This window comes from Cimex lectularius, unplaced genomic scaffold (assembly GCF_000648675.2).
Source record: "Cimex lectularius strain Harlan isolate CLEC.00 unplaced genomic scaffold, Clec_2.1 scaffold155, whole genome shotgun sequence".
NCBI classification, from domain to species: Eukaryota; Metazoa; Arthropoda; class Insecta; order Hemiptera; family Cimicidae; genus Cimex; species Cimex lectularius.
Window position 1 is genome coordinate 691,159 of NW_019392710.1, and position 243,793 is coordinate 934,951.

At 34.8% G+C, this 243,793-nt stretch overlaps 16 protein-coding genes and 1 long non-coding RNA gene across 35 annotated transcripts; 9 read left to right on the forward strand and 8 right to left on the reverse strand.

The window, feature by feature from the left end:
• The first annotated feature begins 5,666 nt into the window (after window positions 1-5,666).
• On the forward strand, window positions 5,667-47,342 carry LOC106668867 (adenylate kinase isoenzyme 5). Of its 4 annotated transcripts, XM_014398016.1 has the most exons (11): window positions 13,485-13,555; window positions 18,784-18,960; window positions 21,307-21,411; window positions 29,708-29,871; window positions 32,696-32,878; window positions 38,710-38,908; window positions 42,067-42,245; window positions 42,703-42,816; window positions 43,852-44,016; window positions 45,985-46,235; window positions 46,315-47,342. In XM_014398016.1, exons 1-11 carry the CDS (start codon window positions 13,486-13,488, stop codon window positions 46,322-46,324), a joined length of 1,617 nt encoding a protein of 538 aa, XP_014253502.1. In that variant the 5' UTR covers window position 13,485; the 3' UTR covers window positions 46,325-47,342. The 4 variants fall into 4 exon arrangements, with proteins under 4 accessions (XP_014253503.1, XP_014253502.1, XP_014253501.1 ...); XM_014398017.1 differs by lacking the exon at window positions 13,485-13,555 and adding an exon at window positions 5,667-5,768 and having other exon boundaries at window positions 45,985-47,342; XM_014398015.1 differs by having other exon boundaries at window positions 45,985-47,342.
• Window positions 47,343-49,134: 1,792 nt separating this feature from the next.
• LOC106668693 (adenylate kinase 8-like) lies at window positions 49,135-51,800 on the forward strand. The gene is made up of 6 exons (XM_014397665.2): window positions 49,135-49,275; window positions 49,330-49,408; window positions 49,465-49,628; window positions 49,696-49,812; window positions 50,166-50,324; window positions 51,712-51,800. The coding sequence occupies exons 1-6, from the start codon at window positions 49,192-49,194 to the stop codon at window positions 51,781-51,783; spliced, it is 675 nt and encodes a 224-aa protein (XP_014253151.1). The 5' UTR covers window positions 49,135-49,191; the 3' UTR covers window positions 51,784-51,800.
• A 4,767-nt stretch (window positions 51,801-56,567) lies between these two features.
• On the forward strand, window positions 56,568-68,882 carry LOC106668846 (adenylate kinase isoenzyme 1). Of its 3 annotated transcripts, none has more exons than XM_014397986.2 (8): window positions 56,568-56,651; window positions 61,669-61,724; window positions 66,189-66,252; window positions 66,842-67,005; window positions 67,080-67,196; window positions 67,927-68,112; window positions 68,166-68,232; window positions 68,776-68,882. In XM_014397986.2, the coding sequence occupies exons 2-8, from the start codon at window positions 61,698-61,700 to the stop codon at window positions 68,865-68,867; spliced, it is 717 nt and encodes a 238-aa protein (XP_014253472.1). In that variant the 5' UTR covers window positions 56,568-56,651; window positions 61,669-61,697; the 3' UTR covers window positions 68,868-68,882. The 3 variants fall into 3 exon arrangements, with proteins under 3 accessions (XP_014253472.1, XP_024082124.1, XP_014253471.1); XM_014397985.2 differs by lacking the exon at window positions 56,568-56,651 and adding an exon at window positions 58,798-59,114; XM_024226356.1 differs by lacking the exon at window positions 68,776-68,882 and having other exon boundaries at window positions 56,574-56,651; window positions 68,166-68,627.
• A 1,532-nt stretch (window positions 68,883-70,414) lies between these two features.
• Window positions 70,415-71,922, forward strand: LOC106668713. Its single transcript, XM_014397688.2, has 5 exons — window positions 70,415-70,830; window positions 70,885-71,019; window positions 71,082-71,315; window positions 71,399-71,590; window positions 71,649-71,922. Exons 1-5 carry the CDS (start codon window positions 70,554-70,556, stop codon window positions 71,843-71,845), a joined length of 1,035 nt encoding a protein of 344 aa, XP_014253174.1. The 5' UTR covers window positions 70,415-70,553; the 3' UTR covers window positions 71,846-71,922.
• Window positions 71,923-74,294: 2,372 nt separating this feature from the next.
• LOC106673684 (transmembrane protein 231) lies at window positions 74,295-82,316 on the reverse strand. Of its 2 annotated transcripts, XM_024226359.1 has the most exons (6): window positions 82,251-82,316; window positions 76,646-76,653; window positions 76,400-76,566; window positions 75,401-75,529; window positions 75,125-75,344; window positions 74,295-75,063 (listed from the first exon to the last, which is right to left on the reverse strand). In XM_024226359.1, the coding sequence occupies exons 1-6, from the start codon at window positions 82,253-82,255 to the stop codon at window positions 74,798-74,800; spliced, it is 795 nt and encodes a 264-aa protein (XP_024082127.1). In that variant the 5' UTR covers window positions 82,256-82,316; the 3' UTR covers window positions 74,295-74,797. The 2 variants fall into 2 exon arrangements, with proteins under 2 accessions (XP_024082127.1, XP_024082126.1); XM_024226358.1 differs by lacking the exon at window positions 82,251-82,316 and having other exon boundaries at window positions 76,646-76,935.
• A 3,975-nt stretch (window positions 82,317-86,291) lies between these two features.
• On the forward strand, window positions 86,292-96,761 carry LOC106668829 (hemocyte protein-glutamine gamma-glutamyltransferase-like). Its single transcript, XM_014397962.2, has 15 exons — window positions 86,292-86,488; window positions 88,537-88,646; window positions 88,706-88,912; window positions 88,973-89,106; window positions 92,730-92,865; window positions 93,478-93,704; window positions 93,763-93,940; window positions 94,002-94,256; window positions 95,305-95,473; window positions 95,543-95,640; window positions 95,699-95,865; window positions 95,923-96,046; window positions 96,108-96,268; window positions 96,331-96,467; window positions 96,548-96,761. Coding segments are annotated over exons 1-15 (2,250 nt in total). The 5' UTR covers window positions 86,292-86,486; the 3' UTR covers window positions 96,693-96,761.
• Window positions 96,762-97,388: 627 nt separating this feature from the next.
• LOC106668817 (CCAAT/enhancer-binding protein zeta-like) lies at window positions 97,389-109,535 on the reverse strand. Its single transcript, XM_014397947.2, has 13 exons — window positions 109,304-109,535; window positions 105,975-106,089; window positions 105,711-105,902; window positions 105,202-105,631; window positions 102,123-102,258; window positions 101,867-102,060; window positions 101,664-101,811; window positions 101,441-101,605; window positions 98,718-98,958; window positions 98,230-98,658; window positions 98,020-98,165; window positions 97,804-97,957; window positions 97,389-97,742 (listed from the first exon to the last, which is right to left on the reverse strand). The coding sequence occupies exons 1-13, from the start codon at window positions 109,349-109,351 to the stop codon at window positions 97,627-97,629; spliced, it is 2,514 nt and encodes an 837-aa protein (XP_014253433.1). The 5' UTR covers window positions 109,352-109,535; the 3' UTR covers window positions 97,389-97,626.
• A 2,439-nt stretch (window positions 109,536-111,974) lies between these two features.
• LOC106668823 (Golgi pH regulator) lies at window positions 111,975-120,309 on the forward strand. 2 transcript variants are annotated; one of them, XM_014397953.2, is made up of 9 exons: window positions 111,975-112,171; window positions 112,230-112,393; window positions 115,438-115,544; window positions 115,609-115,834; window positions 115,900-116,081; window positions 118,012-118,193; window positions 118,245-118,430; window positions 119,919-119,984; window positions 120,047-120,309. In XM_014397953.2, the coding sequence occupies exons 1-9, from the start codon at window positions 112,130-112,132 to the stop codon at window positions 120,245-120,247; spliced, it is 1,356 nt and encodes a 451-aa protein (XP_014253439.1). In that variant the 5' UTR covers window positions 111,975-112,129; the 3' UTR covers window positions 120,248-120,309. The 2 variants fall into 2 exon arrangements, with proteins under 2 accessions (XP_014253439.1, XP_014253440.1); XM_014397954.2 differs by lacking the exon at window positions 112,230-112,393.
• Window positions 120,310-122,791: 2,482 nt separating this feature from the next.
• On the reverse strand, window positions 122,792-142,448 carry LOC106668752 (conserved oligomeric Golgi complex subunit 5). Of its 10 annotated transcripts, none has more exons than XM_014397788.2 (16): window positions 141,947-142,275; window positions 134,037-134,144; window positions 133,590-133,714; window positions 128,750-128,945; window positions 128,543-128,685; window positions 128,346-128,490; window positions 128,174-128,292; window positions 127,950-128,097; window positions 127,767-127,893; window positions 127,549-127,701; window positions 127,349-127,482; window positions 127,042-127,282; window positions 126,872-126,985; window positions 123,973-124,081; window positions 123,577-123,780; window positions 122,792-123,046 (listed from the first exon to the last, which is right to left on the reverse strand). In XM_014397788.2, the coding sequence occupies exons 1-16, from the start codon at window positions 141,981-141,983 to the stop codon at window positions 122,843-122,845; spliced, it is 2,307 nt and encodes a 768-aa protein (XP_014253274.1). In that variant the 5' UTR covers window positions 141,984-142,275; the 3' UTR covers window positions 122,792-122,842. The 10 variants fall into 10 exon arrangements, 4 of the variants coding, with proteins under 4 accessions (XP_014253274.1, XP_024082120.1, XP_024082119.1 ...); XM_024226352.1 differs by lacking the exon at window positions 141,947-142,275 and adding an exon at window positions 141,531-141,690 and having other exon boundaries at window positions 128,349-128,490; XM_024226351.1 differs by lacking the exon at window positions 141,947-142,275 and adding an exon at window positions 141,531-141,689.
• A 7,168-nt stretch (window positions 142,449-149,616) lies between these two features.
• LOC106668832 (Krueppel homolog 1) lies at window positions 149,617-152,345 on the reverse strand. Its single transcript, XM_014397964.2, has 2 exons — window positions 152,170-152,345; window positions 149,617-152,055 (listed from the first exon to the last, which is right to left on the reverse strand). Exons 1-2 carry the CDS (start codon window positions 152,246-152,248, stop codon window positions 150,560-150,562), a joined length of 1,575 nt encoding a protein of 524 aa, XP_014253450.1. The 5' UTR covers window positions 152,249-152,345; the 3' UTR covers window positions 149,617-150,559.
• A 23,804-nt stretch (window positions 152,346-176,149) lies between these two features.
• LOC106668845 (RNA-binding protein NOB1) lies at window positions 176,150-182,967 on the reverse strand. Its single transcript, XM_014397984.2, has 7 exons — window positions 182,796-182,967; window positions 182,569-182,701; window positions 180,193-180,404; window positions 179,957-180,125; window positions 179,733-179,887; window positions 176,516-176,755; window positions 176,150-176,455 (listed from the first exon to the last, which is right to left on the reverse strand). Exons 1-7 carry the CDS (start codon window positions 182,859-182,861, stop codon window positions 176,189-176,191), a joined length of 1,242 nt encoding a protein of 413 aa, XP_014253470.1. The 5' UTR covers window positions 182,862-182,967; the 3' UTR covers window positions 176,150-176,188.
• A 549-nt stretch (window positions 182,968-183,516) lies between these two features.
• LOC106668769 (centromere protein I-like) lies at window positions 183,517-190,220 on the forward strand. Its single transcript, XM_014397832.2, has 12 exons — window positions 183,517-183,666; window positions 183,738-183,860; window positions 186,441-186,593; window positions 186,652-186,737; window positions 186,807-187,076; window positions 187,139-187,236; window positions 187,289-187,608; window positions 187,670-187,776; window positions 189,164-189,483; window positions 189,573-189,693; window positions 189,774-189,929; window positions 189,991-190,220. The coding sequence occupies exons 1-12, from the start codon at window positions 183,630-183,632 to the stop codon at window positions 190,081-190,083; spliced, it is 1,884 nt and encodes a 627-aa protein (XP_014253318.1). The 5' UTR covers window positions 183,517-183,629; the 3' UTR covers window positions 190,084-190,220.
• Window positions 190,221-192,566: 2,346 nt separating this feature from the next.
• On the forward strand, window positions 192,567-202,783 carry LOC106668770. Its single transcript, XM_014397834.2, has 8 exons — window positions 192,567-192,757; window positions 192,830-192,931; window positions 196,724-196,816; window positions 199,758-199,882; window positions 201,914-202,061; window positions 202,148-202,283; window positions 202,350-202,503; window positions 202,562-202,783. Exons 2-8 carry the CDS (start codon window positions 192,876-192,878, stop codon window positions 202,687-202,689), a joined length of 840 nt encoding a protein of 279 aa, XP_014253320.1. The 5' UTR covers window positions 192,567-192,757; window positions 192,830-192,875; the 3' UTR covers window positions 202,690-202,783.
• A 2,736-nt stretch (window positions 202,784-205,519) lies between these two features.
• On the reverse strand, window positions 205,520-223,579 carry LOC106668797 (E3 ubiquitin-protein ligase Su(dx)). Of its 2 annotated transcripts, XM_014397902.2 has the most exons (14): window positions 223,110-223,579; window positions 222,902-223,043; window positions 219,393-219,673; window positions 217,088-217,231; window positions 216,853-217,012; window positions 214,670-214,937; window positions 214,436-214,599; window positions 212,263-212,400; window positions 212,126-212,161; window positions 211,261-211,503; window positions 211,042-211,201; window positions 208,499-208,999; window positions 206,242-206,338; window positions 205,520-206,181 (listed from the first exon to the last, which is right to left on the reverse strand). In XM_014397902.2, the coding sequence occupies exons 1-14, from the start codon at window positions 223,159-223,161 to the stop codon at window positions 206,009-206,011; spliced, it is 2,559 nt and encodes an 852-aa protein (XP_014253388.1). In that variant the 5' UTR covers window positions 223,162-223,579; the 3' UTR covers window positions 205,520-206,008. The 2 variants fall into 2 exon arrangements, with proteins under 2 accessions (XP_014253388.1, XP_014253390.1); XM_014397904.2 differs by lacking the exon at window positions 212,126-212,161.
• LOC106668798 lies at window positions 220,570-226,106 on the forward strand. Of its 2 annotated transcripts, none has more exons than XR_001340816.2 (3): window positions 220,570-221,068; window positions 225,264-225,552; window positions 225,675-226,106. It is a non-coding gene; the product is annotated as an uncharacterized LOC106668798 (long non-coding RNA). The 2 variants fall into 2 exon arrangements; XR_002910168.1 differs by lacking the exon at window positions 220,570-221,068 and adding an exon at window positions 222,980-223,063.
• A 5,445-nt stretch (window positions 226,107-231,551) lies between these two features.
• On the reverse strand, window positions 231,552-236,345 carry LOC106668703 (U6 snRNA-associated Sm-like protein LSm4). Its single transcript, XM_014397678.2, has 5 exons — window positions 236,241-236,345; window positions 236,135-236,176; window positions 233,473-233,571; window positions 233,244-233,418; window positions 231,552-231,706 (listed from the first exon to the last, which is right to left on the reverse strand). Exons 1-5 carry the CDS (start codon window positions 236,241-236,243, stop codon window positions 231,609-231,611), a joined length of 417 nt encoding a protein of 138 aa, XP_014253164.1. The 5' UTR covers window positions 236,244-236,345; the 3' UTR covers window positions 231,552-231,608.
• A 1,482-nt stretch (window positions 236,346-237,827) lies between these two features.
• LOC106668699 (UPF0184 protein C9orf16 homolog) lies at window positions 237,828-240,882 on the reverse strand. The gene is made up of 2 exons (XM_014397672.2): window positions 240,650-240,882; window positions 237,828-238,958 (listed from the first exon to the last, which is right to left on the reverse strand). The coding sequence occupies exons 1-2, from the start codon at window positions 240,762-240,764 to the stop codon at window positions 238,813-238,815; spliced, it is 261 nt and encodes an 86-aa protein (XP_014253158.1). The 5' UTR covers window positions 240,765-240,882; the 3' UTR covers window positions 237,828-238,812.
• Between the last annotated feature and the right edge of the window lie 2,911 nt (window positions 240,883-243,793).

Here is a 243,793-nt window from a genome sequence, read left to right on the forward strand (position 1 = left end):
GACCCAAAAAGTGGTCCAATGCTGGTTCACCATGAGTTCGCGGACTCGCAGTCCACCACCCAGCATCAGCCCTAACCCAACCTAACTCGTCTTTAATCCTAATCATTCCTAAACTAACCAAACCCATGCGCAGTTAACGTAAATTGATGATGCGAAAATAGTCAAGCAAAAAAATAGTGTTTTCGGCCAAAAAAATATCCATTTTAAAAGATTTTGCAGAATTCTACAGCGGAGAAATGTAGCACTATAGGTGTGTGTTAGGGTTACATTCACTTCTTTCTCAGATACTTATCGAATCTGTAGAGCTATGGGTTTCAGAATGTTTTTAAAAATGTATGCAGATTTTTAAATAATTTTGCAGATGGCCAGTGAAAATATTTCGGTTGATTCCACTATTTAAGGATACTATTCCAGGTTCCTTATTATTACACTAATTACAGGTTTCTTTATTAATTGTACCTCAAATGCATGGAAGGGTCTGGTAATCTTCAATAATATTCAGAGGTTTAAGACATAAGCTGTGGCTAGCTCGAAGTAGAATAGTTTTCACAAACTAATCTAACTGATCCTTGCTACCGCTGTTCGCCTATGTAAATAGCCTGTAATTAAAATTAGGTCACGGAGTTGCAGTTTGCCAAAGGATACTACTGAAGATGGCGAAATGCTGAAACTCGTCGACCAAATGATCGGTAAAAACGAAATTTCTACAACTACAACGCTAATTCCATTATGATCTCTGAACAACTATGGTCACCCACCCTGGAAGCTGTGGCCCACTCAATGTGGCACTGCGGCGACGACGGGTGGTATAGTGTGGTTGATGCTCGAGACCCCGAAACGGCTCACCTCGAGTCTTCGTCCACGGCCCTTTCTCAATCCAGTTTCCTTCATTCTATCCTGTGACCTCCTCCTAACCCATGGTTACAAGGGTGGCATCCAGGTGCAAAATAATGGTGTAGCCTAGAGGGCTTGGCAACCTCTCTAAAGCACAAGCTGTATTCATGTGGGCCTCAGGTCGGCATGGGCGGCGGGTGCCTTATCAGAGGCACACGAGGGTAAGTGTACCAGATCCTGTCTGCATAGACGGGGGAGGGTGGATGACCATCTGTACCACGGGGTAACAAAACGTTCCAAATTCAGCCCATGTTACGATGGGAATGGATTCATGGTGGCTTGTGGTGACGCCCCTGGCGGGAACTCAGAGAAGAGGCTGTCTCCTGCCTGTTTCGCGCGAAACTTGCGTATGGCCACCGTTAACACCCGGCTTCACGGGACACGGTGGATCGGACGGCAGCGTATAGGCGTTGAGGACGTGATGATTATGCTGATTAGTCCCTCGAATGCGTGAGTAGTAGCGGTTGGGAATGGGTAATGAAACGGTTGCTCCTGCTCTAGTATTCTTTGCACAGCTGTGCATATGACCGTCGTTGTTACCTTGTGGGACAACGAAGGATCGGACCACCTAGGAGTAAGCCTATGGCATCCCTCGAATGCGCATGGCAGGTGTAGGCTGAGCTCGATGGGAGGATTTACCGTAGGCGGTGCTCCTCTAGGGGGTGGTTAGAAATTCCACTTTGACGTTTTTACGAACCCTAATAGTCTGGCGAAAACCCACAAAATAAGCGTATACTAAGAATATGAAAAGGAGTACGAGCTTGGTCCACACGATATCTGTAGAGACACATAGCAAAATCCGTTTTATAATTTTGGGCACAAAGTTTTCTTTTTGCTACTCACCACATGCGCGAACTACTTATTTTGTCGGTAAGGATTTATGTGTGAATCGCATATGGCCTATTCTGAATCAAGTAAGAAATGTGCATAGCTCTGGCTCACCAAGTTATATCGTCTGTTATTTCGTCTGTTACAATGTTTTCTTGTTATTGGTTCATGTAGTTTTGCGTAATCATTATTAATAAATTATATATGATTCAAAATGTAAGAACTGCCGTTATTTTATTATTCAGTAGGCTATCAAGTAAGGAAAGCTAATTTAATGTGCCAATTATCATCAAGACTTCGACAGTACAATGAACTCGGGTGTCCTAAATGCCTTTTAATAATTGTACAATTTCGACGGTTATTAATTTTTCTATGCGATTTACCGATTTGACTGTTTATGAAATATTGCGGCGCGACTGGATACCCGGAAGTAGCAAAACGATCGCGTGAGTTCAAGCTCCTTTAGCAGGAAGTGAGCTACTGACACCGACCTGCGAACTGTCATCAATAATTTTACATATCCTCCAATTTTTCAATCGATCCTTTGTGAATTTCGTCAAACGGACTAATGCCTAGTCGTACACACTCACTAACATAATAAGCAGGGTGAGTGTAGGTTAGGAATTATGAACGCTCAAGTAATGACTTATTAAATCCATAGAATATCCTACGTTTAAGCTTATATATTATGTATTAGTTTAGTACAAACTACAGATATAATAATTTGTAAATATAAAAGATTAAGCTTAATTTAATGTTATATGTATATGTTTATATGAAAATAAAATTAAAAACTATAAAAGTTTCAGTTTTACTAAATGATTTTCTCGTTTCCACATGGGACATATTAAGTTCAAACGTTACGTTTGTGAATACTTTATTGTGTGTCTACTATATTGCACATTGGATCCGTTTTCACTCGCGAGTATGTTGAACAACTCAAACGCGTTTCGGCCTTGCGCCATCTTCAGAGGGTAACTCCTTTGTGAAGTAGTTGGATATTAAATACTCCATCGTCTTTTCACTGTTCGGTCGAGTTTTAACAATAAAGAAACAAAACAATAAAGAACATAATAGTTCTGTTTGATTTCAATAAGAGATTAAACTACATTTCAAAGCCACAGAGTTGTTAAATTCTGATTGGAAAGCTTATTACTCGAAAACCCGTTCAGGCAATGAATCGGTTATGATCCTCGTTCCGGAAGAAGCGTGAGCGATTCAAATCAGACAGATTTAATCGAGATAGCAAATACGGACATTTTATACAAACAAATTGATTATTCACAAGAATAGGAAAATAAATAACTCCAAAATACATCCAAACGATATCTTTTAGCATTTCTAACTTCGACTATTTCAACCATGGAGGAGGTCATTTTGAACTGACATCCTGTACGAAAAGGCGAGAAGACGGTATTGACGATTCTATATCGATCTCTAGAAATTTTTGGATCAGCTGTTTTCAATTTCTCATAGTTTTTATTTTATTTTTAAAGGTAAATTTATTATCTCGAAGGAGAGACATTTTATGTTATCAACACAATCCCTTACTTCGTTTTTTAGTGAACCTGATGAGCTTTAAAAAAATTGCTGCTGGCACAAACTGTACTTCTATCTCCAGCAATGAGAACTTATGAACATTTATGCTTCTGATACAAGCTGTTATTTTGTCCTCTATAATGAGCAGTTATGGGCATTTTCTGTTCGCCTCATAAGCACTTTTTTCATCTACAGCAATGAGCCCATACCTACAGTTTATGCTGATACAAACTCTAGTTTCATACCCATCAATGATTATTGATATTTTATGACATAGACACAAACTTTAGCTATTTATGGACATTTTATGCTCCTGATAAGAGTCCTAGGTTTATTCTCAGCAATGAGCATTTATGAATATTTTATACTCGCACTTGTTTCATCCTCAGTTATTATCCTAGTAATAATCATTTATGGACATTTTAAACTCCTGATAAGAGCCCTAGGTTTATCCTCATTAACGAGCATTTATGAATATTTTATGCTCGCACTTGCTTCATCCTCAGTAATTATCCTCAGTAATGATTATTCATTTCATGAATTTATGAACATTTTATACTCCTCATAAGAGTCGTAGATTTATCCTCAGAAATGAGCATTTATGAACATTTTATACTCCTCATAAGAGCCCTAGGTTTATCCTCATTAACGAGCATTTATGAATATTTTATGCTCGTACTTGCTTCATCCTCAGTAATTATCCTCAGTAATGATTATTCATTTCATGAATTTATGAACATTTTATACTACTCATAAGAGTCCTAGATTTATCCTCAGAAATGAGCATTTATGAATATTTTATGCTCGCACTTGTTTCATCCTCAGTAATGATCATTTATGGACATTTTACACTCCTCATAAGAGACCTAGGTTTACCGTCAGCAATTTGCATTTATGAATATTTTATGCTCGCACTTGCTTCATCCTCAGTAATGATTATTCATTTCATGAATTTATGAACATTTTATACTCCTCATAAGAGTCCTAGGTTTATGCTCAGAAATGAGTATTTATGAATATTTTATGCTCGCACTTGTTTCATCCTCAATAATGATCATTTATGGACATTTTATACTCCTCATAAGAGACCTAGGTTTACCGTCAGCAATTAGCATTTATGAATATTTTATGCTCGCAGTTGTTTTATCCTCAGTAATGATCATTTATGGACATTTAAACTCCTGATAAGAGCCCTAGGTTAATCCTCAACAACAAACTCTACTATTTTTTACTTCGGGTCAATAAATAAATATATCATATCATATATATATATATATAATAAATACTATGTATATAAAATAAATACTATGTATATATATATATATATATTTTCTTGATAGCAAACTATAGCAAACTTAAAACAGGAAATCGCAGCCGACCATACTATGTTGCTTGTACGATTTTGGATGGTGGTAGGTTTGGCCGTGCTCTACGGTACTAGTTTAATTCTACAAGTAGCATAGATCAAATTACATGAAATGAGTGAACAAAGATTGTTGTTTTTCCTATGTTCCACAAAAACTGACCCTCGACGAGGCAGTCGTGAGTCAATGTCCACTTCAGTCGTTTTTGGGGCGTTTTTGCTTAAATAATAATATAAATAATCGAGTATGGTGTGAGAAGAAGCGAATGCAAAACTGGAAAATTAGTCAAGGAGTATTTTTTTATGAAGGGAATTTTGAGGTCATTAGTAAGGGTGACGTAGTAGGGAGCTTGGAATATGGTTTTTTGGATGTTAGTAGGTTTGGCCGTGCTCCACCGTACTAGCCCAAGTTTTACTATAGCTTTTTAGATTTTCAGTTTGTTTTTTGTCAAATATGCATGCCAGTTCAGTCATGTTAGACGTGGGTCCACATAAAGGCCGAGGTAAAGTTTGCAGTTTGGTTTAGCCAGGTGAGTATTGTTAAGCGATATTGTATGAGAGGTAAATAAATTAACAATCGAATTACCAGATGCAATGTAATATCCTAGTAGCATTTTCTAAATGAATGTCTACTATATTCTGCTGTAATGACTCAAATATGCAAATAATAGCCTAGAAGTCGGGCCTTTTATAAAAATGAGTTAATTATTTGGGCCAAAATCGACAAATTCGAAATAAAACAAACAAGAGGACAAGTGGGAGCGAGATTCGGATCAAAAAGCAAATATCAAAAGGGAAATTAATGCACGCAACGTCATTTGATGTATGACATAAAATTCAATAACATGACCGCCGCTATTAGGGATCCCGGGTTAATCCGGCCAAAGTTAAAACAAAGGAGTCCGGCCTTGGCACGACGCGACGCAACGAAAAGCCCGGTTTATCGAGTGGAATCGTTTGAAAGTGGTGTAAACCTAAACGACGATACTTCGGCCGTACGAACTTGATGCAAGGGCGCAAGCGCCTTCTCTTTCTGTTGTGCTCCCGCTGATCAACAGAAGCAGTCGCTCTTCAGCCGGTGCGTCATGTGGCTCGACATCGGATAGGCAGGTTTACGACAACATGGGCATATGCTTGGATACAGGTACTTCAGTACGGACTTTATATTTTTAAACTCCCGAAAAGCAATATGTTGTAAATATCGATCAACTGTCAGGAAAGTAATGCCAAAGTCAACTAAATCTAAATAAGTTACCAGAAGCAAAATCATTCCTCTTAATGTTAATTTGAAGACCGTAACGTTCGACACGTCACCATAGGAGGCCAACCATAGTATTTCCTTAAAAATGAACAATATTTACAACATATAAGTAATTAAAGTACTATAAATTAACGCCATTAATTGTACCACAAACAGAAAAATTAGTTACGTTTTCAATTGTCTAATAATAAAGACTGTAATAATAAAAAAAAAATTATCTGCTTATTTACCATCATTCAATTGCCATCATCTCATAATATTAGTTGCATTGTAAACAAACCAAAGTTGTTATTTGTTTAATATTTATAAGTACTAGACTTAACAGTGGTCAAAGTAGAGTTTTGTTCCATTCAGCGTGACTGTATTATGAAGTAATGAAGTAAACACAAAGTAAATAAACTTTTTCATATCAGAGTATTTTAATGTACAAAACTTTTGTATAATAATTTTTTTACGGTAATGCTCAACGACAGAGCTCATATCAATCCCTGTGGAGATTTTGATAAAAAGCACATTTGTATAATAGAGGACCGCTGGGATTCAAACCCGGGAACTTTACTGTGATACCATTAATCTTGTTTTATGTCTTGTCATAGTTTTACGACACTAAGTCTATTATTCTCAATGCTTCTAAAGATTACTCTATAGTCGTGTGTACGGCTATACCAAAATTTTGGGTTTTTTTCAGAAGAATAAACTTAAAAGTAAACAATGTTTTGGTTTGTTGTATATGGTGCCATACAACCGCATGAAACGAGTCGAGTCGCGCAGGAAGTTTTCAGTATAAGTTGTTTTCCTATGAGAATATGCCGATTTTACGTAGAATGTGGTCAACAGAAACAATAATATTTAATTACAAACAAATCAACACACACCGTGACAGTATCGCTGTCTAATAGGATTTTCTTGTACTAAATTTACATATGTAATAAATGTAATTTAAAATAAATAGATTTTGTGTACATTCTAATCTGATATTCGATAATTTTTGAGATATTCAATTTTACGATTTTTTAAGTGTAGAAACACATAAGTACATACTCTCCCTCCCTCTCTCTCTCTCTCTCTCTCTCTCTCTCTCTCTCTCTTTCTCTCTTTCTCTCCATCACGCTGCCTCTCTCTCTCTTTCTCTCTCTCTCTCTCTCTCTCTCTCTCCCTCTCTATCTATCTATCTATCTATCTATCTATCTATCTATCTCTCTCTCTCTCTCTCTCTCTCTCTCTTTCTCTCTTTCTCTCCATCACGCTGCCTCTCTCTCTCTTTCTCTCTCTCTCTCTCTCTCACTCTCTCCCTCTCTATCTATCTATCTATCTATCTATCTATCTATCTATCTATCTATCTCTTCCTCTCTTTTCCTCTCTTTCGCTCTCTCTCACTCCATCTAAATATCTATTTCAATCTCAATCTCTATCGCTACCTGTATCTATCTACTTCTATGTATTTAATTTATCTATCTATTTCTATATCTACCTGTATCTGTTATTATTAATAATAATAATGGCAAACTTGAGTGAAAAAAGAACTGTGATTCTCTTTAGATTGCGAATAGGTCACATCAGGCTAATCTATAAAAGGCTTTTAACAGGCAACAATCTTCCAAATTGTCCTCGATGTATTCGAAGTGGAGAACGTGTCATTCTTACTGTAAAATATATTTTGGTCGACTGTCACACTTTGCAACCTTTTAAGCAATGGCTCAACTTTTCGACTGATTTAAAGTAGTTACTATTATTTATACTACTACCTACTAATAGGTCCCCAGTGTTTGTTTCGAAGAGCACTTTTCAGCTTTCTCAAATGTATTGGAATTTGTAATGAGATTTAGGCCTTTTCCCAAATTCTTATAGCTTATGAGAGTTCTGGGTGCAAGATTTCTTTCTTTTTCTCCAGGAATTTTCGAGGCTGTAGGAGCGGTAAAATGAGAAAAAATAAATACAAATTGCGGGTTAATAAACTGCAACGCCCAAAATAGGAAGAAAAGATAGCTCCCTAAAAAAGGGTTTTTTGCATACATTTGGCCTTCCAAATTTAAAATTTGGATGGCAATAGGATAGATTAGTTTATGAGTCAATTTTTGAGTCAAAGCTTTATACCCCTTTATAGCTAACCTGAGATTGAAGGTTTAAATGGCCCTTAAAAATTCAGAATTCAAAACGCCAAAAAATAACAATAAAAACAAATAATAATAAATTGAAATCAAATTGTACAAACAATAAGTAAAGAATTCTTTAACATAAAAATATTTTGTTATTATATATAAAATATATTTTTGTTATTATATATATCATAAATCATAAACATAAATTTAAGTATTACCATGCATGTCTACAATATTTTACAAGGGGCGTCGGTGGCCGCAACGGTTCAGGCGTTGATACGGCGCTCATCATTGTAAGGTACATACAAATGGGCTTTTTTTCAAAAACACCGACACTCTGAGGATTTATATGACATCTGCTGTTGCGAACCCTCGTAAAAAAAAATAAAGTAATATTTTACAAGTGGGGTAGGTTAAGAGCTTAGCCCAGTAATAAGTTCATCTCTAGATCTGGAACTGTGGGGTAGGTGGAGCAAGTTTTCTTTAAAATTGTGCATTCTGCTAATAAATGGAACACTCCCTCTCTGACCTTGGAGTTACATAGAAAGCACAGGGCAGAAGGTCCAGGGGTAGCCTAAGAAGCTCTCACCTCATTGTAAAAACCCATCGCAAATCGTCCAGATTCAGATGCTGATTAGAATCAGACAATAAATGGCAATGGGAAACTAAGTAATATTTAAGATATATTGAGTGGAATATTTAAAAAATATAGTATGCCTGTGGGAGAACCAAGTTGTTTGTGTTTTGTAAACTCGAGAGCAGTAATTTTAGTACTAAGAGTACCAAATTTTTGTGAGGAATTGTGACTGTTCTGCATTTGGTGGATTGATCAATCGTGTGGTCATTTGTTTCTTTGTTGACTTGTTCAGTTTTAGCATGCTTTCGAGTGTGCCAATTTGAAATTCTCGTCCAAAGGATTAGAGGGCGCCGTAAGCGAGTGTGCCCGTTGAGTGGCTCTTAAGTAAGGAGCATGACTAATGAGTGATGGCCTTTCGAGATTTCGGGAAGGGAGTCTCTTGGTTGCCAAAAGGTGAGCAGACTCAAACTTCGAAAGTGCTCGGAGAAGAGCCAGTGAAGGTAGTTTTTTCCCCCCTTCCAAATACAGTAAACCGTGTACGTGGGACGTTTATTTATTCCACCCGCTCACCTAATCGATTGCAGCTGTTGTATTTACAAATTAATACAAATTCAACATACAAGGAAAAATAATTAGTATTTTGTTTGATTTTATTTCGAGAAATTACAAAAAGAATGAATAATAAATAAATAAAATACGTACTTATGATACATCAACAATGATGAAAGATAGATGAAATGTGCTAGTAAACCGAAAATTTTAATGAAAATAAAAGCCATAAAAATAAGATTTGAGAAATGTTACGAATAAGACAAACACATTATTGATTATGCTTATTGAAATCTATGCTACTGATAAATTTAGTGAAATATTTGAGAAGCGTTGGTGACATGAGTTGCTCCGTTTGAACTGGCCAGGCAGTTCTCCCGTAGGAGGAAATCTCTTTCCATTATTCCTCGGATGCTCTCCAATTTAGGGCAATCCAAAGTTAGATGTCGTCAGTCCTGAAAGGGAGCACCACAGGTGCATGAAGGGTTGTCGATTATGAAGAAGCGGTGCAAATAGGCTATGATTTTCCCGTGACCACATAATACCTCAGTAAATTTGTCTAATATTTGGAGCGGCGATATCAATCCGGACAATATTGTGTGAAAAACTGCTTTTCTTTTTCCGTTGTCCTCCATTGCTCTTCGCAGAGCTTCAAGGTCTGCTCCCGCCCTTGTTTGTGGATGGTACGTTCTTCGAACGGTTTCGTAGGCTATATCATCCTCTTCACATTTTGCAGCAGCCTTTGACTGTAAATCGGTTTCTTCAGTTCCTGGGGCACCCATTATTAGCTGTCAACCATACGAGAAATATTTAAGTGAAGAGTGAAGGTGGGTGAGACAATGTGACTCGACAGTCGTGTCGGCGTTACTCTGTCACGAGTTTGAAGTTGGCGGGAATCTCCTCTCCGTTTATCCCACCTACAAGGCTTTCCCGGGTCCTCTTGTCAAAGTACTGTATTGTGTAAAATATCAGTGATCTCGGTATTTTTAAAAACTGTACGTTGAGTGTCGATCCTGAGATATCCAGAGATAGGAATGTTTCGAAGTCTTGCTGGAATCAGCGGGAGTTGGCTTCTTGAGATCGTTTATCTTACATTATTCCTTTTTAAGGTTTTCTTCTATTTTATATAAGAAATAAAATGAATAATATGAAAATAAATACATATTTACAAATTTACTGAGTTTTAAAATATAATTTTGAACACATCTTAAATCTAATAACAAGTAGAAGGGAAGAATAAAAATTGTGTATTGAATTGTGCTGCAGCTTGGTTGTTCTCCTCTAGATGGCGCTTTTATCGAAAAAATGGTATCGAGTCACCACAAAAGAAACGTTTTACACGTCTTCTCCACCCACAGTTCCGGGCACTGATTGCCAAAAAACAAACCAGCGTTCATCTGTGAAGAGAGCAGTCACCATTGTTCAAGTGTCCAAGCGAGATGCTGATTTGCGAAAAGTCTCCTTTCCACTCGATGCCTCTTCAAGAGTAGAGAACCGAATGGGGAACGTCTAGAGACTAGGCTTTTCACACGATGCCTTCTGATGTCTAATTTAGAGCTCACCCTTGCATTACGGATCGTTTAGAGTTGACTACCTATCAAGGAAGCTGTTCGGTAGCGCGTTAGATCATTAAACGTATCGTCTCTAACCGACGTTCATCGCTGTCGACCATTACATTCTCCATGATTGAAACGTCCGGTGGACCTAAATCGCTGATCATCGCGGCTCACCTTTAGTCCTAACTTGGGCTATGTAACGTCCGGCGTTGGACAAATCTGACTTTTTAGTCTAAAGAGTGTAAAAGGATTTGTAATACTCTATAAAGGTAAACAACAAATTATTAATCCTTTTTGGCCTAATTTTTTCTTAAAGCAAGACGAACTTGAGCAATTTTCATAAAAGGAAACCGATAGAAAGATTAGATTAGCGTCAAATAGACCAATGTTGCTAATACACGGGAGGAAACAGAGCAGGAACAAAACTGCGCCCGCCCTAAACTCACGGGATTTCCTGCTAACTTTAAAAAAAATTGTTAAAGTTAGCATTGCCCTTAAGCAACTTAGGCTAAGAAAGTACTAGATTATAAATTGGATATGAAAAATTTTACGAATGGCAAACGTAAAAATCGACGATACAAGATACAGTGGTGGAGTGAAGAACCATATTGGACATAGAACTTTACATTGGCGCAAAAAAAATCATTGTTGGAAATACACTGGACGAAATAGTGAATGAAAAACACTGCACCCACCCTAAACTCATTGGATTATGGGATTAGCTAAGCTTTGGCAAATTGGTTTAATTTGTCGTCGCCCTGAGGAAAAGTTTAGACAAGAAAGGGTTAATGTTTTGTTTACGTTTTAAGTCATCTATTAATATTTATATATAATTATCATGGAAAAATATATTTTCTTATTTTTTATCTTTGAGTGTATTTTGCCCATTTTAAGTAGTTTCGTCTCAGTAGACAAATGCTTATGTATTACTGACCCTAAACACTGTTGATATGAATGGCCGACATACCCAGGACTTGGGCTAAGTAATGCGTCCTTCGTCGGCCAAAACATCTTCCTGAGCGAGATTTTCTCGACTTAAAGCCAATGCTTTTAAAAAAAAATTATTTTTTGCTAAAATTTATTGTTTCATAAAATCAAACAATTAACTCACTCGACAAGTTGGCTCTGGAAAGGATGAAATTGAAATGATTTTGTTCATTTTTAATCTAAAAAGTGTAAAAGTATTAGTAACAATCTATAAAGGTACACAACAAATTATTAAGGTTGTGTTTACGTTTTAAGTCAACTATTAATCTTTATACCTTATGGAAAAAATAAAATAAATACACGTGACCGGCTTTTTTGCCTTTGAGTATATATAATTTGTATAATTCTAAATATATATTTTACATATTCACGATCAACTCTTCTACTTTTTTTTAAAAAGTGAAAATAATTAACTGTAAGCCAAAATAATGGAAAAATTCTCCCAATTGCTTGGTATAAGATTCATCGTTCCACTTATCCTGATGATGAATTGATAATTTAATTTTTTTTCTAAGTAAAACACGACTAATAATTAAAGAGTAAGATTGTTACCGGTAATATTTTTAAAGGTTGAAATTGGGCAGAGCAATTTGGACAGCCGAGTTTTGAAGTAAAAGTTGCTCGGCGTGGATGGGAGTGAATCGCTTTTTTTTTTTTTTTTTTGTAATTTGCTTCGAATTTTTTTTGTTTACTGCCATCCGGACAAAATCTGTAGTATTTCTTTTAAAATAAAGAATAATGAAATTTCAATCCTATGTAAAGCCCTTTAACATTGGATATCAAAATAAAGTGATAAGTGTTTACAAAGATTATTCTCGAGCGATTTAGACGGCAAGGGGCAACGATACAGTTCGGCACGACAGCCGAGCATTAGTGGTTTTGAAGTAAAAGTTGCTCGGCGTGGATGGGAGTGAATCGCTTCTTTTTTTTTCTTTTTGTAATTTGCTTCGAAATTTTTTTGTTTACTGATATCCGGACAAAAACTGTAGATATTTCTTTTAAAATAAAGAATAATGAAATTTCAATCCTATGTAAAGCCCTTTAACATTGGATATCAAAATAAAGTGATCAGTGTTTACAAAGATTATTCTCGAGCGATTTGGACGGGAAGGGGCAACGATACAGTTCGGCATGACAGCCGAGCATTAATGGTTTTGAAGTAAAAGTTGCTCGACGTGGATGGGAGTGAATCGCTTTTTTTTCTTTTTTTTAATGTTAATTTGCTTCAATTTTTTGTTTACTGATATCCGGGCATAAACTGTAGATATTTCTTTTAAAATAAAGAATAATGAAATTTCAATCCTATGTAAAGCCATTTAACATTGGATATCAAAATCGAGTGATCAATGTTTACAAAGATTATTCTCATAACCAGTATTGTCGGTTCAGCTTTAGTTCACCAACTAGCAGTAAACTTGTCCAATACAAAAATCTGACTTATTAAGTCCACTTTTATATTTTATGTGTGCACTATTAGTATTGGACAATACCTTATTCCTTTATCGTGAAGGATGACGTTTCGTTGGCATACGTTTCAGTTTTCACCATGTCGCCTACTTAAAAAAATCCGGACAAATAAGAAACGTCCAAATTTGTAGGTTGTACCAAGTACGTAACTCTGTTCAAGTAATTTCTTCCGCTATATTCGATCGGTCGTTTTTGTCTTATTGCCGTAATTACCACTTAAGACTATCGTACAAGTTTCTCGCCAAAATAAAGATATTTCATTATTTACTGATTCGAAATCTCATTTGCAAAGTCGTTACTCCCACCCTGACTTTTCTTAACGAGAAGGTCAGGCGAGCTATTTTCCCCTCAGACTTGCCTTCGGTATGGAAGAAAGGAACTCACCGATTTCAGCCATAAAGACTGTCGCTTCAGAACTTTGGTACTACCTTGGACGTGAGTACATATACATTTATTAGATTTTTATTCATATAAAATTAACAACTAGTAGTAGGAAAAATTGACTGTGAATGTGAATGATCTTACCTAGCAAAATGTTTTTATTTACAAAGTTTCAGTGATGCCAAACTAGAATATTAATAGATACCCTGACATTATATATAGGTTTGTGTGGGTTTTATTTATTTTTCTTGATTGCTACACTGCATTAACCTATTTTACAACAAGTTTTTTGTCTTGTTTCTATCTCTGATTTCAGTATAAATTTTTCATTTTACATTTACAATCTTAATTAATTCTCTTTTCACAGTTAAACGAATCAAAAATATTTATCGTATTATATTTTTAATTTAAAATTATAGTAAATTATTTACTGCATCTTTTGTTTTGATGTAATGGCCATTGGAATATTTATTACATGTCGCCATGATTGAGTGCAACATGTGCATCTATCATTTTCAGTTAGGTTCAAACAAGACAAATATTATTTATGCTTACCATCTTGTAAATGGCTGAAATGACTATTCACACAGTTTAGTGTGTTTTCCAGTTTGACTATTAGACCATATTTCTTCCCAAGGCTCTGTAATTAGGCTGATAAAATGTTAAATTCGATGGTCAAGTTCCCACTGTTAGTTTCTTCCCTTGTCCATAAATCCGCAATTTTCTTTCCCAGAATGCCTCCATGCGCCTTCACCCAACCAATTGCTACGTCCATATTCCTACGAGCAACCAATTCCTACGTCCTTTCTTTTATGATAATGACATAGTTCTTTTTATCCTATATTGGCCTTTGCTTGAAATATTGGGCTGTCTCAAATCCTCGCCTGTTTTTTGTGGCATGTTATAGTGGGTCTTACATCGACAGTACCGTCTTACTAAAATCCCAAAGTTTGACCTGATTATTATTAAATTGTTCTAATAATCTCCTAAGCCACCGATGTGAAAAGGGTTGGTATTTTCTCTTTCTTATACAACAAATCCATATCGTGCTTTATCATACAGACGGCTTCTATCTGTATAGGATTCATAATAATCCTTTCCAATTTTGTTCCATTAGATATCAATTGCTCTTGATGGATGCAGCTAACAGTGTGGTAGTTCTGGTGAATTTATAGCTTCGATGGTGAGGTTGTTTTATTAAATAGTTTACTTCATCATGCTTCACTTAATAAGAGTACCACATGAAGTTATCAACATTTTATACCAAATATAAATTATCAATAACTAATAGAAATGAAGACATCATAAACATCGATACAATACGTTGGCTGTTAGAAATAGTTGAGGTAAATAAAAATTTCTTTTACAAATGTCGTAAAAAGGGTGAAATTTAGGTTGAAGTAATTCAGATGGCCAGCTGTCATGTCAGGATGTGCTGCATGAAAAGTTGCCCGGTACGCCACAGACGCTCACAATCCCATAAAAAATGATCAACAGTTTGGTTCATCATGGGATGTCACTTGCAAGCGGGAGACGCATTTATTCTGAATCTGTGTGATGTGCCGACATTTTGCATTGATTAGATTTGGATGAGACTGTAGTCCAGTGTTGCATGCGGAGGCGAAATACGACAGAGGAAAAAATTCCTTCGTCAGAGTTCCTCGATTCCATTCGCCGCAAAAAAATTCACTACCGTCGTTGGAACTTGTTGTAGCTAATAGGTAGATCTAAAACAAATGCTGTTTTTGCCAAATAATCTGCATATTCATTACCAGCTATACCCGCGTGGGCTTTGACCCAGGCAAACTGACAACGCAACTTCTCTGAAGTCTCTCCCTAATAACTTCTGTAAGATGGTTTCCGATGTTCTGTAAAGAGTCCAGGGTGCTGTGGCTGTCAGTCCCTATTCCGAGGTTGTTCAGTAATCGACCAACTTTGATTATAATCTGGTTTGAGATGCTATTGGGTATTGGATGTTATGTTATTATTAGGACCACATACCCAATAACATCCCAGTCCCTATTCCAATTTCATGTGCACAATCCAGCAATCTTCCAACGCATTTGCTCTAGCTAGCTGTTCAGCCTGATCGTTGCAGCATAAATGGCCAAGATAATCCATCCTAAACATCCCTTGGTCCTATTTGGTTACCACGAAGACGCACTCAACAAACTGATGTCCGCATAGACCTCCATTTCACATAGTTCCTCATAATCCAACCACAAAAATGGAAAAATAGCAGCTTTAAGCGGTCTGTCTATCTGCCACCTGTTCGCCCTTCTACATTTAATCCAATTCAAACAATTCTTCCTGCTGAAGTCGAATGGGAAGCACTCTAGATATAACATATGCTGTGATGTTAGAAATGGGTGCGACTATGTGTGTGTATTTATGTAAGACATTAATGATTAGTAAAACGGCGAATGAAACAGTTCAGAAACGAATTGTTTTAGTTAAAAATTATTTAACAAGCTTTCAGTGATGACAAACTTAACACTCAACAGTCATGGATATGATATATGTATGTCTGTGTAAGAAATATGGAAGAGTAGATAATTTTATTATCGCTTTAAATTTTAATTATTTACATCTATCTACAGTTATAGAGATATTACAGACAATGCGTGGGCACAAGCGTGGATGTGACTTGACATTTTTTCAATGTCACGGGTCGGTCTTTATTGCAGTATTTCGTGTTTGATATTTTACCTACGATACAATATTCGATCAGCGAATCAATGATTCCTTTAATGAAAGCGAAAAATATATGTAGCCATAATTCAACTGGATCGATACGAGTCGTTTTCAGGACGACAAAATTTGTTTTAAACATACAAAGCACATGTTACGGAGAGGACCGACCAGTTTTTTCAATGTTGAAGAGGCTCAGGCTTATGGTCTTGAATTCATTCAAGCCCATAGGCCTGATCCTCTTCAACATACAAAGCAACGTAAAATCTCAAATTTTCAACATGTTGAAAAATATGAAAGACCAATACAATTATTAGTTCTTATGCTTATTTATGAATATTATCTTATTAATAAGTAGATTGCAAATTCAAAAAACAAAATTGTCAACCAATCACGTTGTAGACGTTTTCGCTTCCTACGTTGAAAAGAAACAGGACTGCCTAGCTATCTTTCTTTACGTTGTACAAGATTTCCATCGAGTTTGGTAGGCTAAGATGATAAAAAACATAAAGGCATTCTCTACCAGTACCTTTTTTTATACCTCCGGAATCAGCGTTCTTGACTATTAGTAGTCCTAACATGTCTTCGGTTTAGCAGTTCTGCTTTTAATTTCTGCGATGTCATTTAATGAATTTTTTCTTATGCCAGTATCCTTAAATTGAGGGCGCAAAAACCTCTCTAAAGGCCTCGGGTCGGCATGGGGCGGCGGTTGCCTTAGCAGAGGCACACGAGGGTTAGGGCACCAGTCTGCATGACGGGGGAGGGTACATAGCCATCTGTACTACGGGGTAACAGAAATGTTCCAAGGTTCATCCCCTGTTTCAATGGGAATGGACTCGTAGTTGGCCGTGGCGAGATCCCTGGCAGGAATTTAGAGAAGAGCCTGTCTTCTATCAGTGAAATTCGCACGAAACTTGCGTATGACGACCGTTATACACCCGGCCTCACGGGATACGGCGGATCGGACGGCAACGTATAAACGTTGAGGACGCTCTGATTATGCTGAAAAGTCCCTCGAATGTGTGGGAAGTGGCGGATGGGAACGGGTAGTGAATCGGTTGCTCCTACTCGAGTATGCTTTTCTTGTAGGTGTAGGCTGAGCTCGATTGGCGGATTTCATCGTAGGCGGTACTCCTCTAGGGGTGGTTAGCAACTCCACTTTAAACAAAACCGCGGCCGGAGCGGATCCGGTAGTTTCTACGCTTGGGATACTCTAAGAATTCCCAATACTCTAGGAAATAGAGTGACCTTCTCTATCTAGGGAGAGCGGGAAACCAGGCTGATGTATTTCGGTCTAGGTAGCTCTTTGCGGGCGGCATACGGTTCGATGTTGAATGCAGACCCGACCACTCGGAATGCGCAAGCGGGGGGGCGAGGTCTGTCTTGGCCCCTCGTGGCTGGGACAGCCTCTACACCAATGCTGCGGCTGTAACACCCACGACCGAGTAGCATGCGGGAACCTAATGTCCTTAAATTGAACCAAGAACTTATTTTTAATCTGTTGTCCGACGAAGTTTTTGGCAATTTGGCATGCCGCAAAAGAGTTAGTTACTAATAGAAGTCCTGATCAAACTTTCCTTTGCCACTTCTTGTTGCCTGTCTGCTCTGAATGCCCTGGAACACAAACTACTAATTTTGTTGTTATCCTCTATGTATGACAGGGCCTGGATGCAATCTCAAACGGCTCTGGATTTTTCTACCAATGAGGTAGTTGCATTTAGCCTGGCTACCCGTGTAGATGGCTATTCTTTTGTTAGTTACCAAGCCTTTTGATCTCCCTGCACAGGGTGTCAATAGCCAGTCACTGGAATCCCACGTAACCCAACTTTGCTCAGCCTCACTTTCTGATAATCCTCAACGCCGATATCGGAGTGTCACTACCGAAAGGCTTCTCCACTCAATACTGCAAAAAAATATTTTATCTTAGTCATTATATTTACTTTAAGCAGTTAATTTTATTTTTGTATAAAATAGAAAAAAAAGAGATATTTCAAATAGAAGAAAAGATAGAAGTTTTAAGCGTTAAATATTTTTATTTGTCAGATACTAGCAAATCATAATTAACTCTCTACACAAAAACACAAATAACAATTTTTTAATTTACTGATTTGAGTCACCATTTTGGTTTATTATTTATACAATTAATTTAAGCCTGATTACCCAAATTTTACTTGCAAAAAGTTATAGCTCAAAAATCATGCTTGCCTTTTATATAAAATTAGTGTGACTATCACTAGAAAATTTTCAATGCCTAATTTTAGAACCTGAACCTAATTTTAGAAGAATTTTAGAATTAATAGAGAAGAAATAATTTGTAGGTAGTAGATATACAAATTACGTTAAATAATATTCATATTTTTACAATTAAGAATTAAAGGGTAAGTCAAATGTTGTATAAGTATTTTACTCTTAAGTCTCCAAGATTAAATTGTATAATTTTATATCGACATGTATTAAACGAAAAACTGGCTGTTTTTATTCCTCATTATCATGCTATTGAGCAAACCAGATTTTTTATCAGAATATTTTTCTTAAGTAAAAAATAAAAAATAATAAACGTTTTCTAGAGATTGTCAATATTTTTGTTACAGAGAGAGACCAAAATGACTCAGACGAGTTTGAAGAATCCGGAGGGAGAGATCGGTGGCTCAGCGGTAACACGGCCAACTACAGGTTCACGAGGACGCCCCCCGAGGGTCAGTTCCCATCTCAAAACGGAGGCACCGTTAAGTTCGAAGCCCCTAAAGTGCCCGTTTTATTCGTACTTGGTACGTGATTACTATCACTAGAGCAAACTGTTTTTTTATTTAAGATTATCTAGAAGTTTGATCTTTATAATTAGTAGTTATTAGATGAGCCGTAGCAAGCCTTCCTCGTTTAGTGATAGTTACTTTATCAAAATTTCAAACGAATTATTTTTCAAATTATTGTAGTATCGATTATACCGTCAGCAAAACGTTTAATTGGAACAGTTCTTTGTTTGCTAAAACCTTTGTTGAAAATTGATTAAATCGATGTTGCAAACAAGTGAATAGATTTCATCTAGTTTATGGCAATAAATTGGTTCCTCCATCAGACATTTTGTTATCTAAACTGTTCGTATTTTTATTCTTTCTACAACAGCCTAGTATCTCACCCTACACAGATGGATCACTTATCAAAGATAGGAGTGGTGCAGGAATCTACATACCAAAATTAGGAATCAGCATCTCCTCCTCTCTTGGCAATAACACCTCCGTTTTTCAGGCGGAAATCTGGGCCATCAATGTGTGTTGTAGAACACTTATGGAAAATGCAATTAAGGGAAAAGATATTACAATTTTTTCTGACAGTCAGGCTAGTCTTAGGTTTGTCAACCTCACGACTGGTGGAGGAAACTATAGATCTTATCAATAGGATCTCTTCCAGGTTTGAGAATAAGGTAACCCATATTTGGATACCAGCACATAAAGGACACCCATGGCAATGAAGAGGCGGATAGCCTGGCCAAAGAAGGCTCTAATACTGCGTTTGTCGGGCCACAACCGATATTACCTCACTCTATGAGCACAGCAAAAGAGAGTATTAATAACTGAGGCATGAAACAATTCCTTAGGGAGTGGAATTTATCCCCCGGACACAGGCAATCGAAAGAGTTTGTTAAGGCGATCAAACCAGCAGAATCGAAATGGCTATTCTCTCTCTCAAGGAAGAGAATTAGGAGGCTGATAGGTATTCTGACGGGCCACTGCCCACTGAGAAGACACCTCTTCGTAATGGGTATCCTACCAGATCCCTTTTGCCGTTTTTGCGAAATAAAAGAAGAAACGGCAAGGCACTACCTCGCAGAGTGTGATAGGTATGCTAGGTTAGATTTGAAATCTTTGAAGGAGAGGACATCACCAAATCACTCCCCGAGATTAAATGGTCCAAAATCTTGGGGTTTGTGAACAGGTCCACCCTTCATAATATATATAATATATAGTATCTCACGAAATTGAAAAAGCATCTAACTGTTAAATGATACAAGAGGATGGAGGCTCTGCCTTTTTTGTTTGCAGACTCCCTCTGCGTTCTGCTGACTGTGATAAGTCTTCTGTCGATCTTCCCGTGGTGCTCTCGTTAGATAGATACCATGAACGTCTCGGCAAAATGGTGGGTGTTGTCTGGTTACCCGGACACATAGGTATGGAGAGTAACGAAAAGGCGGGCGAGGCAGCTAAGGCCGAGACGACCATCGCGATCCGGCCCTCTGCCGCAAAAATTCGTGTCGAATTAAAAAACACGCTTAGAAGAAAGTGGTATCGTCAGTAGGCCGGATCGGTAGAGAAGATCTCACGTATCAAGAGCACTGTCGATAGATGGACATTGAAGGATTTGTCTCGTAGAAAAGGGGTCATCCTCAGCCGATTAAAAATAGGCCATATAAGGTTGACACACGGATACTCCCTTTCCTTCCGTCAAAGCCCGCGTATGTGTCCCGCATGTAGGGAAATATCGCTCGATGTGCCACATTTCATTCCTTGGGTCTATTTAGAAATCCTGTTGGAACGCCGCCCCATATGAGAATCGCGCTTGGTCATGGCAGGATTACAATTTTTAGAAGAAACAGCAATTTTTTACTCTATATGGTACGGATAGTTTTGAGTACCTAGCGAGCGTTGAGTGTGAAGGTGTAATTTGTAAGGGCTGATGGCGAAATATTGAGTACCTCATCGACCTTCAATTAGGTTTGTTATAATAAGTGTAAAGGGTGAAGGGGTATCCGTACTCCTAACTGAAGAATGCATTTAAGAGTGGGTGAGAGTGTGAATGGGTTTGTATCTAGAAACTATTGCGTTTGGGGCTAAAATGACCAAACTTGTTAATAGCCCCTAGAACCCAACCTCGTGGCTGGTCGATTAAGACAAGGATTAAGGTCTAACCCAAACTGCCAAAACCCTGGGTGGGTGATTCTGGTGTCGTGTGGGTAATTTATTGAAAATTACAAAAGCTTTAAAAACCACCCTACGCCATAGGAACAACTAAGTACATGAGTGAACGTTTGTAGATAGATACATGTGTAGACTTGAGCTTATATAAATTAATAATCAGTAATTATTAAATCGTCAAATATTCTTTCTGTAAATGTTCAGGTGGACCTGGTAGCGGAAAGGTGACACACTGTGATAACCTGATGCAGGAGAAGCGAGGCATCACCCACATCAACATGACTGATTTATTGCAACAATACTCAATTGGTTAGTTTTTCCAGCTAAGTAAATATCAACCGGTGCTGTGTGCATCACGCTAGCTGTTAATAGGCAATCATTCCGTGATCCACTTTTCTCCAAACACCTGTAGATATTTCAGCTCGCGAAGCGTAACACACAATCGCGGGTGATAAATAGAAGAGTTATTGTAGTGTGAATCGATTGATACGTTAACTTTTCATTTTCCTCCCTGGCGTTTAAACGGAATTCGGTCGAATTTAGTATTTATCAAGCGCTCGGTAAACTGGATTTATTTTCAAAGGAGTCGAGAACATGATGAATTCAAGGGGCTGTTTAATAACCTAGTGTAAAACAGACCTCTGAGAAATGAGCTTCGCGATTTTCTGTGTGGGCCTGATCGCGATGTGATTTGTAAGGACGGCGTTTAAAGAAGAATAAAGGGTAACATTTTTGAGTAATCGACCGCTGACGGAATGGCTTTTGATTAATAATTCTTTTGGGTTATTTTCAGATCGGTCAATTCAGTTAGAACTTTCTGCAGAAGCTCTGAGCCCTTTGATCTCTCAAGGCCGCACCTATTCGATCTAGCGTAATACGTAGAAATCAAATTGACTCACAAAAATAATTAAATAAGTTTGCGCTCAATGAATTTTCGAGTTCTGTTGAAGGCATATTTTTTTCGAGTAATAGAAAAAAACTTCAAATTTCTCTATTTATAGCTACTATATTACTAATAATGTGCCATTAATCTTTGTTTATCGTTCAAATTGTAATTTTTATGTGTTCTCTTTTTAAAATAAAAGTATTTCAATCAATTAATAGTTCGTGGTACAGAAAGAAAAATTTCGCAACAATTTCTTCAAATAACATGGACAACCAGGACTCTCTGGATGCAGCTACATACGGTACAGCCAGGAGCAAAGTTCGGTCTACAAACAACAAACAAACATTGATGAAGAAAAAAAATTATTAAAATTTTTGAGAGAAGAACATTTTCCCTCATACGTACTACTCATACTTTGATCTTATCTGACGGGCCGATTTTGCCGAGTCCGTCAGAGAACTGAATTCTCACTTTTTATACGCATTAGGGCGGGTGTTCCTCAGGGAAGCATACTTGGTCCATTTCTGTTTTCAATATACACCGCAGATATTTCTACACATGTTAACATTTCAACACATACGATTCTTACACGTAATTCGGACCCCTCAATTAACACTCAACGCTTACAACAACACCTGAATGAATTGACAGTATGATTCACAAAGTGGAGAATGAAGATAAACCTAACGAAAAGCGTACAGATAAATTTTACCTTACGTAAAAATATCTGCCCTGCATATAAATGGAATCCCATTGCCTATCACCGACCTTGTGCGTTATCTTGGACTTTTCATGGATAAACGACTGACTTGGAAGCCCCACACTAGACTGAAAAGTCAGCAAACAAACCGACGTTATAAATTATTAAAAAGACTACATGACGCATGATCAAAATTAGACATTGAAAACAACTTTTAATTTAGAAAACAATGATGCTCTCTGGGCGTATGGTTGTGAAATGTGGGGTTCAAGCAAGGATTTGGTTTTCCAATCAGTCCAATCTAAAATTCTCCGTCAAATCATAAAAGTTACTTTTTACGTTTCAAATTACACTATTCATAACGATCTACACATCCCGTTGGTACATGAACTCATCAAAACCCGCTATAAAAAATTTAGACATCACTAAACACACACAATAATCAATTAGTACGACATTTGTCACTTCCAACCTTACCTGAGAATCCTCAAAGACGATTAAAGCAAAAGTAGCCCGAAACCTACTCATTGGTGAAGACAGTACAAGATGTCAGTGTGAAGGAGTGTTCCCACTGAGCACCTTCTCCCACATGAGCCTCAAATGATAAATTCAACATATATGAACATATTTAATTAATACGATATTTGTAGTCGTAAATATCAAATAAATGTAATAAAAAAGGGAATTTTTGATATATAGTTAACACATCATAAAAACAAGTAGTGCATATCGTAAAAATGTCTTGTATATTTCAAGAAAAGTTGAAAATGGTTCTACTGTTAGGAAAAGTGACCGAAATTTGCACCAAGCTGAATTGCATTTCAATGGGATCATCCAGATAGTCTTGTTTATCGATGTCTTCTTAGGAAATTGTTGAGAAATTTTTCTTTCGGTACCACAAACAATAATTTCTTATCAGTTTAAATAATAAATAAATAGAATGGTTCTTGGTGTTGGTTCTTCCAGCAAGAATGTATAAGAGATTTCTTTTACCCCAAAAGAAAAAGCTTTTTGCGGGTAACTTCCCAACGGTTTCTCCAATTAGAAACTGTTTATACCGTTGAATTCACCGTCGAAAAATGAAATAGTTATTTTCCTATCGGAATATCATGAAGTGTTAAATCAAAACGTTTTTGCTCATAAGAAACTAGACAAAAGATTAAAAATTTATGTGTCTCAGGGTTTTTCACAAGACCGACCTAATAAAAAAAAAAATGTATAGGAGAGAAATTTATATATTTATCGTTATTTGATCAAAAATATTCATTTTCCAATTACTACACGTTCATACATAAAAATCTGACAGATCAGTCAGACCATTTCATAAAAGCAAAGTTCATTTTTTAAATTTTTAAAGAATTAATCACAGTCGTTGTGTGCACCTTGAGCTGATAACATCGTGTTGCTGTCTCTTATCTCAACGATAATCTACCTTCAGTATTATAGGGAGTACCCATTTGAATTATTCTTCTCTTCTTTAAAAAAAAATTAATTTACTTTCAAAACTCTTCAGTTACTTTTTTTCTATTTACTTATTATTATTATTATTTTTTTATAATTTATCTATTTATTCTACTACATACTCTTCATAGTTAAACTTAACTATGGAAGCTGATACTCCTCCAGCTTCTAAAACCACTGATGAAAATAATCTTTTATTAAAACCCACTGGAAAGTGGTGTAAAAAACATGTTATAATGTCGTTCATTGAAAATGAATTTAAGAAATCATTCAATGATTTCAGCCCTTTCAAAGTGTGCAAATGCATAAAAAGTTACGCCCCGAATGTAGGTATTAAGTTTCTCAGGAATGGCACCGTTCTCTTAAACATTAGTACTGAAAAAGACTTCATAAATATTCAGAACATGAAAACGTTTGAAAATATTCCTCTTCTATTAGAACTTCACCGTTCTTTGAATTTCTCCAAAGGTGTTGTTTATGTCCCTGAGTTGGTAAAATGCTCGGAGAAGGAAATTGAATTAGAACTCCAAGCACAAGGCGTAGTTAAGGTTTTTAGAATAACGAAAAATGTAAATAACACCAGAATTCCCACACCAACACTTATTATAACGTTTGAAAAACCTGAAACTCCTGACAAAATCACTTTTGATTTCCTTCAAGTTAAAGTTAGGCCCTATATTCCAAACCCAATGCAATGTTATTCTTGTTTTCGTTTTCGGCACACGAGCAAATATTGTAAAACCAAGAACTGTGGCAAATGTGGAGACCTTGACCATGATACAAACACCTGCCAATCTGTACTGAAGTGCATCAATTGCGGTGAGGCCCACCCTGCATATGATCGAAACTGTAAAACCTACCTACGAGAAAAAGAAATTGAAACTATTAGATCAAAGGAAAAAGTCTCATTTAGACAAGCAGAATTGCTGTTTAAACAACGCAATGTTCCACATACCCCACTCAATGTTACCTTCTCTCAAGCCATCAATAAATCCAACACTCTAAACAACCATACTTCAAATCAACCAATCCAAAGTATTGAACCATTAACCCAACAAATCAACAAACTTACTGAGATTGTAGAAAAACTAGTAAATAAATTTAGCCATCTTGAAAACGTAACCAGACCAGAAACTCCTTCAAACAGCCAACTGGTAATAACAGTTCCCTCACAAAAACGTGAAACCACAAAATTAAACATAACAAACTCATCTACTACACATCTAAACAATCTAAACCGTTCATCTAACATGCCCAAAACAATCCCAGAAAACAATAGCCAAACCAACCAGTGCATAAATAAAAAAAGACCCGCTTCACAGGGCTCTTCATCAAGCAATTGCTCAAATCCACCAAACCCCTTAGGAAAACTCCAGCACAAACTTAAAAAACAAGCTTCCAGCTGATACCGAAATTTTTGATGACTAACACAAACAACAATTATGGCACCAAAACTTATCAGAATGAAAACTTTACAGTGGAATTCAAAGGAATTAAAATGCCGCCGAGAGAAAATACAGCGGTTAACATCTAGCCAAGGTTCAACTGTCTTCTGCTCTCAAGTAACTCATTTTCGAACATCAGACAAATTCTGTCTCAAGAGCTGCTCGGTAATTCGTAAAGATTTTCTGGACGGTCTTTCGCCTGTGCAGGTGTGTGTATTATCACCAACGATAATCGTCCTTCTCACATGTTTCTGTGGTTGTATGTATGGAAGTGTGGATGTGTGTTATAATTTCTTATGAAAATCCTTCAGTGGAATCTAAATGGCTATAACACACAACGCAACGAACTCCAATATTTAATTGGGCAGTTTAGGACCGAAATTATCAGTTTACAAGAAACTCATTTAAAGCCAAATGAAACACTGTCACNTCTTTCAATTAATCAATCTGTTTTATGTAGGGTTTTGGTCGAAGTGAAAAAGTTAGTGTCACGACAGTAACTTTTTCATTTCGACCAAAACCCTACATAAAAAGATTAATTAATTGAAAGAAGTAATTTGATTAATAGACCACTAAATATAATGGATTTTTAAATAAATTTTTAAGAAAAAAAAGTTTGATGCTTATGCTAAGAAAATTGTATATATCAATGAATGAATGGAAAAAATATTTCATTGCATAAACAAAGAAAAATAATCCTTGAGTTCTGGAAAGACAGAATTATTCTCAACAACTGTTTTCTTTGAACAAAACTACTTTTTTTATTATTGATCGTTCCTGCTCAACTTTCACGGCTCGCAAGCAAAACTTGTAACGTCTTTCTTTGCTAACGACTGCCATTTCTTGCATTTTTGAAACATAGGATCGATAAAATTTGATAGTACTGGACATTCCCCTGCTATTAATTAAATTAAGTTGTTAAAGCTGGTTGAGGTGGCAGAAAATCTAATTAATATTGCAAAAACTCAAAAACAAATTGAGCATTTATGCTAAAAGTGGATACTACATTTATAAAAGTATAAATTCCGTATTGACCCAAACAAACGAATAATTGGACGATTTTACTTACTGCACTACAGCGGTTCAACTGTAACTTCCATTCGTGTTCGATAAATTACGATGAATAATTTTTTTATGTGGGTTCACAACATCAGAAGACATCAACCTTCGGGGTTCCATGTTTTTGAAAAAAAACTCATTTTTAAGTACGTATGTCCTGATTAGAACCAGGACACATGTCAGTCCCTTAAGAGCGATTCGTACATACCAACAGGTACCGTGTCAATCACGTACGGACTAAGATGCAAAAACATTGTTACATATATTACAATTAATTAAGGTTTTTAGTTGAGATAAAAAAGTCAATGGCACGAGCGGGATTCGAACCCACGATCGGCTAGATATGCCGCTGCTCTCCCACTTGAGCTTTTTATCTCAACTAAAAACGTTAATTAATTGAAAGATATTAATTGGTCAAGCGGACCACGAAACTAGTGAATTTAATAAGTTTAAATGAAGGAAACCTTCACTAAAGCTCTCGTGGCAATTTCATTTATCACCGAGAATAGATTACAGGACATTTGAAAAATTACAAAAAGGAGGGAAAATTCGAGAGGTTGGGTTGAGATGGGAAGTTAGTGTCCGAGTGGATCGAAGTCACGATAACTCAAGCGGTAGAGTAGCGGCGTATTTAGCCGAAGGTCGTGGGTTCGAATCCCGCTCGTGACGCTGACTTTTTTATCTCAACTAAAAGCCTTAATTAATAGAAAGATTGTAAAGAATGTTTGAACTGTGCTGGTTTGCTCCCCCCCCCCTAATATTAATACACATATTATAATGGTGACCTTGGCTAAATATGCATCGATCATAAGGGCATTAAAAAAACTGCTGGTTTGTTTGTGCATATTTGCTCGTGGCTGTACCATTGGCACCTTAAAATAAATTATTTTTTCTGAGCTGATGCGTGTCTGTGGCGTTAGTGACTATTCTGAAGTATTTGAAATATCTGTCTTAATCTTCTATTTTATTTATTTTTTGCTCTACTTCCACACAATCCAATTTCTTTCCTTCTTCTTATTCAAGTAAAATTGCTTCAACCGGAAAGATTTTAAACTTGTTTAAGCCTAAACAAAGTAAGTAGGCACATTTGCCTTTTAGTTTCTACTTTGTCTGTCAGCGTCCGTAGTGAGTTGTCGTGGTGTGAAAACTTGTGTCCAAGTTTACGTGTGGGAAAGTCACTATGAATCGACCTTTAACCGTTGCGAATAATGAAAAATCTATGCAGTTTTCTATGACGATGATGGGAATCTATTTTCTTTGTTAATTTTCCGGTATACATTATCATCTCATTTCAATTATTACTCTATTAATTCTAATTATTACTCGTTGGAATTATATTTCATTGAGAAGCGACCAATTTCACTGGCACTTCTTGTTTTCTATAACAGGTTAAAATTTTAATTAATCATTTTAAATGTAAGATGGCGATATGCAAGATATTCTAGAAAATAAAGATAAGTTAATAGGGCAATAGTTTAAAATATATTTTTAAAAACCCAATATATATAGCCTCAATTATGTATAGTTTTGAAATAAAAATAACGAAGTTCGCATTGGATGATAAACGGTCGGCAAAACGAATAATTGGTCGGGTATGAAATAATAAAAAAAAAAAACAAGAAAGAATGGGGTTAACCATTATATACTAACAATGACCCAGTTTGGAAGTATTTGGCAATCAATTGTCGAGAAAGAGAATCAAGGTTGTTTCGACGAAATTGTAATGACTTGAGCGCCTCTTATTTAATACATATAATTTTTTTTCAAAGAAGAAAAAAGAAAATCCAAGGCATGAAGAAGAAAACTTCATTTACTTAATTTGATAATTATGCACTAATAAGCTTATGCAAAGCATTTAAAATTAACTGAAACAGCATAAAATAAATAAATCAAAAAGTTATATGCTACATAGGATGAAATCTCTTCCGTCGGAGGTAATCTGACTTAAGCTTCATCAATATATTTGATCTTTGAGTCGATTTGAGGTGAAATATCCGCGCCAGTGCAAAAAAAGAATCGTGAGATGCGGTCTGGTGTGAAGTACGGTTTAGAAAAACATTTGCTTTATCGTGCCAACGTTTCGATCTTTATTGAGACCATCTTCAGGGCTCAGTGTTTGTCTTCTGTGTAATTGTGCCATTTTTGTGTGTCGTGTTGAGAGTACTCCTCACTGGTCACAATCACACACACGCAAGAAAAGAAAGAAAACAACAAGGTACAGCTAGATTAAAAATTAAATTCAAATCATATTACATTCTAACTTCATTATATATAGCTACTATAATACAATATAAGCTAGTAATAATAATTTTGAAAAATGCAAAAAGGAAAGAAAATTCAAAAGGTAGGTTGAGGTGGGAAGTTGGTGTCCGAGTGGATCGAAGTGACTATAGCTCAAATGGTAGAGCAGAGGCGTATTTAGCCGAAGGTCGTGGGTTCGAATCCCGCTCGTAACACTACATTTTTCATTTCAACCAATACCTTACATAAAGATTAGTTAATTGAAAGAAGTTATTTGGTCAATCGCATAACGAAATATAGTAGACTAAATTATAAAATTTTAATTTACTGAGTGCTATAAGTTTCTATTTTAAATACTTGAATGCGAGGGGTCCGCCTTGGATTTTGTTTTTTTAACGGAGTCCACTGGCCAAAAAGTTTGGGAAGCTTGCAATAAAGAAACATCTTGAACTGGTAACTCCCTGGTGCTTTACGCCAATGGTGACTTATAAAGAAAAAACTTAATTAATATTTTATGTATATTATACATCAACATGAACAGGAATAATACATAATATAATGGAAGTTCGTTTTTGTGAAATTGTATTAAAAAAAGGGTTCGCCGAGTGGTTAGAGAATCAAACACGTATTAGCCATGGGTTCAAATCTCGCAGAGCCATGGTTTATTAATTAAAAATGGTATGGTAAATATATTTTAAAGTGGTTTGAATCCTCACCCATGACACCCAAAGGGTATTAGGCAAGAATTACTTTACCTATAATGAAAAAAATTTATAATGTTTCGTTTTTCTCGTTATATCCACTTTTGTTTAGACCCTGGGACCATTGGATCTGAAATGAAGGACTTCAGCCAACTTTCGAGTAAAACCGTGACTGAAGTCTTAATGCTTGAAATGAAAATGTCACCGGCAGCGAAGACGTTCTTGATTTCCGGCTACCCGAGGAACATGCGAGACGTAGTGGAATATTCAAATAAAGTAAGTCAACTTTTACTGTTCAATTATCGATATGTAAGATTTGTATGAGTTTTTATATCATATCCGCGATGGTCGTCTTGATTAAACGTCAATGGATATCGACCGATGGTCATCGCTCTTTACGCAAAAGTGGGTGGTATTGACTTTCTAGTTGGGTGAAAAATTGTTTTATTCTTCTTGTCTCTAAAGTGTTTGTTCAAACCTAACATTCGGCATTTGTTTAATTAATAAAACCTGACTCATATTTTCATTTAATTTGCATTAATTTTTGTTTAAAATTATCAAAGATAAACATATCATCGGATGTAACTAATGATTGTAAAATGTTATCACGTTGAAAAATTTTGTATGACTTTCTGATTAAAACGAAAATGGAGTATATTTTAAATTGAAATTTTACAAGTCAGAGGCAATAACGCAAAATCAAATTACACCTCACAGATCACGTACCGTCCTATACAGTCATGAAACAACCCGACGATGTATAAAACGGAAGAAATACTCAAATTACTTGAAAACTTTGAAATATAAAAACAACACATTTAACACGTAAAATATTCATAACCCACAAATGAACAACACCTCACAGAAAACACACACTGAAGAAGACGAAATGCCGAAAGGCGTCCATCACACCAACGCAGCGTGGGTAGACAGACCAGGCAACAACTAAATTACTCCTCGCAAACCATACAGAGAAATATCACAATACCATACCACAACATAGTATACTTATTTAGTTAAATAAAACTAAATTTACTTACCAAAATTGAGATAAAGTACTTTGTCATTTATAATAGCTAGAACTGAAAGAGTTGTAAGCACATTTTCGCTGATGTCAGTTGTAAGTTAGCTGTCTACAATCAAATATAGTTTTTTGTTCAACATTATAAGAGTTGCAAACGACTTTTTTCTTCAATAGTTAAAATACCGGAAAAAGTGAACCATCCGTGTCTAATGATTTATTAAGGTTTATAAGTTCGAGTTTGAGGCGTCGGTGGCCACAAAGGTTTAGGCGTTGACACGGCGCTCATCACTGTAAGGTAAAGGTCCCGGGTTCGAATCCAGCGGCCCGACATACTTACAAAAGGACTTTTTTTCAAAAACACCACACCCTGAGGGTGTATATGACCTCTGCTGTTGCGAGCCCTCGTTTTAAAAAAAAATCGATTTTATCACAGAATATGCAAAGTTCTACACGAAAAGTTATGTTTTTAAGTAAAAAGTGGCATATTTTTCATTATATATTTTTAAAGAAGTAATTCTTATGAGAAAATCACAAAAAGGAATTTTTGAATCTGCTGTGTTAATCGAAAATTTCGATCAAATTTGTCCAACGTCATGGTTTCTTTATTTTTTGTGGAATTGACATCCTTAACGTTCTAATTTTTCGTTTATTTTAATTAATTAATTAATCAATTAGCTTGCTTTCCTAAAGAAACAGCTTGCATCGGACATCCGTCGCATACCAAGCACAAAAATCCAGGATATTCAGTATTCATTTGTAGTTACTGTTTATGAATAAAATTATACTGGAATCTTTTACTTTATATTTATTTCTGAAGGCCCTATAATAAAATTAGACTTAAAAAGAATTAGACAAAAATCATTGGACCATTTGCGTAACTCTGGTCTCTTTTTATACTTACATTACCTGCTCCGTTAGCTCGAGGGTGGGAAAAGCAGTTTGAGAGAGAGTGTTAAGAAATGGGTAGTTGATCCCAAAAGTAAGTCTAGAATAAACTACGATGTGTACGACAAGGAAGCAGATAAAATCATTCAAGACAGTGATTGCTATACGAATTCCACCTCGGGCTTAGAAAGCCCCACAATATAACCCAGAGATCGGATCTTTCTTTTTATGGTTGAACGATGTACCTGAAATCTTTCCGACAACTCTTCTACAGTATTAGTGTATCCTCTTGCTCTATTCTGTCAAACGAGCTAAAAAGCTCTATTTTTCAAAATCTGATTCTCTTTTTTCTTCACGTACAAGGAAGACCAATTACCTTAATAGAATAATTCAAAATGGTTTATTTCTTATTTGGCCACTGGGGATGAGAAGCGGGTCCTTTACAAAATGTTAAACACCGATGGACCGTTTTCAAGAATGAGACGCCGATGTCGACGAGAAGAACCCTCATAAGGTCCCATTGTCTGTTCGATGGCATATTCCAGGAATAATTGTTTGAGAATTATTTCCATGTAACCAAACCCTAAAGATAATGGAAAAAATGCCAATTTGAATTATTTCAAAATAAAACAATTCTTTAAAAAAACAAAAAAAAACAATCTTTTTGAAAAAATAAAGAAATACCAGATTAGACTATGGCTTTTCCAAGATAGAGCGCAAAACCAAAAAAGAAAACGTTATGAAGTCCATGATTACAGGTCTGTTATAATCATGAATATCAATGGAAACGAAAAATTATCCAAAAAAAGTGATTATATTTACCACTTTGATTATATTCTACTTTTCTAGCCTGTTAAATAATCACAATGTATCGATTAGAGTTTTTCCTACTCAAAAGTTTATTATTGATCAGCATCGTACTAGGTGTAACTGACCTTAGAACTTCCGCGGTGACAATTTTAGTACAGTAATTGTTATTTATTTCAGCTTGTACTACTTAGTCTGGAAAATGATAGGGTATTAATATTTCAAGTAATTTTTTACGGTCTTCAGACTCTACCAACTTTTCAAGTCTTTAATATGAATTTCATCACGTAATAATTTTCCTTTTGTATTATAATCTTTGATTAATAACGAGTGTAAAATAAATATTTCGAAATATGTATAAAAATTTATTGATTTGTATTTTAGATCCAAATCGTCAACGGAGTCGTACTGATAGCCTGGAGACAGAGGGTGCTAGAAAGGCAGATAGACTACGGAGCCAAATTGGGCCACGTTGTGCTCAGCTTGGCCAAAATGGAGCTCAATAATTTCTATAAAAACGTCATGCCAGTCGCTGACTATTTCGACCAAAGGGGCATGGTGATAGCGGTAAGATAACAAAAATTTTGATTAGTATTTTGAAACAGCTATTGAATTATTTAGGTAAATTTCTTAAAACCTTCTAGAATCATCTCAAAAATACTGACCGAATAATTACATTTTTAAATCGGTCTAGTTTATACCTTAATGATGTTGACCTCAAAGATCTGCAGAATAGCTTCAAAACAACAACGTAAATGTTTTGTTCATGATGATGATTAGAGGTGGGAAAAACGGCTCTTTTTAAGGATCTAATCAAACCGCCCGCTCAGTGAAACCGCGCATCTCTTCAAATTTATCTTACTCAAAATTCCATGGGTAAATTTTGAATTTCAGTGTGCCAGCTCCAGTGCGCGTAAATCCTGATTGTATGAATTGCAGGGTTTTATATGAAAGAAATGACAAACTGTTCAACCTTTCTTGTTTTTTATTACTGCCAATAATAAATTTCAAAATGAAGATTAAACAAAGAAGGTTGAACCGTTCGTCGTTTCGTTCACACGACAATTAAAACCCTGCAATTTTATTACCTTTTTTGTTGATGAAAAGTAAACAAAATCAAAAATTTAAACATTATTTGTTGAAGTCGTGAGGAGCGGTCAAGAATGTGGTAGTTCAGAACCTTTTTCATTTTTTTTGCTGCGTTTCGACCTTTATTGGGGCCATCTTCAGAGCATAGAGTATGGTGCTATTCTTGTACTGCCATATTGGTTTTGTGTGAAATTGTTGTGAAGTAACACGAAACCAATATGACACCACAAAAATAGCACCACACTTTACGCCCTGAAGATGACCCGAATAAAGGTCGAAACGTCGGCAAAAAATGAAAAAGTGTATTTCTAAATTACCTGGTTCTTAACTGCTCCTCACGATTTCAACAAATTATGAAACAGCAGGTCACTAAGAAACACGCAAATGCTTCTTTATTAATAATATATAAATAATGTGTGGTATTTAGTGACCATTAGTTAATGATTATTTGGAGATCGTGAGGTGCGGTCTGGTGTGACGTAGGTTTTAGAAAAAGATTTTCTTAATCGTGCCAACGTTTCGATCTTTATTGAGATCATCTCCAGGGCTCAAAGTGGCACTCTCAACACGACAGACAAAATTGACACATTTGCACGGAAAACAAACACTTTGAGCCCTGAAGATGATCTCAATAAAGATCGAAACGTTGGCATGATAAAGAAAATACAAATAATAATATATTATATTATAACATTAATATATATTATAATGTATAAATAATTAATATATATGAATTGATATAAACAGCAACAAATACGTATTTTCATTAAATATAAAATTAAAAAAATTGTGTGGTGATTAGTAACCGTTAATCGATAATTATTCAGAGATGGGGATATGCGGTCTGGTGTAATGAAGGGTTTAGAAAAACATTTTCTTTATCGTGCCAACGTTTCGATCTTTATTGAGATCATCTTCAGGGCTCAAAGTGGCACTCTCAACACGACAGACAAAATTGACACATCTACACGGAAAACAAACACTTTGAGCCCTGAAGATGATCTCAATAAAGATCGAAACGTTGGCATGATAAAGAAAATATAAATAATATTATATTAGATACATTAATATATATTATAATGTATAAATAATTAATTTATATGAATTGATATAAACAGCAACAAATACGATTTTCATTAAACATAAAATTAAAATAATTGGTTTTTCTGTTGTTTCGGTTAATTTCTGTTAATTTTTCACCCTCTTATTTACTTTTGTATCCATTTTTATCCTATTTACAAAATGCCTTTGGTAAAATCTTGTTTAAATTATTTATATCTTATCAAGCATGCATAGTTATAATTTTTGTTTAATTAATTAATTTGCATATTAACCGGTTAAGCCGGATTAAACAAGAGTTTAAAAAAATCATCGGTAGAAAACTTTCAAACGACCCCTAAATCTTTGTCAAAGAGTCTAAATTCGATGTGTACACCTCTTTGCTGAATAAACACATTAGGGATATGTTTCTGCGTGTTGTGGCAACCCAGTATGTTAAATTTCCTGCATAAACGACCCCGTATTAGTGCGTTATTTTAGAAATTCTGCTACCCCAGAATGAATATATTAAAAAGGCCTCTGCCGACGGTGTCTAACCATCGGCATCGATCAGTATAAGGCTAATTTCGCCTTCAAATTATGAAAACCGATTATTGTCGGCGGTCGGGGTCGAAACGTCTAAATTATGTATGGGCATCGTTTGTTCCATTGTCGGGGGGTTGTGCGAAAAAATGTCCAAAATATCTCTCATCAATCACGCGGATCAATACAAACAAATATGTTTACGAGAGTGTCCATGGCCAAATTTGAGATAATTCATCTTATTCTCATACAGTAATGCGATTGGCTGGAAACCTTAACGTTTCTAATTCTTTTATGCTTGTTGGCAAAGCCAATTTACAAAATCGAACCGATTAGAATTATCTTAGCGAAAGGCGTTTTTATTTACAATCGCCGGCTATGAAAGATTCACAATGGGCTTTCTTCTAAGTCACAAGGCAGTATTTTATCAGAGATTCAAACTCGGCACTTCTTCGAAAATCAAGAGGGCTTGGAAGAAAAATACCCCTTAAACACGCAACCCTTTAGAACTATGGACTATTTTCAGCGGTTTTTATTACTAAATAACGATCTATGCATTGATACAAAAATTTATATAAAATTTATCAAACATAACCAATAAAAATATTCAAGAAACCGCTTTTTATCGATCGAAATCATCTTTGATTCATGGGCTCAAAAATTCCCTGGTCCGCCTGTCCTCGCTGTTTTGGACTGCCAGATTCATCATTTCACCAACTCCAGTGTCTGGAGAGAAAACTCACAAAAATAATACAATTTTCTTCAGGTCAGGAAATTTCGATGGCCAGAATATTCACATTAAAATACGCAAGAAATCTATAATTACAACTAATAATCAGCAATAAGTGGCAAATCGATTTCCACTCGAGTACAGTTAATTGACTACTCACGAATTTTATATTTGTATATTTTTTTCTTATTGTTGAGGTTAATCCAACTGGGTCATTAAATTAAAAATTTATCTCAGGTCCTTGGTCGGTCTATGCCATCCATAATCGATGTAAAACTAAGCCAAGGTTTGGGTCACAAGGACGGAACCATGGGGGTCCGACGGACGAAATTTGGAATCGTATTTGTGCGCCGTTGAAAATGTCGATAATTTGAATTTTTTTAACAAACGTAGAAGAATTTGATGTGCATGAATCAATTGATAATTTAAAAACCTTTATCAATATTTATTAGAATAAGAAAGTTTCTTCATCGCACGTTATTTGATGAACTCTGTTGAATCGAAGTTTCAAATTTCAACTTAAACTAAAGTTGATTCTTCCGAGCCTACCTTTAACTTGATGAACTTACAGCTTCTTTTAAGTCTTTAATATACATATTTTTGAGTCAAGAACTTCCTTTCCAGGTAAAACATCAATTATCAACCTTCTAATGAAATTTCTTTCAATTAATTATTCTTTTTATCTTGGTTGAGATGAAAAAGCTAATGTCACGAGCGGGATTCGAACCCACGACCTTCGGCTCAATACACCGCTGCTCAAACCAGCTATCGTGACTTCGATCCACTCGGACACCGAGTCTAAGTTGTAATGAAAGGAAAATCTGTAAAAAATTTATGGCGCAAATTGGTGGGCAGCGGGTAAAATGCTAGATCTTGATGAGCAAATCGCTACGTTCCAAAAAAAAACATATTTTTACCTTTCGGTCCACCTTTCTTCAAAACCGATCATTACGTTGAATTGCAACAATGGACAAAAAATCGTAGCTGGAAATACTTAAAAACACTAAGGAACAAAAACAAACATTTTTTTGACTAATTTTGTCATAATTTTAGGTTGTCTCCAAAACTGAATGATTCACTTAAGCTACAGGTGCAAAAAGTGGAGGACAAGAGTGAATGAAGAAAAATGTACACAGTTTATGTTCACATTGGAAAAAAACGGTTATGCCCTCCATTGTACATCAATAACTCTCGTTCGACTTCCATTCAATACTTCAATTCAGGTCAAATACTTATAGCTAGGCAGCAAACTGACGTGGATCCCCACACAAGACTTAAGAGGCCGCAACAACGAAGTCTTCTAGGATGGAAATTTGTATTGATTGTCAAACTAAAATAACCGTGTACATTTTACTGTGGGGATCTGCCAAGCAATCCAACATCCAACGCATCAAATCCTTCCCATCATAAGATTGTCAGACATATTGCAAATTTCTTTACCACGTCAATAACATATCACTATCCAGCTTCAACATTACTTTTCTCAACGAACTGATCCGTTCCCGATTCCAAAAGTTTTACACCAACCTCTTGATCCATCCTAATCCAACTGCTCGAGCCCTCTCTAGACATTCCCATCTGGAGAACTTGCCAGTCGCCTTAAGATAACCTCGAGACTCCCCTTGCCACTTAATCCACCTCATGGCATATGTATTTTGGGTGAAGCGCTGGTATTAGTGTTAGTTCTGGGACCGTGTAAAAAAACGTGTTACAAACTTTGCCAATAGATTCTACATTCAAAATGGAACCAAAAAGTCCTAATTAACTATCGTCCGAATGTGTTCAGTTTCAGAGTTATTCCACTTTTTATAATTTTTTAAGATTCCACGATCTTGCTTCAAATAAACAATGGTAACTCCAAAACTAAAATATTTTGGAAAAATCCGTGGATTCTATTGAAAACTACGTTACATTTCCAATAAGATCTGATATATACTTAACTTGTAAACGTTCGTGAAATAAGCGTTTTAGTAGGAAGAACTTTTAAAAAATATTTTAAAGTTGAAAAACTTACTGTGTTGATTCTAAACAACTATTTCCAAACCTGGAGACCAGCAAGTTTCATAAAATATACTCCATTTAATAAGTGGTGTAATTTCTTTTTTAATTATTTTTTTCAAAGATGAAGAAATTGATGGAGGAAAGGAAAACCCGTGGGGAGACGGATTGGTAAGGTGGAAAGATTAATAATAATCGAACACGGCCAGGATGATTAGATGTTCCCAACTCGGAGACCTCAACACAATAGCGAATAATTAAATGCCTTTTTATTAGTATTTACGCTTTACCAATGATTTACCATATAGGATTAAAATTATCTTTCTTCCGACTTACAGGTCTAAGTCAAAAAGCGACTATTCTATATCCTGACCTTAAACATTATTAAATCCATTACAGTTCGTGGTTCGCTTGTCCAATTAACATTTTTCAATTAATATTTATGAAAGTTATTGGTTGAGACAAAAAAGTCAGCGTCACGAGCGGGATTCGAACCCACGACCTTCGGCTAAATACGCCGCTACTCTACCACTTGAGCTATCTCAACCAATACCTTTCATAAATAATAATTAATTGAAAAATGTTAATTGGTCAAGCGGATCACGAACTGTAATGGATTTAATAATTAAACTGAAGTATATCTTCAAGAAAGCTCTCCCTGGCCATTTCATTTGTCGCCGAGAATCAAATAGATTATACATTTGAAAAATGGCAAAAAGGAGGGAAAATTCCAATGGTGAGTTTGAGATGGTAAGTTAGCGTCCGAGTGGATCGAAGTCACGATAGTTCAAGTGGTAGAGATGCGGCGTATTTAGCCGAAGGTCGTGAGTTCGAATCCTGCTCGTGACGCTGACTTTTTTATCTCAATCAATACCTTTCATAAATATTAATTACTTGAACATTACGTTATTTACATGTTTAGTAATTTAATGTATTTCTATTTTCTGGACAGCATATTTATTTTGTGATTAATGTAAATGTGTGTATGATTGATTTGAAGGTGAACGGTGAGCGGAACCCGGCGGAGGTGTACGCCGACTTCCGCACGGCAGTCATGAGGATCGTCGGGAGCCAGGATGGGAGGAAGACGGCCAACGGGGCTGCACCCAACGGAAACATAACAGCCAGGCCACCGACGACCGTCGCCTCCGTCTACCTTCCACCTACGAAAGGATATCCGCCAGTTATTTGGGTCGTAGGTACGCAAGGAGAAATGCCTTTAATCGCACAATTAAAAAATCCATCCATTTGTAACGTTTCGAAGATATGTTGAGGACACAATTCTCATTTATTTAACGCCGATTGGACGCATAAACATATCTAACATGTTTGCAACGAAGTTCACAAATTATTTCAATTCAAATCCTGCTCAAAGTTCCTGCAGAATGTGTTTTGCCATCTTTTTGTCTATGGTGGAGTGTCCTACTAGAAACCGATTTTGAGATAGGTCTTTTTTCCATAATTCTGGTCTGGTTATTCTCACTGTTAAATGGTCCGTCGGTGTGCTCTTTCATCAAGGTTGATCGTTTAAAACTTTGTTTCATTCCGAATTTTCTACGTGAATAATTGATTGGCAAGCAGACAGAAAAAGTCAAAATTCTCAAAAATCTTCAGTTATGAGGGTGTGAGTTGTATTGAAGCGACGCTTCGAAACGCCAAAACAGCGAGGATTTGCGGACCGGGAAGCGACCAAGCCAACACGTTCATCGCCTCCCAGACCTCAAGGATAAGTCTCCCTATCAAAACTTCATTCAATGGTGAACGAACATGATACTGACAACCGAAAAAGATATTCTGGATCAAGAATTAAATGTTTTACGTAAAAACATAACATGTTTCCGAAAATACTTATTGAAGCAATACACGTAGATACGTGAAAAACCGATCCAGAAATTCTTTTCGTTCTCACAAAAAATCCTAAAATCATGAAATAAATGTTCGAACTCTGAACTACGATGTTTATGCAATAAGCTCAATTTTTAAAGTAATACGTTAGTTTAAGCATTAGACCTCTTTCACACTGTACGATATTTACCGGACGATATTAAGTCGGTCGATATTTTATCGTGGTTTCAACCGGATGAAATTTTTCCTTCACCGATCTTTGAGATTTTCAGAGAACTTAGGCACATCGTTGATCTTTGGTTATTGTACCATCGTTTATGGGACCGGAAAAATATCTAATCGCTTTAATTGGATACGACCGGAAACCAAAGCAATGATGAAGTGGGTGTTTTTAACTTACTCTTTTAAGAATTAAGTTGCCATGGAAACAAGGTCTGTCTCATCCCAACTGTACTGTCGGCTGAAAGAGAGATTACTACGGCAGATACCAAGCTGAAATTGCATTCAACTTATTCAAATTTAAACTGTGATATTGAGCCCTTCGATAGACGGTCGTATTGGAGGGGAAATTTTAGCAATATTCTTTGGTGGTTGAAACAGACAAACTGAGAATACCCGATAGACTGAAAAGAAGAAAAATAAGCTTATTCATGTTCTGCAATGTTTGATATGACTTGCAACACCCCATCTGAAACTAGGTAACTTCTATGTCATTATAATTTTGTAATGAGTACCCTTGAAAAACCAACATATACTTACACAAAATCAGTTTACCAGCCAGTACGTAAGAGGTCCAATGTGTTCAATGTTTTCCTGATAACAATCACGATAAAATATCAACCGACTTTTGTCCGTGACGTTCGGCAAATGTCGGTGATTGTGAAAGGAGACTTGGAAGAGCCTTAAGCTTTTTAAGCACGTGAGAAGGTTCATTGCATAACTTTAACGAGAAGTGAGGTTCTTCTCCCACTGCACTATTTTTTCAGATTTTCTTCATCGCTAAAAAGAAAATGAAATCGTCAGTCACCGAATCTCGAAACTGTCTGGATGTTCCCTGAAGAAAACAAGGGAAAGCAAGAACTTTTTTTTTTGTTGCGATCCCTTCCTCAGTTGGTGATCCTAGATAAACTTCATTTTCGCAGTATGCGTTTTTACGACGTGCGGGAGTCGCTTTGAGTCATCAGAAATGGTTATTCAAATCTCTTATCGCTAAAACTATTTGGTCAACATAATTTCATTTTCAATGAAACCATAATTAAATTCACTAATTTCGTGGTCCGCTTGACCAATTAATATATTACAATTAATTAAGGTTTTTAGTTGAGATGAAAAAAAGCTAATGGCACGAGCGGGATTGGAACCCACGATCTTCGGCTTGATACGCCGCTGCTCTACCACTTGAGCTATCGTGACGTCGATCCACTCGGACACCAACCTCCCATCTCTACCGCACCTCTTGAATTTTCCCTCCTTTTTGCCATTTTTCAAATGTCGTGTAATCGGGTTGTATTTTCGACGACAAATGAAATGGCCACGGAGAGCTTTAGTGAAGTATATTCATTTTTAATCATTAAATTCACTAATTTCGTGGTCCGCTTGACCAATTAATTAATTGTAATATATTATTTAAAAAGAAAACATAGTTTATGACAGGCGATAGAAAAGGTAGCCATAGAGACTCTATCCAAATATCTAACAATATTGTACCTCTTCAGTTTTGTTTTTGAAAAAAAAATTGAACTCACTCGTCACCTATGTTAATCAGGTTCCATTGCCTGGCTAGTTGGTCTGTTGTAGACTGCTTGAAGAGATCTACGCCTAGATATACCCTCATAGTAACACAGAACTGTTCCTTCCCTTTATTGAATAAGATAACTGTTGAACTGCTAACTGAACAGTGCAGACAAAACACGCTCGGGAGTCCTTGAAAAAGTTTTAGGATCTGGTCAAAATTCTTAAACATAATGAGCAATTCTAGACAATAAGGGAGATATATAGTAGACCAACACTGGAGGACGTAAGGAGGCTAACTCTTTATCTAATCTAATCCTCTTCTTGCCAAAATCGGCACGACGTTTCTTCTGCTTTCTGAAGACACAGTAACCCGTCAGGAGGTTGTCGAATATTGCGTATTGGCGCGTCTCTTTGCGTGCCTCATCTGTGGAGTGCGAATCCATCAGGATTTTGACTCATCCATTTTTAATGGTTTTAATGTTTCATTTTTGTCGCTAATTGCGAGGCAACAATAGATTCTACAATAGGCCATGGTCAAGCAGGACGTGCAATGGCAATACTAGCGTCAATCTTCACCTTGCAGACTACACTGTGAAAACTGAAAATACTCTAAGATGCTAACTTTTTGTTTCAATATGTAATAATACATATTTGAAATGCTGAGATACTCATTTGGTTCAATGGAAACGTCAATATTAATACTCCGGAAGTTGGTCTGCGACCATTTATGTACCATGTATTTAAAATCTTAGACTTAAGGTAGCTGTTGATATTTCAGGCGGACCGGGTAGCAACAAATGGAGCTTATGCCAAAAAGTGGTACGGAGGGCAAATGGTTGGGTTCACCTAAGCGTAGGGAGACTCCTCAGAGTGGCATCAGAGCCCACGGATCCGAGGCAAGCTGCAGATTCGGGGATGATTATGCAGCACATAGCATCAGGCCATTTAGTCCCGCAGGTATTTCATACCAAAGTACCAATATTCACTAGTAGACCTCTTACCGAAACATCCTTTTTATCGTACTTCAAGTAAATAAATAATTACCTAAGTTTTTATTAAACCTTTCTCATTAGCTGACATGTAATGCATGTATTTTTTATTTATTTTATTTTTACATATAAAATTCTAGATTTTTTTTTTAATATTTTTTACAAAACGTTAAGTTGTGCACTTGTTTCTACAATATAAATTGAACTTGGCAATGAAATCAATAATGTATATACGTTTATTTGCGTGGGAGCAAGGCTAGGGTCGTCAATAGCATTTAGCCGATGGATGATACAATTACTGGACATTACATGCTAACAGTTATATCGAACCGTTTTATTTTTTTTTTAACGCACACGAATGTTCAGTTCGCACCGGACGAGAGACGAAGTCGTAAAGTCCCCCTAACCGCCTACGGTTTTTCCAGGCTGTCGCCCTCCAGCTCGTCGAGTCTCAAATGACTACGAACATGAACGCACAAGGGATCATCATGGACGGTTACCCTAGAAACATGGAACAAGTGAAACACTTCGAAGAAAAGGTAGAAATCTTATTTTGAATATAGAAATTACGGTTTTAGATAATTATAAATATTAATTTTTTTTACAAAATATAAATCCCCAATGTGAATCGTCTCAAGACCCAAGTGATTGGTTAAATAATGGACTAAAAATTATAACAATTGATGAACCGAATGAATACATCGATGTTCCTCTCTGTCTTTTTTTCGTAGAACGCAATCATATTTAGATTTGTTTACTAAAGAACATTTATTACTTCGCAATAACCTTGAATGCCTAATGGCAAGATCAATATGACACGACATTAGTAAACGTTTGCAATTGTGCAAAAGAACTTTTAATTTAATCAGCTGTCTGAATTTATTTTGTAAGCTTTCAAATTTTGGTACGAAATAATCTGGGTTCAATTAAGAGCCCGTGAGAATCGAAAAATGTGCTCGTTATGAAATATATTTATTTACATGAGCTTATTAATAAGTCGACCTGTTTCAAGCAGACTTTAGTTGAATTCCAAGAATAACTTTGGATGACAAACAACCTGTAAATTGCACAGCTATAAAAAAACACTAGTTTGCATACCGAAATTCTGAAATATATTTAATAAGTAAACATTAATTTCTTAGCGTAAAGAAGTTTGTTTCAGTAAGTTTCAATGGTCTCCAGTTTTGGATGACAGACAATCTGTAAATTGCACAGCTAAAAAAAAACACTAGTTTGCACACCAAAATTCTGAAACATATTTAATAAGTAAACATTAATTTCTTAGCGTAAAGAAGTTTGTTTCAGTAAGTTTCAATGGTCTCCAGTTTTGGATGCCAGACAATCTGTAAATTGCACAGCTATAAAAAAACACTAGTTTGCACACCAAAATTCTGAAATATATTTAACAAGTAAACAAGAATTTCTTAGCGTAAAAAAGTCTGTTTCAGTAAGTTTCAATGGTCTCCAGTTCAAGTACAAAGATCTTCTCGACACAGGCAGCTTGTATTGAATCTCATCATGTTTTACCTTGCATAGAATAACAAACATCTTTCTTTTTTTTTCTTTTTTTTCAGTACAAGCAACAGCCGAAAGTGGTCCTGTTGGACTGTTCCAAACTTCAACTGGGAAGAGGAAGAGTTGACGACAGTGTGTCTGCTTTTAGGAAAAGATTGGAGGTATTCAGGGAGCAGACGCTCCCAATGCTCAAGACCCTTGACGAAGAAGGCAGACTGCAAATTGTAAGAACGATCGATTTTAAACTTAACATTCAATTCATTAAAATAAATTAATTTTTTTTAATTTTTGTACAACACTAGAAGAAACTTTAATTAATTATTTTTTTTATCTGAAGTTTTTGGTTGATATGATAAACTTTAAATAAAAATAATAATTAATTGGTATAATTAATATGGTCAATTATGACCACTAAGCAAATACGGATTAACTAGAAGATACTTTGTTGTCCTGATATTGAATTTTAAACACTAAAGTTCCCATTGGTTTGGGAGAAAAGGAACAAACATAAAATCGTCCACCACTGAATGGATTCAAACAAGACAAAAGGAGTCGTAAATAAACTGTAGAGGTCGTAGAGACAGATGTTCGCATCTTTACTCATGAGTGTAGAGACCCATGAGTATCTTTAACGTCCGGTCTTATCCCCGAGAGGACTTCGCAGACGCCCTCAAAGAGAACACCAGGAAGATTTTACATGCATGGACTTATCACATCCGAGGTGGTGCATCGTTAACCAAGTTCAAAAGTGCCCTAAAAAGGACACATCCATACATTTGCTTTGAAAAAGGCAGTTTTATGGTTTCTGACACAGCCTTTCAGCCGTGCCTTTCACCACCCCCGGAGAGATACAGAAGGCATTTGGTTGGCCAGCTAAGGTACAATTTGTTTATAAACCACGACCACCACGAGTCCAACCTCAATTAGTAGTCGCTTGTATACTCTACTCCCTTGGTTCAGTATTATTTTTAAGGTAAGACTGAGTTCATACGAACCCCCTACTGATGCACCCGTTGCCTGAGGGGTGCGGGTTCAGTAACCCAGGAAGAGAAAGGGGTGTAAGGAAGAGAAAGAAAAATTGGGAAAGGAAGGGTATAGGAAGGTAAGTGGGGGGGGGGATTTGCCTCATTGGTTACCCCCCCCCCCAGGCACCAGGGTTGATGGTCGGACTTTGCCTGGGACCACAAGGAAGGTGTCCACTGTGGGTAGGGGTCATAGAGACAGTAAACTACGTTAAACCTTCTTCCTCATCCTCATTCCTCATCAAAAACGGCAAACTCACTGCGGCAGTTAAAGAGGGAAAAACGCAGAGGACCATATACATTTGAGAAAACATCTGCATTATCACCCCATTTATAGGTTATACATTTAGGACGAAACAGCCACCTTATCATCTTCGAATGCGAAGCAACCGCTCAATGGAGACATAACCTGGAAATGCAAAGAAAACCCACGGAAAGGAATTGCAGGGACGACATTTAATGACCTTGTACTTCTTATAAGAAGGATCAAGCCCATTGCCCTGAACTAAGAGACTAGGAAAGTACAGTAAGCCAGAAGGCTGCAGTGAGGAATATAACCCATGACTTCCTACTATCCAAGTTCATAATCAACCCATTAGTTTGACTTATACCGCAACACTATTCACTTTTTTCTCTAGGGAGAAAAAATATTGGCGCTTTAGGCGCCATTGCGATGTCAGGAGGTGTTTGAGATGAGGGTCCATTGCAATATGGAATCTTGTGATTTCAAGGACAAATGGAATTTGATGGTAGATAGGAAGATTGGATACCGATTGTAAGTACGGAGCTTGGGTTGGTTTGAAAGATAAAGGACTGGAATTTTTCTAAGATGCATTGGAGGTTGGAAGGCTTGGATGAAGGTACAGTTAAACTCATTATGTCCGTACTTGTATTAGTAATGTGTAAGAATCGTTAGTTTTGTACTGAATTTTGTCCTGTTGCCAAGCTGTCTTTTAGGAGTTATATCGTTTCAGTTCAATTATTTTAAGCCAAGCGTGGGAGGGTCCATGTATGTCTTTTGTCGATGAAAGAAACCAAAGAGTACATTGGTTGCGAGGTAACCTGGCGGAGGGTAATGGTTATTAATTTGGATGTAGTTTCGTTGAGTCTGATTCTCCATTTCTTTTCCACGTTTCAAATTTAGTTGTTGAATCAAATTCTTGCCTTCAGGTCGACGGTGATTCGGACCTTCCAGAAGTGCAGGACGAATTCGGCAGTATCATACTTGGCGAGGTGGACAGGCTGCGTAAGGCCAACGGCCTCATCGTGCCGGAGACTGTGGCCAACGGAGATTACGAAAACCTTCTTCAAGACCTTGAGTCGGAAGACGAGGGCATCAGCACAATCAGCAAAACTGTCGCCGCTTACAACAACATCAACCAAGGGCGGGACAGGCCGTCCAGGGATGCTATCCGCGATATGTACGCACAAGTCGAGACCTACCGTCTCGATTCTAACATGTAACAGTTTTATCAAGTTGTAATATTTTATCATTTTCAGATTCTCCTAAGTTCGTTCATTTGGACGCTGATATGTATACTTTGGTTTTATTTGTAACATTTAGGTTGAGTTTTCATTTGGGATTTTTTCCCATACTTTAAATTCAAGTCCTGCATTGACTTTAAGGAGTTTCCGGTGTTACAGAATCGGCCCGTGAAATAGATTATTGTACTTCGGCGTTGTGATAATTGATAAAGCTTAGTAGTCGATTTATAATGGCCTACGGAATATTTAATAACTTAAAAGTTTCGGTTGGGAAGAAAATTATTTTTCTATAATGTAAATATTTTCTTAGAGTGTACTATACAAATATATTATCGTTAGTTTGTTTGTTTAATAAGAAAAATTCACAGTGTATTCAAGAGTTCACAACTTCTAACTAAAACGTAACCCTTAAAAATTGAGCCTAATTTGGTAAATGTAGTTCATTATAAGATATTATTATTATTATATAATAAGAACCTTATGTAAGTACTTGATAAGTAAGTAAATCAAAAAAGTGCCTTTCTTTGTTACAGAAAATTATAATTCTGGTTTATAAAAGTTACCACCTTATAGTAATTAAATGTTGTTTGAAATTCAAAGTATATTTGATATTTTTTATGTAAAAAACGTTTTCCCAATACAAATATTGCTCATGCGTTACTGTTTCAAGTGAATTAAAGTCGCACTGTCATACATGAAAATGTAACGAGTCATTATTGATATTGCTATCGTGTACACTTATCATTGTATAAATTTTATTATGAATTTATTTAAATGGAATAATTTTATATCATGTAAACAGATTTATGTACTCGTTTTCAAACAGTTATTTGTTAAATTCATGGCTTTGGAAAATTAGTATAGAGCTTATGACCAATTTATGTATTGGAGTGTAACTAAATTTCCAAAACTTTTAAATGCATTTTTGAGTGTTTACACTATAATTTCAATAAGATAAAAATTATTTTGACCAAATAGTTTCTAAAAATAAGAGAGATTTGTATTTTCTGATGTATCGTCTACGTGGTTGTACGCAATCATGATTGTCAACTTTTTAAATAAAACTTTGTTGAAAAAAATCTGAGTTAATCATGGGTACATTTCATAAACACCAATGATACATAAGCATTTGTCTACAGAGACAAAACTACTGAAAATTGGCAAAATCTACTCAAAGATTAAAAAAACTAAATGCTTTGATTTAGTTGTTTTGTCCATGATAGCTAGATTAATAGTTTACTTAAAACGTAAACACAACATTAATTTTTTCTTGCCCAACGTTTCCTCATAGCGACACAAATTTAGCCAATTTGCCAAAGATTAGCTAATCGTATGAGTTTAGGATGGGTGCAGTGTTTTTCCTTCACTGTTTCATCCAGTGTATTGCCAACACTGACTTTCCAAGCGCCAATCTAAAATCTCCATCCTGGAAATATCTATTTCCAAAATGGTTCATCACCCCACCGCTGTATCTTGTATCGATTATTACATTTGCCATACATACAAATTTTCATATCCAGTTTATAATCTAACCCTTTCTTAGCCAAAGTTGCTTAAGAGCAATGCTAACTAATTTTGTTTAAGGTTAGCAGGAAATCCCGTGAGTTTAGGGCGAGCGCAGTGTTGTTCCAGCTCTGTTTCCGCCCGTGTATTAGCAACACTGATTTATTTGGCGCTAATCTAATCTTTCTATCGCTAACCTTTTAAAAAATAAAAAACCTTTGAAAAATGGCAAAAAGGAGGGAAAATTCAAAAGGTGCGGTTGAGATGGTAAGTTGGTGTCCGAGTGGATCGAGGTCACGATAGCTCAAGTGGTAGAGCAGTGGCGTATCAAGCCGAAGATCGTGTGTTCGAATCCCGCTCGTGCCATTGACTTTTTTATCTCAACTAAAAACCTTACTTAATTGTAATCTTTTAAAAAAATTCATCACGTTCGTCTTGCTCTAAGAAAACATTAGGCCAAAAAGGATTAATAATTTGTTGTTTACCTTTATAGAGTGTTACTAATCCTTTTATACTCTTAAGATTAAAAAACAGATTTGTCCAACGACGGACGTTACACAGCCAAAGTAAGGACTAAGGGTGAGCCGCGATGGTCAGCGATTTAGGGCCACCGGAAGAGTCAATCAAAGAGAAGGTAATGGTCGACAGCGATGTACGTCGGCTAGAGATCGTTTTATTGCCCTTACCGCATTATCCTTGATAGATAGTCAACTCCAAACAGTACAGCTCATGTAAAGGTGAGCTCTAAAACAGTCATTAGAAATGAGAATAGCCTAGTCTGTATAAGTCTCGCATCACGTTCTCAACAATTGGTTAGGCACGACTGGTTAGACTGATTAGCAAATCAGCATCTCACTAGGACCTTTGAACAAGGGGGGCTGTTCTGTTCACAGTTGAGTGCCGGTTTGGTGTGTGACAAGATGACCAAGACCGTGTACCGACAATACGTGAAGAACGCTTTGCTTCATGTGCCATACGTGTGTCACAGCTTTTTCAAAGACGCTCAGTTATAGTATTGGGGGAAATCAACGCCCATACCTGAACCGAACTGATTATCATACAGAACGGATCTTTGACTGCTCCAAGGTCATTGAAAAAGTTCTTCCGGAAGCTGGTCACATTCGCTCCATCTATCGGGCACAACGTCGATTTTTTGTCTTTTAGAAAAGATAATTTGAGCAGATCAGATATTTGCATGATGGATCAATTATTCTAACTATACTTTATTTTGATCTTACTTCAATTTGTCAATCAGACATGAACAACTCAATACTTAAGTTCAAAAATTGTGTTTTGTCTATTGCTAAATGCAAAAAGGAAGTGAGCGTGGATTCTAGGGCAATGTGACACTGGGTAGGGATGTACTATTGTCGTTCCTGATATGGGTTAATGAAGCGTCGACCGTGCACTTCCATGGTGAAGCATTCAGTCACTAACATGGGGTGTGGACACTCCAAAGACCATCCGAAAAATGTAAGTACTTTACTGGACGGTGTTTACTAGGAAAATAATTATCGAATATTGCAGGTGGATCTTGTCAAGCTAAGAAAGAAGTATGACACGGAACCTATCAAGAAAGCCAAACTCCTCAATATATGGACCATCGGTAAGTGAAATTGTGTCGAGTGCAATGAGTCAGAACCGAAGTGGAAATTTGTCCAGGTGGAAATAGTCAAAAGACTTTGGCATTGGCTAAATTGATATCAGAAAAACTGGAATTTCTTCTGGTCACTGAGGATTCTCTCTTACAGACGGAGATGGACGCCGAGTCGGAAAGGGGAAAGATCATCAAGGAAGTTGTGGAAGACAAAAGCAACATCTGTCCCGTAATAGACAGACAATGCAATAACTGTTTTTTTTTCTTTTTTTATCAAACGCCATTTTTGTTTATAGAGTGTAATCCTTGATCTGGTCGCTGAATTTGTGTTGGAAAATTTAGAAGGGGTGAAAGGGATCGTTTTCCATGGGATACCGAGAGACAGAGAACAAGCCTGGCAACTTCAAAGACTAGTGAGTAAAACGATAAATCATTTACGAACTCTTTGACCTTACAATATTGTTTATCGAGGCGATACATCAAAGGTGACATTTTCATGGAACGGGATAATTTAAATAGCATTAGTCTCAAATCTATTTTTCATTTCTGTTTTCAATTAATGGTAAAAATTCATCGGTAACTAATTTTTTTCAATGTACAGAATTCATTTGTGGAAATATTTATTAATTTCCGCATGAAGCTCATACAGCTTATATTTGTTCTGCAGTCATTTGAATACTTTTTATCGATGTTTGACAGACTGTCAAACTTTTAAATTTGAATTGCAACAGTAAATAAAATGAAGCGGATTCATTTTGATTTTCAGATCGGCCCAGTCAGTTTGGTCGTGTTTTGTGAGCTGACAGGTGAAGAGTTGATGACGGCACTGGCTGAAGAAGGCGACGAACCGTCTGTCGTCAAGACGAAAGTCGACAATTTTCAAAAATGCGTCCTTCAATTTGCCAAGCACAAAACAATTATGAAGGTAGTCAATCATTTTTATATTCAGTTATATTTCAAAATCAATTATGATACGTAATGTCATCAATTAAACCCAACCTCTCTTTGCTTCTCCGCTGGCCTGGAAGTACTGAGTAGCCAACTAAAACAATAACGCAATAAACCTTGTATTCTAAAGCTCTTTACCCTTATATAATTATACTCAACATTATAGTGCAAATATTCTTTTTTGAATGAACAAATTTTGGCAGGCACTGATCGAAAATAAAATATTGGATTTCCTCATTTAATTGTGTCTTTATTACACCAAAATGGAAAACCGCAGCTCAAACCGCTTTGAAAATTTGAGACTGTGTACGTTGATGATTATTTACGACAAAGCAGTGACCATAAGCGCTCCAGATGCGGAATTTTGATTTGAAAAATGCAATGCCTTCGTCCTTCAAAGTTGGCAATCAAATTCAAGCTTTTGTACAGCTCACACTCAACAACTCCAGACAAATTCACTTGAAATTTCTCATACAAGCTTTTCAACGTATCCGAGTAGCTGGTTATAATTGTCGCACAGATTATCGTGTTCTCACATGTTGATTGAGAATAACATATTGGCTCTCATCCTCATCTGTGATCCCTTCCTAAAACGCCATGTAAATGACACATTTTTGAAAAGATTGATAGCCGGGAGTGAAAAGTGGGTCCTTTACAACGATGTTCAGAGAGGAAACTCCTAGGGAAAACGCAGCGACCCACAGTTAGCACTCCCAAAAGCCTTCTTTCCTTTTCATACAAAGAAAATTAAATAAAAGTTAAATTTATTATTTATTTATTATTAAATTAATAAACTGTTCAAAGTTAAAATCTACTAGTTAGATCTAGTTAGGTGAAATTAAAAAGGCTGACATTAAAACTAGTTAATCTGCCGATGAGTGCTACAAATCAAAGGTCTTTGACAGGTTATTTCGTTTTCTTTATTCGCTGATCAATAACCGGAATAATCTGAGTAATGCAACGTAGCGAGATCGAGTTGATGGAGCTGTTAAAATTTCAGATCAGGATTTTTAATGTGGCCTATAGTACATAAAATTGTTAACTTGAGAATTAAGACCCAAACTTCAATCCTCTAAATTGTTAACTTGAGAATTAGGACTCAAACGTCAACCCTCTAAATTGTTAACTTGAGAATTAGGACTCAAGTTTCAATCCTCTAAATTATTAACTTGAGAATTAGGACTCAAACTTCAATCCTCCAAATTGTTAACTTTTTGTATAAACCGTCTGGTAAAATTTTTGTTGCGTACTGTTTTTCAACCTACGAACCAAAAATCGTGTCAACATTCTGACAAAAAATAAGGAACAATAAAATTGATGTATGTTGAAATAATAAGCGATCCATTGTCTTAATTTTTTTTCAGGTGGACGGAACATCAGAGCCGGAAAATGTAATAGAAGAGATCGTCGAAAAAGTCCATAGCATTGCAAAATGAAGATTACTGTATCATCATTCTAACAACCCGTATCAAATAAAGTTTTAAGTATTCTTTTAATTGTTGTTGTTTTTTTATTGAAAAACTCTTGCATCAAAAGCCGCGATTCAGCAGAAATTGCTGTTCCGTGAAGGCTCATTGTCTGTTTAGGAAGTTCGGTTATTAACCGATTTGGAAATTGCTGAGCCATTGCCAAACTCTCTCGGCCCGATTCGGTAAATCTAACAACCATCGGATTGTCTACAAGTAAAAGTTCATACCAATTTAATTGTGAGTCGGGTTTGACCATTATTTTACTTATCAAAAGAACAATAGTTTTATGATTGTTAGACCTCAAAATGCAACAAGCAAAAATTATGATATTTACAATGACATAGACCAGACATCTATGTTTGTGGTCATGTATATATATGTATTGTATTTTTTGTTTCTATTTTGTATTTTACAACTTGAGGTACAAACGAGAGGCTAGCATTCTAGGATATCAACGTAGTATACATTTGAAATCAGAGCGTCAGTCGAGAGACGCTCAAATGGCTCCAGTTTAAAACAAAATATGCGCGAAATAAGAGAAAAAGAAGAAAAAAAAGCAGAGGGCCGGCGACGACCTAGCTGTTTGTCGACCCATAAACTTCCCACTTTATGTATACAATGATATAGATATAAACATGCACATACACAATACTGTATGCTTATGTAGTCTGGCGTGATTGATTTGAACAGCCACCATCCAGTGAAAATAGCCCTAATTGGCCATTATGGCGTGAAGTCAACAGCAGTCCCTAGAATTGCCGAAGTTACAAAATCAGATGGTTGCCAGGCTACCCGCGCTTCTAAGAGGGTGGAAGGAATAGTTGTGTATTAACGTGTTGTCATGGGAGAGTTGGAGTGAAATTTTTTGTAGCGGGACTTTGGTTTTGAGACGTAGGGTATGTTGAAATCGGAGTGTAATTAGTGAGATAGAATGAACTAAGGATTTTGGATTGTAGGGATTGGATTTTGTTAAGATGTTAAGGCTTGGCCGTAAAGTTCAAGTCCGTATGTCCAAATTGGAACAAATAGGGTAGTGTACAATAGTTTTTTGTTCAGTAATGTCAATAGACTCTTCAGCATTTTATATCGAAGGTTACAGCCAATACGTTTTAGCCGAGTGTGTGGATTCCACCTAAATAATATCCATAACAATCTCTACCCTAAGCACATAATTAACAGAATAGTCAACAACTACAACTCAACACTAACACATTCCACTATTACTAATAATACTACATTAAGTATATCAAATACAAACAAACAAGCATACATTTCCATACCATTTATTCAAGGCCTATTACATAAATTAAACACATTTCTCTCGTCCGATAACTTCAAAATAGCTTTCAAAAATTATAAAACAATCCAAACACTTTTTTCCAAAGTTAAAGATCCCACACCAATAACAAATAAATCTGACGTAATCTACAAGATCAACTGTTTAAACTGTCCGGCAACTTACATCGGTCTTACATCCCAATATCTAGACAAGAGAGTAAAGCAACATATCTATGATTGCAAAAAACCCAAGGAAAATCCTACAGCACTCGCTACCCACCACTTTGAACACTAACACAATTTTGACTTCAAAAATCCAAAAATATTACATACAGAACAAAACAAATATAAACGTAATTTCTTAGAAATGGTTTATATCAACAGAGATAAACACAGCATCAATTACAGAACAGATGCATGTAAACTCAGTCGCAGCTACGCCAATATCATTAATCAAATACAATATAGATAACATACATCTTACAGTACATTCCACACATCAAATACTTTTCACATAGTCCAATTGTTCCAACAATTTAGCTTTCCTATTCCTATTTATCCTCTTTCTATATAATCCTGAAAGGATAATCTGGCCGAACTATTACCAACACATTGTTCTCCTTTGTCGGCTTTTTTCACTTCAAAGAAGCCGACGCCTTACACAAAATTGTCTTTTATATACCGATTTCCTTCCCCACCCCTTCAAAACCAAACATATATAAATATAAAACAGCAAAATCTCACTGGCCCTCTCAACACGACACGCAAAGACAGATTTACACAGAAGACAAACACTTCGAGTGAGTAGAAATACTTTGTTTGAATATAAAATATATTTTGCATTGTATAAATTCACTTTTCCACATCCTAAATGTATTTGTTAAATGTAAATATTGTTTGTAAATCCCAGGCCCTGAAGAAATAAAAGATCGAAACGTTGGCACGATAAAGAAAATGTTTTTCTGAAACCTACATCACACCCGACCGCATCTCACGATATCTGAATAACTAAATAATATCGTATACTATTCGCTGGTGGAACTGGGATGTATAAATAGACAGGTGGGAGAGTTTTACCATTAAGTTTTACAACTACGTATTTAGATTTTTGTTTACCTTGGTCCTCCACTGTCGAAGTTTCAAGCATATGAAGATGGGATTGGAGGTTGCCGACAGAAGTACCGGGATCTTTTTTGGGGGAGAGGATTGTCGTGTTATCAGCGTATGTGAGGGTTAAGATGTCGGTATATAATGGGAAGTCAGCTGTAAAAATGTAGTAAAGTAAGGGAGCAAGCGTGCTTCCCTGGGGAACGCCGGCTAAAATGCTAACAATATAAAAGGGATACGTGCCTTGGGTACCTTGAAATCATCGGTATTTTAAAGATTGAGAGGATAAGATAGTAAGTAAATGGAATGTTTATTTTAAGGCGTGGTATAGACTAAACATGCAAGAACGCTGCACATTGCAAAACTGTATAACGTCGGAAATTTAATATTAACAAATACATGACACTTTTTAGATGGTCCGGCTGAATTTCTTTCGAACAGATAACATTATCGAAAAACCAAAAAAAATTATTTTGGATTTTTACCCGTTTTTATAATGTGCGGTGTTTAGTGACCGTTAGTTAATGATTATTTGGAGATCGTGAGGTGCGGTCTGGTGTGACGTAAAAAACATTTCTTCATCAAGAATTCGACGATTGATTCATTCTTGATGAAGAAAATGTTTTTCTAATCCTACGCCACACCAGACCGCATCTCACGATCTCCAAATAATCTTTTTTTATAATATTTTTTGTCAGAGTACTTCAATACAGTAAACTTAAAATTTAGATACTTGATGCGGAGATTTTCCTGTGCACACGTTAGAAAATCCCAGCAACTAAGAATACCATTTGTGGTGAATTTTGATTACTCAGTCCATAGGATGTAATGGAGAATATCTTCTTCTGAACCCCAATTCGACATGTCTGAAAAGAAAATTAGCCGTTTATGAAAATCACAGTTCCGAAGCCCCTGAGGGCGATATGATTTAAAATTGTTGTCCTGAGGAGATCTGTACTCTTGGTATCCTTACATTGTATGCAATAAGAATAATCGAATTTTTGTTCACCAGAAGAATTTCTGGGCGTACAACTCGTCTGCAGTACGAGAAATTCCGCCACATTCAATGGAAGTTTGTAAACATCAACCTGTTTTTTACGAAAAAAAACGCACCCTTCGGCTCATTTTGACTGACTGATAAAATCTTATTAAAGAACATAAAGTTCATGGAAGTAAAGAAAAGTTGGAATTTAGGCTCTAATGCTCCTCATTTTGTCTAAATCCAATAAGACCAGTTTTCTAAGAAATATCCAAACAACCAACGACAACCGAAAGAAGAAAATTATGAACCACATTATGGAAAATACTAATGTATTTCTTAGGATGGTGTTAATTAGTCTGGTAGTAGTGGGTACGCACGTTTGTAATTAATAAACGGTTACATTTTTTTAAAAATTCTTCGCTCCTTCAAACATCTAAGTGTTTCTGTAAAACTAAACTAAAAACTATTAAACACGTATTTTTTCATCTAAAAAGGATAACCTGTTTATTGAATACTTCTGAACTGGATGTTATGTAAATGATATTTCAAAAAAAGAGAAAAATGAAAATGAATTTCATATTGTGAAGTTTTAGCTATTAAAATAGGCGAATATTTGCGGCAAAGTTTTTCTATTTATTGCTATCTGTTCAAAAATATGCAGATTTTGAGCAAAAAGCTCAGAACAAATATATAAATTTGGCAGAGAAGCGGAGCTAATATCTCTAATATTTAGTTTGAACAAGGAGGCGCAAAATTGCGGGAGTGAAATTCCGCCTCGTTTTTCCGCTTAGATTTGTCCCTAGCCAAAGGTGGCTCAGCTCGTCATATCTGATCGAAGGGTGCAAAGCCTTAGCTCCTTACAGGGAGCGAGTAGGCATGACCTAGCTGACATAAAGCTGGTTCTCGGGCGGGCGGGTCAATTGTCGGCTCCCTTGTATCACTTTCTAAATGAAACGGGGGTGTTTTCTGACATATAGAATTGCATGTACTTTGTGGTGTCCGTGTGTATATTTCAATATATACGAGTTTAAATGCGTATATGTATATTTATATATTTATGTTAGGTATGTACTTGTATGTAATAATTAATATTGTGGGTTTGTGATTAATGGCTGTGACGACGGCGGAATATCGAGTACATCACAAAGAATTTGTGGTAGGTTTGACAATACAGGAAGACTGAAATGACTTCATTGTTGGCAGCCCCGTAAAATGATAATAATAGAACTAATTCGTGTGAGAGCTTTTTAAAATTTATTTTGACAAAAAAAATAATTTTTTGAAAGACTAAACTTTTTAAAGCATCGTTTTGGATAAACCGCGCGTTGTTTGTTCGGGGTGGTGGGTGTCCATGCTTGGCCGATTTTCCGCAGAGCGCTCTGTAGAATCGTCGAATATCGAACAGGAGCTGGCATCAATTTTTGTCTCCTCAGTTCGGCCGAGCTCGCAGGCGGAGAGGGTTGTCGAGGTGAGTTCATCTTCCGATTTGTTAGCAAGACTGAAAATTCATACATAAAAATTAGATTTTTTTAAACACATAAATCTCGAAACAAGTTAAATTCGCACAGTATAGATTTTGTTAACTACCGCCTTATTATACTTTTTTTTAAATAATATTCATCAACATAAAAGAAAAATTCTTAATCTGATTAGTGTGTTTCAAAGAATAAGGAGGTTTAAAGTTTATCAAAATAAAGCCGCACTAAGTAGAATTTGGGCAAGAGGGGTGTTTGCGTTGAAGGGCACTAGGCCAAGGCCTCGGTTAAATCAGTCTCTGCACCCTACCCACTCTCTTGGAAAAAAAAAACCTCAGATGTATGCAATAAAATAAATGTTGTATAACAGCAAAGTTAAAAGTGACATTAAACATATTTCTATGAGATAAGAAATATTTACTTTTTATCTCTTGTATAAATAAAAACCTAATCTTCCCGGGAACTTAACTAATATATTAAAAACTTAGAAAGGGTCCTCTTAAAAATATTCATGTAAAATGGTAATAATCTCTGCAAAATATGTACTTTGTCCCACTCCGTTGTTAGGTTAGTGAAATACAGCAACCCTCTTTATGTATGCATGTGTCTAATTGTATTAACTCTCTCTCCCTCCCTCTCTCGCTCTCTTCTCTCCCTCCCTCCCACTCACACCCCTCTCTCTCTCCCGCCCTCTCTCTCTCTCTCTCTCCTTGTCTATTAATCTCTCTATCTATCTCAATGTTATTCCTTCTCACTTTTTTACTCTCACTCGCTTCTCGTAGTCCATCTCCACTCTCTTTTTTCTTTCTAACTCACTCTCATTACCTCTATTTCTCCCTCTGTCTCTCTCACTCTCATTCTCTTTCTTCCTCCTCCAACTCTCCCTATTTCTATCTCTCTCACCATCTCCCTCCTTCTCTCTCTCTCTCCCTCCCTCCCACTCTCTTCCCCTCTCTCTCTCTCTCTCCCTCCCTCCCTCCCTCTCTCCCTCCCTCTCTTTCTCTGGCTCTCTCTCTCTCTCTCTTACTCTCTTTCCCACTCTCTCTCCTTGTCTGTTAATCTCTCTATCTCAATGTCATTCCTTCTCACTTTTTTACTCTCACTCGCTCTCTCCTACCCCTTCTCCTGACTATTTTTTCTTTCTAACTCACTCTCATTACCTCTATTTCTCTCTCTGTCTCTCTCATTCTCATTCTCTTTCTTCCTCCTCCAATTCTCTCTATCTATCTATCTATTTCAATCTCACGCTCTCACTCCCACTCCTTATCATTCTTTACCTTTCACCCCTATCTCTCCTCATCTCTCTCTCTCTCTCTCTCTCTCTCTCTCTCTCTCTCTCTCTCTTTCACTCTTACTCGCTCTTTCCCATTCCATTTTCTCTCTTTTTCTTTCTATTCCCTCTCAATCACTCTATCTCTTTAGATTATTCATTCTCTTTCTCTTTCCCTCCATCTCTCACTCACACTCTCTCTCTCTCTCTCTCTCTCTCTCTCTCTCTTTCTTTCTCTCTTTCGTTCTTTCTTTCTATCTTTCTCTCAGTCTTGTTTTGAGTTTATTTACTGCCCCAGAAAAAACGCCCTTTACACGACTTCATCATTGTTAAATGGCAAGTGTTCGACATTGAATTTTAATTTGTCCGAAACACGCGACAAAAAAAGGAACCATGTTGCATGGACGCAGAGAGTGAAATTAAAATAAAGTTTTCGTTTACACAAAAATAAAGTTTGCTCTGATGTTTGGAATATCAACTAGAAGGATGCACACAAGGTCTTGTACATACACTGGGGCGTACTCAGATATTCGTGAGATAAACAACAACGTACACTTTGTCTTTCTTTCATAACAAAATTGATTTAGCATCAACAATAAAAAAACAAATATTATCATATGTTGTTAAGTAAATATTGTTTGGCTTGGTTTAACAATACTATCGACCTACATAATTTCTTCCCTTTTAATCTTTTATTTCTTCTTTTTGTTGTTGCTGGCTTAAAAGATCAATGCTTACTAAGTTTATTAAACAGCTCAATCATATCTTTAGTATTTTATTACTTTCTATTGCAAAAATGTAACTTAAAGAAAACTACTATATAAGTGCAATAGGTACAATTATATATTTCAGGCTTTATCTTTAAACTTTCGCTGAGAAAAAGAAAGGGAAGCATCTGTTATATAAATATGTGTCCAATACGTCAGACAGCGACCGAGTTCGCTTCAGACATGTCAAACAATTTTTGCCACATCTCACCAGGGTTTTGAACATATTCGGAAAGCAACCCATAACGCGACCAAACGAGCTTAGATGTACAAGGTAGATGATGAAGAAGTCTTTATTCGGACGTTCTCCCAGTCCTTGAAGGTTTCTTTGACCAGCATCCTTTAGAGACGGTTATGGACTCGTCTTGACAAATTTTCTGCAGAATTCTCGAAGCGTTTTCTGTCGTTGAGGTCCACGGGTAAGCTTTGAAGGAAAGTGTTTTGTAAACATTTTTAAACGATTTTCGCGAAGTTCAAACCTTCTGCTTCAACGATGTCAAACTCGATCAAAATACGATTAACTTTTTAAAAATTTCAATCGCGCAGGTTAAAATTGTACGTTTTCAAGACACATATGGCATTAAATGGTACATGCATGGAAATTAAAATTTACTGATAAAATCATTCTAGGAAAAATAAATATCTAAAGAATATTATTATAATAACAAGGAATATTATTAGGAATTGATTAGGACTTCGGTTTTATGCTCAATAATCTGGCAAACGCAAAATTTTTTTTTTTAAATCATTGGTCAAACGCCAACAGGCTTCAAGTGTGAAGGAATGAGCGAAAATAATTGTAAATTTATGTATTTTGCTAGTTTTACAAAAGCCTCGCTAGCTGTTCTGAATTCGAATCCGGGGACACCCTTGTAATTTTTTTTTTATAAATTGAAAAAAAATTGTAAAATTGCCTATCCTCTCTTAAGCGAAACCCTTGGGTACTTAATCATTAAGTCTTCCTCTATGATAGGACTTTTACTTAAACTTATTATAGGCATAATTAATTAGAAATATATTCAAAATTAATGACAAGAGTCGAAAAATACCAATTGGTAGTACTCCATTGATGCTAAAATTTGGTCTGTTTAATTAAAGCTTGTGTCTATATCACTTCGTAGGAGATTTCATGGCTATCGTCTCTTCAGTCGGCGAGGAGTGTTCGAGGGAATTCTGATGGGAGTTTTTGGATAGCTAATTTACGGTGGTTGGGAGGGTTTTTGAATTTTTCAAGATCGGGATCGGATTTCATCTTGAAAGAATGTAATATTTGTCTGTATGTGTAGTTGGGTTCAATACATAAAATGGAGCCAAGGATTTTTCGCAGTATTAAGAATTGATCAATTTGGATGCGACGGTTGTTGGAAAGTTTAGCTGAACCTCACGCTCCCAGTCCGTAAGTCCTTATCGGGTTAACTATTCTGTTATAAAGCAGCTTTTTAGTTTTAAAAGGTAAATCACTACGTTTGTCAAGAAGTCGTGCAAGAGCTCTGTGGCATGACTTCTTGATGTTTCAGGAGGATTCCACGTGCGTCCGAGGTACCTGGTCTTCAGTTGGGGGGATATTATTTCATTTGACTGGAGACGAGATATTTTTACGCGGAGGAAAGAAATATGGGTGGATTTGTCTGTGTTCAACTTTTTTCTATTATTTTCACACCAAGAGTTTAGAAGTGTGAATATTGTTGATTTCGAGGGCAAACGGTAGGATAGGAGTTAATAGAGAGGATCGCAGTATCTTCTGCAAATGTGAGTGTGGTAATCTGAAGATGTGATGGGATGTCTGTTGTAACCTAAATCTGGCAATAACCTGGTATAGTGTAGGGGCCAGCACGGTACCATGAGGGGCCCCAGTATGGATACTCTTGTGAGAGTGACTACCTGCATGGTGATAATCCACTAATTTAGTAGTTACCGATCATTTTGGTTTGTCTATCCTCGGGTTGGTCGGTCAATTTTGGCACTTCACACACTCCAATGCGTCTGTGTTTTATATGAAGTCAGATCTCTTTTGTACGCACGTTCGGGTGTGGGGCATGTATCGGCATTATCTTTTTTCGGTGCCTTTGGTGGATTAAGTGTGGGTTTTTTCGATTCAAGGCGGTCCTTTGTCTTTTTAGTGGATATAGTGTTTTGTACTGTGTAAACGATCTATGTGAATTCATGTTGAACCGGCAGTGGGTCCGTTTACCCTCGTGTTTTGCCCAATTTGTTTATGAGACTTTTAGTGTTAAATGTATTATGGCTCAACATAACCACAGTGGCATACCGAAACTGAACAACCGACCCAACAAGATTAGTTGTTGTTTGACCAAAATAATCGGCAACTATTAAATTACTACATTTTTGAACATTACATAAAATATTTTTAATAAATTTCTCGTTAAGATCATTAGCATAAAAATCAATTACTGAAATAAATTTAAAATATCGCATTAGGAATCATTATTCCAACTATTGTCAATAAAACTGATAAATCAAGGTATTATAAACCCAAAACTAGTGAAAAGTTAGTGGAAAAGGGAACAGAAGAAATTTAATAAAAGGAGAGAGAAATTTGAAGATTGGTGATTATAAAGGAGCACAAAAATGCTGATTAGCGGTTCGTCCATTCACAATCCTCGATGTAAAACACAAGGGCAAAAGCGTTTGAAAAACTGCCAACAATTTCCGAACGTGTTTATTTTCGTTTATAACACAGCGCGAAACCGTGACATAGATATAATAAACTATAAATATTTTGGTAAATTTGTAATTCAACTCTTAAGTATTTTCGTGCTTGTTCGGCATCGATATTTCAATTGAACTTTTTTTCTTTTTGTTCTTGATAAATTGACTTTTCTGAACTTTTGTACCTGGAGGAGTAGTAAACTAGTAAGACAACAGGGATTATATTGTGGTGGATCTACATGGGTGTTCTGCCAAATATCCTCATTTCTATTGATAGAACCGTATTCTCTGTTTTGTCGACAGGTTAGACTGAGAAGCAGGCAGGAGGGAAAATGTCCGAAGAAAACATGGCTGAGTTGGTAAGTTGGTTTTGTTTTAAATAAATGACAATCTTTTTTTTTAATCACCCTAAAAATTAAACAATCAAAATCTAAGAGAACTTTATCTTTCACATCGGTCAAAGTTTCCCCCAAAGTACTTTCAAAAATGCTTTAAAACCTGGGACCCAGGAAGTCTTATTTCAATATAACAACCCCAATGAATAAAAAAACAGTCAATCACATATAATTTATGTAAATACAATCATTTGAGCTAAAATGCTATATTTATTAAACAATCAGAAAAAATATTTATAGGCCAATTATGTTATTTACTTCAAATTAACCTTCAAGCAAAATTCCTATCCTAGATACTCATAAAATTCCTTCTAGTGTATTCCCTCCTCATCATTCCTCGATCCATCAGGGTATCAGAGATGTCGATACACCTGTGCTCTAGTAAAAAAGAGTATTCCTTGGATGCGTACCTAGATGTAGCACAGGCTTATGACAGGTTCTGGCACTTAATGTGGAACTTAAACGCTTCCTACCCACTCCTTATTATCTTATCCTGAAAACCTACCTAACCGACCGCTGCTTCAGATTGAGGTGCAAGAATGAACTCTCAGAAGACAGACTGGTACAAGGCGTCCCACAAGGGAGCATTCTTGGTACCATCCTTTATACCATTTACACTTCTGACCTACCTATATACCTTAAACCTTGATCACCACCTACGCGATACGTAATTTTTCCTCTCGAATCCTATCTCAGCTACCTCCAACATTCAAGAATACCTTGACCTTATCGAAGAGTGGTTCAAAAAGTAAAGGGCAAGATTGAATGAAGTCGGGACAGCCTCGTACTGGGAATCTCTGTACCATCTCATTCCAGCTTGCAGAATAGAGGGGCGAAAAGAAAATGTCCTGGTGTAATGAACGGGAGTTGAGAAGGAAGGGGAGATTCGAATAGCGATCGTACTCAGTTCCTCAAATGTAGGCAGATGTTGATCTAAAACTCGCGTAAGATAACTTTTAAATGACTTTATACCGGCTTCCCAAAGTCCGCCGAAATGAGGCGCATGACGTAGATTAAACCATTGGATTTCTCTTTTGTTGAGATGGTTGACGCAGCGATTCTGGACTTGTAGTCAACGTCTTCCACCATGTATGAAGTTCTTTAAGTTGACGGTGGGCACAAAGTTGGTTCCGAAAAGAGACATTTTGGTAGACCGCGTCATGCAAGAAAACGACCTAAGCCAAGAAAGCATCGCTGAATAAATCGGAGACCACTTCACAATGTACTACCTTGGTAAATGTACTCATGTCAGTGTCATTTGAAAAAACAGTCTTGCCCTCCATTGAACATACTTCAAAGAGATATTGACTTCCATTAAATTCCCCATACGAGACTTAAACCAACAACTTAACCGAAACCTGTCTTGGCCGTCAAAACTAAATTAACATTATTCAAGACTTTACTGTGACTTTGGACATACGGAGATACGGAGTGGAACTGCGGGGTTCTGCCAAGCCATCCAACATCCAGCAAATCAAATCCTTCCAATCAAAAGTCCTCAGACAAATTGTCAAAGCTCTTATCTACTATCTTCAACGACCTCGAGATTTCTTTTGTCAACGAACTGATCCGTTCCCGATTCCAAAAGTTTTACACCAACCTCTTGATCCATCCTAATTCAACTGCTCGAGCCCTCTCTAGACATTCCCATCCGGAGAACTTGCCAGTTACCTTAAGATAACCTCGAGACCCCCTTGCCCCTTAATCCACCTCATGGCATATGTCTTTTGGGTGCAGTCCCTATTAGTTCTGGGATCGTGTGACAAAACGTACTGCGGTCCCATTTTGAATATTCAGTAAAGGACTGGGTTGTTTTGGGTTTCAGCTTTCAAAGCACTCCAATTTTTTTTTTTTTACAAATACAGGGTAAACTATCTACAATAGATAAAATCTAGTAAGAATTCTTACTTGTATTATTTTTTATCATTTTATTCTTAATTGTACAGGGTGTTTGGCTACTCGTGTTACAAACTTTGCCAGTTGATTCTACATTCAAAATGGAACCAAAAAGTCCTAATTAATTATGGTCCGAATGTCTACAGTTTCAGAGTTATTCCACTTTTTATATTTTTTTACGATTTCACGATCTTGCTTCAAATAAACAATGATAACTCCAAAACTAACATATTTTGAACAAATTCGTCGATTCCATTGAAAACTACGTGTAATAAATTCATTCAAAATTTTATTAAGTTTTTTATTATTTTATTATTAGTCTTTCCACCTTACCAATCCGTCAGCCACGGTTTTTCCTTTCCTTCATCAATTTCTTCATCTTTGGAAAGATAATTAAAAAACAATTGCACCACTAAAAAGGATATTAAATGGAGTACGTTTTCTCAAATTTGCTGGTCTCTAGGTTTGGAAATAGTAGTTTAGAATCACTATAATAAGTTTTTCAACTTTGAACAAAAAAATTAAAAAATTCAGTTCTCGCTACTAAAACACTCATTTCACGAACGTTTACAAGTTTAGTATTGATCATATCTTATTGAAAATTTAACTTAGTTTTCAATGGAATCAACGAATTTGTCCAAAACATTTTAGTTTTGGAGTTATCTTTGTTTATTTGAAGCAAGCTCGTGAAATCTTAAAAAATCAGAAAAAGTTGAATAACTCCGAAACTGCTGAGATTCGGGCCATAGTTAATTAGGTCATTTTGGTTCCATTTTGAATCTAGAGTCTACGGGCAATGTTTGTAACACGAGTAGCCGAACACCCTGTCCATACTTAAGTAAGAATAAAACGATAAAAAATACAAAAGTTGGTATTAACCTAGAATCACACCTGTGAATTATACACAGTCCCGCTAATATAGTACAATCGCCAATAAAATGTGTTTCTACATGAGAACTTCGTGGCATGGGCGATCGAAGTCATGGTAGCTCAAGTGTTTAGAGAAAAACATTTAGGGCACTTAAAAGTAAATATTTTCAAATTAAAAACGTTATAGCAAAATTGTATATGTACAAAAGCGGCCCATAGACGATCAATATTATTGCACAATATTTTGGGTTGTGCAATTTAATTGATCGTGTGTAGACGATATTGAAAGTTTGTGCAATACATTGAATGATTGACGAAAAGTTGAAAATATATTGTACAGCCTGGCAAATATTGCACCGTCTGTTGGCATTATTGCGCAATATCAGTTAGTTTGTGAAGTATCACCGAGTGGAAAATATTGCACAAACTTCAATATCGCCTTCAAACTATTCAAGTCCATTGCACAAACAAAATTTTGTACAATATTATTGAACATTAAGGGGCAACCGACAAATTATTGTGCAAACTATATTGTACAATAATATTGACCGTCTATGGGCCGCTTTAAAATAAGTGCATATTGATTGAAATTAGTTTTTAAATTTAATGTCGATGATTATTCGAGTCCTGGCATTGAATCATGAATCCTTATCCTTAACTTTAACTTCAACCCTCCCTAACCCCAACTCAATCTAATCTAATGAACCCGTCCCTAACTCTAACCCTAACAACAAACAAAAAGATAATCTTTGTATCCAGCACAAAAACATAAACTTGCTTTTCCATGCTGCTCTGTTAAATAAAATCGGAATCGAACACATGGAAGTGAAGACTTACACAAACCGTACGGCCAAGTATTTTGTTCTAAAAGAAAAATCTTAAAAGGTCATTCCTATAGACGTTTTAGACACTTATGAAAAACTCATAAATTATCCATATACGTAGCGCGAATGAGGTCAAGCGAGGTAATAATTAAAACTTTATCGATTTCGCCTTTTTATAACCCTACAAATATAAAGTTAAAGAACTTTTTGTAGATATTGACAGTTACAAAATGCAAAAGTTCCAAGCCATTGTGATAGAAGTACGGCTGTAAAATCACATAAATAAAGAAGTAGCTGTGATGTAATTAATTTGTTTTTATTGCCTATATTATTAATTCACACATTTTATTGTTATCCGGGTCCAATCTTGTAATTTAATTTATATTACGAGAAGAAAATTGAAAATTTTTAGCAAATCTGTTCGTACGTTTTTTTGCAAAAACTAAAAATGCTGTACGGCGGCAAATTTATTGGTGTGTATTTTAAAGTAATTGCGAAACAGGGCCTTTTTCGAAACTTGACCACTCCACCCATAAGAAATGAGGCTTGGCCCGACCGATATAGATCAGTAGATGAAAATTTTTCGCGCCAAGTCTTCGCCCAGGGGATTATTTTGTTACGTTCTCGTTATAATCGAATTTATCTTCAATCCCAAGCGCAACCCTTCTGATAAATATTCCGTAAGATTGGCTAAATGTAACAAAAAAAGTTAATTTTTTAAAATTAATCGTATACCTATTTTTGAGCATTAATTTAAGTCAACGAAGTGTTTATTTTATTTATTTATTTTTTTAACCCGTAGTGTGTGATTATATAGTCATTTATTGATATTTTTCAGGATTTTGAGATACCAGACACAACTGCTCTCAAATCCTCCACGTGTCCAATTATTTGGGTCCTCGGTAGGTAGATATTATTTGAATCTGCTAAACAAAACAAAAAAATCAAAATTTAGTGATAAATCAGTGTATTCTAATTACAAAAAATTTTCTCAATGGTCTATTAAATAAGTTACAAATGGAAAAAAGTCCAGATAATTGATAAGATCACTAGATTTGATGTTTATTAACTTTTTATTCAATTCTGACTGGCTGTTTTTAAATGTTTTGGTAGATCAAGGTAATGATTTTTTTTAATAATAAGTATAACAATAACAAAAATCTCAAATCCTTTCTATAAACGCTAATGATTGGATGCTTCCATGGTCATAAATGCCATACATATTGCTATTAAATTAAATAGTCATAATATAAAGCTTGCTGGTTTAGAAAGCTTAATTTTGAATTGCTCAGTTTATAGAAAAAACTTATTTTCACAATAATAATTTGATATATTACCTTAATTATATTAAACAGCTCTGCTGTTAAAGATATGAGGTACTTAAACATGAAGCTTTATTTTCTACCATGCAAGTTTATCAATCCTGCATTGTAATTAGATTAATTAAACAAAAATTTAAAACTTTATAAACGTGATGAAAAATGCTCACAGGTGGACCTGGCTCCGGAAAAGGGACTCAATGCGACAAAATCGTCGGCAAGTACGGCTTCACCCACATATCCACCGGGGATCTACTCCGAGCGGATGTTGCCTCCAGCTCTGCAAGAGGTAAAGCACTGGAAACAGTGATGAAGGAAGGAAAACTTGTCTCTTCTGTATGTATTTATAAATAATTGGTTTTGGCTCTTGTTTTTTTGTTTTTTTTTATTTATTTTTATATAATTTCCAGAAAGTCGTTTTAGGCCTGCTTGCTGAGAAAATGCTGGCCGAGCTCCCAAAAGCCAAAGGTTACCTAATCGATGGTTACCCAAGAGAATTGGAACAGGGGCAACAGTTTGAATCTGTGGTGGGTATTGTACTCCAATAGACACTAATTACTATCATAAGAATTTTTTTAGTGTGTTCATCTTTTCCTTACCTTAAAAAAAATTTACTTTTACTTGTTTTATAATTTTGAAGATGTCTTTAAAGATTTACTCGAACAATTTTCTGTCATTTTGGAATCCTACGTTGCTGATAGGCATTTTAAAATCAACCAAGAGAATGCTTATTACGAGTTTAAGAGTATTAATGCAGGGGTGCCACAAGGAAGTGTGTTGAGACCTATCCTAATCCTTTTGTAAACAAATGATATTCCTAATCTGTCAGATTTACATGCAGGATTAGAAAAAAAGATTTAATAGGACCAATCCTAGTCCGTTTAATACAAATTTACAAAGACTGCATACCCCCATAAAGCCCTTAAATTTTAAGGTGGTGTTGATCTGAGTTGGTGAATATATACCGGTCACTTACTGGACCCATCTGTTATCATTATTGATTCATATTCAATGGCATTGCACCATTTTTCAGTGATTTGAGAAACTCCCAGTTGGGAAACCCTCAGTAAGTGGCTAGTGCCGGTTCAACACCAAATCCTTAGTTGGATAAATGCTACTCATTGATCTATGAGTATGTAATTCTATAATTTCTGATCCTAAAAAATTCATTAAACCTCTTAAACATTTGCTATGTTTTTCATTATTAAAAGTCCATAAAGCAAGACAGTTCAATGTAGCAGTTTATTTAAAATTTAGGTCGGCATGTGCAAACTGGTGCTCTACTTCCAAGCATCTGATGAAACTCTTATCAAAAGACTCCTCCACAGGGCTTTGACATCAGGAAGAGAAGATGACAATGAAGAAACAATCAAAAAACGTCTTAACACTTTCCATTCGCACAATGATCCGATTGTTAATGCCTACGCCTCAAAAACTGTCACAGTAAGTGTGTTAATTGTTTCGTACTGACTTATTTTGACCATTATGACTTTCAGCTCGATGGTGAAAAGACCCCTGAAGAGATTTTTGTTCAGGTAGTAAAAGCAATCGATGCTGTGATAAGTAAGTAACTGCCATCACCTTTTTAAAATGGTAAAAGTTAATAATTAATAATTAAAATGAGGCAATATAAAATTAAAATAACGTAAAATCAAAATACAGTCATTCAATAACTTACATTTAGGGCCTAAGAACAAATAGAACACCAAAGATGAATGTTACACGCAAGTTGTTAAATTATTTATTTATATTTCTCGTAAATTATTGACTTCTTATTAGCTTTTGTTAGTTTAAGAAGTGAAAGAAAATTGCATTCCGCACTCATACCTAAGCAGTCAATAAAAGACGACAAATCATATTTTTCAATCAAAAAGTCAATTGTTAAGGTGTCAATTGTTGTTACACATTGTATATACAGTTTTTCAAATTTGCTTTGTAATAATCTAACTAGATTCTTTTACTGTACTTTATAATTTATAAATTATCAGTTGTTCTGTCTTTTAAATTTATGGACTTGTACAAATAAATGCATATAACTGTTGATTTTTCATTTATTTAACGATTTTTCCTATCTACCCTAATAATAAACTATTCCTCACCTTTCAGAAACAAGAAAAAAATGTGATCCATTATGCAGGACTGATTGCTCCAAATGTAACGGCCAGCCACACAAATGGGGTATTGGAAAATACAAATAAACACGTTCTTTTATATCTATCTCTTTTTATAAAATTAATTAATTTAATTTATTAAATCCTGCAATAAAACTGAGGAAAACCTAATATTTTCTATATCACATAAAAGAAGAACTTTAACAGATTTAAATAAAAAGTAAGGGACTGCTGTAGCCAAATCGTCAGGTGTTAAGGCTTGTAGACCCCATTGGATTTACAATTAATTAAATATGAGCTTGGAGGTGTAATGAAAAGGCGAACTAGGCAGCTAAGGTCGGTACGTTTCAACCCCCAGACCTGTCCATCATGAGATCCTACCCTCTGTCACTAAAAATTTATGTCAAATTAAGTAAAGAACTTAAAATTAAGTGGCAGCATCTGTGGGCAGAGATCTCACATATAAAGCACTGTCGATGCGTAGGTCTCAGGGGATCTGTCCCGAAGAGGGGACCTTCCTACCCGATTAAAAATAGGCCATGCGAGGATGGACACTTACTTTTAGGCCAAAGCCCTGATATGTTTCCAGCATGCAAATTGTCCCACCTGATTGAGGGCATTCCTTGGCACCATGTAAAGAGTGCATAGGAATGCCCCACCCAATATGAGAATTGTGCTTGATCATGGCAGCAAGTATCTGGGTCCCTGTTCCGATTCTTGGAGGAAACAGGCTGTTTTATTGTATGTACATGTATTGACGTGAATGTGTAGTGTTAGAGGGCTGATGGCGGAATATTGAATAAGTCATCAACCCTCAATACAGATTTTTTGTTATAAAATGGGCAAATCATGTTTAATTTTGTTTTCACTAAAGCTAAAATTTCATTATACTTGAATCCATAGGTTCCAAAATTGTGAATAGAAGTTCAGATTTGTTAACTTTTTACAAATTAATTGAAAGTTTAAAGTCGTGATGAAGGGTATATTTGCTGAAAGCTCAAGGAAGGAACTGAGTTTCTTTTCAATTGGTCTTTACCAAGGTAAATTTTTAATATTGAAGATTGACTAATTATATTAAATTATTATTGATCAGTGATATAAGCTGGGTGAAGCAGACACAAACTTTCAATTATGCTAATTTTGCTCTTATAAAATGAATGTACAGGTTAGGCAACAGGAGACAGGTTAGGCAGAGCGGGATGATTAAAAACTAGACAAATTACAAGTTCATCACTCTGCAGGCTTCAACATTGCTTGTATAATTTTTCTATGTATCTAAATGGTCTAAAATTATTTAACAAACACAAACATTATTTCAAAACATTTTTATGTCCATACTATGTCACTCTAGTATATTTGATCACAACAAATTTATGAATTTTGCCTTCGTTTGTTTTATTCTTTCTTTTGACATTTTCCTAGCCTGTATAAAAAATCCCAAAGTCCAGTCTTCTATCTCCAAACCTCAGCTTTCTTTTGTCCCACTTCATTGTGCTTTTTCATCTCACCTCACCTTAACCTGCTATTTCTTTTAAGTTTCCTTTTGTGTATCCACATTTTATTTAATTTTAGTTCAGCCCTTTAGTTTTCATACATTTTATTTTATAATATATTTGGGACCTCATTTACTTCATTATTGATCTCTTTCATTATGTTGCACCCTTTCTGTCATTACGCCCAACTTTTTGCCTTGGTCAAGTAAATCACATTTAACCGTTGTCTAAATGAAAAGTTGTATTGGGCTGAACTATTGTGCTTTTGAGGACTGTCAAAATGATTGATAAGGACATCCTGTGTCAGGAATCAAACATGAGTAAAATGGATACCCACCTGGCCACAATAGCTTGCTTGTGTTTTATTTTTCTTCCGACATTCGCTATAATAAGATGTGCTCACAATAATAAACCCAAAACTTCGAGGTTTCATTTTGTCGCTGCTTGCACCCAATCGATTATGAAAGTAATCGCATCCAGCTATATTAATGACCTGCAAGCATGTATGCAATTCGCAGTAAGGTACAGAGGAATGGCTATTAATTTCAGTCAACGAGGTAAGTACGCTGCAACAAAGAAAATTGGTTTCTTTTATTTATTTTCATTTTTAGAAATGCTGCACAAAGTGGTCAGAAATTATTCAGGACCAACGTGCATCGTATACGATTGTCCTGAGTTTGATGTAATGGATTCTGTAGAATGGAATACGGTATTTGATTACTATAGTTCATATGCAAGACCAATACGTAAGGAAAATCACATTCATGCAAATTACACAATTTTTTAAATTATAAACATTCACTTTCAGCCAAAACAAACGTCAGTTGCATTCCAAAAGTTGGCGTGTACCAGTTACACAAAGAAAGAAAGAATTATACAGAGGCAGAGGAAATTTGTGAGGAAGAAGGCGGTTTCTTGGCAGACATTACTTCAGAGATGTACACAGTTCATATAACATCGCTGATTTCATCTCAAAAAGTTAAAAAGGCATACATCGGCTTATATGAAAATGAACAAACTCGCGAGTTTGTGACTTCACAGGGTATTTCAATAGAATGAAAATATTTCTTCAATTTGTATTTTTTATAATATTAAAAATCTAAATATTTTTGTTTAAACTATCAGATGTCCCGTTGAACTGTATCCAATACCGAGCATGGGCACCTGGCGAACCGAAGCCCACTAAAGAAGAACGGTGTGGAGTGGTCACTCCAAATCGCCAATGGAAAGCTGTGCCTTGTAAAAAGCGGTTCCCTTTCATATGTGAGATTTCCCCTTCGGGTCCGTACAGACCATGTAGAAAAATAAGAAACAAAAGTAATGGGATCTTATTGACATTTGTTAAAATAAATATTAAAATTGACGCTATTTTTAGGAAAAAGACGACAGTGCATAAGAAAATTTAAAAGGTCATTTCCCAGAAAAAACCGAAGACCTAAATGTGGCGACCCTTCGGTAAAATACAATTATTTTGAAATCGATAATTACAATGAACAACATGATGAACACAAGGAAAACAACAGCACAACAACTCCAAAACCATCTAAAAGACCAAAAACCAGACATCATTAGTATTAAATGAGGAAATTTAACTTCTAAAGTTAAAGAGAATATTTTTGTTCAAGTGAAGATTAAATTTATAACATATATTTGACATCTAAGTAAATTAAATACAATATTTATGTACCCATTTTTCTTTTTATTACCTTTTTTTATTTTCATGATATTCACTCACTTTATTATGCATGATTTTTCATAATAAAAACTTTGTGACACAGGCGGGATTCGAACCCACGATCTTTGTGTAAATTTTCCAGTGCTCTACCATTTGAGATATTGGGACTTCAAACATTCGTGTCACAAACTTCTCAAATCTATTTCCCATTTATTTCTTTTATGTAGATAGATAGATAGATAATGATGTTTATTTACAATTAAAATTATTTTACAAAAAATATTCAGTACATAAAACATCCTAGACAATAGCCCACAGGCTGTCTGTCGAGTTGCCAAAAGAAAAAACATAGAATAATATTAATAATGTTAATAATACGAATACTAATACTAACAATACTAATACAAATAGTCACAATTTACACAATACTTTATTAATAATTGAAATTATCGATTAGGAACGCTCTGTATTTTAGGGAGTAGAAAACATAATTGTAGAGACTGTGCCAGTTCTGCCCATTCAAAAATGAAATTACTTCATTTTTTTCTAAAAACAATTTGCCAAACCACCTAAGACTGAATTCCTTCAATATAGGGCACACCGCCAAAAAATGGAAGCCATCCTCATACACACCTAAATTACACAAAGCACAACGGTACGCTTCCTCATTTCTGTGGACCGTGTAATTAAGAGACAGCAACTGACCTCTTGCTTTCATTATCACACTTATCACATTCAAATTATAATTTTTATTTAAATAATGGTGATTTTCTCCTAATTCCAGCTTCAGTTCTTTGTATAAACCATGGAAGACAGACCGTTGTGCTCTTAATTTTAGTTTATTTTTAAAATCAGTTCTTAAAACATCTACCAAGCTTTCCACACTATTTTTATTTATGTCGGAGTAACTCAGGGGGGTTAAACCGTGTTGTAGGCACAAATTGTCAAATTCTTTTGCCCAAAATATTTTCTTGTCTAGTATTTTCAAGGCCAAAATTTGAGGAAGTCTAGCAGAAGACAATGATAAAACTTTTTGGATGTATGTCAGATGCAGGCTTAATGTGTTGAAAAACAATGGGTCAATCCCTGTCTCTAAATATAAGACATAATCAGGTGTGTCCTTTCTTAGGAAAAACAACCTTTTGACAAAATATTTGTTCAATTTCTCCACACTGTCATACCATTTATAGCCCTAAACCTGAGCACCGTATAACATTACCGCCTTGGAAACAGAGTTAAATACATTATATTTTGCTGAAATGGGAACATCACTATTCGACAAGAGAGACTTCCAAGTAGAATTAATATCAAATTTGGCTACATTTAATTTTTCTTTAAGATGTCTTTCCATAACAAGCTGCGGTGTGAGATATATACCCAGATATTTATTATTTTGTCCAGCATAGTTCCAAATCTCTTTTCTCCCAAGCCTACCTCCTCTGCGGAAGACCATTATTTTTGACCTGTTTAAGTTAACAAACAAATTCCATAACTGACAATACTTGTAAAGCTTATTTATCATTTTCTTCAGTGTACTGAGCTCCGTTGCTAATAATACAATGTCATCTGCATAGAGCAAACAACAAACATTCAACCCATCAATATGCAATCCACCGCCTACAAAATCACATAGATCATTGATATATAACGAAAATAAAACTGGAGATAGTAAACAACCTTGCTTTAGCCCTATGTTTGTCTTAAAGGTATTTGAAACTCCCTCCTTTATCCAACACCTTTAAAACATTTATAAATTTATTCGATAACCCTATCATGTGCAGTTTATAAAATAAAAGATTTCTATCTGGCGAATCAAATGCAGCCCGAAAAACTGCAAAAAAACAGTACACTTTTTTCTGTTTTTCGCAGTTTTAATTTCACAATATTAAAGAGTGAACAGATTATCTACGGTTAAGTAACCCTGCCGGAACCCAGCCTGAAACTCATTCAAAGCATTATTCTCGATTACCCACTGTTGTAAATGTTTCAAAAGTAGCCCAACAAACAATTTCGATATAGTATCAGAAAAGGCAATCCCTCTATAATTGCTGACTCCTATCACCCCCTTTAAATAACGGGAATATTATTGCCTTACTGAAACTACTGGGTACCACACTTGTATCATAAATATGGTTAAAAACTCTTAGTACTTGGGTCTGAAAGTTAGTTGGACTGTTCTTATAAAATTAGTATGGAATACGATCAAACTATTTTATATGATCAAAATATTTCTTTTATGTATTTTGTAGAAGAGAAATAATTAAGGAATCAGAAAGCAATAAAAACTAAATAATATCAATTATTTTAATTATAACAATGTGAAGTTAATTTATTCACTAAAACATCGTTACATTTATTTTTGAGTGTTACCACAAATTAATTGAATCTGAACTACTCATTTCACTAAACACAACTATTTGTACAATTATGGTATTAATTACACTCATAAACCCTTAATAAGGAAAATCGACTACATACAGTCATCATAATATGAGGATTTTTAAATGTTTATAAAAGTGGGAAATTCTTGAAAACACAAATATACAATCAAAGAACACAAAGTTGAAAGATAAGTCATCAGAATGAATATCTCTTAGATAATACATTTTTTCAGTCTTACATGGCAAATTCCAATCGTCTTGAGCATACATGAACAGTTCATACCTAGATTAGGTAGATTTTTACTTAAAGATATCATCAAAATGCATTGATGTTTAAGTCTACTCTTAATAAAAATCTAAGATTTCTTTTAAAAAAAAAAAAAGTTATTTTTGTTACTTTTACTACTATTTAAAAAAAAATTGTAACATAAATATTAGACAAAAAACCTTGTATGAAGGTGCTAAATTCTACAGGGCCTTTTTCCAAGGTTCATATCTAATGTTGTGAACTAATCTATAATCCAAAATGAAATGTTTCACCCTTCGTCCAATCAGAACTGAAATGTACAAAAGAGCGAAATATTGAACCCAGGCCAGTTTCAGTACGTGCCAGGTCCCAGGGCGATACTGGACGTTGTCTTCTGGATACGTCAGTATCAGCGAAATCTGAAAAGGCATCTCTGGATCACGACCCCTCTTCCATACCGTGTAGACATTGTCGACTTTTGTCGTGACTGAAAAAAATCCATCTGGAGATTAACGACTGCCTACGACATCGTTGAACCATCTACTTACTATTCCGTTCGGCATAACTGGACAGAAAGTCGAACAGATCAAATTCGTGGGTGTAATTTGCAGATACGATTGATGTATTGTAACGGAAATCCTTTCCTTTATTACTGAGAAGCTGTCTCTGGTGCAGCCTGAGATCTCCGTTTATCGACAGTTGACTCCCACCAACCCCTGAAGTCGCTTCAATCCAAGCAAGGGTCTGCATTTCCAACCAACTGTAACTCTTAAAAATAACCATTAAAATTAATTTACCGGATTTATTCAACTACTCGCACTTACATATAATTTATAGTTTAAGACGAGAATGAGTGTTACAGAGAATACATTTTCAACTGGTTCCAGGAGTGCTTCTGCCTCGAAAAAGAGTTTTTCGTTTTTCCCATCCTTATTGTTGTCTACTTCTCTCACCTACCAAGTACACACAGTAGTTATGGTAAACATTTATTTGCAACTCAAACAATTTTTTTATTTTTTTTTAACTTGCTTGAAAACATTTAACTTAAATTTTTCAATTCAATTGACCAATCCTACCTACTTAAGAACTATGGCATATGATTTAACAAGAAGTGTATTTTTATGAAGTTTTTTGAATGTATAAACTTATTAAATTTAAATTAATGGATAAGTTATCAGTATCAAAAGCTCTCATGTAACAAGAGCACTGTCGATAGGTGGCTCTCAGAGGATGTGACTCGTAGAAGAGAGGTCATCTTTATTCCATTAAGACCCATGGTTGACCCATGGACACTTACTTTTGAGCCAAAGCCTGCGTGTAGTTTCTCCATTAAGAATAGGCCATGCATGGTTGACACACGGACACTTACTTCTGAGCCAAAGCCTGAATGTAGTTTCTCCATTAAGAATAGGCCATGCTTGGTTGACACACGGACACTTACTTTTGAGCCAAAGCTTGCGTATAGTTTTGGCATGTAGATGGTTAGAGATGGTTATGATAGATTTGTATAGATAGTATGCAGGTGATGGTGGAATATCGTGTATCAAAATTGTATCTAGTCATAACTATGTATATTTTTATATCCACTTATATTTGTGTGCTCTTGTTATTAGGCTTCTAAACTTGTGTTTGTAATAAATAAACCTCTTTTCACCAGTTGATATCAATTTTTTGGCTAGTATTTTGGGCAATGTATAGCATGACCTTGATATTTGTCCAATAGTCAAAGCATTAAGTTAACAAACATCTAAATGAAGCACGAGCATATAATATAATTACTTATACAAGCATATGTATTTTCTACATCCTTTCTGAAACTTTACCTTTATGACAGAACATTTATTGAATGATTCTGTTGCTTGGGATAAGGCGTTGAAAGTCGTGCAGATGACTGGGCAGTCAGCTTTTTCAGTTTCAAGCATGATCAAATATTCATACATAAAATGGACATCGGGCTGTTCCCTGTAGACATCAGACTTGATCCAGAATCCTTAAAAATAAAAATAAAAATATTTTTAAAAAATTAGAAATATTTATAAAAGAATAATAATCGAAAAGTTAAGTCTCACCGTGAGTTCTGTAAGCGATCAACAACGGGACGGCGAATATTAAAAAATTTATAAAAATAATAATGAACGTTGCTTTGGAGCAGATGGAAGTTTTGTATTTCGTTTGTATCGGGTTGGTAAAAATGACATACAGCACCATCTCGGCCGACGGCAAAGGGAAAATTGGGGGAAAAAACACAAAAAGATTCACCGTGCATAGAAATTAGGACTGGGTGGCATTGTTGAAACGACTTAGCGAGGCTTAAACGAGTCACCTGTCCGTTGCTGATTGCAGAACAGAAGCAGTTTATTTTGACATTTGTTGCTTGGCAACACGTAACTGGCGCCTAACACTAAACCGGAAGTCGGGCCTGTCCAGAAGTCCGACGGCTTCACATTCTCGTCGTTGCTTCGTCCAAGTAGCTCATTTATTAATGATAATCCGTTATTTTTGTATGAGGAGAGATCATTTCAAATTTAAAATTAAAATATCCGAAAGACAAACTGTAACTCGAAAGGGTGATCGATTTTTGTGCTGCAAAAACCCAAATTGTTCGAAATTGTACATTTAAAAACCTAAATTAGCAATATTTATATTATTAAGACATGCAAAACCTAACTTGTTTTGTTTAGATCAGAGTAAATTCCAAAAAGCCTGAATACTGATTGGAAAGGTTTGTTGGAAAGTTTATTTCTATTATTTCCAAAACTTATTCGGAGATCGTGAGGTGCGGTCTGGTGTGACGAAGGTTTTAAAAAAATATTTTCTTTATCGTGCCAACGTTTCGATCTTTATTGAGATCATCTTCAGAGCCTGGGATTTATAAACATTGTTTAAATTTTACAAATACATGTAGGATGTGAAAAAATGAATTTATACAATGCTAGAAATTTTAGATTTTAAAAAATAATAAAAACTAAATAAATAAATAAAATGAATTTATTTATTTAAAATCTAAAATTTCTAGCATTGTATAAATTCATTTTTTCACATCCTACATGTATTTGTAAAGTGTAAGCAATGTTTATAAATCCCACGCCCTGAAGATGATCTCAATAAAGATCGAAACGTTGGCACGACAAAGAAAATGTTTTTCTAAAACCTACGTCACACCAGACCGCATCTCACGATCTCCGAATAATTATTAACTTACGGTCACATATTTCTAAAACTTAAAATGTGCCTAAGTAAAATTACCGCTATGTTGTTGAAGTTGTTCGCGTCGCACCTTCCGCAGGTTGCAGAGGTTGACAGGCAGAATCTGTGTAAGTACGACTTGAAGTTTCCATGGCCACTAAGGAACGGGATAGTCAAAAGTTGGGCTTAATCCGCAAGGATGACATTCGCACTTGTATTGTTGGGAAACACTCAAAAGTGGTTCTGCCCTTTGCGCTGTGGTACCGATTCTGCCAGTTGTCGAGGATCCATTTTTCCGTCTTTGCTTTGAGCGTCGACTCGTCAGCTTCCATGAAGGAGTTGAGCGTCTCTTGATCACAGCCCTGTATTTCCGACAGATGGCCCCTTTTCTTTCCTTAGTATCGTTATCAAAATGAGGTGCAAATCGATGGGGGAGCTTTGGCAATAACTGGAGAAAATCGTTTGATGCTGTACGGTACGCTTTGGTCTTCCTTAAGCACGAAATGCTCGAGGATCGGAATTATCCGAGGTCCGACAAATAAATTCAGCTATTACATGGCGAACAGAAGCTACAATATTCGATGATTTTTCAACTAAATTGATAATTAGAATGGGCACATAGTTGACTAAAAATCTAAACGAGTTATTTTCAAAATGGCCCCCATGTGGTGCGTAGGCCACACGGGAAACACTGCTGTAGATGCTATTAATTCTTCGAGGCTTAGTTTTAAGTTTTGTAAGTCGTGTTGTTTAATGCCTGTCAGCAGTTTGATCCCTGATCATCGTGGTTCGTCGTTAAGTATTTATGCCCAGTGACTAGCAATTAATGCCAAAGCGATGTTGTATGGCCCGATTGTTGTATCATCTTTGTAAGCAAATCCATTTTTAGGCTGCTCGTCCATTGGAACCGAACTACGACGGCCGTTCAACAGCCGAACTATTTGACCAAACGGACGACCGGCAATATAGCCGAACGCCGTCGTCCACTGTAGCCGATTTTGTAGCCCAAATGGATGTAGAAGATTTGTTGCTGCTCAAAAATTCTTAGTTTACATTCAAATGGAATGAAAGAAATAAACAAAAATATTGGAAGTTCCATTTCTAAAGCTATCCTTGACCACAGCTTACGCTGGACATCTCTCCGATGATAGAGTGGATCACGCATGTCCCAAGAGCCTGCTCCTCAACCGCACTTATCAATTTTTCGCAATCCATCGAAATGAAAACGAAACGAAAAGGTAAGCAAAAAGCAAAGAACGGCGTTAAACAATGGTGAGCGTTTGATGTCACGTGGTTGACAGTTGAAGTCGAAGTAGCCATTCGGCCGAATAGGACTGGAAAATCCAACTTTATTTGGATCGGAAAGTGCTTCGGGCGTACACGGTTGGTTCTAATGGACGCGTGCTCATTCGTTTCTTCGCTTTTGGATCATCCGGCCCTATTCGGCCGTGCAAGTTCGGCCGAAAACAGCTACAGTGGACGGCCTACCTTATAGTCGTAATGCTTTTGTGTAAGATGTGTTAGCATTTTACCGCTGCGAGGTATAAGAGTTCGTATTCATCTGGGTTCCCGGATTGGTAACGCCTCTGAAGAGGTCGCGGTGAACAGATTGATCAACGACAAACAACCAGAAAATATATAATAGACGAAGATAACAGAATGACCCTTTATCATTTAGGAATGAAAGTAGTGGAGGTTTTTTGCCAGATAGGAATCGGGTATTGTAAATGCACCAAGGGTCTGACGGCACGTGAACTGACTTCCATGCGCGACGTACGCACCACGAAACACTTATGTCAAATTTACAATAAACAATGATAGTCCAGACTGCAGGACGTTCTTGGCGACATTCAGTACAACATAACCAAACGTTTAAATTTGATCAATAGAGTTAGCTGCAATGATCATAGGTGGTACCGGTTTTACTTATAAATTTGTAAAAATAAAAATCCAAATACGAAAAGGGACAATTTTTTCGTCGAAGTGCCCAAGTCGCGATAAGCCATATCCATTCGTTAAATTTCTATTTATAAAAATAGATAGTGACTTTTTTATTGATAAGAAGGGCGAAGTGGTGCATAGGCAGACACTGAGAATTTCCGAGAAGTCTGGGAAGCCCCCGGGCCAAGGCAGCCGCTAAACTTCTGAGTCGTCGTCCTTTAAAAGATTTCCGTCTCAATGACCTAAATCGTGTGTGCACTATCGACGAATTCGACGAACGTGATTCATCGGTGCTCCGGGTGTTTAGAACGAAAATAATCGATCGTATAGATCATTTGAATCCGTGGGTGAAATGGGAAGGACAAAAACAATAATTGATTTCAGAAGCAAAAAAAGTTTTGATAATCAAAACACCAGTGAAATTGGGCAATAAAGTTACTTTTTTTCAGATGAAAAATGCAATCCAATAATTTTATATTAATTATAATTTTTATTTTCTTAAAGTTAAAGTCTATTGAACCGTTTGCGTATCATTGATCATCCTTGTTAATCTTTGGTGACTCACGTTGCAGTTGGTCACCATAATTGGTGGGGTTTTTTTATATGCCCTCCACAGATGTTCTACACACAGATCCTATCATTAAAAACATAAATCTTATTACAATAACGAGTGCTAACTTTCACTCTTTAAAAACAGAATTCAAATAGTGCAAAAAACGATTTATAAATTTAGCAAAGACTTAAATTTAAATAAAAATAACTATGATTATATATATAATAAAAATGGGCTATTTTTTACTGCATGAACCAGGGCTTCCCGAACTTTTTAGCCAGCGTCCCCTTTCACAGAACAAAATCCCGGGCGGACTCCTCTCATTAAGAATTAAAATTAAGGTACTTACAGTATGTAGTAAATTAAAATTTATAAATTAGCCATTCCATTCCTAATTAGGAGATAGAGTGGGATATCACTATGAAAACAAACACAAAAATCAAATTGAACAGAACGGAATCAATAGGTAAGTAAAATTTAAGCAAAATTCAAAAGTAATTATTTGAACATTAATGTTTATTGAATTTATGGGAAGAGTGACCTTGTTTTAGCCTGCACAATTGGGATATGTTCGGTTTAATTTTTGATAGCTGGAGAGGGTTGTCGGAGTATGCATCTAAACAGGTTCAATATTTAGTTTTGGTGGTTGTACATAAAGAAAATTCGGATTCGCATAGGTAAGTTGTGGCAAATGAAAGAACACGTTGTGATTTTTCAACGAAGGGCTAAAAGCTTTTGTTTTCAAGACGGAGTCAAAAATGGGGGTAGTATCGGACTGAAAAGTAGATTTCAAGATGGAGTTTGAGTAATGTGTAATTTACTGCGTCCTTTAAGAACTATTGTATCCCCCGTTCTCTGCCTAAAGCAAGAAATTGGATTAATAGGGCCGGTTTCAGTGGTTGAAGCTCTTCTCTGGTCACACATCCCAAAACACTTCCTCCTGCGGGCAAGTGAAGTACCGCAGTTAGTAGATATGCTGGTTCTCCTCTGCCTCTTTTCAGAATCTGCATGTGCCGTCTAGGATTATTCCAATATTCTTTAAGTGTCCATTTAGCTTGCAGTGTCCTGTTAAGAATCCTATTAGGATTCGCTGTTTGTTCCTGCTTCCCTTGACACGTTCTGTAATTTCTTTCCTTCCAAAATTGGTTAGAAGATTCTTGGATTGCCTGTGTCCAATGAGTGAATTCCATAGTTTCCTCTTTTATTTTTGTCCTTCTGTCTAAGATACGCATTGAAAGTGTGGATTCCTATGCCACAGAAGGGTTCAGGTCGTGTCAGCGGTGTAGCAGCTCCTTTCCTTGCAAGGGTGTCCGCTTTCTCGTTGCAATTCCACTCCCATTTGTCCTGGGGCCCAGTAGAGGCTGTCTTTGTTCTGCCTACCTAATATGTTTAATTTGGTTTTGCAACTGCAAAACTGATCTCAGCACCATCCTTGAACTAATGATATTTGAGCTTAGTGATGGCTGCTTGGCTATCTGACAAGCTGTCCTTATTTTTGTACCCTTTATTCAGGTTGAGTTTAGTACATCCCTCGATTGCGTGAATCTCAACTTGGAAGATACTAGTGTAGGTTCTGAGTATTTGGTTCCAAGCCAGAAGGCTGTAGTGCTTGAGAAACTTAAAACCCCAGCTTATCCCGTCTCCGTATTTATCATCATAAATGCAATAGAATCTACATACAATTTACTACGAGCACCCAATCTAATATATGTCATTTTTTTTATTGTTCTGGTACTGTTAATGCAAATTTTCTTGAGCTAAGATAGAAAAACAAAAGTTCTTAAAAGAATGGAGCATTCTTTAAAGGTCATGTCGAAAAATATCACCATAAAATATTTCCGTTATATTTAAATTACTACTTAATTTAAGCGATCCTGCAAACGTAATTCTGCCTGTTTATTTTGCCTAATTTTTTAAATGGGATAAGATCGTTTGATAACATCTCTAGAAGAATAAAATTATAATAAAATAATCTTTAAGAATTTTATAATTACCTCATCTTGTTATAGGATAAAGATTTATAGTTTGATCGTTTTCGGTAATTTTGGTCTGCTTGTCCTCGCTGTTTTGACCTGTCTTACGATGTATACGATAAAAAAATGAAGCGTGATTTCAAAAATGTTTCAATCTCGGTTCTCTTACTGTTGGACTTCAAGCGTCGAATCTAAATTTGGACAGACCAAAGCAGGAAGGCAGGCCAAAATGATCGGAAACGACCGGACTGTACGTTTTATCGCCCCCCTGCACCCATCAAGAGGAAATAAAATTGTTAAATTTATTTTTGGACAAATTGAATCATTTTATTTTTTCGTTCTGTACTGAAAATTTATATTTACATAATGTATTCTATACCCGTCTTAATTTCACAATTAGGCAGTTGTTGGAAATCTTTATCGTTTATCTCAAGGGTACTCAAGGCTTATTGTCAAATTTTGCATTAATAAAAATATTTTAATCATCATCACGCTTCGCTCGACAAACCCCGATACGCTTCGACTGATCCATTGGTTTCATGCAAAAATATACTTCTCCATTGTCAAATATGTATATTATTTGACCGAATCTTTTAACATTTATAAGACTTTTAGTTGCTTTGATATTAGGTGCACCTTGAATCCACATGGAATATGTACCACTTCCTTTTATATACGAAGATTGTGCGTTGGATGACGCAAAAGCGAATAAATTACTTTTTTTTTCTTATTTTCTTTTTTTTACGAGGGTTGGCAACAGCAGAGGTTATATCAACCCTCGGAGTGTCAGTGTTTTTTAAAAAAAAGCCCATTTGTTAGTATGTAATATGATCTCAATAAAGATCAAAACGTTAGCACGATAAAGAACATGTTTTTCTAAAAACTACGTCACACCAGACCCCATCTCACGATCTCCGAATAATTATTAACTAACGGTCACTAAACACCACACGTATTTTTAAAACTCAAAATGTGCCCAAGTAAAATGACCACTATGTTGAAGTTGTTCGCGTCACAATTTCCGCAGGTTGCAGAGGTTGACATGCGGAATCTATGTATGTACGACTTGACGTTTCCATGGCCACTTAGGAGCTGGGGAGAGCCAAAAGTTGGACTTAATCCACAAGGATGACATTCGCACTTGTATTGTTGGGAAATACTCAAAAGTGGTTCTGCCCTTTGCGCTGTGGGACTGATTCTGCCACTTGCCAAGGATCCATTTTTCCGTCTTTGCTTTGAGCATCGACTCGTCAGCATCCATGATGGAGTTGAGCGCCTCTTGATCACAACCCTGTATTTTCGACAGATGGCCCCCTTTCTTTCCTTAGTATCGTTATCAAAATGAGGTGCAGATCGATGGGTGGAGCTTTGGCAATAACTTGGAGAGAATGATTTGATGTTGTACGGTACGCTTTGGTCTTTCTTAAGCACGAAATGCTTAAGGATCGGAATAATCCGAGGTCCGACAAATAAATTCAGCTATTTATTTATTTATTTATTTACGAGGGTTTGCAACAGCAGAGGTCATATCAACCCTCGGGGTGTTGGTATTTTTGAAAAAAAGCCCATGTGTAAGCGTGTCGGGTTCGAATGCAGAGCCGCTGGATTCGAACCCGGGACCTTTACCTTACAGTGATAAGCGCCGTGTCAACGCCTAAACCGTGCTGCCACCGACGCCCCTAATAAATTACTATAAATTCGAATATTTTCCCAAAAGTGTCTATTTATCTCTTTGGATTTATATAAATTTTTATAGCTTTTTATTTTTAATTCTTATAGCTTTTTTTGGCCTTTTATCTCTCCCTACATTTGACCGCATTTCAAAAAGTTAAACATGATCAATGATGAGCACATTACATGATAAACATATAACACGAAATTAGTTCAATTAAATATTATTTTTTAGATTGATTTATTATGAACTCATATATAAGCCAGAGTAGGGCCAATGATAAGCGTATTTTTTGTTTTTTGGAAGGATGGGTCAGTTTAAGAAATTTCGGGGGAGACGGTGGGAATCGAACCCACGACCTAGACGACGTCGTGTCGAGAGATATGCTAACCACTCGGCTTTACAATTTTACAAGTCAGTGATTGGGATGAAGATGATACTGGGATGCAGGGGTTTGTTGTTTCCCAAGTACTATAGCCTTCTGGTTAGTTATTAAGATAAGTACAGATAGCAATTGTTTACAAATTTAAAATTGGGATTATTTTGTACAAAAAACGTTCCTCTTTCCATGATGTTTATTTATTATGATATGATTTCTTAACGTTCGATCTGAGGAAATAGAGAAAAATTCTATTATTGCGTTTACCCTCCCCCAATCTTTTTCTCTTGCTATATCATTAAAATCGTATAGGTCCACTTCTTGTTAATTATGATTCTACTCACAAGCTGTAATGCAATCTGTGAGGAGAACTAAAATTTACAAAAAGTGAATCTACATACCTCACCATCACCGTTTCTATCTTAATGTCCCTTTCTCCCTCAAACTTCAGCCAAAACATTTTTTAATATTATAGTTATATTTATGTAAGGTTTTGGTTGAAATAAAAAGTCAGTGTCACAAGCAGGATTCGAACCCATGACCTTCGGCTAAATACGCCTCCGCTCTTGAAGTTAAGATAGCTCAAGTGGTTAGAGCAACTGCGTATTGAGCCGAAGGTCGTGGGTTCGAATCCCGCTTGTGACAATAACTTTTTCATTTCAACCAAAAGCTTAAATAAAAATGTTAATTAATTGAAAGAAGTAATTTCGTCATTCAGACCACTAAATATAATTGATTTTATATATTTAACATTGCTGGTTTCGAATTACTCTCCACTACCTTCGTGTTTGCCCGGTCCTTAATGAGTTTAAAAAGGCAGGATTGAGTAAAACACGGTTGTCACATAAAGAGGCGTTCAACTTGCTGTGTGGTACAAAAAGTGTATGGAAAACTGACTTCTGCAGAACAGCCTGGAGATACCGCCGATTTTTGGTTACAGAATTCAATTTCTGCTTCACTGTTATGATCCAAGAGTAATTTATTTCCTACATTCAAGGAACCCGTTTTATTTTAAATTAAATCTTCTGTTTTGCCATTTGTTATTCTTTTTGCAGTTCTGACTCTATGTTCACGTTTTTTGCTCTTTTACTTTTATTTTCTTTGCTCAATTTAATTTTACATTTGATTCCTATTGAAAGTAGACCTGAACATCCGGCAGATGGCCAGATGCAATGTTTATATGACTCTCTCTCTCTCTCTCTCTCTCTCTCTCTCTCTCTCTCTCTCTCTCTCTCTCTCTTTCTCTCTCTCTGGCTCGCTCTCTCTCTCCAACTCCATCTCCTCTCTCTTTTTTCTTTCTGATTCACTCTCACTCTCATTTTCCCTATTTCTCACTCTGTGTCTCTCATTCTCTCTCTTCCCCCTCCATCCCCTAACCCTCTCACTTACTCTCTTTCACTCCATCTCATTCTCTCTCTCTCTCACTCTCTCTCTCACTCTCTCTCTCTCCCTCTTTCACTCTTACTCTCTTTCTTTCACTCTTACTCTCTCTCTCACTCTCTCTCTCTTTCTTTCACTCTTACTCTCTCACTCTCTCACTTTCTTTCACTCTTACTCTCTCTCTCACTCTCTCTCTTTCTTTCACTCTTACTCTCTCACTCTCTCACTTTCTTTCACTCTTACTCTCTCACTCTCTCACTTTCTCTCTCTCTTTCTCTCACTCTTACTCTCTTTCTTTCACTCTTACTCTCTCTCTCTCTCTCTCTCTCTCTCTCTCTCTCTCTCTCTCTCTCTCACACACACACACACACACACACACACACACACGCAGACGGCTATGCCTTGCTGTAATGTTTATTTTTCTCACACAAAAAGGTACAATTGTATATTATTGTCCAATAAATGTTTTTCCTTCTTATTTCTTCTTGTTTCGAATTGAAGTTATAAGACTTTTGCTGTAACGCATCGTGACGATGGAGAATGTTAATTACAAATAACTGATTTTTATCTTTATTCTAGTTCGAATCGAGAATGAATCAAAATCTACGAGTTATGTGCAACACGGGCAAAATATTCGGAATCAAGTATTTCGACAAGTCGGGGGAAAAAAAGTCGGCCGGGACCGCGACTGGTCTTCGTCGTATTTTTACAAGATCCTCGAGGGAGGGTCAAGGCTTCTGTAGAAAATCAGTGGGGGAAGATATATAAACATCCCGGCACCCCGGCTCTCCCAGTCGAAAACACACTTTCACTTGAAATTCTAATCATGTAAGTCAATTTAACTATTTCACACCGCTAACTATTTATTTGGATGAGCATTTTTGATTAATCATTACTGTACAATCCGAGCACAAGTTTTATTAACTTATTATTAATTTTAGTTTTATTACAATTTTTCTTGATTAATTAATTTTTTGTTACTGCGGTGGATAGCAGAAACTGGATGAGTTCCCCCTGGCTTTTGAAGCTCTATAGAGCTTATTTACTGGCTCTATTTTGGAAGCACAACATATGTGTAAATTGAGCCGTTCTTCCATCAAATAAACTCATTTTGGAAGGGGGTCAGGACTAAATCTGATCTGCAGACAGGGTTTTACAAACATTTGACCGCATATCAAAATGTTAAACTGTTTAATGTTTTGCACATTTCACATAACATGAAATTAGTTCAATTAAATCGTTCTTGTCATAATTCTTTCTCAGCATTTTGTTTTTAAATTTAAAAAATTTATATTTTTATTGTATTTTTTATTTATTTATTTTATTTTTTGTTTTTTTATTTTTATTTTTTGGCGGGGGGAGTTTGGAGAGTCCTCATTACCTATTACCATGTCCCTAGTATTAATGGAACGATGATACAAATTTTTTCAATTTTTCTTTTAAAATATTTTTTCATTGATTTATGGTCTCACATATAAGCCAGAGAAGGAACAACAATCAGATTTTTTTTTTGGTGGGGGGATGGGTCAGTTTAAGAAAATTATAAGCGCAACTGTGGGGATTGAACCCATGACCTAGATGACGTCTACGAGCCGAGAGTCTGACACTTTAACCTTTTGGCTCCTTTACAATTATACAGTCAATGATGACAATGAAGAGAATGCTGGGATGCAGGGTGGTTTGGTGTTTCCCCAAGTACCCAAGGGCTTTTGGCTTGAGCTTTTCCTAGTTCCTTAGTACAATTCAATTGACTTGATCCTCCTTTTTAGAAATAGTAGGTCATTGATGCAATTCTTTTTCTCAAGTCTTCTTGGTTGGTACTCTAGGTTATGTCACCATGAGCAGTTGCTTCACATTCGAAGATAAAATGGGTGTCAGTTTTTCTTCCTCATTGCATAATCTAGTCAATGTTCATGTGTTGTGTATCTGTTTTCTCAGATGTCATTACTGCCAGTTTTGATGAGGGTTCTTTAACCATGAGTTGACTATGTCTAACCTGTCGAGTTTCTACATTTTTATTTTGTTTTGTGGGGATCCATTCTGAGGCCATGTCTACGTTCGATTATGTTATCCTAATAATTGATTCTAGGCTTATAGTACTGCTTGGAGGTACTCCTCTAGCCTGTTTGCCCGCTTGTTCATTATGCAAAATTCTTTTATTCCCAAAATATAGTTAGGTTTTTATATTTTCCAAGGTTTTTGAGGGGTTGGACACATGGATGTGACATTTTTAAGGGTTAATGTTTTTCTGGTCTCTTGGCCATCCAATCTTGTGAAAATGGTTTTGATGTTTTGGTGGTTGTAGGTGTTCTTCCCAAATGAGTTTGACTGCTCATTTTTTCAGCGTGTACACTCATATATCTGACCTGGTTCCTTTGCAATTTGGGAGCCATCTGTAGATGGTTGAGATTTATAGGCTGGTGCAAAGGATGTTTTTTTAAATCATAAAATCAGCAGGAATGTGTGTCTGTTTTTACATAGATACAAGTGAATATAAAATTCTGTTATGATTATTAACAATTTACAAGTCAAAAGTTGAAATCGTTTGTGAGAGTGACTGTAGAGAAACTTGGAAGCTGACAAGTTCTTTCTCTGCATACACCCTGCAGTTCAAACAATCCTGAAATTTTTGAAAATCATCACTTCGTTTTGACTAGCCTGAACCCACTTATCATTTTATGGTACAGGTTCAACGGCTTTCTTTAAAAATATATCCTTGATCATATTTATACTAACATTATGACCAAAACTATATTTTTAGTAATGTGTGGTGGTTAGTGACCGTTAATCGATAATTATTCAGAAATCTACACTTCTTCAAATCTATCTTCAGGTAACAATATTCAAATAAAAAAATGGTTGAAATTGATTTACAGGTATCCTGGCGTGATGAGACCCGGCAATAGGTCGGCTAATCAAAGGAACTATCTAAACAATATGAGAAACAACGTTACATCAAATTATTTAAAGAAGAGGAATGTGCAAGGTACTTTAAGGATTAAATCTTAGCTCTTTTTCTTTATCATCGGCTTTGTTTTTTTAAAGGAAATGCTGCTGTTGAACGGGACGTCGCACAAGTCACTCTCGTTGAATTGTACTTAGCAGATAATGCCAAAGTCCACAATACAGAACGATTTGAAATTTCCAACGAGTCTCTTGTTTTAAGAAGAGGGCAACCCTTTTACCTGGCAGTCAGGTTCGACAAGGAGTTCGATCCGAACTCGGATACGCTTCGCTTTGTCATGGACTTCGGTAAGACTTAGGAATTTTTTATGTTTTAAACCATGCAAGTTGTAACGTAAACCCTCGAAGGTCCCACGCCACATGTCACAAAAGGAACGAGGAGTGTGATGGTCATCGATTCTCAAAGGACTGAAACCAAATCGCAGCCTGGAAGGTGGGACGCAGTAATCTCCCACCAAAATGGAGCCGACATTACAGTCCAAGTAAGTGAAATAATTTGGAGCATAAATATATTGAAAAATGTGACATTTTTTCATTGCTTTTTGCTTGTTGACATTTGTGCAGTATCAAGTGTCAGTCATTTACTGTTCTTAAGACTTTTTCCTCTTTTAATGCACTTTCTCACGAATCGAGTTGAATTGACTGATCAACAAAAGTCAAATGAAGGTTTTAATGATTCCATTGGATTTCCTAAAATCCATTTACTGGACACCATTTTGAAACAGACACTTTTCATCAGTTTGTGAAATGTGTGAACCAAAATATTAAAATTTTTTGTCAATCGATTATAATTGGCCAATTAAACTTGATCAATGATAATACACTTTTTAATAACTTCAGTCAATAATTAAATTTGGTTACCAATCATTTTGATCGGCTTATTCTAGCTGGGTTTTTCAGATGCATTTCGTCATCTTCAGTGTGTCTGTGTTATTTTTGAAGTTGATATTATAAGGTTGTGAAAAGTCGGGTGTGCACCCATTTGCATTGAAATTACATTGTAGATGTTTTCCTTGCACCATTCCTTCCCAAAAAGCTGTAATTTGAATCTCATAAAAATTCATACTTGAGTTTCTCAATGCTAATTTTCCCTGTTCCGTTTAAAAAATGCAAAATCTTATTTGAACAATTTCATATGCTTTACTTACAAACTCGATTTTTTTTTTTTTTTTTTTTTTTCGGGGGGCTGGACAATTTGGTTCTTCTTACAACATATCAATTGTACAGAGTAATCTTGAAAGCTGGACCAAATTTCAGGTCCTTCAACCTGCAGACAAAATTAATAATATCACAAATTTGGTTGCAACAGGAAATCCAGAAAAAGACCTATTCAGTTTGCCCATCGAGAAGGAAAAGAAACTTAAATTTGTTTAAAAAATACAAAATCTTATTTGAACAATTTCATATGCTTTACTTGCAAACTCGACTTTTTTTCCAAGTTACACAACTAGTTAGACAAATAATTACATAAAATTGTATAAAAAAAAGTCCATTCTTTTAAGGACTAGTAAATTATTTAACTTTCGAAGGCCAAAACGGTATTTTAACTATATTTATTGCTTAGTTTAGTAATTTCCTAGTTTCTCATTAAATTGTGAAAACAAAACTTGTTTTTATTTAGCAAGATTTCTTAAAAAGAAAAAATTAATAAAAAAGGAAATCGCGCAGGTACATTTTCAAAGGTAGGCAGCACAACATAAATCGTGTAATCCTCTTGAGGAATGAAATTACATATACACAAATTAAAATTACAAGAATAAAACAAGTTGACATATATTAATGGCCGTAGGCCAGATCAAGGACATCCAGGCAAGGCCCGTGTGTTGAAACCATTCTCTTATGCAAGTCAACTTTTCTAAGTAAATGTAAGTCACCGTTGAGATGAAAGTGTCCAATATGGAATTGTACATTTTTTTTCTTCTTTTTTTCTAATGCAATGGTAACTTGTATCTGTGTCAGAAGGCTTCCATTTTGATATATTTTATGAATCGAAAGAAGACCTTCAGACTCTGCATCCACATGTTAGACCGGTCTTTATGATCTTTGTTCGTTTTGGTTTTGTTTTTGTATCACAACACAACAAAAAGAAAAGCTAAACGAGAAATATTAACAACAGCCAGAAATTTTTTATTCTACAGTAAAATTTTTGAAGCAAAGTGTGAGGGAGAACAAAAAATATTTGATTGAATTGCAGTGGAAAATCAGACAAAAAAAATTTACTGTATATTTCAACCATTGAAACACTGCAAATATAAAATTTACAATGATTGTAAGAAAGAGTTAAAATGGTATTTTATTTATACATAAAAAGTTTCAAGCTGTTTTTTAATTTTTAAAACTTTCTCAGATAATTAAAGATTTAAAAAATCTCAGTCCAATTGTTAGAACAGAAAAATTTTATCTTTGTATCAAGATAAGAAAAATTGCACTCCTGCTGCACAGACTTCATTATTTTCTGCCTTTTGATTCAATAAAACGTGGAATATCTGTTAAAATATGCTATTTATAATCAATTATCAAATTAACCTTCAACCTATTTAAATAAAAATAACTTATCTTTAACAGTTTTATCTTAACAACCTGTTGAAAGAACTTGCAAAAACATTATCATAATCATGTTAGTTTAATTTTATTATTATAGAAATAATCTGTACAATAGAGGTTGGTATTGGTCTTAACACATAAAATAAATACAAACAATGAAAAGCACAATAACAAAAATTATCATTTTTTACATCGTACAAAATTTATTTATATAATACAATTTAATATTGCTCAAGATAACAGATTTCACATTTCAACTTGCATTTCTAATGCAGAAAAGTAAAAATAGTAAATATGTATTATTAATATGTTCCTGGTTGTTTTTACCTGAAAGTGGAATCAAAACTGGAGTTTTTTTGTTTGTTTTTTTAATATTTACAATTGAATATTACAGTGGCTCACTTTCAAAAAGGAAGTGGCCAATGGTATCTGCTTTTAGGTTTAAAAAAATTGGCAATAGTAGTTTAATCATGTTAATCATTCCTTTATCTTATTTTATTTTCATCCTTATTTTCCGTAATGGATCATTTTTATTATTTGGTCTTTACTAATCATTTTGGTCTACATATCTTTACCATTTATGATTTGTTCTGTCAGACAAGTAATAAGACCTGAATTAATCTGATGGACCAAAACTCAGCAAAAACAAGCACCCAAACATTTGATAGCAAACAAAGAGTGGCAAACATATGTACAAGAGCAATGAAAACAACCCCGTCAATTGCTCTAGAAACACTGCTAAACCTGCCTCCATTGGAAATATTTATAATTAGGAATAAGGAAAAGCTCATTTAGGCTCCAAAAACAATCATGTTGGATGGGGAGTAAACATTTTTGGCATGCAACAGTGACTATAAACAAACACCCGTTCATATGACAAATCGATTGGCATACTATCAGCTCGAAATGCTGGAACTGGTTCAGGCATTTTCTGTACTAGTTTAAAACATGAGCAAAATATAGGGAAGTATACATCTTCCAAGTTAAAACATCAATGTTGGTGGCTTAAAAATTTTAAAATGGCAGATTACATTGGTAAAAAATCCTCAAGATTGGATAGTCAAGTAGTTGTTAAAGATTAGCATGTAAAAAAATTGCATCAAAATTAATAATTAATGCATCCAAAATCCCCAAAACCTGTGGAAATGCAATAACCTGATGATATCTTGGCTACCAGGACACAAAGGAGTTTTGGGTAATTAAAGGCAGACAAACAGACCAGAGGAGAGTCTGCAAGACTATATAGGCTCTGAACCTATTCTTGGGATGACAGAAATAAGTGTGATCGAGTCAATTGCACTGAACTAAGGAAAAAGAAAATGTACAATAAGCCAGAAGACTGTTGTGCATGGGGAATATAAAACCCCTCACATCATAGTCTCTATATTCATCATTATCATCATGTCACACCAAAATGACTGGTGGTCAAATCACAGATTCATCACCATGCAGAACACACGGAGAAATCTAACCGTTTTATTCTCCAGGCAAAAATGCCATATGGCGTGTTTGCCTTGAAAACAAAACAATTAAATTTATTTCTTTAACTTTCTTTTGACAGATGGAAGCCCCGTCTAACTGTCAAGTAGGAATTTGGCACATGTCGATTGAGACTGGTTCCCACTACGATGAACAAGCTCTCAATGAACACAAAGTCGAAGATGACATATATATGTTGCTGAATCCTTGGAATCAAGGTAAACTTAATTATTTTTATAAAATATCACATATTTGAGCATACTGAACAGACAATTAAATCACAATTTGCATTATAAAGTACAAGATAAACAAATTACAAATTAAAATATTCACCTAGTATTTGTGTAAATAAAATTAATAAAATATCGACTGATGTAGACAAACATGCTCCATAAATCTTTGAGTGTTTATTTCAAGTAGAACTTTGACAACTGGAATAATTAATCTTGCTGGATTGCATAACTTCTTTATTTTAAAATTATAATCTTAAGTGGTAAACAATCGCATTGATATAGAGAAAGAGAAAAATACAAAAATAGTGTAGTGAAAAAAGAATTCCTGTAAAAGATACTATTTTTTTCCTTTATTTTTATTATTTATTTTTGAATAGCAACATTTTCTCCAACTTAATATGAGTCTTATTTACACCTTTTTACATGTGCAGCAAGTTTAATGTTGTATGCATTTTTCATGATATTGGATCTAAACAAACAGCTTTGCCCAAGATCATATTTTGTAAAAATAGTGTCAAAAATTTTGCACAATAAACTTTATCTGTCTAACCTCTTTATTCTTAGATTTGACTGAAGTTTTATCGATATTCATTTCAGATGATTCAGTGTTTATGAAGGATGATGCAGAACGTATGGAATATGTGCTGAATGATGTAGGAAAAGTGTGGATGGGTTCATATCGCCAACCTCAAGGAAGACGGTGGCTGTTTGGCCAATTTGAAGATGCAGTATTGCCCTGTGTGATGTACTTACTCGAATTGTCTGACTTGCCTCATGAAGATAGAGGATCCCCTGTGCTTCTAGCAAGGGCGATAAGCGCTGTGGTGATTATCACTTACTATTTTACAATTAAATTTTTTTTTTCAAAATGAATGTTTTTAGATTAATGCTGCTGATGAAGGGGGTCTTGTAATTGGGCGATGGGATGGAGATTACTCGGATGGAACTTCCCCTCATGCTTGGACCGGTTCGGCTCCGATTATGGAGGAGTTTCTCAAAACAGGTGCTACGCCTGTCTCATACGCCCAGTGTTGGGTATTTGCCGGCCTTGTGACAACTGGTACCTAAACGTTTATCCTGTTGTTAAAAACTAGTTTTAAAAAACATTTAAAATTTTTTAGTATGCCGTGCACTTGGACTGCCTTGCCGGCCGACGACCAATTATGTCTCAGCACACGACACTAATTCGTCATTAACCGTGGACAAGTTTTTCGACTATAGAGGAGAAGAAATCATAGGAGGACCGGATGGAGAGTGCCATGACTCTTGCTGGAATTTTCACGTTTGGAACGATGTCTGGATGTCGAGACCCGATTTACCGCCAGGCTATGGAGGCTGGCAAATAATTGATGCCACCCCTCAGGAGATGAGCGGAAGTATGTTGCTAATGTCAATTTAAATAATTAATATCCAACATGTTAATATTGTTTTTATACTAACTACCTTTTTTTCTAGAGTTAAAAAAATGAGTGAAACATTATTTAGACAAAAATTAAAGTAAAATAAAAGCATTTGGTACTTATTTTCATAATATAGCATTTTTCAGGCAAATGAAACTTTTTTTCAACCAAATGAAACTTTTTCAATCAAATGAAACCTTTTTCCAAGCAAATGAAACCTTTTTTCAATCAAATGAAACCATTTTTCCAGCAAATGAATCCTTTTTTCCAGCAAATGAATCCTTTTTTCAAGCAAATGAAACCTAAAACCTAATGATAATAATTATGTAGAGGAATAAATAAATGACATTATAGTATTAAGTAGGATAGGTGAAAACGCCTCGCAACAATCCAGATTTCAAGCCCTTTAGCTCATCATCAGTTTGAAGGGTGTTTTCGCATTGGCAGGGGTATCAGTGGGTTCACTTTTGCAATTCATGTCGAGAGCGTGTTTGTAGAAACCCTTCAACCTGATGATGAGCTAAAGGGCTCGAAATCCGGATCGTTGCGAAACAACTGAGTAGGAACCATCTTTTTAAAAAGGATTGAACTCCACACCCACTCCATCATTCATAATTTCTATCACAGAAAGTTTTGCTCGCTTCTTTTTCTATCCTACTTAATTAAACTTCGATGGGGTGGATGTAGAAAAGTTTGATGAATGCAGATCTTCACAAGAAACCTTCTTGTACCTAAGGCTTACGATTCAATTATTGTAATATTAATATCATTCATCATAAAAATTATTGTTAGTACTATAATGTCATTTACTTATTCCTCTACATAATTATTATTAGGTTTTAGGTTTCATTTGCTTGAAAAAAGGTTTCATTTTCTTTAAAAATGGTTTCATTTTATTAAAAAAAGGTTTCATTTTATTGAAAAAAAGTTTCATTTGACTGAAAAATGCTATACGTAATTTTAAAGCATTAAAGATCAAGGTCTTAAGGATGATTTTTTTTTAATTTTTGCATTTTCTTTTAAGATATGATGAGATGTGGCCCTGCATCAGTAGAAGCAGTCAGATGTGGTCAGATTGGATTCCTCTACGATAATCCATTTGTTTTTTCTGAAATCAATGCAGATGTGTGCCATTTCAAAGCGGACACTAAATCCTACTGGGGATTTACAAGAACAAGGATAAACAGATATCAGTAAGTTGTAATTCTATTATAACCAATTTTATCAATATTATAATTAAATTGTAAATTTAAAATTTACAGTGTAGGAAGGAAAATAGTGACAAAAAGGGTGGACGTAGATGATGATGTGGGCGATTCTGATATGTGGGATGTAACTCAGTTATACAAAAACCCTGAGGGTCAGTTGATTCTTTTCATCGGAGAATGTAAAGTATACCATACTCTTATCATTTTCAGGTTCAAAAGAAGAACGGATGGCTGTATTCAACGCAGTAAGAGGAGTCGATAGGGCCCAATTACACTACGATTTCCCAGATGAATCTCAACAGGACGTCTCTTTCGATTTGGAAGATATAGACCAGATACAATTCGGAGAGCCATTCAGCATCGTTGTCAAAATTAAGGTGTGATTAATAAACATGAAACATTAAGCGAAAAGTTTACCTTCCAAACCATTTCAGAATAATTCCACAGAAGTTAGGACTATCGAGATGATGTTAGCTGCCAATTCTGTTTACTACACCGGTATGACAGTTCACAGGCTAAAAAGAGCCAACGGACAATTTAAACTGCGACCAAATTCAGGTTTTTATACAGCTGTAATAAATTCACGAATGGCATAAATAATATTTTATTTCTATTTAAGACGACACGCTGAAACTTAAAGTTTTTACATCAGATTATATTGATAAATTGGTCGACCATTCCTTAATCAAGATACACGCAATAGCAAACGTGTTGGAAACCAAGCAGACGTGGTCAGAAGAAGATGATTTCCCCCTGATAAAACCTTCATTAAAAATTGACGTAATTTTGAAATAATCAAAATACAATTTTAAATCAGTAGTTAAATTGATTTCAACTTGTAGGTTGGAGGACAATTGGTGGTCGGCGAACCTTGCACTGCAACATTTTCATTTACCAACCCTCTTGACAAGCCGTTAACAAACTGTTCAATAAGCGTTGAAGGACCTGGTCTCCAGTGGGCCAAGATCGTTAAATGCGAGTAAGTTTATTTTTAAAATTATTGGTATTGTTTCTTTATATATGAATTTTTAAAAACTTGGGTTTTTCTTCTTTTACAAGAAATGTTGAGCCAAAAGGACATTTTGCCTATACAGAGAGCTTCCATCCGAGACGGCCTGGTCAAAAGAAATTAGTGGCAGTGTTTTCATCCAATCAACTAAATGACGTTGCAAATTCAACAACTATTGTTGTACAGTCACCATAATTTGGACAGTTTTGTTAAATCTTAAAATTGTACTTTCAGTAATTAAAATAATTAATGATGTTAAGCATGTATATTTTATTTATTACATTTATATATTTCTTAAGTAATCTATGCATTATTATAATGCAGTATATTATGATATAAAATAAAAATTACTAGAAAACTGTACTGTTCCATTTTTAATTTTTTCATCCTTTAATTATATTAGTTTTACTCCCAATAATCAGTTTATAAATACATTTCATTTTTTCGTTCTCATGATTCAACTTTTGTTAACTTAAGTTTAAAGTACAAATTTTAAAGTTTTTGATTTGACATTGATTATTCAGAAATCGTGAGATGTGGTCTGGTGTGATGTAGGTTTTAGAAAAACATTTTCTTTATCGTGCCAATGTTTCGATCTTTATTGAGATCATCTTCAGGGCCTGGGATTTACAAACATTGTTTAAATTTAACAAAAACATGTAAGATGTGGAAAAAAGTGAATTATACAATGCAAAAAAAAATTGTTTTTTTATATTCAATCAAAGTATTTCTACTCACTCAAACACTTTGACACTTTGAGTGAGTAGAAATACTTTGATTGAATATAAAAAATATATTTTGCATTGTTTAAATTCACTTTTCCACATCCTAAATGTAATTGTTAAATTTAAACATTGTTTGTCCCAGGCCCTGAAGATGATCTCAATAAAGATCGAAACGTTGGCACGATAAAGAAATGTTTTTCTGAAACCTACATCACACCTGACCGCATCTCAAGATTTCTACGCTACTCACAGGATGGCCGAGCTGTAAAGTACTCCGACTCAAGGGTACAAGGATAGACTGGACTTCCGGAGAAATCGCCCTCCTCAGTGATGGAAGGACTAAAGGAATAAAATATGGAAGGGGAAGACAAATAATAAATCAATGTACAACACTTACACAAGATTTACTTTTTTTGTCTTTTAGCAAATTTAGAACTGTTTTGAATCTTCCTCTTTGTTTTTTTGCTTCTATTTTTTCTCCAGTTTTCTCTCTTTTTCTCCCAGTCCAGTTGTTTAGGTGCTGGGGAAAAAAAAGAACGTGATTAAGGATGACACTGAATAATTAATTTCAAACTACTTACCAGCATTGTCTTTATTTTCGACTGAGTTTATCATTCCGTGCTTATGAACAGCAGATCCTGCTTCTTCTAGTATTTCAGAAAATTCCTCAGCAGGAGCAAACAAGTTATTAAAATTATTCTCCATTTTCTTCTTACGGTCGCCTTTTTTGACAGACTGAACAAAACAATGGCGTAATAACAAAATTTACTAATTTCATAAAATAAAAGTTAACTTACATGACTTTTTTCATTCTTTGTTTGATTAAAGGTTCTATCATTATCAAAATCTGAATCACTACTGAACTCCATAACTTCCTTGTCATCTGATAAATCACTATACTCATCATCTTCCATTTCATCTTCTGAAAGCAATTCCGTTTTTCCTGTTGAACAGAATATGTATGAGTTTACATGTATTAAAAGAAGAAAAATGTAATATAGACACACCTTTTGTTTTTTTAATCAGATTTTGTCCAATATCATTAAAAAAATCCATTTTTTCTTTTTTTGTCCTAGTCATATTATCTATCATTTCTTCAAATTCTTCACTGGCCACACTCTCTAAGTCGTCATCATCATCACTGTTGGATTTGTTTGCACTTCGTTTTTCATGCTTTACTTTCAAATATTTGTAAACAAATAGTTCATCAACAGGAATTTGGCATTCGGATTGGTCCAAGTAACGATCACTCGTTACATGCAATGCCTTTACACCAGGAGGGATGTAATATTTCCTAGGAGCCAACTGAGGATCTGGCCCTTTAGTCATTCCGTCTACAGATCTGGTGTTCTTTGGGTTTTTGAACACAAACCTTTCTAAAAATCTGTTTATTGTAAAATCTGCTAAAGGATCACCATCGTAAACTATCGGCTCTCCTAAAGAAATATCATCATTTTAGTAACGGTTAAACAATTATTCTTATTAAATTACTTACTTTTAAGAAGTTTTGAGGCAAAAAGTGCTACTGTAGGGTGAAAGTGTTGGGACAATTGAGTCAACTCAAAATATATCGATTTGTCAGCACTTGCAAAAGCAGGATTTCTAGCGAGAGGATTGTAACTTCCTGATGTTCGAATCCCTTTTCTTATATTAAACTCAGAATAAGCCCATCCAGCAGATGTCTTTTTCTCATTTTTGTGAAAATTTGAAAAGTCTTTGTCTTTTTCCTGCTGTTCCTTCAAGAATAAAAACAATTTTACAAAATTGGAGACCTTTTCTTTTAACTATTATCTAACAATTTTCACATAGTAACTCTATAGAAACTGAGCACAACAGTATACAATTTCTTAACCTAACCATTACAAAAGTGATGATCTTCAATTAGATACAAAGTAAAAGTGCATGACAAATGGATTAAATCACTAAAAAAAGTACAATAAGAATTGCTGCCTGAAGATAGGCAGATTATAAACAACAATGACCACTACAAAGGCACAAATTCTTGGGGAGATGGGATGCAACAGTTGCTGCAACAGTTAAGACATTTAAATTTCTAGATAAGTTCCAAACTGCCAACAAATTTAAGTTGTACTGAGGATGACTATCAGATGTGCAAACTTAGTAAACCATGCAGGAGTGGGCCTCAACATAACAAGGTGGGGGGGAATCATTAAACTAAACCCTAAGGTGAAGATAAATGCTCAATGTGTAACAGGCATGAGGAGGAGGGCACTCGCTACTTTCTCTGTGTGTTCCAGGTCCTTAACACATTCGGCTAATCTGGCATAACAAAGGTTCAGCCAATCAGATCACAGTACAAGATTTTAAGTAAAAGATTTATGGAAATAATTTTTTTTAATGGGCATTGTCCGTTTAAATAGATTTTTGGTCAGAATATTTATTTAAATTGCCCTTTCGAAAATTTATCTCTAGGGATAAATTTTCGCTAATTTTACAGGCCATCCATTTTCAAGAAAACACCACTTTGGATGACAAATTGAAAAAAATTCAGTCATTGTAAATCACTTCAATTATGTCATGGAGAAAATATATAGCCCCAAAAAAGGGCTTTCGCTGGACTAAAGTATGATCTTAAGGGGAAATCTATGCGTCAATTTATTTTGGGGAACGCCATAAATATGAAATAAAATTATATGTTTTGGCCGAACAATTAGGGATCGGGGGTGATTTAATATCTTTAGCAATAAGAGAAAAATAAATTAACAAAACTGTGTCGTCATTAAATATAACCTATAAAATGGGTCAATTAGCAAGACCAAATGTTATCAAAAAACACTTTGATAGTAAAAATCTAAGGTTGCATCTTTTTCACATAATGTTAATAAACTCGTGGGTTTTGCACAATTTGAATCCGTAAAAACACTTTTACCGCTTCCAGCAACAATGCTGAAAGCCCCACTAAATAAAAGAGACCTCCCAGAGTATGTAAGCTTAAAAGGGAAAATTCTTCTAGTACAAAAAAGAAGTGTGGTTTGTAAGACCAAAAAATATGTAACCTACTATTGCCCAAGTGACTCAACTTGCCAGGTTTATGCCTAATTAATTGTTTTCAGGAACATCACAAACATAACTAGTCATGTTTCCAAAACGAATTCCCTATGTATATAGTTATGATTTTTAAAATAAGTAAGTTATCTATGTGTAAGTAATAGATGTATTTAGTTTTAGTATTTAGAATAATTTGAACATTTGTATTTTCACATAATCATGGTTTCATTTATAGCAATGTTTGTTTTGTTAATATATAATTTTAGTTTGTTATCAGATTTGCAAAGATTTGGGCAAAACTTTATATTTATATGAGTGATTTGTATTTTTTAAACTATGTAAAGAATTACAATTAATTAAGGTTTTTAGTTGAGATAAAAAAGTCAATTAATTATATTATCAATTAATATTAATTGGTCAAGCAGACCATGAAATTGGTGAATTTATGTGAAGAATTATGTGTGTACAATTTTATGTTTTTATTAATATACACTTTATATAAAACTACAAAAATCTTAACAAATTTATTGTTTGTGTAAATATAAAAATGTGTTACTAATAGATGTATTTGTAAAATATTTATATGTCCTTTCACTTAAGCAACAAAGAAAGATCCCAATGAAAAGAAATATTTTTTTTGAGAAAAGCTATAAAAACTGCAAATATCTATGACAAATGAAGTAGGTAGAGTCGTAGAGACAGCCGAGATAACCAATTGGCAAAAGGGTCAAAAGAGGGAATAATAACGGTCGGGCATAGGTCAAAAACGGCTGAGACGCGACTCCGTGCTGAAAAAGTGTTAATGAATTTAGAAAGGTAGCACTGGGGAAAACACGATTGGCAGCTGAAGAGGCGATCGGGTGATCAGGTTGCTGCTGTGCTGACTGGAACAAATGAAAAAACTGCCAGACTTTTGCAGAGCAGCCTGGAGATACCGACAATTTGTGGTTGGAGAATTCAATATTTAATTTACTGTTTTAATCCAAGAGTAGTTTTAATTTATATTGTACCTACAAGGAATTTGTTTCATTGGGATAATTATTTCTCTCCTCTCTCACAACTCTCTCACTCTCACACACACTCTCTCACACACACACACACACACACACACACACACACACACACACACACACACGCACGCACGCACGCACGCACGCACGCACAAACCCACGCACACAACATATTTTTTAATTACATACATTTTATTACCTCAATATCAATATATTTCTCCTCTTCATCACTACTGAAGTTATCCAAACAGTCATCTTTTTGTTGTAAAACTGAAGCGTACAATTCTTTTCCTCCTGCCGACATTAGCTGAGATATCAAGTATAATATGCCACAAGTAAGTGGTACAGGTACATAAAAACATATCTGGAAAATATATGAAACTAAAAATTTCTATATACACTAGAATCTTAAAACAATTTACCTGGAAAAGTCTTTTAATAAAAGCTATAATGCGGCTGGTATTTTGATCGACACTTAATGCTTTATAGAGAAGATTGATGAATACTGCATGATGGCACGAGGCACTGAGTTTTGGGTCGAGTATTTTTCTATACAGGGCTCCATAAAACCTAACCACCAAATATAAAGCATTATTTATTCACGGAAAATTGTATGTTAACATACCTATCATTGTTTGAATCAGAAATCTGCTGAAGTAGGCAAAGAGCATGAACCGAAATGTTAAACGTTGTCAAATGTACAAGTTTGTACAATGTATCTATATGTTGTGACATACTCCCATCTTTTATATCTGCAAAAGGATAAGCCCTTTTCACACCCATGAGAAGTGCACCCATCAACCGAGAATCAACTTCACCCTAATAAAATTACATACCCTATAAATTTATATTAAGTTATAATTCACCAAAACAACAAATACCTTCTTTATTGAAGCCTTGAAAAAAGAAAAATAAATGTTTATTACATTTCTAGCAATGTTAGCATCATTATCATTGAAAATAAACTGAGAAAGGAAACATATGCAATAATATTGTGTCCTAAAATTTACATTTGGCCTGAAACAAATTTTAAATATTTAACAAGAGTGTTTAAGTCGTAGGATTATTGTAATTAAAATATAAAAATAAATTAATTAATTAAAATAAAAATAAATCTTGGAAATTAAATGCTTAAATAATTAACAAAAAATGTGTAACATAAGGGAAAAATGTGAAATAAAGAGAACTGACTTGAATTTTAATAATAATTTTGAAATTAACTAACTTTTAAAAAGAAAATACAATAAATTATGCTTTCGTGTAAATAAAGAATCTTAAACAAAATTATAATCTTTCAACTATACATGTATGTATATATGAATCCTCAATGAAGCAAAATTATATTAAGTTATGGGATGTTTAATACACATTTAGTGTATATGAGGCGTTGCGGATACGAAGGACGAACTCAACAAAAGGAGGTGTTGAGAAAAACGCATTTGAAAATAATTTTTCCGTTGACATGCGAAGGGCGAACTCAACAAAAAAGATTAAACCTGTTTTCGTTGAAGGATGCCTAATTTTTTGTTTATTAATGGTTACCCCATCTAGAGATTGGTCAAGAATTTGGTTGAACTTCAATTAATCAAAAAACACACATTTTATTTATAAAGTATGTATTCTGAAAACGTACGTACATAAAATAATATTAAAATGACTTAGAAAACGAATTGTAATTTCTAATTTTTTAATCCTCATAATCGGGTTGGTCATCTTCCATTTCCTCGTTGAGCATGGGCATGGAAGATTGATTATTTTCAATAATATTATTAAAGTATGTTGACCACGGTAGCGGAACGTATGGCAGGAGATCTCTGATGTCATTAAGTTTAGCAGGAGGCACAGGCAAAGGAGAATCATAAAGCTGCGTTGGCGTACTATTCACCAGATTGAACTTGGTTGGATCGTAAGTGTTAACTTTTCCTTTCTGGAGTTTAACTGCAGATTTGACACCGAAATTATAGGTTTTGTGGATGCAGAACCCCTGTTTGAATTCTTTGGTGAACTCGAAAACGGCACCGTCCTTGAATTTGGCTACTTGGAGCTGGGTTTTTGTTGTATATATGTTGAAAAATAGCGTAGTTCAAGACAAAATTTTGCATAACTTGTACTACCGTAAATGGTTTTTTTCTACGGCATTTCATAATGAAGTATTCATAATGGTTTTTGGAGTATACGTTGGCATGTCGAACCTCTTTTTCTATGTGCTCAAAGTCACGGTCACAAGGAAGATAGGAATGACCAGGCGTCATGAAAATGTTTGATTTCATCAAATTTATTCTGATGGATTAAAAACAAGTTGGCCAACACTAAATTCAAATTTTTATTTTACCCGAAGCAGTTATCGCTAAACATTATAACATTTTTAATACCATGATCGAGGTTTGACACGTAGTGAACAACACAACTTGCTATTTCACATGATCCACGTCTTACTGTCGTTTCGTCCCACAAATACATTTTTGAGGCCCCCGTTTTAATGTTATGGATGCAAAAGTTGTAGGTCCAGAGTTTCCATTTACAAAACTGAATTCCACTAGTCAATTAAGGGGTGGGGAGGGCTTGCTGTAAGTCAAATGCGATAGCGAGAGTCTCTTCATTCGTATCATTTTTAAATGTTTTTAGGAGGTGTTGAGGAGCTTTGGCTTTCACGAGATGCAACGATTTCTCTTCTTCCAGTTTTTTTATTGTTTCATCAGCAGAGGCACAGTTCTTATTTTTTTAAAGATTAGTTAAAGAAATATCAATTTTATCACAGAAGTTACAAGTGTCACTACCAGGAGGTTCAAATCCGATGTTAAATTCAGAATTAAAAATGTCTCGATAATAATGCATGGTGACAGGTTCAGTTCCTGGATAGTTTTCATGCAGCCACTCCAAGTACATTGAAAACAGCGATCAAATGTTTAATCCAACTGGAAGATACTTATGGTGTGGGCTTTTTGCGCGGCTATAATGACTTGAAACGGTTGGCAATGACATTATGTGTTCTTTCACTTTATTCTTTTTTACCTCTGGCACTTTATGACCAGATGTCTTTTTCCCCCTTTGATCAGAAATAACAGTTCCAGTTGATGTAGTTTTATTAATAGCAATGCGCACACGTTTTTCAGATATACCGTGCATACTGTAAAATGCTTTACGGCATACACTGTATTTCTCATTGTTTATTGCTACAGTGTATTCAAGACACCATAAAGTACGACTCGGCCTTCCCTTTACTTTAGACCTTCTTTTAACATCACTGTTTACCACAAACTTTGATAAGTAGGAATTTTGTAGGTCATAACTACCCAGGTCCCAAAAAGCACGAAAAATCTGAAGAACATTATCTTGGCCTACCTTTAAAAAACATTGGCAACTACACGGCTCACCGATTTGACGAGCTGGAACCACTGCATTCGTGTGTCTCGATACGTATTCTTCGCCAGAGTTCCTTTTCGTTTTTGCCACAACAGTCTTCCATGTATTCTCCTTTTTCACTCGTTTTCTGGAGTATCCAGTAAACGCACTATTATTGTTAACATCCATTACTGCACACAATAAGATCACAATAACAGTAACAACAAAATAAACACTGCACGAGACAAGCGTTTTATGCAAACTAAACGAAGGATTGCATCATACAGCGGAGCACGAAGAGAAGGGCAAGGAGCGATGTTGAGTTCGCCCTTAGTATCCGCCCGCCTATGGCAGTTTCCAACTACAATCCAACTAGCATCGTATCATTCTCTTCATACGGATACGAAGGGCGAACTCAACATGAAAGCTATAACTGTACATTCTCTGAAGCGGCTAGATTCGGAGGTGACCAAAAAAAAAAAATTAACCTGATGTCGAGTTCGCCCTTCGTATCCGCAATGCCTCATATGTACAGTATGAAAATAATAAATGAGGGCCAAATAGAAGAGTAGAAGTTTGAATAAAAATTTTAAATGCCAAGCCAGTTTGAACATTTACCTGAATAAAAGTTTTTCCACTTCATTTAACACAACTTGCTTCATGTTTGGGTGAACTCTAAGTAACATTGTTAGACAGTATATTACTTTGGCAACAACTTTCTGACTTGGGTCGCCTAACTTGTTAATTAGATTTTGAAGTAAGATTTGTTCTTTTTCTGGGTGGCAGGAAAGCAGTTTAAATAATATTGACACTGCTTTAATCCTGTTGGCTTCAATAGTGTCTTTTGCAATTGTATCTATAGCGCAGACAAATTGGTCAAAGAGCTCTTTCAGCTTTTCCTCAAAGATCCATGCCAATAACCTCTTTTTTCTAGCCTGGGCACAACCTGATGTTAGCTCATTTAGTTTTGATAGAGGTTGCTTATCAAAACTTTTTAATTTTTTGTTCGGTATGAGCAAGTCTTCTAAGAAAAGATCCGCAAGTGTTTCTAAACAAATAATAACTCGTTAATATTTTATTACAATTAAATAAATGTTCTTTGATAAAATAAATAAACATGTACATACCCATTATTAAAATACATTCTTTTTTCTTTGAAACTTTTACCATATTTATCAATGACGATATATGATTAATATTATGAATCGGTGAATTTTGAATAGTCAGTACGTAAGCTGCAACTTTATCCTTTGCCGTACCTTTTGACATTATTTTTTTTACCCAAGACACATTCCGGTTGTTTCCACCTTTTCCCTGCCCTATCAAAATAAAATAATTAATATTAAATATTAATTATTGCACCCACAGTACACAGTTATAATGAAACATACTGGAATGATAAATTTTACTCTCATTTTCTAAAACGTTCTGAGCCTCAATCCTCAAGGAAATTAGTTCATCATTTTCAACAATCAGTTTAAGATCATCAAATTCTTCATTTCTAAACTGAAAATGTATAAACATAAATAAATTTAAACTGAATAAGCATAGAATTTAACAATCATAAAACAGCCTAACAAAAATATTGAAAAAAATAAAAATTGCCTCAGTAACACAATTGACACATTTAGAGATTTGGCTAGAAGAAAGGCAATCATTATTGCTTCTACATTAAAAAATAATGTGTTCTACATAAACAATCTTACAATAAAACAGAGTAAAATGCACATCCTTATTCCAAATGCGTTACAGATCTAGTTACGACACTTTGTCACTCAAATCACTCACCTGGTTGGATCTAGGCTTCTGTATATATTAAAATAATTATAAAATAGCGTCAATAAGCAAAAACTTACAAAATACTTTAATTTACATGAATAAATTTACAAAGTTATGACAAGCCAAAAGTACATTACAGCATTTGAATGGGGGGTTTTTTTTCTCAGTTATTTTTTTCAGTTATTCAAACACATTTTGGCACTGCGACATCTTCAGTGAGTAACTAATTTAAAAGAAGAAAAAAAAAACGTGAGTGGAGACAGACCCAATAAGTAACTCTGTGCTGGTTCAACATGAGTTCACCTCGGGAAACAATACACAGTGCGTCTACATGGAGCTTCAGATAAGCAACAACCACATGGTATTCGTTCCGGAAATCAACCAATTTTTATGCGCCGTCATCACACCAGAGAAAATCAAGATCACGCAAGACAATACGATAAAAACAAAAATCCTGGAAGGTATATTTCTGCTAAAACCAGGCAACAGCAAAATAATATACAAAGGACACCCACTCGTCTATCGGACCACGAGCCATGGAATACCAATCATCAATTGCGAACTCCAACTTCAGCATCAAACTTCGTCATTTTACGCTTAATGATATTTCTCCAAACTTTGAGACAAAAAATAATTACAATTAATTAAGGTTTTTAGTTGCGATAAAAAAGTCAATGGCACGAGCGGGATTCGAACCCACGATCTTCGGCTTGATACGCTGCTGCTCTACCACTTGAGCTATCGTGACCTCGATCCACTAGGACACCAACCCTATCTCAACCGCACCTTTTGAATTTTCCCTCCTTTTTGCCATTTTTCAAATGTCGTGTAATCGGGTTGGATTCTCGACGACAAATGAAATGGCCACGGAGAGCATTAGTGAAGTATATTTCATTTTTAATCATTAAATTCACTAATTTCGTGGTCCGCTTGACCAATTAATATATTACAATTAATTAAGGTTTTTAGTTGAGATAAAAAAGTCAATGGCACGAGCGGGATTCAAACCCACGATCTTCGGCTTGATACGCCGCTGCTCTACCACTTGAGCTATCGTGACATGAAAAATGGCAAAAAGGATTGGTCAAGCGGACCACGAAATTAGTGAACAAAAAATAATATTATACCATATGTACATGTTAATCTAAGCCTATGGACATTATTCCTTTATATTTTAATCATTATTATAACAATAATATTTATAATTAGAAGCATAAAAACTAAAATCGTAAATAAAAATAAACAAACAATAAAGGTAGTAAAAAACGACCCCCCCCCAGGGGAAGCATTATTCTAAGGATGGAGGAGTTATATATATTATAAACAATATTAGTTATAGTGTTACTTGTACAGGAAAATGCACTTGGCTTATCAGATGTCGATTAAGCACAATTGCATTTTTCTCCCTCTTAACCCGAGGTACTTAATTATGGACCGAGGGTAATTAAATTAGATTCTGTGTACGCTTCCTCGAATGTATATATATATCTGACTTGTAACCAAATAACAACACAACAGTAGATAGGGTAGAAGAACAAAACTACAGAAACAGCTCAATGGAAAAGATGCCAGTACTATGGCCACACTTGAACTGAGATAATGAATTTAGAACAGCACATCCACTGCATTTGCGGGGCTTATCTGCACAAAATAAATTGTAGAGCGTCCCCAAACTGTGCCACCTGTGATCAACCAGAAACTACCAAACATTTGCTTTTAGAGTGTCCAGAATACAAGTCTACCACAATAGACTTCCTTGAAAATCTGTACAGCATAAAAGAAATCAACAAACCCGTCAGCTGGGAGAGCCTACTTGCTCTTAACAGAGTGGATGTATACCAGGTCATATATTCTTTCTTACAAAATAGTGGCATCAACGTGTAAATGTGAAATCATTAAGGTAGAGGTCAGTTCAATCCCATTGGGGTTCAGCCCAGATGCGGAGCTGTCTTCGGGTCAAGCTCTCTAAACGCACTGGGCATTTAGTGTGATGTGGGGGGATGTGGACTATTCCATGCGTTATATTTTGTAAATGGTTTTTATCCATATCTTCCTGAAACACCTATTTTATGAAGAGCAGTAGCCTTTTAAATAGCATAAAGTGTGGACAAGAGCCTCCTCGGGGCTGGCGTTCTGCGGCCGGTGGGGATCCCCTCCTCGTAGGACGGCTACTGGCTTCCCGAGTGTTTGATCTTTATTTATTCTGTAGTATTTATTGTAGTTAGTTGATAGTTAAATATTGCATCTGTTACTTGCTATTTATTTATTAGTTTGTGTGTCAAAATGTAATTTGTTATTTGGTAGGTCTGCACTTTTATTTGTTCATTGTTGTTCGTCTTTATTTATCCTTTATTGTTGTGGTTGTTTTTGTATCGAATTTTTGATCTTTAGTACTTATTGTGGTTGATCAATATTTATTCTCTCGTTACTTGTTATTTATTCATTGCTTTATGGTTCTGAATTTCTAGTCATGTTAAAAAATGGAATTTGATATTTCATAGGTACTCTTGCTGAATGTTCCAAAACAAAGCAAGAAAAAAAAGCACATCCCTTGGACACTATTTGCATTTAGTGATATACAAAGTCCGTTTCATTATTCACAATTTGGAGCGGAAATGATCAGTTTCCAGAGTGCACTAGTCAAAAGACAGTTATTGAATGAAAACGACGAAGAATATCAAGCGATTAAAAATAATCATTTTTATGATACTACATAAATTATACTATGGTACGATTATTTTCGGTTTTTCAGTATTTTTAAATTCACCTATGTGCGCTTGTCACAACACGACTTTCATTACGCGGCCACCGCCTAATCCACTACACTTAGTGATAGACAAACATATAACAAAAATAACAAACACATAAATATTCAGTAAATTGATGTATTATAGAATACGTGTACCAGTTTGGGGATAATGTCAAATAAAAATTAACTCACCTCTTCGTACCACTTGGATACATTCGCTTCGTTGTAAATGTCATCCATCGTAAAAATCGTTAAATCAAACGAACATAAAGCGGTCAGTTGTTTTTCTTCTTAATATTCCCCCTGAATATCAATTAATATTAATAATGAATTTAATTAATAAATGACAGTGTCGACCAGATTTAATCAAACATAAACACGTGGTCCGTCAGTCCAACTCGAGTCTAGTAACTAATACAACCTGTTTTAACGAAACCTTCTTGATTAACAATTAGTAGTTTAAATAAAAGATAGTACTACTCATTAGTTTATTTATTTGATCTATTATTTGTTAATAATTCGACCTCAAAGGCTTTTATTTTATTAATTTTTATATTAGTAATAAGGATTTTTGTTTTTTATTGAAATTTGGCTTTGTGCGATGATGTAGGTTTGGAAAATATTTTCTTTATCACGCCAACGTTTATATCTTTATCGAGATCATCTTCGGCGCTCAAAGGCTGTGTTTTCTGTGTAGATGTGTACAGTAAACCTATGTAAACTTTTAACCTATACACCTATGTAAATTTTTTAATTAATATGTAATACTTGATGATTGATTTAAATATATACAGGGTGTTCTATGGTCCACCTATTTAATGCGGAAATGAATAACTTTAGCAAAAAATAGTCTTATACAAATCCCAATTTAATTTTGGCTTGGATTTAATTTTTAATTTTCGCGTGAATTGGAGATTTAACATAACCTAATCTAGCTGGGTAATAACACGAACTTTGTTATTTTAAACGTGAATCCCATATTTTTATTGTACAATTCGATTCTAGAGCTTATTTTATGCCACTTTTACAAAAAAGAAAATTTTGATCTGTTTAAATGTATTCATTAATATATTTATAGCATTTTTCAGTCAAATGAAACTTTTTTTCAACCAAATGAAACTTTTTCAACCAAATGAAACCTTTTTTCAATCAAAAGAAACTTTTTTTCAATCAAATGAAACCTTTTTTCAATCAAATGAAACCTTTTTTCAACCAAATGAAACTTTTTTCAATCAAATGAAACCTTTTTTCAGTCAAATGAAACTTTTTTTCAATCAAATGAAACCTTTTTTCAACCAAATGAAACTTTTTTTTCAATCAAATGAAACCTTTTTTCAATCAAAAGAAACCTTTTTTCAATCAAATGAAACCATTTTTCAAGCAAATGAAACCTAAAACCTAATGATAATAATTATGTAGAGGAATAAATAAATGACATTATAGTACTAACAATAATTTTTATGATGATTGAATATTAATATTACAATAATTGAATCGTAAGGCTTAGGTACAAGAACCTTTCTTATGAAGATCCGTATTCATCAAACTTTTCTACATCCACCCCGTCGAAGTTTAATTAAGTAGGATAGAAAAGTGTTTTTGAGCGAGCAACAACTTTCTGTAATAGAAATTATGAATGATGGAGTGGGTGTGGAGTTCAATCCTTTTTAATAAGATGGTTCCTACTCACAGTAAGTTGTTTCGCAACGATCCGGATTTCGAGCCCTTTAGCTCATCATCAGTTTGAAGGGCATTTTCGCGTTGGCGGGGGTATCAGCGGGTTCACTTTTGCAATTCATGTCGAGAGACGTGTTTGTAGAAACCCTTCAACCTGATGATGAGCTAAAGGGCACGAAATCCGGATTGTAGTGAAACAACTTACTGTGAGTAGGAACCATCTTTTTAAAAAGGATTGAACTCCACCCCACTCCATCATCTTAAAAATTATTGTTAGTACTATAATGTCATTTATTTATTCCTTTACATAATTATTATCGTTAGATTTTAGGTTTCATTTGCTTGAAAAAAGGTTTCATTTGCTTGGAATAAGGTTCCATTTGATTGAAAAAAAGTTTCATTTTACTGAAAAATGCTATATGACTACTGCTTACTCTCAATACTAATGAGGGAACGTACTGAATGTAATCCTATGGCTAATTAACTTCGCTAGTTTTCGTGGTCCGCTTGACCAATTGATATCTTTCAATTAATTAAGGTTTTTAGTTGAGATAAAAAAGTCAATGGCACGAGCGGGATTCGAACCCACGATCTTCGGCTAGATACGCCACTATTCAACCACTTGAGGCTTGAGCTATCGTGACTTCGAAGTTCGATCCACTCGGACACCAACTTCCTATCTCAACCCCACCTTTTTTTTTAGTTTTCCCTCCTTTTTGCAATTTTTCAAATTTCGTGTAATTTAATTCTCGGCGACAAATGAAATGGCCATGGAGAGCTTTAGTGAAGTGTACTTCATTTTAACTTATTAAATTCACTAGTTTTCGTGGTCCGCTTGACCAATTAATATTTTCAATTAATTAAGGTTTTTAGTTGAGATAAAAAATGGCTAATGTGGAAACACAAAAAAAAAATCTTCAAGGCTCAAAGTATTTGTTTTCTGTGTAGATGTGTCATTTTGTGTGTCGCGTTGAGTGCCAGTCTCTAAGAAATTTTACTATTTTAGTAAATGTCATTTCAAGAATTAATAGTCAGTCAATGGCTAACCAATTTTTCACAAATGAAAAAACGTTCAACAACCGTTTTTAAATTAAATGATAAATATGAGCAAAAAAAGACTGCACATTCATCATTACAACGATTCAACCACATAAACAAAAATAGGTCATTTATTTGAATACATGAATTAGGACGGGAGGCTTCAATCGTGTAAAGGTTAATAGTCTCGTAAGCCCGATGTGCATGCATGCACATATGTCAAAATGTAGTGTCGGTCGATTATACTTAAATGCATGTCTTGTGTTGGTTTTTTTTCTTCCAAATTATTCCTAATAATTTAATATGGGTTATATCGAAGATTCATTAATCATTCTCGTGTCACAGGTTAGTATTTAATGTCAGTTTATCTTAACAAATTCATTGTTTTTTCCCCTTGCTGCAGATCTTCTTCTTTTCTGGAGGTTGGGTTTTCTTTGTCAAGATGCTCTTTAAGGATTACGAGATTCATCATAGAACAGTCCAGCTCATTTTCGCTATCACTTTCTCTCTTTCTTGCACTATGTTTGAACTCATTATCTTCGAGATAGTAGGCATTTTAGACCCTAGGTAAATTATGATTTGCTTTGGTACTGTAGTTGTTATTGACTTTTTTAAATTTTAGATTTTAAAATCAATTAAAATCAAAATAAGTAAGAATAATTGAAAAAAATTAATAATTATCATTTCTATCTTATCATGATTACCTTAGAACGTAATCAAAATGGAACCATATTAATTGTAACATTTTCTTACCAAAAATTTCATGTATGTACCTAACTAACTTATCTAACTAATTAATACGGTTTTATTAAGTTCCCGTCATGAATGATAATCCAATTTTTCAAATGAAATTTTATTTATACTGGTAACTTACCTAATATTTGACAAGATGACATTAAGAGGTTTTGCATAAAAAAAACATTATTTCTACTTTAGTTCTGTGATTATAATGTAGAAAAGTCAACAAAGTTACTATGATTAAATTATGTCAATCGTTGTAATATATATAATAGTATAACACCTCCAGGAATCAGTGATGAGTGCCATACTGTTTCTGGTGGTGGTGAACAAGATTGCTGACTGAAATTGTTTTATATTGACAACTTCTATTGTTACCTTACTGGTAAGGATTTGGCAGAGGTTTGCAATAAAAGTTTTGATTGCAAGTGCTGAGGGATGTTTTACCTTCTCCTTGTCAATCCCTGCGTGCGTCCACTTTTGCAGATGGGGAGAGCTCATAACCCACCTCAACTCTACCAAGTGCAGTACGTGGAGTGGGTGCGGTTCCTTGGTCTTACGTCCGATGAAAAGTTAAAGTGGCAGTTGCACAGTCAAAGCTGTCGAGGTTCATTATAGGGAAAAAAAACTTGACTGGTAAAGTGTATTCATCACTTCAGGTATGGGGTGGACAGGGAGACCCTACTGAAAGGTTTCGAAGCGTTGATCTGCTCAAGACTGTTCTACAGTTGAACGTTCAGGAACACCTATTCAACGTTTCAGAAAACACATTTTTGAGGTTCAGGAAGCTCTTATTACTAGGGGCTTTGAGCTGTACCAGGCAGGAACTGCTACCGCCCAAATCCCAGGGGAAGTGACTTACTCTCAACTATGCAGCAGGTTTCTTGGCCATGCCGGGCCACCCTTAATAGGCATGATCCTGAAAAACAAGCTTAATCAGGTGTAGACTTTGAACTCAGTTGCAACCATTCGTATAATCAACTCTTGATAATTTGAAACCAAGGGGACACAAAATAATTTGGATTATCGAGATGTTCAAATTATTAAGAGGAAAGAAGAAAACAAATGATTAAGAATTGATGTTGTTTTAAACTGTACGTACATAAAACATGGTAAAAATAATGAAAAAGTCTAAATATATCAACTGACGAATTAAATAGTGTTTGTGCATTATTTAAAAAATTGAAGAAGGGAGTTTTGTTTCAATGTGACCTGATGTTCTTTGTCTAAATGATTTTCCAAAGTAACTAGTGCTGAGACATGACATACATTGACATTACGAAACACTGACCGACAAACTAGAGAAAATTTGAACAAACTTTATGCTGTAAGGAAGTAAATAGCATTTTAAGGAAAATTAAAAAAAAAAAGTTCAAGTTACAAAGTGGCAAAATGTTTCGTATTACGATTGTATCAAAATACCCAGAATTTTTTCGATTTAGCAAAGTGACCTGCTGAAAAGTTCATATCAAGAAATTCGAATTATAATTTTCAAATTAACAAGAGTTGACTGTAGTTGCTTCAGAAAAAGCTTAGGGAGGGCAGTTGGATACTGGGGACAGTCCTGGGGCCTCTTGGCCATACACATCCAGGATGGCATCTTTATATATGGGTCTAGAACCAGCAAGAATGTGTACTGCTCAATGTATAGCGGGCTTGTCCTCTACTTCTGTGGCATTGCAGCATGTATATGGTGGAGCTGTATGTGATCTGACAAACATGCTTGGGGGAATTCGACATGAAAGAGGCTCTGCCTATCTAGCCTATACCGATTCCCTTTCAGCTATCAGACTTGGTGGTTCCTCTCATTGCTCTTGTTAGAGATATACTATAGAGAGTTGGAGCGCCTCAGAGAAATAGTGGTAGACGAACACAGATGAGGCAATGAAAGCTTAGATGTCTCACCCTCTAAACTTAACCATGTTGAGTCCTGGTGATACTGTAGCAATAAAAGAACATTGGTAGCACAACTGTGGAAGATCATCCAAGAAGTTCTTGCATGTCAATGCATGACTGAGCAATTGCCTCCAGTGGCCTTAAATGCAAAGAAGGAATCATGTTCACCTGTTTGAGGATAGGCCGTACCCGAAAAAAAAGGTTGCTTGGTGTATCACGCTTGTTTGAGGAATGCGAGGCCCCTTACAGGGTATGAGTAGGCACGACACGTAAAGACAGTCCTTGGGCAATGAAAGTAGGCTGTTCTGATTTGTGTAGAGATTAGTGACCGTTAATCGATATCTGAATAACTGTTGTTCTGATTTTTAAGGGAAACAGGAGTGCTTGTTTGAAAAATAGTTGTGTGTTCGTGTAAATGAGAGGGCCGATGGGGCTTTTGCCATCACAGTACATATAGAGCCTATGGGAGATAGAATATTAAAGTTTAAAAACCAAGGTATTCCATGGTAGTTTAATTTATTTAGAGATTGACGTTTCGGGCTATAGCTATCTTCAGCATGCCAAGCATAGAATTTCAAGATATCACAACTAGCAATCAATACAGTTCATGTCAAAGTTATACACAAAAACTATGGACAAGTGGAATAACAGTGTGGACAATGGAAAGTCAGCCTTATTGAGTTATGGCAACTTAGTAGTCTTAAAAATTTCCATGTTCCTAAAAACGCTTTTATGATAATTATTGTTATGAATATATTGAAGAAATATGAAATGCAAATGTATATATACAAGATGAGTGACTCATGTGGTTTGATTAAAAACAGCAAGCTTTAAGTTTGGCGGTTAAAAGATACTTGGGTGAGAGGACGAATAAGAATGGCTAGCCACAGGCTGCCATCACTGGTGTGGGATGATAAAAATGGTTATGATGGAGTGGATTTCAATAACAAGTTATACAATATCTATAATTCTTCCAGGTCACGTTACCTGCACTGGATTGTTGGCCTTTATTTAATTTTTTTCATGTTAATTGTGGCAATTCCTTATTACATAGGATACTATATTGTTATAAACATAAGATATGGTATGTTTTTTGTTTTTGTTTTTTTATTTTGTAACCTGTTAATTATGTGTCGATTTTCAAATAGTAACAAAACAAATGATAAAACCTCTAACCGCTGCAATATGGTGTATATTTATTTACCTCTTCTGGAAGATCGGAGACCCTTTCCCTCTTCTGAGCCCCAAGCAGGGCATCTTGTCGATAGAGCAAGCGATAAGCAGGGTCGGTGTTATCGGAGTAACAGTGATGGCCTTGCTCTCAGGTTTTGGTGCTGTTAATTATCCTTATTCTTCCATGGCTTACTTCATCAGGTAATTTGATAGTCATAGAAGCTATTATGATTCATAATAAATTTAGGAGTGTTATGTAATTTCAGAGAGGTATCAACTGCCGATGTGGTCGTCGTGGAGAAAAAGTTAATGTTCACAATGGACATGATTCTGGCAAAGAAGAAGAGGATCGCTTTATCTAAAAGAGGAAGTAAGGCTGGCTTTTCTATTGGGTCGCCCCAAGGTCTATGGGGTATGCTTAGAACTGGGAAAATTACAGACTCAGAAAGTATCCTTTTATTTTACAATACTTAATGAAAAAAAAAATTCTTGCCAAGAAATTAAATTTTGTTGAAAGGATATTATTATTATTATCCTTGTCCGACGAATATACAGTGAGGCAAAAAAAAAGTGCCACTTAGTATTTTCAATTATCTCTTAGACAATCCTTCATTATTATCTTACAACAATATTTGGTCCATTTTAAAGGATTAGAGGTAAATAAAACATAAGATAAAATCTCCCACATTTTTCTACAATTGGAGTTTATAAACAAATCTTTGAAAAGTCAATCTCATCTTTGTTGGTTTTTCTGTAAAGCTTCTTTCTAATGTTCCGGTGGTTTGATTTTTTTAATTTGTACCATTTTTAAGATTCAGATTTGTTTGAGTGATGATTTTAAGTGATATAGATTCAGCTAGAATCTCCTCATTGTTGGAAGATGGAAGAAGTCAAGCATATGTGGCTAGGGTGCTTAACATTCTCAGAACTGTTTGAAGGGTTTTCCATCGTGTCACATCTTAGAAAGATGATCGTTTTATTGTTTCAAATCTACTCCATAATCGACATTCTACCACTGTTGATATCAAGAAATGACTTCAGCTAGTTAGAAATTTTAATGTCAGTTTGAGCACTGTAAGGTGAAGACTTTTAGGAGCTGAACACAGAACAGCTCAGTTAAGTTTTGCAAGAAATCATGTCAAGTGGTCTGATTTCAGATGAGTCAAGGTTTTGTTTGAGGTCTTCTGATGGCCAAGAGAGAGTTTGGGGGAAGAACAGGTGAGCGATATATCCCCGGAACATTTTCACTTTGTTCTTTAAATGCCACTAATTGGCGCCGGTTTTATTTTTACGCATAACAATGCAAACCCCACACAGCTAGGATCATTGGCCACTATTTGGAGCAGGCTTCAATTCAATGTTTAGAGTGGTATATCGAACGCCTTCGGGAGTTGTTAAAGAGGATAGAAAGTTGCTCAAAGATGAGAGAAAATTTGCAGGAAGTAAAAATGGTGTTGTTGGAGGAATTTTCGAACAAAAATTTTCCAGAACTCTACATTCAAAACCTTATAAAATTGATGCCACGTCGAATGCAAGCACTGATCAACCCGAGAGAAGGAAAGACTCCTTACTGAATTGAATATTTTCTCCTTTAAATTCACTAATTTCGTGGTCCGCTTGACCAATTAATTCTTTACAATTAATTAAGGTTTTTAGTTGAGATGAAAAAAAGTTAATGGCACGAGAGGGATTCGAACCCACGACCTTCAGCTAGATACGCCGCTGCTCTACCACCTGAGCTATCGTGACGTCGATCCACTCGGACATCAACTCCCCATCTCGTGCCATTTACTTTTTTCATCTCAATTAAAAACCTTAATTAATTGTAAAGTATTTTCTCCTTTGGTAATATAGTAACATTTTTGGTAAAAAATTTTACTCAGTTTAATTTTTTTATTTCCTAGAGTTTTATTCGTTAGTTTATTTGTCTTCTATTTTTATTTAAAAATATACAGTAAATAGCAAAAAAATAAAAATTATAACAATTGCAAGTATTTTGCCATTGAGGGTGGCCAATTTTTTTGCCTCTCAGTGCAATTTCTGTGTCAGGCAGTCTTACGTTTATAGTTTTCCAATTCAGTGTAATAATATTGAGTGCGCTCTTCTTATTGTTATGTTATGCACCTACTGTCTCTTAAGTCAGAAATTATGAGCCAACTATTTTGGAAAGATAGTGTAGTTGTTTTCTTTCTTGGGTGGTAAAGATAGTTTCCCTATCTAGGTCTTTTCCCTTAGCTTTTACCCTAGAGATTTTTCTACAATTCATCAGCCATTAACACGTTATTTTCATTTTCTTTTATGAAATCGTTGTTGCTTTTCCAAGTTTTATTAGAAAGAGTGGTAACATAAGTACAAACGTTTTTCCTATTTTATAAAAGATATTTGGCAATTGAAACAAGAAACAGCTGGGTTGGAAGAGCTTAGCAGACAGCTTTTTCTTGAAGCTCATGATTTGAAGGATATGCTAACCAGAATGGAATGGGCCAAAACATGGCAGGGAAAATATTTTAACTGTCTTGGCTATTTCTTTTCATTATATTGTGTCTGGAAAATAATTATTGTAAGATATAATGCAACTAAATTCATTACTTGATGCTTATTTTTAAGTTAGTCCACAGTGAATATTATTTTTGATCGAGTTGGCAAGAAGGATCCTGTTACCAAGGGTATGGAGATAGTAGTCCATTGGCTAGGAATGAACATAGATGTTGCATTTTGGTCGCAGCATATTTCTTTTTTTCTTGTTGGATGTATCGTCATAACATCTATAAGAGGCCTTTTACTCACATTGACTAAAGTAAGTTTAAAGATTATATAAACTGATATTAATTGAAAATTAATTGTTCGTAAATTTTTAAGTTTACAACTGCACATCTTTCTAAAAAAAAGTATTTACAAGCTTAAAATTGTTTAATTTGTTTTTATTTACTTATTGATATTTATTTATAATAATTAATTACACTTTTAATCTAAGATCTTGGGTGAGATGAAAAAGCAAGTGTCACAAACAGGATTTGAACCCATGGCCTTCGGCTCGATACGCCGCTGCCCTAACTACTTGAGCTATCTTGATTTATTAATTTGTACCAGGATACTTCCCCAATATTCTTCTTAATAATTTGTAAAGATTTAATAACATTATAAAATAAAAAACAATATAAAAGGTTAGAGCAGCAGTGTATTGAGCCAAAGGTCATGGGTTCGAAATCGAATCCCATTTGTGACATTTGCTTTTTTATCTCAACCAAGACCTTACATTAAAAGTATAATTTATTAAAATAATTAATACAGTCAATTATGACTACTAAATACATATATGGATTTATTTATAATCTTAACATTCTGAGCCTTAAAGTTATATCATTGGTTTTGGGTTTATTTTATTTATAGTTTGGTCATTTTGGTCCATTTATCCTTGTTTTTTTTTCTGTTTTTTTTTGGTCAAGGCCACACACCATCTAAAGTGATGGTTCTGTTACTGAAAATTATGAAAAATCAAAATGTGTCAACAGAACAAAAAGTGAGGATAGGCAGACCAAAATGTTGGAAACGACCAAAATACTGCTTAACCATAACCCCAAAAGGAAAATTCTCAATGTTATGATAAAAAAAAAAATTCAAGAATTTTCCTTTCTAATTATTTGGTTATTAGGAAATAGCCCACCATTTTTTCCTTTTATCAGTTTACGTGCATTTATTTATTTTTTTTTATATTTTTTTTTTATTTTTTAATGAGGGTTCACAACAGCAGAGGTCATATAAACCCTCAGGGTGCCGGTGTTTTTGAAAAAAAGCCCGTTTGGAAGAATTCCGGATTCGAATGCAGAGCCGCTGGATTCGAACCCTGTACCTTTAGCTTACAGTGATGAGCGCTGTGTCAACGCCTAAACCATTTCGGCCACTGACGCCACCTATTTATTATTATTATTGTAGTACAAAAAAAAAAAAAAAAAAAAAAGTACAATGATTTGTAGGAAATACTAATTTCCTATGTACATATTCTTGTTATGGAGGGACATAACAACCAGAAAACTCTACCCAATGGCTAATGATCGACCATTACAAGCCATCACCATTGTGTACAGGGTGGGCTGGCAATTAATGTGCAGTGCAATTCCATTTGACCTGATTTAATTATTCATATTAGCTTTTAACTAATTATTTTGGCATTGTAAAAGGAAAATATGCAGAAAATGAGGATTGTGTAATACAAAATAAATATTTTTTAGTGATGTTTTCTGATTAATTGATGAATTATGTTATTTACATTTTATTTTTATTGTAGTTTTTTTATGCCATATCCAGCAGTAAATCTTCCAATATTATCGTTTTAATCCTCGCTCAAATTATGGTAATAAATTAATTCGAATCAGGCGTTTTCAGAATAATTCTAAAATTCTTCTTGTTGGTTAGGGTATGCATTTTGTCTCATCCGTACTGTTGATGCGAATGAATATGCCTCCAGAATACCGAATGATCATCACCCAAGTGCTGGGCGACTTGCAGTTTAACTTTTACCATAGATGGTTTGATGTAATATTTTTAGTCAGTGCTCTTTCATCAATAGCATTCCTATATCTTGCACACAAACCACCACCAGTTGAAAAAACCTAAATCTAATTATACATAAATAATTTTCATATATATTTGTAAATATTAACTTTTTACAGTGTGAGCTAATTTGTACTTATATAAAATAAATGTATAAACATTATAATTTATTGCTATTGTTATCAAAATATTCCATTTTTTTATTTTATGTCTTTTTTAATGTTTTGTAGATAGTTTAATTCTTCTTGTTAGTAGGCCTTCTTGAAGTGGATTGAATTCCAATTGAAATTTTTTCCCAACTTCAAGAAGACCTATAAATAAGCATTCCTTTATTCCCTTTAATAAATATTAAATATAGGTTACTAAATACTTTGAGGGTACTTTAGAATGAAATCTTCCCTGAGACCATGTAAAATAATTGAAAGCAGCTTCCATTCATAATTTCAAATATTTGATTAAATAATAATAAAAATGTCATTATTCTACTTTCATATTTCATTATCACAGAGTTAAAAAAAAAATTTCACACCTTAGTCAGCTGTGTACAATATTACACCGTTAAAGTGACACCTCATCACGAATGTTTTGCCAAAACCAGCCGGACCAGTCAAGATATTTGAAAAGGATTTTGGCCTTCAAACATTAAATTATTACGACGTTAATTAGTTTTCGGGTTGTGGTCTTCAAACATAAATGTTATATCAACTCTCAAGCTTTCGACAAGTTTTATTGACTTCTTCAAGGGATCATGTATGTCAATGTATTATATTACGTTTGAAGACCACAACCGGAATCCTAATCAACATCGTATTGAAGGCTGGTTGATTGCATAGCAAACATTAAATTATTCAAATGCATCAATAGATGTTTCTGTTTTTCATTTGCTTTTTGCTATAAATTGTAAAATTATTCGTGAAGCATTAAATTTTCACTCTTTAACAATTGCACCTATTTTTCGAAGTGTCGCAATTTTACGATCACTATTCAATTCAGAATTTTTGTCATGGCATAGATGTAAAAATAGACCAGCGTTCAGATGTCTGCTAAAATGTGTTCTGCGTCATCCTCATTTATCTCGACATAATTCCTTACAAATTTCTATGGTTTTGAGGATATCCAGCTAGTTCTTTTAAATGAACATTTGTATTAAGGTGGCCATTCATGATCGCTCCTAGCAGTCCAAACAGAGTGGTGCCGTTCCAAAAACCGCGTCAATAGCAAAACAACTGGCGTGCCCAGCTGTGCCGAATATTCGTCCGGTCCAAACTCCATCGCACCACTTCAAACATCTACAGCGAGATGACGGCATGGCACATTCGTGAATCGGAAAACATGGCGTGAACGGTGGAATATTGGAGCGCTGGATTGGTCAAGAATGGGAAAACCCGCGTTTTTTTGGCGCAGTCTCTATCTTTCTGACACTGAGCAAACATCTCCGTCCTACATTCTCAAAAAGTCAAAAACGTTTATTCTTTATTGGCAATGACATCCAATCGAGATTTTATTGTTGAGGTGATTGAATTGAATGAAAATTTACCATGTTTATGGAAAGTGGTGGACAATGATTACCACGATAGAAATAAAAGAAATTCGGTTCACAACCAGTTGGTCGACCTTTTCAAAACGACATTCGGCTAAATACACCACTGCTCTAACCACTTGAGCTATTGTGACTTTGATAGTTCGATCCACTTGAACACCAACTCTCCATCTCAACCTACAACTTTTCGAATTTTCTCTCTTTTTGCCATTTTTTGGTGTCCGAGAGGATCGAAGTCACGATAGCTCAAGTGGTAGAGCAGCGGCGTATTTATCCGAAGGCCATGGATTCAGATCCCACTCGAGGCACTAGCTTTTTCATTTCAACCAAAACCTTACAAAAAAAGATTAATTAATTGAAAGAAGTAATTTGGTCAATAGAACACTAAATATAATGAATAAATAAGACCTTTCATCCATCCTTAAATAGTTCCTCCAATCAGCAGGTTCAAGGGAAAAATCTTTCATCAAATTGATGTGGTTATTATGGCTTCTGTTCAGGAGCCACTTCTTACACCATTTCCTCTTTGGTTTTTTGCTTTTTACATATAAACAAACACTAGCACAAGAGATCATCATCCATTTTGAGAAGGTAATTCACTAGATGACGTTCGGAGCGACTGGCTGGAGAGCGGTCGTGAATGCCCCCTCAAATTTCAGGCACTCCAAATGGAGCTGTACGGCTTGGCGCAGTTCCATTTGGAGTGATCATGGATGGCCACCTTTACATTCAGGATGGAAGAATTGTGTAACAATTGGTAAATTATTTTATTTTTTATTTTACAAATTACAACAAATTTGTAATAAGATGATATAAACTGTGCAGAATTTATAATTAAAAGAAAAAGTCAGAATTTGCAGAGTAAAAAAAAAGAAGGAAAAAATAGAGAAAAAAATGTTACAAATATTACTTACAGTATGTATAACTTCTAGTACCTATTTAGCCTAAACTTGTTTTATAGTAACTGTTTTGCTGCACTTCAACAGCAGAGACTTTACTTGGTTAATTATATTTCTTTGTGTCCTTAGAAATGAAAATAAGAACAGATTTATTGCCATTTTGCTTCAAACTCGGCAACAGTATTTTTCAATAATTAACACGCAAATATACGATATTTTTTAAAATTCACTTGGTTCAGTCAAAAGGTAAACATTCCCTCTATCAATAAGGTCTTTAATAATTTGGTACAGTTGTGTTGTTTTTGCTTGTTTGTTCGCTTTTTGATAAGACCAAAGTGCTCCTTTCAAGAATTCCAGTCTATCTTTCTCGTTGTTGTGATTATCAAGCCACTGGGAAAATTTACTAATAGACCAACCGACACTCTGTAAATAACAGAATATATTAAAGAAAGTCAAATAAATAAAACAACATGTGCCGCTAATAGTAAATTTCTGTGATAATGGTATCCACTTCCTACATTGTAAAATTACATAATCACAAGTTTTTGATAGCTTTGTTTAATTGTATATGCTGTAAAGAGATCAATATAGTCTTATATTTATAATCTATACATATTATAGATATAGATAGTACATAGATATTATAAAGTAATTTTTTTTTTATGATAGGTATGGGCAAATAAATAGTGAACTGCTTCAACCAATTTATTTATTGATGCTGATGAATTCTGGGGCCAATCTGTCTCCTCTCTTCAGGGCTCATCAAGTACCAAACTGTAACGAGACATAAAGAGGGAAGCCAGATTGGCCCCCAAAATGCATTGGCATCAATAAATAAATTGGTTGAAACAATTCAATATTTAATTTTTCCAACTTGAAGAAAGATTGAAGAAAAGACAATCAACCAAAATAGGAAAAGGAGTGGTAAGAAGAAATTTTATATTTAAGCGTACCTGATGGGGTAAAGGTAGATCTTGTGGACCCATAGAAAACAACAATGTGACTGCCAAGCTGTAAGGAACGACCTGGCCAAGGACTGGACATTTGGCTACTTCTTCTGGATTTGATGTAATTAGGGGTCGTAGGGATCGAAGGGTACTATAAATACCACCAAGTTCACTCAGTTGAATGCAAAGTGGTGATAACGCCATCTCAAGCTGTGTAACATGTGAAATTATTTTACAAATTTGGACTTAAAATGTCTTGCCGAATGAAAGTATAATGTGTAGAATGTAGAACTTCACTATGTGTAATAATGTTGGTAGACCAATTGTATGAACAACAAATAAGAAACAAGAGAGAACAATTTTGTTCATAAATATTTAATGTCTTAACCTTTGAGAACTTACACATTTGAAGTCTGCAATTAGCTTCTTCCTACCATTTTCATTCACTGGTCGAACTAAACAGATGTTCCTCATGAAAAGCTCAATTGTTCGCGAAGCAACCTCCATACAACTAGAATTTAATAAGATTGATTACATCAACAGACAAACACAGCATCAATTACAGAACAGACACATGTAAACTCAGTCGCAGCTATGCCAATATCATTAATCAAATTCAATATCGATAACATACATATATGTATCTTCACATCGCACAAAACATAATATAACATAAAACATTCATCACATTCCACACATCAAACATTTTTACATAGTCTAACTTTTTCAACAATTTAGTTTTCCTTTCCCTAATTATCGTTTTTTCCCTTATACAAAAACATCTATCTATTCCCGACTTCCTTCCCCACCCCTTCAAAATCCAACGTATATAAGCACAAAACAGCAATATGCAAGAATGGCACAATTACGCAGAAAACCAACACTTGAGTGAGTAGAAATATTTTGATTGAATATAATTTTTTTTTTTTGCATTGTATAAATTCACTTTTTTCCACATCCTACATGTATTTGTTAAATTTAAACAATGTAAATCCCAGGCCCTGAAGATGATCTCAATAAAGGCCGAAACGTTGGCACGATAAACAAAATGTTTTTCTGAAATCTACATCACACCAGACCGCATCTCACGATTTCTGAATAATAATGATTGAGTGTGATTGTTGAATATATACAGGGAGTTTGAGACATAATCTTACATCCTTTGTTCTCAAAATCAAGAATAAGACACAATTTTAAATCTCAACCGCTTAATGTTGGGTGAATAAATAATCAAATATGTAATTTTTTTTATGGTGTAATACTCGTGAATTTTAAAAACTAGATTTATTTATAAAAAAATAAAAAAATAAAAATCAAGATTTATGCCTGTTAATAGGCTCCCTTGGAGATAATAAACAGTTTTAAGATAAGAGAACGAAAGAAAATTTTAAGTTTATTGGATGAGAAGAATAGCATGATGATAAATAAAAATAGAATCTCAGAGGACAAATCTCTGAAAAATTGAGAAACAAATTAGTATTTTAATTGTACAGTTGTACTGTCATCTTAGAATTACACTCAAAAGCGGATGACCTGGTTTGGAAAGGAACCCCATTACAAAGCCAAGGGTAAGCCACACTCTGAAGTTCGGGTGGCAAAACTTTCAATTTGTAGCACAGGCTAGCTAGCTAAAGGGCTCATTTGAAACACAATAGAGCTAAAGCCTCTGATCTAAGATTTAACTGTCAGTAAGTATAGTTTTATGAAATTCAATAGATCATTATTTTTCATTGAATAATTTTAAGCAACAGACTATTTTTGAAGTGAAACTTCCATCGGTAGAGTAAAATTATTCAGTGTAATGAAAAAGGGAACCACCATTACTCTCAGGTACCGACAACTGTTTCTCGCCACCACTCCAACTCCGACTAAATGAAGTACACTACAAAGTAGTATTAAACTGTTGACCTAAATTGACAAAATTCACATATTAAACATCACCACAATTAAAATATGTTACAGGAACTCAATGAATATAAACGAGAAATAGTAATATTACATTTGCCATTCCGAAATGAAGAAGTGGACATTCTTTCTGAATTGAATAATTGAAAATTATATTGAGAATAAATAATTAATTGTATGAAGTTACAGAGTTTGAATCTGACTTGGATATCCTCAAAACCATAGAAATTTATAAGGAATTATGTCAAGATAAATGAGGACAACCCGGTACATATTTTAGCAAATAGAGATCTGGAAGCTGATCTATTTGAACAACTATGCCATGACAACAATTCTGAATTGAATACATATTGTGTTGTAATGCCTATATAACAAGTATGTCAACAGGAAAAGCAGCTTGATAATATCTCATTCAAGATTACTTCCTTTATCTTTAGAGGTAGCCCAACAATATCGTAAACTCTTTAAATATGTTCAAGTTATCATTGATGAAATCAGTACGGTAGGAGTGGAACTAGTGACTCAAATTGATACTAGACTAAAGCAAATTACAGGTAATTATGATACGAACTTTGGTGGTATGAATTTAATACTGATTACAATTAATTTAAATTTTTTTTAGTTGAGATAAAAAAGTCAATGGCACGAGCGGGATTTGAACCCACGATCTTCGGCAAGATACGCCGCTCCTCTACCACTTGAGCTATCGTGACCTCGATCCACTCGGACATCAACTTCCTATCTCAACCCCACCTTTTGAGTTTTCCCTCCTTTTTGCCATTTTTCAAATGTCGTGTAATCGGATTGGATTCTTGGTGAGAAATGAAATGGCCACAGAGAGCTTTAGTGAAGTATACTTCATTTTAATTCATTAAATTCACTAATTTCATGGTCCGCTTGACCAATTAATACATTGCAATTAATTAAGGTTTTTTTAATTTGAATTCGTGCCATTGACTTTTTTATCTCAACTAAAAAAAAACTTAAAAAAAATGTCATGTTGGATGATGACAAAACAATTTTGATAGTTAATAGTTCTTCGTAAGCAAACTATTTCCAACATAATTAAAATTATATATCAAACATATAAATATGAAAAGAGTTATCTCAATAGCCAATTATTTTCAGTGGCGATTTCAACATTAATTTTGCTTCTGAGGAAGAACAACCTTTAATCGCTTTTTTAGGTCTCAAATTTAATTTAAAAATAAACAATGATAGTCACTTCTAAACTACTAAATCAAGAGGCACCACTGATGCCGAAATTAGAATCAAGAACATTCTTAAATGTGGACTTTTCATCAGGAAGTTTCACTTCTGTAGTGTGTAGGGTGAGTCTACAATACAATTAAGTTTATGCAATAAAATAGATCATTAAAAATAATTTGGAACATACGATTGAGAAATTTGAATCTGATTGTGGAACGGAGACAGATATGTAGACACTGCTCTTGGTATAAAAGCCTGTAATTCCCTCATGTACAAAGATGGAGAACCTGTATATTCCTTCCTGTTAACAAATTTCATTTTTAATATTGGTTTATAACAAATTAATAAGGTACTCACAAATCATAGTCTTCTTTATGCATAGTTATTAATATAGATTCAATGGCAACTAAAATTGAACTCAACAAAGGGTTTAATATTTGTTGAGTTAACTTTTCACCCCCAAGGATTGCTTCATTTATAAGTGATAGTAAATTTTTGCTTAATTCACTTTTGCTTACTACTGTTTTCATTTGCTCACAAAAGTAAAACAGTATATTTGCAATTCCAACATTGAGTTCCTGGCCAGGTGTTAGCAACTCTAAAAAAAAAAAATAATAAAAGCACATTTAAATTTAATTAGAATGTTTATCGATGAAATATTTACCAATCACTTGAGTAGCTGCTTGTGTGTTGTCAAGCATTTGCTCCCCTTTTTGGCAAAATAAAGAGATAGCCTTTGCAATATTCTTTGCAACAGGACCAGTCAGCGTATCATCCACCAAAGAAACGTCCAATTCTCTATAAAATTTGAGATATATAATAGATAAGAAATGATTGAATGAACCTGAATTTTAGAGTTCTGACCTTGAAATTATTTTTATTAATGAATCAACTTTATCAATGGAAGGAGGCAAGGGCGTTGTTTCATTATGAGGGAACATTTCTTGCACTGCACCTATGAGAACGTTAATTGATCTACTAAGATATGCAGTCTCAAACTGCTTCACACATTTTCCTCTACAACAAATACCAACATTTACTACCTCTCTTCACTCCTAAATGAGAAAAAAAATATGCCCTACATTTGTGGATACATAGATTTGTTAGTAGGTGCAAAGTTAAGTGATTTTAATTTCTTATGAAAATCGAGATGCAACCTCAAAAGCTTTGGGTATTCACCTTCCAAAGCCTGTTTTATGTATGACGAATCTGTAAGTACTCATAAATAAATTATCTTAACAAATCCAATATTACAAATATTGTACTTTTAGCTGCTTGGTTCAAATGCTTTGATAAAATGTCATCGACCTGCACCCAGAATGTACCAGTCACTTCGAAGTTATCATGTTTCCCTGAGGGTTTACCATCGCAGAATGTTATTCTATTACTCAGAACTGTTTGAATTATAGCCATCTGTATTATAAAGCAAATAGTCAACAGTAGTTAAGTAGTGAGCAAGTCATAATAATTATTAAAGTAGATAATTCACCTGTGCACATGTTGTAAACACAGGTTTGTTCAGAGTGTTCCCCCAAGAAGACCACAACTCACTACGGAAATTTTGAATGTTCGCTGGTATATTTATACCAGTTACTCTTCCAGCACCACCTAATATAAAATACTTCGTCAATCTTTGTACATGTTATGAGGTAATTTTATACCACTTCTTGATGCAGGAAAGAGGTTCTCCATATTTAGCACATTACCAACATGGGCATCTATGTTGTTCAGCCATTTATCCATAATCTTTTGAACCTCAATTTCAACGAGACCTAATTTATCTAATATATCAATTCCCATAGTAACCTGAAATTATTCTTGAAAAGTAATTTATCATTGTAAAAAATATGACAATCACCTTTTCAGAGTTCAACGTGGTTAAGCCTTGTTCCATGATTTTACTGGCTTGCTGTTCTACAACAGCTTTAACGTGTTTTATTTGCTTTCCTTCTGGCTCCAAAATATCCAACCCAGTGAGGTCAACATCCCGGTGCTGCTCCTCTGTAATTACTATTAGTTTATACCTTTTTCATTAGCTTACATGAGGATAAAATAATAAAATTACCCAGTTCAGAAATAATATGAGCTGCTCGAGCAGGATCCAAGTCTGGCAGTTTTTTGGCAAGGTGCTGAACCCTTGATGCCCTCCTTAGCAGATCTGTTGTTTCATGAAGCCTTGACAAAACAACTGACTGCATTTCAAGCCTTTGATGAGGTTCAATTATTTTCATTTTCATCCTATCCACTGAGCTTACAAGACTCTTTAAAAATATATAAGTTTCTCAAAAACGGCTATTAAAAATACAAATAAATAAAAATAATATTTAAAAAAAAAGATGTGATTATCTGTTATTACATATACAATTTTTGATGGTCTATTGAGAAAGAATTATCAAACCCTTTACTCTAGCACTTGACATTTTGATTTTTTATATTATTTGTAATATTTCATTTAATTTTGGGGTATAAATATTAATTGTAGGCAGCTGGAGATCTGGAGAGAACTATAACTTGTTTAAACTAATATTCATTTTAAAAAATCCGGCTGACAGAAAAGAATAATTCCAAGCTGTAAATACTTGTCTTTTTTTGTACTGTACTTATATTTAGGAAATAAAGTATTATTACTATACATAAAAAAAAAAAATCTGGGATTAGGCCTACATATCTGTTTAGTACATAATTATGTCAAAGGCAGATTATTATTAATTTTTTTAGCCAACATTGTTTAGTTTTCATTTGTAGTAAGGTTTCAGCATCTTTTGTGACTTATTCTATATCTTATCTATGTAAATTATAGATAAAAATAACATTTGTGGAGGTAGTGAAATTTAGGTCTGCTGGGGACAATTTAATAACTTAAGAAACCTGTCATAAAGAAAGGCTTAAAAAACAACTACCCTTAAGGTGTCGTGACTGAGGGGTCTTAACTAACTAGTTATTAATACTTTTTCCCTAACCATCCCCAATACTTTTTCCAAATTTCTCAAATCAAATTTCAAAGAGCTATGCCACGATTAGAACCCAGAACTGCTAGTTGCACAAGTCGAACGATTAACAATTACGTCACCCTAACCACTGCGGGCCTGAATTTGATAATGAATATTGTATATAATGTATAAAAAATGTTACTTATAATTTGTGATAACAGGAAATAAACACTGCATAAATTAATTAATTGAAAAAATATATAATAAGGATAGTAAGATTTTTAAAAATTTATGAGTGTTAATTAATACTGTATTTTATGTTTACGGGCAGTACCAAACTAGAAAATGTTTTCATAAAACCAATCTTCTTGAGCAGTGAAAGAAAAATTAGATTAAACAAAAATGACTTAATAAAATGTAAATTCTTTTCTACTTATGAAAATTCGTAAAACATTGCAACTCAAAGAGGTGTGCATTTATTACATTTTCCATTATCTTATGTATTTTTTTATCAAATCTAAATAACCACACGTTTTCATTCTTGTCGTCTTTTACCTTTTTTTTCTTTTTTATCAAAACTAGAAATATGCTATTTCTTTTAACATCGTACGATTTTTTTTAAATTTAAAGCATTTTGTTTGCATTCTTCTAAACTGACAATTTATTACAAACGCATTACTTTTCCATTGACTCTCTAAATCTATTTTTTTTTAAATAATTGTAAAATTAAAAATCACAAAGTTATAGGTGGTTTATACCCAATGCGGTAATTTGTTTTCTATGTATATGTTCAATATTGATCTCATGTATAATTAGGGATGGTTACATCTATATTAAGATTTTTTATTGGGGGTATTTTAACAGTGAGCTCATATTAACCTACAGTTCAAGTGTTTTTGAAAAAAAATTGAAGTTTTATTCTTTGTATGTGTCTTAAAAAGTTAGTGTCATGAGTGGGATTCGAATCCCGCTCGTCACACTAACTTTTTCATTTCAACCAAGACCTTACATACAAAGAATAATTAATTGAAAGAAGTAATTTGGTCAATCAGACTACTAAACATAATTGAGTTAAAAGTATGTTGGTTCTTCTGGACTGGATCTGTATCTGGTACAGGTCTGCTGATATTAGAACCCAGGAACCTTACAGTGTGAGTTGCCATGTCAATGCTCTAACTTTTGTGGGCCAATAATGTCCCATTGAGATTATTTTATAGTACTATTATTTTGCGATATTTCAACCATTTTTACAATCTTAATTATTTTGTGTATTGTTATAATAGCTGGTGGTCGTTTTAAAATTCAACAGCTTTCATGATTCTTTTAACTTTTCAACCAGTACTGATCATTTGTTCTAAAAACTCTACTTAAGAGAATAAAATGTACTTACAATAGAAATTATTAATTTGCAAGAAAAAAAAACAGTCACAAAAGAAATTAATTAAAATAAACAAAGCAAAAAGCTCATTGGAGTGCTCATTGTAGAACATCATCCAAATAATTTTAAAACCAACAATGAATACAATAGTTCGTTGTATTCATGAGTAGTTAAGAATGAAATTACATTTATTCTTTACCGCTCCTCATGAATCCAACAAATTATTAAATGACCGGACACTTGAAAAAACACATTTCTACTCAACAGGAACAACGTAACTAACACGGATTTTTACGAACATATCACCATCAAATACAGATCTCAAGCCATAAAAAAATCAGTCTTTACCGCACTTCACGAATCCAACAAATTATTAAACAATCGGTCACTAAAAAAAAGCATATTTAATAGTTTTTATACATCAAGCTAGAAAACATAACCAACCATATAAAAGAACAAATAAGTGCCATTTTTATTTTATTTTTTATGAGGGTTCATAACAGCAGAGACCCACGGGGAGTTTGTGTTTTTGAAAAAAAACCCGCACTTTTAAATATGTCAGCTTCAAATGCAGTACCATTGGTTTTGAATCAGGACCTTTCCGATACAGTGAAATGATGAGCACTATGTCAACACATGATAGTATCTGTTTAATGTACATATTTTTGCCACAAATTAACATTTACATTCATCATGAAACTATAGTTTAAAAATAAATATTCATTACATTAATATTTATTTTGTAATTAAATACGTAAATATATGTCCAGTGATTCTAATAATAACAATTTTAAATATATTAAATAGATGGTCACTAAAAACACAACAAAAGTAATAATTGCTTCATTTCTGTCTCTACAATTGTTACCATCGTGTATTATTTGGTGCCAAGCTATAATCTCTTCATTAAAATAAGACAAAAAACTGTATTGTAAATTATGTTTAAATCTAGATTGGCAGTATTTAAATTTTTTTTTAAATAATTCTGCAATTTTCTTCAATACGGAAAACAATTGTGAGTAAGATAGGTTTATTAAACCAACTAAATAAAATTGTCAGTTGGAAAATTCTCCAACTAATTAATTGTATAGGGGAAACACAATAAAAATAAAAAATGAATAAAATTATTCTTTTTTTACACAGAAGGGTTTACATTAGTAGTGTATAACTGGAGTACACTTATTGTAGTTTTTTAAATAGCAGTACCAATTTATTCAGGACAAGAGAGAAATAATTGGATTGTGACAGGATATTTCATGTTGGTGTACTATTTCTCTAAAAAAATTTGGTTTACTAACAGATATGTCGTCAATTTGTTATGTGGTCCATAGAATGCATTTGCTGAGAATTCAGATAGGCTCTGTGGCCATCTTAGATCTTTTCTTTTTCTTTAAGAAAGGAAGCATACATCTCAAATGGCCATAAGGTCGATTAGGATTCCAATTCCTTAGACCAAACAAGCGCCCATCGAAAGTATTTTTCTTTATAAATAATTTAATTCGAATAACACTATCTGTTTTTTTCACATTTCTCTGAGACTACGTATAGAAATAAATCAATAATGTAACGTTCAAATCTGTTTTAAAATGTAAACGGATTAAATGTTTTTATTATATTATTCTTATAATTATATGTTTTATTCAATATTAATAACCCTTTTTCATTCATTGATTTTATTTTATTTTTAAACCTGCAAGGATATTAAGGAAAATATTAGTTCAGATAATGGTCTTTTAAGGATTTAAAAGTTGTTTTATAACCCATTATGTAGGTGTAATATTTATTTTCCAAATATATAATTGATTTTTTTTTTTTAATAAAGAAATTTAATATTGATAAAACAACCAAATAAAAATCATAAATAAATGTGCGAGACTATACTAGTTTAATTTGCTTTAATGTTTTTCTTTCTTTTTTGAAAAATCATCTGTAACAAATTTCAGATTCTGCTGTTCAGGATTTATAGGCTGTTGTGATTGGTAATAAAATATAGTTTATATTGAAAACCAGTAATAAACGAACGAACGACTAATTAGCTATATCAATGTTTAAAAAAATAAATAGATAGATAAATAAATCAAACAGTAAATAATAAATTAAAAAATAAATAATAAATAAATCAACAAAAAAAAACATTACAATGTTTGCAACAATAATATTGATTAATGGTTAAAATCAACTAATTTAAATAGAAATAGAAATAAAGTAATGAGATCATTTTATATTTTACAAGTAGTACATTCAGATTTACAGAAAAGAGAATTAAATATCCCAACTTATATTATTTTCGGCACAAAGGAATGTTTCTACAATAACTATATAAACACTCGCTTTCTTAAATATAATTAAAAAACTTACTACTTCTTTTTATTGATAATTGTTAAATCTTAAAGCATAAATAAAACCAACATGGGTAAAAGTTAATTTACAATCAAAATTCACCAGATTTATGTATAGTGTAAAGAGTTGGATAACTGTAAAAAAATTGTTCCATGCTGTACTAAATACATATAAACTTACTATATTAATATTTTTGTTCACACCTTTTATTTTAAATAATTAGTCCACTTCACGTTTTTTTAAAAATGTTATGCTACCTGGACATGAATGTGCATTACTGAAAGAACACCTTGTAATTTTTCAACCCATGTTGCCTGAGACACAAGGTCTTCATGCTTTTCCAGAACTTGCCTCTGCAATTCTTTGTCTAGTAATGAAATCCCTATATTGAAAACAAATAATTATTTCATTAAGTATAGAAAAAAAGAAATTGCAAAACAGCAAGAGGAAACTCATCATGACTATTACACTATCAGTTTCTGTTTGTTACTAAAAAAAATAAATAATAATATTTTCATTTTAAAAATTACATAACAGTTTTCTTAGTGTAAACAATAAATATTACAAAATTATTCAACTTCAAAATAAAATTAAAGAATGAAGGGTAGACAGCTCTGCCAGTAAATATTTTAAGTCCAACAACGAACTTCCTTTTTGCTAAATTTATCACACTTAATTATGTTATTTCTGCCATCAAGCCTTACCATCAGATAATCTAGAAAGTTGCTCTGTTACAGAAAGCGTGTGATGTACATAATTTTGAAGATCAACTTCTGGATGCTCCAATTTGTTGATGAATTGACATAAGAAATCTGAAAATTAACAGAGCTTGAAATTTAATATATAAAAAAATAAGTAGGAATTTAAAATATTAAACAAAAAGTGTAACAAAGAATAATGCAAATAATATGAAACAATGAGGTGAAGACTGCAAGGTGATATCTTGGTCTCTCTGACTATCTAATCTATTCTCACTGATTTTGTTTGTCAATTTGTAGTTCAATTCTCATTTCTTTTGTAGTTAGTGTGCCTAAATTGTTCATTGTTTAAAGGTTTGATAAAGTTGAATGAAGTGAACACTGTAGAAATGCTGTTTTTAGCATTACTTGTAACATTATTGCTACACTATTAGTAAGATTAACACGTTTTTAAAATTTACAATTAAAAGTTAAAAATTTTATCTATTTATTTTTCCTCACAGCCAAGACGTTATATAAAAAATATAATTAATTGAAATTATTATTATGGTCTGTTATGACTGTTAAACGTATATGGATTAACTTTATCGATGTTTGTTCAAATGTTAAAAATGCTGTAATTCATAATGGTGTTTAATTTTTTTTTTTAATGAAAGATGCTGAAGATGGGGAAATAACCCAAAACCACTCAAGGAAGGAATTTAAATAAACAAGTACAATGTACCACCAAAATTGTTTTCCGCTTATTAATGTTGGTTCCAAGTTATTTTCTTTTAGATATTCTCCTTAATACTCACTTTTGCAATTATTCTTTGTTATCAATTTTGAAACTTAAATAGTTTTTAAATGTGATGTAAAAATATGCTGCCATTGAAATTAACATTATTAGATATTTTTCTATAATTTTACTAATTTAATGAGTATGTTATATACTACTATACGGCCTATACTATATACTATATATAACATTAACAAATATAAAATTTATTTATGTGTATGTATTAAATGGTGAAAAATAAAAACAATGCTGGTGAAAGACTGATAAGTCAACTTGATCTCTCGTAATCGTTTATTTTTTTAAATGTATATATAATTTATTTATATGTATATTAAATTTATATATGTATAACTAAATAAGCATTTTGCATTGTTTATTTAGCAGTTACATTTAATTTTAATTAAACATGTATACATGTTTTTAACTAGATAAAGACAATAAGTACTATGTGTAATAATTACTCAATGTAAAATCATTTAAATTACCTTTATTCCAGTTATGCAACATCAATTATGGCATAGGCAATGGAAGCTTGATTTTTTTAAATGGAGGGCACCAATCTTCTTCGTGAATAGATGCTGTACACTTGTGGCATTTAAATTCATCCTCTTCCCCCAAGTTGTTGCTTTCTAAGTCAACACATTTCATGTGGAACCATTGGCCACATTGGCCATCACATTGTACCCAGCTGACATTTAAATCTGTTGGCTTTTGACAGTTGGATGCTGCACAGGGGTCACCAACTTCGTGTTCTTCCCATACTTGATCATGCAAAGTAGTTTCAGAAGCGAGTTGGGTGATGCACTTTTTTGATGTTTTTACACTTCTCCTTCGTCTTCTTCTGATGATCTTGGCAGGACTAGGATCGCTTAAACTTTCTGGTATACAGCCTGACATATCAGTAATGGTTTTCTTTTTAATACTCTTCACATTGACACTTTTGGGTTTGTACATAGCCTTTTTAGTTTGTCTTACTTTTCTTTGCAACACTGCTGTCGTCTTCACATTGGTCTCTAAATACTCTAATTTTTTTGGTGACATAGAATTGGATGAAAGTGATTCTTCTATTAAGTTTGCTGGCAAACTTATGTTTTCAAATGTTGGCTGATGAAACCTCATTTGCCAAGCATCATAAAAAATCCATAGTTGCTCCATTTCTTGGGAAGTGAATTCTAATAAATCTCCGAGCAACATCATTTGTCTTAAATCCGCAAAAGTACCTGCGCTCAGTTTGATCTGGCTTCTTAAATTTACGAGTGGGTATGTTCTAGATGTAGATGGATCATTTTTCTTTAAATTATTATTCATTACTTTCATTTTAAATTGACACCAAATATCTTCGGAGATTTCACAAGTTTCTTTAACGTTACCTACTACAGAATTCAGTCCTGATAACAACTCTTCTGAATTGAATAAGTTTTTGGTCATTTTCTGCCATCTTAAAAATTTTGCATATGTATAACTGAGCGCTAAAAATTCAGGAATTTTGACTTTAAGTTTATCACCTGAAGATAAGAGAGTACCAATACTTTCTATTGTTGGACGTTTTGTCATAGTACAATATGAACATATATTTTTAATAGTAAAACCAATCATTTGAGAATTGACGTTTCCATCAGTCTTGAAACAAGATACATGAAATGAAGTTTTGCATAGGAAACACACAATGGAGTAACCAGTCAAATCACCACCACAAACACATCTACAGAGCACATTATTTCCAGATTTGGCAGTTAATTCTAAATTTTCCATTCTTAGCTGTATCAATGACTGAAATTGTTCTTCAAAAGCTTTAAGAAAATCAGATTTTGCAAAATTGTGGTCTTTTTCATTTATTAAAGACTCAACATTTTTAGGAAGACTATTTTGCCAATGTGCAGACCTGGGTTCAAAACGTCTTGGCCATAATGCTTGCATCAGAGATATACCAGAATTTTGTTTTAAAAATACCTGCTTTCCAAAACTATGCCACCTATTGGCATGAAAAATTGCTTCTTCTAAATCAACTATGAACTTACTACTAACAGAAATCAATTTTGCTTTGGCCAATAAGGCTTCCAGTTCTGAAACATACAAGATGTCTTCACCAATTAATACCTTTTCTATAACATTTTGAACACTCTGGACTTCATCAATGTTTACCTTTACTATTTCCTTACTGGGCAATTTTAAATGGAATTGTTCACTTGTTGTTAAAACAGACATTTTGTTTAATTCTATGTCAGAAATTTTCAATGCTTCCATATTGAATGTTTTAATGGTTTGCATGTTAGTTAAATGATTTGTTAGTTCCTCCTTCTTTAAAATCACTTTTCTATTTGTAGAAGTTGAAGGATATGAAGACAATAACTCTTTTACTTCTTCAATTGTGGCTGTATTGTCGTATATCAATGTTTCTACTTTTTCAACCCAGTCGAATTCCTCTAATCGTTTTTCTAATAAAGGCAACTCCAGCAAGTCCAAATCTAACGACTTTCCCAATTTAACACAACTTACAATTCGAGCCCTTGGTGCAGCTTGCTTTGACAATACAGAAAAAGCCATTCTCTGAAATTTAAGTGCTTCATCCAGTAGTTTTTTTAAAGCGTTAGCTTCCATTATAGTACAGGGAAGATTTTCTATTTCATCATAGAACAAGGCAATGTCATCAATCGTCAGTTTATTCTGAACTTTCCTCTTTGCTAAACCATTCCCCACAATCACTCTAGCTAATGCAGAACAGTCAATAGATTTTCGCACTTGAAATTCAAGTAAATCTATTAGATCACTTTGTGGAAAATCTTTTTCTTTGGCTTCAATCAACAATTCAGTCAACGCTTTCAATGATATTTTGGTTGTTGATTCTGAAGATAAAGCATTTTCCACTTTCTTTTCCCATTCTTCAAATTTGTAAAGCTTGGTCTTCAATATCTCAATCATTTCTTTTAAAAAATTGATGCGAAATTGGTATTTCACAATATAATTGCTTGGTTTGCAATGGCATAGTTTGTGAATATGTTCAAGACAGACTAGTTTCATGCGGTTACAAGGGCAAAATACAGAGGACAGAAATACAGTAGTATTACATTCTGAGCAGACTCTTTCATCATCTGGAACTGTTACATAATTAAATTCCACTACTGTGTTTATTCCAAAGCTGATCGCTCTGTTCCATTTAACAGTTTCAGCATTAACCATTGCAACCATATCCTTCAAAGTGGCTTCAGCTATATCTCTATCTAGATCACCAGCTATCAATGCCATATTACAAACAAGCTCATCATGAGAAAAAACACACGGCCTTTTTAAGCTTGAATAATGACTGACACATTCTCTTCCCATTTGCAGCCAGTCATATGGGGCAAAATTGCAAGCTTCTGCAAAGTTGAAACCTTGATTAAAACCGGCATGGTATGCTCGTGGAAATGTTATAACAAATTCACCCTCTTTCTGATCTGTTCTATACACAGGTACCCCAGCATTCATCAAGTCATTCGGGTTCATAATAGTGACCAAATGATGGAGTAAATCCGGTTGAGCAGCAAACAATTCAGGAGCAGCATTCTTCATGGCTTTCTCAAATTTTTCAGCATTACTACCTGAGACACCATACCATGTTTTTGGCTCTCCTAAATGTAAGTAATTAATCGAATAACTCCAATGATCTTCGTTGTGCCAACAGAATGTAGCAAAACACATCCCAGCGTACATCCAAGGGATTTTCATGCCTGAGATGTCTGCACTAATATAGCGAAGAACTGAAGAATTCAGTACGGGTAGATTATTCAGATTCCAAGGGGAATCTGCATATTTATCAAATTCCTCTCTTGAGATTCCATCTGTGTACGGCTGATTACGTCTGGGAAAACCGGAACCATGATCTATAACATGAAGATCAGCTCCATATTCCACTGTTACTGCTTCATCGATTGAAGAAACAACCCTCCAAAATTCTTGTTCAACTTTACTAGTAGATACTGATGTAGGATCGGTTTTAAAATAGTTACTTTTAAATTCATCTGCCATCATTTTGAATTCATTTAACGAATATTCACGCTCAGCCTGAGCAAAACCAAAATCTTCAAGAGGTTTATAAACTTCAGCAGCAACACATTTCGGACAACGCCAGCGTTCTGGAATGTCCACAAGTTTTGGGATCAAGCACGATGAATGATATCGATCTTGACAAGTGACACAAGTTACAAGTGGCTCCTCAATATCACCTGTACAACAGCTCTTACACATATATTTAGCTAAAGGGTCAAACTCGTATAAAATTTTTTTGCCCCTTGTTCGAGAATTTTCTTTTAAAAGGGAGCTATCTTCACAAACAGCCATTTTTGGTCCAGGACCTAGAAATTTAAGGCTCTTTAGTTCTCTCAACGAAGGCAAGCATTTACTGAAACCATATTCTTGTTTCTCCTCGACAGATTTAGCGCTAGGATGATTGGCTGAATTCTTTTCAGAATTATTCCTAGAGCAATTCATGCCGTCATGGTTCTCTTCATTTTTCTGGGATTGTAAAAATGGGAGTATAAGGTCTTCATAATTATGTTTTAGTGCAGAGGAAGCTGTTTTTGAAATATAGCCCATTTCATTAGCAATATCGGTCCATTTTTTCTCTTTTGTTACCTCATCAATGCCACCCTTTTCTTTAACTAATCTATGCAGTGTGTATAGATCAAGGCTATTTTTTTCAACTAGAGGGATTTGAAATGTTTTACCTCTAAGTGCAAAGAATTTTGTCAATTGATCAATGAAATTGAGTTTGATTCTCGTCCGTGCTTCCAACTCATTTATCCTCTGTATCCTGGGAGTGAACCTGAGACTATCTTTTTGAAGGACAAAGGGCGACTTCCAACCTTGTGGCGGTATAATTTTGCAAATACCTGATTTCTCTCCGATAATACGTATTTTTTTAATATATTCCAATGGATTAGAAAACTCCTCAAATGAAGGCTCAAAAACAGGTGCTTCGGGTGGTGGACTGAAATTAAATTTACTTTTCCCTTTCCTTGGTGTTGTTTTTGGCTCTTTGGGTCTAGTCTCCATTCTTGATTATATAGAAGAACTTATTTTGATGACATTCTTATTTCTACAGCCCAAGATGACATTCCTTATGCCTAAAAAAAAAAGAGAAACATGTGTTTTAAGGGGGATAAATGACAAATTAACTTTGTCAATATACAATTGGAATTTAATAAAAAATCAACGCTTAATTTACTGGTGTAAATATAAATTTTTCAATAAAACATCACTGGCATTTATATGTGAACTGAAATTGTAAAAGTAGTGGTCACCCCTATCATATTACTATACAGTTACTTCTCTCACGTTTGAAATTAGACTCAATTATTCTTATTATGAAGGAAATACTCACACAGATTTACTCCATGTAACACCAATATGCTGTGATTGTATTAAATCTTTTATTATTACAAAACAACGACAGTATTTATTTATTATATTTTCAGTTTACTCTTTTGTTCGATGATTTAATTATGACGTACTTATTAACCAAATAATTTAGAAAGTAAAAAAAATGATTAAGATCTATAATTGATGTATCAACCGTAATTTGAAATACAGTTATGTGAATTTACTATATACCCAAAAAGAAATCGAAGCAAATTAAATATGTACGGAAGTGAACAGATACACTGCAGAAACTAATATTTGCTAACCATTACCACCATTTGGTGCTGTGTATTTCAAATCTTATATAGTTGTATTATATGGGGAATATGATTATTAAGAAATCGAAAAAGAAAAATATCGGTTAATCGCATTAGTTTAATTACCTGGTATTTCTAGATATAAGTAGTACTGCTGGTACAGAAAACCCTAACAGGCATTGAATACCTACTATGGCGAATGGAACCGACGGCACGAGGATTGAGTCACGTAGACACTCATCGATTCATGGTTCCTTGCTCGAGTTTCATTTTCTCAATAAAATTAAATTGACAAAGTAATGTCGGTGCGCAAACCGACAAAAGAACAAAAGCACATCTTCAAAGCGAATGAGTCCGTTTGCACGGAAATCGTCGTCAACGTCGGAATTACACAACAAGCACTTCTTTGCAAGTAACGTAAAGATACAAACATTGCTTTAACTGAAGCAACATCTCAACATGGCGACAACGAAGCACTGTCTAAGGCCACATACGCAACCGGGCCGAGTTCAACAGGAATAGTCTTCGGGTCGAAGAAGCCTTCGATCGTCTTTTCCTTTTGTCTGGATTTTAACTGATAATTTTGGGAAAAAAGCAAGATTTCGATCAAAATGGAGATAATTCAAGTTCACGCGATGTCACAATTCACAAAGAGAAGGAGGAAGACGTGCGGGCCGAGATCACAATGGTGTCTTTTCATTCGTATTACGATCCAATGGTAGTCAATTCCTACATTTTCTACTTTGCATTTCACCCGCATATCAGGTTTTTGTTTAATTGTATATACATATAAATGTTCAAGCAATTTTAAGAAAATATATATGTATCAAATAACCATCGGGGATCATGTAAAGGCATATGTAGGTTCTGTAATATACAGATATATACGTCTACAACTTGTAATAGTATAACTTATATATAACTTGTATATATATAAAAGAAAAGTTAGACCACAGAACCGATGAAAACCCAATTGTTCTTTTCTTAAAGGGAATTTTGATAATAGACAAAGTACGGGGAAAACTCAAATTGAAACTGAAATGGATGATATAAGCAAATGTATCTTACCAATGTAACTGCTAATGTTAACGGGTCGAATCCCCAATTTTAATAGTAAAGAAAGATGGCTCGTGCGCAATGTCATACAATTAACAGTTATCATGGCCGTTTTTACAACTAGAATTTCCTACGCCTTGTCACACTAAAATAAGATGTAATTTGCTTCCGTAGCGTCTATACGCGTTTTGTCGAGCGAACAAATATTTTTATATTAAATCTAGACTGTTTCAAAATAATGAACACTTTCGCCGTAAACAAATGGAATTACCTTAATAATCTTAATTGTAAATTTCAATGGCAGCACAAATAAGAAACAAAAACTTAACTAGTACTACGGCAGTGTGTAGAAAATAGAAGCGTCTAAACGAGTATTGGAGAACGAAGGGGGAACGATAATTAATACGTGTAAAAACAATGAGACTTACCGTCATTTTTAAACGAGCTCCATACCTCGGTCCCCATTTAAACAACATACAAATCTCAGCCTACCATCCGATTTTCTGACTGCCGGTGCTTCGCACTTTCAAACCCTACATTAAATGAAGGACACGTAGAAATAAACACCAAAAAGGCATGTGCGGTTTAATAGAACGAAGGTTACCCTATCCTCCGAACATGCCATTTGAAATCTATGTATATGTAGTATGTTCGTATTTCCTTTGGACAGAGGGAAACCGGGTTTTTAATCTAGTTGATACAGTAAATTAAACTCTAATAGAATTAGAGAGAGAGTTAAAAGAAGTATTTCCGTTCCTCTTTATTTATAAATTATGAGGTACATACAACAATAATTATGACGAAGTGCTGGTGTTGGCTGACGGTTTGTCGCCTAACTCGAATCTTGGCCATTCGAGTTAATTGGCGAAATGTAGATTGTCGACTATTCTTATTTGTTATAACATTACACGTATACACCGCTGAAGTAAATGACCTTTGACTCTGGGGTCAGACACAAACCTTTGTTGACATTGGGGTTATGTAAAGTAATTGAAAACAAAATTTGAAAGTTTCACATTCATTTTTTATTTCAAGTATTTGATTATATTATAATAAAAATAAAACTAAAGAGCACTTGTTTGTGGGCCAACTCCCACGCAAGTGCTCCCTATGCAGAGAAAGATCGCTCGATGTGGCCACATAATTGATGCACGTCTTGCCTTGGCTCCCTGTAGGGTGCGAGTGGGCATGCCGCCGGATTTAAAAGGGGTCCTTGGACACAGTGGCGAGTTTCAGGGTCCCCTTTTCGCTCTTTAGGGGAATTGGGAAATTTTTTATGTATATAACCGTCAAAATATGTTTCGTGATTCTGTTTTGTATAAGTAAGTGTACCTGATAATCGTAAGACATTACCGCACAAGAGCATTAAACACACTAAATTTGGCTTTAATAGTGGACCAGGTTTTGTTTATAGCAATTTCCAATGCTGGCATCTTCCTTGATAAATGCTTCGACGAAGAAAGTTGAAGGGTAAATATTATTCCTAAATATTTGTATTCTTTTACCACCTCTATTCACAGATGGATCACTTATCGAAGGTAGAGGGAGTGGTGCAGGAATCTACATACCAAAATTAGGAATCAGCATCTCCTCCCCTCTTGGCACTAACACCTCCATTTTTTCAGCTGGAAATCTGGGCCATCAATGTGTGTTGTAGAACACTTATGGAAAATAAAATAAAGGGAAAAGATATTACAATTTTTTCTGACAGTCAGGCTAGTCGTAGGGCAATACAAAAAGATTTGTCAACCTCACAACTGGTGGAGGAAACTATAGATCTATCAGTAGGATCTCTTTCAGGTTTGAGAACAAGGTAACCCTTATTTGGATACCAGCACATAAAGGATACCATGGCAATGAAAAGGCGGAAGGCCTAGCCAAAGAAGGTTCTAATATTGCGTTTGTTGGACCACAACCGTTATTACCTCACTCTATGAGCACAGCGAAAGAGAGTATTAATAACTGCGGTGTGAAACAATTCCTTAGGGAGTGGAATTTATCCCCCGGACACAGGCAATCGAAAGAGTTTGTTAAGCGATCAAACCAGCAGAATCGTAATGGCTATTCTCTATCTCAAGGAAGGGAATTAGGAGGCTGATAGGTATTCTGACGGGCCACTGCCCACTGAGAGGAACCTCTTCATAATGGGTATCCTACCAGATCCCTTTTGCCGTTTTTGCAAAATAAAAGAAGAAACGGCAAGGCACTACCTCGCAGAGTGTGATAGGCATGCTAGGTCTAGATTTGAAATCTTTGAAGGAGAGGACATCACCAATTCACTCCCCAAGATTAAATGGTCCAAAATCTTTGGGTTTCTGAACAGGTCCAAGAGGTTTATGCAGGACAAGTGAGCCGACCAAGTCCTTTTTAGGGATGGGGTACAAGTCTACCCAGCCTCAACAGAAAATAGCTACCCAAACAGTAGGTTGCATACAAAGATTAGCAAAGCTTTGTATCACTGGGGCAATGAGAACTACCCTTACAAATGCACTAGAAATTCTGCTAAACCTTCCTCCACTGGAAATATTCATGCAAGGAAAAGCTCCAAAAACACTCAAATTGGATGGAAACTAACAAACATAATTAACAAAATCATATATCCGTTCTTAGAAATGGTCACTGCCTACATGATCCTGGAAACATTCTTTACCTTATAAAGTCTGAACAGATTATAAAGAAGAGAACTCAAGAGAGCATCAGATACAATGATATGGTTTCAAATGGCTCCAAAACGAATGAAGGAACCAAATCAAATGTTTTCTGAACAAGCGCAAAATATGAGCTGAACAAGCCAAAATAATCAAATTCATTAGGGACTTTAGTCTTTCAAGCAGAAATACATGCCATCAATGCTTCTTCCCCTAGAAAATCTTAAAAGAGGTTACACTGTCAACAAAATTCTCATAAGATCGGATAGCCAAGAATTAGCATGTAAAAAATCACATCAAAACTAGTCAGCGAATCCATCCGAAATATCCTAAACCTGGGGAAACACGACAATCTGATGGGTGCCAGGGCACAAAGGAATTTTGGATAATGGAAAAGCTGGCACACTTGCCTGAGGAGGATCTACAAGACCGTACATAGGCATTGAACTTACACTTGGGATATTAAAAACAAATACAGAATCCTCCATCCCAGAATGGCTCCAAATAAAAACCGATACTTGGATAAACTCTAGGGGATGTTGGATAAACTCTAACACAACTTATGTGAAAACAATTGCAACAAGACTGATAAACTCACTGCCTCAGTTGGAGAGGGTCAGACTCAGAGTAGTGATAGGTCTATTAACCAATCACTGGCATCTGAGAAAACATCTACATAACATGGGCATATTAATGATGATCCCATTTACAGATTATGTAACGAGGTTGAATAACCAGCCACCCATATCAATTTTTAATGCAAAGCAAAAGCTCAATGAAGACATAACCTAGCATACAGAAAAAATTTAGAGAATGAAATTGTAGCAGCAACAGTCAATGACCTAATACTTCTAAGAAGAACTAGGAAGGCTGCAGAGCCTGGGGAGCACAAAAAACACTTCCTAGTATCCTACTCCTCCTCATTATCAACATCATAAGAGTCTAAATTGACCATCTATTCAACCAGGTGGGCATTGACTTTGCAGGTCCCTTTTTGGTAAAGTACAGTGCTCGTCAAAATGTTAGTGTCACGAAAGCTTATCTCTGCCTGTTTGTGTGTTTATATACTGAAGTCTCACGTTTAGAATTTCTATCTAGTCTGTCGTCAGAAGCATTTTTAGTCAATTTGGATCAATTTGTGGCATGTATAGACACCCTTAACACTATTTGTTCCAACTATGGTCCCAATTTTGTAGGAGCCGCTGGTCACACAATGGAAACTCACATTTTCCTGAAAAATAATTCCACCAAAATTGATATCAACTGCTCTCAAAAGCAAATTCATTGGACGTTCAATCCACCCAAATCCCCCAATTTTCGTGGATTGTGGGAGGCTGCTAAAAAATTTCTCATATTGAAAAGGATAATAGCTGAAGCAGTCCTGACGTTTGAAGAGTATTAACCTTATTTTCTCCATAGAAGCAAACCTTAAAGCCAGCCTTTATATCATTTAAGGGATGACCATGACTATGTTGATTATTTAACTCCTCACCACTTCTTAATAGGTTCTCATCTGCTAGTCTGCCTGAAAAGCCTTTGCCTTATAATTCTCTATTATACGAACTTTGGGCTCAGTCATGACTCATTATTCAACTCTTCTAGAAGGGATGGATTCACAGATATTTGATTACTTTGAACAATAGAGTTAAGAGTTCAAGTAATTGTAAACCCTTCATAGAGAGATAATTTTCTTGACTAACTTGGCGAGTAACCCTCTCACCTGGTCCATAGCCAGAATCTCACAGTTGCACCCAGGCAAGGACAGGATCTCCAGTCGCCTTTGTCCATACTGTTCAAGGTGTTGCAAAACACACCCAAGTCAATAAACTGTTATGTTTGCCTGACTAATTTAAATTCGTCTCATGTAAATATTGTAAATCTTTCTTTTGGTTCGTTCTTGTGGGTGGAATGTGGGAGAATGTTTCTGTTTTTAATTTTTATTCCTTCATTTATTTATTTTTTCACTTGCACTTATTATACTAGGTGGTTTAGTTTTCACAATCTTTCTGAACTTTGAAATTATTTTCTTCTGTGAGTTCCATTTTCATTTTGTTTTACTTGTTTCTTGCCTTCTAAAGTCATTCGAGATTTGATGGGTGGTGATGTTAGCGCCAACGATGCCCTTTGTACCTGTAGGTAAAGGGGGCTGCAAAATTGTGGAACCCAATTCTTCCTCCTACTTGATGCTGGAGGACCAAGGTCATAAGGACTTGGAGTAGCCAAAAACAAAAGGCATATTTACACAGTTATTTATCTACAAATCTAATTAGTAGTTAGTATTTAATATATTATATAAAATAAATAAACAGACAAATATAGATAGATATCCTTTTTACACAGCCCACAAATTAAGTAATAAAGAAGAAAAACAGGAACCTTAACAATTCTAACCTTAAATTAAATAAACCTACCATCACAATTGTACACCGTAAATTCAATTAAAAATAAATAGCCAACCAACCAATAGCTCACAAGGCCTTTCGAACATGGTATTTAAACTAATTATTCATGTACTTCCTACTAACAATTATAGCATTATTTTGTACATTTGAACTTTTTTAATATTATGCACCCTCTCATGCAGCGATAGGCTTTTTTGTATGTCACTGAGTCATCATCGCCCAATGGCTGACACTCGTGGTGGTTGACAACTGCATTACCGCGGAACCCGCTAGGTGTCACAACCAGTTCTGGAATGATCTGCTCTCCTCTCTTGTCTCAGAGTAGAGCCATTTATTATTCAACTATGCAGCGGCATTTATTACCAAGCCACTAGAGGTGGCGCACGGCGCATTCTCTAAGAAACTTTGCAGTTTTACACCCAATTGCAAGAAGATTTTTCTTTCCATGTTTGGCGCCCACCGCTCATTTGCCGGGCACTCGGCTTTTTTATTTATCACACTTCCTACAATAAGGCGCAGTGCCCAGTGCCTACACTAGAGGTAGCGCAGGGCGCATTCTCTAAGAAACTTTGCAGTTTTACACCCAATTGTAAAAAGATTTTTCTTTCCATGTTTGGCGCCCACCGCTCATTTGCCGGGCACTCGGCTTTTTTATTTATCACACTTCCTACAATAAGGCGCAGTGCCCAGTGCCTACACTAGAGGTAGCGCAGGGCGCATTCTCTAAGAAACTTTGCAGTTTTACACCCAATTGTAAAAAGATTTTTCTTTCCATGTTTGGCGCCCACCGCTCATTTGCCGGGCACTCGGCTTTTTTATTTATCACCACACTTCCTACAATAAGGCCCAGTGCCTACTACGCGATACTACAAGCGATGCGATTGCAATTCGACACCGTATCGCTTACTAACGTGATTCCTTGCAGCGAACCGTTGAAATTTTTCTAAATCTATTTTATATCCCTAAATTTGCCAAGTTCTATTAAATCTAATTTAGCTAGTTTTATATTTTCCATCAATCGTATCGTGAAATTTAACTGTGATGTCAAAATTTCATTGTTAAATTTCCATTTTTCGTTTGGTCTTTAAATATCATCATTTTTAATTTAGCGTCTTTAAGTTTCCAGTAGTCACAATACAGTAATAAATCTATCATTTTTTCTATCACCAAAGGAGAGTCTGCCAGTAATACCACATCATCAGCAAACATAACAGTACTTTTATTTACATTTTCACTCTTCGGAGTCTCGAAGTTTACCTTTGTTTCCAATGAAATTCAATAAACGGCAGTTCTTTCCCTGTTTGTAGTCTGCTTTTAATGTCGGCGGATTTTTTTTTAAATTTCCATTCTATCTTGAAATTCCTTCAATTCTCGGCGAGATTACATTCAAGTTTTAGTTCTGTAGGTCGCGTAAAGAAATCCATCTCCCTTTATTATTAACGGCTTTTTTCTTGACTTTAACCATTCATTCGCAAGATACACATGCACGTGGTTCAATTTACTAGTCACGAGCTCATGACTACGCCAAGTGTACGGAGAGTAGGAAACCAAGTGTACTCTCTGTCTGCTGAGAAACGACTGACTGTATTTAAACAATTGTTCATGATACAGACTTCAACATTCCGCCCACCAAAATTTGGTTTGGCACATTTAGTAAAAGATGGAGGCGAGGGATATGACCTTGGCCACTGGTCACTTGCAGATGCCGGTCGACGTTCTTAAGGTTAATATTCTTACCTCATTATCGGTCCCTAGATGGATATCTTCGATGCGCGCCAAATAGGTACTTCATTTAGGATCTGGCGGGCACTACGGAAAGGGTTCCGTCTGCAGCAATGATGACATTCCATTCCAGCGTCCATCCACTACGAGGCCTCCTATCGGCACTTCCAGTCTCTCGCAATCGAACAAACGCCCTGAAACCACTTAAAAAAACCACGCACTGAAAAACGCCAACTGTCTCTGGGATATCCATTTGCTGGCGACCTCGATGACTCATTCTCGCAATAATATTGACAACTTCTGGTTCAAGATGTCTTTTAAGTAACTCCGTTATTAAAAGTGAGGATTAACAAATTTTTTGTTTTCTATACATTTTTGAGCAGCACACACACACACACACACACGCACACGCACACGCACGCACGCACGCGCGGTGTTGAACTTATTTAATTAAATCAGATATGTTATTTTGGTTACAAACAGGAAACAAAAGTATGTATTGCATTTGTAGACCGCGCCTAGAACTTGATGGCGAATTCCAGTTCTGCATAATTTGAATTTTTTTCATATGTGAGTCTGCCGCTGAACCCCCAAAACCACAGGTATATTTCCTATAAATAGATGTAATAATTAGTGTGACTGCAGGGGAATGTGAGTCCGTCAGGTTTTTTAAGGATTTAACTCGCTGCTTTATCAGGTCACGCATGAAACATGTTTAGCCCACGTTGGTTTGATGTCCAAGTTGAGGAGATACATGTCGACGTTAGTTAAGGTGCTATGGCATTGTCATATTCTAGGATAGGTATTTCACACGTGGCAATAAAGCTCCACAAATTCTTTATATCTTCATACTCCATCAAAACCCTTGATTTTACATCATTCGAATTGGCATATATAACCAAAATCGCATTTTTTCCAATCTTGAAACACAAACATAATAAAATGCAATTAGAAAACTGGAGTACGAAAAAATAATAAAACCTTAAATTATTTTTTAGTTTATTAATTTTATTGTTATTTACCAGTGCATACTATTCTATTTTGTACATTAAATGCATGTAGTACTGCTGTGGAACGTGCAAAATAAAATTTGATTATAACCTATCTGCCAGAAAGAAACCTGTTACGTACGTAAAGATTAAGGTTAAATTTAAAACATGCATAGTTTCCAAAAGAATAGCTCTGAATATGATATTAAATAGCTGTACAGTTATGAAATGTACAAACTAATACGGGTAACATGTTAATACAGCTAAAATATTTTGTTCTATTAGTTGCCAAAATGTTGATTGCCTGTATGGGTAAACTGGTTGTAAAAAAACTGTGTATACTTGAAAACAATTTTAATACAGCAATGATTAATGTTACAAGTATATCAGTACAATTGTATCTTTTAATCAGTTCTCTTTTGAATTATTATCATTTAAATATTTTACAGTCTTAATTGTATAGATAATATTAAATATATCGAAACATTAATACGTTCTGAAATATAAACGTAATTGCTACAATCCCCTCATGGGGATTGAACCCAAACGACATTCTACAATATGTACCTACACAAAATCTAGATTCGTATTCACCACTTAAGCTCTTTTGTTGGCTTTCCCGTGGTATAATACTCTGTACTGAGGTGCCTGTTCCATATAGTTTATTACACTATAATGTGATAATTAAACTATTTGATCCACACATACTAACTTATTCATTCAATCTTCCATCCAAAATTACTTATTAAAAATAGGAATACTTAATTTTCACTTAACTAGACGCCTTAAATACGTTTACACAAACTTTTTTTTGTAATTTTTATTTTTTGAAAATATATTACTATAACAATTATTACAATAAAAATCTAACAAGAGACACGAATCGAATGCCCTTCTGATTACATCTAAAGAGGTAGCATGTTGTTGGCATTATAATAATTTGGTATTATAACACTTTTCGAACGCATTAATTTAGATAGAAAAATTTTGAAACGTAAATTACTAGGCGTTCAAAGAGACTTACAACTTGGATTACTGATCATAATTACTTTGTACAGTTAGAAATCTCCTTGAAAGTATTGCACATATTAAAAGTTACGCATATGTAGAATAAAATTTCCAGTAATAATATAATTAGAAATTATATAAAAATTCATTGATTAATAAATCAATCAATTAATAATAGAAAGATACCAATCTGAGGATCGCATGTAATTATCACAGCTGTATGTCCGAGTCAACATTAGGCAGTGATTTGTTCTTTCACAGCCGCTCATTTACTAAGACGCTTTGGCGTACTGAATAACGGAATTGTACCTGATTGGAGTGCGTTCCGGTCTTTCCGATTCCATTGATTTTAGAATCGCTTTTGAACGTTTTCTCGGAGGGAGTATCAGGCCGCCCTCTTTACTGTCGACCGGTTCAGGGGAAGAGACAGAAATCGGCGATCCCGAAATAGGGCTGACAGGATTGCTGCTCGGCGGCGTCAACAGCTCTTCGTCTTCAATCATTTCCGGCAGTTGAACGAGCTCTACGGGGATTTTCACGTACGTCGGTTTACGTTGGATGGAGGTGACCGGCTCCGGAACCAGGTAGACCGGCGACTCGCTTACTCCGAATCCAGGTGTCTCGAGGACGTGGTCGGGGCTGGGTCTATATTCGGGTCCGGTCTCGCTGCTCGCCACTGCCACAGCAGCCAGCAATGCAGGGTTTACGCCACTCGGCCTCTCGTTTTTATACAAATAACCGCAGAGTTCACGTATGTTCGGATAACAACCTCCGCTTGGACTCTCACTACTTGATTTGTTCTCTTTATCGCTAGTCGACGAAGCACACGAAGATGATTCCATTTCCGTTGTCACCGTCTCTTCAGACCTTTCCCCTTCGGAATGACTCTTTATGTGACTTTCCATGGATTTCTTCGAAGTGAACGTCTGGTTACAGATGGTGCACTTGTACACTTTTTCACCAAAATGAGCGACTTGATGCAGTTTCAAGACGTGATTGTAACCGAAAGACTTACCGCATATGTCACAGGAATAAGGTTTTTCTCCTGTGTGACTCCGATTGTGGACCTTCAGCTGCTTCGAACACGTAAAACCCTTCCCGCAATCTTTGCACACGTAGGGTTTTTCGCCTGTGTGCGTCCTCATGTGAATTACGAGTTGGCCGCTCTGAATGAACGTTTTATTACAAACGGTACATTTGTGGGGGCGTTCTCCCGTATGAATTCTCATGTGACGGTGAAGTTTGCCGCTGTGTTCAAACGCTCGCTCGCATATGTCACACTTGTACGGTCTCTCTTTCGTGTGTATTCTCCTATGAACACTCAGATTTTCTTTGACGGAAAAAGACTTGTTACAATATTCGCACTGATACGGCTTTTCCCCGGTGTGAGTCCTGTAGTGTCTCGTGAGCCTAGCCGGAACTGCAAACGTCTTCCCGCAAAAATTGCATTGGTAAGGATCTTCGCCTTCTTTATGGGTTTTAATGTGGGTTTGGTACTGGATCCTGGAGGTGAACGTTTTCTGGCAAGTCGAGCACTGAAAGCTTTCTGCGGTGGAGGAGTCGGCAGGAGCGGGCTGGGCCGGTGGCTGGAACACGGGCAGATCGGGGATACACACCACCCTCCGGACAGGGGGTGGCTCTTCGGGAGCAGCGGGCTCTGGGCCCCCCGTCGCCAACGGGCTCAAGGTACAATCGGCCCCGACCTGCAACCCCTGTCTTGCGTCTCCGCTTAAGTATCCCACCATTTCCGAGACTCGGCTCCAAAGATCTACAAGCACAACAAAATCTACTATTAATACAATATATTTCCTGTTTCCTTAATTTATTCTTTATTTTTGTTCAATATCGACAATTCACGTGGGGATCGAAGACGTCGTCTTACCGCTATTTTCCGCTTTCTCTTTGGAATTGTTGGGCCACAAACTTTTTATCCAGTCTTTGTTCTCGCTCTTGGCTTCCATGTTATGGTGTGTTCAAGAAGTGACTGACACTCTCTGGAATAGTGCACGTGTAGGTGAGTGGGGGCCATGCGCACTGACACAAGCTACGTCACGGACACGTGCCGTTTTCTTCCCCACCAACTTATATTTACTCTCGCTTACCTAACCCTTGCCCTAGGTCGTGGTCGCCCTCCTACAGGAAACCCGACCGCCACACAGACCAGCCGGCCCGCCCACACTTCATCTCCAGTAATCATTTTTCCTATTAAATATAGAACTATCTACTTTTCATTTTTAAATTTTCTAGCATTACAGCACGCACTCAACTACAATTTCCGTCCGATCTATACAAAAACACTAAATAAAATTGAATTCTAATCAATTATTTAAAACTGTCAAATTTTTTATGCTCAATTGGAAGCGTAGGTTTACTTTCAGTTAAACGTTATTGTTTAGTATTTGATATTTCACATTTTGAGACAGGGGTATTGGCGTTTGGGTATATACACTCACGACCTTTTTAATTTACTGAAAAATAGGCAGGGACAAACATTATGTCGGCCTAGAAAAGTCTACGGTTAATACAAATTGAGAAATCACAAAACGATCGTTTGTTTGCACGATTTATCAATCATCCGTGCAAAAGTCTAGAAAACTTAGGTACGATGTTTTCTTATAATAGTAACCAGTAGTCAGGTTCAAAATATTAAAACGTTTGTTCGGAGTCTGAAAGACTTAAATATATACCACACTGGCTCTTTTTTAAAATAAACTATTACAGAATATTAATGACTGATGACCACTGTTTTAACCACTGCGTTAACTCACCTGAGGAAGGATTAAAATAAATCCGAACGTTGTGGATTGAAAGAAAAACTTTTTTTTTTAGATGACCTATTATCCCACCTTTGAGAAGGAAAAATCAAAGTTAAACTTAGGTACCATATACATAGGAAATACATTTACCTAATAAATACAAAAAAACGGACACTCGTATTTTTTTTTCAAACTATTTTATGTACTTTTAACGTTATATTAGTTACAGCGTACTTATTTTAATATACTTTTTATTTTACGTAATATACTTATTTTAATATAAGCAAAATTAAACAAGATGAGAAATCCATTTAATATAATGATGAAAACACAGTTTGAAATAAAAAATAAAATAGGAGTCCTTTTTTTTTAAAGTAAAAAGGGATTTTTTGAACATTAAATATCAAATGCAATCAAGCTGGGGAAATGATAATTTGGAAAAGGCACGACACCATGACAGTGACGGGCGGGGGATGGTTTAACAACAAAAGGATTTGGACTGGTGGAAGAGGACGGTGGACTGAAACGAAACCCAGTTGGAAACCATTGGCGGAGCCTCCACGTGCCTCACTTTCCCTTGGTCACCGACCTTAGTGAACCTACGCGATGTTGCTCACTCTCGCCTTCTTTCGGCTCAACTCTGGGCCATACTTGAAATTGAACCAGACGGAAGTCCTTTATATTTCTCCTAATTACCTTACATAACATTTTGACCAATATTATATGCTCTAACATAAATAATTATATACATTTCAATAATTACCCCCTGGTAAAAACATCCCTAGTGATATTTCATTCTGTATGGGAAAAAATGCCCGGTGTAATAACCTCATTGAAACAAAAAGGTTACTTTTCAATTCGTCAATATTTTTAAAATTGAACCATGCGAAAATATATTCAATATTTACACAAATCACATCGGTTATGTTGGTTTGTTGTTCAATGTTTGACTAAAATACTGAAATAATCAATTGATTTCATCCTACAATTGTTTTCGTGAGTATCTCATTATATTTTTAAATGATCCTTTGTTTTCGTTTCTTAGATTGGCGCTCAAAACTTAAAAGTATATGATCACTTTTTGTACATATGTATAATCCAGTAATATGACTACTGTATCAGTTAGTTTTCATTTTAAAAACTGTAGAAAATTTCCAAAAAAATATTTGAAAACTGATATTTTATTCATTTTATCTAAATTATATACGTACGGGCAAATATGATCGGATGGAAGTTTTTATAGTTAGGTTTTAGTGTCATCCATTACTTAGGCGTATCGTTATACCGATCGTTTTGGTTTGATTCGCCTTTTACCATCATCTTCAGAGATGCATGCCGGTAAGAATTATGTAATGTGTTGTTTGCATTCGTTCTTAGACCAGTTCTTTTCACGTGGCTATTCCATTCCGAGATTTTCCAATGGATACGATTGGTATTTTACTAATTAACTGGATTTACCTTTCACATATCATCTGGAGATAAATGTTTTTAATATTTTTGGGACCCAACACTGCCGCAATTTGTTATTATTTTGTATTTATTAAAGTGAAAAGCAATAATGATAGGTGAACGCCAAAATGGATAAGTGTGGTCAGGGATGGGCGTCAAAGGCGGCCATCTTTAGGCCTGACCTCGTTCACCGAATTCTTATTAAACCGAACTTTGGAACTTGCTGCCTTTTCGATAATTGGAATTTTATTCGTGATATCTATCCAAGACAGTTTTAAGCATTTTAAATTGACTTAATACATTAATCTTTGAAGTAACTAAGGTGTACTGTATGAGAAATTTTCAATTTTCATGATCCGCCATATTGCTTACGAAAAATCCAAGTATTTTATATGAAAATATAAGGAATTCAACATGTATATGAAAAATCTATGTTGTATAATATGATTAAAGAAATTAAAGATTGAGTTAAATCAATTGTTTTGAGAAATAAAAATGATAAGCATCAAAAATTTATTATTTCAATCTTGATAGAAAGTACAGTTGGGTTTTTCAACAACAAACTTTTTACAATTAGCTATTTATTTTATATTTATTTGTTTTGTTTAATTATGAGGGGCAAAACGGCTCGAAAAGACTGGATGTTTAAGTTTTACTGTGACTAGTATATAGGATGTTAAAATTATTTTATTACTTAAATGACCAAGATTGTATTTAAAAAATTACCTTTTTAGATCACGTTGATTATCCGTCGAAGTGAGCGGGAAAAGACTTTAAGGACAATATACTTCTTGACCTATGATATACAATAAAATGTTAGCCTTTCCTTTTGTGTAGGTGTATCGAGTGCTGCAGGTAAATCCAGCGAGCCCATCAACACGTCCATACTCCCAAATCCTTAATCTCTTAATTCTTGAAGGCAGGTAAAAAAGGGAAAAAGCTGAGCCCTGAAGGACAGAACACAGTACACAGAGGGCACAATCAAAATGTTTACCAAGGTACGTGGACGTATGGCGTACGGGAAAGGCCGAGATGTGGCGGAGTCGCTCGAAACCCCCGAAATCCTACTGGTTTGTGGGGGTTTGTGCCTAGTATCAATGACCTGGGAAGGACTAAGCGTCGCACCACGTGGAGTCTCCGCCGATGGTTTTCAAACCGCCTCTCCTCGCCAACCCCTCCGATCGTCATCCAACAACACTTCACCCCTTACCGATACATACTATACTACAAATTGTTATTTTTAGCACAGCCAAAATCAACGCAGCAGTTATTCCATAATAATGACAGTTATTTTATATTCAATCTTTTTATGTCTTTTTTGGTTAATATTTATTCAGGTGTCACCCCAAACGGTTCATTAGAATTTACGACAAAATTCTTCGGATTGCACTATTGTAAACATATACATACGTACACACTCTTAAATATACCACCTTTCGTAATGAATATAAAGAATATGTATAATATATATTTTTAAAAACGTGTGAAGACGGAACGGTTGCAATGTGGCGGATCGAACAAAAAAGCCAACAAGTTACGTTTACGCTCAAATGAAAAACCTTTCTCCCAGTGCACATTTACCATAATACCACCATCGAACCAAGTCCGCTACCTTGGGCTTTATTTAGATAGTAGACCACATACAAGATTAAAGCGACAAGAACCTAAGAAAAGATATGGACTGCTCAGACACCTGCTTGGACCAAAATCAACACTAAGCATACATAACAAACTAACCGCTTACAAAACATTTATCAGACCTATATGGACCTACGGAGTCTAGCTGGGGGCTCGGCCAAATCATCCAATATTTCCACGAATTCAATCTAAAGTTCTCCGCCGTACCCTCAATGCTCCCTTCTATTTCACCAATCAAACGATCCATAACGATTTTAAAATCCCTTTCGTGAAAGATCTTATCCTAAGAGGCTTCTTCACTTTCCACACTAAACTATCCTCCACCCTACCCACTAGCCCTACTCTTTTCTCAAAGTCTCACCTTACAATCCTCCGCGCCGTTTTAAACGACGATGGCCTCGTGACCTTCTATCTAACCCACTCAATTAAATTTAATCCACCCAATTAAATAAAAGAGAGTTCCAGCAGTGCCTCCTCTCTCCCCACAGCCTCCTCGGTCTGTCCGATTTGTTTATAAATAAGCTATTTGCCCAATGCATATTTTGTATAGATAGCAATAAATAAAACAAAATTAGTTTAACAAAAAATTAGATTGTGTCTGGCCCCGTTTGACGTTTGGAGTACATTCAATGATTATCTCGTAGAGTTAGACCAATCCGCTAATTATTTTTTCCTGTTTCCTTGATTAAAAAGTAGTAACGTCGTGAAACGATATAATTATTTGTACATTTATTGCATTCAAAATAATTTTTAAGAATGTTGAAATATAAATATAGGCAATTAATTGAGGTTTTTAGTTGAGATAAAAAAGTCAATGGCACGAGCGGGATTCGAACACACGATCTTCGGCTTGATACGCCGCTGCTCTACCACCTGAGCTATCGTGACCTCGATCCACTAGGACACCAACTTCCCATCTCAACCCCCACCTTTTGAATTTTCCCTCCTTTATGATCACGAGATTGATCACACAAAACTTATTGGGAAACTTATAATTAACCTTTTGAAATTCCTATAAAGCTTATAACCAGACTAAACATTAGCACAATTAGCAAATGAAACTCTAGAAAGGTCGGTGTCCGAGTGGATCGAGGACACGATAGCTCAGTTGGTAGAGCAGCGGCGTATCAAGCCGAAGATCGTGGGTTCGAATCCCGGTCGTGCCATTGACTTTTTTATCTCAACTAAAAACCTCAATTAATTGTAGTATATTAATTGGTCAAGCGGACCACGAAATTAGTGAATTATAAATATAGGGTGCATACGAACTACAGGTTCATGCTGTATCTGTTGATTTGTAACAAACAAAGAAATTTTTAGTTTGAATAAAACAAATTATCTTTTTATGAATCTGTCTGGGTATAAAAGTAGGGTATTAACGTAAAACGTGTAGTGTTCAACGCGTCGTTCTGCTATAAGATATTACGAAAATACCTAACTTATCTTACTTAATTTTCATATGTGGCATGTGGTAACGTGAACAGGGCTGTTAGTTAAGGTTTTCGAAAATGATTTATGATTGTCACGTCTAAAATTCGAAAATTGAAGGCACATAACACAAGGTTATTAATTGGTTTATGTAAATAACATTATTACTTTTATTATACTTATTTATTATTTACTTCAGTTTTTTAAAAGTTTAGTAAGGAATCTCAAAAGGTTAATTATAAGTTTCCCAATAAGTTTTGGGTGATCAATCTCGTGATTAATAATAATTAATCGATTTTTTTGTTAGATAATAAAGATGGGCAAAACGGTATAAGTTGATAGAAATAGTTTGTTTGCCTTGACGGAAATCTTTTGATGAAATTGAATTTTATCATACACCTTCTTCCTTTTTCATTATTTTAGGGCACTTCCATTATAAAGCAACTAACAGTAAGTAAACGAGTCTAATCTTAAAAGAATTTACGATATGGCAGATTCCACACCGTATTAATATGTGACACAACGCGATTAGTGCAATTTGCGACAATTCCCGAATTTTCGTACTCATGATCATGACAAAAATTGAAAAATAGAGTCAGAAACATTTATCTTAATATAATAACTACATAAGAATTTTATTTTGAAGCCTACATAAACATATATAATTTTTTAAATATTTTTTTATTGTATTTATTTTTTAATTGGGAGAGTCTGAAGTTGAATTTGATGGTAACTGTAGACCAATCTACCAAACTGTACGTTGTTTCATTTTTAATTCATTAGTTTTCGTGGTCCGCTTGACCAATTAATATCTTTCATTTAATTAAGTTTTTTAGTTGAGATAAAAAAGCAGTGTCACGAGCGGGATTCGAACCCACGATCTTCGGCTGGATACGCCGTTGCTCTACCTCTTGAGGTATCGTGATGTCGATCCACTCGGACACTAACTTCCCATCTCAACCCTCATCTTTTGAATTTTCCTTCCTTTTTGCCAGTTTTCATCCCGCTCGTGACACTGACTGTTTTTATCTCAACTAAAAACCTTAATTAATTGAAAGATATTAATTGGTCAAGCGGTCACGAAAACTAGTGAATTCAATAAGTTAAAATGAAGTATACTTTTACTAAAGCTCTCCGTGGCCATATCATCTGTCGCCGAGAATCAAATAGATTATGCGATATTTGAAAAATCGAGATCACGATAGCTCAAGTGGTAGACCAGCGGCGTATCTAGCCGAAGATCGTGGGTTCGAATCCCGCTCGTGACATTGACTTTTTTATCTCAATTAAAAACCTTAATTTGTTGTTTCTTTATTAAAAATTTAGTAACACGTTGAAACGACACAATTTAATTATTAAATACAAAACATAGATGCTATTAAAATATTTTTGTATTACTTGCCTCGGTTAAACGTTATTCAAGAGGAGTTTTTTGGGATCTATTTTCGAACCAGATCAGTTTTAGGAATTCCAATGGTACTATTTTAGAACCAATTATCAATCCCAATATTTTTTATTTTATTTATTTATTTTTTGGAGGGGTGGGTCAACAACCTCGAATAGGCAGTTTCACGTGGGTGGATTAAATCTTAATCGGACTGTCATCAGACTTAGGTACATCGTGATTACATCCGTTGTGATGTTAACATCAGTCCAAATGGATAACAATTAAAAGAAAGGAAGTCGATGTTTTTGTCCGATTTCAGTTGGATAGAGGACAACTCTGAGTACGACTCGGGGGGAGGTTAACGTCCTTTCCGCTGGGGGTGGGCGTGCTACTTGCACGTGGATTAATGGAAACCATTGGCCGAGACTCAAGAAAGTGCATTCAACTTTTTTAGAATCTCTGTTTTGTCACTCCTCCCCTCTCCACATTTTATCTCAAACTTCGGTTTTGTCTAATCATTCTCTCTCTCTTTTTTAAAGAAAAACATTGCGCAATGTCTATATTTATATATTCAATTATAATATTTATATATTCAATTTAATATATTTTATATAATGTATTATTTTACTTGAATATATTTAATGGGTATTTATTTTCTTAAATATAAATATAGATATGGTTTCTCAGACCTTTCTGAACAAATTTGGTTCCGTGCCTTTCTGCCTGTGGTCGATTCCTTGTAACCGGCAAAACTCCGAAACCGCGTGAACATTTTTATGAAATTTTGAGAGATTGTGTGGTTTCTATATTCTCGCCCTCTCTATGTCTATTGTCGAACCCCTCTAATTATAACCAAACCTAGATGATGATGATGATGATGAAGAATGCTGGGAAGCGGGCTTTGTGCTCCCCAGGCATTGCAGCCTTTTGGCTTATTAAACCTTCCTAGTTTTGTAGTTCGTTTTTTTTCGTTTTTTTTTACACACAAGTTAGCTAGATGTTTTTTCAGCTGTCAGTGACCGGTTAATAGTCATGGTCATGTATCATTCCATAGTCATGATATGGCCCTCTCCAATTGCAGCAGTGAATTTGCCTATCTTGTTGCAGTTACTACTACTAATAATAATAATAATTGCTTTATTAAAATAAAATTAAAACTTTTCGTTATATGAAAGAAAAAAAGCATTATGGACTTGGATCGTCCGATCCATCTGCCAGAGGTCATTGGTTTACAAAAATTTATATGCAGATTAGAGAAGAGAGAGAGAGGAGAAAAGAGTTTGGAGTTTATTTATTAGATACTTTTACATACATTTTGTACAAAGTGAATACAAGGGGAAATGTCTAGGACATTATACATCCTTGTGGTAGAGGGCTTAAGTATATTCACAATTTTTTGCTGATTTGGCCTAGAGAAATAAGAACAGTCGTGAAAATTATTATAAAAACCACTTGCAGAAAGAATACATTAATAAATAGGGAAGTTACAAATAATTACAAATATTATAAATTATAAATTATTGACTACATATGTACAATAGATAAGTTTGATAAACAACACATTTACTTTAATAATAGCTAATTTCATAAATAAATTAATAAATAAGCAAGTTAATAAATAATTACTAATTATTATAAATTAAAATTATTGAATAGACTTGTACAATACATAGTCAAACATTTACTAATTTGGTAAATAAATAAATAAATACATATATAAACAAGTAAAATTAAACACTTTAATAAATAATAACACAGTGAATAAATATACAAACCAGTCATACTAAAATGTGTTTGATCCTCCAGTGTTTCCAATTTTTGTTGAGGTTATAGTTTTACTACATTCTTTACTGTCATATTTGTACTCTCAGCGCTACGTTCATAAAAGGAGCTAGTTATCCTTTTGATATCATCCTTAATGTATGAGATGTTTTAAATTTCGTGCGTATAGCTTATACGAACACTTCTTTTAGAGGATGTTATTAACCTTAAAAATTTATTTTGAGTACTTTTAGGCACTTTACATTGGTGTTACTTGTGTAGCTCCATACCTGACATTGGTCTATGGTTTTATATATAATGAGTTTATTTTGGAGGCTCATCCCAGGTTCTCTACACATTAAAGGGAACAGAGTCTTGATAGCACACTTCCCTTTATCAACCTTTTTACAAGTGTTGATACCAAAAAGAAAAGAAAAAAGAGCAAAAAAAATACAAAAAATAAAATAAAATACAAAATTACAAAGTATACCCAAAAAAATGGAAAATACAAAAAAAAATACAAAAAATAAATAAACAAGCGAACTAATATTAAAAATGAAATCTATACCCAACATTTTGATGGCTTAATAACAATGAAAGAATAAAACTTAAAAATTAAATTCTTGAATCAAATCGTATCTGTAGCTCCAAGCATGTTTAGCATACCTAATCAAGCACCGAGAATTTGAGCCACTCAAGAACCGCAATAGTTCTTGGGAGAGTAAACAACCAAGGTGTAAGAACCGAATCTCACCCAAAATCGAGCACACAGCCAAAAAGTGTCTCGAAGGAACGAGAATTGCGTAGGGAGCATATACCCAAGTTACCCCTATTCCACATAGCTGAATTTACATGTAAAACCTCACATTTCAGCTTAAATGCCCATCTTAGTTCACGCAAGGAAAGACCGTCAAAATTAGGCTTCTGGAAATCAAACATAGGTGAAACTTCTAATTTCTTGTAGAGAGAAAGGTGTGTAGATGTTTGAACCCGTATCAGAAATTCGATGCCATGTCGAATGCAAGCGGTGATCAACGCAAGAAGTTCACTGAATTCTCTTTATTGTTTCCATAGCAACATTTTTTGCTAAAATTTTTTTTCTCAGTTTAATTTTTTAATTGATTTTTTATTTAGCTATATCTTATATTTTTGTTTAAAAATATCCTGTAAACAGCAAGAAATAAAAATTATAACGATTGCAAGTATTTACTAAAAAATCGAGGATGGGCACTTTTTTTACCTCTTAGTGTATAATATTTCTAAGCAGCTAAATATTAATCAAAATATTAAATTCACTAGTTTTCGTGGTCCGCTTGACGAATTAATTAAGGTTTTTAGTAGATTTAAAAAAGTCAGTGTCACGAGCGGGATTCGAACACACTATCTTCGGCTAGATACGCCCCAGCTCTACCACTTGAGCTATCGTGACCTCGATCCACCACTAACTTCCCGTCTCAACCCCACCTTTTGAATTTTCCCTCCTTTTTGCCATTTTTCATTATAATAAGTTCAAAAAGTTGAAATGAAGTATACCTTCACTAAAGCTCTCCGTGGGCATTTCATCTGTCCCCGAGAATCAAATAGATTACACGACATTTGAAAAATGCTAAAAAGGAGGGAAAATTCAAAAGGTGGGGTTGAGATGGGAAGTTAGTGTCCGAGTGGATCGAAGTCACGATAGCTCAAGTGGTAGAGCAGCGGCGTATCTAGCCGAAGGTCGTGGGTTCGAATCCCGCTCCTGACACTGGCTTTTTTATCTTAACTAAAAACCTTAATTAATTGAAAGATATTAATCAAAATATTGCTTTTTGTTTTTATTTACCTATCTCTACATCCTACTCTCAATTTTTTTTACTTAGGTTTAAAAAAATATCCTTTAAATTAGATATGAATAGGCTTCAGCCACTGGCAGTTTTGAATTTTTTTTATTCTTCTGTTTTTTACACTGTATTCTTGGATACAAATTACATGAATATAATGAGTGAGATAGACTCCATCCTAGGAGACCGATAGTGAGGAGGCCGCGGGACCAACTAACGCTTCAGTCTCCTGTGAGGATGACAGGTTTTTGAAGAAAAAAAAAATTAATAAAAACTATCCTTATCTCCTATGTGCAGAGTTAGGTTGCATTAACCAAAGCGTGGAAGATTTTTGAAATTAGTCCAAGGGACTTTGCTAGGGTATGATTCGGCTTTTTACACCTGCATCCTGTCTTTAATCCATCACCATATTAGGCGGCTTTACTGAAACTTAGGGCTGCCTCATAATGATGTCTGTCATCTATGCTGACTTCAGTTCAGTTCTCTTCTCTATTTGTCAGGAACCGTTATAACCATATCATTTCTTAAAATTCTGTCCACAATTTAGAGACGGCTTCTCCTTAAATTTGGATTTATTTCCTTTTATCACAATAGTCTGTTGGTACTCTCGAAAGCCGCCGTTTGTACATAAATGAGTAGGTCGGAGATCGAATACGGTTTCCAGAGCTGTGGTGGGGCAAGGATGCACGGAACTTGTCATATTAAGATAAGCCTTTGCAGACTTTGAGTTGATATTCCTTGTACAGTGACCAAGGGTCTGACCATCAATACTCCATCCTGGAGTTTAGTCCAAAGTTTCTGCTGTAAAACCCCTGGCCAATGTTCAGTAGTGCCAAATTTGACAATTAGTATCAATAAAATAAATATTTTAATAATAAAATTTCGTTTTTAAACCACTTGTGTTCTTACACGAAAGAAATTATGGATTCACATAACCATTTTAGCGTTACAGTGCCATTACACTAAAACATTTTAGTGTTCACCCCTGGGCCTACATATTATAAATAGAGCGACCAATCAACGTTTTATTATGTTTAAAAACCCACCACTAGCAATAAGATATTAAATTGTCATCCCATCAAATCCATCATAAGTAAAATGAAGTAAGGAATCTAGTAATAAAATATGAAATGTATTTAAAAAATAAAGTATCATTCCGAATACAGAAGAATGAATTGAGAAATTTTGAAAATGTAATGCAGTTTATAAATAAGTAGATGGAAAAATTAAATGCAGAAAAAACCATACAATTTATTGTTAAAAAATGTTATTCAACAAAAAGCTGTTCAATAGAAAAATATTTTTGGCCCTTTAGACATATTTTTTTTTTAACGAGGGTTCGCAACAGCAGAGGTCATATAAACCCTCAGGGTGCAGGTGTTATTGAAAAAAAGCCCATTTGTTAGTATGTCGGGTTCGAATGCTGGGCCGCTGGATTCGAACCCGGGACCTCTACCTTACAGTGATGAGCGCCGTGTCAACACCTAAACCGTTGCGGCCACCAACGCCCCCCTTAGACATCGTTCCGACCTAGTTTAAACTAGGAAAACGAAATTAAGCGAAAACACATGACATCTTAGTAAAGGAAGGGTTATTCCCAAGTAACGAAATGTTATCCAGCTAGTTAACTAAAATTTACTACCAAATTAATCCTTTTGCCAATGATAGTAAACCATTTTTCAACCGCATTTATTAAACCATCAACATTATGACGATTATTGGATGTAAAAACATGTAAATACCAAGTAACCGACAGAAAATCGTGTTTAGAACATTGCTATGAAAAATAAGTTCTTCAATAGATGTGCTGTTTAATGACACAAGTATATATTACAATTATAATATTGTAATTTTATTAATACTATTTTCGATTTGAAGAGAAAAATAATATATTATATATACATAATAGTCTTCTCCCAACATGTGTATTTTTTTACCTCTGAAAATATAACATTATCGTATTTTTTACTTTCCGTTGGAATTAACGTTGTCTTCTTGATCAACTATGTTGTAACAAAAGGAAAAATGTAAATGATAATGCATTTGTAACCAAATACACGGTTCAATATATTGTAAGTTATATTATTGCCTGATTCCAGGAAAGGAAGGATTTTTGTAATTTGGTCATTACCTTCCTTAGTTGGTTTAGTCAAACAGATTTTGTTTTCGTTGTGTGTGCTTGGGTGTTTGATCTTAATCATTTTTCGCAATAGCTGAGATCATATTAACCACCGGGTTCCAGGGTCTTTATGTTATTCAGTGTTTTACAATTGATGCGAATTTTTTATGCGACGTTCAATTTCAGTTGGTTTTGTTTATTTCTGAGTTTCCATTTTCAGTTTATCTGAAACACCATCATTTTCTACATTGATGAAATTCATTGTGATTTGTTATGACGCATGTTCCTCGTTGGATATCTGTCATTTTACGTAAATAGATTAGTAAAAAATATGTTCATGCACAGTTTATTAAAATACAATTGTTTTCTTTAACCAAAAAACGGCCATCTTACATTGATGAAGCCAAAAATAAATTGTAATATTTGCGTGAAGATTGCCACTTTTGCTGTGTAAAGTAGTATAACAGCTTGAATGTAGTCCTTTTCTGAAACTTCCCCTTTCGAACCGTGCATTATTGACTGAACGGTGACCATCAAATAAGTAGAAATGAATGTGACTATAAAACCAGAGAAGACAAGATGAAATGTCGGTAGAGGATGATACTGCAGTACGACCACAGCGCTGACAACCGTAAACACCACTATACTCAGTAGCATCGTACAGTAAACGAACCCTCTGCTTAGTACATCACAAGGAAACCAAAATCCAACGAAGGTCATGACTATTGTTACCACTGCTGACGACATGAACGCATACAAAACAACGGCAAGTTGAAACTTCGCTGCGAGCGCTCCGGCGAAAATCCCATAGCAGATGGTCATCACCAACAAGAGAACCACGTTCAGAGGGTATTTTCTCTGTAGATTATTCGAACACGACAACGGTATGATTATTGTTATATATATCCCCAAGAACACGTACGCAATCCAGTAATTGTTCGACAAAATCTCCCTCGCAGGCCGGAAGAAAATACAGCTTCCTACTATCGCAACATCGATCAACAGCTGGCTAAAAACTAATGCGTAAACTTTGGTAAAAAATCTCTTCTTCCTAAGCTTACTTCTAATGGGAAATATATTGCCTGTTTCTGAAATGGTGGATGCATCTCCATCTATACTTGACATGAAATAGTGCCCTGTATTTCCATGAAAACAGATAAAACATATAAACAAATAAAATAAGACAAGCAGCTGTTCGACTTTATAAAATTTTATTTATGTTGTTTTAGTATAGATATAATTGTTTTTGTGTAAAGCAGAGCAAGTAAAAGGTTGTTCCATTTTTAATCAGTATAACATTTAAATTTAAATAAACGGTAAAATTATTTTAGAATAATATACGCATACTGAAATAAACATTATGTTGTGAAAAAACACAAGACTGTGGGTTTTTCACTTTTGAGTCATAATTATTCTGCTTGGCACATGATGAATTAAAAAGAAAATTATACTGAAAAAGATGTGTGGGCTCACGACATAGATGGTACTAATACTTATAATGTAGGAGACAATTTAAAGCATAATAGTTGAAATATGTTCCACTAAAGTAGCTGAAGACCGCTTTATAAATAACCGTACATTGGTATAGGTGTCCATTCCTATCAATTTTGCGATTTACAAAAAGAGGGCAAAAGAAAGGTGGGGAAAAGAATCAATTTCAGTTTCACAGCAACTATTTAACACATGCGGTATTCACCTAATGCCGATTGCCACCTAATGTTTACCAAGTCGCCTTGGCATTCGTCAAATAGAGTGCCTATATGTACACACATGCGGGGTTCGTACAACCACCCAGTTTATGCGAAAACAACGAATACGTATTTGCCAAGTGCCATGCGAGTCCTCAATGTACAACCAATGGTGATGGACAACAGTGAAACTGTCATTATTGCAGCTGCGGTTACTGTTTTGTGTAGTGGCTATAAACTCAGTCACAAATCAATCACAGAGTTCGGATTTTTGTAATTATGAAGGTGGGCGTTCTAAATTATCGGTTCAGCTTTGAACAGATCGAGGATAAAAAAGGTGCTGGCAATAGAAGCGCCAGTATAAGCAACTAATACTAGAGAAATTGTTAAGCCTATCAGCACCGAGTAGAGCATAAACATTGCCTTTGCCAGCGTTCCATGACTGTCATGTTGGGCCAATCCATTCCTAACCAACAGAAACAACGCTAATTTGATCTTTCATTAATACATCTACACTAGTTAGGAATCGTTTATTATCGAAAAATAATTGATGATTATAGTTGATATACATACCGTTGAGCTCGGTTACTTCACGAATATTTGTGCACTTTGAACTGGACGAGGAAACCGACAATTAGCCGAGCAAAGGCGAGCACCGAATATTGTTGCTCGGCGAATAAGTGAGCACCCATCCCAAATAGTCGGGAATTCGGCGAATCCCGCATCTCTGGAGATACCTGTTCACAAGGGAGTATAGAGGAGGGACGACTTCAGGCTTTGGCCCAAACGTGAAGACGTTTTAGAGACCTGTCGCCTGGACAGAGCCACAAAATACACTGCGGTCCTTTTTTAAATAATGAATTTTAATCAGTTACAAAAAATACGAGATTGATAAAGAAACCATCCTACATTAACATCAGGTATAAAAAATTAATTTTGCTTAATCATTTCCCCTGATTTTCTACTTTATTTTAAATATTGTTTATGATATTATGCTCTTAATTTTGTTTTAGTCCGCATGTGCAATTATTATTTTTTTCGTGTGTCTTGTACGCCACAGCAATGAACTAAATGTTATAAGCCGATTAGGTACAATATTTTATTTATTTATTCATAATAAACTGTTCAAAAATGAATAGGGATATTTGAAATTTATTCTCTTTTAATTAAATTAACGGATATATTCTTGTTAGTTGGATAAAACAAAATATAAAATACAAACGAAAAACAAACAAATGTTAATCCTCATTTTTAATAACGGATTTACTTAGGAACAGTAAATACGAAAATTACTCATTTTGTAAACAAACACCTTCTTTCGTAATTTCTCCATTTTAATCCAGTTGTATTCTTTTTAACCATGGAAAGACATCATCAACCAGACGTACGCAATATTATTGTGAGAATGAGTCGTCGAGGTCACCGGCAAATGGATATCGCAGAGGCAGTTGGCGTTTCTCAGTCTTCCTCGATTCCGAGAGACTGTAAGTGCCGATAGGAGGTCTCGTAGTGGATGGACGCTAAGAGAAGACAGAAATATTATCATTGCTGCAAAAAGGAACCCTTTCCATAGTGACCGCCAGATCCTAAATGAAATACAAGATGTTTTGGCAAAGACTTTATCACATCGTATGCCCGTTTGAGACGACCTGCAGCAACAGCCCGCCACCAGCAACTGAGGAGAATATGGTGAAGCAAGCGCCTAGAAGAGAACGCCAATTAGAATGCTGTTATTTTTTACTGATGAGTTGCGTTTCTGCCTGTATAGTAATAGAAGGCGCCGAAGAGTACCGAGAATGGGGAATACTTCTTGCTCCTTGCAGTGCAGTTTGGAGGAGGCGGTGTAATGTGTGAGCTAAGAGGACGAATTGGACTCCATATTATTGAAGGCAACCTCACCGCAGTCGGTATGTTCAAGAAATTATGGAAGGGATTTTTGATTTCTGGATGACAATGCCAGCCCTCATAGAGGCAGAGTTGTTCGTCAATGTATAAAAAACCTGGGAATTTCTGCCCTTGCCCCATTCACCATCTACAGCCAGTTGACCTACAACAACTCTAAGGAGTGCAATTCCTTATGAAATTAGTGACAAGCTTATTAACAGTATGCCTAACAGGTAAACAGAGGTTTTAGCACAGAGGACACCATACACGGTATTCATTTTTAAAAAAAAATGTTGCGGGGATATATCGCTCTCCCGGTCTTCTCCAAACCCTCTTTCGGCCGTTAGAAGACCTCAAACAAAACCTTAACTAATTCGAAAACAAGATTTTAATCCACTCTTGCTCAGACCAGCTGATGTGATTCTTGCGAAACTTAACCGAGCTGTTCTGTGCCTTATCAGAAGGTTTGGACCCACCCGTAGCAGGCTTTCTCGCATGTAATTCAGCTTTTGAAAGTCTTCGTCTTACAATGAGCAAACTGACATTATAATTTCTAACTCGTTGAAATCATTGCTTGATCTCAACAGCGGTAGAATGTCTATTCGAAACAATAAAACGATCATCTCTGAGATGTGATACGATGGCAACTTGATCCATGCCTTCTTGAGTGACCTCCAGTATCTTGGTAGTGATGGAAGACCCTTACGACTGTTGTTATGCGAATGTCAAGCACCCTGACCAAAAAAGCCTGACTTCAACCATTTTCTAACAATGCTATGATTCTAGCCGAATCTGTATCGCAAGCCATCATTCAAACAAATTTGAAGCTTAAAAATGGTACAACTTAAAAAAAATCAAACCATCGGAATGTTATAAAGAAGCTTTAAAGAAAAAGCAACAAAGACGAGGTTCTTCAATTTAAGGATTTATTTAGAAAATCCAATTGTAAACACGGTGGGAGATTTTATCTATATTTTATTTATGTCTAATCCTTTAAAATGGACTGTAAGGCCGTAATAATAAAATGGAGGATTGTCTAAGAGATATTTAAAAATATTAAGGGTGGCCACGTGTTTGCTTCTCAGTGTATAAACAATGCAAGATAATTGATTGAACTTCCAACAATTTTCTAAATTTGTCGATCACTTATGTTATTAAAAAAAAAACCCTCCCACAATGCTCGACCATACATACATACATGATTCGGCAAATCATTCCAGGCTCAAGAAAGATTAACTACCAATTTCATACATGACTATAAACTTTCACAATTTAATGTACCTAATTTTAAATTTTTAAACGTTAATTTTTAGTTGTCGCTGATGAGGGGATTTGGGAGTCCCGAGTTAATATGTACGTGTTATCCAAACAAACTGGTCGTTTCGTTTTATTTTTTAAAAAACCTGACCATAGGTGTTCCATTCATATTATATACCACGTCAATGTTTTTAATCTCAAAATATCCAAGCCTTGTTTTTAAGAATAGACGATTGACCCCCAACAAGTCGAACCAACGTGAGATCTTAGGTCGCACGACCAAGGTCGACGATAGACAATTAGTCGCCCCCAGTGTGAGAAGCGTTGACGCATTTCGTCATTTCGAAACATATTTACATTTAAGTGAAACACAAAACTCCTATAAACTTTTGTATACATTATCTGCTCTTTCTCTGCTTGTTTTCTTTATTCTACTTCCGCTAATTGAGCAGTTTCCAAATTATTTCATCAGTTGTGATGTCGAAATGAACACCAATTTAAGGATGGTTTATTGCTTTTGAAATGTTTAAATAAATTATATTAAAATACAACTGGAGGAAAGGTCTAGTGGGATTTATGGGGGTCCTGAATTCTGGTTGCCGAAGTCCCGAATCAGGTCATAGGGGAAGTTAGGTCTTGGCATAAAGGGCAATGACCCAAGACACGTGTGCCCACGTGTAACCGGCCAATGACCTCCATCGGCCTTTAAACTATTGTTAACATGAGCCCTGTTGCACAATCAAATCTTGTGCACCAATTCTAGAAAGATCCTTGAATACATTTCAACTCTTCCTCACAACAAATACGATTTTTGTTATTATAAGTATGATGTGTGATATGAACGGGCTCTTTATTGGAATGGTATTGTTCATAATCTTACAATCTTTAAGTACATTGTCTGCTTTTTTTATTATTTTTTTTAATTTATTTTTTTTATTATTTTGATATACATATTTCAATGATAAATAATTTAAGCAGTAATTATGATCTCAATCCTGGCAGTTAAATACGAAGACCTGAAATCAAAATACATACAACAAAAGGTTTTTCAGAGCAAAAAAAATGTAAGGAAAGATACTCACATTGTTCTTATATTAATGCATAATTCTATATTACATTCACTAATTTCGTGGTCCGCTTGACCAATTAATTTATTACAAATTGAAAAAATGGCAAAAAGGAGGTAAAATTCAAAAGGTGGGGTTGAGATGGGAAGTTAGTGTCCGAGTGGATCGAGGTCACGATAGCTCATGAGGTAGAGCAGCGGCGTATCTAGCCGAAGATCGTGGGTTCGAATCCCGCTCGTGCCATTGATTTTTTTATCTCAACTAAAAACCTTAATTAATTGTAATTCTATATTACGTTGGTACAGCTACTGGATAACTATAACTCCTCTATCCTCAAGTTTTGTAGCTCCTACACAAATAAATTAGGAAATCATGGGTGTGTGTATATATGCAATAGGCTTAGTTTGTTCTTTTCCGATCATATTGGTCGGCTCTACTAGCGAGGTAAGGATAAGAACCCAACTACCAACTACAGGTTTATCCATGCAGATCAAACGGAGAAATCTTTAATGAAAGGGTCGTGTAGTGGCGCTGATAAGGTTGTATGATGACTTATGCAGGCCATGTTGTACTGTTGTATCTATGCAGGTGTCAGCCGCATCTGCTGTCGAGTGAGAGATGAGTGCGAGCAGATTAGAGTACCCTGTTGCTTGGGCTAGTGTTGGCTGCTTTTCTCCATTACAATGAGTCTAACTTAAGCCCTGCTTAAATGGAGGGCTGCTGCATTTCTGTTAGGAAAGAGGAAGCATTGTCGAGGGTAGTGTTGACGCTTGGGGAAACACAGTCGACAGTACACGATTATTTGGAAGCAGTAGGTATTGACGGCCTTTCTAGAGTTGAAATTGTCTCCAGTTTGTTTGGGCAAACAAATTGACGTCTGTTGATAGATAGTCTAAATCGTCTTTACAACCATCTGAACTGCCATTAACACCTTGCAATTGTAGGAGACCTTTCGGCAATTTCGAGCATGTGGCTTACGGGATTCCTTAATATTTTAAATGCATGGTATGGAGCGTATTTGCTATTTCTCTGCTCTATCGTTTGTAACATTAATTTAAAGTTCCTCGTGCTCATCAGGAATTTCAGCAAGACGGACTTTATTCATTATTCTTTCTAATTCCGCTTCAGATAGTAATTTTCGACGAAGGTTCACCCTGAGCTGGTCAGATGCGTAGATACTTGAAATTCCAGCGTCTCTTTGTTTGTATTCATATACATATCAAAAAAGGCATAATGTGTAAATTATGCAACATGACTTATCCTGAACCTTGAGCTTCGTTTCAGTCCTCGATTCAGAGAGAATGAGAGAGCGAGAGAGAGAGATAGAGTGAAAGAAAGAGAGAGAATGAGAGTGAGAGAGAGAAAGAAAAAAAGAGAGGAGAGAGTGAGTGAGAGCGAGAGAGAGAGAGAGAGAGAGAGAGAGAGAGGAGGGAAAGAGTCAGAAAAAGAGAGAGGAGAGACAGACAGAGAAAGAGAGAGGAGAGAGAGTGAGAGGAGAAAGAGACAGAAATAGAGAGAGGAGAGAGAGACAGAAATAGGGAGAGGAGAGAGACAGAAAAAGAGAGATGAGAAAGAGGGAGAGAAAGAGAGAGGAGAGAGGGAAGAGAGAGNGAATGAGAGTGAGAGAGAGAAAGAAAAAAAGAGAGGAGAGAGTGAGTGAGAGCGAGAGAGAGAGAGAGAGAGAGAGAGAGAGAGAGAGAGAGAGAGAGAGAGAGAGAGAGAGAGAGAGAGAGGAGGGAAAGAGTCAGAAAAAGAGAGAGGAGAGACAGACAGAGAAAGAGAGAGGAGAGAGAGTGAGAGGAGAAAGAGACAGAAATAGAGAGAGGAGAGAGAGACAGAAATAGGGAGAGGAGAGAGACAGAAAAAGAGAGATGAGAAAGAGGGAGAGAAAGAGAGAGGAGAGAGGGAAGAGAGAGAGAATGAGTGAGAGAAAGAAAGAGAAGGAGGAAGGGAGAGAGAGAGAGAGAGAGAGAGAGAGAGAGAGAGAGGAGAGAGGAGAGAGAGAAAGAGAGAGGAGAGAGAGAAAGAGAGAGGAGAGAGAGAAAGAGAGAGGAGAGAGGGAAAAGAGAGAGAATGAGTGAGAGAGAGAAAGAAAGAGAGGGAGGGAGGGAGGGAGAGAGAAAGAGAGAGGAGAGAAAGAGAGAGAAAATGAGAGGTGAAAGAGGCTTAGAGCACTTTGCAGATATATGTAAGTTAGAAATTTGACTCAACCGTTGCGGATGTAACTTGTACATACTATAGCAGACGATGTCCTTATTTTAGGACAACCGAAAGATAAGTTTATCAATTATAATCTATTCGAAACAGAACTTTTCAACCTTTATTGATTTTATAGATATCACATAAAATAAATCCAACACCTTATTTTAATCGAATATTTCGACTGATGATGCGACGTATTAGGAGATATGTACATAGTCGGAAAGAGAGGGCTGGGAGCCTATTCATTTTTCAGGGGATGGTACGTAGAAGGGGGGCCTATGGTAAAGTAGGGTTGGTTGTACACGTGGAAGGTCGTTGAACTTACTCTCCACGTGGAGTGACCTTGCCTAATCCAGGGTCGGCGAACCTGCACGTGTCCCCTGCCTCAACAAACAACCAATGGGAAAAGACTCCCACTTTTCCAGCATGTCAAGAGCGCAGGCGTTGTCATAATCCAATTGACTTTTAAATAAATTAATATTATTATGGATAACAATAAAATTAAGTACTAACTTAATTGTTCGCACCAATGTAGTAGATACCTTTGGTGGCACTTACAGATTATATAAAGTTTATTAGTTATACAGCTATAAATAGCTTGGTTCCCAAATTTTTCGTAAGGATTAAGCACTTATTTTCTTTCTTTTAAAGTGGATCTTTGGCGGGTCGGAACCATGTTAACATTATAAATTTGTACTTAAACATATAACATTAAGCATTGGAGAATCTTTAGGGCCTCCCTAGCATGAAGATACATACCCACTGCATGGAGGATGGTGAAGGTTGTTTATTTGCCAAAGGTGGGTAGGTGTATAGATCAAACACCTAGTTCATACAGACCTACCAGTCGCTCATCGTTTATGCAGAATACACTAGAGAAAACTGATAGATAATCATATTAAAAGCACAGCACTAAAAACTAACCCACTGGATGACTTAAACAGGCTATTATCTAAGGCATGACAAAGAAATAGGCTTGGCGTTGTTCATGGGAGTGGAAGGGTGCATTTAATGCCACAACCAAATCCCTGACCTATGTGCTAAGCAAAAAAGGAATCTCAAAATCCATATGTCAATGGGTGGAGGAAAGTCTACGGAAGAGAATAATTTTATCTACCTGGGCGACACTGCAATAAGGATGAGAACAACCACATGCTGCCCTCAGGGTGGCGTTCTGTCACCACTACCTTGGTTGGTGTCATTGCATGATCTGAAAAGGCTATTTGTCGAAGGCTTTAATTACCTAGGATATGCAGATGATCTGTTGGTAGTTGTGAATGGATGATTTGCTGAAGTCATTACAGAGAGGGCCCAATACACACTCAACATAACATACAGATAGTGTAAAAAGGAAGGGCTTTCTATAAACCCTAACAAAACCATCAGGGGTGTCGGTGGCCACAACGGTTTAGGCGTTGACACAGCGATCATCACTATAAGGTAAAGGTCCCGGGTTCAAATCCAGCGGCCCTGCATTCGAACCCGACATACTTACAAATGGGCTTTTTTTCAAAAACACCGGCACCCTGAGAGTTGATATGACCTCTGCTGTCGCGAACCCTCGTAAAAAAAAATAATAACAAAACCATCATGGGTCCCTGTACCGAGAAAAGAGCACTAGGAGTGCTTTAAGCCTCTTACGCTAACTGGGCTTAAAATTTCTTTCTCTAAAGAGGCGAAATATCTGGGAGTTATTTTCGACCAGAGATTTTTATGGAATCAACAACTAAACAAAATTACACAAAGAGCAAAGATGCCATTGGCAGATGCAAACGCCTTGTGGAAAAGCTGGGGACTGAATCCAAAGATGTCCCTATGGCTATATATAGCGGCTATTAGACCCATGATAGCCTACGGATCAGTGGTTTGGTGGACTTTGGCTCACCAAATTGCCAAAACCGCAGATCCATTGGACATTGAATTAATAATAAGTCCTCCACTCAATGGGAATGAAGTTCAGGACAGAGGCATGCAAAAAATTTATCAAAGGACCTACTAAATCAGAACTACTAAATCTAGGATGTGCTAGGACTAAAATAATAGTTGGGCTGCTCATTGGACACTGCAGACTCCGGAGGTATATGTATAGTCTCAGAGTGGCAGAAACAAGCCTGTGCAGATATTGCCAAGAAGAAGAAGAAAGAGCGGAACACGTCCTCTGTTGGTACGAAAAAGCCTATGTAGGCTAAGATTCCTCATCCTGGGCATGGGAGCCCTGGAAAAAGCTTCGGGGATCTGGTAAAAAGTCTCAAGCTTAACGAGGAGTTGCAGATAAAAAATGGAGATATAGACCAATACTGGTCGTGGTGCACAGACCATAAAGAGTCCCACTCCTATATAACCTAATGATATAGAAATAAAAATGGATCACCATCCTTAAATAACATCTAATTATAGGACGATGTGGAGTCATTCAGCCTGATGTAAATTTCGGTCCGCTTTTCCTAACAGCAGATTCATATTCAATTTTTCTTTTAATGCACAAGACATTTTGCTTCCAAAATACCGAAGGTAGGAAGCCTTGAATTCATGCAGGAAGTCAAAAAGATTTTTGTCCTCTCAAAATTTCCACTTGCATTTTGCGCTTCAGACCCTTTGAACAAATTTGGTTCCATGTTTGTCTGTTGTCAATTCCTTGTTATCGATCGGCAAAACTCCGAAACCATGGGACCAATTTGTATGAATGTTTGAGAGATTGAGTGGGGGAGATTTTTAGATGGTCCCCTATGAACATCATCCTATTAAGATCAAATGAATCGCCTGGGCATTCGCAATCATAAAAACCCAAACACAGCTATATCTTTAAAACCATTTGTCGGATTCTTATGGAATTTTCAGATTGTACAGGTTGCTTTCTATACGATCCCCTATAAATTATATTCCAAATGGTTTAAACTTACGCATATATGCACAAAAAGTGAGAAACCTATACTGCCCACTGTTTTTATGATTTACACACTAAGTTGAAGAACGTTAAAACTAAACTGTAGTGTGATCATTTTTAAGGTAAGTGTTAACTATATATTAAAACATTTCATTATTTTTTGTCACTTCAAAGGATTTAAAGGACAACAAATTAATTTTTTCTTAAGCTTTGTTTGTCAAAGCTTTGTTGTAATCAATTGAAATGTAATTAACAATCTAAAACAAAATTAAAACAAATTTTATCTGTCCCTTTCTCACTCTCTCTTTTTTTTTTTTTTAAAGTAATTTATATATTTTTTTAAACTTTTTAATCCAAGTCTCAATTATTGAATGTTAAAAAACATGGAACTTTGATTAGTTATAAAAATATATACAAATCAAGTAATATTACAAGTCGATATTTTTTGCCTGTCAATGTATTAGTATAAACATATACAGTAATTTTAATTTTCATAAAAATTTTAAAAAAATTACAACAGGAAAAGGAAATAAAAAAAATTTATTAACATTCATAAATCATTCACTTTTTTCTTCTTTTCTTAGTGACTTCATTAGGATTTCTCCTCATCCAAGACTTAAGTTCAACCTTCCTCTGAACCCCAAGGATAGCAGATTTAGAACTTATGTCTCTCATTAAGAACGGGGAAGAACATGCGATGTAATCATCTTTCAAAGGATTATTTTTTTGGCGAGCCATTTTTGATATTCTCTGTTGAGGCACCCTTTGATCTTCACTTAAAATTGGGTTGTTTGAGTGTTTACCACCATGAAATTTTGGAACTGGAAACTGAAATAACATTTGAACATATTATTTAAGATAATGGTTTGTTTAATCAAGGGCACTTACCTTTTTTCCTTTTGCAGTAAGAGGTCTACTGAAATTTATATGAATGTGCTCTTTTCCTTCTTCATCAACAGTTACTGCTACTCTCTTTAATGTTTTGTTTCCACAATTAGGGCAAAATAATTTTGTCATTATTGATGTTGTTTTAAAACAAGCGTAACATCTTAGAATGAAGGTTTTCACTTCCTTTATTATCAAGCCATCGAGTGTAACTAAGTTAAGGCCAATTTGTTTAAGAACATTCTGGAGAAGGGATAAAAACAACAATTAGTAACATTTATAAGTATCCTATGTAAGGTAGGGATGTTTTTAGCCCACTTCTACTCTTCATATTTTTTAATTAGACAATTTACATGTCTTTCAATCTGACTCATTTGACAACAGAAATAACAAGAACTGAAGACAAGATTATTTTCTTCTCATTGTACCAGTTACAATTCAGTAAGTTCCTATACAAAGGTATATTTTTTAAAGTTATAATTAGCAAATGAAAGTTTATGTAAAATAAAAAGAAATATATATGTACACAATTATAATTTCACAAATATTTACAAACTATAACAAAAGTTTTTTTTAAAATAAAAACTAAAACTGTTACTGGTTAGGCAAAATAAAACTTTTTGTAATTAAAATGGTGGAAAAAGTTAAGGTCCGGGACAAAAAATAGCCTACCCAATATTTTTTCTCTTATTCAATTTTAACCATTGATATAATTTTTTAAATTAATATGTAGTGTATTTTGAACCGATTTTCTCCATTAGGAATTGGAAAAAACTAATTTGTAAGAATTAATAAATAATACTTGATTTGGGTGAGACAAAAAGATAGCACAGTGAACAATAGTAATAAAATTCTTTATTAAAACACAATTAAAAAAACAAAATAAAATTAATATCCTGTATATGCACCACCTTTTTCTAACGCAGCAATCATATGATTTAAAAGCGAGTCAAAATGACGATGAATCATCTCTTGTGGAAGTTTGGCCCACTCCTCCTGAATTGTTTTCTTCAATTCTTCAACGCCCTGAAATTGTCGGCTACCGCTGTGAACACTCTTAGCAAGATGCCCCCATACATTTTCGATAATATTAAAACCCGGGGACCTAGCTGGCCAATCTATAATTCTGATCCTTTCTTTTCTAAAAAATTCTTTTGCAACTTTTGCCGTGTGAACTGGAGCATTATCTTGGTGAAAAATTACGTTCTCTTTAGGAACAAGTTCAAAATATTTTTTTAATTGCTTTTCTAACAAATTAGCATATTGTTGGCTGTTCATTCGAACAGAAATAAACACAATATCAGTTTTGTGATCATAGCCAATACCACCCCATATCATGACGCTGCCTCCTCCTATTTGCCTCTTGGAAAACACTTTCTCTTCTTTCCGTAGGTCATGGTAATAGTGAGGCCAGCCATCGGGACCGTCGAGATTGAATTTTTTTTCATCGGTGAACAGGACATCCTTCCATTCTTCTTTCCATTGCACATGTTCACGGGCAAACTCCTTTCTTCTTTCTTTATGAGCCATGCTTAGAGGTGGAATGCCTTTCATTTTCATTCTTTTGATGTGAGGAGCTGCACGAATGATCCTTTGGACGTTTTTCATATTCGTCACTACACCTGCTCTCGCAGCAATTTGACGGGCCGTTGAAGTTGAGTTGGATGCAACCCTTAAAATTGCCCTTTTTGCCGTGGTCTTCCAGGAAATTTCTTCGTCCCATAGATTTCTGGAGACTTCAAAAAATTTAAAATTACTTTCCTACTCCTACCGGTATTTTTTGAAATACTGGAAATACAAAATCCTCGATTTTTCATTTGCTGAATGATATTTTTTTTAGCAGGTGTTAATGGTTTTGCTCGTCTCATCGCACTAATATACATGAATGCAGAAATTGAACTGAATTAGCCTTGTTTACTCAGAGGGATTTGGTTTTGTTTGTAAATAAACAACAAGTGTGCTATCTTTTTGTCTCACCCTAATCATAATTCATTAATTCTTACAAAGTATTTTTTTTTCAGTTCCTAATGGAGAAAATCGGTTCAAAATAAATTTAAAAAATTATATCAATAAAATTTATTTTTTTTTTTGGGGGGGGGGGAGGGGGTTTACGCTGGCATATTACCCATGAAGTTTTCTATTTTCATTTTACTGTCGAGCGTGATCAGCCGACCAGGGCCAGGTCCCCACCGCGTGTCCGCACCACTCATTCAGCTCCATCATCTTCTCATCTTCTAAATTTTCATGCTTGAAGATAATCAAAAAGAAACGTTTATCGACTTTAGAAATCCATAGATTATGTTGAAAGCTGATGGATTGTTGCTTATTAGGACAGATTCTAAGTTTATTGGTTTTGAAATATTTGGGACGTTGCTCAAATTTTTTAGCAGTTTGTCTCTTTCATTTTCATATTCAGGACATTCAAAAATTATGTGGGAAGGATTTGAAGGGCAATCGCAAGTGGGACGGTTCGGAGACGATGCCAAACTGATTCTCTTCTTGTAGCTACCCCATAGACCATGATTTGTTTTCAGTCTAAAAATAGTAGAATAGAACTCCTTTGACATTCCTTCTGGGCTATCGCCTTCTGAAAACCATGGTTTTTTCTTGAGCTCAGGGAACAGTGACCTGTAATAATTTTGATGTGTTGTATTTTTCTTGCCACAGATTTCTACAAAACTTTTCCAAAAAGTTTTTCCCGTCATCTTTAGGAATTTTAATGTCAAGGGTTGGACCTGATGTTGCAGCCTCCTTTGCAAGTGCGTCCACCGTTTCATTTTGCCATAAGCCTGCATGCCCTTTCACCCAACACAATGCCACCCTTTTTCCATGATTTTTGTCTCAAGCATTTTCCTTCCATTCCCTAACCATCCCTAACCATATCAATGGTTAAAATTGATTAAGAGAAAAAATATTGGGTGGGCTATCTTTTTGTCCCAGACCGTAACAATAGTTTTTAATTTGAAGAATAATTGAAAAAAAAGAAAAAATTTAAATGTTTTAATAAGAAATGTCAATGATCAGACATCAGTATATTTTTGTAACCATGGTTCAGGACATACTGATTACATTTTATATTATGAATTCCCTAGCTGTAATGGTCATTTCTAAACTGAGTAAGTATTTAAGTCATTAACTAAGTAAAATAGGGATATTTAAGCAAACTTCGGAGAGGGTTAACCTATACATTGACAACTGGTTTCATTTTAGATACACTTACTTGCATAGCAAAATCTGTAGTAAGGCAAGCCACTTTTACTTTTTTATTCTCCACAACGTCTCCATTCATATCTTGCTTTGACGTGACAATATTAGCAGGTGTTATCCATCCAGCATCATCATCATCCAAAGCACATGGGTCATCTTGATCACAACCTTAGAACATACAATCACTGTACACAAACACTGTAATTATAGTAATAAAATAAAGAATAAAACTAATACCTGATTCCTCGTTATCTTGGCATGACAAATGTTTCAAACTTGTAAGAAGCTTACTGTCAATATCTGGTACCTCTTGTTCAGCATCATCAACATTTGTTAATTCAACAGATTGTTTTTCAATATCAGTGGAATTGTTATATTGTTCATTTTTGTTAGAGAACTCACATTCCTGTCAAATAAAACTACTTAAGTCTTACATAATAGAACAATAAGACTTGCATCATTAAAACCCTCACCTCATCACTTTCAGGAGAATAAAATCCAATGATGTCAGCTGCATTGGTCACACTATGACAAATAGGTTCAACAGATTTTTGGGCTATAGGCTCTGTTTTCAGATGGTTAATTCCAACAAACTGCTTTTCTAATTGGTAAGTCAATGCTAGCACATTAATGTCAGTTGCAGATAGTGCAGGGTAATCACCAGTTTTTTTTGAAAATTTGGTTACTAAAAATGTAAATTAAAGGACAAAATGTATTGAAGTAGCAAGTTTGGTTTTATTAGTTATTAATTTTTTAATTTAACATTAGGAATATTTATTTAGAAATCGTGAGATGCGGTCTGGTGTGTAGGTTTCAGAAAAACATTTTCTTTATCGTGCCAACGTTTCGATCTTTATTGAGATCATCTTCAGGGCTCAAAGTGTTTGTCTTCTGTGTAATTGTGTCGTTCTTGCGTGTCGTGTCAAGAGTGCCCCCAAAGAATGACACAACGAAAAAGCTACATCAACAGACAAATTTCAATTGACACTCCGGCCAAGATAGGATTTTTCATCATCCAATTGGCCATTATCGTCGCTGATCCTTCTGGCCTAAACATCCCCCCCCCAGCATGAAGACCCTAAGGGACTTCATAAATTGAAGACTTTTGTTAACTTCTAATACTACCTAAATACAAACATATTTACAGATTGACTAGGAAGGGGAAGGTTTGTCACACCCTCAGCACCGACCACTTTGGCCATCCCGCCCTAACAAGACAAAAATAAAAAGTACCTTCAATAAATTAAAAAACACCCCCACCAAACAACTATGTACGAAAAACTATATTACAAATCACAATAAAATACATAGCAAAGTTACTGATTGAGGAATGAGCAGAAATTGGCAAGTGGATTTATAAATTTATACACCCCCATAGCAGCTGAATGGTTGCTACCGAAACAATCCCACTTTTCCCCAGAAACACCTCCACCAACTATCTCTAATGACCACCAATTTTAAGGGAGGCCGAATTGGTTGATTAACGATCACAACTGATCCCACCTTCAACAAAGGAACAGTTTTGTGCCATGTTTTTTCCTAACTATAATTTGTGTAAGTATTTTTTCCCCATTGGTCCCCGAAGTATTGAACTAATCGATCCACCAACTCATACCTTGACAAATGATTAAGCATTACCTCCATCAAATCCTCTCTAGGGATGTATTTGAGAGAGGCCAATGTCAGAAAATGTGCCGGAGTGAGTACTAATGTTCTGTAGGATCCGAACTGAGAGGAGAACGTGACGTAGGTTTCAGAAAAAACATTTTCTTTACCGTCCAACGATTGAATATAAAAAATATTTTTTTACATTGTATAAATTCACTTTTTTCCACATCCTACATGTATTTGTTAAATTTAAACAATGTTTATAAATCCCAGGCCCTGAAGATGATCTCAATAAAGATCGAAACATTGGCACGATAAAGAAAATGTTTTTCTGAAACCTACGTCACACCAGACCGCATCTCACAATTTCCGAATTGTCACTGACTAACGGTCACTAATCATCACATCTTTGTACATTAAAATTTTTGACCCGTTAACCTTAAACAAATGCAACTCCATGGAGTTTAATTTTTGTTCCCATATTCCTCCAAAATGGGGAGCTCCTGGTTTCCTGATAGACAGTTAATGAAGAAAGCCATTACAGCTCCTTTTTTGGCACCCACAAAATGTATGCCCTAATCAGAGTACAAAAATTGACAGGGACCTTGCTTCGAAAGAAACCTACAAAAAAGAGTCGATAATCCCGATAAGTTCATATGGACAGCTTTTATAGATTAGCAAGAGACAAATATACACATTCAACAAGACTGGTTTATGTCTATGAGACATAAGAATACTTATCAGGCCAGCATAATCGACTCCACTTTGCAAAAATGATTTGGCCTGTCACTCTCGATACAAACGTGGATCACCTATTTGTAGAAGAAAAAAAAACCTTTGGGCACACCTGGAAACATGTGTTGCATGCCGTATTCTATTTAGGACAATTCAACAAGCCAAAAGGATCCAAAACATTTGACGAATAATGTACAATAATACAATAATGACAACCCTATGATAATAATCCATGAGCAGGATGACAAATGCTGACTCCATGGCAGATTTGACATTTTCCAAAACGATGATCTTAATTTTTTTTGACATGGCATTCTTCTTTAACGTTATTTGTAACGTTTATATACGTTTTTTAATTGAGGAAAAAAAATTAATTAAAAAAATATTTGAGAAAATTGCAAAAACAGACTGGAGGAATACCTTTGGTAGTCGTTGTATTTGAGATGAAAAACGAGCACTTAAACTGACTCTGACTAATAATAAAAAGATAAACGTTTATAAATTACCGAATGTCACGTTTTCCGGCTCGACTTCCTTGAGTTGCAAGTCAAAAGGAAAATCGACGATGTGTTTGAACTGCTTCGTGTTTTTGACCTCAGAAATCACTTCCTCGACCGTTATAACATTCTCGCAGATGTCCTATTCGAATAAAAAAATAAATAAATATTGCCATAAAATAAAATAGTTGACTATTAACAGCAGGTAATTTTGAATAGATTATTTCTAGGCTTACCTGGAACTGTGCATATTTAATAAAAGCACTCGTGTCCGCTACGAGATATTCTACTTTGGAAATCATATATAAAATATTAAATTCCCTTTTACTTCAGTAAAACAAAGTTGAAAGGGAAAAAAACGTGTTGCAATGTGAAAGGTTAAATAGCAATAAAATAACCTGAAAATCGAATACTTCAAGAAAGCGAACAGTGATGCCTTTAACTAGATTTACCGTTCAAGTAAAAAATAAAAAATAAACAATTGAAAGAAGCCTCACTAATTTTAAAACAAGATATTTTATTCAATTTTACGTGTATTTATCTACATTCATACGTAGATAGCATTCAATACATAATAATAATAATAATAGTAATAGAACCTGTTTTTTTTTTAAATTTTGAACAATTGAATAATTAACTAACAACAAATAGTTAATTTTATTGATGAGAATAAGTTTAAATATAATAATTAAACACATATTTTTGTAATTTATTAGAGTTAAATTTTCCAATGTGGGACTGAAATTGTTAAATGACCCCCATCTTAATGCAGGGAACGACTCAATTTTGATTTTTTAAAACAACTTTTAAAGTTTAAATTATTTACAAATTTATAACGACAGGAATTATATGTTATTCTATAACATTATGGCTGAACTAAAAATCTATTTCACCTTCCTATTGTTATATTAGATTATTATATATCGATTATTATTATAATATCGATTGATTCGATATTAGCCGTTGGCGAGAACGAGAAGTGGCTCATAAAGTCAGAACCAAAGTATTCGTACACTCCACTCAATTCGTTGTGCATTGTTTATCTTGTAATTAAATTTTATTTTTACGCAATGAACCGTACGATAAAAAAGATGTTCCAGAACGGATGTAACTAGACTATTAATTTGTGTTTCATTCTGGTGAAATTGAATTATAGAATGAAATTTAATTCTTTTTAGGTGATGTGTCTGCGAGCAAGGTGGGGAATTTTATCGAGGAACACCTCGACGATATCATGAAAGAAGGGCTGGAAGAGGAATCATTAGGCTTATTTGTAGATTTCTTCGTCTCACCGGATTCAAGTAAGAGAGTGAAGGTTCATCCTTTGACCCTAAAGAATTTTCAAAAACGTTTAGTTCTCCCTTTCTTCAAACACGGCTGTGTAGCAGGAAGTTTTAAAAAAATCACGCTATAAAACATTATTTGTTAACTATTGTGCTGTGACCCATTTCATTGCAATAAGTATGGCATTTTCTACATGTGTCACGGTCTGTTCTCGATTCAAAAAGACGGGCCCAACTCTGAATCCTTTTTATGAGAAACAGAGAGAATTTGGAAAAACGTAGCAAAATAATATTAACAAGGTTGCGAATAGGTCACACCCGTCTCACGCACATTCACCTGTTAGTGGGTAGAAGTCAAAAACGCCCACTCTGTGGAAACCTGGTAACGGTGAGACACCTATTAGAGGAATGTAATAAGTTAAGAGAGTACTGAAAACGTTGTGACCTACTATCTGGAAATAGTTCTTAAGCATAACAGTGTCTTCAAAGATAATCTTATTAGGTACTGAAAATTGATAAATGCGTATGGATACATATAACCAACCACACGTGGTATATCTCCATTTTGCAGTGTGAATGTATTTATTAGCGTGGGTGATGAGGTATGTCTGGGTGTGGCTGTGACTGAATAAAGAAAATGTTTCTTAAACTCAAAAAAAACCTCACACCAGACCGCATCTCACGATTTCCAAATAATCATTGACTAACGGTCACTTATCACCACATAACAGTGGTTTGTATTTTTATTGAATCGATGATGTTGCAAACTACCACCGTGGATTGTTTTTACAAATGTCAACGGAGATTGGCAGCAGGCCAGATCTCACGAACTCTGAATAGCCATTACTTGATGGTCATTAAATATTACACAATTCAAATAAATATCATTTGGCATTCAAGTCTCTGAGTTCCTGAACACCACTGGCTTATCAGCTCCCAAAACGAAAAGAAATTTGTTTCCCCGATTATGCCATGGCTCCTGCTTACTCCTAATATAAATCTTGGTCTAACAAGATTTACAAAAGAAAATGCTTACGTTTATTATTTAAAAAAAAAAGAGTTTTGAAGAATAAAAGATACCAACCTAAATTCAATATTTGCATTTGCAAACGATTCTCCTATCTCTGTTGATGTCAGAGTCAATTATTTATCAGGACAGAAAAATGATGTGAGAGATATTACTTGTTCTAAAAGATCATACAATTATCAGCAGTTAGCTTTTGGTGGATCCCAGGTCACTGTGGTATAAGGAGCAATTAGGAGGCTGATCAAGTAATGAAATATGCCGTGTTGAAGGGTACTTCTGTGCTGGAGGTGCCTTGCAAAGATTTTCCATTTTTCTAAACGGAAAAAAATTGGGATTTGTGGCAATTGGAGTGGCGAAACATCAAAACATACTCAGAGAAATTAGTATAAAACAGAGAGAGTAGGTCAATTATAGTCTTGCAAATAATGCGTCTGAAATTTTGAAATATTTCCCATCTAATATCAGAAAGCTGCTTGAATTCCTAGTTGAAACTGGGTTGATACATAAATTCTGCCAAATAAAGAGTAGGGTAATGAGACTGCTTTGAGTTTAGAATGGTGTGGTGGGGTGGGTATGCAGATGTGACCTCTGGATTAAGTTCGAACCCTGGAACTTGGGACCTTTTAAGTAATCTGCCACTAAACTCTGGTGTGGAGAAAAGTTTGTTTAGGTGTCTAGCCTTTAGTTGATCTGTAGATGTCTGGTTTGCTGTGGTGGCTTACCAGCCTCGATGTACCTGCCCCTCTTGACTTGTCTCTTTTTCTCATTGCCTCATAGAGCATCAAGACAGTTTTGACCCATTGTTTGTACGCCTTAAGAAAAAAAATATCATTCTATATTTATAAATAAACAAAATTTAGTCATATGAAAAAGGAATTATTGAACTGTAATTGTGGTGTTTGAAGGCTGCAACATAGTATCCAAATTGGCAATTCCAAGTTGATATTTCTCAGTTGTATTGGTGTGGCTGACATTTTTGCATAGTGTGGTGAAATTTAGTAAGTATTAAATGAAACGGTAGACATTGCGTTGCTGAAAATATTCAAAATGTTTATTTTCAAGTGTTGGGTGTCCAGCACATAATTACCGACCATTATCAAATTACCTGAGGAAATGTTTGAAGGCAAGTTTTGAAAACCCATGGAACATCCTTCAAGGATCTAACTCATTCACCAGAACTCAGGTCTTTCAAGTTTGTTCTGCAGGGCATATCAAGAAAAAATTTATATCATTCCCATAGCCTTTTTTTAATATAAGCCAATTGAAGAATGCTATACAAACAGATTTAGGATTACTGCGCTGTTGCATAAGGAGTCTTCCTTAACTTAATTTCTTGTAATAAATTAACCTTTTTGTTCTTCTTTTTTCATTTGATTTTTCATTTAGGAAAGCACCTATGAATATATATACATATTTTATTATTTATGTACCTAGCCTTTCTAATGGCAATGATGATTTGCCGTGTCAATGCTTTAACTGTTGCAGCCGCCAGCAACCCCTACACTTTTATTGTTTATTTGTGTTGCAAACCAGCGCAAGATTTTGTGTAATTAGATGATCTTTTCTTTTAGGTTTAACGAATCAACAGAGGCAATTAATTTTACATATTTTAGTTCCAAATACCATTATGTCAGCTGAAAACGTTGAAAAGTTGTTGTTTTGGCTATTCTCCAACACGATTACAAATCCTCCATCAGCAGCAATGCTAATAACGTGGTTAGAAAGTAAGTCATTTTCAATGGTAGTTATTTTCACCTAAATCCTTATTCAATATTGTTTCAGTTATGGTTCAGTTTGAATTAGTTGATCAAACACCTCTAAGGGAAATGTATGGATTTCTAATTAAAAACCTCAGAATAAGTGAACTTGTATGTACGGTTATTATAGTGTGTCATGTAATTATACAAAATGTTAATAATTCTGTTGAATGTCTATAGGTCAAACCATTGAGCAAACTTCTAATTGCTGTAACACATCCAAAACTGGTCACCAAAAGTAATGTTTTCCTTGTGTCTACATTTTACAATTCTGATATTAAAGAAGTTGGTAAACTTCTCGCTTTGTACCACTCATTGTGCCCCTCTTTAGTGCCAGTCAAACCAAAAGTAGTTAAATGTCCAAATTCAAAAGAGAAGAACTTGTCAATTTTTGAAGAATGTATTAAACGTGTCTGTCAAAAAAATGGTCACATTACGAGGAAATCAAAGGTATATAGTATGAAATTTTTTTTGTTGCAATCAGTGTAATTCAGCATTGTGTAAAATTGTAGGATACCCAATGTGTTCTTAATAGTCTACCGTTTCCTGAATACGATTTAATGGATAATGATAAAAGAAGTGACTTAAAAAAAATTTCAGATATTTCAAGGTTTTTTTTAATTTTAAACAAAAAAATAAATTACTGAATAATTCCTGTTTAGCATGTATGATCTAGGTTTGAAAATGAAGAGTGTTAAATTGCCGCATAACCTTATATCACTTCTCTCCTCAAAAGAAGGCTTAATGTATTTAGTAACGAATGGACCAAATACACAATTCCTCGTATCACTCTCATTATGTTTGCAAAACGAACCAAGTGAAAATTTACTGAAATCAATTGCTGAATTGCAAGAGCAATTAATGCATGGTCTACCGCAAGTCACTGACTATCTGTCTGACTTTCTCATTACCTGGGATGGTAACCACCTGGACCAGACAATTTACCGCCTAATCCCCTGGCTATACTTTGAAACTTTTCATGGTTAGTATTAAACACACACACGTATGTGTATATAAATTAACGTTTTTTCATGTATTTTCAGACTTAGAGAAGCTTGTTTTAACTCCATTGGCAAGAGTATATGTATCATCGAGTGCAGAGGTTAAAATACAAATTGTTGATGCTCTCACTCTTTTTATTATAAATATAGTGAGTTTGCTTTATGTGTACTAGTTTAAACTTTAATGTGATGAATGGTGCTGCAGATGTTCAAGTGTCACTCATCACTGGAAGGTCCTGGGAAAAAAAACCACTAGCACATTTAGTTGATATGACCTCAGTAGCAAACCCCTGTGTTCAGGCGCGTCTCCGTCACAGAAGTGCCTGATTTGCGATGTACCTCTATCTATAATCCCTATCTTCTGTAAGTCCACCAATCATAACACACTTCTCTCCTTTTTCCTCAAAAACCCATCCCTTCCAGCCTTTTTTGGCTCTCTTCTCCGCGAGCACACCTCCTATCGCCCTATCTCCCCAAAGTGTTGCGCCATAGTAATTCACCTTCGGGTAAGATCGCCGTTTCTTAAAGTTACCTCGCCACGCGAATCCCCATGGATTCCCCTTCAAATCGCCATACGATCTTCACCTCCTCGTGCGTCCCATCTCCCGACCGCATGGTCCCCAAACCTATCATCGCCATTTTCCCTTAATATCTCATCTTCCTTTTTCCATCTATCATTATAATCCCATGAACGAATCATCCATCAGTACCCCCTGAAGACGCCATCATCTCACTGGCTACTACCTGGATTGCATCGTCTCATTGTCATCACCACTGGATTTCATCATCCATCATCATCAACGATGCTGCAGGAACCAGGTCGGTGCACTGGCCTAGTCACCGCTGAACAACGCACGATATTGCATTCAGGAGACATTCACAGCTTTCCGGTCTCCATCGACTTCAGAGGGATTCATCGCCTTTAGACCATCATCGCCTTCAGATCTCCAATACGATCATCGGCCATCTTGTAAGCTATAGAAATTTCATTAAACAGTGAGTCTTCAATTACTCCTTTCGTTCATTATTTATTCCTTCATTTAATTCTTCCTAAGCTAACATCTCCATTCCCGTTGGTGCCGAATCTTATTAATTTCAACTCCTATCTCCGGCAGTGTTCATCGGCACCATTTTGTATCTGGCTGCTGGCGAACACCCTGGTTAAGAAAACAACAACATACAATTCAATTCAGGAGGGGAGAGAAAAAGTGTTCTTTATTGATTTTATATTAGTTTTATTTTTTCACACTCCTCTTCCCCCAGTAATACTACAAAATACTCTGGCCAATATGAAAGAACATAAGGCCATTTAAAGTCCTATCAACTCCTGGGGTTTGTTTTAATTTTTAAAGGGGGGTTCACAACAGCTCAGGTCATACCAAGTGGGTGTTAGTGTTGTTGACAAAAAGCCCATTTTTAAGTATGTCAGGTTTCAATGCTGGACTCGAACATTTAACTTACAGTGATGAGTGCTGTGTCATGTTTTCATTGTTAAAACTGATGTATTTTCTTAAAATTGATTTTTTTTCTTTTCAGGTTTCAGTTATTATAGAAAGATATACTAAAGGATTATCCTCTCCTGGTCTTAAAAATGCAAAATGGTTATCAAATCCAACTGATACTGTTATATCTCTTTGTAAAGTTATGCATAAACTACTTAATGTTGGGGTCTGCCTTGAAGGAATGGATTGCACATTATTGATCAACAAGTGCCTTGAAGTCTATCTTAAACTTGCAGATCTTCAAGTTGATTTTGCCCTTATCTTTCTTAGTGTTGTTCCACCGGTAGTTGTTTATGGGGCCCTATTTTCTTTGAACCATTTGACACTGTCACAACTGTGTTCTCTGATTACTAAGTGATTATTTTATTGAATGGATTCAGTTTAAGCCTAAATTATGAGTTTTAAAATATAAAAAAAAAAAATACAAATTTAATTATTTTCAGGTATAAACAAAATGTAATACCACGTTTAACCTCAATTGGAGTGATTTCTCAGTTCCAGCATGAAGTCGAATGCATAGAGAGTTATGCAGCAAATATATTCTCCTATTTATGGAGAGGAGAGGTAATACAAGTGATCTAAATAATTTATGTCAGTTTTGTGTGTGTGTGTGTGTGTGTGTGTAATTTTTTTTTGCAATAAAGGAAGGGGAAGATATAATGAGCCGGGTGGAATTTTCGGCATTGGATAGTCAAACAGCAGTGAAAATCACAATTGGAAAAAGACACTTGGGTATTTATCCTTTTGTCAACCAGTTGGCTTCTCTATTGGAGAAAAACCCGGATGACTTATCCAGGGATGTATGTATAATAATGGTTGTGCACAGTGTCTTTTTAAGTAATAATATTTTTTACTTTTTAGGATTTACTTGCAATATATACTAGCCATGCTAGAGAAATTTCTGAATTTTTGAAGTGCCAAGCATCCTACGAGTCTGAGCTATCTATTGTCTGAAACTAACAATAATTTAGACGAAGAAGAAAGAATTCATATCAACTTAATTACTGAATCAATTCCCATAATGTAACTGCAACAAATTCAAAAAGAAACTGAACATGATAAAACATCTTATATTCTTAAAAATGTATAAAAATATAATAAAATAATAATAATATATTGGAATGTTATTTTGTATTGTAAAAATGGTTGGCCGAAAATAAAAACAGGTAGATAACAGTTAATGATGGTATCTTGTATAAAGATAATAGTATTTTGGTTCCTTGTAAAATGAAAAAATACTTATTAAATAAAATTCATGCAAGTCATATGGGTCTTAAGCATGCTAAAGCATAATCCAGGGGAGTATTGTTTTGGTCAAAGAAGTCTAGTAGTATTAAAAATTTAATTGAAAATTATGGCTTGTGTATCATATATTCTCGACAAATTAATGAACCATTACATTGAATCCTCGTGCTCCATTACATTGGGAAAAAGTTGGAGCCTTTTTTAATTTTATTTTGATGGTCAAAATATTTAGTTATGATGTATACTATTCTAAATTTATAGAAATCATTTAATATGTCCAAATGCTTTATTTTTTATAAATAACTTAAAATGTATATTTAGTAGATAAGGCATTCTAGATACACTTGTCACAAATTCTAATCTATGGGACTCAAAATATTTCATTTGCTGTCGATTGGCTTTTTTACTCACTGCCTGTCATCTCAGTATCACATGAGAAGTAATGAACAATCAAAAAGCAGTGTTAAACTATGACAAAAGTTAAGTGAAAAGATTCAGGGACCGGTGTCCATTTAGCACTTCTTCGCTATAGGAATCCACCAAAATATATTGATTCCTAGCAAAACTTTCAAATGTTTTCTTCCGATATCCCAAAAACTATTAAAACTGAAGACAGTTAACACAGAACATCATAAAAGGGCATTCATAAATTTATTTTATTTTAATGAGGGTTCGTAATAGTGAGGTTACATCAACCCTCAGGGTGCTGGTGTTTTTGAAAAAAAAAAGGCCATTTGTAATTATGTCGGGTTCGAATGCAGGGTCGCTGGATTCGAACCCGGGACCTTTACCTTACAGTGATGAGTGCCGTGTCAACGCCTAAACCGTTGTGGCCACCGACCCCTAACATGGCTGTTATAATTTATGTTTTGGCAAGCTTTCGGTGTATTTATTTCACCTTCCACAAGGCAATTAATCTAAATTAATTTTTGTTGAAATATATGGTAATATTGTTCTTTTTTACCAATTGTAAAATACTGATAAAGGCCAAAGGAATATGGCGAAAGCTTGGCAAACTTATCACAGTTATCTTTCGATAGCCACATCCCTGATCTACTTAGAACTAATACAATAATTAAGCACAAGAGTATATATATTCTTTAACTACAGAACATTAACCTCACATTAAAACGCCTAAACCGTTGAGGCTACTGTCGTCCCCTATTATTAAAAAAAAAAAATTTGGCAACCTGCAATTGTTGACAAAATTTTGAATAGAAGAATCTATGATTATTCAGAGATCGTGAGATGCGGTCTGGTGATGTAGGTTTTAGAAAACATTTTCTTTATTGTGCCAATGTTTCAATCTTTATTGAGTTCATCTTCAAGGCTCAAAGTGTTTGTTTTCGTGTCATTCTTGTGCGTCGTGTTGAGAGTGCTTTTATTGATTCAATCAAGCTTTAGTGGTTTTTCAGTTATCTCAGTGAATACAATTTCTCAGCTATCTGCCGCTGAATGCTATATTTCTGCCTACAGTGAAGTTAGTTCATCAAATGAACAGATGTACAAAATAAATTAAACAGATTGTTTTTACAACATATTAATCCTTCAAAGTGACAGTTAAATACACTCCCTTTATCTCTTCTTTGGTTTATTGTATGTACGCAATAAATTATTAATTTTTTCACTCTATTGAACAACAGTTCAGTAACCAAAGAGCAGTGATGGTAAAATGTCATCCAGTATGAACATGGCATAAAGCCGGTTGGTACTACCAGGCAATTGCCTACTTTTTGAAGTTTTGTCCGTTTCTCTGTACATATTTGTTTTGTCGTAATCGTTGTTTTTCCTTAGTAATTATGCTAGGGCAGTTTGTTTTTGGTGGCTTTTTTTCATAATAAAATATTTGTGTGCCCATACGTTTTTGGGGTTCTGTATGTATGTACTAATATTTTCTGGGAACAATGTAGCTATAAATTACAAATAAATTTCTTTGAAATGGAAATGAATTACACGGTATTTGAATCCGGATACTCAGTAGCGTGTGTTAAGGTTAACTGTATAAGAGATATTTATATGCTATACAGTACGCAAAATCTGAAATCCAGAACGTAGTCCTACTGTCCTAGGTTATCATGGGTTATCATCGCCTTTTATCAATGATTGTGAGACATACAAAAGTTACAAAATCGATTTTAAGCAACTTCCCCTCACAACATTAAATTAAAAAAAAAACTCTGGGTAATTGCAGTGTTGTTAAGATAAAGCCACATGTGTACTTACAAATAGTTATGCAGAGCAATATGTGAAATAAAATCGAAATTTTTATTTATCATACTTTTTGTATGATGAAGGCCGATATGCGCGTAGAGAATCGATGTCGTCCTGTTTCGATTGCAGAAATATATCAAGATTGTATGTGAAAAGAGGTTGACGTTGATCTGTAAGTCATTCTTGAAGGGGGACAGACGGGACGTTTACATAATTCAAGAGTTGGTTTGCTATTGTTTGACAGGAACGGGACGGGACCGGTGAAAAGGGACTGCCGAGAAGGCGACACCATGCCCATTTATGACTTTTTCAGAAAGGTGGTGGGCTTGCCAGCGCAGATACCGAGGTAAACACTTATTTGTCCGAATCTACGCAATGTTCCATTGTAAACTCTGCAGCTTTCTTCGGGTGCCAATTGACACGGTGGAGATGTTCAGGCTTTGGACATCCACCTCCCTCAATATTTATGAGCTGTGGTGTACAAATGACATTGACATTTGTCAACAGGTTAACTTCTACAATTTGTCTCACACCGTGAAGTAGTTTCATAACAATAAAATTTTAATTGCTTATACAATTATTTGGGGTTGCCTAAACTGACATTTTTTTTATAAATGTCAAATGAATTAACGAAACGATTTTAAATTGAGCTATCTTAGGTCTACGGTGATGAACGTAACTTCAGACGAGATCAAACTGTTTTGACTCGTGAAACTAACATCATTTTTCCTTAACATTCGAATTAATATACCCGACTTATTGAAATAAAAAGTTTGTGTTGCAGACATGGTATCGATTTATTTCCATAAGTTGAGTATACCAATTTTAATGTTAACAGCCTTAACATCATGATTAAATGTCAATGTAATGATAGATGTGTGAAGAGAGATGATGAGACTGTCGTGTAACATTAACTTCTTTATCTAGAACACATTGTAAGTAAAAGCTTACCCGGTGGCTACAGACATGTAGTGTTCGCCAAATGCCAGTTGCTGCCGAATGTTTGCCAAGTCTCAAGATGCTCGTCTTGGCATTTGCCAAATAGTGCACCTATGTATGTACACCACCCAGTTTGTGTGGAAACAGCAAATATTTGCCAAGTGCTGTCCGAGACGTCAACTTACAACCAATCGTGATGGACAACAGTAAAACTGTCATTGTTACAGCTATGGTTCATCTTACTTTTGATCCATTCCCATTGAAAACCTCGTTCTGATTTTTGTAATTTGAAAGAAAAGCGAGTGGAGAAAACGAGTGGCAGACAACATGAAAGAGAAGCGTTCTAAATTATTGGTACTGATGGCATACTGTGCCCGGGGGATAAATAGACTGGGGGGATTATCAGTAGAAGAATAACCATCTACTCGGACAATTAGGCGGCACTGAAGTCAATTGCTGCATCGTCAGTAAAGTCCAGAGTCTTTTGGGACAGCATTAGAGCCCTGTCAGACATTGGAGAAAATAACAAAATTACTCTTGCCTGAGTGCCAGGGCAGAGGGGCAATGAAGAGGCCGATAAATTGGCCAAGTGTTCAATGAGGACACCTATTGGCCGTGAACCCTTTTGTGGCTCACCAAACTGCCAATAATGCGGATCTATTAGACGATGGATTAATAATAAAAGCTCAATGGGAATGTAGCCCTGGACAGAGGCATGCGAAAAAATTTATCAAAGGACCATCGCAGAAACTAACAGCAGAACTACTAAATCTAGGATGTGCTAGGACTAGAATAATAGTTGAACTGCTCTTTGGACTCTGCAGACTCCGGTGGCATATGTATAGACTTAGAGTGGCAGAAACAAACCTGTGTAGATATTGGCAAGAAAAAAAAGCGGAACACGTCCTCTGTTGGTGTGAAGGCCTATGTAGGCTGAGATTCCTAATTCTGGGAGAGGAAAAGCCAGGGCCTGAAGGATACACACGGGAGCCCTTGAAAAAGCTTCTAGTAAAAAGGGCCTGGTAAAAAGCCTCAAGCTTAACGAGGAGCTCTAGATAAAAAAATGGAGATGCATAATAGACCAATACTGGTCAAGGTGCACAGGCCGTAAAGAGGCCGACTCCTATAATATAATATAATCTTAGTACAGATTGAGGAACTCCAATTCAGTTATGTTGGACCAATCCATTTGTAACCGACGGCTAATGCTGTGATGTTCATTAATACATCTATAGTAGTTATGAGTCGTTTATTGTTAAAAAATCTTATTCTTGATTGATGATTACAGTTGATATACATACAGTCAGTTCTCGAATATGGGGATGATTTTTACAATTAGCCAAGCAAAGGCGAGCACCAAATATTGTTGCTCGGTTATTCCTCACTAGTCAGAATTCGGCAAATCTTTGCTCATCATTAGCATGTCTGGAGCCACCTTAATATTAGTTCAAATATCAATGCTAAGTAAAGGGCCCACACGTTAAAGCTTTTATAGCTGATGTTACATTGTAAAACATTGCCAGGTTTCTGAAAAAATGGTAGTTGGTAGGTGAGAGGCCCGGAGAGTAGGGAGGGTGAGGCTCATAACCAAGATCACACCAAGATGTCACATGAGACATGAGGCCAAGCATTGTCATTTAACAGAATCGGCCTTTTCTTTTCCGATTGACTAAACATTGCTTCAATAATTTGCATTTCTTTAAATACATTTCGGCTTGATTGTTCACCAGGATTTAAGAAACTGTGGTAAATCATCCCAAATGAAGCCCACCAAAGAGACGCCATCACCTTTTTTTGATGAGTGGGGCTTTGGAAAATGTGGCACTGCTTCTCCTTTGTCGAGCCATTGTCCCGAACATCTGCTGTTTTAGTAGAGAATCCACTTTTCATCACAAGTAACAGTTTTATCTAGAAAAGGTTTGTTTCTGTTTTGGCAAAGAATTGTTGTGCAAACTTCATAATGATGCTTTTTTGGCGGTTGCCTGCATCAGGAACCCAACTTTCTGTTGAGCTTTTTCACTTTTCCAATTGCCTTAAAGTGGCCAGGGACGTTTGATTTGTTAACTGAACAATTCTCTGCAAGTTCTCGAATCGAAGCTCTCATAACATCATCATCTATGGAAGAAATCTATCCACTACCTGCTTTGTCTTCAAGGCATCTCCCTCTCGAAATTTTTAAACCTTCTCTGAATGGTGCTCTCACTCACACTGCCATCGCCCCAGACTTCATTAATGCTTCTGGTCATTTGGGCACTGTCCCGACCGAGTTTAAACTAGTAAAACGAAATAACGCATAAATCACATGAATCTTAATAAAGACTGAATTATTTCCAAGCAGCAAAATGCTAGGTAAACAAACATTTTTGTTTGGAAGAGGATTAAAAAGTGTTGACATTCGTACAAAATTATAATCCATCAAATGTAAACAGTTTGATATATAGAGGGGTAATTGCAAGAAAATTTCTCTTGACGTTTCATCATTATTCACCAACATTCCAATAGACATTACACTGAACATTATTTAAGATAATGGCCTAAAATAACACCACAAACAAGCTTTGTTATTAAAAAATTAATTAATTAATTTTTAAAAACGTTCATAACAATGGTTCAACACTTCTGCATTAACAGATACTTTACGTACATAAAGATATGCAAACTTATCCTATCAAAATCAAACATATATAAACAAAAGACATTAATTTCTCACTAACACTATCAACATGACACACAACAGTGACACATCTACACAGAAAACACACTTTGAGTGAGTACAAATACTTTGGTTAAACCTAAATTTCTATATTGAGTACATCATTATATCAATTCATTTGTATAATTTAAACAATGTTTCTAAATCCCAGGACCTGAAGATGATCTGAATAAAGATAGAAACTGGCACAATAAAGAAAATGTTTTTCTAAAATTAAATCACACCAGACCGCAACTTATGAACTCTGAATAATCATTACTTAACGGTCACTAAATAATACACGCTAAGTTCATTAATAAAGCAAATGCAGATAAAATCAAATATCCTCAATAAATTATTGGTGATACATGTTTGTTTTATGGCCTAATAATACCAACTTGTTCAAAATGTTTACTTTACTGTAAACCTATTTAATTTATAAAACATGTTTATTTTTAAAATATCCAGCAGTTTAGTGTATGTACACCAGCTATTTATTGATTGCAGAGATCGGCAAGATGGAATAAAACCTGGCTTTAAAAATCCCATTTGGGGAGAGGATGATGATGACGATGATGATGAATTGGATGAAGATTTCAGGTAGGTGCATTTAATGAAGTAGTAGCATAAAGTTGATTAATCGTTACAATATTGCAAATCTCCTTATTTTACGTACTGGGTTTAATTCTAAGCCTTGATCTAGGGATTGTTAGCAAGAATTGTATTATTAACTGTTGTGGTGAGCTCTGTGGGGTCCTTGATTATTTCCAATCATCCTACTCTGTCTGTTCCCCTGGTTTTGTCAAATATATTATTTGTGGTTTGGTCTTTGTGTGTCAATAATATTTGGTCAATAAAAACTTTTATAGTTTCTTTATAAAATGTAAAAAGAGCCGTTTGGCCTTTTCTTTCTTCTTTGGTGTATTTGTTTTCTCATTGAGTAAGATTTTGGTTCTTTACATGAGTGCAAATTAAATAAACATATAATAATTTAGTTAAACCAAATATTTATATAAAAAAATAAAAATCTTCTGGTTGTTAATTGTGCCTTTCAGTTTGTATTCTTTTTATGTATGATATTTTTTAATGAGTAAATACAGTAAAATCTCCATATTTCATAAGAAAATGGTGGTCCATTGAAAAAATCTCATTAAATTGTTTAAAACCAATGCATTTCAGTCCTCATAGTGTAACGTATTTTTTTCCGCCTTCAAGATGGACAGAACATTTTACAATTTGTACTTTAGCATCAAAATTCCGATTAAACATAAGGGTGGTCCAAGCTCCATTTACATAGACCAGAAGGGTCCATTGTGACCAGTGGTGGGTGTTTCCAAGATTTCGTTTGTAACACCCGATGCTACCAACTCAAAGCTAATTGCTTACTGCAATGAATGTTGCTGATAAAGCGTGGACAAAGGCAATGACAACCACAATAAAAAATTGCTTCAGAACTTGCGGTTTCCTAAATATCGGCCATGGACCTGGAAAATGAAATCCAAGCTTCCATTGAATGGCACTCTTGTCACAATGAAGAAAAACCTGTCACTTTTCAGTTCATTAATTTTGATGGTGATGTTGCAGTTACTGGAATGCTTAATGACATTGAAATTTTAACCGAAACAGACGATGCGGATGGTGAAGAAGACGAAAAACCAGAAGAAGTTTCGAGTATCAGTCTGAAAGAAGTCATTTTTTAGCGGAATCAAATGTGGATGAAAATATGAAAATGTGTTTGGGGCAGTTCAACTATTGAATTAGTATGGACAGCACATGTTTCAAATTAATTAATTGTTTAAGCAAACAAAAATTTTTTTTTAAAGATAGTTCCTACTCACAGTAAGAACAACACACTCACTCCACCATTCATCATTTATATTGATCTATCTTTTCAAAAATATATATGCTTATGTAAATAACATATATGTACATACAAAAAACTTTTCTTACATACATACAATACACTTATAAAATTAAAACTTTCCATATAACATTTTTACCCTTGATATGTCATATTCTTGATGTAGTGAACATGACGATATATTGCACTATCCATCATCCCTTTGAATATATGATATATCGGGATTTAACTGTATATGATTTTCAGTTTTTGGTCGTCATGGAGCAATTTGTTTGAATTGTTGAGGATTCACGGTAATTCTGGTTGAGGTGTATTTCATATTTGGATTTTATGTTACTGTCTCTCAATGATTTTTGTCTTTTTGTGTCAATTTGTTTCTATTAGTTACATGTCACTTTGGTCTGCCTATTCTCACTGATTTTTATTGGTTCAAATTCGTACTAAAGTTCTAATTTTTGAACGAGAGACGTTGAAATGGCCAACACTTGGGAACTTGAGTCAACCAGGACTTGAACAGGATGAAAAATTCTCTGAGTACTGAATGAGACCCCCTCTCTACCTAACAGAATATGGGAACTTTCCGAAACACACAAAGCTTGAAGATTGGTGTCACTTGTCAGAACCGGAGTCATTCTTGACCTTGGAGAAAAGGAAGTTTTGTCATTAGGAGAAATAAAATTACAGGAATGTAACAAGGTATGGTATGATGCCTTACAGTTTTACACAGTACAGTCATGAGAATGATTGTAAGTGATTAATAAACATCACTTCAGGCAAGCTCTAGTCTGAAATCTTTGAGAAGTGTCTCCAGCAAAAAAAAAAAAAAAAAAATTGATATATAAATAATTTGCTAAGGCATTGAAAGAAGATAATTGCAAGGGAGAAAAGTTTATAAGTATGATTAATGCACAAAGAGGCTAATGGTAGTTGATTTTGGTAAAGTTCCCAAAGGGCTTAGATGCTTGCTCTTACTGGTCATCATAGAGAATGAAATTTGATACAACTGCCCTGTCTTCATCTAGCGAATTTGTAAACAATTACTGAAATTTCTGTGTAAGGGGGTAACAATTTATTATGCACAACAGAATCAAAAAGTGATAATAAACTCGGTCAATTTTCTATTTTTCCACAAAATTTAGATACATCTATTTTCACCAAATAATTGGGGTAAACAAACTTTGAGTTGAATAAAACGGATCATATTTGATCTTATAGCAAAAAATAATTCATCAAAGGATTGTTGAACAATGTTTAAGAGTAGTCCAATCTTGGGATGAGAGAAGTCACTATTAAATATTTTATCCAGACTACTTTGGTCTGTTTTTTCATACAAAAATTAACTTACAACTTAAAGAATTAACTTTTGTTTCATTTATTTTTTTAAATATGCCAGTGGGAGACTTACACTAGGGATAGCATGACAGAAGGCTTTCTGAAACTGGGTATGAAACCTAAAAGGGTTCACTCAGCTTTGGGTGCTAATTAAAAAGACATTGGAATGCACTTGTATTTGAAAACTAGTGTATTTATCTATTAGCACAACTTAATTATAAGAAAAAATATGGTGAAATGAAATTTAAAAAAACACTGGCAAGTTGATAGATTTTCTTTTCTTTAATTAATATATTTAATTTTATTGCAATTTTTCCTTATGTAATATTAACGTTTAATAATTTCCAGAGGTTTCAGTGCTTCCAGTCCGTTTCATTTCAGTGTGTTCACTGGGGATTTCTTTGATATGCATAAATATTTTGAGCAACAGATGGATGACATGCTAAAAATATTTGGAGACTTTGGATTTGGAGGTATATGAATATGAAATTGAATGAATGAATGAATAAATGAACACACACACACACACACACAAATCACAATTATAAGGGGTAAATTAACTTTTTATAGTATAATAAATCCTAATTTAAATAAGAAACTTTGGTTTCATAGACTAGCCTGGACAAAAAGAGACTCTTAAATGAAAATTAGGCTTAGGTCCGGTCATGACATTTATGGATTGTAGCTACATAAAATAAAGGACTAATTTAGATGAAATATTCAGGGTGTAGTATACTGTGCCCTTTAAGAGCTATTGTATCTCCCGTTCTCTGCCTAAAGCACATCGGTGAGTCTATTTCATCAAGAAACTTGATTAATAGGCCCAGTTTCAGTGGTTGAAGCTCTTCTATGGTCACATTATACATCCCAAAACAGTTCCTCCTGCGGGCAAGTGAAGCACCGCAGTTTGTTAGATGTGTTGGTTCTCCTCTGCCTTTTTTCAGAATCTGCATGTGCCGTCTTGGACTGTTCCAATCTTCTTTAAGTGTCCATTTGGCTTGCAGTGACCTGTTAAATATCCTATTAGGATTCGCAATTTGTTCCTGCTTACTTTGACACATCCTGTAAATGCTTTTCTTTTGGATGTGAGTGAATTCCATTGTTCCTTCATTTTCTTTTTGTCCTTCTGTCTGAGATACTCATTAATAGTGTGGGTTCCTATGCCACAGAAGGGTTCAGGTCCTGTCAGCGGTGTGGCAGCTCCTTGCCTTGCAAGGTTGTCCGTTTTCTCATTTCCTTCTACTCCCATTTGTCCTGGGCCCAGCAGAGGCTGACTTTGTTCTGCGTACCTAATACGTTTAGTTTGGTTTTGCAGTTCAGCACCATCCTTGAACTAATGATATTTGAGCTTAGTGCTTTGATAGCTGCTTGGCTATCTGACATGATCGATGTTCTTATTTTTGTACCCTTTGCTCAGGTTGAGTGGAGTACATCTCTAGATTGCGTGAATCTCAGCTTGGAATATACTGGTGTATTTTCCCATGGGTTCTGAGTACTGAATACTCCTGCTCCTGTGACTTCTTGTATTCTCGAGCTGTTGGAAAGTAGTGCTTAAAGGGCATCTCCAAACTTTGAAGGTGTTCGCATATTTCAGCAATCGACGTGCGGTTTGCAAGCTCCAGTTGGATTTCTTTTAAAAAATCATGTAACACATGAAAACACTCCACCAAAGCTGGATTTTTCTTTAGCAGGCGCAAACTTTGATATCAGCATCGAAAGTTTTGATACTCTTCCCTTGCAAAGAAAGACTCGTCTCATTCATTTTCATGAAAATGTCTGATAAATATGACAGTATATATTACCATTTCTTGTCATTGAAAACCATTGGCCAATTTAACATTGTGGTCCACCAGCAGAAATAAGACTTCAGAATGGACAGACTGGAGAAGCAGGGAATGTTGAAGGCTTCCCATATCGTCACGTAGTATTGTGAAAAGTCTTGACCAACTCGTACTATTATTAGGCGTACATAATATGTTTAATTTGGTTTTGCAGTTCAGCACCAACATTGAACTAATGATATTTGAGCTTAGTGCTTTGATGGCTGCTTGGCTAAGGACTAATTTTGTGAAACATGCCATGCAGTTCAAGATATGGAACATACTATTATGAATTGTAATAGAAATTTGGAAGAGAGAAGGACTTGGTTTGACAGAGTAAATTCAATGAAAGCCATTGCAAAACCAATAAGCTAACAAATCCTTAATTTTCCAAAAAGATGACCAAAATATACCGACTTCATAGAATTTATTCATAGCTGTAGGATAAAAACTTTAGTCCAAGAATTAGTGATAATATTAGCAGTTTATTATTTAATTTAATTTAATTATTTATGTATTCATGTGTTATTTATTTATTTTTTTACTGCGTTACTTTGCTTAATTAACTCGAATGTTGGATGTGTGAATGTGAGTCTATTGAATTGGAAAATGTGCAAATAATTCTACGGCTAATTGGAAACACAATATCAAAAAAGGTAAATTGAAATAAAGGTATTTTATTAGATTTGGAGAATAAAGGGGACAGACATTTTCCTGATGATTATGCACCAGCCAATAAGGAGGAAAACTCAATTCGATCTCAGTTTGTGAAGCCATCTTTTGAAAGACAATTGAACAGGAAATCGCAAAAAATTGATTCTGATTTGGATGGGTTTGTATTAAATAAACTAATACATATAAACCAATTTAATTAACTCACAATAAAAGGAAACTAACTTTAGATTTCAATTACCACAGAAACTTTGATTCGAGTGTTTTTGATTTGATTCCTGACGCAAATAAACATGACGTTATCCCGTTCAACAGACATTTAAATCCTACGCATTTTTTTGGCCAAAGTGTAATTTCACGCTCAGTCACAAGACCTAATGGGGTAAATTAATTGTTTTTTTTTTTTCTGCAAGTTATCAGATAGTTTGAAAAAAATATTTTTTTTTAGACTTTAGAACATTTTAAAACTATAAAGAAAAGTGATGGTAGTGAAGAGGTGACAGTTACAAGGCAGATTGGAGATAAGAAACACACAGTCATCACTGTCACAAGTAGAGAAGGTTTGGTCGAGAAGAAAGAGGAATTTGTTAACATGGATAAAGGTATTTTTAGTATTAAAGTAAAACTGTAATAAAAAATTTATTTTGTTTTTCTTCTTAGAGAGTATTGGTGAATTTGAGGCTCAGTGGGGAAGTAATGGCATAAATACAAACTTTCGTCCAGCTGATGAAGGGCAGAGCAGACATTGGCCTATTTTTTCCATCTTTAAAAACATGTATTTCAAATAAAACGTTATAACTGACCATTATATCTCTGTGTTGTCTTTTTCTCTTTGAAATATATTGTACATATAGAAAAATACATAGTTTTTAATTATTGGGACCTAGTTTTTAATTTGTATGACCTTTAATTTAGTTCAAATTCTCTTTAGTATTTTTTTTAGAAATAAATGAAAATAAGATGTCTACTTCAGTGATTCAGCGAAGAATGATGAGTAAGCCTATATTTTATATTTAAGTGGAATATTTTTATATTTAAGTGCTGCTAGTTCTAATTGCGTGTCAATGTGACATGTCTCTAGAACAGGGCTTCCCAAACTTTTTAGCCAGAGGACCCATTTCACAAAATAAAATCCAGCGTCTAGTGGTCATACTTGACCATATTAATTATTCTTTTTATATGTCTTGGCTGAGATAAAAAAGTTTAGCATCACAAGTGGGATTCGAAACTTCGGCTAATAAGCTGCTACTTTAACCACTTGAGCTATTGTGACTTCGATCCACTTGGACGTCGACTCCTCATCTCAACCTACAACCTGTCAAATTTTCTTTCTTTTTGCCATTCTCCAGCCAAAGGTTGTGGGTTCGAATCCCGCTCATGACACTAACTTTTTCATTTCGACCAAGAACCAAGTTAAAAATTTATATACAAAATTTGTAACAAACATTGAACAGAATGGAATCAATAGTTAGGTAAAACTCGAGCCAGTTTCAAAAGTAATACTTTCAAAATGTCTGATTAATGAATTAATAGGAAGAATATGGTTGTTTTAATCTGCACAATTTGAATATGTTGGTTTTAATTTTTGGTAGCTGGAGACAAATGACCAGTTCAGCATCTAGTCAGTTTTTGTATTCAGTTGGTGGCTGTATAGATAGAAAATGCGGATTTGTATAGGTAAGTTGTGGCAAATGGAAGCACACGTTTTGCTTTTCCAACTAGCGGTTGAAATTTTTTGCTTTTCATACAGAGCCAAAAATGGACATAAGTATCAGACTCAAAAGTAGATTTCAAGTAGAAGTATTGTCTATCAAAATTCGTATTCGCTTGAAGATAGTCTGGTTGGCTTTGTTGGAACAGAAAACGGTTTGACCACCCATTCATGGTCTTGCAGCTGTCTCGAAGTAGTATAGCAGTAACTCACGCTGTTGGTAAGTAATAGGACATCCTCAAACTTTGAAGGTGTTCACAATTTCATCAATCAATATTCACAAGCTTTTTTTTTTTTAATATTTAACATGGGAAAACACCGCCTCTTCCTTCTCAACAGATTCAACCCAAAACTAGATTTTTCTTTTGTCATCAACATTGAAAGTTGTGATACTCTTCTCTTGATAAGAAAGACTCATCTCATTCATTTTAATGGAAATGTCTGATAAATACGGCAATATAAAGTTTTCATCACTGAAAACGGCCAATTTGACATTGTGGTCCATCAACAGAGTGAGACAAAACTTAAGAACGTAATTCCTGTAATCGAGACATCCACCCACTTCTGCATGTAGAGGATGAAAGCTTCCCATATCATTACTAAGTATTGTGAAAAGTCTTGTCTTCAACAGCCGCGACGATATAATTAATAATTTTCAATTAATTAAGGTTTTGATTGAGATGAAAAGTCAGTGTCACGAGCGTGATTCGAACCCACGATCTTTGGCTAAATACGCCGCTGCTCTACTACTTGAGATATCATGATGTCGATCCACTCGGACACTAACTTCCCATCTCAACTCCACCTTTTGAATTTTCCTTTTTTTTTTTTTTTATCACATTCATTTATATACATTGCATTCTATTTTGTATATGGAGTGCTCAATATTCCTCTATCAACATAAATAGAACAACAAAACAATCTAGATTGGGGTCGATGGGGTACTTTTATAAGTATTCCACCATTGGCCCGTCACATACACAGCTCAAGGGGTGATGGGGATGCTATTTTACCATCAGCCCCTCCCCATTCACTCTAATAAATACACTCATACAAAACACAAAAACTTCCCAATCCCCCTGAAAAGCTGAACAGGGGACCGTGAAACACGCTACCTTGATCGAGAACCATTCTTAAATTCAGTGGCATAACTACACACACTCTGTACAGAGCCAAGGCATGACACCCCTCTATTATGTGGGACACATCGAGCAACCTTTCTCTGCATAAGGGGCACCTGCAAGGGCTTTGGCCCAAAAGCAGGTGCCTGTATGTCAACCGCATATGGCCAGTCCTCAGGTGAGGACAATCCCTGGTCTCCTACTCAGGTTCTCTGAGGCCCTCTATAGGTCGTGCTCTTGACTTGCAAGAGCCTCTCCGATGATCCTACCCACTGACGTTAATCTTATTATTACTCATTGTTATATACATGTCCTTTTATCCATCCTAAGTCCACTACAATTGTTTCTTATTTTATTTATAGTAGGTCTGTTAATATGTATTATTTGTTGACATATGTAAAGTGATAAAGAATCTTCTTTATGTACTTATGAATTACTGTTCGTACATCACATACATAATACATTCAAAAATATTTGTGATTCGTTAAAGTTGTATTTAGTGTCGTATTATTTAACACAGCCCAAACAAATCAAACCCTAATCATGGCTATTAAAAAAACAGTGTTATCAGTTTTAAACATGGAAAAAACGTCAATAGAAAAAAACATGTTTTAAAATGTTGATGCTTGTAACTAGTAAGATTAATTTAAATGAAGTTTTTTTTTTAAAATTTAATATAATGAAAGAATAATTTCATTTCACTTCTTTGAAGAAAAAATACACTCATTTTTGGTAATGATCATGGTTGATTATAAAGGGTGGGAATATACATACTTTATTTTGTGACTTAACGTAAACCAAAAATATTTATTTAATAACTAACTATACATTTAAGATTCACCAAACTTTGGTTGGACTAACTACTATTTTCAAAATATACAATGAAGTTTTATTTTTACATTATAGACAAATTGTATATGTGAATAATATCTTTTTACCTTTTATAAAGTAATTATATATAGTTTTCATGTGAACAAATATTTTTCATCAAATTAATTACATGCTATACACAGAAATATACACTAATCTCTCAGTAGTGTGTTAGGTTTCACATTACATAAACTGTAATAACTGTCCCTTTACTTACTTCCAGCTCCTGTTCTAGATGATAATTAACATTTAACCATGAAATAAAAATATTGAACTTTTGAACATAATAAACATTTTTTCCCTTTAATAATTCATTTGCTTCCAATAATGATGTTTATGTACAAACTGATGAACCGTGTTCTTTTTAATTTTATTTACAAAACCTAGTTTAGTAGTAAGGGAACGTTATTCCTGGCCAAACCCTTCTGTCTCTTCAATGGCGTAGTTCAGTTTTTCAACAAGTTGATCGTAAGATTTGTAAGGAGGAAGATCAAGCCGGTTGAAACAAGTATGCGATCTGGGAAGCCAAGTCTCTTTACCGACTTTTTCAATGCAGAACCTCTGGGGACCATTTGATCCTAAACAACAAAACGAATGTGATTGGATAAAACCAAGTTAGCTATTTAAGAGAAAAATACCCATGAGCTCAGCAAAACCACCAACTGGAACTCGACATGTCCCGGTAACAAACTGAAGCAATCTTGCTCTCTTCTCACTATCTGTCTGCCTGACAAACTGTAAATAAATTTTAATACATCAATTGTAAAGTAAAAAGAAATACGTAAAAGTGAGACCTCTCTACAATGGGAATGTAACAACAAAATGGTTTAGTCCATTGCAGAAGGGTATCTGTTCATGTACCAATTAAAGAATGATTTAAAAGATTTTTAAAAAATCATGCATTTTATATTATATTTGAGATGTTTTCTACTTATACAAACCCAGTTTTTTCTCAATTATATATTTTCTGGCCTAAGTTTCAAGAGGTAATATATAATAAAAAAAAAAACTTTTAAACTAAATATTTGTTTAAAATACATTATGCAATTCACTAGTTTTCGTGGTCCGATTGACCAATTAATATCTTTTAATTAATTAAGGTTTTTAGCTGAGATAAAAAAGTCAGTGTCACGAGCGGGATTCGAACCCACGACCTTCGGCTAGATATGCCACTACTCTACCCTACTCTACCACTTGAGCGAGCTACCGTGACTACCACTCGGACACTAACTTCCCATCTCAACCCCACCTTTTGAATTTTCCCTTCTTTTTGCCACTTTTCAAATGTTGTGTAATTTATTTGATTCTTGGTGACAAATGAAATGCCACACTCATGGCACTGACTTTTTTATCTCAACTAAAAACCTTAATTGTTAACAGTGCACATCTTGGCTTTCAACGTGCATGCAAAGCCAGAGTTACACGCTACGTCTTATCAGTCACATAAAATGGATCAAAATAAGTCCGCTTTATCAGTTGTTAACGCTTTTTCTTCCTTTTTCACATCAGTTCAATTTTAAATTTTTGCTGGATTTTGTTAATAAAGCTTTATACTACTAAATATTTATTTGTTTATAATTTATTATTTATACACAAATATGGAGGAAATTGTAATTGCCCTAACACTATTTTAGAGGAAAAAATAATCCATATTACGAAGGTAAGAGATTGCCTATTAAAAAGAGGACAATTTTTTCATATCAGATTATTCTGGAGCTATGCAATGAACTTGAGGTGACAACTAGAGAAATTATTTAAGAAAAGGCTCCAATTCGTGTCGAACTTGAAAAAGAAAGATTATTTCTCCCAATGAAAGATTTAAAGCATCTTTAAGATTCATTCAATTTGAAGAAAATATTCACACGCTTCTTTGTGATCTTTGTGCGTTTTTATTTTTATGTAGTATTAAAAAAAAATTGATTTGATTTGAAAAAATTGTAGAGAATTTCGTAACGAATGTATCACCAACACATGAAATATAAACAAAATTATGTTTAATTGTTTCTCTGATAATGTAGCCCTAATAAACAAATAATTTATTCGTTTATGTGAGAAAATATTTCCAGGCTTTTTTTTTAAATAAAAAGTAAATACATTACTTATTTACATATATTTGGGCTTTACACCGAGCATCAGCATCTTATATCGTATTAAATTTATTATTATCCACATTATATTTATTATATTTTAAAAGATATGTCATGACCATCTTGCATCAACAAACCGCAAGGCCAAGATGGAAGAAGGTTATCTATTCATAGATCCACAGTGTTGTGATTTTTTATATCTACAGAAAAATACCGTGTTAATAGATCTATTATTAACGCTTTACGAATGTAAACAATGAACCGACCAATGGTAATTTTACGGCAGAGTGAGTACACCAGTAACTTGCTAACTTGCTGCTTGTAGATTGCTTCTGATGGTTCTACTCATAAAATTTACATGTTTTATTTAAAATTTCTAAAAACCAATCTAGTTCTCTATTTTTGTTGAAACTGTAACAGTGTTGTATTTAAATTGAAATTGAGTTTTGTTTCATTTAGATGGTCTTTAAATTCAGAAAATTGGTTTGGTTTAGGCAAGTGTGTTTTAACTCTCGTTTTAATTTCTCTACCATTTTGTCCTATCTATTTAATATCACAATCATTAATATAAAGTTTGGAAACCCTGCTTTTTGATAAGTTGTCAACCTTGAATTTAGGTTTTGGGAGGAATTCTGTGAATAAAACTATAATTTACAAAAATTCAGTAACTTGTTGTAAGAGAACCAGCAGTAACTTTTAAACCGATGAACCAATCATACTTAAGTTTACATAATTAAATTTTCTAAATTCAATGGTTATGGTTGAATATATTATACACATTAGAAAAAAAATAGTAAAAAATTCTCACCTGCCAAAACCAAAGGACTTGTTTACTGTTTCTAGTATAATGCCGGTAGATTGTGTTTCTCTGCCAATCTTCAACATCCACCTCTTGCATACCACAGAGCATAAGTTCCAATTCACGTTCGTCAAAATACTTTAGCCATTCAAGAGGAACGACTTCATTAAAGCCATCAAGGAAAGCTTTTGTCTGATCTTCTATACCACGTGTCATTCTCCACTCAGTCATCAGCCTCAAATATTCTTCCTTGTTTGTCTCATCCACTCTTATCTTGTCACCTGCCTCCTTCAACTCATGATGAATCACTTGCCCCAGAATCTCAAAATCAACACTGAAGAACATTTCAAGCCCGCAGTCGTCAATATTGTTTTCTCTTATCCAGACAAGAGAGTTATAAAACTCAGGGTCAATTGACTCAATATCCTTCATTGTCAACTTTTTATTTAGCATCCGCTTGTAAAATGGCATTGTAAAACCTGAATATATAAACCTTCCATGATAAAGGGCCTGAAAAACAAATTGTAAAATGTCAATGGCAAATGAATAATAATAATAAACACAGAGGCAGAAACTATAAAGTCCTCAAACAAGACTATTAAGGGGGAAAGAAAGAATTGAAATAAACAGGGAGTCGAAATAAGAAGTTTGTGGCATGGGCAAAGTCAGTGTAACTCAAGTGGTAGAGCAGCGCCGTAAATAGCCTAAAGTCGTGGGTTCGAATCCCATCTGTGTCACAAATTTTTCATTTCGAAAAAATAATAATTGTATAATTAACTGAGGAAATGAGAGAATGTTCTACAAGCAACTGAATCACGTCCTAACACAGTTTACCCAAGTAAAGAAAATATGGTTCGCTTTTGGAAAAAGTTATGAGGCAAATATGTAGAATATGATAGAGAGGGTTATGGGATCAAGCAAGACATGAAGATTGAACAAAGGGTGTTCTAGACATGTCCATTACTAAGTCAGGCATCACTAACGAGACTCATAACTGAAAAACTGTTGGCACGGATGGAATCCAAAACTTCTGATGGAAGTATTTTCCTGCAGTACACCCATTACTCACCCTTTTTTATATATAACAACTTCATACAAAACAACCAAGAACCTCCAGACAGTTTTTATAGACACGATCCAAAAAAAACACAAAAAAGTGGAGCTCTTAAGCCCAAAGATTACACACCGATCACATATCCTAATTGAGTCTATAAAATCCTTACGTCAATAATGAGCATAAAAATTGGGGTGCCGGTGGCCACAAGGTTTAGTGGTTGACACGGCGGCGCTCATCACTGTAAGGTAAAGGTCCCAGGTTCGAATCCAGCAGCCCTGCATTCAAACCCGACATACTTACAAATGGGCTTTTTTTCAAAAACACAGGCACCCTGAGGGATTATATGACCTCTGCTGTTGCGAACCGTCGTAAAAAAAAAATAAAAAAAAAAAATTAAGACAAAAGTTAAATAAACCTTTTATACTCTGGAAAAAAAAAAAAAAAAAAGCATGTGAGAGACAACAAGATTTTGGCTGTAATGTATGTAAGGATGTAAAAGAGAGCAAGAGGCTGCAAGGAGCTGCTTGTATTAAACACATTTTTTGTCTGGACAGGCAACAAACAAAAGCTGTAACTTATCAGTAGCCTGGATAGACTAAGCCAAGACATTTGATCCGGTGCCACATAGTTGGCTAATGGAAATACTAGCTTTGTAAAAGATAAATCGCAGGATAATAAACTTCTTAGAAAAGGCAATGAACTTCTGGAATGTTTCCTCTTTTCAAATTGGGTTTGAAGTTAGTTAATACAATTTTGCAACTTGCATATATATGTCCACTTTGTCGTATCTCTTTTTACTGTCATTCAATAAGCAACAGGTACAAACACGTGCATTTTTCCCAATAACATACGAGAATAATCAGGCAGTAGTAGTACTTTTGTACCTTTTAGCCCATAAACAATGAGGCAGCCCACACACCTCCACTTTGATCATGTAATCAAGTAACTCAAAATGTGTCTGCTTCATTTTGTTACTGCCATAATTGTATTAATACCAACATTTTTTATAAATGTTTAAAGTAGACTAAAAATTTCAACAAAACATAATTATTAACCTAGGCCTTAATTACATTGAAATCTCCCTACTCTAGAGGAATAGGAAATGGATTTTTTTAAATTAATGTAAGCAAGGCACACATAAATCTTATACATTGATAGTAGATTGGATAAGATTTTGTAATTTTGTGAATTCTTGTGGCTGAAAGATGCTACCCATATTGAAAAATGTTCTTTAGCTTCGTTAGAATAAATGGCTCCCTTGAAGGTCAGTCATATTGAACATAATGCGACCGGTAACCCCATAATCAATATTAGTAAATTAAATAATATAACGTCATCTCAGTAACAGGGTTTATGGTTGTAAAATATTCAAAGTTTTAATGGGAGGTTTGAATTATCAGGGCTTCTGCATTAAGAAAAATAATTGCTCGTTACAATCAACAAATATTACACTTGAAATTAACATAAATTCAGAAGGTGAAAATAAAGCACTTACCATAGCTATAAACCTTCCTATAAATTTGAAGTAAAGAAGATGATCTGGGTTCACGTAAGATGCTGGGTTGATTTGTAAACTATAATTATTTTTATTGGCATATTCGAATAGACAATACATAGGATTCAGTACTTCATGGGATAATAAGAAAAACCATTCCCTAAAAAACAAACAAATATACAATAACTTTTACTAAAAGCACACAAAAGAACCACTAACCTTGAAACACCACCATAATCCAATCCTTCCTCGCCTCGGAATATTATATATAGCCTTCTCCTCAATTCGTATGCTGGTAGCCTCATAACCTGATGATATGAGTCTTCAAAAAGTGTTTGTCTGGTTACTGTTATTTTAATGTGACTTGGAAGTACATTGCTTTGGCAGAGGTAACGGAACTGAGACAGTTTCCACCTAAATGATCTTTCATAAGCCCGAGGGACACCATAAACTCCTTTAGGTCTGTAATAATTCAATACAGCAATTTTATATCTAACTAAACTGCAAGCAAGGAACAAAGTAAGACAAAAATTGAGAGTAAACAATGTGTAGACTGCACTGTTGAAGTGTACAATAATGAATCTGTGCCTGTGCATGGTGTAAGTGCAAAATGCATTTTGAAAACAGAATAGCTATATTTACTTCACAACCACGCTTGTTTTAAGAAGGCAAATTTATCTTTATAATTATTTTGAAAGTGTCAACATCCATGAATTAAGTGAAGTATGGTACTAAAAATACTTAGATTTATGAGAGCATGAAATCTCTAGCTCTTTGCTGTAAATGACAATATCAACACTGTCAGCCACTTAAATTACTATATGTTAATACATTAAACTGCAAAAAGGGACAAGCTTATTTTAAAACAAATTATTCAAATGAGTCAATTTAACAGGAAAGAGTTTTAAATTATACAAGCGCAAAATGCATTTTCAATTAGTTTTTTTCCTACCTCAATATTTTAAAATATACTAATCTATTAATGAAATGGGAGAGAGGGTAGGAAAATAGGATAGGGAAATAATATTGTGAAGCCCTATATTATTAATTAAAAACTATAAAATATTGAAACAAAAAATCTTACAAAGAATCGCCTTGCTCTCCTGTAGCTAAGGATTTCCTGGAATACAGAAAGGAATTTAAGGTATGGAAGGTTAAAATGAAGACACAAGGTGGCTATTAGTTATCCTATGCAAAAAGTAGATTCATGTAACTACATACCCTTTGGGTGCACCAGGGCGGGGATCTTGGAATGTAGTAGTCCTGGTATTATGATCAACGAAATATCTAACACCATCTTCCGTAAGGCGAATTTCCCATCCAGGTGGTAGAGGTGGTTCATCGCAACCAACTTCTTGCCTATAAAAGTGTGTTGGTTGTTAGTACAAAAATATTGAGAAATCCACCTAGTATAACTTAGATATGGCTTTGGCTTGATAAAATTAGTGATCATCATTAAGCATCACAGCTGAATGTATAATAAAATCTAATTATGAGGGCAGCTCCGTTGGCTCACCCCTTAATGCCTTTTAATATGAAAATATGACAGTGCTTGTGAGATCATGAGTTGAGTGAGAGCCTCTCACTAGTACAGACTACTTATTATTTGGGTATTCCACAGGGCACCATGTGTTTTTAGGGTTCCTTATTATTTTGTTAAGGGAGCAAAACAGCAAACCTGAAGATATTCATAGGTTCCTGGAGGAATTGAGGAGTGATGAAGAGGAAGGAGTTCCACATTTAGATGACAATTTTATTGATGCTGAATCAGATGATCCGGAATTTGAAGGAGAAGCAATTGAAATCGACTGTCACAACAGTGCTACGGATATTGACATGGAATCTGATAGCGAAGATAAGAGGGCGGTGACGAAGATGAAATGAGTGATATGTAGGTAACTGTGATGAGCCAATGAGGATATATATTATGCAGGGTGGGCGACCAAGACGCGAGGGGTTAAATGCCTGGGTAGACTCGTACCCCACCAGTAGGATAAAATGAGGATAAAAAAAGAAGAAAAAAATACAAAAAAAAAATAAATTCCTCTTAAAGTTTTGATCAAAAAGAAAAATGAAGTGGCAGGGGATCACAAGTTTGGATGCTAATATGATAAAATGTAGAATTTCTTTGATTATGAAGAAGAAGAAAGCAGTTGTGGTCCTGTTAACCATTCTCGATTCTGAGACAATTGATGAGGTGAAAAAAAAAAAAAAAAAATTCTTTGATTTTACTTTTTTTAAATAGAAAAGCTTAAAAATATATAAGAAACTCAAGAAACTGAAAATTAATATTACGTTTTCAGTCCTTTGAGTTTCCAATTTTCATACCCCTCTATTGTTTTACTTTGCACTTGTAGTTTTAATTTCCCATGATTTTTGTATTTACCCAATAAAATTTTTTGATAAAAATGTGCTTGTGAAGTTGTGTCAGAGTTAATTTGTCCTATTACAGTTTGCAGCGAGAAAGTGAAGCAAACCCAATGAAGATGTGAAAAAAAGATTGACAGCCAAACTGCTGTCCTCACAAGTGATGGACCACCAGTGTATGAAGGTACAATCAGCGAAATATTGGAGACCTGTTACAATTTTGTATATCTTATATATCTTAATTTATGCAAATCAATAACAATTATAAAAATTATATCACACAATTTTTCACACATACATCAATTAATAGTACATATTGTGTTTATTAATGATTAATTTGACGAGGTAGTCATTGCCACCGGGATGAATACATTTGCCAACTGCACATTGCATAATTATGGGTAGTTTGTTTTTGTTGAGCTTTAGTCTACTAGTTTGATGAATCATCCTAATATTTGTATTATAGGATTAGAGGTTTAGATCGAAGATGTTTTGGTGTTGATGATTCCATGTCTTCGAATCATTTGGTGCCTCTGGAAATTTGGTTTGAAAGAGCTTTTGCCAAAACTTCTTATATATATATATATATATATATATATATTTTTATTTATTTATTTATTTATTTATATATATATTTTGGCCTGGCAAAACCGCATTCCATTTTTTGTAAGCCTTAAATTAAAATTAAACTCCTTTGAATAATTTTACTTAATCTTTATTTATCTTCTTTTGTCACTATTCTTCAGAAAAGGGGAGAGAGTATTAAAAGTAAATTTTCTTGTATTTTTTTCAAGCACGATATAGTGAGTCATATAGTCAAATCCCAAATATTGTTTTTTTATTCAAACATTGGTATCAAAATTATATATATTGTATGGCACTATTTTATTATTGTCAATGTTTAATATTTCAATGTTTTTGGTGTTTTAAATATTCTTTGCGTTTCATGTACATATTGTAATAATATGGGCTATTGCACGTAAATAAATAAATTATGTTGTTATAATTTAATTTTATATTAACTCACCCTTGAGTTCGTGGATCTTCCCATTGGGTTGTTCTATTTTTGTGATTGACAAAATAAACCCTACCATCAGGTTGCACTCTCTTTTCCCAGCCTGAAGGCAGTGGCCCAAGGCTTTGTTCTTCCTCTGTCGTTGGAGTTCCTCCTGCACTGACAGTACCCCCACCCTAATAAAAAATAAAAACAAGTCAAATCAAAACGTATAAAAAGAACTTTAAAAATAATTTAATAGCTCACTTGTAATGGATATAGGAACCGTTGATTCCCTTCTCGCACTACATGCTGTCTCTCGCCTTGCCAATGCTGAAAGTGTTGTAGTCTTTCAGAATTAGGCCTTTGCCATGTAGTAGTTCTTGTGTTGTGGTCCACATAATAGATTCTCCCTCTTGGGTCCCTCCTCATTTCCCAACCTTTTGGTAGTGCTTGGGGCCTCTCCCATGATGTTGATCTTGAATTATGATCAACATAGTACCGTCGTCCATACAAATCGTACCTCATTTCCCAACTACAAAGGAAGATAAAAGTTTATTCAAGTTGTTTTACCCACTACCCCACCAGTCTAAAAAATAAACAATAAAAAATGAGGTACATGTACACTCAATTTGGTTTTCAATAACTAACCAGTAGATAAAAAATTGATTGTGTAATATAACAAATTAACATTCACAGTTTAAGTGAGTGAGGAGTTATACATACAGCAGTCTTATTATTCACTTAATTTTCACTTTTTGTTTTTTAACACGTTTGTTATGGACTGATCAGTAAAGACTCTCGTAAGATCCAGCAAGTTTATTTATAATAAATTTAAAAAATCATAAATTTTTTTCCAAAAGGTCAAATCTAAAAACAGTGTTGCAAAAGCAATACTAAAGGCCTGAGACACCGATTCAATTCTAAAAGTGCCCCGAACACCCTACAACAAGCTTCAATAATAATAATAAAATCTTTAATAACAAACACAAGAACAATATTATACATTAATTTCTTTATGAATGTCTGTATATGGGAAAGGGTCTAGTGTAGTTCCAGAACAATGACTGTAACAAATGTGTTAATATAAAGTTCTAATAAAAAAAAAGCCTAAAGCTTCTTTGAAGTTGAAGAACAGCCTTGTTTCCTCCTAAAATCAATACAGTAGCTTAAAGATTTGCATTAGGAGTGGATTCCATTTTCCAAATATAATAGAATAATAAAATAATAGTATTTCCAAAAAGTAAAGATTTGCTTCTATCTCAAGCACAATTCTTATACTAGGTAAGGACACATCAAGCTTCTTCACTCCAGGACAGACATACATGATTATTGACCCAAAAGTGTGTAAACATTGTATGGCCTATTCTAAGATTGATGACAATGATTCCTCTTTTCAGAGGGACACTTTTTAGGCCGATTTACACTAGGCAGTGAAGTGACATACCATGTGCATCCATGGTGGAAGGTGGAAAGTCAAAAATATTTCTATGAATTTGTTTAACCATGATTGTTTAGTCAGTGCTCTGACCATGGTTTTGAGATTGGTTGCTAATGGTATTTTTAGTTTTTCATGGCCATGTGCTACTAGTGTATTTTTTGACTATGTGTGTTTTTTTAGTGACTGGTTGTCTAATAATTTGTTGGATTCATGAGGAGCGGTTTGACCGAATTCAACAAATTATTTTTGGCTAATGTTTAAACATTAATGAAAAAAAAGCTTTTCCAACTAAATAAAATGTTATCGCTACAACTTGTAGAACTCAAAATTATTCAATATAATTAATCATTGCACTATTCATTCATAACCACTATCATTATGAAATAGAAAATTTATTTACTATATTACAAAGAGAGACTATGAACTGTTTATTTATTTACTATATGAGAGACTCATGATGGGGTGACCAATGAAACATTTTTTGGTGATACTAGGTCAAGTAATTTAAATATATATATTTTTTTAATATGATGTTCTGCCTTTGTTTTGCCTTTAATCTGTCAGATAATTGTAATGTAGAATGGTCAGGTAAAAGATCTTGTTCACTCTTCAAAGCAAAACTCATATATTTACTATGGCTGAAGACATAATTTCGAATATCGTAAATAAATGTTTAGATTTGTTAATTGTTTAAACTAATTGTATAATAGTATAAGAAAAGCCCAAAGGTTAGAACCAATCTGGTCCTTTCAAATTCGATATCCTCCTTTAGTGAATTCAGATGTTAGATATGGAACTAGAAGTATTCTTTTTCATAAAAGCATATTCCAATTTTCTTTACAAAAAGCAGCAGATATATTGGGCAATAAGAAAGGTGCAATTCAAAGAGCTTTAAAAAATTTGTAGATTAAATGTTGGAAGTGCAGTCTAGTTCATGAGCTACAATATAATCAACTGGTTATGGCAAAAGGCTACTTTTTGTAAATATTAAAAAATTAGAATTACTCACCCCGCAGGCAGTGGCTCTTCTGGAGTAATGTTTGATGCTCCTTGTCTTGAAATTTCAGTGCTCCCGTTACCATTCACAGCTGCAGGACTATTTAAAATGGCTCCATTTGTTGCAGAAGTCAAACTTCCAGAAGGACCAATGTGGCCACTGCTAGGACTTGCTTTAAATAAAAATAATATGGTGAAGAGAAGAATGCAAAACTGAAAAATACCGAATTAATGAATAAATAAATTACCAGGTGAATTAGAATGTGAACTAGAAGTATGTGGGCTTAAAATATTTGCTCCTGTTGTAATTTCTGGTGGTCTGTTTCTAGCCCGAATACCACCATTTATAACCGCCCTGGACTCCCCATTTCCCCCGGATCCACTTCGGACTCCTGGTAAATAACACAATACAATAAAATAAAAGATTTACACACAATTTTGCCTATCTATGAGACAATGAAGTATTAAGTACAAGGGCATAAATGATTTAAATAAACAATATAAATTATTCCATATATGTATTTAGTAGTCATAATTGACTATATTAATTATTTTAATTAATTATACTTTTAATCTAAGGTCTTGGTTGAGATGAAAAAGATACTGTCAGGAGTGGGATTCGAACCCTTGACCTTCGGCTCTAACCATTTGAGCTATAGTGACTTCGATCGAATCTCAACCAATCTTTTAAATTTCCCTCTTTTTTCTAAATATAAATTATAATGATTTCATAACAACTATCTTTATATATTACAAATATTATCTAGTACCTTTTTTTTTATAGATCATTAAGACATATTTTTCACACATTTTAATAACTGTATATAAAATCCAACACGCAAAATTATGGTATTTCCACAATACATACACACTGTATTTCCACAATACATACACACTATGGTATGAAGCCAACAGCATCATTTTTTTTATAATTTTTATTTTACGAGGGTTCGCAACAGCAGAGGTTATATCAACCCTCGGGGTGCTGGTGTTTTAAAAAAAAAGCCCATTTGTAAGTATGTCGGGTTCGAATGCAGGGCCGCTGGATTCGAACCTAGGACCTTTACCTTACAGTGATGAGCGCCATGTCAACACCTAAACCGTTGCGGCCACCGACGCTCCTACAACAGCATCATTATAATGATAGACTATATCAGGTCAGTACGACCCCCTGTGATAGTTGGAATTGCAATTTTGGGCAATACACTCACTTATAGTTTTATTACCGAGCACAGTGCAATTTTTGCAAGCTGCTATGGCTGCCTTAGCACCGAGCTCAAATTCCTACAATAAGCATGTATCAATTATGGGTTTGATGCTATGAGAAAGAAAATATACCATTTACAGTGGTCTGTTCAAGACGTATTTTCTTTATGAACTGATACATTCACCTGTTGGTATTATGAAATGTGAACCCCTAATCTTCCTATGTGTGTAAAAAAAGGATCAATCAATGGCTACTATGTACAGTGGATATCGTTTTCAACAACACCAGATAGAACGAACAACCGGATAAAGCTTACAAAATCTCCAGTACTGTGAAATGATATAGGAAAAATTACATTAACATTATTTACAACATACTCATCGATTAGAGTGTACACTTTTAAGGGTCGGGGGGGGGGATAGCAGGTACAGCTCTGGGTCACCTTCACTTCGGCCCTGTCTGTACAATGTACATACAAATCTATTCATCCCAATCCATTGTGTATTGAACTGATAACTTAGTGTTAGTCTGACTCTCAAAGCAGAAAGATGCCTCATAAACAGTTCACAATTGAGGAATAATTCTGCCTTGTGTGCCGCATCGAATCTGGTGACTCGTTCTCATCTCTTGCGCATGAATGTCACTCGGCTCACTCAACCATTTCTAGCATGTGGAAACAGCGAGACAAGATCGTCACTCAATTTAATATAAGTGAAAAGCTCAAGCGAGTTCGTACTTCGAAACTTCATGAACTGAAAAGTGCATTGTTGCAATGGTTCAAGTAAATTAATAAAGCTGATGAGACAGGGTTGGTTTCCCGGCTGACTCCTGACATCCCTCTGAAATGTAAGGGATAAAATTGTCCAAAGAGCGTATAACTGTACCGCCTATGACAGACTCTGTGAAGTTTTTTTGTTTCATTCAATCCATACATATGTACATACGTTATGTTTGGGTTATTATTGTCTGCCATCTTCTGCAACACATCCACTAGTATTGCTACATATCGGATATAGCATACATGTACATTGCAAATGATGTATTGGATACAGTAGACATTGGCTACAACTTACCAAAACCTGCATGTTGTAAACGATATCCACTGCAATTACAAATCAATGACCTATCATACAAATAAGTACTTAATAATAATTTATTGATTAAAATAATGTATTGAGTTTAAATGCTGGGTTGAAATGTCAGTTTATTAAAACAATGTTTTTTATCTCATACTATGAGTATTTTGTACCTGTTATCAATACCATATTTATACAATGAATATCTATCATACTTTACCCAATATATTTTTCTTATAATATAATTTAATATAAAAATGAAATATTTACCATCTGATGAAGTAGAATTTGGAGTACCGTCCTGGGGGGGATTTATATTTGTCATGTCAACTTTCATACCATGAAGTAGTGCTATGAGTTCTCCAACTTTGCACCTGGTCTCATGTTTTTCATACATGAGGTCCATTGTAAGTTCAATGTGCTCACATTTGCCATTATAATGTGTTAAAACATCAAAAAGGCTTAACTTCTTTTCCCCAAGGGTGACATCTTTACGGAATGTGCTATGGTTAAGTAGCCTAAATTGGATGTTCGAGTAAGGTGTTACTAACCTGCAACATACACACCTTAAGTAGCAATTCAATACATATTTTTTAAATATTATTTATTAATATTTAGGAAATAAAATATTTTATTGATACAATATAAAATAATTGAGCAGTTATAGTAATGGATTACATATAGAGGGGCTCGTTAATAAAAACAGAGCATTTCACAAAAACAAGCTAAATCCCTACTACCAGAAGATCATTTTTTTATTATTTATTTATTTATTTGTTTTATTTATTTATTTATTTTTATTATTTTGGTAGATACCGGGGACTGGAGTTCCCCTGGAGCACAGTTATTGTTCTGCTTCCTGGCTCCATTTTTGAGAGCTTACAATGCATTTTGTGCCCAACGGCATCCCCACAAATAAATAAATACTTGTAAACATTAACAGTTAACTAGGTTTAACAATTTGATTGTATTCTATTCATGGCAAGTTATGTGTTAAGAAATCCTACTTTCTGCAATTTACCTGTAGTTTAATTAATTATTTAATTGAACTGGCAATAATTTGCTACAATAGTGTATAGTATTGCTCAGTATTAAAAAATAATGATAATAATACATTTTTTTGTTTTACTATACATACCAAATTATCCTTTTTTTTTTTTTTTAACGATGGTTCGCAACAACATAGGTTATATCAACCCTCGGGGGGTGACGGAAAAAAAGCCCATTTGTTGCAGGTTAGTAATGCAGGGCCGCTGGATTCGAACCCGGAACCTTTACCTTACAGTGATGAGTGCCATGTCAACGCCTAAACCTTTGTGGCCATTGACGCCCCTCAAATTATTCTTATAATAAGTAATTGAGCTATTTATTAAACTATAAATTTCTAAATTTATATATTAAGGTTTAGAAATGGGTTAATTACAATAAATTGTGAGGTATTATTTTATACAACTTTTAGAAAATGCATTTATCACATTCAACCATGAACTGTATTTTCGTTAGATAGATTTTTAAACAATTATATTAATAATGCTTTGAACAAAGAGTCTCTAATTCGTATTTTTATGTTTACGTGGTTGGTTCATACGTCTCAAGTATTTTTGTAATATGTGACATACGTTTGAAAACTGATATACTACCATAGTATAATTTGTTGAGAAAAATAAAAAAAAGTAGTTACACTAATTTGACACATTTTGGTAAACAATAATAATGTGTGTGCAATATCTACATTTGGTCCAAAATCAGTTTATTACACAACCCTGTGCAACAATTATAAAAAATTGTAAAAATTCAGACCATCAGATTTCAGATGGTTTAATATTGTTGTTGATGTGTTAGAAAATACATAAATGTGATTAAAGTTCTTTCTTAAAAAGGTCATAATCATGATCGTGTTGAAGATCAAGCAATTGGAGGAAAGGTGGAATATACACTAAAAGAAGGTAAACATTACAAATAATTATGTAATATATACTAAAATGATTTTAGGTCATTCATGATCTGATGAGAGATACACAACTTAAACTGATAAAACATTTAAAATTTCCAGCATTACTAAAGGTATTTAACCAAGTTATAAATAAATTGTTTATTTTGATGTTTCAAGAATTTATAAGAGAAAAGAGCTTATGCAGGATATCTGGCAAAAAAATGGCATCTACCAACTAACATCGTGTGAAAAGTTTCTGCAGAGCCATAAGATACCCCAAACCACCTAGTACATCACATTATGGTGCTTCACTGTAAAGTGGAAACAATTTTTTACGGCCTACAGCTTTGAAAAAAATTACAACTATTAAACTGAGTCAAATAATCAAATGTTTCGATGAATTAGGACTCACCAACATAAAAGCACAGGAATACAATAGCTCTTAAAGGGTACGGTGCAGCAACCACTTGAAATTACAATCAATCAGCAGAAGTACACAGACATTCTTACTTGGAAACATAACACTCCCATGGGCTTGACACATTTGGGTAAACTGACCATAATACATTCATGTAAATAAAACCAATGTGTATGTGTTTGTTGGAATATTTTCTTTCTAAGGATTAGTTTATTACATGAACCCTTGCTATGTAGCTATCACAACAGCCCTTTAGTTCAGAGGCAAGAGATCTGATGAAGGGTGAGAACCTCATAACCAAATCATGTTGCCAACATGTGAGGCATGGGGCCAAGCATTGTCATCTAACAGAATTAGCCTTTTCTGACTGACCAAAGGTGGCATCAATAATACCAATTTCTGGTGCATTGCTTCATTTGAGAGCAATACTTTTCCGCTTGTTTAACCAGGATTTAAGAAACAGCAGTAAATCAACCCAAATGAAGCCCACCAAAGAGTCGCCATCACCTTTTTTGATGAGTAGGGGACTTTTGGAAAATGAGGTGCTGCTTCTCCTTTGTCAAGCCACTGTCCAGATCCACTGTCCGTCTGCTGTTATTCTGATATTTATTAGAGAATCTACTTTTCATCACAAGTAACAATTTCATCTAGAAAAGGTTTGTTTCTGTTTCGACAAACAAGTGTAGCACAAACTTCATAACAATAATTTTTTTGGCAGTGGTTTAATGCATAAGGAAACTTGAGTTTTTTCACAATTCTAATTGCCTTAAGATGGTCGGCGACAGTCGATTTTCAGACTGAAAGATTCTCGAACAGTTGTTCTGGGATTTTCTTCCAACATAGCTTGCATAACACCATCATCTAGGAAAAATTCCTTCCATGATTTCTTTGTCTTCAGTCTCCCTCTTGAAATTTTTTAAACCATCTCTGAACATTGTCCTCACACACACTGTTTCTAGCTGTTTTGGCACTGTTCTGACTGAGTTTAAACTCATGAAAAGATTCGAAAATCACACATTGACATCTTAGTAAAGACTAAATTATTCCTAAGTACAAAAATGCTACCGAGATAACATTGAAAGAAGATTAAAATGTGTTGACATTCATACAACAGAATAATCCATCAAATGTAAACAGTTTATTATAAAGAGGGGTAATTGAAAGAAAACATGAAAACCTTCATTAGTTTTCAGACAACAATATTTTAGCCTAAGACACTATCTGCATATTTTTACCCCAAACGAATCACAATTTTTCAAAAACGGCACTCAACATACTGCATTTTGAACCCATTTACTCCAACAAGATGCACCTTAGAAGCCAGGTTTCTCAACGAATATTGAAGCCAAATATTAATAATATAAGATAACCATCTATCTCCGTTTGGTTTAACTGGAAAAGAAATTAAAAAATAAAAGGAATACTTACAGAGTGAACTGTTCGTTCCACTTAGGTTGGTATGTACATTTGACAATTTCGGTCTTCCTCGGTGTTTTATCGTCGACAGAAATTTCCACGTAGGGATTCGGCTTCAAAAAGCTCGTTCCAACTCTCAAATGGGCACATTCGACTATAAAAACAATAATCGAGGTAAGATAATAGAAAAAGTGTAATTTTATTAAGTCAAAATAATTACTCGTCAAGCTTAGCTGGTAATACAAGGATGACGAGTTTGTTTGTTCTAACATTCTTTTCGTGATGTTTAAAAACTCTCTGTGACGAAAAAGCCAATGAGGAACATGTCGCAGTCGAAACTCTCACGATAAACGGGATCGAGAATTTATTAAATAAACTACATATATCAAATTTATCAACCGTTAACCTGACCAGTCATAGGAAAATCGGATCGAGGCGAGCTACGTGTAAAAGGCTGCTCTCCATCCTCGTTGATTTCCCTTCTTCGAGCCTCAAATACTTCATAACAGGAAACTAACAAATCTTTTTAAAGAAAAGTGTAATTTAAAAAAAAAAGTACGCTCGTTATCAGCTATTTCCCGACCACTGAACGGCCATTTGCAATTTCACCAGTCGGTCAGCGCCTCAGCACTACGAAAGTACGAACTACGAATAACAAAGCGCCTACACACCGCACAGACTGACGAACCCCATTGGACTCTGTCAATCCTGTCTCTCGAGTGGCGACACTGTTTATCTAAACAGATTCTCATAAAATATTCCCATTTGTCTATATTGAGCATAACATTCTCGAATAATATACTCACTCTTTGATTACCATTTTTTAGTATATTGAACATCTGCTGTTCAAATTGGCATTAACGGAATTTTTTGAAAAGCCCAAAGAAAATAATCCATTGGCGCCAGATAAACCCGCCAAGCCATTCCACATTACTCCCTTTCCAAAACCTTCTAATACTATATAATAACAGCAGTATACTTATAATAACTTATAAAACAATTAATGAAATTTTTCATTAAATGTACGTATGAAAAAAAAAATCTTTTTTGGCTTTGCCTATTTAGGTATATAACCATGTCTTTCTTCTTTTTTATGTATTTTGTTTCCCTATTAATTAGTATTCATTTCTTGTTATTGTTATTTTAATTTTATTACATTTATATGTTGTTTCTGCCCATAAATACACCCATGGCTTGACTATTTTTTGTTTTTCACCTTGCCCTGGAAGATGCTGCAACTTGTGGGTAGGGGGACGTCATTGTTCACTAAGGTTTTTATTAATTCCTCTCTTCCCTCCAAAGTGCGAGTACAAGGCAGTAAACTATGATCAGCATCTGCCCAGGTCACTCTGTTGCATTCATATACTAAAGCATGTGGATTTTAAGAACCACTCATTAAGATGGAATTACCATGGAATCCTTTGAGTTGTTGACATAGTTAAATTGAAATGCTAAGGAAGTATAAAAATGTTTCCTTATATTCTGACAGAGAGATATGCCTTATTTGCAAAAAGATAAACATTTTTAACTACAACTGAATTATATTTACGATAAAGTTTAAGGAGACTGAACAATCTAGATCTGGCATGCTTGCGCTGGCAATATTTATGTCACCCTGAATGAAAAAAATTAATACATTATTATTATTATTATTCCAAGATAAGAGAACATTATATGTTTACCTTTTTTTTATAGCACTGAAGTTCTTCCAAACATTCCTATTCTTTTCCAAAGTATTTATGCAGGAGTTTCGCAACATCCTTCAATTTCAAATTATTCACTTTTGTTCCAATTTTTATCGGTGTTGGATTGACTATTACAAGATTTTCCCCTATTTTCAATAAGTTTTGAAGTCCCAATGTTTAAATTGTCTGAATCCACCTCTTACAAGGATTTTTCAACTTTTTGATGAGTTTGAAAAAACTACTCTTTTGCATTGACTTATGAGGAAGCGTAACTGTGCTGGCATTTTTACATACAGTCTAGCTTCTTCTCTCCAGTCATAGGGCTCCCAATCTACTCCAATAACTTTGACAGTGCCATATTTTTTAAACACTCTATGGTATTCATTTAAAGATTTTTTTTCTGCCTTAGCTCTTTTTCTATGTGCCGAAACACACGATCAGCCGGGATTGTGTTATAAGCATATGTGTCAAATGGTGTTGAAAAAGCCGTGAGTTTTTTTACTTTTATTATCCAATGGTATCTCATGATACACCTGATCCAACATGCTAAAATACAATGACAGACAAAAAATTCCACCCACTTGTAATATAACTTGATTTGTATGTGTTGTTATATATTAATCAGTTTGTCTAAAAATAAAAAATAAATAAATAAATCAATAATAAATTTTTTGTTTTAATTGTTTCAGGTTCCCAAAAATGAAGAAGGATGGAAACAGGTTGCAGAGGAATTTGAAGAAAACTGGAACTTTCATAACTGCATAGGGAATAGTGGTGGCAAACATGCAGCGATCCAACAACTCCCCTCCCCCCATTCTGGGTCTACTACAACTACAAAGGGTTAATGCAAATTATCAATTTATGATGGTCGATGTCGGAGCGAATGGGCGAGTGTCAGATGGTGGAGTGATGAAGAACACGTTATTTTGGCGCAAGTTGTCTGAGAATAAACTAAACATGACCGATTCTCGTTACCAGGTACTAATAAAAAAATTTCTGTATGTTTTCATTGGTGATGAAGCTTTTCAGCTACTCTCTAATTTTATAAAGCCCTACAACAGAGCTGTTTTGACTGATGAAAAAAGGGTTTTCAATTATAGATTGTCCTAAGCATGGAGGATCATAGATGTTTGGGATATTAACAAAGAGGTTCAAAATCCTTCAAAACGACCTAAAATTTGAACAAGTTAAAGCTAGAAAAATTGTTTTGGCATGCTGTCATTTACACAACTACTTCTGCTCAAGAAATAGTGGAAACTATATACACCCCCATGACGTGTCTATGGCTAATGTGGAACCTGGGTCATGGAGATAAGGAACTCAAGAGAAGTTACAACTTCAAAGAAGCAAAGGCAACTCGGCAGTTGAAGCAAAGAAAATAATGGATGACTTGCGAATTCTTCAACACCTATGGTTCAGTGCCATGGCAAAACAATTACCTGAATAACTAGTGTCAACAAAACTTTTCAGTAGCATTGTATTGTGTTTTGAAATTTTTTCCTTATTGAATAAATAAAACATTTTTTAAGTCATCCTCCATGATTGTGTTTACCTATATGATGAAAGGAAAACAGTAAAATAATTAGGTTACATAAACAGTATTTACAGACCGTATTTAAAGGATTAGGTTGCATAAATAGTATAGGTATGTACTGTATTTACTGTAGTTCTGTACTGTATTTACTGTAATTCATAATTAAAGGTAGGTCGATATGATGAAAAAATTTCTTACCTCTGAAGTTTCTGTTGGTGCTACTTTTGAAGGAATCACTTCACTCATATTACTGTCCTTCTTTTCTATTTTGGGTCGTACTCCAATAAACAGTAAAAATTTTTTTGGTTCATTCTGAGAAAGTTTCTGGTTCCGTTTCACATAGAACGTTGATTAAATGTGAGTGAAGAGGTTTCTCATTTTATACCACTCCTTTGACTACCGTCATTTCCTCTTCTTGTTCTGCTTCTTCAGCATGACTGATAAAGTCAAGTCGAGGAAGCCAATATCTGTATTTGAAAACATTGATTCAGCCACGAAAATTTTAATGTAGCTTTAAACTGGTCTCGCACAAAAAAAACAGAAAAAAAAAACAGCACTTCATACCAGGACAAAATGAGTTGTTGAAACATTATTAAGCTCGAAAAGCTCTTAGTTTTGATATAAATGTGAACCACCTAGATAAAAAGGAAAGAATTATCACTTTCTTTTTCGATGTAAAACGATCTGCTGGGTTGATTTGGAAAAGAATGAAGCTCGAAAAGCTCTTGTTTTGAAAATAAATGCGAACAACCTAGATAAAAAGGAAAGAATTTTCGTTTTCTTTTTCAATGTAAAACGATCTGCTGGGTTGATTGGAAAAAGAATTAAGCTCGTAAAGCTCTTAGTTTTGAAAATAAATGCAAACAACCTAGACAAAAAGGCAAAAATTTTAATTTCTTTTTCAACGTAAAACGACCTGCAGGATTGGAGGAAGAAATATGGAGGATTGTTGTTGTTGCAGAGGAACATCATCTAATAGTGATGGCAAACCCCCCTCAAAAAATTGAGGAATTGAGCACCATTTAAATTGTTTTCGTATAATTAAGGCTCAACTAATTTATTTCCGAGAAGTCCACACCTGTGAACCACCTGATGATGACAAGAGATGAAATTCTTGAATTTCCTCTGCCCACTTGGAATTTGGAATCATCAGTTCATGGGATATATGGAAGAACGTTTTCTTCATCCTCACAAATCGACATTTGTGCAATGAACGTTTAAAGCCTTAAAGCTTAAGACACTTGTCATAAACAGAGACCTGAAGTCCCTGAACAAGATGAAATACGATACGGTTTAAAATTGTAAGTCTGGAGAACATATCTAATTTTTTTTTTTTTTTTTTTTAAACCTTCCAAAATTTTGAAGAGAGGAATTCGGATGTTCGCGAACATACAGTAAAATATTCAGCTCCTCGCCGAATTTACGCTGCTGGTTTTTTTTTTGCCATAACTTTGTTAAACCAGTCTTCCCCAAGAGACACCTCTTAAGTAAATTAATTAACATTTGCTTGTTTGTATTTTCTATTTTGTTTTATCCAACTGACAAGCAAAAAAATATTTTTTATATTCAATCAAAGTATTTCTACTCACTCAAAGTGTTTGTTTTCTGCATAATTGTGCCATTGTTAAATTTTTTTGCATTCTAGAAATTCAATTTTTTTCCACATCCTACATGTATTTGTTAAATTTAAACAATGTTTGTAAATCCCAGGCCCTGAAGATGATCTCAATAAAGATCGAAACATTAAAAAATATAACCAACAACCTGTTGCAACCTGTATCGTCCATGAGAATGGCGGGAAAATGTGAGATGCAGGCCCCCTCCGTGGAAATAAAAAAGATTACATTTCTCAAAATCTTTTCCAAAATATATTAAAACAAAATATTACCGTATATTTAATTTAGACAAATAAATTATTGAAATTCTAAACAGAAAAATCGACGACCTATCTGATCGCTGCCAGCATAATTAACATTCTCCCGAAAGTACTAAATATTACTTAAATTTTTAAAATAATTCGACCCAGTTAAAAAAAAACAACTTACGATATTTTGTTTATATTATTTTTAAACAATTTCCATCGTTTCTTAAGTTTAGCTGTGAGAGAATTGAAATTAATTACCAGTAAGTGGGGAACTGGGAAGTTATATTCCCGCCATTCGCCCTCTTTCTCTTGTGACGGCCATTAAGCCGACTTCACATTTTCATCCTTGAAAAAGGTATTTTTAATTTTTTACATTTATTAAGTTTAAAAAGTCTCGATCTTTCTTTTTTGTAACGAATTCCATTGCAAATAGCCAATTGATCAGTTTTCAATTATTACATAATTCATATATAGTAGAAACCTGGTTATCCGGACTTGAAGGGACCGGGACTTGCCCGGATGATCGAAAGTCCGGATAATCCGAAAATCTGTCATTTTATTAGTATCGTGTCATAAAAACGGAAAAAAACCACATGTGAAAGTGAACACTTTTATTCATTTATCAGGTTATATTTAAAGTAATAGAGTTTTTATTAGTTTTATTTTTCCAGACATGCATTTCTCAAAAAATTTATACGTAAAAAATACCTAATAAAAATATACGTAATAAAAAAACCTTTTCAATGGAAGCCAAGATACGAACAACAATTTATAGTCTTTTAAAATAGCATAAACCTTTTTTTTATGTATTTTTTTTTAACAAAAACATGACTGTCCGCCTCTCCAGTCTCTTCAATTGTGTGACTAGTGGAAGGGGGATTTGGTGGCCTTTACAAATTTCAAACGATGAATTGAAGGTTCCATAGCGGAATTATGAATTTAAAAAAATAATATACATACATAGAGAATTATGAAAAGTTTATAAAAAATGTGTGGTGTTTAGTGACCGTTTTAGTGACTGATTTAGTGACCGAATTAATGATTATTTGGAGATCGTAGGGCAATACCACTATACACTACTATACCAGACCGCATCTTACGATCTCCAAATAATTTATAAAAAATATTTTAACAAACTGGTCCGGATAATCGGGGTCCAGATAAATGGGTTTACATTGTATTGATTTATTTAATGTCAATTATCAAAAGCCTTTCGGCTACTGGCTCTTCAAGTTGGTTCAAATGGCGGAGGTTCAAATTGTATTTAAACTCTCAAGAAATTACAAATCATCCATAATGAATGACATAATGAATCCATCCATGGTAAAACTGATGACAATAATTCTGTGCCTAAATGGGTGTTGGTGGCCGCAACGATTTAGGTGTTGACATGGCGGTCATTACCGAAGGTCCTGGGTTCGAATCCAGTGGCCCGTGTTCAAATAACCTCATAATTGAAATACCCTCTTTAAAAAAAGACAAAATAATTGGAGCCCTAATTATTTACCGAAGATATTTTACACATGACATGATTAGCTATTACCCGCGTCTGTGTCCACATGGGACGATGTTTTAACATACCTTTCTAATGCGATGCAGTGCAAGCATTGGGAACATAGCAAGAGTCAAATATTTTTTCATTATTGGCTAGTGGAATCTCTCAATTGTGTGTCATATGTGGAAACTCCATTTACAAAAGTTCTCAGCAAGTATTTCAAGTCATCTTTAAGTAATTTTTGTAATCAAGTGGGGATGAAAATTGTAGTTCTTGAATTGGGCTATTGTGGCTAAAAGCCACCCTTTTCTTTAGCCATTCTTTCATCCAATTTCTGAGTTTTCTTTTTCATTTTCTGGTAACATAGCCATCATCTATGGCAGATGTAATTCCCAACTTGTAACTAAAGTTTGAACTAAATTTAACCAAGTATATAGATAATGCAATTATGCAATGCAATATTGCGCATTACTTTATTGAGCAATTTGTTTGACAGTGTATGTTTTATACATTTTTTTTCTCTAGGTGGTGCTGTTCCGTTTTTATATCTTTTTCCTGTGTTTGCAAAAAGTGTTGTTTAAACAGTGCATTAAGTTGTTCCGTGAGTGTTAAACAGTGTGTACAGTTAACTGGTTCATCATACCTGTTTTAAGGCAAGGATTTTTGCCTTCAGAGGGTAATTTCATTTTTATAACATCTATTTTTTATATTTACTTTGTCCTCTATTCTCTGATTTTAACTTATTTATTTCTTTTTCCAGGAGGGATTTACAAATAGTAAATCAACTCTCTCTGCTGGCAGTCAGGTTAGTGAGCATGTTAATATTAATATTTTATTATTGCCCCAGCAGCCCATATAGTAAGTAGTCTGTAATAATGAAATACAAATTTCAATACTGTTAGTGTTCCGAAAATAATACAATATCTATCTTACTTATTAAAGATTAACAGTTAACTTAGAACACTTAAAAGTTACCAAAAATGTTTTTCCTATCAGATAAAGTTTTTTTTTAAACATTGACCTTTAATTGTTACCAAATTAAGAAAAGTATTATACAAAAAAGATCAATTTTTGCCAAAGAAATGGGAGGATAGCACATCAATTTCCAGAACTTCCTCTCAATGTCTTGTTACAAATATTAATAGCTTGATGAACATAAATACATTATTTTACAATATCTCCAACAAATGATACTGTACATTTTCTATTTGTTTTTATGTAAGCTCTTTTTCTTAAATTTATTTACCGTGTATTACAACTATCCTCAAATAGGTACCCAGTAACAATGAATGTAAAAACGAATTAAATAAAGAGGAGTGAAGAAACTACCCATTGGCAGTACTCTTCCAAGTTCTAAGTTTTCTCTAATTAATCAAGGTATGTCACTATCACTGGAAAGATCTCTCTCTCTTTTTAATCGGCAAGTAGGGTTGTAGGGAATTTATCAGGATGAGAGTTTTTGTATTTGAGGAGTTATGGTGGTTGGCTGAAGTAGATCTGTTTGCATAGAGTGAAAGTTATTTGAGTGAACTTTTTTCAATTAAAAAATTTTTTTTTTATTTAAACCATGACTTCAGTAGGGTGAGGTATTCCTGAAGGTTTTGAGTGGAAATGACTTGATCAGAGTTACTTGAAAGTGATTATTTGGAGATTGTGAGATGCAGTCTGGTGTGACGTAGGTTTAGAAAAACATTTTCTTTATCGTGCCAACGCTTCGATCTTTATCGAGATACTCCTGACACAGGATGCATTGTGCTACATCAGTGTACCTACTTGATTCAAAAATATAGAAAAACGGAAACAGCACTTGCTATGTTGCAATCGGTCACTGGGATTACACATGGCTACCTACTGACTAGGGAACTACCACCTCAATACTCGACAAGTTGTGATGTAGTAACAGTCAAGCATTTGCTTGTGTCTGCAGGAAATATAAATCTTTAAGTTGTTAAAAATTCTAGGTGACTGTGGAGAGATGTCAGATAGATTGAGAGAATATAAATTGCTATATTTAATTTAATTTGTTTTCTTAATATAATTAACTAAGGCAGCTTTAATCGCAGTGGGTGGGAGGAAAAAAAAGATTGTGTTTTAAAAGTGTATATACTTGGAATATGTACAATTTTTTAAGTCTAAAAAAATTATTTATTTTTGTTTTTTGGAGGGTTTCTTCCCATGCTTGCACCACCTCGACCAAGAGAGCCACCAGGTCGTCCACCACGTCCACCAAAAGCTCCTCCTAAAAAAAAAAATAAATAAATAAATAAAATGATTTCACAGGTTAAATGTTATGTAAACATTTATTTTTAATCCATATAAAAAAGTTCATCATTGAAGGGGAACATTACACATAATGTGTGGTATTTAGTGACCGTTAAATTATTTGGAGATCCTGAGATGCGGTCTGGAATGACGGGTTTTAGAAAAACATTTTCTTTATCGTGCCAACGTTTTGATCTTTATTGAGATCACCTTCAGGGCCTGGGATTTATAAACATAGTTTAAATTTTACAAATACATGTAACATTTACAAATACAACAGATGAATTTATACAATGCTAGAAAAATTTAGATTAAAAAAAATAATAATAATGAATTTGTATGATAGAAAATTTTAAATTCAATCAAAGTATTTGTATTCACTCAAAGTGTTTATTTTCCATATAGATGTGTCATTCTTGTGTGTCACATTGAGAGTGCCAGTGAGATATCGCTATTTTATGTTTATATACATTGGATTTTGAAGGGGTGGAGAAGGAAGTCGGTATAGAAACATTTTTTATATAAGGAGTCAGCTTCTTAGTCAGCTCACTACCCTAAACACATAATCAACAACTACAACTCAACACTAACACCATCCACTATTGCTAATAATTACTATTACTAATCACCACACATTACTAATAATATTACATTAAATCTATCAATTACAGACAACCAATATATGTTTTCCATGCCATTCATTCACGGCCTATCACATAAATTAAACACATTTCTCTCTTCTGACAACTTTAAAATAGCATTCAAAAAGTATAAAACACTTTTTTCCAAAATTAAAGATCCCACACTACTAACAAATAAATCCTGAAAGGATAATCAGGTTGAACCATTACCCACATTTTTCCCACTGTCGGCTTCTTTCACCTCAAAGAAGCCGACTCCTCAAATAAAAAATGTCTTTATATTCAGACTTCCTTCCTCACCCCATCAAAATCCAATGTATATATACATAAAACAGCAATATCTCACTGGCACTCTCAACAGGACACCCAAGAATGACACATCTACATGGAAAACAAACACTTTGAGTGAGTACAAATTACTTTGATAGAATCTAAAATTTTCTAGCATTATATAAATTCACTTGTTTAATCTAAAATTTTCTAGCATTGTATAAATTCATTTTTTTCACATCCTACATGTATTTGTAAAATTTAAACAATGTTTATAAATCCCAGGCCCTGAAGATGATCTCAATAAAGTTCGAAACATTGGCATGATAAAGAAAATGTTTTTTCTAAAATCTACGTCACACCAAACCGCATTTCACAATCTCCGAATAAACATTACACATATGGCTCCTCACAATGTCTCAAATAGACTGTTAAAAGTTGTTTCCCTTGCAAAGCACTCCAAATTGCATACTTCAAAACATCACCAATTTCATCAGAAAGCATGTTAGAATTATCATCATGGGCCACCTACCCACTCTAAGGTTGAAGATTGTACCAACTCACTTAAGAATGTTGGCAACATTATTAATTAATTAAACTTACGTTGGCCTCCTCTATTTCTTTGTCCTCCTCGACCACCTTTCATTTCACTTCTTGACCTAGATTTAATAACTACTTCTTCTTTCACCATATCTATGACTTCATCAGGTATCCGTAGGTACTTAATTGTACTGCCCCTAATATAGCACTCGGGCATTCGCCAAAACTTATCACCATCCTAAAAAAAAAAATATTTATTTTAATCTGTTAGTTAGTCATTAATTTTACATACCCTGGAAGTGCAGATAACTTCTCTAAGGTTAATGTTCATCCAATTGTCACAACTAACCAAATGTCCATTGTATGTTTCCCCATTTTTTAGTTCAACTAGCTGGAAAATCATGCATAAGCTATACTTTAACAATAATATGGTGGATAACAAAATAATAAATGTTTATCTTATAAATAAATCCATAACATTATATAGAAATATATCTTATATATTTATTTTTAAAAAACTTTCACAATAGGGTTTGGGCTTAGAAAAAGTATAAAATAATTAAATAACAAAAAGGTTACAAAATATATTTCAAGAAATGATAATTAATAAACAAAATTTGTATGCTATTGACACATTGATATAATTGAATATGAATAAAGGAGAGGAGGTATAAAGGAAAAGTATAGAAGAGAGCAGAAAAAAAGAATAGCAACAAGATATTGTTGAGTTTGTTTGATCAAATCAAGGATTGATTTGCAAAAAAGTTTAAAGCTTCACGCCTGCAAGCCCGAAGGGGGTGGGCTGACCTAATATGCCATGGAAGGGAATTCCACAGATGCGCCCCAACAACTTAAAATGAATCATTCATAGATTTAGATCCTATGATGCAAGCTTTTTATAGTATTTAAACTACAGGAAGAATTACAATCAAATATAATGAAAAAGCATGATGGGCAGAACTTATTTTTAATTTTAAATAAGTATATAAGAGATCAGAATTTAAGGTGATCAAATAAATTAATACACTGAATGAACTTGCCATGTGTTTACTCTCTTCCAACAAATTTATTATTATGGGCAAAAGAATTATTATTTAAACAACAATATAGGCATTAAAATACCAAAGAATAGCCATGCTGTTGAGGTTTTCCAAAAATGATGAAATGAAATTTTTTATACACAAAAACAACTATACTAATTCTACTGTTCTATATAGTAGAATAGTGTATAGTAGTATGTGCAATTTGTACAATCAGGAAAACCTTATACTTATTTTTCTAGCATGTCAAATTTATAAACATTTAAGTAGCTAATGCCTTACCCTTTGTCTAAAAGATGTAGTATCTCCAGGTTCCACAGTTGATGGTTTTTATATTATTTCAAGATATGTATCTTTTCTTTATAACATGATAGTTTGGTTAGTTTTTAATAATATTTCATTTGTGTAAAATGTTTATTGAAAGATTATGTAGATCTAATTAACCTGACCTCTTGTAAATTATCACATAGTGCAAAAAGTTACAGTAAATCTAATCTACTTTACACATGGATGTAGAATGAATGGTATGTGAATAGGAAATAATATATTTAAGAAAAATGTAAATGGGTTTGGAACTGCATGTGCTGAATTAACCTTGCTGTTAATAGCACCCGGAACCCAACCGCAGTGGGTGGATGGATAAGACCAGGGTTTACCAACACCTGGGGTGGGTGATTCTTGAGGCCTGCCAGTGATTCATTTCAAATCGCAAAAGCTGGAATTGCCAGTGGACTGCGAGAAGTGATCTGTCTCTCAACATTGATGGACAAAAAGGAAACATACCACCCTTAAATTTTAATATATGCAAGTTTATTCATAGTTTGCATACCAAAAATAGGTTTGGCTGTAAAAATAAGACATTTAAAAAGAAATGATATTACATAATTCTTAAAAAAATTGAGTAAAGAATGAAAAAAAATTAAAAATAATGAAGTATACTTCACTAAAGCTCTCTTTCATTTGTCGCCGAGAATCCAATCCGATTAAACGACATTTGAAAAATGGCAAAAAGGAGGGAAAATTCATAAGGTGGGGTTGAGATGGGAAGTAAGTGTCCAAGTGGATCGAGGTCTCGATAGCTCAAGTGGTAGAGCAGCAGTGTATCTAGCCGAAGATCATGGGTTCGAATCCAGCTCATGCCATTGACTTTTTTATCTCAACTAAAAACCTTAATTAATTATAATATATTAATTGGTCAGGCGGACCACGAAATTAGTGAATTTAATTAAAAATAAACAAAAATGTAAAAATTGTTTTTTGTCCCCTTTAATACACAGTATTTCCACCTCTGACACTAATCACTTCCATTAAATGCCTTTGCATTCCTTGGAAAAAATTTTGGATAAAATTCACTTTCCCATTCATGAAGAACAGCCGTTTCCACCTTTTCTAGGGTGTTAGGACCTGGGTTTCACCATTGTACTTAATTCTTAACACCCAAATGTGTTTGGCTGGGTTTTTTAGGTGTAGCAGAACAAAATGGGTAATGCTACTTTTTTGTGCTAAGTGGGATAAATCAGTACAAAAGTAAACAAAGGATTATTTATTGTCTATTTTGACTATGATAGCTCCTAATTACCTGTAACTAATGTAGAAAGATAATTTATTTAATTTTAAACTAAATAAATTGAGTAGAGCGTCAAAATTGCCCATCAGTGGATAAATACATGTGGAGATTTGAGCTTATGTCTAAATCCAAAAATGTAGATACTAAATGTATTAGTAAATAGTTTGAGTAATATTTTTTATTTATTTTTTTAATCTCAAAACAATACAAAGCTCAACTATACAGCGAGTAAATAACAAATAAACGGCTGTTTCACCGTGGCGTATAGGCAAAATGCATGTTTGTCCCCCAGTTTTTTTACGCCGGCTAAAGTCGAACGATATTTTACGAAGTTGACATTTACTTACCATCGGGTGGTTCTGCGCCGTCCGAAGAAGGGATAGTGGCAGCTGAAAAAGAAACCGGTGTCAAACAATTAATAAATTTATATGAAATGTAATAGTTAAATAATACCATTTTGAAAACAATTGTTTACTCCAATAAAGAAAAACGGTGAACCTTAACGGTAGGGAACAGTTAGTATTAGTGATGCCGATGCCGTGAAGGGAAGAACGATTCTTTTCAGTGAATCGATTCCCTACGATTCAATCCCTTTTCCGATTCTACGATTCCCCCCCACTCCGGTTTAAGAGCTTTTTGTTTATTTTGTGTGGTGATTAGTGACCGTTAATCGATATTTATTTAGAAGTCGTGAGATGCGATCTGGTATGATGTAGGCTTCAGAAAAACATTTTCTTTATCGAAACGTTGGCACGATAAAGAAAATTTTTCTGAAACCTACATCACACCAGACCGCATCTCACGATTTCTAAATAAATTTTTTTTATTATTATTCGGACTTTCGGAGATCGTGAGATGGGGCCTGGTGTGATGTAGGTTTTAGAAAAACATTTTCTCTAAACAACGTTTCGATCTTTATTGAGATCATCTTCAGGGCCGGGATTTATAAATATTGTTTAAATTTTACAAATACATGTAGGATGTAAAAAAGATGAATTTATACAATGCTAGAAATTTTTAGATTAAAAAAATGAATTTATATAATGATATAAAGTTATTGATTTAAAAGGATGAATTTATACAATGCTAGAAAATTTTAGATTAAAAAAATGAATTTATATAATGATAGAAAATTTTACGTTTAAAAAAGAATGAATTTATACAATGCTAGAAAATTTTAGATCCAATCAAAGTATTTGTACTCACTCAAAGTGTTTGTTTTCCTTGTAGATGTGTCATGTTGAGAGTGCCAGTGAGATATTGCTGTTTTATGTTTAAATACATTGGATTTTGGAGGGGTGGGGAAGGAAGTCAGGATAGAAAGACATTTTTTTATATGAGGAGTCAGCTTCTTTGAGGCAAAAGGAGTCGACAATGGGTAAAAACGTGGGTAATGGTTTGGCCTGATTGTCCTTTCAGGATTATATAGACGGGGATAATTAGGTAAAGGAAAGCTAAATTGTTGAAAAATTAGACTATGTAGAAATGTTTGATGTGTGGAATGTGATGATTGGTTTATATGTTATATGATGATGATATATGTATTTTATCACACATAATTTTGGCTTATTGTTCCTCCTTTCATCCAAATTTCTTAGATAAAGATTTCTTCATCTGATCAGGCATGGGAGTCATCGCCTCATCCATCCAGTGCCTAAATGACCTATCATCAGGTTATTTATTAGTTATTCCTGTAACTCCATTTCCTAAACCATGAAAAGATCCCTTCTGCAGGGTACATTTGACTGAAGTCATTCCAAAATTTAAATACTCCAATGAAAACTGCCAATGACATGGAAGATACAGTTCTACTTTTTACCAACAATGTCCAGCATTCACTTCTTTAATCTTCATTCCCGCCTAAAACACATTACTCAAGACATAAACGAATTCTCTCAAATTATATCTGTCTCATCTTAAACGCTAAACGTCAATCTAAAATCACAGTACGGCAACTATCTTGAATCCTTTAAACACATGGTTGACTATCAAAAAAGTGGTACTTAATGGGCCCTGGGTGGATGGAGATAAATAAGAAACTCATTTTGAACACACCTTTACTCCTCATCCTAATATAAACAATACACAATTTGAATAGTAAGTAAATAAAAAACCTTGACATCCCTCTTTCTACTTATCCCACTATTACACCTTATCTGAAATGAAGTCCTATATTCACAATTACCTAAGTAGAAAATCTCCTGGACATGATCTTATGGGATCATAGGCTATAGTTTTTTTATCTGTCGTATACAATTCAATCTTACAGATCTCTCACTTTCCACTTGGAAATTCAAAAAATTTGGTTCACTTTATAACATTAAACTGTTGCCATTGTTTCAGTACACAAACCAACAAATACTAACAAGACTTTAACATATACGTTTTTGATATTTTATAAAATAGTGCATGTGGTCAACCAATACTATCAAAAGCTGCACAAAAATCCAACTTTTTTGTTTTGATGTTAACTAATCATAGTCGTCAAATTTATAATGTGGTCTACCGTAGAGTATAACTTGTGAAACTAGCCTGTGTTTTCTCATTCTCACAAATTGTTTTAGCATTAATACATTTAACACAATAGGTAGGTGGTCAGAAAAGGGTATATTTTTGAACTGCTTAATAGTTGAGAACTTAATAGTTCTATTCTGTATTTAGTTTTTTTAAATATTTTATTTAATAACATCAGCAGTTCATTTTAAGATATATATTTTTTAATAACCAATTTATCATATATCAAAAGTATAAAAATCCTATGTCCAAAAATATATTCAGATTAGATTTCATCATCATAAACATCTTTCTAAAGTGGGTGTATACAGAAAAGTAAGAAAATATAAACTCAGTAACACATTTTTTTTTAATATAGATATATTTTACAGGAAGTTGTAAAACTCTAAAAGAAAGGAAAAAAGAATACTAATATACAAACATAAATGCATTATTTCCTAGTCAAACTTGAACTGTCTGAAAAATATAATAGAAATAATTATATAAGGAATGTGTTTATTGGCAGCCCCAGTTAGCTTTGTTCCTGCATCTCTTGCCTATATTCACGACTGCACCTGAGGAGATCCAACAACCTGGCTTGAATGTATTCATTCTTCATTTCAAGATCATCAAGAGCAGAGTTAAGCTGGTCCAACTGGGAGTTAAGCATTTCCATTTCTGCAACATAATATTTAATTTGCTATCAACTTACAAACATTACTTTTGTTTTTGTTTTGCTTAAAAATAAGTAAAAACAAAATTATAAGTGTAAGTCAATCCTAAGTAATTAGTTATCATTATTTTATGATAACTGTAACTATTTTTTGACTGTATACTATTAAGTTATCTAATCATTTCACATTACGTTAAAATGTGTTGGAAATAAAGGCTGAAAGAACAATAGTAAATTATTGCAGTTTGAGATCTGATACTTGAACCTCAGTCAGTGTTTTTAAAATCTGACTCTTCAGTTAGAGATGGTTAGGTTTTATAATTTGTCAATCTCTGCCTGCTTTGTTGGTAATTGCCTATTATGGGACTGGCAATGTTTAATGTCGTAAGGATTGACTCTTTGACATTCAACCCAGCACTACTAATAATAATTGTCGCTACATAAAGGCAGTCAAAAGGCTGAATGAAACAGTCTTCCCTCCTCAAGCAACAATGACAATGACTGACAATGAATAAAAACTAATCTAGAATGCACCGAAACATGTTGAGAACCTGCAATAAACTGAAACATACTGAATTCACAAGATGCATGAACTCAAGTAAATAAACTGTATTGCGTTGTCTTTTACAGGCTGGATTACATGCATGTAGTGATTATTCAGGAACTGTAGACCCGTCTCTTCTTAGTTTTACTCGAATTATTTTTTAAAAATCTTCTTTATTTGTTTACACCCGCACCAATTGCTGTGCTTAAGTAAATTTGTTAGCATTTTACATCGAAAACCAAAACAAAATGAACACAAAAATATGCATAAAACAGAAAAAAGAGGAACTACTCATTAGATGTCACTGCTATTTATTAGCATTAATCATTTTCACTGTTACTCAGGAGGTCAATGACGCTTCAGCCATCAGGGAGGATTATTTGGAAGGGTGTGGAAAGAAAGGTTTCGGACATGAGTGTTTGTGTCACAGGATAATTTTTTTGAAACTTCTTGTAGCGGTTTTCCACTAATTTAAGGACATATTGGATATTAAGATAACTGTGAAAGGTAAGATTAGATATATAGAAATGGGCCTTGACGATGAATGGAAGGATTTTTGATTGTAGAGATTGGATGTGTTGGAGGTTTGAACGTTTTGTCAAACCCCAAAGTTTGATGCTAGGTCTGAATGGGTCTCCACATAGTTATATAAATGAGTTGTTTATTTGTAAAGTCGGTGTTATGCATCGTTTATCCAGCAATCTTTTAAGAAGTCTGAATCTTCTGTTTAGATCTTTTCTTTGGAGATGCGGTGTGGTTTCCATGTAAGACGTTCCATGTTGTAAATGTATAGCCCTAGCCCAAGCTAGTGGACTACATTAGCTGGGGGGAGAGGGATACTATTGTAATATATGAGATCAGCGGTTATTCTCTAAAGGGTGAAAGTGACATGTTCACATTTTAGGATGTTGTAGTCATCTTCCACCGCTTGAACCACTGCTCAAGGGATGGGTCACGACTATGCAGGTTTCTGGTTGAAATGACAGGGTCTTTATGGGAGTAAATCATCCCCCTAATCATCAGTAAGATTCGTTTCTGGAAGTCAAATTAAAGACAATATCATCCTTCAAAGTGCCGAAGAACATCGTAGACTATACAAAGAAATCAATACCAATTTTCTAATTTATAGTGAGTAGATAGAATTACACGAACCTTCTTCCGATATGCTGTCAGAAACTTCGACCTCATCTTCGTAGCTGTTTTCTGGTTTTTCACTCTCTTCAGGCTTCGATCGTTCATCAAAATCTTCACAAATACCGTTTCCCATACTGATAAGAAATTGTGAAAAAAAAGCACAAATTCAACTCAACCAGTTTCCGTGATCAATTAAATAATTAATAAAAAACCTTCTTTTTGTACTGTAGCCGTTCGCTAATAATGAAGAGGGCTTGAACACCTTCTGGCGGAAGCTACTACAATCCACAATTCAGAAATCAGTATCGTTTTTTCCTTTTGAAGTTTACAGGTTTCTAAGGGCAAACTCGTTTAATTTATTTAGTAAAAATCGCTCGAAAATGAATCATTTACCATTAAAATTTTCATTAACAAAGATGCCAACAACCTTTTCTGATTTCAATTTTGATTTTTTTTTTTGTGGGAGGGGCTACATTTAATATTGAAAATTAGTAGTTAGTAGGTACTATCGGGTTGTCCGGAAAATAATGCAGGATTTTAAGTTTTCATTAAAAAAAATCTATATAAAATATTCTGTTTACGTTTACAGGATTACTCATTTGTATGAATGTCAACACTTATTAATCCTCTTCCAAATGATATTGTTTGTTTACCTCTGTAGCATTCCGCTACTTGGAAATAATTCAGTCATCCTTATAATGTCAAAGCGAGAATTTCGTACGATTTTCTTTTACGAGTTTAAACTCGGCCGAAGCGGAGCCCAAACGGCTAGAAACATTAACCAAGTCTGGGGCGAGGGTTGTGTTAATGAGTGCACTGTGCAAAGGTGGTTTAAAAAATTTCGGGAGGGAGATTTCAGCCTTGAAGATGAAGAAGGTCGTGGAAGGCCTTCCTCTCTTAATGATGATGTTCTGCGATCAGTGGTGGAAGAAAACCCCAAAACAACTGTTCGAGAACTTGCAGAGCAACTCAAAGTCAGTAAAACGACCGTCGCTGACCACCTCAAGGCGATTGGAAAAGTGAAAAAACTCGAAAATTGGGTTCCACACTCATTAAACGATCGCCAAAAAAATCAGCGCTTTGATGTTTGTGCATCACTTCTTTGTCGAAACAAAAATGACCCATTTCTGGCCAGAATTGTTACATGTGACGAAAAGTGGATTCTCTACGATAACACTAGACGTTCTGGACAGTGGCTCGACAAAGGAGAAGCTCCAAAGCCCCCAACTCATCAAAAAAAGGTAATGGTTACGGTATGGTGGGCTTCATTTGGTTTAATACACTACAGCTTCTTAAATCCTGGCGAAACCATCAATGCTGAATCATACTGTAACCAAATTAATACCATGCATCAGAAATTGGCAGTAATGAAGCCCTCTTTGGTCAATCGGAAAGGGCCCATTTTGTTGCATGACAACGCTCGACCACATGTGTCACGTGTAACGTCACAAAAATTATTGGAGCTTGGCTATGAAACTTTGCCTCACCCACCCTACTCTCCGGACCTCTCGCCTACTGACTACCATTTTTTTAGACACCTGGACCACTACTTAGAACACATAATATTCAAAAATCAAACGGAACTGGAAAATGCATTTATTGACTTTATCAATTCTAAAAATTCTGAATTCTACTCAGACGGAATTAATAAGTTACCAACACGTTGGGAGAAATGTATTGAGAGTATGGGAAATTATTTTGATTAAAGAACATTGCTTTAAAGTAACTAGTTTCTTTTTTTTTGTTTAATACCAAAATCCTGCATTATTTTCCGGACAACCCAATACATTGAGAGGCCAAAAACGTGGCCACCCTCGTTTTAATAAATATTTGCAATCGTTAATTTTTTGTTTTGTTTTGTTTACTGGATATTTTTGTAGAAAAATATAAGATATAACTAAATAAAAAATTAATCCGAGTAAAACAATTTTTTTCAAAAATCTTGCTATAGAAATAATAAAGAAAATATTCAATTTAGTACGGAGTATTTCCTTCTCTTGCATTGATCATCGCTTGCATCAATGTGGCATTGATCAAGGTTTTGAATGTAGTGCGGTGAAATATTTTCATACTCCTCCAACAATGTCATTCTTAAATCCTGCAAATTCTCTTGCCTCACCAACTTTGACAAGTCGTCTCAAAGGTGATCATTAGGGTTTACGTTGGGACTCCAGCATGGTCACCAATGATCCTGTGTGCGGCCTTGCCTTGTCATGCATAAAAATAAAACCATCACCAATTAGTAGAACTGCTTATTCTGATAAAACATCTTGAATGTATTGTGCAGCTGTTAGGGAACCCTTTATGAAATGCTTTCTCAAACTATAACACCACCACATGTGGAGCTTCTCTGGAGTGAAAATGTTGCTGGAATATATTGTTCTCCTGTTCTTCTCCAAACCCTCTCTCAGCTGTTAGAAGACCTCAGACAAAACCTCGACTCATCCGAAAACAACAATTGATGTGATTGCTTGCAAAACTTAACCGAGCTGTTCTGTGCCTTATCAAAAGTTCTGGACCAGTGGCAGGCCTTGTTGCACGTAATCTAGTTTCTGAAGGTGGCTCCAGACATGGGGGATTTGCCAAATGCTGAGCAAACGTTCACTGAATCCCGACTAGTGGGGATGGGTGCTTGGTTATTCATCGAGCAACTATTTCGGTAATTGCCATGCTCGATTAATTGTCGGTATCCTTGTCTGCTTCAAAGTGCACAAATATTCATGAAGTAGCCAAATTCAAAACATCCCCACAGCAATCAACTGTACTGAGTGGATATCAACTGTAATAATCAATCAATATGCTATTTATTTTTTCAATAATAAACAATTCCTAACTAGTATAGATGGATTAATGAAAGAACATCATAGCGTTGGTTCTGTTGGTAAGAAATAAATTGACCCAACATGACTCTTGGAGTTCCTTGATCTGTACCAATAATTTGGAACACTTCTCTTCCAAACTACAAAAATTGGAATGAGGTTTTCAATGTGTGGAAATGGATCGAAAGTAAGATGGGCCAACAGTATTCTGACTGAGTTTCCAGCCACTACACAAAACAGTAACTGCAGCTACGGCAATGACAGTTTTACTGTGGTCCATCATGATTGGTAGTAATTTGAGGACTTGCACAGCATTTGGCAACTAAGTATTCACTGTTTCCGC

Excerpts from the sequence above, each read along its gene's own strand:
- LOC106668867 (XM_014398015.1), top strand. The coding sequence starts at position 13,486 with ATGGAAGAAAGGAACTCACCGATTTCAGCCATAAAGACTGTCGCTTCA. Across the intron at positions 18,961-21,306 it reads GCCCGTTTTATTCGTACTTG|GTGGACCTGGTAGCGGAAAG; the intron begins GTACGTGATTAC and ends GTAAATGTTCAG. Across the intron at positions 32,879-38,709 it reads AAAGGGGCATGGTGATAGCG|GTGAACGGTGAGCGGAACCC; the intron begins GTAAGATAACAA and ends ATTGATTTGAAG.
- LOC106668693 (XM_014397665.2), top strand. The coding sequence starts at position 49,192 with ATGAAGCGTCGACCGTGCACTTCCATGGTGAAGCATTCAGTCACTAAC. Across the intron at positions 49,276-49,329 it reads CCAAAGACCATCCGAAAAAT|GTGGATCTTGTCAAGCTAAG; the intron begins GTAAGTACTTTA and ends CGAATATTGCAG. Across the intron at positions 49,813-50,165 it reads CCTGGCAACTTCAAAGACTA|ATCGGCCCAGTCAGTTTGGT; the intron begins GTGAGTAAAACG and ends TTTGATTTTCAG.
- LOC106668846 (XM_014397986.2), top strand. The coding sequence starts at position 61,698 with ATGTCCGAAGAAAACATGGCTGAGTTG. Across the intron at positions 61,725-66,188 it reads AAGAAAACATGGCTGAGTTG|GATTTTGAGATACCAGACAC; the intron begins GTAAGTTGGTTT and ends GATATTTTTCAG. Across the intron at positions 66,253-66,841 it reads TCCAATTATTTGGGTCCTCG|GTGGACCTGGCTCCGGAAAA; the intron begins GTAGGTAGATAT and ends AAATGCTCACAG.
- LOC106668713 (XM_014397688.2), top strand. The coding sequence starts at position 70,554 with ATGATTGATAAGGACATCCTGTGTCAGGAATCAAACATGAGTAAAATG. Across the intron at positions 70,831-70,884 it reads TATTAATTTCAGTCAACGAG|AAATGCTGCACAAAGTGGTC; the intron begins GTAAGTACGCTG and ends TTTCATTTTTAG. Across the intron at positions 71,316-71,398 it reads CGAGTTTGTGACTTCACAGG|ATGTCCCGTTGAACTGTATC; the intron begins GTATTTCAATAG and ends TTAAACTATCAG.
- LOC106673684 (XM_024226358.1), bottom strand. The coding sequence starts at position 76,784 with ATGGTGCTGTATGTCATTTTTACCAACCCGATACAAACGAAATACAAA. Across the intron at positions 75,530-76,399 it reads ATAAATGTTCTGTCATAAAG|GTGAGAGAAGTAGACAACAA; the intron begins GTAAAGTTTCAG and ends TGTACTTGGTAG. Across the intron at positions 75,064-75,124 it reads CAGTTATGCCGAACGGAATA|TCACGACAAAAGTCGACAAT; the intron begins GTAAGTAGATGG and ends GATTTTTTTCAG.
- LOC106668829 (XM_014397962.2), top strand. Across the intron at positions 95,474-95,542 it reads ACAAGGATAAACAGATATCA|TGTAGGAAGGAAAATAGTGA; the intron begins GTAAGTTGTAAT and ends TAAAATTTACAG. Across the intron at positions 96,468-96,547 it reads GCCAAGATCGTTAAATGCGA|AAATGTTGAGCCAAAAGGAC; the intron begins GTAAGTTTATTT and ends TTCTTTTACAAG.
- LOC106668817 (XM_014397947.2), bottom strand. The coding sequence starts at position 109,351 with ATGGATGACATTTACAACGAAGCGAATGTATCCAAGTGGTACGAAGAG. Across the intron at positions 98,659-98,717 it reads TGCCTCAAAACTTCTTAAAA|GAGAGCCGATAGTTTACGAT; the intron begins GTAAGTAATTTA and ends ATATTTCTTTAG. Across the intron at positions 97,958-98,019 it reads CAAAGAATGAAAAAAGTCAT|TCTGTCAAAAAAGGCGACCG; the intron begins GTAAGTTAACTT and ends TGTTTTGTTCAG.
- LOC106668823 (XM_014397953.2), top strand. The coding sequence starts at position 112,130 with ATGGGTTATATCGAAGATTCATTAATCATTCTCGTGTCACAG. Across the intron at positions 115,835-115,899 it reads TCCATGGCTTACTTCATCAG|AGAGGTATCAACTGCCGATG; the intron begins GTAATTTGATAG and ends ATGTAATTTCAG. Across the intron at positions 118,431-119,918 it reads TTTTACTCACATTGACTAAA|TTTTTTTATGCCATATCCAG; the intron begins GTAAGTTTAAAG and ends TTTTTATTGTAG.
- LOC106668752 (XM_024226351.1), bottom strand. The coding sequence starts at position 141,624 with ATGATAACTGTTAATTGTATGACATTGCGCACGAGCCATCTTTCTTTA. Across the intron at positions 133,715-134,036 it reads ACTTTCTAGATTATCTGATG|GGATTTCATTACTAGACAAA; the intron begins GTAAGGCTTGAT and ends TTTTCAATATAG. Across the intron at positions 124,082-126,871 it reads CAGATTCAAATTTCTCAATC|TTGTATGGAGGTTGCTTCGC; the intron begins GTATGTTCCAAA and ends ATTAAATTCTAG.
- LOC106668832 (XM_014397964.2), bottom strand. The coding sequence starts at position 152,248 with ATGGAAGCCAAGAGCGAGAACAAAGACTGGATAAAAAGTTTGTGGCCC. Across the intron at positions 152,056-152,169 it reads AGAGAAAGCGGAAAATAGCG|ATCTTTGGAGCCGAGTCTCG; the intron begins GTAAGACGACGT and ends TTGTGCTTGTAG.
- LOC106668845 (XM_014397984.2), bottom strand. The coding sequence starts at position 182,861 with ATGATTTCCAAAGTAGAATATCTCGTAGCGGACACGAGTGCTTTTATT. Across the intron at positions 180,405-182,568 it reads GCCGGAAAACGTGACATTCG|TAACCAAATTTTCAAAAAAA; the intron begins GTAATTTATAAA and ends TTACATTTTTAG. Across the intron at positions 176,456-176,515 it reads TTACTGCAAAAGGAAAAAAG|TTTCCAGTTCCAAAATTTCA; the intron begins GTAAGTGCCCTT and ends ATGTTATTTCAG.
- LOC106668769 (XM_014397832.2), top strand. The coding sequence starts at position 183,630 with ATGAACCGTACGATAAAAAAGATGTTCCAGAACGGAT. Across the intron at positions 183,861-186,440 it reads CTTCGTCTCACCGGATTCAA|GTTTAACGAATCAACAGAGG; the intron begins GTAAGAGAGTGA and ends CTTTTCTTTTAG. Across the intron at positions 186,594-186,651 it reads GCTAATAACGTGGTTAGAAA|TTATGGTTCAGTTTGAATTA; the intron begins GTAAGTCATTTT and ends ATATTGTTTCAG.
- LOC106668770 (XM_014397834.2), top strand. The coding sequence starts at position 192,876 with ATGCCCATTTATGACTTTTTCAGAAAGGTGGTGGGCTTGCCAGCGCAG. Across the intron at positions 202,062-202,147 it reads ATTGATTCTGATTTGGATGG|AAACTTTGATTCGAGTGTTT; the intron begins GTTTGTATTAAA and ends CAATTACCACAG. Across the intron at positions 202,284-202,349 it reads CAGTCACAAGACCTAATGGG|ACTTTAGAACATTTTAAAAC; the intron begins GTAAATTAATTG and ends ATTTTTTTTTAG.
- LOC106668797 (XM_014397902.2), bottom strand. The coding sequence starts at position 223,161 with ATGTTAGAACAAACAAACTCGTCATCCTTGTATTACCAGCTAAGCTTG. Across the intron at positions 214,600-214,669 it reads GGTTCCTATATCCATTACAA|GGTGGGGGTACTGTCAGTGC; the intron begins GTGAGCTATTAA and ends ATTTTTTATTAG. Across the intron at positions 209,000-211,041 it reads TAGGAAGGTTTATAGCTATG|GCCCTTTATCATGGAAGGTT; the intron begins GTAAGTGCTTTA and ends TTTGTTTTTCAG.
- LOC106668703 (XM_014397678.2), bottom strand. Across the intron at positions 233,572-236,134 it reads CGGCGCAGAACCACCCGATG|CTAGTTGAACTAAAAAATGG; the intron begins GTAAGTAAATGT and ends ATGATTTTCCAG. Across the intron at positions 231,707-233,243 it reads AAGAAATAGAGGAGGCCAAC|GAGGAGCTTTTGGTGGACGT; the intron begins GTAAGTTTAATT and ends TTTTTTTTTTAG.
- LOC106668699 (XM_014397672.2), bottom strand. The coding sequence starts at position 240,764 with ATGGGAAACGGTATTTGTGAAGATTTTGATGAACGATCGAAGCCTGAA. Across the intron at positions 238,959-240,649 it reads TGACAGCATATCGGAAGAAG|AAATGGAAATGCTTAACTCC; the intron begins GTTCGTGTAATT and ends ATTATGTTGCAG.